At 39.3% G+C, this 288,358-nt stretch overlaps 1 protein-coding gene, 2 non-coding genes and 1 pseudogene across 4 annotated transcripts; 2 read left to right on the top strand and 2 right to left on the bottom strand.

The window, feature by feature from the left end:
* Positions 1 to 62,668: 62,668 nt before the first annotated feature.
* On the bottom strand, positions 62,669 to 63,187 carry LOC105721838 (large ribosomal subunit protein eL21-like; annotated as a pseudogene).
* Positions 63,188 to 76,169: 12,982 nt separating this feature from the next.
* LOC135271828 (U4 spliceosomal RNA) lies at positions 76,170 to 76,309 on the bottom strand. The gene has a single exon (XR_010339961.1). It is a non-coding gene; the product is annotated as a U4 spliceosomal RNA (small nuclear RNA).
* Positions 76,310 to 80,509: 4,200 nt separating this feature from the next.
* ANO6 (anoctamin 6) lies at positions 80,510 to 277,543 on the top strand. 2 transcript variants are annotated; one of them, XM_012459078.3, is made up of 21 exons: positions 80,510 to 80,809; positions 127,580 to 127,639; positions 159,376 to 159,455; positions 187,949 to 188,077; positions 202,881 to 202,946; positions 203,890 to 204,177; positions 204,379 to 204,492; positions 206,218 to 206,333; positions 212,789 to 212,923; positions 224,043 to 224,148; positions 228,342 to 228,402; positions 238,805 to 238,947; positions 241,041 to 241,118; positions 246,445 to 246,667; positions 247,689 to 247,858; positions 248,061 to 248,158; positions 254,063 to 254,193; positions 261,616 to 261,821; positions 265,930 to 266,132; positions 267,835 to 267,940; positions 274,368 to 277,543. In XM_012459078.3, the coding sequence occupies exons 1-21, from the start codon at positions 80,740 to 80,742 to the stop codon at positions 274,572 to 274,574; spliced, it is 2,790 nt and encodes a 929-aa protein (XP_012314501.2). In that variant the 5' UTR covers positions 80,510 to 80,739; the 3' UTR covers positions 274,575 to 277,543. The 2 variants fall into 2 exon arrangements, with proteins under 2 accessions (XP_012314501.2, XP_012314502.2); XM_012459079.3 differs by lacking the exon at positions 127,580 to 127,639.
* On the top strand, positions 93,115 to 93,276 carry LOC135271844 (U1 spliceosomal RNA). Its single transcript, XR_010339975.1, has one exon. It is a non-coding gene; the product is annotated as a U1 spliceosomal RNA (small nuclear RNA).
* Positions 277,544 to 288,358: the final 10,815 nt, after the last annotated feature.

Below are 288,358 nucleotides of genomic sequence, written 5' to 3'. Positions count from 1 at the left end.
AGATGCTGCAATGAGCTGAGATCATGTTGTTGCACCCCAGCTTGGGCAACAAAAGCAAAACTCTGTCTAAAAAAAAAGAAGAAGAAAAGAAATATTTAATATTGAAATAAACAAATACCTTTTCATTAAAAAAAAAAAAGAAAATTCATCATATCGGGCCTCCATTGAGAAAAATGAAAAATGTAGGTGAGATACTTTTAGATTTAGCTAAGTAAAAGAGAGTAAGGTGTGCTAGAACTGCCTTGTCTCTTCAAGGATTTTCTCAAAGTGGGCAGTCAGCTGGGGCTTGAAGTGTTTGTGACAATCAGATCCTTTTCAAGTTAATTTTTGTTTATGGTTCAGGGTAAGATTTGGGTTCATCTTTTGTAGATGGATGTTCAGTTGCACCATCACAATTCATTTGATGTTCTGAACAGTAAGATATAAGATTAACTGCAGAAAATGTCAAACAACAAAACTGCTCATAGCCAACATATACATCGTATAAGCAATCATTCTTCCCCTTTATGTAGACTTTCCTAGGAAGTGTAATTAATCTTTTAAAAATTAACCCAGATACAATGAATAACTTGTTTTCTCTCAAAATATAGTGAAATGAAAAGTGCCCATGTTATTGTACATCATAAATGTTTTTATTAAGAATTTTCTTTTTAAAATGACCCCATTTGTGGATTGGAGGGGGAGGTTTATTGTCGTAATTATTAAACATGCTAAAATCACAGAGTGGCTATTCCATTTTTGCCCTGACTCCAATCCACGGTGGGGCAAATGGGAACTACAGGAGTCACTTGGTTTGTGTGACTCTATTAAGAATTTTCTTAAACAAATCAAAAACAGGAGTTAAAGAGAATAAAATTTCAAGACGCGTATGTGAAGCAATTGTTAGAATTCGTTAAACATACAAGGTATGAGATTGAAGAGTATAAAATCGAAAACTCACTTGCTTAAGTAAGTGGGCCATGAACGCTTCAGTTCCAAAACGATTTGTCAGTTCATGATGAGTTGAATTGTTCAAAAACCGTCCACTTGGCGGCACCGTGGTGCTGCTGCAGGAATGAGCCTGTTGATTTGGGTGTGGGTTCAGTTAGGGACTGATTTCTTATGTAGGGTTTTAGGACTCAAACATGTGGTCATACCTCAGTACCTGCCAACAACAAACGATTGCCCTAGTCATTTGTACAAGGGAAGAAAAAGAAAGAGACATTTTATGTTATCCAGGCAAAGACAAAATGGGAAGGGTTTAAGAGGACTTGTGAGGCAGGTTGAACAAGTGAATGGACCAAAGACAATGCAGCGTGTCTTTTAATCTACATTCTTAGGCAAAAATGCCTCTGCAGGGTGTTTTTTCTCTCTTTATCTCTCAGTCTCTCTCTCTCTCTCTCTCTCTCTCTCTCTCTCTCTCTCTCTCTCTCTCTCTCGTTGATTCTAAACAGAAAAATTGACACTAAGCAACTTCAGCCCAATGGAAGTTCAAGCTGAGCTGCATTTGTCCCTTAATATATATCGAGTGCCTGATATGCCATCATTATTGGGCACTATAAGTTACATTATAGAAGGCAAAACATAGTTCTTACCCTCGATATCTTGCAGTCCACCCAGGAAGGCAAGAGGTATGCATGAAGCAGTAATTGCTAAATCGTGTGCTAAAGACAGTGCTAACTGGACGCCATAATTAGAAAATACTTCACTGAAGCTTTTCAGCAGGTGGGACTCTGGCTGATCTTAGAGAATGACTTCATTGCAGAATTCAGCAGATTTCTGCACAGCTGAATAGAAACAGTGCAGGAGGGACCAGGGCTTTCATCACAGTCATTCTGGTTGCATGGCTGGGGAAGGAGAAGATCAGGGTCTCCTGCTCTGCAGCAGCCAATTGGAGAAGCAGCAGCCATCCCAGCTGGAGTTTCCAGCCCCTCCATCCAACTGATTCATTACTCAATGAATCCATTGACTCACAGATTGATTTTTAAATTATGTTGACTTTTTTCTTCCAGATACTAGAGTGAACACAATCAATTGATTTAATTTATAATTTATATCTTTGAGTTCAACATTTAGACACTAAATGTGTGGGATGTGTATTAATGAATTTGGTAAGTCATGAACCTGGAGAACACATTCTACACCTCGATGGGATTTAATAGCTTGTCCCTCAATCCATATTGAAGTATGTAGAGGTAAAATGATTTTAAGTATAGGATATGCTTTTTGAAATATTTCAACAAAGAAAAAAGTACATAGTGCAGTGTGCCACAATTTTGATAATTGTTGATTCTGGCTGATGAGCATGTGAGGATTTATTGTACTCTTCTGTTTTTATGTGCATTTGAAATGTTTTATAGTACTTTTATTCTCAAAAGTTAATGGTTTAAAAAAATAATAATTCTGGGACTAAGACTGAGCCTGAAACTAAGGGAGGTGGGTTCAGGTGAGGGTGTGAACAATGAGGAAATGAAGCAGAAGTCAGCACTAAGACCCTCCAGTTGGAAAAAGTATTACATTCATGCCTCATTGTTCAAGGAGGATTGGATCCAGGACATTCCAAAGTCTGCAAATACTCAAGTCTCACAGTCGGGCCTTGGTATAGGTGCGTTTCATAGTCTACAATACTGTATTTCCATCCATGGTTAGCTGAAAAAAATCTGCATATAATTGGACCCATGCATTTCAAACCCTATTGTTCAATGATCAACTCTACTGGCCAATAAATCTACCCAAAGGGAGGTAGAAAAATTGTCTGTCTTCATGGGGAGATCTATCAGTTAAGAAGAATCTGCAGGAAATGGACTGCTTCTTTCTGCTTCAACCCACTTGTTCACACCCTAATGTGAATTATCAGGGACTGTGCATTGAGAAGATAACTGTTCCTATCAAACAAGGAATGTGCACACAACCATTAAAGTTCTTTTACTACAAATTCTCTTAAACATATAAGAAAAGGCATTCTCAACTGTGTCTGTCCTCTAGAATTCCTCTGGCATTCTCTAATCTTATCTGCAGGCTAAAGAGAAATAGGCTAGGAAATCAAGAAACATTGAAAAAAGGGGAAAATGTTTAAAAAGAAACAGTAAAAAATGAGATATTGCTTGTGGACTGAGCACAAAACCAAAAGTAAGAAAATTTAACTTAGAATTCTGATTCTTCCACTTTTGAGTTGCGGGATTGAGGACAAGTCACTTAAGTTTCCTGAATGGATAGAGTAATCGATTTTTGAAGTGTTAACTTGTGGATACTCTCTCTCCCAACTTTTCTGGTATGCACACCCACGAGGCCTCAAGTCCACAGCAAATGAGGATAAAAACACAAGATTACAATGTACAGGTTCAATAGAGATCCAACCTGGTGGTGGATGAAAGCCATCTGGGAACAATCTGAAAAGCAAAAGACCTAATCAGTCTCCCCTAGGTGAAAGCTAAGCTATAAGCACATGTCAGAAGATTGGAGAGAGAAGAGTAAATTGTGGGAAACAGCCTTACAAAGGTGAATTGCCTAAGAAAAAGCACTGCTCACTCCCCATGGTTCCTTCCCTGTTTTTCTAAAATAACACTCCTGGACTCTCTTTGCTCTCTCCTTTAACTCTTCCACCAAAGAACTGTAGGAACATATCTGCTTGTTGAGTTTGGAATAAAATAGGACAAACATAACCTAGCCCTTTCCTCGTCCTTTCTCTCGTGACTTTTATTGAGTGCTTAAAGGCCAATGATAAGTCTTTACTGTGGATTGATGCCTTTTATCCTCTTTCTTTCTTTCTGACCTGATACTCCATTACACAATTTATCCTGCTTCCCTGGCTTCTCATCTCTTTCCTGTCACTGCTGCTGCCTCTCCCCATATGCTAAGCTAGTTCTTTTGACTCAATTATGTTGGAGCCAGGGAAAGGAGAAGAGAAAATGGACCAGGATAAAACTAGGCCCATAGTTATGAAGTTGAATGAACACTATTCAACTTCATACAGTTATATAACTATTACATTCTTAGGTCATACTTGTTCAATGTTATGTAATAGTCTCACTATTGTAGTCTTTGTTTTTGTTTTTTTTTTTTCCTGTTGTATCTCCAGCATCAAGAACTGCTTGGCACATCATAGTTTCTCAGCAAATATTTATGATGGATGAGTGGAATAAATAGGTAAACAAAATATAATGAAAGTAAGAGATAAAAAGTTTGGTTGAAAATATGAAAATCAATTAAAGACAATTAACTAAATACAATTAAAGAATGGACCAATATTGTGGCACTGTTCACATAGCAAAGACTTGAAACTAACCCAAATGCCTGTCAGTGATAGACTGGATAAAGAAAATGTTGCACATATACACCATGGAATACTATGCAACCATAAAAAAGGATGAGTTCATGTCCTTTGCAGGGACATAAATAAAGCTGGAAGCCATCATTCTCAGAAAACTGACACAAGAACAGAAAACCAAACACGACATGTTCTCACTCATAAGCAGGTGTTGAACAATGAGAACACATAAACACAGGGCAGGGAACATCACATACCAAGGCCTGTTAGGGTTAAGGGGCTAGGGGAGGGATAGCAGTGGGTGGGGGGATTGGGGAGGGATAGCATTAGGAGAAATACCTAATGTAGATTGACAGGGTGATGGATGCAGCAAACCATCATGGCACTTGTATACCTATGTAACAAACCCACACGTTCTGCACATGTACCCCAGAACTTAAAGTATAATTAAAAAAAAAAAAGAGTGGGCCAAGATGTTCCAGCCCAGTGCAAAGTAAAATAAAGCACAATTTATTTTATGCCATAAATTGCATAAAAGAGTATTCAAGTCAAATAGAAAGAAATAGGATAAAAGGCATCAGTCCACAATCAAGAGCTCCCATTGGCCTATCAGCATTCAACAAAATGGTTTTAAAATATAGGAAGTAAGAATCATATATAAATATATACTTTTAAGTTCTGGGATACATGGGCAGAAGATGCAGGTTTGTATATATATATATACACATGCCATGGTGGCTTGCTGCACTCATCAACCATTACCTACATTAAGTATTTCTCCTAATGCTACCCCTCCCCAACCCCTCAGCCCCCAACAGACCCCAGTGTGTGTTGTTTCCCTCCCTGTGTCCATGTATTCTCATTATTCAACACCCACTTATGAGTGAGAACATGCAGTGTTTGGTTTTCTGTTCTTGTGTCAGTTTACTGAGAATGATGGTTTCCAGATTCATCCATGTCCCTGCAAAGGACATGAACTCATCCTTTTTTACGGCTGCATAGTATTTAATGGTGTATATATGCCACATTTTCTTTATCCAGTCTATCATTGATGGATATTTAGGTTGGTTCCAAGTCTTTGATATTGTGAACAGTGCTGCAATAAACATATATGTGCATGTGTCTTTATAGTAGAATGATTTATAATTCTTTGGGTATATACCCAGTAATGAGATTGCTGGGTCAAATGGTATTTCTGGTTCTAGATCCTTAAGGAATCACCACACTGTCTTCCACAATGGTTGAACTAATTTACACTCCCACCAACAGTGTAAAAGTGTTCCTATTTCTCCACATCCTCTTCAGCATCCGTTGTTTCCTGACTTTGTAATGATCACCATTCTAACTGGCATGAGATGGTGTCTTATTGTGGTTTTGATTTGCATTTCTCTAATGACCAGTGATGATGAGCTTTTTTTCATATGTTTGTTAGGCACATATATGTCTTCTTTTGCGAGTGTCTGTTCATATCCTTTGCCCACTTTTTGATGGGGTTATTTATTTTTTTCTTGTAAATTTGTCTAAGTTCCTTGTAGATTCTGGATATTAGGCCTTTTTCAGATGGATAGATTGCAAAAATTTTCTCCCATTCTCTAAGTTACCTGTTCACTCTGGTGATAGTTTCTTTTGCTGGACAGAAGCTCTTAAGTTTAATTAGATCCCATTTTTCAATTTTGGCTTTTGTTGCCATTGCTTTTGGTGTTTTAGACATAAAGTCTTTGCCCATGCCTGTGTCCTAAATGGTATTGCCTAGGTTTTCTTCTAGAGTTTTTATGGTTTTAGGTCTTACGATTAAGTCTTTGATCATCTTCAGTTAATTTTTGTATAAGGCATAAGGAAGGGATCCAGTTTCAGCTATCAGCATATGGCTAGCCAGTTTTCCCAATACCATTTATTAAATGGGGTATCCTTTTCCCATTGCTTGTTTTTGTCAAGTTTGTCAAAGCTCAGATGGTTTATAGATGTGTGGTGTTATTTCCAAGGCATCTGTTCTGTTCCAGTTGTCTATATCTCTGTTTGGGTACCAGTGCCATGCTGTTTTGCTTACTGTAGCCTTGTAGTGTAGTTTGAAGTCATGTAGCGTGATGCCTCCAGCTTTGTTATTTTTGCTTAGGATTGTCCTGGCTATACGAGCTCTTTTTTGGTTCCATTTGAAATTTAAAGTAGTTTTTTTCTAATTCTGTGAAGAAAGTCAATGGTAGTTTGATGGGGACAGCATTGAATAAATTACTTTGGGCAGTGTAGCCATTTTCATGATACTGATTTTTTCCTATCCATAAGCATGGTATTGTTTTCCATCTGTTTGTGTCCTCTCTTATTTCCTTGAGCAGTGGTTTGTAGTTCTCCTTGAAGAGGTCCTTCACATCCCTTGTAAGTTGTATTCCTAGGTATTTTATTCTCTTTGTAGCAATTGTGAATGAGAGCTACTCATGATTTGCCTCTCTGTCTGTTATTAGTATATAGGAATCCCTGTGATTTTTGCACATTGATTTCGTATCCCATGACTGCTGAAGTTGCTTATCAGCTTAAGGAGAAATTGGGCTGAAACAATGGGGTTTCCGAAATATACAATAATGTCATCTGCAAACAGAGACAATTCGACTTTCTCTCTTCCTCTTTGAATACTCTTTATTTCTTTCTCTTGCCTTATTGGCCTGGCCAGAACTTCCAATACTATGTTAAATAGGAGTGGTGAGAGAGAGCATCCTTGTCTTGTGCCAGTTTTCAAAGGGAATGCTTCCAGCTTTTGCCCATTCAGTAAGATATTGGCTATGGGTTTGTCATAAATAGCTCTTATTATTTTGAGTTATGTTCCATCAATACCTAGTTTATTGAGAGTTTTGAGCATGAAGCGGTGTTGAATTTTATGGAAGGCCTTTTCTGCATCTATTTAGATAATCAAGTGGTTTTTGTCATTGGTTCTGTTTATGTGATAGATTACATTTATTGATCATTTATTGATTTGCATATGTTGAACCAGGCTTGCATCCCAAGGATGAAGCCAACTTGATTGTGGTGAATAAGCTTTTTGATGTTTGGCAGGATTTAGTTTGCCAGTATTTTATTGAGGATTTTTGCATTGATGTTCATCAGGGATCTTGGCCTGAAATTTTCTTTTTTTGTTTTCTCTGCCAGGTTTTGGTATGAGGAGGATGCTGGCATCACAAAATGAGTTAGGGAAGAGTCTCTCTTTTTCTATTGTTTGGAATTGTTTCAGAAAGAATGGTACAATCTCCTCTTTGTACCTCTGGTAGAATTCAGCTGTGAATCCGTCTGATCCGGGGCTTTTTTTTTTTTTTTTTTTTTTGTAGGCTATTAATTACTGTCTCAATTTTAGAACTTGTTACTGGTCTATTCAGGAATTCGACTTCTTTCTGGTTTAGTCTTGGGAGGGTGTAGTGTCCAGGAATTTATTCATTTCTTCTAGATTTTCTAGTTTATTTGCATAGAGGTATTTATAGTATTCTCTGATGGTACTTTGTATTTCTGTGGGATCAGTGGTGATAGCCCCTTTATCATTTTTTATTGTGTCTATTTGATTCTTCTCTGTTTTCTTCTTTATTAGTCTGACTAGCAGTCTAGCTATTTTGTTAATCTTTTTGAAAAACCAGCTCCTGGATTCACTGATTTTTTTAAAATGGTTTTTTGTGTCTCTGTCTCCATCAGTTCTGCTCTGATCTTAGTTATTTCTTGTCTTCTGTTGGCTTTTGAATTTCTTTGCTCTTGCTTCTGTAGTTCTTTTAATTGTGATGTTAGGGTGTCAATTTTAGATCTCTTCTGCTTTCTCCTGCAGACATTTAATGCTATAAATTTCCCTCCAAACATTGCTTTAGCTGTGTTCCAGAGATTCTGTTACATTGTGTCTTTGTTCTCATAGGTCTCAAAGAACTTATTTATTTCTGCTTTAATTTCATTATCTACCCAGTAGTGATTCAGGAGCAGCTTGTTCAGTTTCCATGTAGTTGTGTGGTTTTGAGTGAGTTTCTTAATCCTGAGTTCTATTTTTATTGCACTGTGGTCTGAGAGACTGTTATGATTTCCGTTCTTTTGCATTTGCTGAGGAGAATATTTTACTTCCAATTATGTGGTCAATTATAGAGTAAGTGCCATGGGGTGCTGAGAAGAATGTATATTCTGTTGATTTGGGGTAGAGACTTCTATAGATGTCTATTAGGTCCACTTGGTCCAGAGCAGAGTTCAAGTCCTGAATATCCTTGTTAATTTTCTGTCTTCTTTATCTGTCTAATATTGACAGTGGGGTGTTAAAGTCTCCCACTATTATTGTGTGGGAGTCTTAAGTCTCTTTGTAGGTCTCTAAGAACTTGCTTTATGAATTCAGGTGCTCCTGTATTGGTCCGCTTATATTTAGGATAGTTAGCTCTTCTTGTTGCATTGATCCCTTTACCATTATGTAATGCCCTTCTTTGTTTCTTTTGATCTTTGTTGGTTTAAAGACTGTTTTGTCAGAGACTAGGATTGCAACTCCTGCATTGTGTTGTTTTGTTTGTTTGTTTTGTTTTGTTTTGTTTTGTTTTGCTTTCCATATGCTTGGTAAATCTTCCTCCATCCCTTTATTTTGAGCCTATGTATGTCCTTGCACATGAGCTGGGTCTCCTGAATACACCACATTGATGGGTCTTGACTCTTTATCCAATTTGACAGTCTGTGTCTTTTAATTGGAGCACTTACCCCATTTACATTTAAGGTTAATATTGTTATGTGTGAATGTGATCCTGTCGTTATGATGCTAGCTGGTTATTTTGCCCATTAGTTGATGCAGTTTCTTCACAGTGTCTGGTCTTTACAGTTTGGTATGTTTTTGTGGTGGCTGATACCGGATTTTCCTTCCCATATTTAGTGCTTCCTTCAGGAGCTCTTGTTAGGCAGACCTGGTGGTATCAAAATCTCTCAGCATTTGCTTGTCTGGAAAGGATTTTATTTCTCCTTCACTTATGAAGCTTAGTTTGGCTGGATATGAAATTCAGGGTTGAAAATTCTTTTCCTTAAGAATGTTGAATATTGGCCCCCACTCTCTTCTGGCTTGTACAGTTTCTGCAGAGAGAGTCACTGTTAGTTTGATGGGCTTCCCTTTGTGGGTTACCCAACCTTTCTCTCTGGCTGCCCTTAATATTTTTTCCTTCATTTCAACCTTGGTGAATATGACAATTATGTGTCTTGAGGTTGCTCTTCTCGATGAATATCTTTGTGATGTTCTCTGTATTTCCTGAATTTAAATGTTGGCCTGGCTTTCTAGGTTGAGGAAGTTTTCCTGGATAATATCCTGAAGAATGTTTTCCAGCTTGGTTCCATTCTCCCTGTCACTTTCAGGTACACCAATTAAATGTAGGTTTGTTCTTTTCACATAGTTCCATATTTCTTGGAGGCTTTGTTTGTTCCTTTTCAGTTTTGTTCACTAATCTTGTCTTCACATGCTTTATTTCGTTAAGTTGATCTTCAGTCTCTGATATCCTTTCTTTTGCTTGATCAATTCAGCTATTAATACTTGTGTGTACTTCATGAAGTTCTCGTGCTGTGTTTGTCAGCTCCATCAGGTCATTTATCTTCTTCTCTAAACTGGTTATTCTAGTTAGCAATTCATCTAATCTTTTTTCAAGGTTCTTATCTTCCTTGCATTGGGTTACAACATGCTCCTTTAGCTCAGAGGAGTTTATTACCCGTCTTCTGAAGCCTACTTCTATCAATTCATCAAACTCATTCTACATCCAGTTTTGTTCCCTTGCTGGTGAATTATGATCCTTTGTAGGAGAAAAGTCATTCTGGTTTTTGGAATTTTCAGCCATTTTGCACTGGTTTTTCCTCATCTTCATGGATTTATCTACCTTTGGTCTTTGATGTTGGTGACCTTCAAATGGGGTTTCTGTATGGATGTCCTTTTTGTTGATGTTGATGCTATTCCTTTGTTTGTTAGTTTCCCTTCTAACAGTCAGGCCCCTCTGCTGCAGCTCTGTTGGGTTGCTAGAGGTCCACTCCAGACCCTATTTGCCTGGGTATCACCAGCAGAGGCTGCAGAACAGCAAAGATTGCTGCCTGTTCCTTCCTCTGAAAGCTTAATCCCAGAGGGGCACTCGCCAGATGCCAGCTGTAGCTCTTCTATATGAGGTGTCTGTCAACCCCTGCTGGGAGATGTCTTTCAGTCAGGAGGCACAGGGGTCAGTGAACCACTTAAGGAGGCATTCTGTCCCTTGGCAGAGCTCAAGCACTGTGCTGGGAGATCCACTGCTCTCTTCAGAGCTGGTAGGCAGGAATGTTTAAGTTGGCTGAAGCTGCATCTATAGCCATCCCTTCCCCCAAGTGCTCTGTCCCAGGGAGATGTGAGTTTTATTTATAAGCCCCTGACTGGGGCTGCTGCCTTTCTCTCAGAGATGCCCTTCCCAGAGAGGAGGAATCTAGAGAGGCAGTCTGGTTACAACAGCTTTGGGGCACTCAGGTGGGCTCTGCCCAGTTTGATCTCCCCAGTGGCTTTGTTTACACTGTGAGGGGAAAACCGTCTACTCAAGCCTCAGTAATGGTGGACACCCCTCCCCCACCAAGCTCGAGTATCCCAGGTCAGCTTCAGACTGCTGTGCTGGCAGCGAGAATTGCAAGGCAGTTAGCTTGCTGGGCTCCATGGTGGGTGGGATCTGCTGAGCTAGACTACTTTGTTCCCTGGCTTCAGCCCCCTTACTAGGGAAGTGAATAGTTCTATCTTGCTGGCATTTCAGGAGCCACTGGGGTATGAAAAAAACCTCCTGCAGCTAGCTTGATGTCTGCCCAAATGGCTGCTTAGTTTTCTGCTTGAAACCCAGAGCCCTGGTGGTGTAGGAACCCAAGGGAATCTCTTGGTCTGTGGGTTGTGAAGACCGTGGGAAAAGCATAGTATTTTTGCTGGAGTGCACTGTTCCTCACAGCAAGGTCCCTCATGGCTTCCCTTGGCTAGGGGAAGGAGTTCCCTGGCCCCTTGTGCTTCCTGGGTGAGGTGACACCTCATCCTACTTCAGCTTACTCTATGGGCTGGACCCACTGTCTAACCAGTCCCAGTAAGATGAGCTGGGTACCTCAGCTGGAAAGGCAGAAATCACTCACTTTCTGCATTGATCTTGCTGGAAGCTGCAGACTGGAGCTGTACCTATTCAGCCATCTTGCCAGCCACCCGAATTATTTAAAATGAAAGCAGAAACAAAAATATCTTTATTCCATCAGACTATATTAGACTGTTTTTAGCTTTTGACAGGTCAAGTATGCAAAAAATAAACAATGACATAAATAACGTTTAATATTGAAGAGCCAAGGACCCCCTACAAAAATATATAGTTTCTATATCTTTGTTACATATATAAAAATTGATATTGTACTAGATTCATTAGGTTGGCCTATCTGACAGTCATTATAAACTTTATTCTTTAAGCTAGAGATTAGAAAACTGAAAACAAACCCAGCTAGGCTATCTTGTGGCCAGCAGTGCCCATGTGGTTCAGTACTTGCCAAAGAAACAGAAACACAAATCTACATGTGCATCCTCTTCCTGTTCCTCTTCCTTTCTGCTTGGACCATACACAGGGTGCCCAAGATGCAGCACCGTAAGTTGGCAGAGCAGAAAAAGAGAAAGAGCCTGCTTCCTTCAAGGCAGTCCAGGACTTTCTCCTGTGGACTTGTTGCAGGGCACAATCAGCCCCTTAGTCATTCAAGCCCCTCAGTTGGGTTTTCAGGCACTTGCACTGAGAACAATGGAAACTGACACAGCCTGGCCACAAAGAAAACATTAATAAATAAACCAACCCAAAACCTGTACAGGTCACATCCTCAAACCACAATTCAACAAAACTAGAAATAAATGACAAGAGTTTTAAAATCCATTTAGAAAATTTAAAGCACTCGGGCCGGGCACAGTGGCTCACGCCTGTAATCCCAGCACTTTGGGAGGCCGAGGCAGGTGGATCACGAGGTCAAGAGATCGAGACCATCCCGGTCAACATGGTGAAACCCCGTCTCTACTAAAAATACAAAAAATTAGCTGGGCATGGTGGCGCGTGCCTGTAATCCCAGCTACTCAGGAGGCTGAGGCAGGAGAATTGCCTGAACCCAGGAGGCGGAGGTTGCGGTGAGCCGAGATCGCGCCATTGCACTCCAGCCTGGGTAACAAGAGCGAAACTCCATCTCAAAAAAAAAAAAAAAGAAAGAAAATTTAAAGCACTCTTCTCAATAAATTTTGGCAAAGGAGAAAAAATGCAAATTCATACTATTTAGACAAAAATAAAATTAAAGTATAGCATTAATTATGTTACAAATTCTACTCTTCAGAATTCCTTATCTCCCCTTTCTGCTGTTATTATTTTCCTAGAATTTATCACTTTCGTTTATACTACATAATGTTTTACATCTTTAATTTAATTTTCAACATCTCCTACTAGAATATAAGCTCCATGAAGCTAGGGATTTTTGTCTGTTTTGTTCACTGTTGTATCTTCAGCACATGAAATATTGCCTGGTCCCCAGCCAACATTCAGTAACACTGTTGAATAAACTAATAATTGCTCTAAAAGGAAAATATATAGTCTTAATTTTTGTTATTAAAAATTTTTTAATATAATCCAACTCAAGTTGAAAGCCATAGGCAATCAGTCAAACAAATAAATATAATCTCTAAATAATGCAGAGAGAAAAATAATAAAGATAAAAACAGAAATTAATGAATTTTTAAGTAGCTTTTATAAATAAATGAAGAAAATTTTGATGAAAAAAATAACAGAAACTTCTGATAAACCTGATCAATGAAAGTAGAAATTCACAAACAAAAATAAATACAAAAAGGGAACTATTATAAAAGCTAGAAAGGAGAATAATAAATGATAGTAGAGGACTAGTCATAATTCCACGGCCATACATTTTATTATTAAAAAATAGACAATTTTCTGTGAAAATTTAAATGAATAAAATGGACTTATAAAGCTCAACAAAATCTGAATAGATCAATCATCATCAATAACCAAGAAATGCAAGTTATGAAATCATTGTCTTAAAAGGTTTTTGGAAGGATTTGTTTTAGTTCTTTCATATATTCAAGGAAATATAAATCTCCATGCTATAGAAAGTTATTAAAGAACATAGCAAAACATGAACTTGGTGTTGAATTTTTAAAGTGCCTTTTTGTCATCCATTACTGTTATTTTTCCCTGAACCTATTGATTTGATTTATAGTATTAATAAAAGTCCTAATAATAAATCACTATTGTGTTGTTATGATGGAGAAATCTTTTACTATACTTTTGAATTCAGTTTGCTGGTCAACTACACAGTAGAATATTAAGCAGCCAATTAAAGGAAAGGTTTTGAAGAGTTTTTTTTATGACATGAGAAAATACTTATGCTATTTTCTTTATTCAAATTTATTTCCTCTAATGGGTTGAAAGTTATTCATCTTTTCCAGCATAGCACTTCTCAACCTTAAATTCTACTTTGAAATTAACATTGTAACCTTGACTTTTGGAGTTTTTTACAGTTCGTTGACAACTGGTGGTCTCCAGGGATCTACCAAATGGTCTGTCAGATAGTTTTCATTACCCTAGATCCTTTGCATTTCCATCTAGATCTAAGAATCAGTTTGTCAATTACCACTTTTACTCTTTAATGGAACACTCTTGACCCACTGATCCATTTTGTTGAACTTAAGCTATAATATGAATAGAAAAATGCTATTTATTTTGCTATTCATAGCAAATGAATAGGAGTTTGACAATTTTACAGGAAAAGGTGTTGAAAACATTTTGTTCACATACATTTCCCCAATTTGAAATGTTAGGTTAATAATGAATCCTCTCTAAATTTATATGTTGAAACTTAATTGCCAATGCTATAGTATTAAGAGGTGGGACCTTTTAGGAAGTCCTGAAGTTACAAGAGCAGAGCCCTCATAAAAGGGATTAGTGACCTTTTAAAAGCAGTGCAAGGGCCATTTGCCCCTTCCACCATGCAAAGACACATGGTGTCCTCTAGAAGGCGCCATCTCTGAGGACTAGGTCCTCAACCGACACCAAATCTGTGGGTGTCTTGATCTTGGACATCCCAGTCCCTAGAATTGTGTGCAATAAATTTCTGTTGTTTATGAACTACCCACTCTAAGATATTTTGTTATAGCAGCCCAGACTAAGACATTTTCACAGAAATTCCATCATATTCTAACAACCATGAGTTTTTTAAAGTTTGTGCAAGTACTGAAAGGACATAAAAGTGAATTCATGTCAGCTAACACCAAGTTAATAGCACAAATTTCTCAGTTAACTTACTTTCATGCTATTTGCATTTTTGTACATTTTTATTAATTAAAGCAGCACTTTCCAACTTTTTGGCACCAGAGACCAGTTTCATGAAAGACCATTTTTCTTTTCTTTTTTTTTTTTTTAATTGCATTTTAGGTTTTGGGGTACATGTGAAAAACATGCAAAGTTGTTGCATAGGTGCATTCATGGCAGTGTGATTTGCTGCCTCCCTCCCCCTCACCCATATCTGGCTTTTCTCCCCATGCTATCCGAAAGACCATTTTTCAATGGACTGGGAGGGGGATTAGATTCTCATGCAGAGTACACAGCCTAAATCCTTCACATGTGCAATTCACAATAGAGTCCAAGCTCCTATGAGAATCTAATGCCTTTGCTGATTTTTTTTTTTTTTTGAGACTGAGTCTTGCTCTGTCACCTAGGCTGAAGTTCAGTGGCATAACTTGGCTTACTGTAATCTCCGCCTCTTGGGTTCAAGCAATTGTCCTGCCTCAGCCTCTTGAGTAACTGGAACTACAGGCGCACACCACCATGCCTGGCTAATTTTTGTATTTTGTGTAGAAACAGGGTTTCACCACGTTGGCCAGGCTGGTCTCAAACTTCTGACCTCAGACGATCTGCCCGCCTTAGCCTCCCAAAGTGCTGGGATTACCAGCATGAGCCACTGAGCCTGGTCAGCCTCTGCTGATCTGACAGGAGGTGGATCTCAGTTGATAATGCTCACTTGCCAGCCACACACCTGCTGTGCAGCCCTATTCCTAATAGGCCACAGACTGGTCCCTGGCCCCCGAGTTGGGAACCTCTGAATTATAGGATTGCATCCAAAGGAGCCAAATAAGTTGTACCCCTTTTCTCTCTTGCATACTAGGCTGCCCATTCACCTCCAGAAGAAAGTGGCGACAACTTCTATCTATGTTATTCCTGTGTGTTCTACCTTTGGAAATTTGCATATTTCCACATTTGCATATTAGTCACATTTTTGCCCTATATATATTTCATTGTTTGCATTTTCTATATTTGCATTTTGCTATTCTTATTATAGCTCAAGTTTAACAAAATGGATCAGTGGGTCAAGAGTATTCCATTAAAGAGTAAGATTGGTAACCGACAAACTGATTCTTAGGTCTACGTAGAAATGCAAAGGATCTAGGATAGTCAAAACTATCTTGAATAAAGGATGGGATTTATTTTATGAATTTTAAAAACCATTGTTAATGATTTTGAATGGCTTGTGTGATACATGTAGAATCTTGAATATCCTAAACCTGTCACTTTAGGACTTAATATGAAAAATAAGATGGGCCGGGCGCGGTGGCTCACGCCTATAATCCCAGCACTTTGGGAGGCCGAGGCGGGTGGATCATGAGGTCAAGAGATCGAGACCAACCTGGTCAACAAGGTGAAACCCCATCTCTACTAAAAATACAAAAATTAGCTGGGCATGGTGGCGCTTGCCTGTAATCCCAGCTACTCGGGAGGCTGAGGCAGGAGAATTGCTTGAATCCAGGAGGTGGAGGTTGCAGTGAGCCGAGATTGCGCCATTGCACTCCAGCCTGGGTTACAAGAGTGAAACTCTGTCTCAAAAAAAAAGAAAGAAAAATAAGATATTAGAATTTTTAATAAGATGAAGCCAATAGCACAATGGTAGAACATTTGACCCTTTCCCACTTGATCATTGTCTTAGTCTACTCAGGCTGCCATAACAAAATACCACAGTCTGGATGACTTAAACAACAGAAACTTACATTCTCACAGTTCTTGGGGATCAAAATCTGAGATCAGGGTGCCAACATGATAGGTTCTGGAAAGGGTCTTTTCCTGTTTGCAGATGGCCACCTTCTCCTTGTATTCTCCCACGGTGGAGAGAGAGGAAACAAGCTCCCTCATGTCTCTTCTTATAAGAGCATTAATTCCATTGTGAGAGCCCTGCCATCATGATCTCATCTAAATCTAATTACTTCCCAATGTCTCATTTCCAAATCCTATCATCACACTGGGACCTGGAGCTTCAAAAAACAAATAGGAATGGGGGCCACAGTGTAGTATATGGCAACTGTCTTGGTCTGTTTGGGCTGCTATAACTAACAAAACACCATAAACTGTATAAGTTACAAACAACAGAAATTTATTTCTCATAGTTCTGGAGGCTGGGAAGCCACAATTAAGGTGCCAACAGATGTTGTCTAGTAAGAGCCCATTTCCTGGTTCATAGATGGTGTCTTGTCATGGTGGAACCATGAGAAGGAACAAAGAAGAACAGGAAACTCTCACTTTCAGTGGACCAGCCACCAGTGGACTCTGCCATTTTGGAGGCTGGACCTCTCTTAAATCACAGGAGTTGAAGAGAGTTGTTACATTTGGATGCAATTTTAAAAATAGATCTAGTAGTGCCGTTTTTTGACAAGTGAAGAAAATAATTGCTGCTATGGTCTGAATGCTTGTGTACCTCCAGAATTCATATGGTGGAGGGGCAAGGCACATGATGTCTTCACATGGTGGAAGGGGTGAGAAGAAAGAAAGAAGGAAAGACAGAGAGAGAAAGAAAGAAAAACAAAGAAAGAAAGGTTAATCTCCAATAAATTAACCTCCTGCCAGAAAGAGGCTGTTCAAGTACCTTACAGAGACAATGTGTAGCAGAAAAGCAATCTCACTGAACCTCTTTTCTGTATCTCCTATGAAGTGTGACAGATTTGTGGGCATTTTCAGAAAACTGACAAATTGCGTATAGAGCATAACCTTTTGTTCATCTCTAGATTTCCCCTATTCTGGTGAGAAAGCAATTTTAAAATGCCTCCTATTTCTCTCCCTCTGAATTTGAGGCTCTCGATTATTTTCTGTTGTCAAAACTCAGACAAACCTTATTATTTTATTAGGTCATTGGATATGATTTATATGTCTCTTAGGAGGAGCGACTGTAGAAAGGGAGAGTGATAGGACTTATCAGCCCTGGAGTGGACTGAGCTCACCCATTAAGTTAGCCTGTCTGCCCTGTACTTGACAGTTTTTAATGCTTTCACCTCCTGCAGCTTCCAGTATTTGTCCTTCTGGAGTGCTGATTCCAGATGTTATTGTTACATTATGCCAGTACCTATTGCCCAAGCATGCTAGTGCTTTCCATTCTTTGGCACAGACTGCTGTAACAGTTTCCTGATATCTTCCTTTCAGTGCATCATTCCAAAAACCTCAAATGACCAGCAGGAGCTAATTACAGCCTCAGAAGCAACCAGCCTACCCGGGCTCTGGCTACTTTCAAGTTCGAATTATTTCTTGGTAGGCAATGATTGTGTCTTGCTAACTCTCCATTAACCTGACAGTTCCTGCTTCAAGTTCCTCAGCCTTCATTGTGTTATCATTTTATGTGGTTAGTGAGTTCTACAAGTTATTTGCACATTATAACTGTTACCTGCCATACGATGAACAAATAGGGACAGAGAGAGATGTGACTTCCTTGTATCAGTCCACATAGCCTAAGTTATGCTGTGGTAACAACTGACCCCCAAAATCTCAGTGTCTTACACTGCAGCTTCCAGTATTTGTCCTTCTGGAGTACCAATTCCAGAATGAATGGTTTATTTCAATAAGGTTTATTTCCCACTCATATTATATGTCCACTGTGGGCGGGCATGTGTCTTTACTCCAGGACACAAGCTAATGAAATAAGCTCCCTGTGGAACATTGTCTTTGGCAGAGGCAAATCGAAACTGGCCAATTTTTCCATCAAACTGATGTTTATTACTTCTTTCAAATAAACATAGAAATTGACCCTCCTAGTCTTCAAATTTGAGAAAGTTACAATTGTCTTATCTGAGTTCCTTTCTCAGGAAACCAACCATCAGGCCTTCCAAATAGTATCAAGGAACTGAAACCCACCAGATTGCCACATCTGGACAATGAGACACCAGACACCTCACCATCATGATCACCTAACCAACCACCTGTTTCCTGTTGACCAACTCCTCTTTCTTGCCCCTCCTTAATCCTTGTTTTCCTGCATGTAATTACATTTCTTTTCTGCTATATAAACCCCTGCTCTTAGCTGGGCAGGGAGATGGATTTTAGGGTGATCTCCCATCTCCTTGGCTGCAGCACTCAAACCCTTCTTCCCTGACAATACTCATTGTCCCAGTGATTGGTTTTCTGTGAGGAAAGCAGCAGGACCTAGACTGAACCCCTGGTGTTTCAGTAACAAAATGAAGCACGCAGAACGAAGCTTCTGTCCCCACTTCACCAACAACACAAATCACATGGTCATTCCTGATACCAACAGAGAGGGAATGTGAAATCCTCCTTTGGGGAGCAGTACCCCATCAAGGCACAGCACACATTTAGAGCAATCAACCACACTCACTTTGATAGAGACCTGTCATGATATTCCAGTGGAGCCCAAGTCTCAAGACTCTTCCCCAGATTCTGCCAGGGCAGCAGACACCTGCTCATTTTCTCAGCCATGCCTGCCATTTGAGTTGAGCCTCTCTGACACTGACAGATGGCACTAGTTTCCTACAGACTCCCTGAGGTGAGTCAAGGTGTTGCTCCTGGTCTCTGTAATTCCCAGACTGTCTGATGCCTGTATCTAAAGAGGCAGACCTCAACCCTTGCCCAGCCCCTGGGGCAGGGTGGGTAGAGAAGCCTGTTCCCTGGAGCCCCACATTTGTGTCAGTGAAGGACATTGTACTCTGAGTCACTTCTTTTTACAGCTTGTCAGAGACCAAATTAGATCACTATGAAGGAATACATTATGACCCATCTGTCCATTCAAATAAATCATTGACCTTCCTTTTTTTTTTTTTGCCCTAGCAGAAGGGTGTTCAAAACAGTTTTTTCTGTGCTAAATCTTTAACAGTTTAATAGTATAAATGTTGTTGTACTTGATGTTTTATGCTATGATTATTTCTGTATTGAAAGGCATAGGACTTAAGAAGATAATGCTGTCCTTGGCAGCCTGAGACACATATGAAATAAAGGTGATTTAATGATTTGAATTATGTTAATAAACAGAAACTGCCTGTGTAGAAGGGTTTTCTTCTAAATATGGTTACTCAAAATCTAGCTGAAGACCATTTCAAAAGAGCTAATAATATGATAAATTTATATACACTAATTTGGGGACTACAAGCACACATATGTGTGTGTGTGTGTGTGTGTATATATATATATATATATATATATATATATATATGAAGAGAGACAGAGAGAGAGAGAGAGAGGAGTGTTAACCATTACTCATATAAATCAGGAAGACAAGGAGAACAAATCAAAAAGTGTCTCCTGTGGTGATATAAATAGCCTGTGATGATTACACTATTGTAGTTGAGTTTTGAAACTCACATGAAAACAACTGATATTCCTTTATTGAAGAAATATTTATTGAGTACCAACTCTGGGCCAGGCACTAATCCAAGCGCAAGGGATGCAAGAGATGAAAGGATATCATCGCAGTGGCTTACACCTGTAATCCCAGTGTTTTGGGAAGCCAAGGTGGAAGGATTGTTTGAGCCCAGGCGTTTGAGGCTGCAGTGAGCTATGATTGTGCCACCACACTCCAGCCTAGGCAGCAAGAGTGAGACCCTATCTAAACAAACAAACAAACAAAAAAAATCCCATCTTTCGTAGAACTTATAGACTAGTGGGAGGAAAAAGGCAAATGACATTGTGTTTGCGCACCTCCTGGTCCACTCTTCACTCTGATCTGTGCCCTGCAAGGGCACATCTGTATAGACTGCATCCACAAGCTCACTTTCTTTTCTGCCTCCAGCTGGATTTAGCCAATGGGAGGAACTTGCAAGAGATCAGAGAACAAGAGGAGAATAAAGCTGAGTTGATTGGATGCATCCCTCTCCATAAGGCGGCCTGCTTTATGTTGCTATCCTCTCTAGGTGCCTCTGTCCTGGTAACTGTTCTCTCACTTTGCCCCCACAGGCCTTGGGGTGGCAATGGCTTCCACCACCACCATCACCATGGTTGCTGGCCCCATCACATCACAGTAACCCTCTGAAGCTTCCATAAAGCTTGCCCACACCTTTGTTAACCATTCTTTTATTACTCTGTCCTCCAGTTCAAGGGTACTATTTCCTGCTCTAACCCTGACCACTATACAAAATAAAGAAGTAAATTATGGAGTAAATTAAATGTTGGTAAGCTTTGTTGAGAAAACAAAGCAGGGAAAGCAGATAAGGAGTGCTGGACCAGGGCAAGTGGGTGCTTTTTAAATAGGGTGGTCAGGGAAGGCTTCATCAATAAACATGTATAATACACCAGATTCGCCCATCTTCCAGCAGATCTTTCCTTTCAAAGGAAATATTACAAGGATCTGAAAATTTAAAACCTAGAAGAGAGAAACATCACTGGCTGAAGCAGGAACAAGAATAGAGATGAGGGCTCAGAGCTCTCCCCCATGGCCTAGTTCTCCCCACACCTTCCAAGCCTCTACAAACTCATGCACCACCCCACCCCTAACTTCTGATGCACCTTGACTGACCCTAGTACTTCAAGACACACATAACCAAGAGAGATATTGTGTTTCTCTTTTTTTAAGCAACAGGATCTCACTGTATCTCTCAGGATAGAGTGCAGTGGTGCAATTGTAGCTCACTGCAGCCTCCTAATCCTTGGTTCAAGGGATCCTCCTGCCTCAGCCTCCTGAGTAACTGGAATTACAAGTGTGTGCCACCAAGCCTGGCTAATTTTTTAATTGAGAGACAGGGTCTTGCTATGTTGCCCAGACTGGTCTTGAACTCTTGGCCACAAGTGATTCTCCCTCCTCAGCCTCCCAAAGTGCTAGGATTATAGGCACTTGCTGCTGTGCCTGGCCAATATTCAGTTCCTAATCTTCTCCAAGTTTTACACTGTATCATTCTAGAGAAACAAAACTTCACCATCTTACCCTCAGGAAACAGCTTTTATAGAACCATGACTGAGTGTTACGTCCTCATCTCTCACTCACTGCTGAAAACAGAAATGGTCTCACATATATTTTGTCTTTCATCTTTATTTATAAAATTGGCATTAAGGATACTGTTTCTATTTTTTTCCATGTCATCTATGTAAGTTCAAATATAATAAATTATCTCAGGGCCAGGAAAAAGTTTGTCTCTCCTGTTGAACTACAATATTTCCTTCTATTGGACAATAAGAAGTGTATATTTCATCATGTTTTCCTCTTCACAGTGGCTTATAGGAAACTCAGAGCCAAGTGTCATTCTAAATTGCTAAGACTTTTTCTCAAGGATGTTTTCTTAATGTAATTTTCTTCTCTAGTTTCCCTTTTATGGTTTTGTTTTGTATGTTTTATTTTATTGTACTTATGATTTTCTTACAGAAGTAGGCAAGCTGTAAATATATATTATAATGCAATCTAATTAAAATTTTTTCTTTTGATTTTGGTTGACTTTTCCTGGTTATATCTACAACATCAAAATAATCTATAAAAAAATGAAAACTGATGAATTAATTACTTTTTGTGTCTATACTAAAATAAGCTATTGGATGTTTTTCCTACTCAAGAAACTGTTTTTCTTAATTCATGACAAAAAAAAAAAAAAAACAATATGAACTGGGCATGGTGGCCCACACCTGTAGTCCCAGATAGGAGGCTGAAGCAGGAGAATTTCATGAGCTCAGAAGTTCAAGGCTATAGAATGCTACAGTTGCACCTATGAATAGCCATTGCACTTCAGGCCATGCATTGTAGCGAGACACTATCTCTAGAAAAATAAATTAATTAAAATAAAATTTTAAAAATAATACCTCTGGATAATTTATTATTGTCAGGATCTGTGCTCAGCAGGAGGGTTCAAATATGAATGTGATGCAGACCCTGTCCTCAGGGAATTTACAGTCTAGAAGTGAAGAGGTCTTCATTCTTTCAAACTCCTCATTCCAAACCAGTATTTATTTGTAGTTTTAAAACCAATTGCAGAATAATACATTTTTGAAAGCAAAATTAGTTTTCCCCCTTAGTTCTGTTCTCTCATGCCAATAGATACAGAGATAAAAGAAACCAACATTCTAAGCATTCTGCAAATGTAACCTGCCCTCAAACAAATGTAAGATTGCTTTTAAAATGCTCACTACAATAACCTTATGGAGGCCAGCCAAAGCTTCCATCGAGTCACTAGGGCTGTGGTGTTTTTGTTCTGGATCCATCCTACTCTCTTCGACATTAAATTAAAAAAAATTTTTTTAAATTAGTATTTGTCATAGAAAGCCTGAAATGTGTCCACTTTACAGGTCAAGCCACATTTTTAGGTAAATCATAATTTCTAGCAGGTTTTGTAGCTTTCCAAGTTTGATGATTAGTTTTATGCCAGTGGCCACGCTAAAACTCTCTGCTGAGGCATTTTCAAACCCCCAGGTTATAGATCTCACCAGTCCAAGTGAATCTCCAACCTCTTATACCATTCATTTATTTGACAAATATTCATGAAACACCTACAATGTGTCAATAGTAGGTGGAGGGATATACAATGGTAAATAAGATAGATATGTTCCCTGCCCTCATGAAACTGAGTCTAACAGATGATACAAACAGTAAACAATTGACTCCAAGTATGATGAGTGTAAGCTGGAGGAGTTCAGAACACAACACCCTAAATATGCCATTCCAGCATATTGACTGTTTTGAAAAACAGCAGATGCAAGAAGGACATTTTGAGTCCCCCTTCCTTTTCCTAAAAACAGACAATGAGATTCCGATGTAAGATATGCCCTCCTTATACCAGGAGAAAATGAACATTCTTATAATTAAGGACAGTAAGTTGAGACTGAAAGAATTGTATATGAACAGGCCTTGTTAAAATAATTTTTATCTTTCTTTAGGCTCCCCATGCAATTTAACTACTTCTCCACAATCACCTCTCTTTGTTCAACCTAATACAAAAGCACTTAGATTTTGTCACCTCTTTGAGTCTTTATATCCTTATGAGGGCTCCCATGTTATGTAAAATGTAATTAAATAAATGTGTGTTTTTCTTCTGTTAATCTGTCTCATGCCAATGTAATTCTCAGACCCATCTTAGGCCCCAAAGATAGAAGTGGGAATGTTTTGCCTTCCCAACAGAGCTCTATAAGGGTGGGATTTTTGTCTGTTGCCTTCGCTGCTGCATCTCCCATTCATATAACCGTGCCCACCTCAATAAATATTTGCTGAACACATGCTATGAAAAAGGAAGCACAGAATTCTACAGGAGGGTGTGCCAGGGGATATCACCCAGTCTGGAGGGCTGAGGAAGGCAATCCTGAAGGAAGGACATCCTAGACAATACTTAAATGATGAGTTGAAGAGGAAAGGAGAGAGTAATACAGGAGGAAGAAAAACTTAGTTTGAAAGCCCAGATGTAAACAAACTGAAGTTTAAACAGTAAATAAACAAATACCCAGAATGGCTGAAGTGAAAAGAGCGTAGAGCAGAGTGACAAGAGATGGGATTGAACAGTTGGATATAAGCACAGGGGGTGTACACCCCCCTGTGATATTGTTCATGATATCCAGGGAGGAGGAGGATGATATTACTCTAATATTGCAGGAAGTGTACACCACCCTGTGATATTGTTCCTAATATCCAGGGGAGGATATGATAATATTACTTCCAATATCACAGGGGTTGTACACCCTCTGTGATAGTGTTTGTAATATCCAGGGTGGGAGAGGATATTACTTCCATTTTCACAGGAAGTGTAAACCCCCCTGTGATATTGTTCATAAGATTCAGGGGAGGGGACAGGATGATATTACTCCTGATATCACAGGACATATACATCCCTCTGTGATATTCTTCATAATATTGAAAGGAAGAGAGGATTATATTATTCCTAATATCTCAGGAGGTGTACACCACTCTGTGATATTTTTTGTAATATCCAGGGGAAAAAAGGATGATATTACTCCCAACATCGCAGAGGGTATACACCCTCCTGTGATATTCTTTGTAATATCCAAGGGGAAGAGAGGATGAAATTACTCTCAATATCAGAGGAGGGGTACACCCTTCTGTAGTGTTGTTCATAATATCCAGAAGGAGAGAGAGTAATGTTACTCCCAATATCGTGGAGAGTATACACTCCAAATATTGCTGGGGGTGTAGACCCCCTGTGATATTCAGAATGTCCAGGGGGGAAAGGATATTACTCACAATATCGCAGGGGGTGTACACCCCACCTGTGATCTTGCTCCTAATATCCAGGGTGGAAGAGAATGATACTACTCCCAATATCACAGCAAGCATACATATCTTCTGTGATATTGTTCCTAATATACAGAAAGGGAAAGGATAATGTTACTTCTAATATCGCAGAGGGTGTACAGCACCCCGTGATATTGTTGGTAATATCTAGGAGGAAAGGGGATGATATTATTCACAATATCACAGGAGGTATACACAACCCTGTGATATTGTTAGTAATATCCAGCGAGGGAGAGGATAATATTACTTCCAATATCGCAGGGAGTGTACACCCTCCTGTGATATTATTCATAATATCCAAGGTGGAGAGAGAATGCCATTATGAACAACATCACAGGGGGTGTATATATGTTGTTCATAATATCCAGGGAAGGAGAGGATAATATTACTTCCAATATCACAGAAGGTGTGTACACCCCTCTGTGATATTGTTCATAACATTGGGGGGCGCAGAGAGGATGACAATATCACAGGGGATGTAAACCACCCTGTGATACTGTTTGTAATCTCTAGAGAAGCAGGGGATGATATTACTACCAGTATCGCAAGGGGTGTAAACTCCCCCTGTGATATTGTTCGTAATACCCAGGAGGAAAGAGGATGATATTATTCCCAATATCACAGGGTCTGTACACCCCCCTGTGATACTGTATATAATATTAGGGGGGAGAAGATGATATTACTCCCAATATCGCAAGGGGTGTACACCTAACCTGTGATATTGTTCCTAATATCCAGGGAGGGAGAGAATGATATTACTTCCATATTGCAGGGAGTGTACATCCCCTGTGATATTGTTTCTAATATCCAGGGGGGAGAGTATGATATTATGCCCAATATCGCATGGGATGTACACCAGCCTTGTGATATTGTTCCTAATATCCAGCAGAGAAGGGGATGACATTATTCCCAGTATCCCAATGTGTATACACCCTTCCTGTGATATTGTTCCTAATATCGGGGGTGGGGTGGGGAGAAGATATTACTTCCAATATCGCAGGGCGTGTCCACTCCACTTGTGATATTGTTCCTAATATCTGGGGGGGAAGAGGATGATATCACTCCCAATATCGCAAATGGTGTACACTCCCCCTGTGATATTGTTTCTAATATCCAGGGAGGGAGAGGATGATATTATTCCCATATTGCAGGGAGTGTACATCCCCTGTGATATTGTTTCTAATATCTTGGGGGGTGAGGGTGATATTATGCCCAATATCGCATGGGATGTACACCAGCCTTGTGATATTGTTCCTAATATCCAGCAGAGGAGGGGATGACATTATTTCCAGTATCCCAATGGGTATACACCCTTCCTGTGATATTGTTCCTAATATCGGGGGGGGGTGCTGGGGAGAAGATATTACTTCCAATATCGCAGGGCGTGTCCACTCCACTTGTGATATTGTTCCTAATATCTAGGGTGGGGGAATGGATAATGTTACTCCCAATATCGCAAATGATGTACAATCCCCCTGTGATATTGTTTCTAATATCCAGGGGAGGGGGAGAAGATATTGCTCCCAGTATCGCAGGGGGTGTACACCGACCTTGTAATATTGTTCCTAATATCCAGCAGGGAAGAAGATGATATTACTCTCTATATCACAGGGGGTGTGCACCCCCCCTTGTGACAGTGTTTCTAATATTTAGAGGGAGAGATGATACTACTCCCAACATCGCAGGGGGGTGTACACCCCTTTGTGTATATATCTACTATACAGACAGCCACTGTAAGCACTATAAGTACACTATAAGTGTACACCCCCTTGATAATTGTTTTTAATATCCAGGGAGGGAGAGGATGATATTAATCCCAATATCACTGGTGGTGTTTACCCACCTTGTGATATTGTTCTTAATATCCAGTTGGGAAGAGGATGATATTGCTTTCAGTATCACATGGGGTGTATACCCCCTTTGTGATATTGTTTCTATTATCCAAGATGGGAGAGAATGATATTACTCCCAAAACACAGGGGGTGTATACCACCTCTGTGATATAGTTCCTAATATCCTTGGGGGGAGAGGATGATATTACTCACAATATCGCAAAGTGTGTACACACCTCCTGTGATATTATTCCTAATATCTAGAGGGTGAGAGGATGATATTACTCCCAATATCGCAGGAAATGTACACCACTTCTGTGATATTGTTCCTAATATCCAGAAGGGGAGAGCATGATATTACTTCCAATATTGCAGGATGAGTACACCCACTCCACTGTGATTTTGTTCCTAATATTCAGGTGGGGAGAGAATGATATTCTTCCCAATATCACAGAGGGTCTACGTACCCCCTGTGATATTTTTTCTAATATTCAGTTGGAAAGATTATGATATTACTCCCAATATCACAGAGGGAGTGTACCTTCCCTGTGATATGGCTCCTAATGTCCGGGGTAGAAGAGGATGATATTACTCCCAATATCACAGAAGTGTGTTTACCCCCTGCGATACTGGAAGTAATGTCATCCTCTTCCCCAATGAAAATTAAGAACACTATCATAGAAGGTGTGTACAGCCCCCTGTGATATTGTTCCTAATATTTAGGAGGAGAAAGGATGATATTACTCCTAATATCCCAGGGGGTATACACCACTTCTATAATATTGTTCTTAATTTTCACTGGGGAAGAGGATGACATTACTTCCAGTATGGCAGGGGGTGTACACACTTCTGTGGTATTTATCCTAATATCCTAATAGTCAGGGATGGAGAGGGTAATATTACTCCCAATGTTGCAGGGTGTGTACACCCCTTTGTGTATATATCCACTATACAGACAGCCACTATAAGTCAAAGAAAGAGGAACCAACCCTGCCAACACATTGATCTTAGACTCTAGCCCCCAGAGCTGTGAGACAATAACTTCTGTTGTTTAAGCCATCTAGTTTATGGTAGTTTATTATGACAGCTCTAGAAAACTAATCTATCTCCCTTGAGGAGAGTTGAGTGTATTCTACATAAAGATGGATAATACATGGATGAATTATAAAACATGCAGCGGATTATGGCAGACTGCTAGTTGACCTTCTTACATAGTAAGTCATATAGTCACTTTTTAATTTTAGATTCAAGGGTACATGTGCAGGTTTGTCATATAAGTAAACTCGTGTCAAGGGGTTTTTTTTTGTACAGACTATTTCATCACCCAGGTACTAAGCCTAGTGCCCAATAGTTATTTTTTCTGATCCTCTCCCTCCTCCCACTCTCCACCATTGAGTAGGACCTGGCATCTGTTTTCTCCCTTTTTGTGTGCATATGTTCTCATTATCTAGTTCACACTGGTGAGAACATGCAGTATTTGGTTTTCTGTGTCTGTGTTAGTTTGCTAAGGATAATAGCCAGCTTCATCCATGTTCCTGCAATGGACATGATCTCATCGTTTTTTATGGATGCATAGTATTCCATGGCATATATCAGCAATCAACATTTTTGGCACCAGTTGACTGGTTTCTTGGAAGACATTTTTTCCACCAACAGAGGGGTGGGAGATGATGGGGGAAATGGAAGGTGGTGGGGTGGTTAAAGAGCACGCAACCTAGATCCCTCACATATGCACTTCACAATAGAGTTCAGACTCCTTTGAGAATCTAATGCTGCCATTAATATGAAAGGAGGTGAAGTTGAGGCAGTAATGCTTGCTCACCAACCGCTCACCTCCTGCTATGCAGCCCCATCCCTAACAGGCCATGAACCCCTGGCATTTGGGGACCCCTGGTATATACGTACCACATTTTAAAAATCCAATCTTCCATTTATGTGTATTCAGGTTGATTCTGTCTTTGCTATTGTAAACAGTGCTGCAGTGAACATTCACGTGCATGTATGTTTATGGTAGAACAATTTATATTCCTTTGGGTATATACCCAGTAATGGGATTGCTGGGTCAAATAGTAATTGTTTTCAGTTCTTTGAGGAATCACCACACTGCTTTCCACAGTGGCTGAACTAATTTACACTCCCACAAAAAGTGTATAAGCATTCCCTTTTCTCCGCAACCTTGTCAACATGTTATTTTATTATTTTTTTTATTGAGACAGAGTTTCGCTCTTGTTGCTCAGACTGGAGTGCAATGGCACAATCTTGGCTCACTCCAACCTCTGCCTCCCAGGTTCAAGCGATTCTTCTGCCTCAGCCTCTCAAGTAACTGGGATTACACGCATGCACCATCATGCCCAGCTAATTTTGTATTTTTAGTACAGATGGGGTTTCTCTATGTTGGTCAGACTGGTCTCAAATTTCCGACCTCAGGTGATCTGCCCACCTCGGCCTCCCAAAGTGATGGGATTACAGGCATGAGCCAAGGTGCCTGGCCTTGACTTTCTAATGACTGGTATGAGATGGCATCTCATTGTGGTTTTGATTTGCATTTCTCTAATGATTAGTGATACTGAGCATTTTTTCATATGTTTATTGGCCACATGTATGTCTTCTTTTCAAAAAGTGTTCATGTCCTTTGTCCACATTTTAATGGGGTTGTTTTTCTCTTGTAAATTTGCATAAGTTTCTTATAGATGCTGGATATTGGGCCTTTGTCAGATGCATAGTTTGCAAATATTTTCTCCCATTCTGTAGGTTGTCTGTTTACTCTGTTGATAGTTTCTTTTTCTATGCAGAAGCTCTTTAGTTTAATTTGAGCCTATTTGTCAATTTTTGCTTTTGTTGCAATTGCTTTTGGTATCTTTGTCATGAAATCTTTGCCAGTTCCTATGTTCAGAATAATATTACCTAGGCTGTCTTCCAGGGTTTTTATAATTTGGGGTTTTTCATTTCAGTCTTTAATCCATAGTGAGTTGATTTTGGTGTGTAGTGTAAGGAAGGGGTCCAGTTTCCATCTTCTGAATATGGCTACCAGGTATCCTGACACCATTTATTGAATAGAAAGCCCTTTACCCATTGCTTCTTTTTGTCAGCTTTGTCAAAGATCAAATGGTTGTAGGTGGGCAGCCTTATTTTTGGGCTCACTGTTCTGTTCGATTGGTCTAATGTCTGCTTTTGTACCAGTACCATGCTGTCCATGCTGCTTTGATTACTGTAGCCCTGTAGTATAGTTTGATGTCAGGTAGCATGATGCCCTCAGCTTTGCTATTTTTGCTTAGCATTGCCTTGGCTATTTGGGCCCTTTTATGGTTCCACATGAATTTTAAAATAGTTTCTTTCTAGTTCTGTGAAGAATGTCAATGGTAGTTTAACAGGAATAACACTGAATCTGTAAATTGCTTTGGGCAATATGGCCATTTTTTTTTTTTTTTGGTACTTTAGGTTCTGGGCTACATGTGCAGATCATGCAGGATTGTTGCATAGGTACATACATGGCAAGGTGGTTTGCTGCCTCCATCCCCCCCGTCACCTATCTCTGGCATTTCTCCCCATGTTATCCATCCCCAACCTCCCCATCCCCTGCTGTCCTTCCCCTACCCCCCCGGCAGACCCCAGCGTGTGATACTCCCCTCCCTGTGTCCATGTGTTCTCATTGTTTGACACCCACCTATGAGTGAGAACATGAGGTGTTTGATTTTCTGTTCTTGTGTCAGTTTGCTGAGAATGATGGTTTCCAGATTCATCCATGTCCCTACGAAGGACACGAACTCATTGTTGAGCATGGAATATTTTTTCATTTGTGTCATCTCTGATTTATTTGAGAAGTGTTTTGTAGTTCTCATTGTAAAGATATTTCATCTCCCTGGTCAACTGTATTCCTAGGTATTTTATTCTCTTTGTGACAATTGTGAATGAGATTATGTTCCTGATTTGCCTTTCGGCTTGGCTGTTGTCGGTGTATAGGAAAGTTAGTGATTTTTGCACATTGATTTTGTATCCTGAAACTTTGCTGAAATTGTTTATCAGCTGAAGGAGCTTTGGGACTGAGACTATGGGGTTTTCTAGATATAGAATCATATTGTCTGCAAACAGGGATGATTTGATTTCCTCTCTTCCTATTGGGATGCCTTTATTTCTTTCTCTTGCCTCATTGCTCTGGCCAGGACTTCCAGTACTATGTTGAATAGGAATGATGAGAGAGGGCATCCTTGCATTGTGCCCATTTTCAAGGGGGAATATTTTCAGTTTTTGCCCATTCAGTATGATGTTGATTGTGGGTTTGTCACAGATGGCTCATTATTTTGAGGTGTATTCCTTCCATACCTAGTTTATTGAGAATTTTTAACTTGAAGGGATGTTGAATTTTATCAAAAGCCTTTTCTGCATCTATTGAAATAATCATGTGGTTTTCATCTTCAGTACTGTTTATGTGATGAATCACCTTTATTGATTTGCATATGTTGACCCAACCTTGAATCCCAGGGATAAAGCCTACTGATCATGGTGGATTAGCTTTTTGATGTGCTGCTGAATTCAGTTTGTAGTTATTTTGTTGAGTATTTTTGCATTAATGTTCACCAAGGATATTGGCCTGAAGTTCTTCTTTTGTCTCTGCCAGGTTTTGGGTATCAGAATGATGCTAGCCTCCTAGAATGAGTTGGGGAAGAGTCCCTTCTCCTCAAATTTTTGGAATAGTTTTAGTAGGAATAGTACCAGCTCTTTGTATATCTGATAAAATTTGGCTGTGAATCTGTCTGGTCCTCAGCTTTTTTTTTTTTTTTTTTTTTTTTTTGCTGGGTAGGCTATTTTTTACTGATTTAATTTCAGAGCTCTTTATTGATCTGTTTAGAGAATCAATTTCTTCCTGGTTCAGTTTTGGGAGGGTGTATGTCCAGGAATGTATCTATCTCATCTAGGTCTTTCTAGTTTGTGTGCATAGAGGTATTTGTAGCAGTCTCTGATAGCTTTTGGTATTTCTGTGGGGTCAGTGCTAATATCCCCTTTCTTGTTTCAAATTATGTTTATTTGGATTGTCTCTCTTTTCTTCTTCATTAGTCCAGATAGTGGCCTATCTTTTCTTTTCTTTTTTTTTAGATGGAGTCTTGGTCTGTTGACCAGGCTGGAGTGCAATGGCATGATCTCGGCTCCCTGAAACCTCTGCCTCACGGGTTCATGCAATTCTCCTGCCTCAGCCTCCCAAGTATCTGGGACTACAGGTGTGAGCCACCACACCCAGCTAATTTTTGTATTTTTAGTAAAGATGGGATTTCACCATGTTGACCAGGCTGGTCTCAAACTTCTGACCTCAAGTGATCCACCTGCCTTGGCCTCCCAAAGTGCTGGGATTACAGGTGTGAGCCACCATGCCCAGCTGCTAGTGGCCTCTCTTACTAATTTTTTTTCCAAAAAATAGCTCCTGGATTTGTTGATCTTTTGGATTATTTTTTTAATTGTACTTTAAGTTCTGGGGTATATGGCAGAACATACAGGTTTGTTACATAGATATATATGTGCCATGGTGGCTGGCTGCATCCATCACCCTGTCATCTACATTAGGTAATTCTCCTCATGCTATCCCTCTTCTAGCACCCCACCCCCCAACAGTCCCCAATGTGTGATGTTCCCCTCCCTGTGTCCATGTTTTCTTGTTCAACTCCCACTTATGAGTGAGAATATGCAGTGTTTGCTTTCCTGTTCTTGCATTAGTTTGCTGAGAATGCTGGTTCACAGCTTCATCCATGTCCCTGCAAAGGACACAAACTCATCTTTTTTTATGGCTGAATAGTATTTCATGGTGTATATGTGCCACATTTTCTTTATCCAGTCTATCTTTGATGGGTATTTGGGTTGGTTCCAACTCTTTGCTATTGTGAACAGTGCTGTAATAAGCATTCATTTGCATGTGTCTTTATAATAGAGCAATTTATAATTCTTTGGGTATATACCCAGTAATGGGATTGCTGGGTCAAATGGTATTTCTAGTTCTAGATCCTTGAGGAATTGCCACACTGTCTTCCCCAATGGGTGAACTAATTTGCACTCTCACCAACAGTGTAAAAGCATTCCTATTTCTCCACATCTTCTCCAGCATCTGTTGTCCCCTGACTTATTAATGATCACCATCCTAACTTGCATGAGATGGTATCTCAATGTGGTTTTAATTTGCATTTCTCTAATAACCAGTGATGATGAGCTTTTCTTCATATGTTTGTTGGCTGCATAAATATCTCCTTTTGAGAAGGGTCTGTTCATATTCTTTGCCCATTTTTTGATGGAATTGTTTTTTTTTTCCTGTAAATTTGTTTACATTCTTTGTAGATTCTAGATATTAGCCCTTTGTCAGATGGGGAGGCTACAAAAATTTTCTCCCATTCTGTAGATTGCCTCTTCACTCTGATGATAGTTTCTTTTGCCGTGCAGAAGCTCTTTAATTTAATTAGTTACCATTTGTCTATTTTGGCTTTTGTTGCCATTGCTTTTGGTGTCTTAGTCATGAAGTCATTGCCCATGCCTGTGTCCTAAATAGTATTACCAAGGTTTTCTTCTAGGGTTTTTTATGGTGTTAGGGCTTACATTTATATCTTTAATCCATCTTGAGTTAATTTTTGTATAAGGTATAAGGGATGGATGCAGTTTCAGCTTTCTGCATATGGGTAGTCAGTTTTTCCAACACCATTTATTAAATAGGAAATCCTTTCCCCATTGCTTATTTTTGTCAGGTTTGTCAAAGATCAGATGGTTGTAGATGTGTGGCATTGTTTCTGAGGCCTCTGTTCTGTTCTATTGGTCTGTATCTCTGTTTTGGTACCAGTACCATGCTGTTTTGGTTATTGTAGCCTTGTAGTGTAGTTTGAAGTCAGGTAGTGTGATGCCTCCAGCTTTTTTTTTCTTTTTTCTTAGAATTATCTTGCTATTCAGGCTTTTTGGTTCCATATGAAATTTAAGGTGATTTTTTCCAATTCTATGAAGAAAGTAAATGGTAGCTTGATGGGGATAGCATTAAATCTATGGATTACTTTGGGCTGTATGGCCATTTTCACAATATTGATTCTTCTAACCATGAGCATGGAATGTTTTTCCATTTATTTGTGTCCCCTCTTATTTTCTTGAGCAGTAGTTTGTAGCTCTCCTTGAAGAGGTCCTTCACATCCCTTGTAAGTTGTATTCCTAGGTATTTAATTCTCTTTGTAGCAATTGTGAATAGGAGTTCACTCATGATTTGGCTCTCTGTTTGTTATTGGTGTGTAGGAATGCTTGTGATTTTTGCACATTTATTTTGTATCCTGAGACTTTGCTGAAGTTGCTTATCAGCTTAAGTAGATTTTTGACTGAGGCAATGGAGTCTTCTAAATATATAATCATGTCACCTGCAAATAGAAACAATTTGACTTCTTCTTTACCTATTTGAATACCCTTTATTTCTTTCCTCTTGCCTGATTGCCCTGGCCAGAACTTCCAATCCTATGTTGAATAAGAGTGGTGAGAGAGGGCATCTTTGTCTTGTGCTGGTTTTCAAAGGGAATGCTTATTTTTGCTTATTCAGTATGATATTGGCTGTGGGTTTCTCATAAATAGCTCTTATTATTTTGAGATATGTTCTATCAATACCTCATTTGTTGAGAGTTTTTAGCATTAAGGGTTGTTGAATTTTGTTGAAGCCTTCTCTGTATCTATTGAGATGATCATGTGGTTTTTGTCTTTGGTTCTGTTTATGTGATGAATTACATATATTCATTTGTGTATGTTGAACCAGTCTTGCATCCCAGGGATGACATTGACTTGATCATGATGGATAAGGTTCATGTACCAGAATCTCTAGGACACATTTATAGCAGTGTGTAGAGGCAAATTCATAGCACTAAATGCCCAACAGAGAAAGCAGGAAAGTTCTAAAATTGGTACCCTAGCATCACAATTAAAAGAACCAGAGAAGCAAGAGTAAACAAATTCAAAAGCCAGCGGAAGACAAGAAATAACTAAGATCAGAGCAAAATGAAAGAGATAGAGACACGAAAAACCCTTCAAAAAATCAGTGAATCCAGGAGTTGGTTTTTTGAAAAGATCGACAAAATAGACCGCTAGCCAGACTAACAAAGAAGAAAACAGGGAAGAATCAAATAAATGCAATAAAAATGATAAAGGCGATATCACCACTGATCCCATAGAAATACAAACTACCATCAGAGTATACTATAAACACCTCTACGCAAATAAAACAGAAAACCTAGAAGGAATGGATTAATTCCCAGACACTTAAACCCTCCCAAGACTAAACCAGGAAGAAGTCAAATCCCTGAATAGACCAATAACAAGGTCTGAAATTGAGGCAGCAATTAGTAGCCTACTAACCAAAAAAATCCAGGACCAGAAGGTTCCACAGCCGAATTCTACCAGAAGTACCAAGAGGAGCTGGTACCATTCCTTCTGAAACTATTCCAAACAATAGAAAAAGAGGGAATCCCTCCCTAATGCATTTTAGGAGGGCAACATCATCCTGATACTGAAACCTGGCAGAGACACAACTAAAAAAGAAAATTTCAGTCCAATATCCCTGATGAACATTGATGCAAAAATCCTCAATAAAATACTGACAAACCAAATCCAACAGCACATCAAGAAGCTGTTGAATGATTTTTTTTGTATCTTGATCTCCTTCAGGTCAGCTCTGATTTTGTTTATCTCTTTTCTTCTGCTAACTTTGGGGTTGATTTGCTCTTGCTTCTTTAGTTCTTTTTGTTGTGATGTTAGGTTGTTAATTTGAGATATTTCTATGTTTTTGATGTGGGCATTTTAGTGCTATAAATTTCCCTCTTAACACTGCCTTAGTTGTGTCCCAGGGATTCTGATAGGTTGTATCTTTGTTCTCATTAGTTTCAAAGAACTTACTGATTTCCTTCTTAATTTTATTATTTACCCAAAGTCAGGTTGCTTAATTTCCATGTAATTGCATGATTTTGAGCAATTTTTTTAGTCTTGATTTCTATTTTTATTGCTCTGTGGTCCAAGAGTGTGTTTGGTATGATTTTGGTTCTTTTGCATTTGCTGAGGATTATTTTATGTCGGAATGTGTGGTTGGTTTTGGAGTACGTGGCATGTGGTGATAAGAAGAATGTATATTTTGTTGTTTTGGGGTGGAGAGGTCTGTAGATGTTTATCAGATTCATTTGGTTCAATGTTGAGTTCAGGTCCTGAATATCTCTGTTAATTTTCTGCCTCAATGATCTGTCTGATACTGTCAGTGGAGTGCTGAAGTCTCTCACTAAGTCTCTTTGTAGGTCTCTAAAGCTTGCTCTATGAATCTGGGTGCTCCTGAGTTGGGTCCATATATATTTAGAATAGTTAAGTCTTCTTGTTGAATTGAACCCTTTACCATTATGTAAATGCTCTTCTTTGTCTTTTTTGATCTGTGTTGGTTTAAATCCTGTTTTGTCTGAAATTAGGATTGCAATCTCTGTTTTCTGTCTGATTTCCATTTGTGTGGTAGGTCTTCCTCCATTCCTTTATTTTGAACCCATGAGTATTACTGCATGTGAGATGGGTCTCTTGATGACAGCCTACCATTGGGTCTTAGTTTTGTTTATGCGGCTTGCCACTCTGTGCCTTTTAAATGAGGCATTTAGCCTGTTTACATTCAAGATTAGTGTTGATATATGTGGATTTGACCCTGTCATTGTGTTGTTAGCTGGTTACTAGCTTGTTAGTGTGGTTGCTTTATAGTGTCACTGCTCTGTGCACTTGTGTGCTTTTGTATTGGCTGGTAGTGGTGTTTTCTTTCCATATTTAGTGCTCCTTTCAAGATCTCTTGTAAGGTCTGGTGGTAATAAACTCCCTCAGCATTTGCTTATCTGAAAAGGATCTTATTTTTCCCTTGCTGAGGAAGCTTAGTTTAGCTGGCTATGGAATTGTTGATTGAAGATTCTTTTTCTTTAAGAATATCGCATATAGGCTCTCAATCTCTTCCAGCTTGTAGGGCTTCTGCTGAAAGGTCTGCTGTTAGCCTGATGAGGTTCCCTTTGTAGGCAACCTGCCCTTTCTCTCTAGCTGCTTTTAACATTCTTTCATTTCAACCGTGGAAAATCTGACAATTATGTGTCCTGGAAATGACCTTCTTCTGTTAAATCTTGCAGGGCTTCTCTGTATTTCCTGAATTTGACTGTTGGCCTCTCTAGTGAAATTGAGGCGGTTTTCATGGACTACATCCTGAAATATGTTTTCCAAGTTGCTTGTTTTCTCCCTGTCCCTTTCAGAGATGTCAGTGATTTGTAGATTTGGCGTCATTACAAAATCCCACGTTTCTCAGAGGTTGTGTTCATTACCTTTCATTCATTTTTCTTTATTTTTGTCTGACAGTCTTATTTCACAAAGCCAGTCTTTAAGTTCCAAGGTTCTTTCCTCAGCTTAATCTATTATGCTCTTGATACTTGCAACTGCATTGTGAAACTCTTGTAGTGTGTTTTTCAGCTCTATTAGATCAGTTAGCTTATTACTTATACTGGCTATTTCATCTGTCAGCTCCTGTGTCATTTCATTTTGACTTGGATTGGGTTTTGCTGTTCTCCTGAACCTTGATTATATTTGTTCTTATCCATATTCTGAATTCTAGTTCCATCATTTCAAGCAACTCAGTCTGGTTAAGATCCCTTGTTGGAGAACTAGAACAGTTGTTTGGAGGACATAAGACACTCTGGCCATTTGAGTTGCCAGAATTCTTGCATCAGTTCTTTCTCATCTCTGTGTGTATGTGTTCCTTTAACTGCTGGGCTGCCTCTGATTGAAGGGGTCAGATGGGGACAGAGTGGTTGTGCTGGAATCCCAGGTCTGGTGGTCCTGCCTTGTGAGAAGAAGTGAAGACCAGCCTTCATGGAGAACAGTCCAGCCACTTTTCTAGCAGGTAGGTGCTTTGTGCTGGGGATCCAGATTCTGGAGAGTCTCATGGACTCTCCAGAGCCTGAAGACAGCAATGGTGAGAGCTGTGAGACAGCACTGGGTGCTCTGCCCCAGGGAGTTGCAGAGGTGCCACTGGCTTTATAGCCCCAGTGTGGGGTGGCCGGAGAACCAGGCCAGGACTTTCCCAGTGAGGAGATATGGGATCAGGGACCCACGTAACAGTCTGGCCACTTTTCCATAAGGCTGCTCCAGCCTGCTGGGGGTCTGCTTCAGTCCCTAGTCACCTCAGATTTCTAGCACTTGAAGGCATCAACAGTGAAGGCTGTCAAACAGCAAAGATAGTGGCCTGCCCCTTTGTCTGGGAGCTCCATTCCAAGGAGGTACAGACCTGTTGCCTGCCTGAACACACCAGCAGGGATGGCTGTAGACCTCGATTGGGAGATTCTGCCCAGTGAAGAGAACATGATCTGGGACTCATGTGAAAAAGCTGTCTGGCTATTTCTCTGTAGAACTGTGCTGTGCCAGGGGACCACTCTAGTCTTTCATTGCCTGGGACTCCCTAGAGCCTATGGCAACCACTGCTAAGGTTGTGAAACAGCAAAGATGGCGGCCCATCCCTCCCTCTGGGAGCTGTCCCAGGGAGCTGTAATGTTGCCACTACCAGTGGCTGGCTGGAGTTCTAAGCCAGGGAGTCTTATCCTACAAGGTGCCATGGAAGCAGGGCCTGCACAGTATTGCTTCTCAGCCCCCTGAATTCAGCCCCTTTCCTAAGGGTATGTACAGGGGTCTAACCTCCGACTTCGCCAGATTTGCAGTTGCTGTTTCTGGGAAGCCCAGATATCTGAAAGCCCTGGAGCTCCACATGTGCCTGAGCAGCTGCTCTGCCATGTAGCTCTGTGTGTCAGACTGCAGGCCTTGGTGGAGTAGGATAATAAGGGGATACCTGCCCCAAGAGTCGCAAAGATCTGTGGGTGAAGCAGGGTCCCTGGGGTCACTTACTCACTCATGGCTTCCCTGGGTAGGCGAGGCTCCCCTAGCTCCTTGTCACTCCTGAGTGGGCAGTCACCCTGCCTTGCTTTTCCCCATTCTCCATGAGTCGAGTTGTTTTCTTGATAAATTCCAACACATATACCTAAACATTTCGGTTGATGTTTCTGTATTTATGCTCCCCTTATATTTCTCTCTGTGAGAGCAGCACACACTAGCTGCTTCTAGATGGTCATCTTGGCCAGCCTCCTCATAACTTCACTTTTTAACTGAGCCAAACTACATTTTCACTGTCCAGTACAGCTGGCTGTGGCCAGATCACTAAGTTCTGACCAGTTATAATCAGATGTATCAGGAGGCAGATTTTAGAAGCTGGCAGCTGCTTTTTGACCTTTTTTGTGCATCTCTTCCTCCTTTCTAGAGGCTGATATGCACATGTGATGTCTGTGGTATTTAAACCTCAGTGACCTTGGAAATGGAAGCTATGAAGTATGAAGAACCAGAATAGAAGTACCTTGAGTAACTAAAAGCTCTGTGGAGCAGTTATCATACCATCACTGGACTGCCTACATTTGACATGAGAAAAAATGGTCTTTTATCTTGTTTAAACCATTGTTTTGGTGGGCTTACTATTACTTCCTGTTGAATCTAATCTTAAACAATACAAGTATGCCATGTAGAAATAGGAGAATATAAAACCCAATGGAGGATTTTAGCTATAGAATACAAAAAAAGCAAATTGAAAAGAAATATTCAAAGAGATAGAAGAAAAACCAGGAGAAAATTAAATTTGAAAAATCAAAGAGTATCTAAAAGAAGGGAGAGATAAAGCACTAGATAGTCCTGACTCAACAAATATGAAGACCAAGAAATATCTCATGAGAGGCCCATGCTTCTTAAACTTTAATGTGCATAGGAATTATTTGGTGAATTGTTAACATGCAAAATATGATTCATTTAATTCATTTATCAATCATGAAAATGAATGATCTGACTGGGAAAGTTCTAAAAAGGCTTCCAAGTGATGTCAATGCTGTTGATCCTCTTGTTATGGCAAAAACTTTGGCCACAGTGGTTCTTAAAGTATAATTCCTGAATCAGTATCATCAGCATCACCAGAGAACTTTTTAGAAATGCATATTCTCAGGCCCCACTCCAGACTGGAGGGTAGGGCCCAGCAATCTGTTTTAACAAACCCACCAGGTGAGCCTGATGCACACTAAAGTTTGATGGCTGCTATGGTTTGAATATGTCCCCTCCAAAATCCACATGTTGAAACTTAATGGCCAATGTGATGGTATTAAGAAATGGGGCCTTTAAGAGGTGATTACACCATGAAGTCTCCCCATTTTGTGACTGGGACTGAGGCCCTTTTAAAAGAGGCTTGCTTGCCCTTCTGCCACATGTGAGGACATCATGTTCCTCCCTTTCAGAAGATGTAGGAACAGAGGCTATCTTGGAAGCAGACAGCAGCCGTCGCCAGACAATTGAATCTGCTAGTGTCTTGATCTTGGACTTCCCAGCCTCTAGAATTATGAGCAAATAAATTTCTGTTCTTTATAAATTACTCAGTCTTGGATACTTTGTTACAGCAGCACAAATGAAGTAAGATAACCATTCATGAGAGCAAATAATAATAATAATGACTACCACAGATGTTGGTCACAAACTGCAGGCCAGATACTTTAACACTTTTCTTGCATTATCTCATTTGGCTCTCACAACAATTCATTTTATCAATGAAGAAACCAAGACTGAAAGAAGTTAAATACATTGCCAAGGTCACAAAACTAGCAAGTGGTGGATCCAAGAAACCATGTCCGTCTCACACTTAGTTCCACTCTTAGGTCCCTTTGTCCACTGATCTTTAAGGGTCAACAGGGATACTATCACACATGATTTCGGCAGGATATGAAGATGAACACCAGGTTACAATGGCTTTGAAAGGAAGGAAGTGGGAAAAGTGAACACAAAATACTTTTTCAAAAACGTCAACTTTGAAGAAGAAAAGAGAAATAAAATGAAAACTAGAGGGTGTCGGAGAGAGGGAATTTGCTTGGTCATCTTTAAAAGAAGAAACAGATAAAAGAGGAAGAGAGTTTCAAGATACAGGAATGTGTTAGAGATTTCAAAAGCTCAAACTTGAGCACAATCAGGGGATGTTGGATGAGGAATGAAATATTATTAATTATATTATGATTGCTTTGAGGAAATGAGGATACTTATTCAGGAAGGGAGAAAGACTTAAGCAAAATACAATACTGAACTTTAAATATCAAGTGGGCTATAAGATAGAAGAGGAAAAATTTTATTTTTATAGCTTCAGGGAGCAGACCAAGAGACGAAGTGATAGAGGATAGATTTCAACCTTAAAATGAAAAAGAACAGGCTAACAATTTGAAAACAGAATGATTTGCCTTTTGAGTTGGTGATTCTCTTATTACTGAAAATACTTTGGGAAGAGCTCTTTTATAACCGTGATGCAAGTTGTATAAGGGATTTCTGTGAACTCGCTGAGGTGTTTAAACTGTGCTAAAATTCTATGATATATCCCTGCACTGCCTACTCCTTTGGTAAACATTGAAGTATAGTACTGCTTATGGTAAGAACAATTCTTTGTGTAGTTTACATATGGAAGACTTTCTGCTATAATTGACAAGTAATAGAGGTAGAAAATAGAGAATTGCTTACATTTCTGGCACTATCAAAACAATTCATATATTTGAAGTAATTTAAATTATTAGGTAATGATTTGGACAATGTCAGCAAGCAACTGGGTTTTCCTGTCATTCTAAGTTGAAGTCCCTTCATTCTCTATTTTCAACATTACCGCCTTTAGTAGATTTTGTTGAGAACCTTCTGCAGATATCATGAGTTGACAAGTAGAATGTCTCTTCTCCTGTATCATAGATGTCACTACTTCCAAAGCAGAAGAATTCATACTTTGATGAGTTTGTGAAAGAAAAACCACAAAACCCAGCACATAACTCAACGGATTCCAAATCAGCCCTACAGATGTTTGATCTATTCTTTCTTCTCACAGCCAACAGACAGAAACATGACCCCAAAAATTTCCTGGTTACTACGCTGTCAATAACCAGACTATTGGAAAGGGGGCCAAAACTAAAGCTCTCTGTCCTCTGAGGAGATGAACACAATTCACCAAAGTAAGTATTCACTTTTTGCCCACTGGTAGAAAGGGTACAATAAAAGCCTCTAAGTGAGCACTGGAGATTGATACCATCTGTTGCACCTGCTGTGGAGATCATATTGTAGATCGCAAGAAAGAGTTCATGTTTACAGAATTGCTATTTCTTCCTGCGTTCAAATTCACTGCTGGAGCAAGTGTCTTGTGAAATGTGATTGAAAGAGATTTAGCAAAATTTTAAGTGACCAGAGCCCTCTTTCTCTTAGAGTAAACTAAAGAAATAGGGAATCGAAACTTTGTTTTTGGCTTATGAATTTAGAAAGATGGTTTCTAAGGTTACACTTGATTTTTAACTTGAGTATGTGAGTTTGCTTTGACCAGAATGTTTTTCTCTTCACATACCTTTCTAAGATGTAGTATACAGTAGTTAACATATAATTATATAAACACATATGTATATATGTGTACATGTATGTGGATATACATGAAATTCTGGACACCTGCTTCTGAGGCTATAAACTGAAAGTAGCAATTCCATGTTACCATATTGCTACATGATAGTTACATACACATATATTATTAGGAATATGTCAGGAGAGAATGAAAAGAATGTATACCAAGTACAGCAGGTTTCTTTGAAATGGTTTAAAGAGAAACAATGTTTTTGTTTGTTTGTTGTTTTTGTTTTGTTTTGAGACAGAGTCTCACTTTGTTGTCCAGGATGGAGTATAGTGGCATGCTCTCAGCTCACTGCAACCTCCTCCTCTCAGGTTCAAGCAATTCTCCTGCCTCAGCCTCCAAAGTAGCTGGAACTACAGGCTTGCGCCACTACGCCTAGCTAATTTTTGTATTTTTAGTAGAGATGAGCTTTCACCATGTTGGCTAGACTAGTCTTGAACTCCTGGCCTCAGGTGATCTGCCCACCTTGGCCTCCCAAAGTGCTGGGGTTACAGCCATGAGCCACCACGCCTGGCCAACATTTTAAAATTTATTTATTTTGTAGAGAAGGGGTCTCACAGTGCTTTTCAGGCTTATCTAGAAACAATATTCTTTATATGGCAGTATTATGTTGCCAAAATTTGTGTCCTTCTCACAGACCTGAAGGTCAATAAAATTTATAAACTATATAGTCTAGAAAGGTAGAATTCTAAGGTTCTATGGTGTTCCTTAAAAATAATTTGACAGTGGCATTGGAGCGGTATGTTCCAAAGGCTACCATAGTTACTTTTCTCATCTTTCAGAATATCAAATCATATGCAAATGGACCTTTTAAATTTGCTTGTACTGCAGTAACAGCAATTTAGTAAATTTTGGATTTATGATAGGGTCATCTTTTCTCAAAATATTTGGAAAAACTAGTTTGAAAACTGAACTATGGACAAGAACATGTCTTTCTGCCTCAACTCCTGAGTTATTCTGTGCATCAATAGTTTATCTCTTTTTGTTCTGAGAGAAAGAAGCGAAGGGACAGGGATGGAGAACGTTCCACAAGGTGCCTTTGGAAGCTGGGCTATTGACAGTTCACCACTATGGGGCAGCATAGAGGTGGGAAGCAGGAGATTGGATTTGGTCCTGCTCAGCTCTCTCGATTGTCATCTAAACTCTCTGAGCCTCAGTTTCTTTATCATAGCCACTCCAGGATTTTGATATATTATTGTTATTGTTGTTTTGAGATATTTTTTGTAACTAATGACCCACTTGGAGAGCCAGAAGTGCTGGGGTACATGAGTTGGGAATGCTGGGGTGGGCCACCAAGGGTCAATTTGTTTGAGGGAAGATGGAAACTCCTGGAACCCTCCATTCTAAGGCACAAGTAAGTTGGCCCAAGTGCAGTGAGAGGATTGGGAAAGGGAGGGACTTTAAGTATTGTTGGGGGTGTGGTGGTCACTAGCTTTCCCTTTAACACCTAATGCAGGATGACTAGGGGGATATGTCGTGTGGTGGATTCTAGAGGCGGGGCATATATAGATAAACATCAGTCTATGAATTTGTAAAAAGACATTACTGTCTCAGATATCAGAACAATCATGACTTTGTAATGAGGGCATTCTCTCTCTTTTGGAAGACTGATGTGGAAAACAAAACCATCAGAAGGTTGCTGGGTGATGACCTTTGAATAGTACCTAGGTAAGATACATCTGTCTCCCACAAACGTGATCTTACTGGCCAGACCAGAACATTTGAAGTCTAACAGCTAATGCCCTCAGTCTTCTCCTGGTATGGCACAGACACTGCCCACCAATACTGTTTTGCAACCTTAGTTTTATCCACGGGCCTGGGAAAACAGTGATTAGGTATCTTAAAAAGAACTGAAATAAATCTTTGATTTCTCTTTTGGATTCCCTAATTTCTCTTCCCTAGTTCTTTTCTGTGATTTGTTCAGAATCAGTGTTGGTGATTCTGTGGTGTCACAAAGCAGCAACATAGCTTAATGGTAAAGACTTTGAGCACTGAAGCCAGACTGCCTGGGTTCAGGTCTTGACACTAACTTGCCATGTCTCTGTGAGTCTATATTTATTTTTTTTTTTTGAGAAAGAGTTTCACTCTTGTTGCCCGGGGTGGAGTGCAATGGAGCAATCTCGGCTCACTGCAACCTCTACCTCCTGAGTTTAAGTGATTCTTCTGTCTCGTTCTCCCAGGTAGCTGGGATTACAGGCGTGTGCCACCATGCCCGGCTAATTTTGTGTTTTTAGTAGAGATGGGGTTTCACCATGTTGGTCAGGCTGGTCTCGAACTCCCAGCCTCAAGTGATCCAACTGCCTTGGCCTTCCAAAGTTCTGGGATTACAGGAGTGAGCCACTGTGCCGGCTGACTCTACTTTCTTCACCTCTAACACGGGGAGAATAATAATATCTATTTTCCAAAGTTGTCATGAAGATTAGGAGTGAATATACATAATGCATTTGACAAAGTGCTAACCATATAGTAAGCACTAAACTTTTACCTATTTTGCAAATGTACTTGCCTGTTTCTTTTGTAATTTATATTTTGTAATGCAGTAAAGCTAAGCTGGAGGGACCGAGTATTATGCTCAAACAGGCGGAAGGCTCTGGAGAAGCAAACAAAGCCTAAATGTGCACAATGGTCACCTGAGGAATTGGATATGAACCTGGCTACTTGATGCAGCTGGCCTGGGAAGAGGGTTTAATTTAAAAAAAAAAAAATTTATATTTTGTGTGTGTGGCTTTAATGAACTCAATGTAAGTAATGACTTTCCATGTTCCCTAACAATGTGGTATTATAACCTGGTTAAGTACTTAATATATATATATACATGATGCCAGTTTTAGCAGTATTATTATTACTATTATTATAATAAATCACAATGCTGAAATAAAACTTCTTAAAATTAATGATCATATATTCTGTAGGCACAAAGAAAATAAATATGTATTTATGGTTGAAATCTTTTTCAACTCAAGCCATACCCCTCTGAGGGAGACAATTTATTGATCACTTCCAGAGCTGTGCCCTGGAAAAAAAGGGACTAGAAAAAAGCAGCCTTGGGAATATGCTTTGCCTGCATTAACAAAGTCCAATGTGAGTTTTCTGCACAACTGTGTCAGGGTATGTTTGTGCCATCTTAGTTTTATTCTCATTGTAGGGTCAGAGTAATTAAGGAAAACATCTAGTTATGAAATACTGGGTAAAAGTTACAAAATAAAAATAGAGGGCAATTAAAAAACACATAGATGGAAATCATTTAGCAATTCTAAGTAGATACAATTGGATTTGCTTCTTTTATGGTTGTTTTTGAATCATTCAATTCATGTAAAATATATTAGTTCAAGCATTTTTAAAATTTTATCTTTCAAGGGCTTAAGATTTAATAAGCAGCAAGCTAAAAACCATAGTTAAATGTGTAAATCATTTGTATAAATAATAAAATGATTTATTAGAGAATATAATAGCCAATATAACACTTAATTTTGAGTAAATGAGTAATTTGTAAAGAACTTCAGGACTTTTTAAGAAATTTATAATTACATGGTAGATTTAGATCAATGCTTTGGGTAATTTCAGAATGTAAAAATAATAAAAATATAATAGGATGAATTCTTGAAGTTTGGAATATTAAAAGCATGACTGATGCTTTGAAATCATGGTTTTTAATTATACTTTATTCAACTGTTGAATTATATCTGCCTTCTAATGCCAATTTTTCTAATTTGAAAAATCCCCCTCATACCCACCTCTGTTTCTAACACCTTCTCACTTCTGTTTTCCTTTCTGGAGTTGCATGTGCACACACTAAGAATGTTAGGTGCATGCCAACAGATACTATTATTAAAAACAAAAACAAAAACAAAATCTATGTTTATTTTTCAGTGAGGGCATCTGTGCAGTGGTATATGTGAATTGGTATAGGAACGTCCTCCCTACTACTGAAATGAATGAGAATGGCCTAGAGTTATTAGAGTGAGATGCCTGCTGAGCACCCAGAAGCACTGCGAAGAGTGATTGTGCCTTTAATGGGTCTCCAAGCACCATAGTTTGGCTCTCCACTTAGTAGATTTAGAAACTCAATTCAATCCATGTATCTAGATAGCCTCTTAGGAACTCACATTAACGAAGTAATCTTAGATTGATGCATAAGTCAGAATACCAGTTAATTAAGTTGCACTAGAAAATGTATATCTTTTCCTGTTACCATATTACCTAAGCGTTTCTAAGCTTCAGGTTGCTGGAGAGTGGTCAAATTTTGCTGCCCATTGTGAGCAAGGTACCTAGCATACTGCTTTGAATATAGGAGCTATTTGATGGATACTAACTAAAAAAAACAAAAAAGGAAAAAAATTTAAGAAACAACAACAACAACAAAATGGAGTAAGACCAAGTGAAATGCTGTTGAAATCACAAGTGCTTAGTATTCTATCCCACCTTCTTAAAGAACATACTTATGATAATTAATATTAATGTTTCAGTTCTCTACTTTTTCTTGAGGAAAATGAATTGGATTCTTCTAGACTTCTTGATTGTCAGCCTTCTTATCTTTATAATTCAGTTTTACTTTAGAGATATTAGATTATAACAGATGAGGTATCAACTTTTCCAGTTAAAAATGCTCAACCCTACCTCTAAGAAACTTAACCCTGGTAAGCTTATTCAAACCTCCCGAGTCTCTCTAGTATCTATTAATAGACAACACTTTTGTTCTTTGAGGTAATCTTCTTCAAATTCAGAGATCCTCTTCTTCACCTGCATTTATCATCTCTAAAGAGTATCTGAAAGGAGAGCTAATGCTCAATTTTAGTGGTTAATACATGTTTACATATGTTTCCCCCTTGAGGGAAAAGCAATCCCATATCAATGGCCGGTACCCCCCGCAAAAAGGAAGGAAGGGGAAGGGGAAAAGGAAGGGAAAAGGAGAGAGAAAGAAAAAGAAGAAAGAAAGAAGAAAGAAGGGAGGGGGAGGGAGAGAAGGAAGGAAGGGAGGAAGGAAGGAAGGAAAGAAGGAAGGAAGGAAGGGAAGGAAGGAAGGGTAAGATGAATTCTGGTGGCAGAGTAGGAAGCTTGGGCCCACCTCAACCCAGCCCACAGACACAGCAATTGAGCAACAATTCATGGACAAATTCCTTTGTGAGAAATCAGAAATGAATTGAAAGACTTCTGCATGCCAAGAGAATATGAAACCAACTCAATGAAACTATTAGGGAGATTCAAGACACCCTCTTGCTAGAGACACTGCCCTGGCACAGTGCCATACAATCAAGAATAGACCTGCTAGCTCCTAGTTTCACCTAGAGGATGAGAGGGGTTGGTTCACAGCACCCTAACTCTTCTGAGGGGTCTCCAAAGAGGACTGGCTTCTATTTTGCCAGTCTTGGAACTCTAAAAGGTTTGGCACAATCTAACCACCTGGAGGGAAATGGAGACAGCCCTGTGGGTTGGTAGATATCATTGGTCCTCTCCCCTGCTCAGCACAGGGAAGAGGACCAATGATATGAAAATCCCAGCATTTAGCTTCCCCTGAGGAGGGTAAGAATTAATCCATGTATCTAGTACTGTAACTCCTCCAGGCCTTCCCAAAGAACCTGCATCTATCTCACCAGTCCTGGAGCTCTAATGAGTCCAGTATAATCTAGTCACATGGAGGAGAACAGAAACAGTAGCTTTGGTTAGTAGATGTCATAGCTCTCTCCTACCCATGGCTTAGCACAGGGCAAATAGGCAATAACACAGCTAACTGCTTCTTCCTGGGGAGGGAAGGAGCTGGAAGAGACCCTCAGAATCTATGACTAGGCTGAATGGGGGTCTTCACCTTTACCATGCCAGTTTATAAAGACTGAGAGAGGTATCTGCCTTGTCTAATATGTAGACACAACACAGGGGGTCAAGAAAAATGAAGCACCCGGCAAAGATGTTCCAAACAATAAAACAAAACAAATCTTCAGAAATTACCTAATGAAACAGTTATGTAATTTACCTGATAGAGAATTAAAAATAGCTCTCATGAAGATGTTCATTGAGGTTAAGAGAAACAATGCATAAACAAAATGAGAATTTCAAGGAAGAGATAGAAAATATTTAAAAGTACCAAAGAGAAATATAACAGAAATGAAGCTGAAGAGCACAAATTACCTGAAAAATTCACTAGAGGGGTTCAGCAGCATACTAGATTAAGCAGAAGAAAGGATCAGTGAACTCAAAAGACAGCTCACTGGAAATAATTCCATTAGAGGAGCAAAAAGAACAAAGAATGAAAAAGAGTAAAGTAAGCTTAAGAGAATTACAGAACACCATTAAAGCAGACCAAATATGTATTGTGGGAGTTTCAAAAGGAGAAGAAAGAGAGAAAGAATGAGAAAACTTATTCAAAGAAATAACAACTGACAGCTTCTCAAATCTAAGGAAAGAAATGAATATCCAGATCCAAGAAACCCGAAGGGATGCCAAATATGAACCTAAGGAAATCCATGGGCCAGGCACAGTGCCTCACTCCTGTAATCCCAGCACTTTGGGAGGCCGAGGTAGGTGGATCATTTGAGATCAGGAGTTCATGAACAGCCTGACCAACATGGTGAAATCCCATTTTTACTAAAAATACAAAAATTATCTGAGCATGGTGGCAGATGCCTGTAATCCCAACTACTTGGGAGGCTGAGACACAAGAATCACTTAAAAATGCGAGGCAAAGGTTGCAGTGAGCCAAGATCATGCCACTGAACTCCAGCCTGGACAACAGTACAAGACTCCATCTCAAAAGAAAGAGGGAAAGAAGGAAAAAAGGAAAGAAAGAAAGAAGAAAAGAAAAGAAAAGAAATCCACACTGAAATTCATTATAATCAAATTGTCAAAAATCAAAGACAATACCAATTTTGAAAGCATCAAGAAAAGCAACTTGTCACATACAAGGGGTCCTCCAGTAGATTGCTAGCAGATTTTTCAGCAGAAACCTCACAAGGCAAAAGGGAGTACGATGATATATTTGAAATACTGAAAGAAACCTGCCAACCAAGAATACCATACCCAGAAAAACTCTATTTCAAAAATGAAAGAGATGTCTGCTTAGTGCTCACAAAAAAAAAGAAAGAAAGAAAAAAATGAAAGAGAAATAAAGCAGAAACCTCACAAGCCAAAAGGGAGTGGGATGATATATTTGAAGTACTGAAAGATGAAAACCTGCCAACCAAGCATACCATACCCAGAAAAACTCTCCTTCAAAAATGAAAGAGAGATAAAGATTTTCCCAGACAAACAAAAGCAGAAGTTCATCACCACTAGACCTACCTTAAAAGAAATACTTTAAAAAGTTTTTCAAGTTGAAACAAAAGGCCACTAAACAGTAACTCAATAGCAGAAGAGTGTGAAATGTGTTGGTAGAGGAAGCATAACTTACAGCTTGTTACTGTCAACACACAATTTGCCATCTGCTATAGTTTCTGACCACTGATCTGCTTTTACCTGATTTAAAAGGTGTTTGTGGACACAGTGGCTCAGGCCTGTAATCCTAGCACCTTGGGAGGCCAAGACAGGTGGATCACTTAAGGTCAAGAGTTCTAGCCCAGCCTGGCCAACATGGTGAAACTCTGTCTCTATTGAAAATATAAAATTGCCCAGGCATGGTGGTGGGTGCCTATAAGCCCAGCTACTTGGAAGGCTGAGGTAGAAGAATCACTTGAACCTGGCAGGTGGAGGTTGCAGTGAGCTGAGATGGTGCCACTGCACTCCAGTCTGGGTGACAGCAAAATTCTGTCTCAAAATAGGAATAAATAAATAAATATCAAAGATGTTTGTGAGCAGGAAAAAGACCTCATCTTTTTATCATCAGTTTCTATCACCTCAAAGATCCAACTGAAAAGATAATGCAACTAACTAAGCATACCATGTAGCAGCTAACTGAAGGACATTGACTAAAATATCTTATTGGATTTCTGATTGTTTAAAAGTTATTACCCAGGACAGGCGCGGTGGCTCACACCTGTAATCCCAGCACTTTGGGAGGCCAAGGCGTGTGGATCACAAGGTCAGGAGTTCAAGCCCAGCTTGACCAACATAGTGAAACCCTGTCTCTACGAAAAATACAAAATTTAGCCAGGCATGATGGCACATGCCTGCAATCCCAGCTACTAAGGAGGCTGAGGCAGGAGAATAGCTTAGACCCAGGAGGCGGAGGTTGCAGTGACCCGAGATTGCATCATTGCACTCTAGCCTGGGCGACAGGGCGAGGCTCCATCTCAAAAAAAGAAAAAAGTTATTACCCAAGAAGAGGCCATTTTGCAGGGTAACAAATGTGGAACAATTCAAGTCTTGCACTGCTGTTGACATTCATATTTAGCTTGGAGATAACAGGACACACACAAAATAATACTTCTCTGTATTTATCATGCAATCATACATGCCTAATTAAACTGCATTCAGAACCATCCGTGTAAACCATGATCTTTGAGATCCAAATTAAGGTGGTCCTAAAGCCAAATTCAAAGTCTAGGTCCATGTCCAGGAAGAAAAGATCCTCAGTGCTTTTCCCAGGGTCATTTTATAATACAGGAACCATTAGGAACATCCCTCTAGAGACTTTTGACACAACATATTTGACTTTGCCTCCTTAGAGTTTCTAGAGTGAGAAAGCAATTACTTTGTTTTGTTTTGTTTTTTTGAGATGGAGTCTTGCTGTCGCCCAGGCTGGAGTGCAGTGGTGTGATCTTAGCTCACTGAAACCCCTATCTCCAGGATTCAGGTGATTCTTCTGCTTTAGTCTGAGTAGCTGCAACTACAGGCATGCGCTATCACACCACGCTAGTTTTTGTATTTTTTGTAGAGATAAGGTTTCATCATGTTGGCTAGGCTGGTTTTGAACTGCTGACCTCAAGTGACCTGCCTGCCTTGACCCCTAAAGTGCTGGCAATACAGTCATAAGCCACTGTGCTTGGCCCAGTTGTTTTTTAATCTGATGATGAGGAGTCTTCTGATATTTAGACCTCTGCTCAGTATAACACCAAGAAAATCCCAGAGGAAGGTGTCTTGATTAAAAGATTATGTTTAACATAATAATCAAACAGTAACAATATTTATTTTTGAGAAAGTAAACTCAAATATCAGGGTTAGGATGGCAGGAGAATTTATTTCCATGGCCTACCTCTCTACCCTGTTTAAATAGTTTAATATGATATATATTAATTTTCAGAAATAATGACTGTAAACTTTTCAAATAGTATGGCAAAAAAGAAAAATAACACTCGATTTGCCTATTTCTACATTTGAAACAAATTGCTACTTTTTACTTCAGAATTATGCATATGTCTTGAGAATAAAAATCTCATCCTGTCTGACTCTTGGGGCCCAGGGTTGTGCAACACTTTTCTATGTGAAAAAGTTATAAAGTCAAACAAATCCCTCATTCTAATTTTTGGCCCAAACCAGGACTGTATATACCCAAAACAAAGAACTACATAACTGACAGCTCAAGACTTCCGTGGTCGTTGGTTGATCAGTTACCTAAACAGCTCCAAACTCTGCTTAGAAAGTAGACAGTAAACACAGGATCACAGTGGTGTCCCACAGGCGATGCCAAGAAATACTGTGGGCTTTTTCCTGCCCTGGGTCACAGCCTCAAATACGATATTGAGTTGCAAGCATAATGGCAGTCCAGGGTGGGAGCATGAACGGAAGTCAGACCTCCTCTCTTTGCTTTCTTTTCCAGCAAATGCCTAGGGAAATTTTTCTTCTTAAGGCTATTACTGTTATCTTTATTATTAATGCTAAAATGTTATTAAATATTACTAATATAAATATTGCTAAAGTTATAATGTTGAGAATTATAAGCATTGTGATGATGCTAATATAATGTTGAGAAATATAATCATTGTAATGATGATAACTACTGTTAATAGGAAGTCTGTTCTGGCCAAGTCCTTTTCCAGTATTTTACAGATATTTTCTCATTTAACCTTCAGAACAATTCTATGTTTTATTTTTTCATTATACAGATAAGGAAATTGAGGCCTAGAGAGTTACAAAACTTGCTTAAGATCTCACAGCAATTAAGTGGCATAACCCATGTTGAACTTCTAGTTCCTTTTTTTTTTTTGAGATGGAGTCTCATTTCATCATGCAGGCTGGATTGCAGAGGCCCAGTCTTGGCTCACTGCAACATCTGCCTCCCAGGTTCAAGCAATTCTCCTGCCTCAGCCTCCCAAGTAGCTGAGATTACAGGCGCATGCCACCACACTCGGATAATTTTTGTATTTTTAGTAGAGATAGGGTTTCACCATGTTAGCCAGGCTGGTCTTGAACTCCTGACCTCAAGTGATCCACCTGCCTCAGCCTCCCAAAGTGCAGGGATTGTAGGCATGAGCCACCGCTTCCGGCTAACTCCAGAGTCTAGTTTCTTAGCTTATACTTTTAGCCTCTCTAATCTTCAATCTTAGTAGTGAAATTAGTTGCATAATGTATGCCAACAAGAGAATTCGAGCCCCTTAGATTTCTAAAAATCTCACTAGATTGTTTTTACATTTACTTTTTGGTCAATCTTGAATTATATAAGGGAAGATTTGTATATCTAGCCCTCTTGGGTTACCTGCATTATTGCTTTGCTAATTTTTTTTTATCCTTTTAGGATTCATGTCCCATCTAATCAGGGAAGGAGGGAAACCAGAAGAGGTAGAAGATAGATCAGTCAATTGTGTTACTATAACAGCTTTGAGTACAGCAGAGAGGCTTTGAAACTAACATATATTAAGCTTCAGGATTATCTGCTTCTTTAGTACTTCATTCATCTGTATATAATGAGATGAGTCAACCAGTAGCCAAATCCCACTGACAATTGTACTGTAAGTATTAAAAGGAATAACTTTATATATTATACTTGTGCCACTGTTGCCCAAATAATTTTGCATAATTTGTTTTCTTTTTACAGTTGGAATTCTGCAAATACAATTTATGAATAGCATTTAATTGCTATTAAATTATGAAGGCAAGGTAATATATTAATTGCTTTCATTTTTTTTCCAATTTTGCTTTACTATAATTTTTCTGAAACTAGCAATATTAATATCCAAAAGATATAGAGACAAATGAGAATCTGTCTTATTTGTAATGATTTCTAGACAGGATGATCCACAATTTCCCTTGATATTTCTTTCCTGAATTTTTCAGTATTCATTGAAAGAATTGCTTTCTCATATCTAAATCCTATTCCTGTGGATGAGACGCATTTCTTACCACTCCATCCTTGGGAGATGGAGAGTAGCTTGCCATAGGAACAGGAAAGGGTTAATTTATATACTATGAAATGTTCTGCGTTTTATATATGTGGAAAAGATCCAGAAATTAAATTTTAATAAGCCTCCATATTTGGGCAGCAATCAAAGGTTTTCTCTATAGCAACAATTACACACATCACTGATCTGAGATCAAATATTTATGTCTTCTCCTACATGCTAGAGAACTAGCATTTTGCTAGTTACTGTTATTACCAGGGCAATTCAATAGAGGGCAAAAGAGACTAAAAATGTCGTATCACATTGGAAATTGTAAGAAAAAGCAATAACAGGCCTGGAAAAGATTAAACGCAATTGGAAATGAGTCTAAACTGAAATAAAATACTGTATTTTAGTAGATTTTTTAGGGCTATAATTTTAACTTCTACTAAAGAACTGTCGTTTCGCCTATCGCTGAAACACACACACAAAAGAAGACAAAAAGCCTGATACTAGCAGGAAACAAAAGCTCTTCCCTATTTCCTAAAAGTACTTTCTTTTCTAGAAGTATGTTGTTTGAAGGAGACTCTTCCATTATGCCTTGGGGAAAATGTAACCATTTTTTAAAAATGAAATATAAATTATTCTTCCCTTTGGAAAAACTTTGTTTCCTTTGGTGTTGTTAACATAGAAAGCAGTGACAATAATTTCTGCTCATTGCAGGACCCCGTCAAACAATACCAATGTCTCATTTACCTTAAAGGGCTAGAGTTTGCTTTGCATTGCCAGCAACATCACCACCACTATTATTACCACATTATCAATTACTATACTGTAATATCTTTGGGTGTGAAATCTTGCAGTAAATGCCCCTGCACCAGGTACTTTTCCAGAACTATTATAGAGCTATCTTTGAAGAATTTGTAATTTAGGAACTTACACTAAATTATTATATTGCCATCTTACATGACTTTATTTCTTTTCTGTTCACATTTCTGGTTATTTTACTTGGTTTCAAAGAAGCTATAAAATTCTGTTATTTCTTCTTAGTGGGTTCCAAATATACAACCCAACTGGCCTCTGTGGAACCTCAATCTCCACTGGGGCCTCTAAACTAGGAATGGCTGCAGTGAGGATATGGTCCCTGGATGAAGTGCTTGTATAATCCAGATCAGCAGGCAGGGCTTGGTGAGTAAAGGGAACTAGTCATGGATGGCAGGCAGTTCTAAATGAATGGCCTGCTTGGCCAGAGTTCAGAAGAGGGAGAGAACACTGGGTCTACCTGAGTCTGGGAAGGCTTCATGGAGAAGGATCTTGAAGGAGGGATAAGGTTCACAGGGGGCTAAGAGTGGAGGAAAGTTGATCTCCAGATGATGTAAATGTGAAGATGATATAATGTGAAGTAATGGGTAGATGGAAGGAGCAAGGAATGTTCAGGAAGCTGTAAAGAGACCTGTCTGGCTATGGTACAGAGTTTATGAAGACAAGAAGTAGGAGATAAGGATGAACAAACAGGTTGTAGCCAGCCTTGAAGGGCAGGCTAAGAGATTTGAATTTTATTCTCCGTTCATGTGGGAGTTGCTGAAGATTTCTGGAATAGGGAAGTGACAGGATGAAAGTGCTGTTCAAAGATGAATGTGGAAGCTAAATGATAGGGCCCAACTCCCCATCTCTCTGGAAGGGTAGAAGCTTAAATTTGCCAATTAGCAATTCAGATGGATTTCACATAGATCCATTCCCCTTCCAGCTTTTTATGATTTTTCACTTCCCTAACTCTGCTCAAGCCCTTGCCATGCCCCCTTCCTACTCCCTCATTCTCCCTTTAAAAAGCCCCATCACCAGCCACCTGTCCTGCCAGCTCACCCCTGTAATCCCAGCCCTTTGGGAGGTCAAGGTGGGTGGATCACCTGAGGTCAGGAGTTTGAGACCAGCCTGGCCAACATGGCAAAACCCAGTTTCTACTAAAAATACAAAAATTAGCTGGGCATGGCAGTGCACACCTGTAATCCCAACTATTCAGGAGGCTGCAGCAGGAGAATCACTTGACCTCGGGAGACAGAGGTTGCAGTGAGCTGAGATCACACCAGTGCACTCCAGCCTGGGTAACAAAGTGAAACACTGTCTAAAAAATAAAAAAGAAAAAGAAAAGATAAGAAAAGCCCCAACCCCCCTGCACAACTTGGGATGGAGCTCAACTCTTCCCCACTATCAGTAGTTATTAAATAAAATGTTTTACCATTTTAACTGATGGATGGCTGTTTATCTTTGACAGGGGCCTCAGGTTTAAACAATTTGAGGAACCTTCTTTAAGAAAAGAAATACAAAATTACAAATACAAAACTAAATATGGGGCTTTGGAAGGGGCATATGCAATGAGGGCCCTTGAGCATAAGCACTCTTAGCTTCATGATAAATCTTCATCTGGTTGACCAGATAGACAAGGTGTCTGCTTTCTTAAAGCTTAGGTACTAGAGGGAGTGAAGAGGAGAGATAGGCAATAAACAAGTACACAAATGCGATTTTTTTCAGAAAATAATAATTACTCTGAAGCAAGTAAACCACCATGGTAGAGAGTGGAGAGGAAGAGAGGAGAATAAGAAGAGATCTGCTTCCAGGTATGGTGACTCACACCTGTAATCCTAGCACTTTTGGGAGGCGGGTGAATCACCTGAGGTCAAGAGTTCGAGATCAGTCCAGTCAACATGGCAAAACCCTGTCTCTAGAAAAATATAAAACTTAGCTGGGCACCATGGCATGCGCCTGTAGTCCCAGCTACTTGGGAGGCTGAGGCAGGAGAATTGCTTGAACCTAGGAGGCAGAGGTTGCAGTGAGCCAAGACTGCACCACTGTACTCCAGTCTGGACAACAAAACAATACAGTTTCAAAAATAAATAAATAAAAAAGAAGAGATCTGCTTCCAATGGGCTGTTTGGATAGGTCAATTGCATTCCAGGCAGAGTATGTCTGAGAAACAGGTATAAGCCATATGGCAGGACATACAGAGTGGAATAGAACATGAAGTCCAGGAGGTTAGGCAGGAGACAGATCATGTAGGGCTTGGTAGGCTACTGTGAGATTCAGAAACTGGATTTAATTTTAAGCGTTTTGGTTATCCATTGCTATATAACAAACTATCTCAAAACTTGGTATTTTAACACAATTACTATTCTATTATTGCTCATCATCTGAGTTGACAGGCTCAGCAGGGTGGTTCTTCTGCTTTGTGTGATATCAGCTGGGACCACAGTTGAGAGTGCCACTAAACTGAACAGTCAAGATAGCTCAGTCACTTTTCTAGCATCTTGGTTGAGATGACTAGACTACAGGACTCTGCTAGACATTCGCACAGCTGGATTCTCTCTCTCTCTCTCTCTCTCTGTTTCCATATTGCTTCAGGGTCTCTCTAATGCAGAGGTATCCAATTTTTTGGCTTCCCTGGGCCACATTTGAAGAAGAATTGTCTTGAGCCACACATAAAATACACTAACACTAATGATAGCTGATGAACTAAAAGAAAAAAAAAATCATGAAAAAATCTCAATGTTTTAAGAAAGTTTACAAATCCGTGTTGGGCCACATTCAAAGCTGCAGGCTACATGTCGCCTCCAGGCCACATGTTGCCCCCAGGCCGTGGGTTGGACAAGCTTGCTCTAATGTAATCTCTCCAACAAGATACATAGACCTCTTATATGAAAGCTCAGGGCATCTAAAAGTACAAAAGTAGAAGCTGCTGAGACTTCTTAAAGCTTCAGCCCAGAATTGGCATGGTATCACTTCTGTATTCTATTGGCTCAAGTGAGTGACAGGACACTCAGATTAAATGGGGGAGGTGAATACATGAGCATGTGAATATGGAGAGACATGGTTCATTGGAGGCCAGCTATCACAAAAGACTTTTTAAAAGACCACTCTGATTGTGGAGAATGGATTGCAATGTTAAATCAGCTTAACAATAACCCATGCTGGGCACGGTGGCTCACGCCTGCAATCCCAGAACTTTGGGAGGCTGAGGCAGGTGGATCACCTGAAGTCAGGAGTTCGAGACCAGCCTGACCAATATGGTAAAATCCCATTTCTACTAAAAATACAAAAATTAGCTGGATGTGGTGATGGGTGCTGGTAATCCCAGCTGCTCAGGAGGCTGAGGTGGGAGAATTGCTTGAACCCAGGATGTGGACGTTGCAGTGAGCTGAGATCCTGCCACTGCACTCCAGCCTTGCAACAGAGTGAGACTCCATCTAAAAAGAAATAAAGGCCAGTTAGAAGGCAATGGTAATACTCCAGGTAAGACGTGGTGATTGCTTGAACTATGGTGGTAGCTGTAAATATGGAAAGAAACAGATAAACTTGAGGATAGGATGAGGAAGGTAGGTTCACTCAATAGTAGTAAGTGTCTGGGATATGTTAAAATAAAAAGTAGAGTAAGGCATTTGACTATAGTCATCAGGCAGCTATTAAAGATTTCTCGATGGGGAATTAATAGAAGGAAAGTCATGTTTTAAGAAGATTCATGTGGGAGCAGAGTGCAGAATGGATTCTGGTAGAGACAGAATGCAGAACGGGGAGAAAGTCCTGAGGTAGAAGACAAGTTAACAAATCCATTCTTCCCATGATCCAAGGATTAGACACTAAGTCCTAAACCATAGTGATAGCAGATAATATGGAAAGGATGAGAAGCCACATCATGTGAGGAACATCATGAAGGCAGTGTTGACAGTACTTAGTGATGGCTTTGATGTGGAGATTAGGAAAAGAAAGGACATTCTTTAGAGAAAAGAAGAAATTAGTGATGGGTCCAGCAATCAAAATTAATTTATCAAGGTTCCCAGCCAGGGTGGTAGAGATAGCTGGTACCACTGACAGAACTAGGAAGGTTAAGAGAGGGAGCTGGCTTTGGAGAAAAAGATAACACATTCTCTGCCACACCTGTTGCTTTTGGTAGGGCCATTTAAATAGAAATTCTAAGTCAGAAATGCCTTAGAAATACAAGGTTGGGGACAGGTGTGGTGGCTCACACCTGTAATCCTAGCACTTTGGAAGGCTAAGGCAAGAAGATTGCTTGAGTCCAGAAGTTTGAGACCAGCCTGGGCAACACAGCAAGACCCCATCTTTATGAAAAATTAAGAAACTAGCTGGGCGTGGTAACGCATGCCTGTAGTCCCAGCTACTTGGGAGGCTGAGGCAAGAGGATTCCTTGAGCCCAGGAGTTTGAGGTTGCACGCCACTGCACTCCAGCCTGGGCAACAGAGTCAGACCCAGTCTCAAAGCAAAAAAAAAAAAAAAAAAAAAAAAAAAGAAAGAAGGAATATAAATTTGGACCTCATGGGAGAGCCATAGAAGTAGATCCATCGTATTGTACATAAAGGTGCAGGTTGAAACAATGAGAGAGAAGAGCCCTAGGAGGAATGGGCTGTTCAGGGAGAGAGAGAACAGAGGGTCAAGGGCAAAATGTTTTCAAAGTTCAGATGTGAAAAAATGAGAGGACATGAATGGCTAGTAGAATCAAAGGCTGCAGGCTGGGTGTGGTGACTCAAGCCTGTAATCCCAGCACTTTGGGAGGCTGAGGCGGGTGGATTAGTTGAGGCCAGGAATTTGAGACCAGCCTGGCCAACATGGTGAAAACCCATCTCTACTAAAAATACAAAAATTAGCCAGGCATGGTGGCACATGCCTTTAGTCCCGGCTACTCAGGAGGCTGAGGCAGGAGAATTGCTTGCACCTAGGAGGTGGAGGTTGCAGTTAGCCAAGATCACACCACTGCACTCCAGCCTGGGCAATACAGCAAGACACCATGTCACCAAAAAAAAAAAAAAAAAAAAAGAATCAAAGGCTGCAAAGAGTACTAGGATGATATAAGCACTGAATTTGGCAATTACATTTTTTTTTTTTTGAGATAGGGCCCTGCTCTGTCACCCAGGCTGGAGTGCAGCGGCACCATCTTGCTTCATTGCAGCCTCAACCTCCTGGGCTCAAGTGATCCTCCCACCTCAGCCTGATCTTTAGTAAGCTTTTAGAAAGTGTTTAGAGTGATTGCAACAAAGATCAAGTAGACAAGATTTCAGGGACAAAGAAAAAGTGAAAGGAGGGGAAAGGATTTGTGGTGATGGTTGTCCAGACAACTATGCTTTAGTGATTGGGTACAGAAGGAAAGAAAAAGTGTATATTCCTTGATCCTCTGTTCTCTCTTTCCCTCAAAAGTGAATATGAAAACATGGTTTATTCCTCTTTCAGCCTAAAATATAGTTTCAAAGATCTCTGTTGGTAGGGGTTGGGTGGCGAGAGAGCTTTCAGGAAAGAGAAAAGATGTTACTATTTTCCTGACTATCTCTTCCTGCATTAGCCAACTTTAAGCAAACCTATAGTTTGCTGCACCATAAAACTTAAAAAATATATCCTGTTGGGTGGGCGTGGGTGCTCAGGCCTATAATCCCAGCACTTTGGGAGGCTGAGGTGGGTGGATCATGAGGTCAGGAGTTCAAGACCAGCCTGACCAACATGGTGAAACCCCTGTCTCTACTAAAAATACAAAAATTAGCCAGGTGTGGTGATGTGAACCTGTAATTCCAGCTACTCAGGAGGCTGAGGCAAGAGAATCACTTGAACCCAGGAGGTGGAGATTGCAGTGAGCCGAGATTACGCCACTGTATTCCAGCCTGGGTGACAGAGCAAGACTCCATCTCAAAAAAAAAAAAAAAAAAAAAAATGCCAGGCGTGGTGACTCACACCTGTAATCCCAGCACTTTGGGAGGCCAGGACAGGCGAATCATGAGGTCAAGAGATTGAGACCATCCTGGCTAATGTGGTGAAACCCCATCTCTACTAAAAAATACCAAAATTAGCTGGGCATGGTGGCATATGCCTATAATCCCAGCTACTTGGGAGGCTGAGGCATGAAAATCACTTGAAACCAGGAGGCGGAGGTTGCAGTGAGCCGAGATTGCACCACTGCACTCCAGCCTGGCAAGAGAGCAAAACTCCATCTCAAAAAAAAAAAAAAAAAAACTCCTGTTACAGATTTGTCAAGGAGATGGCAGATTTGATTTTCTCCCTTCCTCCCTCCCTTCCTCCCTTCTTTCCTTCTTTTTTCTTTCTCTTTTTTTCTTTCTTTCTGTCTCTCTCTCTTTCTTTTTTGAAGTGGCTGTATTTTTCTATCTTATGTAACTTTTACACAAGTAGTTCACATGAGTCACAAGGCTAGGCTGCTAGAAGTTTAAGATGTTTCCAAGAAAACTGGAGAAAAAATTGGCATCTGTAAGAAAAAAAAAACTTTTTAAATGCCCAAACATTTTTGGGAACTTGACACCCAATTCCAACTGATTGTTCCTAAACTATGCTAATGAAACTTTACTTATTTGTATTATTTTACATTGCAGGCAGACAGATAACAGAACCAGAGTAGTCAGTTCTGTGTCTAAGAGGTGATGACATGGAATAGATTCAAGCAAATCTGATTTTAAAGTCCTGCTTCATCACTTACTAGTTATGCCAGATACTACTAATTGTTTTAGTGTTCATTGTCACCTTATGTTTACTAATTAGTAGAATCTCCTAAGTTTCAGCTGGGCACATGACTACCCAGCCATAGGCTACATTTCCCAGCCTCCCTTGCAGCTAGATGTGGCCATGCAACTAAGTTCAGGTTAGCAGGATATAATTTGAAAAGATTTCCACAACTTGGGGGCATCTACTTTGAACAAAGTTACTTGCCTTGAATATTGTCTTTCCTCCTTCCCATATGCTAGGACATGATTATGATGGTGATCTAGCTTTGGCCATGCAGGAGATGACAGAGAAAGGAAATCTGGGTTTCAGATTGACATCATGGAGCAGAGCTGCTCCAACAGCCTGAAATGCATGCTCACACTGACCTGTTAAGAGGGACAGAAATAAACATTAATGAATGAAGCCACTACATTTTGTAGTCTCTTTACCATAGCAGTTCACACTATAACCTTGAAAATATCCTTGTTATGTATCCTTTGTGTTTAACCCCTCAGAATCTCAGTTTCCTCTTCTGTAAACTGGGGATAATTTCTATCACACATCCATGGTGTGAAGACTAGATGAGAAAACCAGAACCTCACACGAGAGGTGCCCAATGAATACAGCTGATCCAACAACAAGATTCCCCACTAAATCTGCAGTGTCTAGCACAGTGCCCAGCACATAGTATGCCCTCAATAAATATTTATTGAAATAAATAAACTATTCAGTCACAGGCCAGAGTGGAGGTTGTAAGTGGCCAGAAATCCTGAGGGATAACACTCCTATTGTGAGGATTAATTGATGCTACATGTGTGAAAGTCCTCAGCAAATGCATGCCTCATACATAGTAGGCCCTCAAATAAAAGTTTTCATCAGACTATAAGCTTCTTGAGGATGTGTTCTGTGTCTTGTTTACCACTATATCCCAAGTGGACAGCCCATAGTAAGAGTAAGTAAATATTTTTTGTGTGAGGAGAACATTGATATACAATGTGTGAGCTATTTTTATCTCCAACAGGTCTCTTCTTCCCACCACAAAGAAGGAAACTGACATGCAAAAGTTAAGCAATTTGCCCAAGTTGACACAGCTTCTAAGTAGCATAGTAAAGACTTGAGCTAAATCAAGGCCTTATTAGGTTCATATTTGAAGATCTTCTCATTTTCAACCTAGGTAGATACTCTTTTTCTAGAGCAGAATTTGAGACAAGAGGAGAGACTTGAAAAGAGGACGTTGAGGCCAGGCGTGGTGGCTCACGCCTGTAATCCAAGCACTTTGGAGGCCAAGGTGGGTGGATCACCTGAGGTCAGGAGTTCAAGACCAGCCTGACCAACATGGTGAAACCCCATCTTTATTTAAAAAAAAAAAAAAAAGAGGAAGTTGAGTTAGAACATTTTCTCTCATTTTAAAAATTTGCTTAGCACATGAGAGTATACTATGTGTCATACTACAGTGCTTAGCAAATTTGTAAAATACATAACCCTACAGCAGGTAACAGTCTTTCCATTCCTTGCTTCTTAGAGGGTGCAAACTGTTCAAAAGCATCTCCTCTTGCTTTTTCCTCCTATTTATGGTAGGTATAACTAGACCTTTTGGATCCCTATGGAAAAACAATTCAACAACTTTTTTAAAAGACTCATTGTTAAATGACCAGATTAACAAATATTCAGCCTTTAGCCTGGGGTAGTATTTATATAATAGAAGAGATAAAGGGAGAAGCCACCCAGCAGGGTTATCATGTTCTTACTCTAGCTGATTTGAAATGCCTTTTACACTTTCATCATAACTACCAAAACAACAGATGAGTCACTGCTCTTCAGCAAGGGGATAAGCAGAACTAGTTATCCTATCAGGCTGAGCAGTTGATTATGAATGATTTGGTTAGAGTGCATTCAAGGAAATGCTGAAGGGGGCAAGGTTCTTCCTAGTATCTGCCCTCCCCATTATCACTCTATAAACTATTACTACTATTAGAGGGATTTTTTTTTTTTTTTAACAGTCCAGAGGTCTTTTATTTTTTTTAACACCTATTATGCCATGAATTCATAGGGAATAGGTTCCAGCAGCTCAGGCTCCTTCCCATTGGTTCTCACAAAGTGTGCTTCTCTGAGTGGGGCAGGCTGGCACTTCAGTTGGACCCAGGTACCTTTCTCTTTGGCTTCTTTCTTTTTCTCATCATTTTCCTTCACACGTTTTAGGAAGCTATCTCGGCTCTTAGAGTGCTTGATGTGCTCAATACGCACATTAATTCTCTTGGCAAGAATCTTGCCCTTAACTTGTTTGTTTACAACAATGCCAACAGCATGCTGGGTAACATTGTAGACTCTTCCAGTTTTGCCATGATAACATTTGTGGGGCCTTCCTTTTTGAACAGTACCCATTCCCTTGATGTCCACAATATCACCTTTCTTATAGATTCGCATATACGTGGCCAAAGGAACAACTCCCATGTTTTCTAAAAGGCCTAGAGAACATGTATTGAGTACCTCTCCTCTTTCCCTTTGTGTTCGTCATTTTGGCGGATTACTGGAAGATGGCGGTTCCGGCCGAAAGCGGGATATTGTTTTTAACAACTGTCTGATAATGAAGATACTGGCTGATCAGATTTTTTTTTCTTTGAGACGGAGTCTCACTCTATCACCCAGGCTGGAGTGCAGTGACATGATCTTGGCTCACTGCAACCTCCACCTCCCGGGTTCAAGCAATTCTCCTGCCTCAGCCTCCCAACTAGCTGGGATTACAAGTGCTCACCACTATGCCCAGCTAATTTTTTATATTTTTAGTCGAGACAGGGTTTCACCATGTTGGCCAGGCTGGTCTCGAACTCCTGACCTCATGATTTGCTGGCCTTGGCGTCCCAAAGTGCTGGGATTACAGGCGTGAGCCACCAAGCCCAGCCTGATTAGGTTTTAAGGTAAATGCTTTTGCAGGGATATTTTTAAATTTTAAAAAACAGGTAAGGATGAAAAGTTCCAGGAGAGAACAATGGCCCCTTTATAGCCTTTTTCACTGTTTAGATTCAGAAATGTTGTCTCTATGGTATCTCTGGACTGCTTGCTGACTTTTGAAAAATGGAGACCTATAACTGATCATCCTTCCATATTTCTTCTCGAGACCCACTCACCCCAATAAAATAAATTGATATTTATTTGTATTATGTATTACATGTGGCCATGTGTTTGCGTGTGTGTATTCCCCGGTTTAGAAAGTTTCTACAAGTATTACCTATAAATATTGTATTTGGGTTGAGATGTCTATGAGGATATTTAATTTTTTTCTTCCTTCCTTCTTTGTTTTTTTTTGAGACAGAGTTTCATTCTTGTTGTCCAGGATGGAGTGCAGTGGTGAGATCTCGGCTTACTGCAATCTCCCCTTCCTAGGTTTTAAGCAGTTCTCCTGCCTCAGCCTCCCAATTAGCTGGGATTACAGGCATGCGCTACCACACCCAGCTAATTTTTGCATTTTTAGTAGAGACAGGGTTTCTCTATGTTGGTCAGGCTGGTCTTGAACTTCCCATCTCAGGTGATCCGCCCACCTCTGCTGGTCTTGAACTTCCGATCTCAGGTAATCCGCCCACCTCTGCCTCCCAAAGTGCCAGGATTACAGGCGTGAGCCGCTGCACCGGGCCCATTCTTTCTTTTTAACCACTTTCTTCTCTCACCACTCATTAGGGTTTTTTTTCTAACCTGAAACACAAAAGTAGATACTGTTCAGTGTGGCCATTTAGAAGCCATGTCAGTTCTCTTCCTGCCCTCTCTTCTGCCCCTGGAGATCGGGAAGAAAGAGGCTCTGAAGGTTTGCTATCCTGGGTCTAAATATATGGACTTTCCTTTGTGAGAAGCTGTAGCCACGAAGGATAGAACCTGCCTTCCAGCCGATGTGGTCATATCCCCGGGGCCATGATTGCCTTTCCACATGGATGCTTTACACCCATGTGAAATCAAGGCCACCCCACATTTACCCCAGTGGTGGTTAAATATATAGGCAAGGAAGACCCCCGCCCCATACAACCTTCCCTCACCTGAACTTTTTGTGAATTCTGAGGTCTGGAAAAGGTTCTGATAGAAAAAAAGAAAAAAAAAAAACTTTCTCATATAAGGAAAAAAAAGAGGGGAACAAAGGTGCATTTGAGGAGAGGAAGAATTTGGAGATGGATCAGAGTTTAAATTGTTGACTTAATGAACAGAGGGCAAAAATAGTATGATGCTAGGGACATTTTCTGGAATTTCCAGACCTTTGGTAAAAATCCTAAGCCTTTTTTCTGTGTTCTTGCCACTGTGTGTATGAGAGACAGGAGTAGCAGGGAGGTGTAGGTGGAGAGAAGAGGGAAAGAATGCAGATTTAGGTCAGAGAAATTCCTCGTGAAGAAGCAACCATGTGACTTCCTTTCACAACCAGTTTTAAAATATAGTCAGTCTTCTGCTTGGAGGGTGGAGGAGCTGTGATAGTACCAAGGGGCTGGTAAAACCAAATCAGGCTAAACATGGGTACAGCACGGATTTAAAACAAACTCCCTTAGTAACAATTACAATCTACATATTCTCAAAAGTCATTCAAAAGTATAAAAACAATGCATTAATGATTGTTTACGAATACCATATCTTACATAAATTAGTAGGAGAAAAACTAATTATTGGTTTTAAAAAAAAACAGTCCATTTTAATTATGTTTTTTAAGCTGAGCTTTCATTTCTGGGATCAAAGAGAAACACAATAGCCCCCATTGCCTGCACAGCTCTTTCCTGCATTCAATGGCAGGGCTGGAATCCACAGGCTCCTTCTTCATAGCAGCCAGAGACAGCATCCCTGGGAGAAACAACATTACACATCTGATTGCCAATACAGAGGTCGTCTCACTGTACAATGTGGTTCAACTTTGTCAGTAACAAAATAATGAGTGGCTTCTCAATTGCAGTGGACCCCCAGCCCAGGTTGTAAGTCGTGTAACCTGAGCATGGCCAGATGGGCCAAATGTGCCCGATTCGTGCCCTGGAGCCAGCCAGAATGAAAAAGTCAACCACTTGCAGAACGTAGGTACCAGGATCAAGAAATGGGGACCAAATTAGGAAGCAAGGGGTAACCTATTTTGTTGCAGAAGGAGCTTAAAAACCAAGGACCTGGTACCATCTTGTTACATGACCCAATCAGATCATGCCTCCTTGCATTTTCCTGTCTCTTTCATAGTTACTCTGCCTGGGAAACGTGCCCCTAGACCTAGCTCAGCGAGACAGATTTGACTGAGCATTGCTTCCTGTCTCCTTGCTGGTCAAACTTGGCAATAACACTTTTTGTTTTCTTAAAAGTTGGTGCCATGGTACTGGCTTCTATGTGCATCAGGAAGCAAGCCTATTGCTCAGCAACACTACTTTGCAGTAAGCACAATGTGGCATCCATGGCTGCATTGTCCAGTCAAAAGAGACAACTTTTTATGTGTTTACAGTTTTTTAAGGCCAGGCATGGTGGCTTACACTTGTAATCCCAGCACTTTGGGAGGCCGAGGCAGGTGGATCACTTGAGGTCAGGAGTTCAAGACCAGCCTGGCCAACAAGGCAAAACCCAGTCTCTACTGCAAATACAAAAATTATCTGGGTATGGAGGCATGCGCTTGTAATCCCAGCTACTCAGGAGGCTGAGGCACGAGCATTGCTTGAACCTGGGAGGCGGAGGTTGCAGTGAGCCAAGATCATGTCACTGCACTCCAGCCTGGGCGACAGAGTGAGACTGTCTCAAAAACTATATATATATTAAAAAAAATTTTTTTAATATATATAAATTGTAGAGGTTCTTTTTGCCTCTATTATCATAACATAGACTTTAGAAAGATCCTAGCATAGCATTTAACATTTCATATTCTGAAAGCAAATGGAAAGAGAATTCCATGTTCAAATAAATTTAAGAAATGCTTTGCTAAATTCAGGCAGGCAGGATTTATTACAGGAGGGTTTCTGAGAGGCTTTGTGAATCCCAAAGAGAGGATATTGTGTGGGATATTTCCCAATCGTATTTGGCCACCAATATCTATTTCCTTCTCTGTCTGTCTGTCTGTCTCTCTCTCTCTCTCTCTCTCTCTCTCTCCCTCTTTCTCTCTCTCCCTCTTTCTCTTTCAGTTGCTGTTGTTTTCTGTTAATCATGTCATGTCAGAGGGCTAGAATTCCAAGGAGCAACGTAAAAGCCTTCTTTAGGAGCTTAATATTTTATTAGTTCAACAAATGTTTCTGAAGCCATCTAGACAGCATTTCTTATTAAGCCCTGTTATGCATCAGGCACTGTTCTAGCTGTTGGGGATGCTGGGCCAAAGAGACAAAGTCTTTGCCCTCAGTGAGCTTGCTTAGATTTACTCAAGAAAGATAGGCAACAAACAGGTAAACAAGTAAGTCTCACAATGCAGTGGAAAAAAATGAAAAAGCCTAAGGTGACCCATTTGAGCCAACAGCTGGATGAGAAGGAATGGGAGCTTGTGAAGACCAGGAGGAATCTTTTGTGGAAATAAGAATGGATATCATAGAAATCCATGAGTCCACATAGATATAAATGAATGAATGAATGAATGATGAATAGGGAAAAGGGGAAAACTCTTTATTGCATTAGAATGCAAGTAATAAATATCATACTTGGCAGCTGTCGTGATAATAATGGATTCAGACACAAAGCCAAAGCTGTGAGATGGAAACCCATTTGGCATGCTCATAGAAGCAAAAGAAGCCAACAGTGACTGGAAAGGTAAGAGCAAGAGAAGAGTGAAAAGAGATGAAGGCAGGAGCCAGCAGGGCCAAGTGAGGAAGTGTCCTTATCGAGCTAGAGGCGGCAGTAAGCCACTGGAGCCTTTTCTTTTGGGTTGTTTTTTTGTTTTAAGGTACTTCTTAAGGTACATTCCAAATTACAGAGAAGATGCAAGAATATACAAGGTTCCCTAATTGTTCCCATGTTCACCTACAAATCCACAGTATAGCCATCTAAACTAGGAAATTAAGACTGATATAACCCTTTCATCTAAGATATCTCATTTAATTTCGACAATTATCTTAATAATGTCCTGACAGGAAGTCTTTTTCTCCTTTTCTTACAGGATCCAATCCAGAATCATGGGTTCATTTAATTGTCATATTTCTTTAACCTACTTCAGTGTGGAATAATTCCTGTCTTTCCTTGTCTTCTCCAACCTGGACTTTTATTTAAGATAGCAGGCTAATTAGTTTATAGAATGCCCCTCCGTTTGGGTTTCTCTGATGTTTCCTCATGATTAGATTCAGGTTACCTTTATAATAGGAATTTGATAGAAGTTATGCTGTATTCTTCTCAGTATGACATATCAGATGGTATGTCATATTACTTTGCCTCATTTCTATCGATGTTACTTTGACTAATATCAGATTTGTTGTTTGTCAGATTCTTCCACTATAAAGGTATTATTTTTACCTTTGTAATGAAGTATTTTGTGGGGGAAAATCTTTGACACTACGTAAATGTCCCATTCCTCAATAAATTTTCACCTACTTGTTTTGGCATCCATTGGTACTTTGTGTCTGAAACCATTATTATCACAACAGTTGCCAAGTAGTGATATTTATTACTTGCATTCTAATGCAATAAAGACTTTTCCCCTTTTCCCTATTCATCATTCATTCATTCATTCATTCATTTATATCTGTGTGGATTCATGGATTTCTATTATATTTAATAGGTTATAGTCTGTTACTTTATTTCTTTGGATGCCAAATTTTCCCAGATTTGGTCAGTGGGAGCCCCTTCAGGCTACTTCCTGTGCCCTTTTGATAAGTCTTCATTATTTTTATTTTTTATTTATTTATTTTTTTTGAGACAAGGTCTTGCTCTGTCACTGAGGCTAAAGTGCAGTGATACAATCATAGCTTACTGCAGCCTCAAACTCCTGGGCTCAAGAGATCCTCCTGCCTCAGCCTCCCAAGTAGCTAGGACTATAGGTATATGCCACCACACCTAGCTAATTTATTTATTTTTTACTTTTTGTAGAGATGGGGGGAGTCTTGCTATGTTGTCCAGGCTGGTCTAAAATTCCTGGCCTCAAGTGATCCTCCTGCCTCGGCCTCCCGTCTTCATCATTTTTAAAGCTCTTCCTTACTTTCTGACCTGTGGAAATGTTGCAGGCTCCTCTTATGCATTTTCTGCCCAGTCCTGGAAGCAGCCATTTCTCCCAGGAGCCCTGTTCCTTTTAGCGACAAGCACCCAGATCTTAGAAACTAAGATCTGGGTGCTAAATGTGGTCATAGCTATGAGGATTTTATTTCCATTACACCTTCTCATTGGATTAAAGTAGGAAATGCAAAGATACACACAACATATATATAAATATATAATGTACAAACATATGTACATCTATTTCTATATCTACCTAGCTAGGTATATGTTTTAAAGTACCATGACTTCACACTAATATCTCCAGTACTGAAGATGCTGAAGAAGAGTTGAGAATAAAGCTTGGGATATAGACAGGGGCTCAAGTCACAAGAAGGTTTGGCCACTATCTACTGTGCAATGGAAGCCCTTGGGACAGTTTAAAAGAACTGATTGCATCAGTTTCGTGTCAGGAGGATCATTCCTGCAGGGAGAATGTATTGGAAAAGGAAAGAAAACTACTAAGGAGGTTTCAGCAGTAATCCAGGTAAGAAATAACTCCAGCAATTCCAGTAGTTCCACACCACCAGAATATACAATTTACTGGTCTTTTTCACTTGTATTTTCACTGTTTTACTTTTGGATCCCATAATACATTAGCAAAAGCATTCCCATGCTTATGCCCTCAATTTCCTCCCACTCTTTCCCTCTGTTGAACTCTCCTGGCCAAACTCAAAGTTATTTATATACAACTGTCTACCTACTTGACATGTGCAGAGTGTACCTGGAAAAAAAATGCATGACTACATTGACAGGTTTCACTTTACATTTTGGTGCAATCCTTTGCTATTTCCCCAGTCCACTTGCTTTTTGGCTGTCCTAGATAGATATTCCATGTCTTTCTGCTTAAACCTTCTTCCATGTCCTCACTCCTGCTAATGACTTTATTTTCCATTCTACTGAGAAAACAGAAAGTACTAAAAGATAGCTTCTGGACCTTGGGGACATTATGCTAAGAGAAATAAGCCCATCACAAAAAGACAAATATGTATGATTCCACTTACATGAGATATCTAAAGTAGGCAAAACTCATAGAAACAGAAAGCAGAATGGTAGTTGGGGGAGGAGGGAATGGGGAATTGTTCAATGAGTACGCAGTTTCAGTTTCAGTTTTGCAATATGAAAAAGTTCCAGAGATCTATTGTACAATAGTGTGAACATATGTGACGTTACTGAACCATTCAGAAATGGTTAAGATAGTAAATTTGTTTTTTTCTTTTTTACCACAATCTTAAAAAAAAAAAAAAAGCTTCCTGTCTGCAGCTAAGTCTGCTCTCAGCTGCTAAGTGCTCTCAGCCTACCCCCAGTCTCCTGTCTTGCAGATACTGACCCACACAGCTGTGTGGCATGGGAAGGCGGGCCAACAAGGGCATCAACTTTGCCAAGGAAGGTGGTGCTCAGGGACTGGGATGTGGTGTGGGGCTGGGCAGTTGAGTAGCAGCTGCAGGCCAGGGGCCTCAGCCTGCACTTGCATAGCTGAACGCCCACCACAGCCAACCATCCTTGCCCTGCATGACTGCCTCCACCAGGACTGCTGAGGCTTTTCATGCTGGTCAGCAATGAGGGCATCACCTGCAATTTTGATCCCACACTCTTGTGTATTCACAAGCAGAGGTGTCAATGAAACCAAATCAGAGATGTCTGCATGGAGTTACTGCCCCCAAGGCAAAGAGGTGGATGTGTCCATTATGAAGAGTCTCAAAACTAAAGATCTGCAGCCCAGAACTGCAGCAGCAGGTTCCAACTAAGACATGGAGGAGAACAAGTTTGTGGAAGATACAGAGAATGGAACACATGGAAGGAGGGCTGGCCCAATACAGCATATGGAGGGAGGCAAATCGGCATCATTGACAGAAGTCTACGACAGGAAGTGAGTCGAGGAAAGGTGACAAGATGCTCCTGAATGCACGTTGCCCAGGTGGGTGAGAACAAATTTGAGGGGTCCCCAAGGCCATCAAGGAAGCAGAGACACCTGAGTATTTGACCCATTTGCTCCCAGATATTGAGGGGCCCCACGGACACTTTGGGAAGAAAAAGGTAAATGTTGACTCACATCTCCATTTTTAAGCATGATTTTGTTCACTTTCCTGATTCAACCAAAAATGACATTTAATTCTTGTCCAAAACAGCCTTCACTTTGAGTTGCCTGCTAAGTCTATGAAGTCTTTTGTGACTTCTTCCATGATAAACTATAGGGAAAAAATGTGTAATTGCTGAAAATAATGAGTGAAAATCAACACATAAAGTGATTCTTTGTAAGTGTTCATTTATGCAGATTGTTTACAAGATGAAACAGTTCCATCTCCAATGTATAGCTTCTAAAAATTAAGCCAAGGGAAGGTACAGTATAACCCAGGGGTTGGCAAACTTTTTCTAGAAAGGGTCAGATAGTAAATATTTTCAGATTTGCAGGCCATACAATCTCAGTAAATAAGATGAAAGGTGCCAAGAGGGCTTAGGTAATTCTGAGTTAAATATGGTCATGAAAATATGCTCCTTTGTTAAGTATCAAAAATATTTAGCAACACTCTAGAAAAGGAGATATGTAAATTAAATACTAGTGAAAATGCTATATGGCAAGTCAGTAAAGTGTCTTGGGGAATCCGGCCACGATGTGATTTGCCCACTTGTTGAAACCACTGCTCTAATTATTGCAGGGGTTATTTTGAATCTCTTTGTAAGTAAGATTCTCATGTCATATTTTCCCTGATACGTTGCTTTTTAAAGTATCATATATTTTAAAAATGGAATTAAAATAAAAATAACTTTGAGATTGTGTTATAAACCCCCTCTTCACCTCTCCTCATTTCCCACCCCCAACCCCAGCAATGACTCAGATTCCATAATATTAAACTGAGCATGTGGATATTTTGTGGGTCTTTGATGTTTTCCATCCTATATGACAATTGAGGACAAGCTACCGGCAAAACTGTGGCTTCTACTCAACTTCATAAGCTCAAAGAACCAAGTCTCTCTTTTTTTTTTAAGAAAAGCATCCTGCCCACTAACCCAGTTGCCCTCATGCTGTGGTTCTAATCTAATCCAGCAATGTGGGTAGCTCTAATCCTATTTTTTGCGATGATCCTTGTACCATAGCAAGAAGGTACACATCAAGACTCAGGAGACTGCCATGGGAAAGGGCACTTTATTAACTTTTTTCTAAAATCTTCAAGTGGATTCATTTTCCAGACTTCCCTCACAGAACAAGAACACTTAACTCAGAAAATGTGCTAATGAAAAAAATTATCTGTATCAGTTCATTTTTGAGCAGGGCTATAGGTAACCTGGCTTAATACCCCACCGTCTTCAAAAAATATATATAATCTCAAGGTTCTGCCTTCCCAACATTAGAATCCTCTCTCCTTAGAACCCAGGTTATCATAGAGTCAAAGAGATTAATGCTCACATCAAAGACCACTTTCCCATTTCATTTGCTCATTGTTCTGTGCATAAGAAAGATGGGTCCTGGAGAATGACAATAAACCAAAATAGAAACAAAAATCAGCTTCAGTCTGAGTTATCTCTTTACTGGAGCAAATCAGCCCAGTAAAGCCCCTTGGTATTTGATATGCAGCTCTTAAGCTGATAAATGTAATTTCTCCTTTCCAACAAATAGAGAATTTGAGAAGGAGTTTGCTTTCACCAGAAAGGTACAGTAAGTTCAAAAAGTCGTTTTCTAGTGCAAACCTCGCCTCCAAGTTCCAGATTCATGCCTACTGGACATCTCCACATGGATTCAAACTCACAGGTCCAAAACAAAACACCTACTTCCCCACCCCCTTGCTTTTCTCTAGTCTTTCATATCTCAGACACAGCAACTCCATTCTCGTAATAACTCAAGTTAAAACCTTAGAGTCATCCTTGACTTTCTTTTTTTTCTCATACCAAATTCACTACATCAGAAACTCTTCAGAGCTACCTCAAAACACATAATCCACATCCACCATTACCACCCAGTTCACTGCAATCATCTCTTCACTATATATTTTGAGATGGAGTCTTGCTCTGTTACCCAGGCTGGAGTACAATGGCACTATCTCGGCTCACTGCAACCTCCGCCTCCCAGGTTCAAGCAATTCTCCTGCTTTAGCCTCCATGGTAGCTGGGATTACAGGCAAGCACTACCACACCTGGCTAATTTTTGTATTTTTAGTAGAGACAGGGTTTCACCATGTTGGCCAGGCTGGTCTCGAACTCCTGACCTCAGGTGATCCACCTGCCTTGGCCTCCCAAAGTGCTGGGATTACAGGTGTGAGCCACTGTGCCCAGCAAATCTCTTTACTATATTAGACAACTAGTCTCCCAACTGGTCTCCCTGTGACTACATTTGCTATTCTACACTCCATTTTCTATAAAACAGTTAGAAAGATCCTTTAACATACCACCCATCTACTTCAAATATTATTTCCATATGATTTAGAGTAAAAGCACAAGTCCTTCTGTTGCTCCACGTGGCCCAAAGTGATTTGTAGCACTCCCTCTCTCTCATCAACCTTGACCCCATCTCCTACCACTCTGCTCCTCCACCAGTATGGGCTATGATTTGAATTTGTCCTCCAAAGTGATGTGTTGAAATCTTGGTCCACAATGCAGTAGTGTCAGGACCTTCATGAGAGGTGTCTGAGTCATGAGTACCACCCTCAGTAATGGATTAATGCCATTATCTTGAGAGTGAGTTTATTATAAAAGGATGAGTTCAATACCAGCTCAAGCTTTACCCTCTTTTGCCCTTCACCTTCCACTATGGGATGGCAGCAAGAAGGCCCTCTCCAGATGTGAGCCCCTTGATCTTGGACTTTGCAACCTCCAGAAATATTAGTTAATACATCTCTTTACTATAAATTACCAGTCTCTGGTATTCTGTTATAGCAGCACAAAGTGAGCTAAGACACTATACCACAGTCACCTTGGCCTCCCTGCTCTTCTTGAGGACACTCTAAGCATGAGTGTCCTCAAGGCTCTGGCCTTTGTATTTCTCTCTTCTTAAAACCCTGTTCCCTCAGGTGCTTACATTTCTTGTTCCCTTACTTCTTTCAGATCTCTGCTAAAAGGTCACCTTATTAGAGGCTTTCCCTGACCACCCCACACAAGGTCCTTCCTCAGTCATCATTCTCTGTCACTCAGGCCCTGCTTCATTTTTCTCACTAGTACCCATCATCTCCTGACATATTTATTTGTCTCTATTCATTAGAATGGAAGGTCATGAGGGCCGGAAAGTGATCTGCTTTCATTTTTACTATTGAATCCCCAACATCCATGAAATGGCCAGATATAGTTCTCAGTAAATATTTGATGGTTTTTTGTTATCGTTTGTTTTTTGGAGGCAGAGTCTAACTCTGTCATCCAGGCTGGAGTGCAGTGGCATGATCACTGCAACCTCTACCTCCCTGGTTTAAATGATTCTCCTACCTCAGCCTCCTAAATAGCTGGGATTATGGGCTCACACTACCATGACCTGCTAATTTTTGTATTTTTAGTAGAGACAGGGTCCACCATGTTGCCCAGGCTGGTCTTGAACACCTTACCTCAGACAATCCACCCACCTTGGCCTCCCAAAGTGCTGGGATTACCACCCAGGTAATATTTGTTGAATGAATAATCAACTGAATGAAGAATGATGGCAGTATGAGTCAGAACAAGATAGTGGAAATGTGTAGCAGCCATACTCCAAGATGCTCCCAGTGGTCCCCGCCTCTAGTATTCAAGCTCTTTCAGCCCCTCTTACAGTGTATATAGCAGACTGACACATGTAACCAATAGCAGAAAAGACAATTTGTGACTTCTAAGGCAGGGTCATAAAGGACATTCTGGCTTCCATCTCATCTACTCTGTTGCATTGCACCATGTCATGAGGACATTCAATGGAGAGGCCTTTGCAGGAAGACACAGAGGCTCCTGCTAAGAAGCACCATGAGAGTGAATTCTCTGACAAGCAGGTCTTAAAAACCAGTCATGCTTAAATCCAGTAGCACATTAAAAAGTTAATTTACCAGGTGGGCACATCGCTCACTCCTATAATCCCAGCACTTTGGGAGGCTGAGGCAGGCAGATCACAAGGTCAAGAGATAGAGACCATCCTGGGCAACATGGTGAAATTCCATCTTTACTAAAAATACAACAATTAGCTGGGCGTGGTGGTGAGCGCCTGTAGTCCCAGCTACTCGGGAGGCTGAGGCAGGAGAATCGCTGGAACCCGGGAGGCAGATGCTGTAGTGAGTGAGATCGCACCACTGCATTCCCATCTGGTGACAGAGCAAGACTCCATCTCAAAAAAAAAAAAAAAAGTTAATTTACCATGATCAAGTTGGCTATATTCCTGGGATGCAAGGTTGGTTCAACAAAAACAAATCAATAAATGAGATTAACCACACAAACAGAATTAAAAACCACATGATCATCTCAATAGATGCAGAAAAGGCATTCGATAAAATTCAACATTCCAATGAATTACATATCAAAGGAACATATCTCAAAATAATAAGAGCCTTATATGACAAACTCAGAGCCAACATCATACCAAACAGCCAAAAAGCTGGATGCATTCCTGTTGAAAACTAGAATAAGGCAAAGATGCCCACTCTTACTGCTCCTATTCAACATAGTACTGAAAGTCCTAGCTAGAGCAATCAGGCAAGAGAAAGAAATAAAAGATAAAAGACATCTAATTGGGAAGAGAGAGAGTAAAATAAAATAAAATAACAAAGATGTAGCAAACAACAAGGAACATCACAGTACGCGACTTCAAACCAAAGGCTACAGTAACCAAAATAGCAAGGTACTGTGTAAAAACAGACACATAGACCAATGCAATAGGATAGAGAACCCAAAAATGAAGCCACATACCTACAACCACCTGATCTTTGACAAAGTGAACAAGAGCAATGAGGAAAGGGCTCCCTATTCAATAAATGGTTTGGGATAACAGTCTAGTCGCATGCAGAAAGTTGAAACTGGACCTCTTTCTTTCACTACATACAAAAGTTAACTCAAGATAGATTCAAGACTTAAATGTAAGACCTAAAGCAATACAAACCCTGGAAGAAAACCTAGAAAGTATCATTTTGGACATTGTCTTGACAAAGTATTTATGACTAAGTCCCAGAAAGCAATGGCAACAAATACAAAAATTGACAAGTCAAGTGGGACCTAGGAAAGAGCTTTGGCATGGCACAAGAAACTATCAGCAGAGTATATAGACAATTTATAGAATGGGAGACTATATCAGACAAAGGTCTAATAACTAGAATCTGTAAGGAACTTAATTCAATAAACAAAAAAGAAGCAATCCCATTAAAACATGGGAAAAGGACATCAACAAACACTTCTCTCTCTCTCTTTTTTTCCAGTCTCCATAGAGACTGTCAAAAATTGCCAATGCCAACTATATTGCAAGTCCTCACGGTGGGTTATTGGTAAAAGTTTTCAATTAGCAATAATCGCACCTTGGATAAACTCATTGGCTACGATACTGCCACTGCGCAAAGCTAATGAACACTTCTCAAAAGCAGATATACGCATGGACAACAAATATTTTAAAAAAATGCTCATTATCACTAATTATTAGAGAAATGCAAATCACAGTCACAATGAGATACCATCTCATACCAGTCAGAATGCCCATTACTAAAAAGTCGAAAACAACAGACGTTTTCGAGGTTGTGGAGAAAAGGCAGTACTTATACACTGCTGGTGGGAATGTAAATTAGTTCAGCCACTGTAAAAAGCAGTTTGGAGATTTTTTAGAGAACTCAGAAATGCCATGCAGCCATAGGAAAGAACCAAATCATGTCCTTTCCAGCAGCATGGATGCAGCTGGAGGCCATTATCCTAAGCAGATTAATGCAGGGACAGAAAACCAAATACTGTAGGTCCCTACTTGTATGTGGGAGCTAAACATTGAATACATATGGATACAAAGATGGAAACAATAGACACTGGAGACTGCTGGGAGAGTGGGAGAGGGGTAGGTTGGAAGGCTACCTGTCAGGTACTACGCTCACTACCCTAGGTGACAGGATCATTCATTCACCAAACCTCAGCAACACACAATTTACCCATAACAAAACTGCACATGTACCCCCAGAACCTAAAATAAAAGTGGAAGAAGGAAAAAAAAAAAAAGGAATTTCAGGATGGCAACCACAGAACCTTTTTAAAAAAATTATTTTAAGTTCCAGGATACATGTGTATGATGTGCAGGTTTGTTACATAGGTAAACGTGCCATGGTGCACCTATCAACCCATCACCTAGGTGTTAAGCCCCACATACATTAGCTATTTATCCTGATGCTCTCCCCCTGCACCCCCCACCACAGGCCCCAGTGTGTGTTGTTCCCCTTCCTGTGTTGATGTGTTCTCATTGTTTAGCTCCCACTTATAAGAACATGTGGTGTTTGGTTTTCTGTTCCTGCGTTAGTTTGCTGAAGATAATGGCTTCCAGCTCTATCCATGTCCTTGCAAAGGACTTGATCTTATTCCTTTTTGTGGCTGCATAGTATTCCATGGTGTATATGTACCACATTTTGTTTATTCAGTCTATTATTGATGGGCATTAACCACAGAACATTTAAACCCCAAGCATTAGGCCCATAAGACTGTAGGACTCTGTGTGAATACACTGTTTGAATGCCCATGAAACTGTCCCTGCCTGGACTAGATAGTAAAGTTACAGGACTGAATCAGTTCTATAGGGAAAGATGAGAAGAAAAGAGGCCCAAGACCTGAAGTTAGAAAAGCAGTAACATTTACAGGATGGGCAGAGAAAGAATATCCTGGCGGCCAAAAGTTGTAGTTAATGACGAATGAATGAGAAAATAATGGTTCTGTGATCCCTGTTGCAAATACAAATAACCTGGCTATATATTAAGAACATTTTATTTCACAAATTATTATTGTATGGGTGATAATTCTTCAAGGATAAGAGTGTGGTTCTTACACAGGCCTATTATCTTGGCTATTTTTGAGGCATATATTACTCAATTGAAAAAAAATGCGCAAGAGAAGTGGTAGGAAATAAAATGGATTAGAGGAAAGAATGGAATTTACTAGTAATAGACTCATAATTAACCTAAGTTAGCAATTCAGTTCCCTTCTAGCAACAGCTGCCTTTACATATAAGGCCAACAATGTTTCTCTGCAACATTTATCAAGCAAGAAAAATGTAAACTCTTAAAATCTGTGAAGAATTCTAAATGACTAATTGAAACTTGTTGAAAAACCAACTACAATAATTCTCTAACTACAAAGTAACTTTGAGCAAAGTCTTAATACATAAAAATGAGAACATTTGGTGAAAGAACTATGGCAGGAAGTTGATGAGACTTTGAATTTAGAATTGGTGGGGAAAAAAGTGATCTGAAAAAAAAAATGGATTGGGAGTCTCTGGAGGTGGTTTATGAGGTGGCTATGAGCACAGATTCTAAAACAAGCTATTTGGGTTTCAATCCTGGCACCGCTATTTACTCCCTGTGTGATTTTGGACAAGCTGCTCAAGTTGCTTCATACCTGAAGAAGGGGATAACAATCTCTAGGGTTGTTACGTGGATTAAATGACTGGATGCCTATAAAACACATAAAACTTTTCCTAGCAGATAAAAAGTACTACACAAAAATTTGTTATATGAGAATTGTAAAAATTGATCATGTAACCAAAACACTTTTGAAGTTTCTACTTTTAGTGAGTTTCACAAGCTCAGGTGAGAAACTTCAGTAAAAGAAAACAATCTCATCTTCTTTCTTCTCCCATTGTTTTTTTTTTCTCCTATCTTCAGAGTACTGTATTGTCTCTTTTACTGAGAACAATTCTCTTCATTCAAAAAAGTACGTTCAGTAGCAAGTATAGTGTTTCCCAGATATTTTCTTTTTTCTTCCCTCTCAAACACTGTCCAGAGATTTTTTTTTTTTTTTTTTTGAGACAGAGTCTCGCTCTGTCACCAGGCTGGAGTGTAGTGGTATGATTTTGGCTCACTGTAACCTCCGCCTTCCGGGTTCAACCGATTCTCCTGCCTCAGCCTCCCGAGTAGCTGGGACTACAGGTGTGGGCCACTATGCCCAGCTAATTTTTTGTATTTTTAGTAGAGATGGGGTTTCACCATGTTGGCCAGGATGGTCATGATCTGACCTTGTGATCCACCCGCCTCGGCCTCGCAGAGTGTTGAGATTACAGGCATGAGCCACCGCACCCGGCCCACAGATATTTTCTTAAAAGTAATTTCATCATGTCTTTTAATGTATATATTCATTGCTATCTTCCCACTTAGATTGGTCTCAATGTTTTCTTTCTTTCATAGAAAACATTAAAAATAAGTTAGGGAGCTGAGGTGTAAGGATTTCTGGAGGCCAGGAGTTCGAAACCAGCCTGGGCAACATAGACCCCATCTCTACAAAAAATTTAAGAATTAGCCCCACGTGGTAAGGATTGCTGGAGGTCAGGAGTTTGAAACCAGCCTGGGCAACATAGTGAGACACCCATCTCTACAAAAATTTTAAGAATTAGCCCCACGTGGTTGTGTGCTCCACTTGTAGTTCTAGTTACTGAACGCCCATCTGGGCAACAGAGCGAGACCGTCTCAAAAAAAGTATATGGAAGAAAAAAATGCACAATAGATCTAGCGTTATTGCAATAACCCTAGCACTTCAGTGGAAAAAAATATAAAAAATTTCAATGAGTAGGAGTAGACAATAACACATACAACCAATATTTCAAATATACCTTCTAGCCCTTTTGAGAAGTAAAAAATTGACCAACCTGAATGCTTTTTTTGAAAAAGTTTTGTAAACACACGATCCCCAAAACCTGCCGTTCAAACAACTCCAAGTGTCTTTAAAGTACTAAATCCCTTAGTATTTGTCCTAACGGTCCCTTTGGTTTCTAGGAAAGCATTAAAAATAAAAATAAAAACTCTCTGCCTTATTTTATTTCACTATTTTCTTTTCCCTTATTATAGCTTTCCACATTGCTTTAGAAGAGTTTACATCTAAGTCTAGTGGCCTTCAGCTTCTTCTGCCCCTTTGACACAGAGGACTCATAGGCTGCACGCTTCAGCGGTTATTTTCCGACCACTCCCTGTGTGCTCCTGCGGGTGGGGTAGGGGGCGCTTCTCCACTATCCGCGACCTCAGTGTTTGCGGAAATCCTCCTGCCTTTGTGCACACGCCTATTTAGAAAATTTTCTCCACCCCCCACCCCCGTCCGTCCCGCCCCTTCTTCTTTTGCTTGTTCTGTATGAGTTTTGCCTCTCCTCCCACCCCCACTTCCCCGTGATCTTACCCTACCTCTACAGATTCCACTTTCCCCACTTCGGAGTTAGAGTAATTTAACATCCCCTATTATTAGCTCCACGTCGCCTTTAAACGCCATTCAGACGAGCTCACCTACCAGGGTGGTGCAGTTGTACTGTAGCGGCATTTCCCCCCTCTCCAGTATGAGGTTAATACAAAGCAAGCCGCAGTGTGTGTCCACAGACGACCGTGGAACGAAAAGCTGCCCTGCTGGGGATCAATGTTTGGGGAACCCCGTTCATTCCCGCCCTCACGTGTTCCCGCCTCGTACTCCAGCTATTCCCCCGCGCGCAGGACGGGACTACTCCCTCTCCATTCTCGCCTGCCGACTTCCTTCTGCGCGCCTCATAAAACCAGGGAAGTTCAATCATTCCGCAGCGAGCCGCGGCGGCCGCACTGGGCATGCTCAGTCTCCGGGCCCCGCTCAGCAGGCGAGAGGTTTCCTCCGGTTCTGGGCTCGGGTCGGCGGGCGTCTGGGCTCGGCTTTACCAGGCGTGGGCTGGGCAGAGCGGACCCTGAGCCCGAGCTACACGCGCCCCCCGGTCCCCGACTCGACCCCCGGGAGAGCCGCGCTGTTCCGGAACCCGGGAGCCCCCAACTTCGTGCCAAGTTCGGAGCCGCCTTCTGAGGGAGAGACATGAAAAAGATGAGCAGGAACGTTTTGCTACAAATGGAGGAAGAGGAGGACGACGACGATGGGGATATCGGTGAGCGAAGGGTCCCAGCGTCTCCACCCGAGAGCCCGAGCCAGCGCGGGAAGAAGTTCGGGGACTGCGCGGGGGCGCTACGCTCACCGCAGGGGAGGTTGGCCGGGACCCTCGGCCGCTCCGGGCGGGGGAGGAAGCCTGCTGTCTGCCGCTGGTTGCAGACTCAGGCCCGGGTGCGGCCCCGGCGGGGGCGGAGGCGCGGGGCGCGTGGTGGCCGGGAGGACAGGCTCCGGAAGGGCGGGGGATTCCGCCCCTGAAAAGTCTGGCAGCAGCGGGGACGCCTTCGCGTGCTAAAGTCTCCACTCAGAAGCAACTTTGGGGTCACTTCCCCGCTTCCCACAATGCTAGGGATGCCGAGGAGCCCGGGCACAGGGGCGAGCCCCAGAGCGGGGTCCTGGGAGAGGGCCCGCGTTTGGAGGACCGGGTGTGACCCACCTGAATCCTCCTTAAAGTAAAAGCCGACCAAAGGCTCTGGGAGGGTTGAGGCCGGGGGCGGCGGCCCGGGGTAGTGATTTGTGGTCGCTAGGCGCGCGCTGAGAACCCTTTCCCATCAGCGGAGCCCGTCGGGGCAGTGATGAGAGGAGGAATCCCCCAGGCAGGGTGGACCGCAGGGCATTTTCCACGAGTCCTGAGGGTCCTTGGGGATTGGGGAACAAATCTGGGGTGCCCCATTTCTAGTTAAAAATGCATGGACGTGACAAGCCGAACGGAGGGAGAGCTGTTTTAAGAGAGAAAGAAAAAGACAAACCAAAGGGGTGGGAGGACTAGAGAGAAAATCAGGTCCCTAAAGAGAACACTGTCGGGGGATGATGGCATAATGTCCCTCCAGAAGACTGTAATTAAATTACCATGTCAGTCTGCTGTGGCGACTCGGCTTAGTCTCCTGGATGCCAAATCAATTTTAAAACCGAACAGATCCTACTGATGTTCTAAAGCCTGTTGTTCTCCACTAACTTCAAAAGTAGCGTAATTTTAGGAGTTGGGTGTGGTTTTTATTTCTGTCACATTTTAGGCACGAATCATTTAGATCAAAAGAATTTGGTAACTTCTTGGTTGTCCAGGGACAAATCCAATAAAGGAGATTACACGCCATTCATTCATTCATTTAAGAACAATTTACTAGATATTCATCCTTAAGGAGGGAGCAAATAGTAGTAGTTTTTATAGGAGAGAAAGCGGAAGTGCACAGGTTGGTCTGCCCAGCTTCTCACACTTTGAAACCCAGGTTTTCGGACTTGTAACACCAGTGCAGATGAATACTCTTACTACTGGGTCACAATGGCTGCTATTACTGTTTAGCAAGATTAAGTAGTACCTGATGATTGCATAAAATATAAATCATAGGAGCGAAGTTTAAAAAGTTACAATAAAATTGTCACAGTCTTTCCCAGGAAGGTATTCTTGTCTCTTACGGTGAGGTGCACTGTTTATAATGAGTATTGTAAGTAAATGAAGGCAGAAGCTCAAATGGAAACTGAAGTAAGCAAGAGGCTCTGAGCTTTATTTGTTTTACTGTTCCAGCAATAAATCTCAGTTTAGAAAGTAATTTGGTCTAGCCTGTGTTTACCTATTTAGGCATCGTATAAATTTATCTAAAGTGTGTGGCAATAAGCTCTTTTTATTTTTAATGGCAGATGTCATTCATGCTAGTTTTGTCAAGTCAAACAGTGTAGATATATTTAAGAAAAAGTTAAATATCTCTACTCTTCCCCACCCTCTAGAAACTACTAATATTAATACTTTAGTGTTCACATTAGTAGGGCATTTCCCACTCTCCCTGAGAGGCCCTGGGGCCTCTACTATAGGGGTCATCTCAACATGTTTTATATCAAGCAACAGGTATCATTTAAACAGGGCTTGGCAATTTTTTTTCTTTCAGTGAATGAAAAGGTATGTTGATATTCTAACCCCCAGTATCTATGAATGTGATTTATTTTCTGTTTCTTTTTTTTTTTTTTGGAGACAAGATCTCGTTCTCTCACTCAGGCTACAGTGCAGTGATTCGATCATGGCTCACTGCAGCCTCGACCTCCTGGGCTCAAGTGATCCTCCCACATCAGCCTCCCAAGTAGCTGGGACTTCAGGCACCACCATGTCCACTTAGTTGATTGTTTTTTTGGAAATACAAATTTAATGTGGATTGCAGTGATTTTATATCAAAATATTTAACTGTGCCCATGTTAAATTTATGCCTTTACAAAAGAGTAAGACTTTAAAGATTACCAGGAGTAGGCTGATAGTGGTGCACTGCCTTTTACAAAATAATTATTATTTCCAACTGTGGCAGAGGAGACGGGTGAAATGAAGATAATAATTTTAACCTCTGCCTTCAGTTTTGCAATGCAGGTCTGTGTTAACGCTATTGACTAATGCATTTCTCCTGGTACTTGATTGTCACTGTCAGTAGTTGTATAATAGTTTGAAACCTACTTGTGTACTGAAGATTTCTGTGAAATCCCTCTATTAATATTACCTTTATAATTAGGGTGGGAGAATTATTATTTTAGAGACGGGGTCTTGCTCTGTCACTCAGGCTGGAATGCAGTGGCAATATCATAGCTCACTGCAGCCTTGAACTCCTGGCCTATAGTGATCCTCTTGCCTTGACTTCCTAAAGCTCTGGGATTACAGGTGTGAGCCACTGTACCCAGCTAATTTAATTAGTGAATTAAATTCAGCATCTCTTCCCGTTAGTATAGAAAGCTATAGGAACAGGAGAATTATTTTGACATGAGTTCCTCGGTAAACCATCTGACATTATAATGGCCCAATTTGCAGGAGACCAAAAAACAAAACAAAAAACAAAAAAATATCTTTCTAACTGGATGTGGTCCCTGATTATATCATAGAGATGCTTTATGTACATATGTGGAAATGTACCCTCTCGTAGCTGGGATTTAGGGCCTTTTAAACAGTAGATTCCTGCTTACTTTTGAAACACTGTACTTTTATTTATTCATTTAGAGACAGAGTCTCCCTCCATCTCTCAGGTAGGAGTGCAGTGGCACAGTCACAGCTCACTGCAGCCTTGACCTCCCAGGCTCAAGCGATTCTCCAACCTCAACCTCTCTTGTAGCTGGGACCACAGGCCTGTGACAACACTCCTGGCTAATTTTCTTTTTTCTTTTAGTAGAGACGCAGTCTCACTGTTGCCCAGACTAGTTTCAAACTCCTGAGGTTAAGTCATCCTTCTGCCTAGGCCCTCCGAGTGCTGGGATTAGAGATGTGAGCCACCGTGTCCGGCTGTTCAGTGCTTTGCGTCAGTGTTGCCTCCTAGTTTAGAATGAACTCATCTGGAGAATTAAGAATGGTATATCTCACTATGGGTGTCTTGTCTTTGTTTACGTAAGTCATGGCAGGCAGAAATTATTTCCAAAGGTTTGCTCGTGTGGCAACCTGTTGGCATTAGACCATTTTTGCAATAGGCCACTTATTTCTAAAACAACGCCACCAACCAACCATTGAAGCCACATCCAGGCAGTAGTGGTGGGAAACTTGTGGTTTGAAGCCCCTGTTGCGCTGGTGGAGATCATGTTGCTGCAAGCCCCTGGAAGGCAAGTTGTGTGCTACCCTGCCAAGTGTGCAAAAGAGTGTGCTCGGCTGCTTTTCGCCCCTTCCTTCCCCCACTAATTAGTGAATTAAATTCAGCATCTCTTCCTGTTAGTGTAGAAAGCGTAGGAACAGCTTTTATAGCCAGAATGCAGAATCAGATTAGCATGCTGCTTTATTTTGTTTCTTGCATTCTGTTCTCTTTGGTCAAGCTTTGCTGAAGGAGGAAAAGTGGTTCCAGAAAAGACTATAAGCTATCAGGAACTACTCAGATTGTTCAGATAAAAAGGTTTTGTTTGTGGATGGTTGGTTGGTTGCTTTGAGTTCCTAGTCTGTTTATGGTAGTTTACTCTCTGATCCCCATCACTAATGGTCATGTCATTGAGGGAGTAGACAGAGGACATGGTCCATGGCCTTTGAGACATATGGTCCAGCTGTTGGCTCCCTTTACAACTGTCACATTTTTACATAGACTTTACCTTCCCACACCCACCTTTATTCCCTTATTACCTACTTCAGGTTTAATCACCTGTAAATCTGATACTAGCCGCAGTCTTCCTTCATAAACATTGATTGAGCAATCCTTCTGTGCTAGTTTCAGGATTAGGTGCTGGGGCAGGTGTTGGGAGACTAAAAATGAATAAGACATACCCGTGTCTTTCAGGAGGAAAGTTCCTTAGAACCAGACTGTGCTATTGTGAAATACATAAAGTATTCTTCCAGTTTCTTGGCATTCAATTCCTAAAAGTTTTGGAATTTTCAAAGTGATAAGTGTCTTTTTGTATGCTAGTAAGTTGACAGATGGCTGGTAGCCCCTAGCTTCCTGATGGGGGCTGGTAAGACCAAGGCAGGATTAAAGGGTTGGACTTCCAGCTCCATCTCCCAAACTGGAGCCAGAAGAGCCAGGCTGAAGGTTAATTTGATCACCAGTGGCCAATGATTTAATCAATCATGCCTATATAATAAAGCCTCCATAAAAATGCAAAAATTCTGTGAGCTGCCCGAGCAAATTAATGGAACCCAAAGAGGATGTTGTTGTGACCCTCAGTGGGTCAGAAATCCAGGCAAAACAACCTGGGTCCTGTGATTGGCATCAGAAGTAGGGGGCAGCCTTGTAGGACTAAGCCCTCAATCTCTGAACGCTGAGGCTTTCTGCAGGTGGATAGTATTCAATTTAACTTGATTTAGAGGACACCCAGCTGGTGTCCATTGCTGAAAGACTGCTTGCTTGTCATGTGGGGAGAAGCTTTCCCACATCTGGTTATACACGTATTCTTTATTGTGTTGAGAGTACAGAAGGAGAAACTGAGTTTGGATTTCTCTGCCTCATTCAGACAGACATTCAAAAGGTACATACAAAACCAAAGGGAGAGGATGGGAGAGAGCTTCACAGAAGAGATCTTTGGTTCAGATGCTGAAAGACTAGGCAAATGTAGTGCCGAAATGGCTGGAGGAGAGTCTGGAGTTCCAAATAGTTGCCTGCAAGGGAAGGCAAGGAGAGGCTGTGCCACGAAGGATCCTCCATACACTTTAAGTATTTTGGATTTTACCCTGTATGTGATTTGGAGCTCCTGAAGGATTTTAATGAAAAGAGTGATAGTATTGGATTTGCTTTTGGAAAGATCTCCATAGTAGCACGTTCTAAAGTTGGTTGGGAAGGGAGACAGTAGAGCTAAGCCTTTCCAGTAGTTGGGGTCAGAAATGCCTGCAGCGGTCATGGGAATAGAGAAGAATGGGTCTGAGAGCTTTATGAAACAGGCGGCATCCGTAGGGTCTCCGCTGCTGATTGTTTTCAGCAAGCAGAGAGGAGCCCAGGATGATGGCGGCAGGAGGAGAGAATTTTCTATTGTTCCAACAAGTCTTACAATTTTCCTCTCTGACCATTGTCTCAGACCATTCCCCTTCTTAGTAATTTCAGCCTTACCTTCTTTTTTTCAGTGGCTCCCAGTGATATTATGACACATATGTTTTTGTCCATGGTTCCTGGCTTGTAACTCCTGTAACTCTTGCTATAATGTTGGGGTGCTTTAGGCCTCAGAAACAGGCCTCAGAAAACAGAATCTCCATCTCTGACCTTCTGCCCTATTTTTACCTTTGTCGCTCCAATTTTAGAAACTAAAAATATACTCTAATCTTTCACCACCTTTCTGTGTGAGAACTGCCCATAAAGAAATTCTCCCATCTACCTTGTCTGAATGTAGGCCATAAGACCCCATTTCAGAAGGGGTCCTGCCCCATACCCTGGAGGAAGGAATGCTGCACAGAGATGCCAGAGAAATCTGGACAGGCCTTGCTGGGTTTCCCCATTCACTCTATTAGCATTAAATCATATGCTTTTTGTCCAGTCACTTTTCAACATGGTTCAATCATAACTATCCAACGAAGTCTCCATAAAGCTCCAAGAGAACTGGTTCAGGGAGTTTCTGGATAGCTGAACAGTGGAGGTACCTGGAGGTGGATTGCCCTAGGAGGGCGTGAAAACTCTGTGCCCCTTCCCCTATTCCTCACTCTATGCATCTCTTCATCTTTATCTTTTATAATAAACCGGTAAACGGAAATGTTTCCTTGAGTTCTCCAAGCCACTCTGGCAAATTAATGGAACCCAAGGAGGGGACTTTGGGAACCCCAATTTATAAATAGTCCATCAGAAGCACAGGTAAAATGACCTGGGGCTTGTGATTGGCATTAGAAGTAGTGGAGGGCAGCCTTGTGGGACTGAACCCTTAACTGTGGGATCTGATACCATCTCCAGGTAAATAGTGTCATAAGTCACTTGGAGGATTCCCAGGTGGTATCCACTGCGGAATGTATTGCTTGTTTGTTCTGGGGAGAAATCCTTGCACATTTGGTCAGAACTTTTCTGTGTTGAGTATTGAGTGAGAGAACAGAAAAAACACTTGGTGTTTTTTTACTCACAGACTCCCTCCCCTTCCAAGTCTGTCACAAATCCAGAAAGTTGTTACTGATCCTCCTAGCCCAGAGTGCCCACAGTGAATTCTCAGTTATTTTTGTTCCGTGCAGTTAGCATTCATCCTGTATTTTGTCTTTGTTGTTTATTATCTTTGCATTTATTATTCCTGCAACTAGAGTTTAAATTTCCTGGTGAATGGCCTAAGTTATTTGAGTCTTCTAGAGATCATGCAAAATATCGTAAATGTTGTACATATTCCATTGTTATAGTTTTTAAGAGTTGTGTCTCTTTCTCATTCTCCTCTAAAATGTAAGTTCCCTGAAGGTTGGTATCTTGCGTGCTTTGTGTTTAAAGCTGGTGGTAGGAGCCAAGCAAGTAATTACGGAAAGAATGGATGATTTATTCTTTTAAATAATTTGATTAACATAATGCCCTAGTGGTTTTATGGCCTTGGTAGAATTTTCTTCTTCTGTTGCACTTTGAAATACCCTCAGTTATCTGTTCTAAAAATGCTGAGTGTATGTATTTTACCAGGCACTCTGCTAGGTTCCAGGGTCCCTGTCCTCCAGTACCTCAGTATCTAGAAAGGAAACAGGTGAACAGATAATTTCAGTAACTTGTGATTAATAACCGTAATCAAGATCTGTACCAGGTTCAGTGGTGATACCAAGGAGAACGCATGTGACCTTGCTTAGGGGAATCCAGGACAGCTCTACTGGGGCAGCAGTGGAGCCAGCTGCCCTGGAGAGATGAGAAGACAGGTGAGGGCATGGGGCTAGGACAACAAAACATGCTGAGTGTTCCAAAGGCACGATGATTCCTCAGAAATTAAACCTTGATACTACCCTGGTCTTACTCACTATGGCAAAGGGATCATGTTATATCATATCATACATATATACACACACACACACACGTCTACATTGTATATACATACGTGTGTATATGTCCCCTCTACCAAGGAGATGACAGCTAAAAAACAAAGCAAACTGTCCTCAAAGTCTCTTTTAGAATAGTCTTGCTGGGGCCGTGGTGGCTCATGCCAGTTGTCCTGGCGCTTGAGGAGGTGAGGCTATGTGTTCGGGGCCAACCTGGGCAACGTAACCTCTCATTCATTAGAATAGTCTTGCTTCTTTTTTTATAAACCTTTTGTTATTTTTGGTTTCAAATCCACAGACATGATTTGTCTTGCACATTCTTTCAAGTCAAATAATTGCTTTCCAAAAGGTTCTCCAGTATCCTCTTAAAATACTTGGATCTGAGACAAACACAGCTCTAAAAGAGTCAGAGTTCCTCTTACTTAAATTGTATTTTGTATTTCAGCTATATACACACTCCTCTTTTCTCAAGGGGTTGCAGCAGTCACATATGTTGATTGCTCTACATTTATTATTTTTTTCTTTTAGAAACCTGTAAATTTAGACCATATGCTCCTATGAAGACTTCCATCAGTCATATATGATTTTAATTCTGATATTCTTGAAGGGAGATTATAAAGTATTAAGAATCCCACATGGTGGCTCATGCCTGTTATCTCAGCACTTTGGGAGGCCAAGGTGGGAGGATTGCTTGAGCCAAAGAGTTCAAGACCAGCCTGGGCAACATACCAAGATCCTGTCTCTACAAAAACTGCAAAAATAAGTTGAGCATGGCACATGCTTCTGGTGCCAGCTGCTTGGGAGGCTGAGGTGGAAGATTTGATTGAACCCAGGAGGTCGAGGTTCAGTGAGCTGTCATTGTACCACTGCACTCCAGCCTGGACAACAGAGTGAGACGCTGTCTCAAAAAAAAACACCTCACAATTTGGCCTTAAATTCAAGGATGGTATTGATCTCTTAGTGATATCTGTAGCAAGTGATTAAAGTTTTATATTTTAATAAGTTTCCACTCTAATCCTTTCGGTTTTCTTCTGTTATGCTTTACTCGGTTTGTGTTTTGTATTTTAGCTGTACCTCTTAACCAAAAACACTCATCTTGAAGGAAGATTTCTCTTATTCATCTTTGTATCTCACAGCCTGAATATCATAATGTTTTTCACATGGTAGATGCTCAACAAAACATATGTTTTGGGACATTTTTAGATGATAATGGAAGCTTTGCATGCCATATGATTTGAGCTGCCTGATTATAATGCATTCAGGGCTGGGTCTGTGCAAGAGTGGTCAATTTTAGAACAGAAAATATTTCCAATTACCTTTAGCCAAGGAAATGTACTACTTGACTGATTGGTAAATCATATGTAAAGATACAGACTGAGGGAATTTTATTCAGCTAAATGATTGTCTTATGACATTATTGTTTTTTTTTTCTTTTTCTCTAGTTTTGTCTTTTGAGCATTGCAATTAAAATTAATTAGCATCCGTCCCAAAAAGCAGACAGTTTGAAGAATACTAGATGAGTATGTCAACAATAGAATATTTTGGACATGGACCAAAGAGCAATTCAAATACTGTTCAGCCAAAACACATCAGATGGAATGCTTGCATAGAAGACAAGTTGAAGGGTTAATAGGCAACTTTCTCTGCCATAGTAATTATTATTGCCCTGGCTACATGTTTGAATACTAATGGAAAGATCTTGCTGCAGTAAGTTATTCAGCAGCCAGAAGTACAAATGAAAGAAAATATATTCTTTTGTGAAGTCCAGATGTTGCTTTTATATTTAATGCTTTCATAGTAGGAGTTTGGAATTCTATTTCCCACATTATTTTAAAATACAAATACTTGAAATTGAAAAAGGGGGGACATTGGCACTTAAAGTTCTCTTTTCTAATATTTATTATAACTTTGGCAGAACTTTAGCCTTAGGTCAAAGTCATGCAAATAGATGTTATTTTACAGAGTACAATTATGCAAATTACAGGCTTGTTTTCAAAGCTTGTTTTATCTAAACTAAGATTTTGTTTATAATTGAATTTTTCATGATTTCTCTAGACAATGTATCTAGATGTTTGAAAAATAATCGTTGGCTTTGCACAGACAAAATGATGGCTAAAATTTTCTTATGATATCACATAGACACAGTCTTATACATGCTTCTTTTTTTTCCTGATTTGTACTAAATTTTTAAGAAAAACATATTTCCCACTAAATTCTAAAAAATGATACATTTTCTTTGCATATGCACCTCAATCAGATCCTTAATATTATTTTAAAAGTTTTATTATAATTTATATTATGATTTAAAGTAATGACATTGTTTCATTTTATTAAACAAGCTATGAATGCCTAAATTGCATAAAACATAACCTATTCTTTTTTTAAAAATTAACAAAAATCATTTTTCCTTTTTTTTTGAAGACAGCGTCTTGCTCTGTTGCCCAGGCTGGAGTGCAGTGGCATTACCTCAGCTCACTGCAACCTCTGCTTCCAGGGTTTAAGCTATTCTCCTGCCTCAGCCTCCTGAGTAACTGGAATTACAGGTGCACACCTCTATGCTCCGCTAATTTTTTGTATTTTTAGTAGAGTCAAGGTTTCACCATGTTGGCCAGGCTGGTCTGGAACTCCTGACCTCAAGTGATCCATCCGCCTTGACTTCCCAAAGTGATACCCATAGTAAAAAAAAGGTTTACTAATCTTAAATGCTGCTTAGGAAGAAAGAAAAGTAAAATTGTAAGGAAGAAAGATGAGCTCTTAAAGGTAATTAGCTACTGTTGATGTAGAGCAGTAAGGAGCGAAGAGGAAAGTCTTACAGTCACATGACCTCAGTTTATGGTCACCTAGCACCTTGTGCCACCTCCCCTAAAATTAATTGCAGGAGGCACGCTTCTCAGCCTCTCTGAGCCTGTATCTTCAGTCTTGTGTGGTTGCTGAGAGGATGCAAGGTGGTATGCATGGAACTGGGCAGGGACCCCTTTCACTTAGACACTAATGAGTGGCAATTACATTATCACCCTATAATAAATTCTTTTTTTTAAGAAAAAGCATTTATTATATGGAAACTGCTATTCTTCTGCTCACTGAGTCCTTTTCCCTCAAACATTGCTGTCTAGTTTTGTGGCTCTCTATCATGTTATGCATGTAGGAACTGCTCAATAATGATATTATGCCTGTAGGAACTGCTTAGCAAGTGTAAGTGTCAGGCTAAGGGTAATCATGACAGTGGCTGTGCTGCAGACACATGCATTTAAAGATAAAGGTGGTTGAAGAATAGCGTGTGGTTTCTGCAAACAGCAAAGAGATGATTATTTTGTGTGTTTTTTCCTCTTACAGATCTTTGGGCAGACTGACAATATTTTCCTGATTCTAGGAAACGGATTTCAGGGGGAGCCCCTTTCAGGGAATCTTAGCAAAAGATCCTAGGGGCTGACACATAGTGGCTCCCAATAAATGGCTCATAAATGTAGGGATTATAGTTTCATCAGTGGTCCCTGTGGCCTATCCTATTCTCCCAGGTGTTGTTTTTGTTTTTTTGTTTTTTTAAGACATGGTCTCTTTCTGTTGCCAGGGCTGAAGTGCAGTGGCACAATCATGGCTCACTGTAGCATAGACTCCCAGTCGCAAGTGATCCTCTTACCTCAACCTCCTGAGTAGCTAGGACCACAGGCATGCACCACCAGGCCTGCCTTTTTGTTTAGTCTCACTATGTTGCCCAGCTGGTCCCAAACTCTTGGGCTCAAGCATTCCTCCTACTCTCAAAGTTCCGGGGTTACAGGTGGGAACGACTGCACCTGCCCAAGCAGTTCTAATTAAAGTATGCATGCTTCTTTTTTGTGTGTCATTGTATAGTTATGTGCACAAAAAGTGTGGAAGGAAACATTTGAGAAGTTACTAGCATTTATTATAATTTGAGTCTTTAGAATATTACAGGAGAACACAGGAGAGGAAGATTAATGGTGGGATTCTCAGTGGTTAGAGTTCTACATAATTCCATTCTTAGGACTGGAGATGTGGAAATGAGGAATCTTTCAGAGCTCACTGTTGGGTAGTGGGAGAGCAGTGTTTGGTGGAGGCAGGGCACTCAGGCAGCAGCTGAGGGGAAGGATCTTGACCTCATGTTTAAAACCTGTTGACCTCTTCATCCTTCCCACTCACTTGCCACCTTGCTAATTTTCAGCCATTGTGTATACAGGCAGCATCAGTTTCTGCCCCTCATTTCTCTAAGAATCTTGTAAAATTGGAGATTATCTTGGGTCTCTGAGAAAGGAGCTTCTCAGCCACCCTGATATCCCTGCACACTCTCAGGACTATGGTAATGCTGTGGGAATCTATAGCCACTTGGATCTGGAGGGGAGAAGGAGAGACCAGGCCATGTGCTGGAGCAGATCCACCCTCCTCCCCAACCCCCAGCTAAGTGTGGGTGTTAGAGATGAGGTGAAGGTGATCTTTCCCAGGGTCTGGGATTTGAAGGTGAAAACCCAAATTAGATTATAAGTATTTATTCTGGAGATTAAAAGAAAAGGATACTCTTCTCTGTGGTGAAAGATTATATGCCATCTGTTACAGATATAGATAGCCTCACCTTAATTTGGCCAAGGATGTGGACAGGTACCCTGCTGTACTGTGGCGAGGCTATGGTGAGGAAGAAATGGGCTGCCATGCTGGCCAGTGATCCTTTTAATGTTCCCATGTCAGCTTTTATTCTTATTCTTGGGCTGCCTGTCACTCCCCTCAGTTTTATTTTTATGTTTCTTTGTTTTTAAATTCTACCTCTGTCTTATTATTTTCATCAGACACCTTAGCCTGGCTCTGCACAGAGATGGAGACTTGCTACTACTTAAACTTTACTTTTAGACCAATGTGAGTTCAAATTCTGGCCTAGACATTCATCAGCCATGTGACCCTGAATGATTAACACAACTTTCCCCTCCTCTGTAAGATGGAACTAATATTAGACCCTACTTCATATACTTACCTGGCAGGGGAGATACCATGATCATGAAGGTGGTTTTCCCAGGGCGAGGCTTATCCATTGCGCTCCGGATGTGCTGACCCCTGCGATTTCCCCAAATGTGGGAAACTCGACTGCATAATTTGTGGTAGTGGGGACTGCGTTTGCGCTCTCCCTTTAAAAAAAAAAAAAGAACCTACTTCCTATGAAATGGTTTTATCAAATGAAGAATGCCATTTAAAAATCTTACTTTGCAGGATGGTGGTGCCTGATACACTAAAAGCCTTCCATAATTATAAGGTAATGTTATCAACATTATGGGTAGCTGGTTTTACCTAAGTCTTAACCCAGGCTTACCTCTTTTGTTTTTTATTAGAGATTTTGCCTTTCTCTCAAGGCTGTTCTTTCACTCATACAGCTCATTGCCACTTTTTGTCTTTTCCATTAAACTGGGAATGTCTTGAGGAAAACTTTCATCTCAGTGAGCAGCTTAGCGCCTGATGCATAGTAGGCAATCAGTAAGTTTTTGTTGCATGAATGGGCAAATGAATGAAAGGTATTGATTATTGAAGAGCTGTGTGATATGACTGAAAATAACCTGGTCTTGAGCAGCTTCTTATAACTTTGGGGCCTTGGTTTCCATATCAGAAAAATGTAGGGATAATACAGAACAGGTACTGATACTCTACTGGATTGTTATCAACATATATAAAATATGAGGGATGGTTCCTTGCACAGTCATTGTAAAACAGCTAAGCAGAGAAATATAAGTGAAGTCATTTAAATAAAATTGCATTTTCCAGTAGATACATTTCACAACAGAATTGTATCATTTTGAATATATAATTTTAATATGAAAGGTAAGGTTCATAATGGAATATCAGATGACATTTTGATAGCCTTTCTATTAAAGAAAATAAGAAATAAGAGCATTTCTTAATTTAAGATTTTAAAGTGTCTTAAGGTCTAAAGAGTAATGTTCTTAATATTGATCATGTGAATTTTTAATAAAGGAATATTTGTAGTTTTTACTTATTTCAATGGTTATTTTAAAAGGAAAAATTCTAGGCTGGGACGGTGGCTTAGCTTACACCGTAGTCCCACAGGAGTTCAAGACCAGCCTGGGCAACATGGCAAAACCCTGTCTTGACAAAAACATACAAAAATTAGCCAAGAATGATGGTGCAAGCCTGTAGTCCCAGCTACTTGGGGAGTTGAGGTGGGAGGACTGCTTGAGCCCAGGAGGCGGAGGTTGCAATGAGCCAAGATTGCACCACTGCTCTCCAGCCTGGGTCACAAAACAAGACTCTGTCTCAAAAAAGAAGGAAAAAATCCTAATATGTTTAATTTTCTTACAAGACTAGAATTTGTATTCATTGAGTATTGTTAAAGTTTGATGTCAAATATAACTTGTTAGATGAATATAATGACAGGCAAAAAGAACACACAAATTATTACCCTGGTAGTTTGAGTCATTTTGAATTTACTAATATAAAAAAAAAGAAATAATCCCTATTTAATTTGCAAAATAGATACAGGAGTTAATGCTTGTCATTTTGTATGCTTGAAAGTTGGGAGTGACTCAACCTGTAACCAAATGTTAGAACTTAAACACTGGCAGGCCCCCTTCAGCATTATCGGACGTAAGAAAAGTTTAGACATTCCATTTCATTTGGATGAGTGAGAGCAAAATGAAAGGAAGAAGGCTGTTTTTATCCCCAAATAAAGTAGAGTTTAAGATTATTTGCTTTATATTTAAGCCTTTCATAGGAGTTACTTTTTCTATGAAAGGCAAAATTTCATCTTACTGCGTTTGAATTGCAATTCTTACTGTCCACTAGATTTCAGACTGTTCTCTATCCAAAGATTGCCCGACCATTTCATATTTTCTGCCTCCATTTAAATTTAAATGGTACTTACTGCCCACTGGGTACATGCTTCTATAACAGGCATATCACAGCCTACAAATCATAGAGGAGACACAAACATTTCCAGACAGGCCTTTTATCTGCTCTAAGGGTAAGCAAACAGCAAAAGGCTTTTGAGCCATGGAGTAATCATGGTTTTCCTGAGAGTTACAGTTGCCTTTACTGTGGCTAGTGGCCTGTTTTATACTTCAAAATACTTATTTTGAAGAGTTCAATCACTATCTTGACTAAATTATTTGGCAAAGAAAAAAAAATCCTCTGAAAGCTGGCTGTAATTTGCTAGCAATGAGTCAACTTCGTAAGTCAGGCCCACTTTTTGAAAAAGTCATGTGCGTAGAGATTTCATTTAGCTTAGAGCACTGGATTTATCTTGTCTCACAATCTTTACTAATTCAGTAAATACGTGTGGTATATTTAAGGTGTAGAGATAAGGAAGCAAATAGATCCCATCTTCACTGGAGCTTATATTCTAATAAGTGATAAAATAAAAACTAAAAATGTACGCAGAAATGCATTCATTTACCTGATATCTGTTCAGCACCTTCTGTGTGCCAGGTATTGAGCTAGGTACTAGAAATGGAGCAACAAACAAGACTGAAGTGGCCCCTTCTCTCAAAGTAGGCGGCCCGGCAGGGAAGACAAACATACCACCAGCATACCAGCAGATTATATTTAAAGATTGTGAAAAAAGAGACTGAACCAGGATAGCTGAGAACAGAACTTGTGCGTATCCATAACTAGTTCAAGGGGATGGGCTCTCACTGGGAGATGGCTGACAAGTGCACCTGTTACTCTTATCATTCTAAAAATAACATGGCCCTAGATTATCGACTCTTTACAAAACAGGTCTATGAGAAGGCTCAAGATGTACATTAGATTAATGTGCAAAACACCACACATGCTTTCAGGCTCACAAGTCTAGTTGTACTCAGGGAATTCACCATGCAGAGGTTTTGTTTATATTGATTTCTACAGCTGTTAATGTACCTTGCAAAGTAGTACTGTTGCTAGTGGTTCCAATGCCCCTTTGTTCCTTGCTGAAGTAATAGCCCTGGGTTGGAAGGCAACAAAACTTAGTCAGTCACCCCAGTTCCCTTCATCCTTTCTTTGCATTTCAGTTTAGCACAATTATCTTCCTTCCTTGTGCTAAAGGAGAAGCCATGGAAAGCTTAGACCTCAGCAGTTCTGTGTAGCTTCCCAGAGTTTTCAAAGGAGGAGGAAAGAGAGGGAGCAGGTACATCTGTTCCCTGCGCTCCATCTTTTCTTTTCAAGGAAGTGAGAGGCAGGGAGCTAGAAGAGAAAGAGCCTCTGGATGCTCAGCCGGAAATGGCTCTCCAGACTTCCTGCTCTGCTGGCTGAGGGATGTGACTCATTCCTGTCTGGAGCAAGAGTTTAACCTGACTTCGGCTGAGAGTCACAACCAAACACCTAGGGCATGAATCAGAATTTGTAAGGGTGGAAAATCCCTACCAATGAGTCTGATATGCTTCTCTCAAGATTTGTTACCCTTGAAAAGTCCTAATATTAGAGAGTCACACTGGGGAATTCCTTCCCTGTGAGTAGCCAAAGCACCCTAGTAATAGAGTGATAAGGAAAATGCAAATTAAAGCTTGCTTTGTTTTCAGTTCATAGGGCAAGAAGAAATGGATGCAAATTCTGTTTTCATTTGCTGTTAAATAGTCTTACTTATTTTTTTTTATATAAGGATCTTTCATACATGACTGAAATCTAGCAGGTAATATGCCTATATTATTAAATTGTTATATCTGATACCTCTAATTCCTTCCAGGTTGGGAATATTTTCTATATAAATGCCATTGAGATCAAGTATAAGAAATACTACCATCGTCTTTTGCCATGTTCTTGTCTGAACCCTCTATTCCTAGTACTGCTTATTTAGTCTAGTGATATTTTTGGTTAACATTGTAAAAGCGTATCTTACATATGGTAAAATGTAGTTAACTGATCAGTTTAAGTTATGACAGATGTGTAACCGCCACCCAAAACAAGAGATGGAGGACATTTCCAGCACCCTTGTACCCCTTTCATGTCAACCTCCCTCCCTGTGGTCCCTGCAAACACTTAGAGACTTTCTCCATAAACTGATTTTGCCCACTCTTGAACTTTGTTCTAAAGAAATCATGTAGAATGCAGTCTTTTGTGCCTGGCTTCACTTAGCACAATATATTTAGGGATTCATCCATGTTATAGGTATCAGTAGTAATCCAGTGTATTGGAACTATAAGAATATCTGGAAAAGGCCGGGTGCAGTGGCTCACGCCTATAATCCCAGCACTTTGGGAGGCTGAGGCGGGTGGATCACAAGGTCAAGAGATCGAGACCATCCTGGTCAACAAGGTGAAACTCCGTCTTTACTAAAAATACAAAAATTAGCTGGGCATGGTGGTGCACGCCTGTAGTCTCAGCTACTCAGGAGGCTGAGGCAGGAGAATTGCTTGAACCCAGAAGGCGGAGGTTGCGGTGAGCCGAGATCGTGCCATTGCACTCCAGTCTGGGTAACAACAGCAAAACTCCGTCTCAAAAAAAAAAAAAAGAATATCTGGAAAAAGCATTTTGAATTAAACCTTGAAGTATTACATTTCTGATAGGTAGCAAACTAACAATCCTTAACCTTCTAATTCTGTTTTTACTTTAAAGTCAAGTAGCTTTTGTTCTTAGTTATTTTTGTAATCTCTTTAAGCAGCTCACGTAATGCTTTGCCTATTATAGGAAATTAGTAAATGTTTTCTTAAGTTGGGAGAGAATGTGTGAGGAAAATTCACTCGTATCTCATTGTAGAGAAATTCAGATTTTAGTTGCTGCTGTGATTGTGAAACTGAACTGCACATTCATTCTGAGGATTGTTCCACTGATGAGTTTACAGATGAGTGTGACATTGATTCAGAGGGAACTGTTTGCAGACTCTCCCAGTGTATAAAGAGTTCACATGTAATAATTTATTTTTCCAAAAGGTCACCTTTTTTTCTGATTTTTTTTTTTAACTGATAAAAATATTATAAACAGATATTGTTAGCCTCATTTGGTAACTGAAAGAGCTCTGAGAACGGAAAAACTAGAGTGACCTATTCAAATGAAGGAGCAGTTCAGTGTTGGTGCAGGATATTAGATTGCAAAATATTTGTGCAGGCACATGTTCCAAGTTCCCAGGGAAGTTACTGACACTGATGTTGGTTTCTTTTAAGAATGACTCATGATTTCTTGAACCTAGTTTCCACTCTTAGTCATTTTCCCTGACTGGGTTAAAGAAGGCTTTGGGCTCTCCATGGATTCCAGCCTTGACAGACCCTCCCACTCCCACCCCTGGGCTCTTTATTCCCACTTCCTAGGTCAGCCACATTCCAGTCTCTGGAACCAATTCTGACGCCAAGCAGGCAAGATGAAGCAATTCAGCATTTACAATTTATCAGTCTAGCAGTAACCTTTCAGTTGTAATAATTTGGCTTGACCTTTTCTCCCCAGTTATTCAGACTCCTTTCTTAGAAACATGGCTAGGAACTCAGTCTTTTTAGTTCTTTGAATTCTGTGTTGCTCTTGTCAGTGTTTCCTAATCACCCTCTTGCCCTGGAAGTAACGTCCTTCTCCAGTGTGGTGCTAATTCTGCTTCCTCCTGTAGCAGACTCTGGTGGTGGCCTCTCTGTGCCCGCAGATTTAGCAACAGGAGCTGTACTTTTCTCTGTTTCCTTCTTTAGCTGTCGTACTGGTGGTACCTTAAATCTTAGCCCTAAATTGTGATCAAAGTGTCGTGTTTTCATAAAACTGCCTTAGTCATATTGTGCTGGCTGTTCCAAGTACCGCTGTCAGTAAGAGTGGGGTACAGTTTCCTGCAGTAAGAGATAGGAGGCTTAACTTCAGCCTGGCACCTACAAAAGATCAAGTGTTTACTGCAAGGTAGGAAAGCCACCTCCTGAGCATAATAGAAATCCAGGCCTGGCAGGAGACAATTCTATTCAAAAGCAGCTCCCCAGGGCTGAGGAGTGACCTGGTTGAGTGGCATCATATCCGGCAGAGCTAGCAAGGAGAGCTGATTTCTTGGTGTTGTGCTGCCTTTTAACTCCAGCACCGGTGACTCGTGAGCACACTGCTCATTCTTCAGTATGGAAAATGCGTATTTTCTCAGTCTTGTGCAAATACAGTTTCAAGAAAAGTCCCCTAGTCAAAAATTTCAGTATTTGAAAATGTACCAGGAATCCACAAAGTTGAGAACCACTCCTGGCTTTTTCCTTCCCTCCCTCACACTGATGGTATTCCTAAACTAGCATGCCTGTCTCTACATTTCTGGGTGACTGTGTCCTCCCAGGTGGCCTTTCTTCAGCTGGGAGCTGAGTTTGTTCCTAGGCATTTAATCCACCCTTGGGGCAGATCCTTCCAGGCAGCCTCCATTGTTCCCTCCTGGATCCAGAGTAGGCCAGGCTGACTGTCCTTGGAAGTGAAAGAGGCTATATGTAAAGTGGAGAAGGGTCCTCTCTGCCTCAGGAGAGGGAAATTAGTGATAGGCACATGCACGGGCAAAGGAGCCCTAATCCTGTTGTGATATGACAGAACTTAGAAGACATGTGACTCAAATTTTAATTTTAAAAAAGTGATAAATTCTGTGAAGAGGTAAACTGTAGAGTTTATTGTCAAACTAATGCTAGAGCTACTGTGTGTGCCACTGTCAATTGTTAATTTTTATGAACTCTCACATATAAAGTTCAAAATGGATTGAGAAAAGTTCCCCTCTGAGTGTTGTTTTTTTATAGATAAAATAGAAAAACTTACAATTTTTCACACACCTTTGGGAGAAAAAAGGCGGTCCTGACACTGACTTTTAATCTGCAACTGGAATAGAAAAGTATTCAGTAATTAATATTTTACAAACATGTATAGAAAATCTATCATCTGTAATTTCTGCTGTAACCCTGTCTACTTATTACTTTATTTTCTACAGGTAATGAGAGATTATTTGGGTAATAAGATAATAATTGTGGCCAGGCACATGGCTTACACCTGTAATCGGAGCACTTTGGGAGACTGAGGTGGGAGGATTGCTTGAGCCTAGCCAGGTTCAAGACCAGCCTGGGCAAAATAGTGAGACCTCATCTCTACTAAAAATAAAGAGAAATTAGCCAGTGAAGTGTCATACACCTGTAGTCTCACCCACTCAGGCAGCTAAGGCAGGAGGATCGTTTGAGCCTAGGAGCTGGAGGCTGCAGTGAGCCATGATTGTGCCACTGCACTCCAGTCTGGGCTAACAGAGTGAGACCCTCTTTTAAACAAAAAAGTAATTGTGATAAATTGTTTTGTAGCTTTTTGAAGTCTGAACTTACTTAGGAGTCACCTCGGCCGTGCGTTCTGAACTTCTGAAAGCATCACTTTCTTAGTATTGTCCACCCATGATACCCTGGGGTAAAGCATTTAATTTTTCTGCATATCTGTTTCCTGACATATAAAGCAGTGACTAAATTTTTTTTTTCTTATGAGAGATGTTTTATGAATAATTTTTCTTTTTTTAAGATAAAGTTTCGCTCTTGTCACCCAGACTGGAGTGCAGTGGCACGATCTCGGCTCACTTGCAACCTCTGCCTCCCAGGTTCAAGTGATTCTTCTGCCTCAGCCTCCTGAGTAGCTGGGATTACAGGTGCCTACCACCACGCTTGGCTAATTTTTGTATTTCTAGTAGCAACAGAGTTCTGCCATGTTGGCCTGGCTGTTCTCGAACTCCTGACCTCAGGTGATCCACGTGCCTTGGCCTCCCAAAGTGCTGGGATTACCGGCGTGGGCCCACCACGCCCAACCTGAATAAATTTTTAGTGTAATTAATTACTACAAATTAACAGGAGAGATTCAGGCTTGGTCTAGATTGCCTTCTCATTTATAGCAAGTTGCTTGGTACTGTGCAGTTTGAGAAAATAAATTGAAACTCTTTTCTTATTGTAACAGTGTACAAAGGGAAATTATACTAAGGGCTGTTTGCCTTGTTTTATAAAAATGACTACAAATAATCAAATATAAATGCTATACAGAGTCCCAATAACTTGAATTGTTGAACAAGAAAATACAGTAATAGTCTGAAATTATATTTGACTTCTGGTGACAGAATAGTGAACGTTTCTGTTCATGTTCTTACGATTGTGATTGCCACGTTATTTTTATTGTAACTAAAGAAAGATGTATAAGTGAACGTTTTCCCTGTTTGGGAATCAGGCTTTTTAAAGGAGCGTATCTGTTAGGTATCTTTGAGGAGACTTGTAGAAGTCTCAGGGATAGTGGATAACCTTTTTGAGAAACTGAACTGTTAGGAACGGCACGTCTGCCGGGGACTCTTGGCCAGCAAGAGGATCCCAACCTGGATGGGGGAGTGCACGTAAGAGAAGAAAGAAAGACAGACAGACGGGGTCTGGAGGGCTGGATAGGCGATGCCCAAGCAGCAGCTTTATTGTGCAAAGGGTTCTAGTTATATACATGATGACTTACGTCAGCCAAAATGCTGTTTCAGGAGATGAAAGAGGAACAAAGAATCTTAAAGTAAATTAACAAACTGACTTACATCAGATATGGATAATGGAAAAGTTAGATACACAATCGGGTATATTTTAGATGGGTCAGGTGTCTTTTCATTATCTTGGTAAGGGAACAGATGTCTATCTACGTTAACGATTTACAGGAGTCACAAGCTAGGCAGTAAACACATTTATCTACCCTTACAATGAGTTTCTATCCTTACAATGAGTTTCTGTCCTTAAAATGAGTTTCTACACATAAGTAAAAAAAACAAAGTCATAAAGTATGTTTGTTTCAGGAACGCAATGTCTTCCATGACCACAACTCATCCTGTAATCGTCTTAGTAAAGTTTTCTTTTAAGTCAATCCTTCTTTTAATTCTTACTTTCCCATAGCTCGACTTCCTCCAATGAGGCCTGTGTCTGGGCTTAAGCTCACCATATGGCGAGACCCAGCTTACAAGGGGTCTCACATGGGAACGATCCTCACACTGAACAGGAAGATGCTGATTGTCCCATTACTATTTTTCTTACTGCCCAAGCAGTGGTTACTACATAGGGATTCTTAATTGGGTGTCTGTGGATCTACATGGGTGGGCCTGGAGGGAGGGGGGGTTCTTGAATTTTCTTAACTATATGGGAAATATGTTTGTTTACATCCTCAGGTCTCTGGTGAGAGGAATCTGTAGTTTTCATCAGATTCTTAAGGGGATCCTTGATCCAAAAGGGGACTGGATTGTCAGTTCTGTAAAACTGGGATAATTATGGTACAGAATTCATGAGTCACGATTTGTTAACTGCCTGGTGCCGTAGAAATCTTGGCCGACATTTTTGAAACTGAAAGTCTCAGTTTTCCTGTGCCGTCATCATCGGCTCCCGTACCGAGGTTTCATAAGGTTTGCCTGCTTTAAAATGTGTGTACTACAATGGATTCCCTTAGTTCTACTGGGGGCAAGACAAAAGAAGGAATAGAGAATGTGTGCATGTTTAAACATTTCTTGACTTTTGACTTTCTGTTAATCTTTGGTCATAGTGGGGATGGAGAGCTTACATCAGATGGCCTGAACAATAAAGAGAATTTATTAATTCAGTAACAGAAAGGTTCAGCGGTATCCCTAGCTTAACGAGCCAGTGTTGCTCTCAGGATCCCCGTAACTTCAGCTCTCCCCTTGCAGTAGAGTGGCAGTGGTAGTTTCTCAGCAAAGAACTGCCCCACTCGGCCCCCAGAAGAAGAAGTTCTGACAGCTCCTCTTCCCTAGAAATCTCAGCAAATGGCTCTGATGGAATTATGTATGTGCCAGTTCCTGAAACCACCACCCTTGTGGACTGAAGTTCACTAGTATGCTGGTCAGCAGTAGCTGGTAGTGGAGTTCTGTAAGACACATAAATGAAAACGGATAATGGGTACATTTCTTTTAAATTTTTGCATTATTTTCCTCTAAAGTACTAAATCTGGTAGGAAATCAGCTGCTAATTCTGTGATTGTTAGTATTAATAATGTTTTTTTCTTAATATAAAAGTTGGAGGCAAAAGACATCTTCTATCTTAAAAAACAAAATATGAGCCCAGTGCGGTGGCTCACACCTATAATCCTAGCACTGTGGGAGGCCGAGGTGGGCGGATCACGAGGTCAGGAGATCGAGACCATCCTGGCTAAAACGGTGAAACCTTGTCTCTAATAAAAATACAAAAAAATTAGCCGGGCGTGGTGGCACGTGCCTGTTGTCCCAGCTACTCGAGAGGCTGAGGCAGGAGAATCGCTTGAACCTGGGAGGCGGAGGTTGTGGTGAGCTAAGATCATGCCACTGCATTCCGGCCTGGGCAACAAGAGCAAAACACTGTCTTTAAAAAAAAAAGGAAAAAACATTTTTTTTGAGAACCTCAATAGACTCTCTTCTTTCTTGGGTTAGTGGTGTCCATGGCTCTTTATAGAAAATGTATTTCCTTGCCTGAATCTGCTTTTTCACTGTTTTACTGGCATTTTTTCCATCTATGTCTAGTACAAAGCAGTAGAAAAGGTTTATTTTCTGATATTAGAATGCTCAAATTAAAATCATTACTCCACTACTTACTGGTCATACTATCTTAATTGTTGAAGCTCTTTGAGCCTTTGTTTTTCTCATTGTAAAGTTAAAATGCGGTAATGCACTAAAGGGCTTGGTACATGCGTGGTGCTAGTTGCTATTTATAGTAGTCAAATAATGCAAATCTCATGATTTCAAGTAAAATTATTGTAATGTGTAAAATAACTTAATTACAGGCATTCGTGAATGGTCCCATGACTAATTACTATGCCTATAGAATGAATCCGTTAATTGTAATTTTGCATAGATTCTCTTGGGTGGGATTCCACACGTTAGATTGACATTTTAGTCAAAAAAACCCCAAGAACATTATTAAGTTGACGGAGATAGCATATGGTACATTAATATTACTAATAACCATTACTTGTGTTACTGAATTAGATTCTGAAAATATCAAGAGAGAAATTAGCTTAAAGCACTGAATTGCCAAGTCTGCCTCAGTGTAAGTACACAGTACATCTTTAATTGATTTTATTCCTCTGGTGTCTTTATTCCGTTTATACTGGGGCTCACTTTTCATAATATTATGATAGGAATGAATAAAAATGAATATATTCATTTACCTTCTATGGTAAATAGTTCTGATTAGAATCATTCGTCAGCCACAGTGTGGAGCCAATGAGGAAAGCCTGAAACTTGGTGAAAGTTTATTTTGTGGTTTTTGGTTTTCTTGCACTTCCCAGTGTAATCCTTTTTGAGTTCTTCAGGATTTTTTTAACCTGGGTCAATAGAGTGCCTGAAACATTTCTACATTTGAGAATTCAAGTCAGAGTAAACATTGCTAACTGCAAGGAAACAGCAATGGAGCTGAAGTTGCTGGGCTTTGAAAGAAAAATTGACCAGCAGCCTGTGATAATGTAGGAACACCAGCTGTGGAAGTGGATGTAGAGAGAGAATCCTGTCAGATTTAGGGAATTCATTCCTATAACTAACCTAATGGTATAGATTGTTAAACACTTAATGAGGTCCAAATGTAGACTTGTTTCCCTGAAAATCTTGACAAGTAAACAAGGAATGATCAATGTCTGATCATTTGGATGTATCCCTGCTTCCAATGGGGCGGTAGACCAGATGACTTCACATGGGTTAGTGGCTAGTTCCATCTTTCTTTGTCTTTTTTTTTTTTTTTTTTTTTTTTTTTGAGACAGGTATCGCTGCCACCCAGGCTGGAGTGCAGTGGCACTATCTCGGTCACTACGACCTCCACCTCCTGGGTTCAAGCAATTCTCCTGCCTCACCCTCCCATGTAGCTGGGACTACAGATGTGCACCACCATGCCTGGCTAATTTTTGTATTTTTAGACGAGATTGGGCACGTTCAGGGTGGTATGGCCATATTTTTGTATTTTTAGTAGAGACAGGGTTTTACCACTTTGGCCGGGCTGATCTCGAACTCCTGACCTCAAGTGATCTGCCTGTCTTGGCCTCCCAAAGGGCTGGGATTACAGGTGTGAGCCACCACGCCCAGCAGTTCTATCCTACTTTCTAATGAAATTCATCACTTGAGAATTTATTGTCTACTCTGTCCCTAACTGTTGAAAACTAAGAAGGTGCATAAAGACAGCAACATATGTTAAGTGCCAGGCATAATTATAAATATGTGTATTAACACATTTACTAGTCATAATACTTTTAGTTAGGTGCTATTATATTACCCATTTTTGTATGCACTTTTTTTTTTTTTACTTATTTACATTTGTTGTTATTATTTTTAAAGACGGGGTTTCACCATATTGGTCAGGCTGGTCTCAAACTCCTGACCTCAGGTGATCCGCCTGCCTCAGCCTCCCAAAGTGCTGGGATTACAGGCATAAGCTACCACGCCCAGCTTTTAGATGCACAATTTAAGGATCAGAATAGTTAAGCAATTTGCATAATGTTACGTAGCAAGCAGATGGTTATGACAGGATTGGAACTTAGGCTCAATCACTGAAGTGGTTCCTGGTCAGTCTGCTGTCTTGTGAGCTAGGTCTGCCATAACAATGTACCAAAGTCTTGATGGCTTAAACAGAAATTTTCTCACAGTTCTAGAGGCTGGGAGTTTGGAATTAGAGTGCCACCGTGGTCAGTTTTTGGTGAGGGCATTCTTCCTGACTTGCAAATAACCACTGTCTCTCTGTATTTTCACATGATGGAGAGAGAGAATGTGTGCATGACAGTGTGTGAGCTCCCCTGTCTCTTCTTATGAGGGAACTAATCTCCTCATGAGGGCCCCACCCTCCTGACCTTATCTAATTCCAGTGACCTTCCAAAGGCCCCATCTCTCCAGACCATCATACGGGGGGTTAGAGCTTGAACATACACATTTGGGAGGACACAGTTCAGTTCATAGCATATAGTTATAGATAAAAGCATGAACAGATAGAATAGTATAAATATTTTATTTGCTAATGTAGTGAGAGATTATGAATTTTATTTTATAATCTGTATTGTCTCATTTCTATTAGTTTTGTTTTATTCACTTGAAAATCCTCCTAATATCTCCACAGATAGAAAAGTGACCTGGATATGACAATGAGTTAATGGAAGGAAAACATTTCATAAATAGTGCTCTAAAGTTAATTACTTTTCCTGACATGCATATGTAGCAGTAATAACTTCATTTTGTGTAGCTGTAGCAATTTACAGTTAACAAAACACTGTGTGTCACTTTCTTACAAGAGTCATATGAAAACATCCATTTTATGGATGAGGAAACTGATGTGCAGAGTCAGCCTGTACTTCCATTACCCTGTCCCACTACTCAGTTAAGCTTTCTGCCAAGTAGCACAGCTGATTTTTCTTCTGTGTTCATAAGGAAAACAGATGAGGTAGTAAAGAAAATATATTGTACAAAAAGTAGACTTTTTAGAAAAACAAAAAAAACAAGCATTTGGGGTCAATTGGCTTGAAGGAATATGGAGGAAGATCCTGGCGGAAGTCATTTAAATAGTAGATGGGGTCCTCACTTAGTCAGTGTTAGAATTCTTCAATTCAAAGATACCTGGTCTGGGCCCATATGGCCAGCCTTAGCCAAAAGTAAGACTGGTCCTCAGGTTGTCTTAAAATCATCATAATATGTATTAGTGGCACCACACAGAACTTTTCGTGAGGATGGAATAACACAAATGTTAAGCTGCTTTGAAAGATTTTAAATTACGAGCTGACAGAGAGCATTATCCCAGCTGCTGTAATGTCCTGGGCCTAGAATGCCTTATAAATAATACAGTAACTTAGTTTGAACTGAAACTGCAGCTTCCATATTAAAGAGACAGAATCATAAAATGCATGACTAAAAAACTATTATCTAGGAATAATGTGTTACACAGGAAATTTACCTAGTTGTATCATGTTCATGAAATATTTGCAAATATTTTTAAGGTTATGATTAGCATTTCATCTTGAGTAATTATCCTGAAATATTCCTTAAATTACTGCCTTTTAAAATTTGGTGTTTTTAAATATTCTGAAAGTTTATAAAGGTTTATAAATTCAGAAAATCCTTTGGGTATAATAGAACTCTTCTAATTCTGAGAGTTGCTGTCATGCATTTGAAAATTTCGTGTTTTACTGAGAACTAATTCATTGGTAGGGCAAGGTATTCTCATTTTAAGGCATTTGAGGGATCTCTTATGTTCAGGATAGGATATGGAAGATAAAGATTTTATTTTTTAGTTTTATTTATTTATTTTTTTGTTTTCTTTTTTCTTTTGTTCTTTAAGATACAGATTTTATTAAAGGAAGAGAGAGACATCAAATAGTAAATCTGATTTTCAAAAGCTTGATAATATTTCATGTAAATTTAGAGGAAAGCTTCTTCTGGATGAAAATGTTAGACACTGATGAATCCCCAAAAATCATTCAACCATTTATGGGCCTGTGGCCTCTAGTTACTTGTAGTGCGCTAGTTCCTGCGCACGCCAATATCTTATGTACTTTTCCTTTTTAAACAGCTGCCTGAACTTGTTTATCTTTGAAATTGTCATTTCTTTATTCATTAACAGTTTAATGAACACAGTATCCAAAAGACTAATATGCTTAATGAGAATGCTTCTTACTGAGCAGATCATTAATCTTCAGTTTCAGGTTCATATGGAGCCTAAAGATCACCTGAAAGGTGTCCTGTAAACTGTTCACATGAAAGACTAACTTTGGGAAGCTGAATGTTGCCTTTTTTTTTTTTTTTTTTGACAGAGTCTTGTTCTGTCGCCAGGCTGGAGTGCAGTGGCGCGATCTCGGCTCACTGCAACCTCCGCCTACCGGGTTCAAGCGATTCCCCTGCCTCAGCCTCCCGAGTAGCTGGGACTACAGGCCTGAGCCACCATGCTCCGCTAGTTTTTTCTATTTTAGTAGAGATGGGGTTTCATCATGTTGGCCAGGATGGTCTTGATCTCCTGACCTTGTGATCCACCCACCTCCACCTCCCAAAGTGCTGGGATTACAGATGTCAGCCACCAGGCCCGGCCAGTATTGCCTTTTAATAAGTATGTCAACTAACTAAAAAAATCGAGAACTGTGTTATTAGAGATAATAAACAGTCATAAGTTGTCTTAACTAGTTGGAACAAAACATTGACCATATAAGTGCTAAAAAAGTAAGCAATGTTTACCTGAAGATATTTCACATGAAATGGGAATGAAGAGGTGAAATTTCAGGCAGGTTTTTGAGGCTAATACTAATGTCTGCATTGCTGAAGCAAACTTGGATCAGAAGTTTTATTCCATGCTCTCTAAATAGTAATTCTTTTCCAATTTCATCTAAGGAAAATGTTTGAGATAAAGACAGAAGAAAATATGTCAAAATTATTCTTAACTTTATTTATGGAGATGGGGTCTTGCTTTGTCACCCAGGCTGGAGTGCAATGGCACAGTTACAGGTCACTGCAGCCTGGAGCTCCCGGGCTCAAGCATTCCTCTTGCCTCAGCCTCCTGAGTAAAGCTAGGAGTACAGGTATATGCCAACATGCCCAGCTAATTAAAAATTATTCATTTTTTTTTTGGTATTTTTAGTAGAGACAGGGTTTCACCATGTTGGCCAGGCTGATCTCAAACTCCTGATCTCAAGTGATTCACCCACCCCAGCCTCCCAAAGTGCTAGGATTACAGGTTTTAGCCACTACGCTGGCCTTTTTTTTTTTTTTTTTTCATCAAGGAGTCATCTTGCTATGTTGCCCAGGCTAGTCTCAAATTTCTGACCTCAAGTGATCCTCCCACTTCAGCCTCTGAAAGCACTGGGATTGCAGGCGTGAGCGACTGTGCCTAGCCTTAACTTTTAAAAATAGAGAGAAGATATAGCCTTTAAGGACATGCTTTGGAAAGAAAAAGAAAGAAAGAGAGAGAGAAAGAGAGAAAGAAGGGAGGGAGGGAGGGAGAAAGGGAGAAAGGGTCTCACTATGTTGCCCAGGTTGGTGTTAAACTCCTGGGATCAAGCGATCCTTGGCCTTGTGAGTAGCTGGAACTACAGGCATGTGTCACCATATCTGGCCCTGCTACTTTTTGAGTTCACATAATAATAAAATAGGATGGGCATGATAGCTCATGCCTATAATCTCAGAACTTTGGGAGGCTGAGGTGGAAGAATCTCTTGTTCCTAGAAGGTCCAGGCCTCAGTGAGCCCTGATGGCACCACTCCAACCTGGGCAACAGAGTGAGACCCTGTCGCATAAAAAAGAAAAAAACCCACAAAAACCACAAAGTAAGATAGTGAAAGTGGAGGGTGGGATATAAGGAAACCAAAATGAGCTCTTTGAAAGAATAGAGCTGGGACCCTAGAGACTTGGGTTCTAGTTTTAACCCGATTACTAACTAACATCCTTGGATTCACGCTTAACCGGGTCTGGGTCTTAATTTCCTTAGAAGCAAACAGTGGGACTAGCATATCTTCAAAATCCCTTCCAAATTCTTGATTATCTATTGCTGCATGGTAAACTATTCTAGAGTTTAGAGAATTAAGGCAGCAACCCTTTTATTATATCTCATAGTTTTTGCACAGAGATTCAGCCAAGGCTCAACTGAGTGGTGTTCAGCTGGCAGACGGTCTTGTTCAAGGTGGGATCTGGCATGTTTCTCTGACTTTGGTGAGGATTTGGAAGGCTGGGTTCAGATGGGGCTGTAGATTGGAGTGCCTACTTGTGATCCGTCCATCATGGTAGCCCCTGTAGTGGGACTTACTACAGGGCCCACGTACTAATGTTCTAGTGGACAAGACAGAAGATGCATGGTTTTAGAAAACTTAGCCTTCTAAGTCGCAAGTACCTTTCTCATCATGCACCCTTGGATGAGGCAGTCAAAGGCTGCCTAGATTCAGGGGGAGGGGCCATAGCCTCCATCATCTAATGAGAGGAGTTTTAAAGGCTATGGTTTAAAGTTGATATAGTCCTATTCACTGTGCGTGGTAGAGTTTGTCCAATTGTGGTAAAACTTACTGTTTTAAACTTAGCCTTCTTGAACCCTTGACTACTTGAAAAGCGAGCCTTCTGCCCTCTGAGAGAATGTTGATCATCAAAAGTAACACCCTATATTCCTTCTTCCGTGTTCATTCTCTGATTGAGTATTTGCATATAGACATTTTACTTGTTCAGCTAACATCTCATGGCTCTTCAGTCACTTCTTAGGCTTTTTTATTGTTATTTAATATAAAGAATACTGTGATCTTGAAAAGTAGAGTTTGAGAACATCTTCCATGGGTTTAACATAGAAAGAAGGGCACAGGATGTTTTTCAGCCTTTTCATTTCCAATAGTTACTTGGCATAAAGAAGCTCGTGATAGTGCCAGCTTCACCTGTCAGAACACACCATCACCAAAAAAAAATTTTAGCAATTGGAAAATAGCAATTTATGATTAAACAACCAAACTGCCTGATTTGATCCTTTTGTGTTTCCATAAAGTGAGATACTTTGAACTATCTCTCCTGGAGACCTGTATTTATCCTCAGTATAACAGGTGGTAGTATAAAGGGTTGAAATAAATTATTTAAGCAAATATTATAGGAAAGTGGCCAGAAAACTCCAAATGCAAACATATCTGCATTTTCAAAGAAGCATAATCATTTTTTTAAAGTCTAGGTGCTTTTTTATCTTTATTTTTTAACTACTGTTTTTATCAGCTACTATTTGTAAGAAATGATGTATCTCTGTTGTTTCTTAGGACACGTGCTAAAATTTGGCTGACAATCAGTGTTCTCATTAAATACTCATTTCACCCCTGTGAAGGAGTTTTGTTACCCGAGGCCTGTAAAGCATTGTATTATTGGAGCAGAGCACTCTTCCACTGAGCCAAAACAGATCTCACATTTTTTTAAGACTCAAAGTTAAAAGTATGAAGGTATTAGGGAGAACAGCATTTATTTTAATTTTTGTATTTTATTTCTTTACATTTTGTATACAATGGTTTTTGTCATCAACACACTTCAAGTCTAAATGTAAATATTGGCTCCAAGGGACAAATTATAGTAAGGATATATTGTTAATCTCTTTCTCTAAGTTGGCTTTAAAGATTTGTGGAAACCTTCACACAACAGGGAGTTGTCACGGTTCCTGACTTATCTGGATGTGGATATCTTTCTTTTGAGACTTCTTCGGGGAGAAAAATCATCACTGAATTTTTCTTGCTTACTCTCTCTAGATGCTAACATAACATTGTTTTATTAAAAGCTTATCATGTCTACGTTTTAAACTGTCCACCTTTGTTCTGCTGAGAATTTGTGTTGTGAGACATATATCATGATCCTTGCAGGGAGCAGGGAACACTCTGTAATTCAGGTTATTTAATATCATGTTTGTTTAATTGCGTAAGTATTACATTGTCACTGAAAGAAAATGAGAATATACAGAGAAAATAATGACAGCACCTAATAATGTCTAAAGTCTGTGGGAATCCAGAGCTTGTTTTTCTCATCTCCCTCTAGGCCCCCTGCCATTGATCCATTTGCAGAGAAGAGAAAATGCAGTTCAAAAATCTTAAATATATAAAGTCATTCATTGTTTTAAATAGTTTATGAGAGGCATGTTGATGCCATTGATAACAATGAAATATAAATTCAAGGTCTATGGAAGAAGTGCAGGATCTGAAAATTTTAAATTTTATCTCTAAATCTGCACATAACTATAAATTAGAAGATACATGCAAACATTAAGAACCTGGGTTCAAATGAACCACCTCTTACAACAAGGATTTAAGGCCTCTAAACATGAAAATGTGTAATTAAGATGTTCCATTGACATTACATGAATGTGCAAGTTACTTTGAGTCAGTTATTATTTTGGTTGTAGGTGATCACCATTATCATAGTTCACTATCTGTAAAATGAGGAATTTAGGCTTAGATTACATCTGAGATTCTTCCCAGCTTGCTGATTTCATGATTGTATATTAATAACCCCTATAATGAGCCTAGAAGTGTTTGGTTTATGCTTTAGGTTTACGATAGCTCTTCAGAACTCTCCATGTAATAATTCACCAAGAAAGTTCACCATTCTTACAAATGAGGAGGTTGGTGGAGGCTGGATGGTACAGAGAGAAGACAGTAGAGAGAGATGATGAATTTAGTTGGAGGGCCAAGGGAAGCTTACTCAAGGATTCTGAAACTTAACTTTGTAACCCAGTTGTTTATACCTCCTGAAGGTGGGCCAAGGAATAGTGGGAGAGGAGGATGGGGATAGTGTGGATGGTCGTTGCCTGGGGAGGCAGTATCTGCCAGATCTATGACTTTGGCCCCGTGAAGATAATTTTTCAGAACAGAAACAAAGTTCTGTTTTCTGTCTCCCAGAAGACAGGACTGCAGAGAACTGGACAGTTTGTTGAAGGCTTCATAGATACTAACAATCACTTGTACTTAGGGGACCAACTCTGTCACATTTTAAGTTTGTTTGGAAGATCAGTTAAGTACAGTTTAGTTTTGGTAATTTGGTTGGATTTTTAAAAAATTGGCTAATGAAATGTTTATCATACTTTGGAGTGAACATAAATTGGTGACAATAGACTTTTTCGTTAGATAGATACTTATGATTAAATGAATTCTGAAAATTTCCTAGAATTACAAATATGTAAGATTATACCTAGTTTGTTAAAAATGAAGTAGAAATATGCATTATGGCTAAGTTCCATAAACAGACAGCCTCAACATATTTGAGTGAATAAAAGCAGAATTTCCTGGCTCTGTTGTTTTATTGTATACCTTTATTTGAATGTCAAGACATAAAAAAATTACATTTTTAAATAACCCTCATCAAGCTTTGATTCAAAATTTTAACTCATATTTTATGATTGAGAATAAGCTAGTTTTTAACTTAAACTTTCCATATGTATCTCTTACATTATAAATGCTAAAAAAAATTGTTACCCTAATTTTGCATGTCTAGATTATCAAATTGAACACAACTTTATTTCTGTTTACTAGAATGCTCTTAATTTTTTAGCACCTTGTTTTTTGTCATTTATTCATTTATATACTTTCCCCTTCCTGTTTATTCTGATATTTATCAAGTATTTAACATGTTGGTTAATCTTGGTTACTTTTGATTGCTTAGATTAGCCATCATTAGAGCATTCTCCCTCTGCCTTGGAATTGTTTTCTTCAAGGTAAGCAGGAGTGTTGCTGGAGGATATTGTAGTAGACATTACTCTTTGGATATTATTCCCAAAGGAAGCATCATGAAATCATAGGATTCTTAATTCACCAAGAATCATCCCAAAGCCATTTTTAAACAAAACTTTTTGCTCACTGAGAACCCTGGGAGTTACAACTAGTAGACTGTAACAGAGTTAATACAGCAACCCTAGAGTACATATTTTAGTGGCAGTGGTTGTTAAGAGGGGAAACTGTGACTCCATTAGCTTCTCCTGGATGGATCATACATCTTCATCTGGCCCCAGGTTTCTCCCATGATCATTTTTTTTTCTTTTTTTGAGATGGAATCTCCCCCATTGACACAGACTGGAGTGCAGTGGCAGGATCTTGGCTCACTGCAACCTCCACCTCCTGGGTTCAAGCAATTCTGCCTTAGCCTCTCTCCTGAGTAGCTGGGATTACAGGCGCGCACCACCACACTCAGCTAATTTTTGTATTTTTAATAGAGATGGGATTTTGCCACGGTGGCCAAGCTGGTCTCAAACTCCTGACCTCAGGTGATCCACCCATCTCGGCCTCCCAAAGTTCTGGGATTGCAGATGTGAGCCACTGTACCTGGCCTCTCCCTATGATCTTGAAGTGACTGCATCTCTTCTTATCAGGGTGTCATAAAATGTCTTATCAGGATGTCATATGATCTTGAAGTGACTGCATCTCTTCTTATCAGGATGTCATAAAATGCACGTGTGTATACACAACACATGGTTATACACTGTTGACAAAGATGACAAAAGACGAAGAATTCACAGTGTTTTTTCTTTCTTGGCCTCATCAAACACTGCCACAGTAATCATTTCAGATTCTGGTGCTTCCTGGTGTTCTAAACCACATTTACGTAATGCAGTGCAGGTAATTTATTTTCATATCCATCTGTTTGTCATTGCATTGGTACCTTGGAAAGGTTAGTGTTTTCCATTTATTTGATTGTTACTACTGTTAATCATTACAAAATCTTATTATTGCTGCTCATATATAAATCAAGACAAACAAATTTGATTTCTAGCAAAAAATTCATAGAGGAAACTTCTTATGCAAATTTAAGTAACTGACAGAGAATATATATGGACACAAACTCTTGCTATTATAATCATGTTATGACCTCAGCCACCCTTTATATAGCTGAAGTAATGACTGTTTGATATTTATTATAAAGCATATTAAATTCCTTGATTAACTGAACCTTTCATTCCTCTTTTTTGTTTCATGTAGCAGTGAAAATAGATTGTTCTATTATCATCCTTGCCAGGAAATTTATAAAATGTATAAAATTATTCATAAATGTATTTTAAACTGAAAATATATTAATGTATTATTGGGTGTACTGAGCAGAAAACATTTCTTTTCACATTTGAATGGCAGGCACATGATTATACATTCACTTCCTACTGAATATTAATCATCAATTCCATATGGCTGGTGGATAAAGCTCTGAGAGGCAGCCAGGAGATGCAAATTCTTGCCCTCATCATGGACTTTTTATGTGATTTTGTTTAATGTTTAACGTCAACTGAGTGACCTTTGAATTTTTTTAAAAAAAATTCTTTCCATGAAGTCCAAGGGCAGTATAGGCGCAGGATTGGGTTATTATACTTTCTGTTCTTCTTTTGGCACTTCTGCTGCTTCTGTCCAGCTTAAAACACTGTTTTAATTCAAGCTTCAACCTTGGCCGGCTTCTGTTCTCATATGGTTTGCATGTTTTCTGAGGGCAGTCTCATTCATACTTGCAGTTTCAGATCTGTTCCTAGAGCTTCAGAGCCCCATCCAGGCCATCTCCACCGGGATGCACCCCTCTGCCCAGCCTGGTCTCTTTGCTCATTGTTATCCCCAGTCTGCCTGTCCTGGGGCCATCCCAGCCTGATGTGCCACAGACTCTTCAGCACTCAGCAAGGCACTCAGCATAGAGTAGGCACTTGGGATGATTTCAGTGATTTAGTTCACAGCTGAACTAGTTATTTCCTCCCCCACACCACAAAATGCATCCCTTCTGTGTCCTCTCTGTGAATGGCATCCCCAGTTCACCCACTCTCCCTGACTTCCTCTTTTTCCTCTACCACTCCGCTTCCTCTTTTTGCTCCAGGTCCTTTGAATTCTGCCTTCTGTGTTTCCTGAGGCTGTTCCCTGCCCTCCGTACCACGCCTCACTGCCTTGGTTCTAGGCTCTTGTGTCTCACCTGGACTGTGGCCATCTCTCTCAGTTTGTGTTTTCAGCCCTCCAATCTCGTCTCCTCAAATCTGTCTTCCTTCATACTATTGCCAGATTTATCTGTCCAAAGCATATATCTGAACATGCCACCCTCCTAAACTTACAAGCCTTCAATGAAGAAAACTGCAAACTTTGCCAAGATTATAAAAAGATTAAAATGAATGCCAAGAGTTTTATATGTTCTCTATATGGGAACACAATATAGTAATGGGTTTTTTTTTCTCCAGGTTTCTATTTAGGTGTATCACATTGCTTATCAAATTCCCAAAGGGATTTTTCTGATAAACTTGGAAAAAGAAAGTTATTTATAAGTTAAACACGTGCAAATAAGAAAAAAATGAAGTCTTTGAAGAAAACTTGGTGTGGAATCTCTCAGCTCTGCTGTTAAATACATATTAATCAGCCATGTGGTGTTGGACACCCTTCCCCCAATTTGTCCTCTTTAAAATGGATTACAATGAATAATGGTGAATTATGAAGAATTATTTTGAGGATGAAATGATATACATGTAGTGTATTCAGCATAGTGTCTGCTGCTAGTAAATACTAAATGAATTTAAGCAAAATCAAAGTAAATACAAACCAGTTACATACACGTGCATGCATGTTAACATAGCACATAAGGATGAGAGAACAGTAATGATGGTTGTCTCTGTATGATGGAGTTACGAGTTTGTCATCTTCTTGCCTTTTCTCCATTTTCTACAATAATCACGTTACTTTTCTAAGTAGAAAAGGGAAGAAAAAAACTTCCAGTGATTTCCACCTCTGGGATATGTCCAAGCTCCCTATACCTTACGTGGTGCCCTCTACCCTCATAATCTTCTTTACTTCTCTCTCCTCACCTCTTACACCTGCTTCCTGCCTTTCTGTTTAGTCACCATGAATCTGGAATTGCTACCTTCCCTGTACACTGTGTTTCTGCTGCATGCCTTGCTGACCCCTCTGCCGATAATGCCCCCCCACCACCAATTTTGTCTAGTTTATTGCCACTTCTCCTCTAAGATTTTGCATAAAGAAATCACTCACCAGGTTTGAGCATTCGGACACTTGTATTAAAATTAACTGATTTTGTGTTTGTTTCCTCCAAAGGAATGTTTTCCTCCAGAATAGAGACTTTACACTAGGATCTGAAAATAAAAGATGGTTAAGTTACAGCCCATTCCCTCAGGTTGCCAACAGTCTGATATATGAAGTAACAAATATTGTAGGATCGCCGATTCAAGTATCTGCAGAGAGTGGTGGGGAAGGAAGTGAGTAATTCACCGTTCTTGGGGAAAGAGTGGATTATGGTGTCCAGTTCATAAAGTTTCCATTATTTTTATTTAAGAGGTGATGCTTAAACTACTGGGGACAAGTGTTCCAGGCAGAAGCTTTACATGGAACAAAGGCAGGATGTTGGAGGACAGTCCAACATTCAGAATGGTGAAGCATTAAGTTTGAGGTGGTGTACAAGCTCAAGGATTTTGAACTAAACAGTATGCTTCCTCCTGGTTTCCATGTATAGGTTTTGGGGTTTGTGTATCCCTAGAAATTGTGTGTAATATTTTGCATTTATGTGCTTTTGAAAGCTTTTCTATGGAGCGAGTCATTGCATTTCACTAGATTCTCTGAGAGGATTTCATGAACTATGAAAGGTTAAGAACCACTGTTTTAACAAATATACCCTAGAAATGGATGAGGTGAGATGTAGAGGATAGAAGCTGATGTAAAGACAAATATCTTCAGCTACATTGGGCAGAGATACCCCTGGGCTTTCACAGGGCAGGTACTCACCTGCTGGGGCGGCAGAGGGCCTGGTCGCAATGGGTACTTCTCGTAATGGCTCTGCACACGCTTTTCCAGCTCCGTTTAGCAAACAGGCTTATTCTTGCCTCTTTATTTGCTTCAACTAAGCCATTATAGTATTCCTTCTCTGATAGTCAAAGCAACTCTCCAGGGTAGGAAACATGATGGGGTTGAAAGACTGGAGAGAGAATGGAAACACCATATGTTTTATTCTGAAAATAAAGTAAGTCGAATATATGAGGAGAGCAGGAAAGTATGTATAGCAACCAAAGCAAGTCAGTGGTAATGGCATTAAATAGACTGTATTAAAAGGCTGCAACAGCACTAGCCCCCGACTGGCATTGTAGATCAGCTCATTCATTCTTCTGTGGCAGGTAAAGAGATGTGTGAATTACCCAACTCCTCGAATCCTGCCCAGGCAGATTCAGCGTCCTTTGCCCTCTGTGCAGCTGTAATAATCTTGTATATACTTTTGTTCTAGAACATACTGCAGTGTGGCAGAATTGTTAATATTCTTTTCTTCCATAAGACAGAAATGGTTGATTTTTGAATGCCTAGCACTTAGTGCTGGCCCAGTACATGTTTACTGAGAGAATGAACTTGAGTTTTGTAGCCCAAAGGTAGTGAAGTCGGTTTGTACAGTTCAGCCTGTACAAAGGTAACCTTAAACAGCTGAATATTTCCATTATCCTTGCTTTTTCAATTCCTTTCCTCCTTTGCCCAGTGAGGCACTCAAATAAGAGCTAATCAAGGAAGGAAGCCGGCAGATCTTTTGTAAAGATAGGGGCTGCTCTTTTGAAGGGAGGGATGTGGTGCAGTGTTGAATCTGATGCAATCTCAGACTCGATCAGCTTGCTGAACAACGTTGGCAAGTGCAAGACAAAGCAGAGGACGAGGGTTATGGGAGCGAATTGGAGGGCACCGTGGGTCACACTTGGATCTGTCTCAGGGGCACTGCACACCCTCATCAGTCAGAGACAAGTAACCTTCCAAAGCATAATCATTTATTGTATTTTTCAAAGCTCTCTGGGATGCATGAATTAGGTGCTAGCCTTTTGCTATGCCAAGTCCTGCTTAGAGGGATTCAGAGGCCATCCAGTTAACATAATGTAGGGAGGGCTTGCAGAGAACCAAGAGAAACCACAGATATGTTTAAAGGAATGAAAGTTTTTATCATTTGTGTCTAGTTTTTTAGTTTTTTTTTTTTTAAGAAACAAGGTGCAAATTGTCTTGCTTTGTCACCCGGGCTAGAGTACAGTGGCACTGTCTTGGCTCACTGTAGCCTCTAACTCTTGGGCTCAGGCAATCCTCTTGCTTCTGCGTCTTGAGTAACTAGGACTGCATCTGACTGGCTTTTTTTTTTTTTTTTTTTTTTTTTTTTTTTTTTAAGAGATGGGGGTCTTGCTATGTTGCCCAAGCTGGCCTTGAACTCCTGGCCTTAAGTGATCCCCCATCCTTGGCTTCCCAAAGTGTTAGGATAATAGGCGTGAGCCACCATGCCAGGAATGAAAGATTTGAAGAAGAAACTTAAGAGTGACATCAGGTTTCCAGGTATGCGAAGGACACAGAGAGTAGTTACTTTCCAATTATTGAGGAATGAAGAATAGGAAAAATTGGTTTGCATCTTATGAGGGCTTCTGAGGAGTGAAACTGGAAGGGGATTCAGAACATCTTCCCATTCTCCTATTATGTTAACTTTATTAGTTCTAGGTAGTGGGTCATTTTTAGCATTTCACTTGGCTATCCTAGATTGGACACTTGATCTAAAGAGGGGTAAGGAAGGAAATTAATGATATTAATTGGACAGCTGCTGTTAGCAGGCTCAGGATTTCCTCCAGTTCTGATTTGCAAACATCTTGTTTACCCAAGAGGGAGACATTTTTATCCCCATTTATTTGTGGGACAACTGAGGCCATTAACTCATGGTGGTAATGCATAAGTGGCAGTCCTAGCTCTGTTACTTCAGTCCTGAGTTTGTGTAACTCCAAAGGACTTGTTTGCAATTTATTTGTAAATTTGATGAGTTTAGTGTTTATTGAGGCCTTTTGGATGTGTCAGTCTCTTTGAGCTGTTGCAGACTGGCTCATCGCAGATTCCTGAAAGCCTTTCACCTGTGAGAACAGCTGTGCATTTGAGTCAGTTGGTCACTTGTATGTCTAAAACCATCAGTTGCTGCTTCTCAGCCTGGGCAAAGCATACTTATGGTCCATCACATCTGAAAGGCATAGTTTCTGGCATAGCAAAAGCTAAATAATTTCAATTTTAAAAGGTATAATTTTTACTTAAATGGCATACTTTATGGACTATACAGTGAAGGCAAGCACGAATGATATGCAGTATACAAGTATAATACATCAAGGATCATAGCAAGATGAATGATATTGATCCAGGTTTAACCTACTGACAAGTAAACCTTTCTATCCCTGGCTTCTGCTGCTTGATGTCTTTTTCTGATTAAAAATATTATATGTGAGCCATTGTAGAAATTTTGGTAAATATAGAAAACTGCAAATAAAACCAAAATCACCCCAACACTACCCCTCAAAGATAAACCACCATGAATATTTTAGTGTGGTGCTTTCCCGCCTTTTAAAAAAAACGCAATGTAGTTTTATATAGTTTAGCCATATGGTATCCTGCCTTTTCACTTAACTTGCCTCATAAGCACTCCCTATGTTTAGTTTATCTCTTTTATTGTGGTAAAGTATACATAATCTAAAATTAACCATTTTTAAGTGTACAATTCAGTAGCATTATGTATATTCAGTGTTGTGCAATCACCACCACTATCCATTTCCAGAGCTTTTCATCATCAGCACTCCCCATGTTTAAGAAGCCTTCACAAACCACACTTAATGGCTGAATAACATTCCATCACATAAAATTTACTTAAAGGCATTTTCCAGAAGACATTCAGCAGATATTTATTTTGTGCTCACTATAAGCTAGACTTTATGGCAAAAATAGTGAACAAAATGTGGTGTTTGTCCTTCAGAACCTTGGAGGAAATGGATAATTGGTAGGCAGGTTGAGTCCTATTGAGGGGTAAGCAGAGGGTCTATGGGATCATGTAGGAGGGGAAACTAATTTGAGGTATAATTTGCATAGTCATTCCTTGATTGCTGCTGGTCTAGCATGCATCATATTTTTTGGCTGTTATAAATAATATTGAGAGATATTTGTAGGTATAGATATTTTTCTGCATTTCACATTATTTTGTGAAGTTCCTGAGAAGTGACGTTACTGGGCCATACATTCTAACAGGGGCCAGTACAAGATTTCTGTTTTTGTTTTTATTTTGAGAGACAGGGTCTTGCTCTGTCACACAGTCTGGAGTGCAGTGGTGCAATCACTGCTACTTTGAATTCCTGGGCTCAAGTGATTGTCCCATGTTAGCCTCCTGAATAGCTGAGATTACAACCACCATGCCTGGCTTTTTTTTTAAAAAAAAGAGATGGGATCTGATTTTGTTGCCTGGGTTGGTCTTAGACTCCTGGCCTCAAGCATTCTTCTCACCTTGACCTTCCAGAATGCTGGCACTGGCCTAAGATTTAGAACACTAGTAATTGTTACCTGCTGTGCTATTCTTAAGGGTAGGAGCTGCACCAAGGATTTCTATTGCTTGTTTCACCTTAAACCTCTCCTAACTTTATATAGATATGTGTACAACTTGCCTCTGGCAGCATTACGTGAAGAATGGGGGCTGAGAAGTGAGTATATCCAACTGGGAAGAGCCGAGTCAGGTCAGAGACAAAGGGATTGTGGCTGAGGCTGAGGTTATGTGGCGGATAATCCAGGTGTTTGTACTCATTTCAGAGGCCTTGATTTGACAAATGCTTTAGGGCTGTGTTCACTGTGCATGCAGACGTTTGACTCCCTTCTGTGAAATTTCATTCTTGTGAACTTGAAGTCACTGTGAAATAAAAGTAGCCTATTTTTTTCTCCCTTAAAAGTATCTGTTCATCATCTAAACAAACTCCTAGTCTATTATCAGAGCTGGAGGAGACCTTTGGCTATCATATCATTTTCCCTGTTGAAACTACAGGTAAAGATTCTAAGATTTAGAAAAGTTAAAGAACATTTGGAAGGAAACTTAGGAAACCAGTTTGGCTAGATGTAAAGTGAGACGACAGCTCATGTCTCTTGATTTAGCTACTGGTCACCCCGTTACCTGCTTCATGTTGTCTTCAGGCTTTATTCTCTCCTTAAAGGAATTTTTTCTTTTTCCCACGTCTTAATTTTGCGCTCTACTCTTTCCTTCTAAGATGTTATTTGAGTGTTGAATACATGTGTGTCTTGGCTAATGCCCGTCAACCAGAAATTATGCTAGTGAGTTTGCATTCCTTATCCTGCTCTGTCCTTGGCTTACTCATTGGTTTTACTGCTTACTGTTCTCTTCATCTTGGCTTCTTTGTTTCTTGGAAAGTTTCTGTTGACTTTGGCAAAAGTAATCAGTTATGTCTTATTTAGTCCCTTTGGATAATTTTTTTGGGGGTTGGCTTTTAAGAAGTAATACATCCACCATTGATATAATTAGTAAGTATGGCAACCTGTTATGGACCAAAGAGTAAAGTTTTAAAATAGACGATTAATATTGAGGGTAGGAATAGCACAGACATCTGATACATTAATCTTACCAATGGTTAGTTGGTGAAACTTTACTCTGGATACCCATGTATTTATGTAAATGCACATACACTTTTTGGTGTATATTAAATTTCCCTTCTAAGATCAAATTTACAAACAAAAGTTAGCATTGTTTTGTGTTAGACAGAGTGTTAATATCTGCAGTTGAACTTCATATCTTTATCATGACAGTAAATGTAAGACCCTGGGTCCCCTGATAATTGGAGAAAGGAACTTACAAAGCCAGCACACCAAATTTGGTCTGAGGCTGTGAGTTCCAATACCAGGTGGTAATTGTGTGATTGAAAAATCCTGTAGCTTATATTCTCAACGATTTCTGATAATCAGAGTTTCAGAAATAGTTCAGAGTTATCAGGCTCTTTCATTTATGAGTGAAAGGAGCAATTGCTCATTGACTGTAAGCCTTTTATGTTGGCAATTCCATCCTTAAATTTAAAAAGGCATTGGCATTTTCATTATGAAATGGTTTTCCTGGATTTATAGCTGAGTCCATTAATTTAGTGTTTCAGAACTGATTGGCATTAGTCTGTATAGTTACTTCTATATAAAAGCAACTTAAAGTTGATTTTGTAGTCTCGATTTTAGAGATCATTTCAGATATCTGTTCCTCCTGTGTTGGATCTACTATATTGAAATATGAAGTTATGGAGAACTAACGAATAAATATAGCACACTCCATTCCCAAAAAGACAGACGACCTTACCATTCTCTGTTTAAGGAACTTGAGGAGACCCTGAGGTGACATACAAATACTGGCTCTACACCTCACATTTGTTCTCTTGCTCATTTTCTTCTATATCTTACAGTGTGGAATAATAACAATAAATGATAATGATAGCAATTATATCTTGAGTGCTTACTGTGGTAGTATGATGCCCATTTTACAGATCAGGAAGCTGAGACTTTATCCAGCTGATAGCCCAGTTAACCTTCCTCATTCTTGTTGCTTCTCTACCACCTCCAGTTCATTCTGCATACCACTGCTGGTTCCATCATGTGTTTTTCTCCTCCAGAAACACCTTCTTAGACTCTACACTGTGTAGGGATAAAGCCCAAACCTCAGTGTACCCACTGGTTGGCCCCAACTTTTTAAATCTTGTATCCTGCAACTTCCTTACAAAAATCCTGCAGACCTACGCTAACATGAGCAGGCTGTGTGTTTGTCCACCTGTTTCCCTGCTCCAGCTGGCAGATGCCTACTATTTGCCAGGCACTGTTAGGATCTTAAGGACTCAATTCTCACCTTCAGAACCATATACTCAGGGGTAAGGTAGACCTTAGCTTTTATTTCTAATTCCACATTGGCTTAGACCCTATATCCTTGGTGAAACTTTCCCTGGCCATTCAAGGCAAAAGTGATTCCACCTTCCTCTGAATGTCTGTAGCCTGAACTGACTGTACCATATTTATCTTTGGGTTTTGATCTTTTCAGGTGTCTGCTTCTTAACCCACTTACAAATCTTTGCAAGTTAAAGACAAAGGTTTATAGGTTAAGCCTTTATAGGTTAAAGATTCTATAGGCAAAGTCTGTGGTTCTATGTCATTGATCTCTAAACTCCAGTTTTTAAAAATAAGATTAATAAATTTGTAAAAATCTATAAAATTTCATAAAGAAGTTTTAGCCCTGGATCACCATACTTTAAAAAATTTATTGCATTGTGGTCTGAAACCGTATGTCTTAAAGTGTAAAAGATTAAGTTGGCACATAAATATGGGATATCATTTGTTTCTCCATACTTGTTTTAAACGCTGGTGTCAAGTCTTTAAAAAATTGAATTAATATTACTGTGACACTTTCCCTTTCATTAGTTATCAGCCTTTTGACTATAAGCCAAGCTTTAAAAAGTCAATAATAAAATATGTGAGGCTTAACCTGTGTAATACAGTGAGACCTCATCTCTACAAAAACCTTAAAAAATTAACTGAGCATGGTAGCATGCACCAGTAGTTCAAGCTACTAGAGAGGCTGAGGCAGGAGGATCGCTTGAGACCAGGAGGTGGAGGTTGCCATGAGCCAAGATTATGCCACTGCACTCCAGCCTGGGTGACAGAGCAAGACCCTGTCTCAAAAAAAAAAAAATGTATATATATATATTTATTTATATCTGAGGCTCTAGTTCTTTGAGTTATAGGGTTTGTTTAAAATGTCATCAAATTTAAGTGGCAGGAGCAGAAAGAGTCCTGAATGAAGTGGGAAACTCACTCAAGTCCCAGCTTGAGCCACTTAACAGGGTGAACATGATTTAGTCAGAACCTTCATCAACTCCTGTTTCTTCACAAGGCAGATGAGGCCATCAGCGTCACGGTGGACATAGTGGGATTTTCACCTGTTGAAGACTCTTACGGGCGACTGTCACCATGTTGTGCTAGTTCAATTGCATCCATCTATTTATCTGTTACATTAGTTTGCTGGGGCTGCCATGACAGAATACTTTAGACTGAACTGTTAAACAGCAGACATTTATTTTCTCACAGTTCTGGAGGTTAGGAAGTCCAAGGGCAAGGTATCAATACATTTGCTTTCTTCTGAGGCTTGCCAACGGCCATCTTTTTTGTGTCCTCACATGGTCTTTCCTCTGCATGCGTGCATTCTGGTATCTTTCTGTGTCCAAATTTCTTCCTCTTTTAAGGGTACCAGTCTGATTGGATTAGGGCACACTCTCACAGTTTCATTTTCAGCTTAATCACCTCTTTAATGACCCGTCTTTTCCAAATCCAGTCACATTTTGAGGTATGGGGGTTAGGGCTTCCACATCTGATTTTTGGGGAGTTATGATTCTATAATATCTATTTAGAATGGCACTTACAAGCCAGGCGTGATGGCTCATGCCTGTAATCCCTGCACTTTGGGAGGCTAAGGTGGGTGGATCACATGAGGTTAGGAGTTCAAGACCAGCCTGGCTAATGTGGTGAACCCCATTTCTACTAAAAATACAAAAATTAGTCGGGAATTGTTGCAGGTGCGTTTAATCCCAGCTATTCGGGAGGCTAAGGCAGGAGAATCACTTGAACCTAGAAGGTGTGGAGGTTTCAGTAAGCTGAGATTGCACCACTGCACCCCAGTCTGGGCAACAGAGGGAGACTCCCATCTCAAAAACATAAAATAGCACTTACTTGTTTTAAATTATGTATGAAGAGACCAGCATAAAGAAGAAATCAGAAATAGCCCTCCACTTATGTAATGCCTGTTATTAAAAGGGGAAGGGTGCAGGTGTATGAAAAGATAAGTCGAACTGTATTGAAGGGTATAAAAGAAAACTAACACTGTCTCCCAGCCCTCTCCTATTCTAGGCAACTTCTTTAAAAACATTTACACAAACGTTTGCTATACAAAGGCCAGGTGCAATTTTTAATGTATTAATGTGTCATAGGGAGTGCAGATATCTCTACATCTGCACACAGATTTGGCTTTTAAATAACTGCATAATATTCCATGGTGTGTGTGCTTTACTTTACCTGATCACCTATTAATGGGCATGTAGACTGTTTCCAGGTTCCTCCATCACTCCATCACAAACAGTGGAGCTAGATTCCTTTTAAAAATCCAGGGCTGGGCACCTGGCTCATGCCTGTAATCCCAGCAATTTGGGAGGCCAAGGTGGGCAGATCACTTGAGGTTAGGAGTCCGAGACCAGCCTAGCCAACACGGTGAAACCCCATTTCTACAAAATACAGAAATTAGCTAGGTGTGGTGGTGCAGGCCTGTAATCCCAGCTGCTCGAGAGGCTGAGGCAGGAGAATCGCTGGATCTGGGAGGCGGAGGTTGCAGTGAGCCGAGATTGCGCCACTGCACTCCAGCCTGGGCGACAGAGTCTCAAAAATTAAATACATAAATAAATTAATACATACATAACCAAGATGAAATACTGAAGAGCTACTAAGAGGAATAACTGGGCCCTGATCTTAGTGAAGACAGTCTTTCTTTTTCACCTTCCTGTTTATTGGCCTTTACATGAGTTGTTGTGAAAGGTATTTTATTCTTTCCTGTCCTCCAGTACCTGACCACATGCCAATACCTCTTCTTTCTGTGTAATAGGAAGGGAAAGCATTAGGTCATCGTCTTCCCCAAGAAGAAAGGTCTGTCTGAATCATTAACAGGCATAGACTATTTTTAGTTAAGGAAAACAGTTTTTCTTGTAAGAATTGCTATTTCCGTGCTCAGGGCAGCACATGGATCCTTTCTGGCTGCATCTACCCATTGGCAAGGGGCCAGTTCTCTAATGGAATGTGAGCACTCTCACTACTAATCAAGATTTACAGTGGAGACCAGGACACCTGGCTGCTTATTGGATTTGCAGACCCTCCAACCTAACAGCGGCAGCCCTGAGATTAAGTGCTGTACAGAGGTTCGGTCCTTTTCCCAGACCCTTCTCTGCGGCCAGCTTCTTAGCCACAGGTATCATCTGGCATTATTTTATAAGCTGTGCCATAGTGCAGATGTTCTTTTCTGAAGAATTACTTTCACTTCTGACTCATTTCAGGAAATGAGACAGTCTATCAGAGGTATTCTTCATCTCTAGACTCCTGGAGAGTTCATTTTCACCTGGGATTTCTAACCGCATGCGGGCAGTGCTTTATTTACCCAGATGTGAGAAATAACAGCAATGAATAGTCGTCTTCTAAAGCAGCCCTTAATTCCCTGAAGAATCCAGTGTGAATGCCCAGAGGTAGCTTATGCCCTTATTAGTGTAAATATTTCTGAGGCTTTGGTTTTGTGATGCTTGTGGACATGCTGTGTGTATGGGCTTTGGTGCAGGAAAAACATAATTTAGCAACAGATTTAAAAGGTAGTCTGGAGTGTTTCTAATTACTGTTTGTTTAGTTCACCATTGCCTAATAAGTGGATTTAAGTAACCTCGGGGGTAGGGAATGTAATGTTCATATTACAGTCAACCATGCAAATCAAATTCTAACTAAGTATTGCAGAGAACACACCATGGAGCCATTTTATAGAAGTATTCCACTGAATTTTAAATTTAGAACAGAGCATTTTGGATTGGGCATTTCCCACCTGTCATGCATCAACATGAATGACACACACATCCATGTGTGGTACAATACCATTTAAGATCTTTTGGTGGCCTTCAGCATTTAGCTTTCTTTTTAATTTGACATAATTTTCATTTTAATTTTCCCATCTTTCATTGGCCATAATAGGGAACTGAAGTATTAAGAGAGCCTAGAACAGTGGTTGTCAACCTTGGTTGTAGCTTGGCATCAGCCTGGGAACTTTAAAATTACTGATGCCTGAGGCCACCTCCAGAAATCTGGTTTAATTATCAGGAATGCAGCCTACACTGGTATTTCTAAAAGCTCCCCAGAGGATGCTATTGTGCACCATGGGTTGTGAACCACAGACCTAAGATGTCAGGGCCTTGTGAGCTCATCTCATCCAGTGGTTCTCAGCCCTGGTCGCAGATTAGCATCATCTGGAGAGCTTGTGAAAGAAACACTGATGCCCCACCACCTGAAACTACCTTTCTAGAGTCTATTTAGAAGGCTCTCAGGTGATTTTGATGCACAGCAGGAGTTAAGGTTAACTGACATGATCCTAGCCATTCCATATTATAGATAAGGAAAAATTAGAGCGGGAAGGGTCAAATGGCTTGCACAAGGTCAGGTCCTTGTTATAGAGGCAGGTCTGATGCCTCCTACTGCTCTGTCTGCAGCCTAACACCATCCCTTATATTGGCCTATTGTATTTATTGATGCCTCCTCATCCTTCAGGTGATGTTCCTGCCTCCAGGCCTTTTCTGACTCCTCACCCTCACCTCCCATCCAGCCTGGGTAAGATCCCGTTCCTTTGTATTTGAACAGCATCCTTCCTTCCTTTTCCTCTCCAACTGTCAGTTCAGGAGAACAGGCCCGTGTCTTTCTTGTTGTTTCTGTAACAGTAGTGGGATTTCAGATAATATTTGTTGAATTGAAGTTTCATAACTTTTTATTCCTCAGTCTACATGGATTGCTGAAAATAATCCATTCTTATATGCATGCTTCAGAAAACTTCAGAAAGCAAAACTTATTTATTTATTTTTTGAGACAGAGTCTCACTCCGTCACCTATGCTGGAGTGCAGTGGTGTGATATCAGCTCACTGCAACTTCTATCTCCTGAGTAGCTGCAATTACAGGTGCATGTCACCACACCCAGCTAATTTTTGTATTTTTAGTAGAGACAGGGTTTGCTGTGTTGGCCAGGCTGGTCTCGAACTCCTGACCTCAAGTGATCCACCCACCTCAGCCTCCCAGAGTGTTGGGATTACAGGTGTGAGCCACCATGCCTGGCCACACAAGTTATTTCTTACCTGTCTATGGCTCACTGTACTGTGGGCCAGGATCTTATAAGTAGGAAGAACTTCCCACCCTGCCTTCCAGGAGAGAGAGTTTTAGCAAAAAATGTTTGGCAAGGATACTTTGATGACAAAATAATGAAAACAAGATTTCAGTGACCTTACACATTACTCAAGGTACGTACAACACCCAGGGACCTTCGAATAACATACAGGTGTGTATGGCATAGCAAAAGGGAGTATGTGGCATTACCTAACAAGAAAAACTGTGAAGTAAATGATGCTATTTTATAAAAATATATTTTAGGGACTGAATAATTATTTGGTGCCAAAGTAAATGATGCTATTTTTAAAAAATACATTTTAAGGACTGAATTATTATTTGGTCCAAGTAATTGCCATTACTTTTCTTTTTTCTCTTTTACAAAATCAAGATTACCTGAAAGTCATTTGCCATTACTTTTAATGGCAAAAAACCACAATTACTCTTACACCAATCTATAATATTTTAAAGCAGCCACATTCTGTTAGTATAGCTGAATTAAATCCTTTGGCTTCTTTGGACTAATATGTTTGTCTTTTCAAATGATTTTTAAAAACTCTTCTGTTACTGCAGTTTACGTAGGATCATCCTTGGCCAGTGTTCTACTTTAACTGGAAACATATTTTCAGATTTGTACTATTTGTGTTTACCCTTGTAGCTGTACCAGAGACTTTTCTCTAAAAGCAAGATAATAGCTAGTATCTGCTTAGCCTGCTGGTGACCAGGAGAGTAATAATTTTCTTGGGTGGAAAACACATAGTTAAAATTTTTTGGAACTAAAACTGCAAACTGGGCTACATTGTAGAGTAGACCCCAAGATGTTAAAGATGACGCAAACAGGACAGAATAATAACCTAAATGTTAAGATCCACTTCGAAATCTTAATAAGACTTCATACTTCATGCATCATTTTCAAGAGCCTTCATGTTGGAGAGTAAGTGGTAATGTGGCAGTGTGGAAGTGAAGTCACTGTATATTATGGAAAACCTTCCTAAAACAAATATTCCCCAAACTTTCAAGAGAAAGCAAATCAATTTAGTTGGAGGTAAATATAAAACATTTTTATATTAAATAACTTTTATTGAGTAAAGATGCAAATTTTTTGGTGAAGATAAAATATGAAGATCTGAATAACCACCTTTTTTTTTTTTTTGCTGCTATGTAGGTGAAAAATTTAACAAAAACTATTGATGAGTAACCAATTTCTACCACACTAACTTCAGAGTCTCTGCAGTGCATTCTGGAAGTGCAGAGAAGGGACAGGAAAGAAAGAAGGGTTTTTTTTAAATACATAAGGCTCCATTTTTAGCGTTTTCATCTATGTCATGTCATCAAACCTTTATAACTTATAATTAGGACTTATTTACACCAGATTTTTACATTTACCTGTATACTAGAGAGAGGAGCCAAAATTTAAATCCAAGTATGTCTGATGTCCTTGTGTCTTTCTACTGAACATGGCCTTTCATGTCATAAGAGTAGATAATTCCCCAGAAGAGACATTATTAACTATGAGTGTTTACAATGCTGGTGGAAGAGGGCTGGCTTTAGCTTCCCTTAGACTTTTTAATAAATACCATTAAGTTGACTAGAAAAACTGTTGGCAGCGGTATGGAAGAAAGGGAATCCTTGTAAACTGTTGGGAATATAAATTGCACAGCTATTGTGGAAAACAGTATGAAGATTCAAAAGAATCAAAAATAGAACTACCACATGATCCTGCAGTCCCACTTCTGAGTATATACCCAAAGGGAATGATCTCAGTATCTTGAAAAGACATCCATACTTCTGTGTTCATTGCAGCATTATTCACAATAGCCAAGATATGCAACCTAGGTATCCATTGATGGATGAATGGATAAAGAAATTTTGGTGCATATATACAGCGGAATGTTATTCAGCCATGAAAATGAAGGAAATCCTGCCATTTGTGACAACATGGATGAACCTGGGGGCCATTATGCTAACTAAAATAAGCTGCAGAAAGACAAATACTGTATGACCTCACTTACATGTGAAATCTAAAAAAGTCATAGAAGCAGAGAGTAGAACATTGATTGCCAGGGGCTTGGAGGCTGGGGAAAATGGGGAGATGTTGGCCAAAGGGTACAGAGTTTAAGTTAAAGATGACTAGGTTCTGGGCATCTAATGCACAGTATGAGTGGTGATGGGATGTGTTCATTTGATTGTGGTAATTGTTACACGTTGTATATCAGATCACATTGTGCACCTTGAATATATTCAATCTTTGTGCACCTTGAATATATTCAATCTTTGCTAATTAAATATTTTAAAATGGAAGAAAGGATGGCTAATTTTGATCAAAAGTCATACAGTGTCAGGTAGAATTTTGTGATCTGGCTCTCAGAAACTACATGTTTGATGTGGGGAAGGCAGCCAAGCAAACTGGTTGATAATTTGCTCTTTTTTTAGGTTGATTCCTAGGTTTGAGAATCCTAGCTTTCCTACCTACTAGCTGTGTGGTTTTGAGCTAGTCACTTAACCTCTTTCTGCCTTAGTTTCCTCATCAGTAGAATGGGAATGATAATAACTTGACTGCTGTTGATTTTCCTCTCACGTGCTGTGAGCTAGAAAAATGTAGAAATTTGTAGAATGGTTCTGTTCCGCCCTGACAAATTGGGTTTTTTGCTATGAGCATTGGTCTGCTTCCTATTTAAGCCTACCCATTAGAGCCATTTCTTTTTCACAGGCACAGTGATCTCCTCTGTTGCTTCCTGGGAGAATCCTGAAGGAGGCTTGCCATGGGGCGAGTCATCCTTGGAAACAGAGGCATAGTGTTCTAAATGAACTGAGAGTTACTAAGTGGTCTGAATACACTTACGGGTAAGGAATGTTATCGCAAAGCATTGTTCATTCATCATGAGTCACAGAGGCTCCCAGAACTTTCTCATGGAGCTCATGCTTATCTCAGCAGCACTGGGCATGGCTGACCACTCCTTCCTTCCTGAAATTCTTTTTTTACTTGGCTTCGTGATGCTACTTTATCTTGATTCTACTCACTGCTCACTTGTGCTTTCCCGATCTCTCCTGCTGGATCCTACTCTTCTGGCCCCTTCAGTTTGGAGCACCCAGGGCTTAGTGCTCTGACCCTCTTCCCCATCTCCACTTCTTAGGTGATCTCATTTATTTGCAAGGCCCTGAATGCCATCTGTATGTGGATAACTTCCACATACCTATGTCCACTCCCTATCTCTCCCTTGCTTTACAGTTGCCTGCTTTACTTCTTCATTTGGTTGTTTAGTAGATAAGTTGAACTTAACATTTCCAAAACCAGATTATTGATTTGTTTCGTGAGCCTATACTTCCTCCATTGTTCTAACCTCTGCGGTGATACCACCTAGTCACTCAGGCCCCAAAGCTGAAGTCATCCTTGATTCCTGACTTTCTGTGACACCTCATGTTATCAAATTCAAGCACTCCTAATCCCCTGTGCCCACACCGAAATCTGAGCCCAGGCCACTACTGAGTTTTGCAAGGACTCCTGTAATTGCTTCATGCTACCATTCATGTACCTCTTGGTCTGAGTTCACAGAACAGTCACAGTGATCCTTCTCTTTTACACCTTTAAAGTGTCTGTCGTGGCTTCTCTACAAACAGTATAAAATCCAAACTCTTGACCATGTACTGTAAGGCCTCTGCTACCTCTCCATTCCCTTCTCTTCCTGCTCTGCCTGTCTCTCACTGTGCTGTAGGCCACACCTGTCCCTTGACATGTCACCCCTTGCCTGGCCACTGTCCTTATCCTCCTCTCAACCCTCTCTCACCTCCCAACTCCTTTCTCATCTAGGATGCTTCCTGCTGCACTTCATTTAGTTTCACTTGAATGACCTACTCAGAGCTGTCACCCTGACTCATCTATCTGAAATGTCACTGTTACTCTGTATCCTCTTAACCTGCTTTATTTGTCTTCAAAACATTTATCTCCACCTGAAATTAGTGTATATATATTTGTTTGTTGTCTCTATCCCAGTAGATTGTAAGCTCCATAAGGACATTGGTCTAGTGCTTGATAAGTTGTACGACTGAAGGAGTTAGTAAATTAATGTTCTGGAATCCCTGTGTTAAAAAAAAAACAAACTAAAGAATCAAACACCTTTCTCTGGACTCTTAGATCCCTCTCCATCTCTTACCGTTTCTCTGTTTCCTTTTAAAGCAAAACTTCTAAAATGTTGTCTACATGTACTACAGCCTCTATTACTCATTTATTCTTCAGTCTGTTACAGTCTGGTATCTTTTTCCATCACTCTTCTGAAATTGATTTTGGCAGAGTCATTCAAGATCTGTGTGTGTTGCTGCTTCGAATGGATACGTTCCTGTCTTACTGAATCTCTGAGTGGCTTTAAGCACAGTTTTCTTTTACCTTCTTGAAATTACCTTCTAACTTGGCCTTCCTTCTTCTCTCCTGGCTATTTCTTGATCCTTTGCTGCATTTCCTTCATTACTTGGCCTCCTGGGAATGTTGAGAATTCTTCATGCTGTGGTTTAAGCCATACCTCTTCTCTCTACATGCTCATCTATTTCAAGGGCTTTAAATACCATTAATTTACTGACTCTCCAAGGTGTGTATCTCCAACACTGAGCTCTTCTGAGATCTAGATACCATACCCTCCTCCCTCCTTGACAGCACTCTTGGATCGATGTCTCATGTCCACGAAGGAACTCTTGATTTGCTTCCATGTCCCATCTACCACATCCTGCCCCTACACTCTGTGTCTTCACCATCTCAGTCAATGGTACCACCATCCTTCCAATTTATAGAGTCAGAAGCCTGCACATCATCCTTGTCCTACCTCTCCCCCTAGTACTTCTAGCTTCAAAATGGTTTTGAATGTCTTCTCAGTCTCCACTACTATCATCTTAGGCTGACTTCGTTACCTGGACTTCAAGCTTAGTCTAATGACTGGTCTGTTGTTTCCACTCCTGCCACGGAAGTATGCTCTGTGATGTGGTGGTGCCATGCCATTGCTTACCTGTCAGTGCATGGTGTGATGGCTCCTGCCTCCTGGTCAGCCTCACTTGTTCCTCAGCCTCTCATGTCTTCACTAACCTGCAGTCACACTGATCTTTGATCATATCTTTGAGCACACCAAGATACTTTGTGCTTCAGAACCATTGTCTTGCATTTTCTTTCTCCTTGCATGCTCTCCTTTTAGCCCTGCATAGCCAACTCCTTCTCATCCTTCAAGTCTCAACTTAAATATCACCCCTCAGGGAGGCTCCTCTGACCCACCCTACCCGAAATACTTTCATCTCTTAATCTCTGCTGTATCAAGTTGTTTATTTCCTTCTTATCTCCAAGCAGAGTCAGTTATTTTAAGAGAACTTATATTTAGTTTTTATTGTGGAACATAAGCTTCCCTGAAAAGGGACATTTTCTGTTTTGTTCACTGTTTTATCTTCTGCATCTAGCACGTGCCTGGCAAATCATAGCTGCCAGAGCAGTGATTCTTATGTTTATCTGTGTTCATGCCATGAGCTCCCCATCTTTTTTAAGGGAAAAAAAATGAAAAGTTTTTATTTTTGTCAAAGTTTTACATAATTAGTTACAATGTTTACATAATTCGGAAATTAAGTAATATTGCAGGTTTTGTTATGAAAACCAGCTGCATCTCCTTTTCTGTTCTCTGTTCCCCAGAGGCCAGGATTTTTAATTGTAGCTGATTCTTTTAGTAATTACCTCTATATCTCTAGTTAACACATTAAATTATAATTGATCTATTTTTCAGTTTTAAGTGTTATCTATTGATGCAGAAGTATTTAGCTCTTTTTCACCTACTCCAGCCCCCTTCCCTGCTCTCACAAACTTTCCCAACCACCATTCCTTCAATTGTAATTTTGTTGTAATTTTGGTAAGATCAATATGCAGTGTTTATTGTAACTATGTAATACATTCCACAGATGAGCCATGTAATAGAGTTTGATTACTTTTCCTCCCGAGACTATACAGCAGATATTGATTTTATCTCTTAATTTTTCATGTAGTTATGAATAATTCAACCTCACACTTTTACCCAATTGTAAATCTCCTTTCAATGTAATCAGCCATGCATGGAATCCTGTCAAATTCATCCTTTGGGGGAGATTCCTCCCACAGCCTTCTGATCTCCTCCACCCTGCCCAGGTTGCTCGTTAGACCTTGGCCGTGCGAGGGATTCCTTTTCCCCACCATCTGGAGGACTCCATTTGCCTCTCTTATATTGGAGCCCCACATTTATGTCTTATTTTTTTGTTGGTTTACTATTTTATTTTGGTGGATTACATTTCCCAGTGTCTTATGGAGAAAGGGTTTAAGGCAGGTAATTTTTTTTTGAAACTTGTGAGTCTGAAAGTGCTTGTATTTTTCTCTGGCTTTCAGTTGGTAGCTTGACTAAGTATATAATTCAAAGGTGGAAATTCTCTGTTCTCAGAATTTTGAAGTCTTCTACTTTCAAGAGTTGTTCTTGAAAAGTTCTTGCCATTCTGACTTATGATCCTTTGTATGAAAAACTTTTCCACTCTGGAATTTTGTGGACTTTTCTCTGAACTCAGAGTTTAGAAATTCCATAATGAGTAGTATGGTGGAAACTCAGTAGACCCTTTCATTACGGCAAGCCCCACCCGATTCCTTTGTTTTGAATTAAAAATTATTATATATATATATATTTTTTAGAGATAGGGTCTCGCCTTGTTGCCCAGGCTGGAGTGAGGTGGCACAATCGTAGCTCACTCCACCCTCAAACTCCTGGCCCAAGCTATCCCCCGCTCCCCATCCCCCAACTACCCTCCACCTCAGTAGCTAAGACTATATGCATGCACCACACTTGGCTAATTTTAAGATTTTTTTGTAGAGACGTGGTCTCTCAGTGTTGCCCAGGCTGGTCTCGAACTCCAGGCCTTAAGTTTAGATCCTCCTGTCTTAGCCCCCAGAGTGCTGAGATTACAGGTGTGAGCCACCTTGCCCAACCCCCAACTCCATTTTTTAAGGGAAAAAGTGTCCTTCTTTTTTTTTTTCCAGTTATGGGAGAAAGGTGTTCTTTAATTCCTAATGCTCTTCAATTGGGGGAAATTTCTTTGACAGTTACTTGCCTTCCATTTTCTCTGATCCATGAATACTGCTGTTATTTGGATATTGGCTATCCTGAATTGGTTCTCCAATTTTCCATGTTTGCTATTTTCCATCTCTTTTTGCTTAACTTTATTGAACATTTCCTGAATTTTATCTTTCAAGCCTTCTGTTTTCAATTTCTGCGATCATTTTAATTTTCAAAAGCTCTTTTTTTATTCTCTAAATATTTCTCTTTCTCCCCCCTCTCTTTGATAACATCATGTCCTTATTTGATGGATGCACTTTTCTCAGATCTCTGATGATGCTAGAGTTTTTTTATTGTTTTAAATTTCTTTTTCATGTGATTTTTCTCTCTTCACCAAGTTGCTTTACTGTTTCTCTGTTAGATGCCTTCTTAGTGTCTGGAAAGTCTTGTCCCTTCTAATTTTTGAGTAGCTATCTAGAAAGATGGCTGGAAGTTCTGTAGTAGTGGATGGCATTTGGTAATTATGGACTTCACTGTAGGGTGACCTATCTGGCTATTTACTTAGAAAACTCTGTAGTAATTTTAGGAATTACTAAAACCCACCCGACCCACTTCCCAAGTTAATCATCAGACCAAGAGAAAATATAACCAGTCAGAAGTCTAAGTGGAAGTCTAGGAGTCTCACCATTCAGCAGTAATCTTTCGTGTAATCTGTCTTTTCAGTATGGGATCCCCATCCTTCACTGTGCCTGGTATCCTCCTGTCTGAAGAGCCTCTGTTCACTCTTTCCAGAGAGACATTTTAAGTCTTTTCCTAGGTAGGGCGGGGTCGGGAGGCAACTGCTTGTCTTCAAGCCATGAGGAAGGGAATCTGGGGGTCCAACTCCTTAATAAACAGACTTTCAGCCATTCTCCTGCCTTACCTTCAGCCCCACTTCCAGAGGAGCCTGTGCTGCCACTCTCTTGAGGGCTTATAATTTAAATGAAATTGCTTCGAGGCTTTCCTATTTTAGCATTGCACTTTCTACAATTGGCTAAGTCAGTTGCCACTTGCCTAACACAATGTCTCCCAAAATTGTGTTACCGTCTCTCCTCTTCTTTATTCTTTGTCTTTATTGGTTTATGTTCTACTAGTATTTGAGGAGGGGGCAGAACTAAATGCATATATTCAGTCCTCCGTCTTTAAATAAAGTTTCACTGACATGAGTTTTTAATTGCTTAGGAGGCATTTGATCACACTTGTGAAAGAAATTTCTGTGTGATTCGTGAGTCTCCATTTCACCAACTTCAACTCTTTTGTTACACTGGGGGGTGAATACGTGGAAAGCCCCTGGACCAAGGATTAGGACACTTGGGTTCCATTCCCAGATTTGCTACACTCTTTAATCCTGGGCATCCTGCCTTGTCATTATTTCCTATCTGTAAGACTAGAGAATTGACAAAGATGATTTTAAGATCTCTTTTTACCCATAGATTTATTTCCAAGAAGTTGAGATCATTGTGTGTAACTGAACACCAGAATAGGAAACAGAGTTGTGGCAGCCAATTGAATAAATGTAAAGTTAAGTTTCTCCTTGTATTCTTTAGTCAGTCTCAGTAATTCTGATATTTTCAAAGTCAAGTAAAATTGCAACCCACATTTCATGAACAACAGCTGTTAAAAGGTTAAAAATTCTGAATTTTTTTTCCCTCTGGGCTATTTTCAGCTGATAACAGTTCAGCTCCAAAGCATACTTGGATTCATGTTCTCAATAGCCAGATAAAATGTTGCTTTTGAACAGAAGAACAGGAAAGATAATAAAGTGGTCTATTTTTTCCCCTTTTGCCTTCTGGCAGGGATGGCCATCCTGGGAGCACCCACCAGGAAATGTGTCCTTCCCATCCAAGTTATGTTTGAAGAGATAATAGGCCCATCTCTCTATATTTTTTTCTCTTTTCTAAGTTGCTGCTTCTCAGCTGGATGGAAAGACAGAGTGGACATAGCATGTCACCGTGACTTTGACTGACGAGTTTGATCACTAACCCGGTGTGCTCAGCTGTGGTCAGTACAATGACTGAGGAGAAAATGTGGTTGTGAGGTCAGTGACCCTGTGGCCTACAGACCAAAGGGCAGTATTTCACAACTTGCCTTGTACATGGGACCCAGCCCCTCACCATTTACTAGCACAGAATCCCCATCAGGCAAGGTGTAGGAATCATTTTGCATAGTTCCCCAGGTTATTGTTAGACATTTGATTCTTGCACTGATTCTGGGAAACCATTGCCTTAGAGACAAGAGGCCAAAAAGAAGATTGGAGTCTTGAATATTTACAGAGCTCAGAAGAAAAATCCAGCAGAACAGAAACTGAGCCAGCACACCGAGTCAGCTGATGGTCTCCTGTCAATCACGGAAACTGTTTCAAACTCTCCCTGCCTTCCTCTGCTCCACACCCTCTTTGGCCTCTCAGTAGATCATTTTCTTAAATCAGAAAGGAAAAGAAACCTGCAGGGGCTACTGCCTCAACTTCTTTTATCTCCATCCCTCCAAAACTGCATATACATGTATGTGTAAATTGTATTGTATATGTGTGTTATATATAATGTTATATAATGCAAATATATGTATTTTATATATAATGCATATATAAATGCATGTTTACATTCATCTTTGCTTCTCCCATCTGTCATATTTCTGATTAATGTTAATGCTTTCACCTATGCCTCTATCAGTGATCCTCCTGTGTTTTTCTTTCACTCTTTTCCATCTGTGTGTCTGTGTGTGTGTGTGTGTGTGTGTGTGTGACACAGAGAGAGAGAGAGAGGAAAAAAAAAATAGGTAATATGAAACAAGTTTCATCTTACAAAACAAGGCACAACAAATGAACAAAAATATACCTTCCTCAACCCTACCTTATTTATTCATTCAGTCAGTATTTATTAGCGTCAACTGTGTGCAAAGATTCTGGCTAACCACTGAGGTTCTGCAGTAAACTAAATTGATACAGCTCCTGTTCTCATGATGATTGTAGTCTCTTTTAAACCAGGCTTTTTTAAAAATCATTGGTCTTATCTTATTTATTCTCATGTTAGTCCATTTTTGCGTTGGTGTTGTTATAAAGGAATACTGAGCCTGGGTAATTTATAAAGAAAATAAGTTTATTTTGACTCACAGTTCTGCAGGCTATACAGGAAGTGCACTGTTGGCATATGCTTCTAGGAGGGCCTCAGGGAGTTTACAATCATGGCAGAAGGTGAAGGGGAGGCAGCGTGTCACATAGCGAGAGCAGGAGTAACAGAGAGAAGTACCACACTCTTAGCCAGATCTCATGTGAACTAACTGAGTGAGAACTCATAAGCATGGGGATGGTGCTAAGCCATTCATAAGAATGGATCATTCTGCCCCCATGATCCATTACCTCCCACTAGATGCTGCATCCAACATTCCGGATTATATTTCACCATAAGATTTGGAGGAGACAAACACAGAAACCATATCATTCCCCATTACAGAAGTAACGTGTTTGTTATCTTACATTTGAAAGTGGTTTCCTAATGGGAAACTATTAAAGTATTTAAAGCAGAAAAGTACTGGTCAGAATTTTATTTTCAAAGGTTATTTTGGCTACTGAAAAGATAAGTGATTAAAAGGGGAAGAAAGTTGCTGGCAGGTGGCGGGTCATGAGGTTAGTGTAGTCCCAATAACAGATGCCAGGGGCTTGGCAGGATGAGATGAAGAGAGGAAGACAGTCAATAACTTCAGAACCATAGGAGAGTCAGTTTCTGGCCATGAGGGATGCAGAAGAGAGGCTAGTCAAGAATGACAGTCAGGTTTCAGGCTTGACCAAATAAGTGGGGGTGCTGTTTATGCAGACAAGAAATGTTGAAAAATAGCTTCGAGTGTGTTTGTGGTTGAGGGGTTAGCATAAGTCAAGTCCTGTATGAATACTGAGTCAGAGATGCCTGGAACATTTCCAAGCCAAGATGTTGCATAGGCAGTTGGATATGTGAATCTGTGACTTAGAAGAGATGGCTGAAATAGAGCAGTGCATTTGGAACCTTTAGTCTACATGTGTTAATAGTTACCAGCGGACAAATTAGAGGAGCAGGGCTTGGATGGAGCCCTGAATATCTTCAGAAGTCAAGGCGCAGTCAGGGAGCAGGTACCAATGGAAGAAATCAGAGAAAGGAAGGAACCTCTAAGAGAATGAAACCAAGAGGAGAGAGTCTTCAAAAGAAGTCAGGGCCAACCTTGTCAAAGCTCACTGAGATGTCAAAGTAAGGCAAAAATGTAAAATGGGCATTAGATTTAGCAGCATGCAAGTCACTATGGACCTTGGAGCTGGCTGGTGACTGGTGGAGGCTGAGTCCATGGTGGAGGAGTCCCAGCGTACTTAGATTTTATCAGTAGTAGTAGGGACTATGTTACAGTGCAGTAGAAAGGCTGATTAAAGTTGTTTCAACTGTTTTGGTAACGTTTTATCTTTGTTGTTTTATTCTGATTACAAAGCAGTATATTTTACAGTGAATCATTGTAAAAGTTTAAACATTAAAAAGTACAACTGAGAATAATCTCCATAATTGCATTCTCTCATATATAGCTGCTGTGAATAGTTTGAGGTGTATCCTTCAAGATTTTTCTGTGCATGTGCTATCACTCACTCTCATATATACATTACAGAAGTTGACTTTATTGCTATGTAGTCTACTAAAGTTTGTATTTTTGTTTTGTACATTATAGACATGTCACTCCCTAAAGTAGATGCATACTATTCTACTGTGCTGTAGTATTGTCTGGATATTTTAGTTTTACTTAGAAATTTTGGTGTCTCATAATGTTACACTGAACATCTTAATGTACTTATGCATATTTGTGTCTTTCCAAATGTGTACAAGAATTAAGTAGAATGTGTGGGGTCAAAGTGTATGCACATTTAACATTTTGATAGTGCTACATTTCCTAAGGAGGGACTTTTTACTTTCTTAAGATGGAATAAATCTGAGCATGAAAAATGTTGACAAAGTTGAAAATGAAGCATAGGTTGAAGTCACAGTAAAAGGTGCTGCATAATCTATAGCAAGAAGGCCAGTGGGAATGGGAGCCATGGCATAGGAGGAGGCTTTGGGCAACAATCAGAGGGAGTATGCCACCTTCCTCTGAGGAGGACTGGGTAGATAGGACAGGGTGGGGAAAGGCGAGATCCTCAGTTACTGCTGTATTTCCAGAGCTTGTCCAGTGCTAACGTCTAGCAAGAGTGCAACAAACATTTGCTGGTTGGAGGAATAAATATAATTTGGTTGATTGAATTATAGAATTTAATGTTTCCAGGTAATGGCATCTATTTTTTCTGCTTTCTCTATATAATAATGGGAGCTAACATTTCCTACTGAAACTGGTAAAGGAGGAGTTAGATTTGAAAGGCCCTTCTTACTTTGTGAACCCAGTTGGTAAGGTCAGTCAGGACTCATAGTCTAAGCATTTCTCATCTTCGTTTCCAATCAGCCTGCAGGGTCCGTTGATTCTAATACCTTAATGTCACTGGACTCCATCTGTTTCTGTTTATCCCCACTACCACCATCACTGTTATTCCAGCCTGGGTTTTCCTATCACAACAACCTCTTAGATGGTCTCTTGCTTCTTCTTGTGTATCCATCAGGACGTGGTTTAGGGGTGTCAAGGCCGAAGGAAAACTTCCCCTTTGCCTTCTGAAGGTTTGCTGAAAATCACTGACAAGAGGCAGATTAATAGGAGAAAAGGCATACAAATTTATTTAGTCATATTTTTAGATGATATGGAAACCTTCAGAATGAAGACCCAAAGATAACAGGGGAAATTGTCCATTTCTATGCTTAGATTCAACGAAGTATAGACAGCCATGTAGAAACACAAAGGCAAAAAGGGATCTGATCTAATGCTAATAGACGAGTGGGAAACCCAGCAAGGCCTGTCTATCCAGACCCTTCTTGGCCTTTCTGAGCAGAATTCTTTCCTTCTGGGTATGGGGCAAGACTCTCTGGAATGCGGATTTTATGACATACAGTCAAACGATGTAGATCAGATAATTACTTTATGGCCAGAATCTTATGACCAGAATTTCTTTATCTCCACCTTTCTTTCTTTTTTTTTTTTTTTTTTTTTTTTGAAAGAGAGAGAGAGAATAGGAAGGAGAAAAAAGGAAGAGAAAGAGAGAGAGAGAATGGGGAGGAGGGAGAAGGAAAAGAAAGAGGGAGAGAGAATGGGAGTATTGCTTTCTTGCCCAGGCTAGAATGCAATTTAGTAATGGGTATTGAAAACCTCTTTTATACTGATAATTATACTTAATGATGTAGTCAGGAAGGAATAAGGGAAGAAGAAAACAAACAAACAGCCAACCAATATTTAATTTAAACCTATGAAATGCTATGCGATTACTGAGGAGTGATTTACTTCCAATTATATAGTCACCTTTGGAATAGGTGTGAGGTGGTAATGTATGTTTTGTGTATTTGAAGTGGAGAGTACTATAAATATTTATTAAGTTTACTTGTTCCGGGTCTGAGTTCAAGTTCTGAATATCCTTGTTAATTTTCTATCTCGTTGATCTATAGAATCGTTAGCTCTTCTTGTTGCATTGATCCTTTTGCCATTATGTAATGTCATTCCTCGCCTCTTTTGATCTTTGTTGCTTTAAAGTCTACTTTATCAGAGGTGAGAATTGCATCTCCTGCTTTTTGTTTATTAGTTTATTTTTACTCTCTGTTCAATTGGTAAATCTTCCTCCTTCTCTCTGAGTCTTTGTGTATTGTTTCATGTAAGATGGGCCCGGATGCAGCATACCGATGGGTTTTGGCTTTTTATCCAATTAAAATATATATAAGTTTAATACCAGCATTTGATACTAGCTGGCTGTTTTGCCCATTAGTTGATGTGAATTTTTTATTGTGTTAAAGTTCTTTGCTTTTTGATATATTTTTGGAAAGGCTGATATTGGTTGTTCCTTTATATGTATAGTGCTTCTTTCAGAAGCTCTTGTAAAGCAGGCCTGGTGGTGGTGAACTCTCTAAGTACTTGTTTGTTCGCAAAAGATTTAATTTTTCCTTCGCACATAAAGCTTAGTTTGGCTGGATAGGAAATTCTGGGTTGAAAGTTCTTTTCTTTAAGGATGTTAAATATTGGTCCCCACTCTTTTCTGACTTGTAGGGTTTCTGCTGAGAGATCAGCTGTAAGTCTGATAGGTTTCCCTTTATGGGTAACCTGACCTTTCTCTCTAGCTGCCCTTAGTATTTTCTCCTTCATTTCAACCCTAATAAATCTGGCAATTATGTGCCTTGGGGTTGGTCTTCTTGAAGAATATCTTTGTGGTGTTCTCTGTATTACCTGGAGTTGAATATTACCCTGCCTTGCCAGGTTGGGAAAATTTTCCTGAATGATATCCTGAAGAGTATTTTCCAACTTGGATTCATTCTCTTCATCACATTCAGGTACACCTATCAAACGTAAATTAGGTCTTTTCACATAGTCCCATATTTCCTGGAGACTTTGCTCATTCCTTTTCATCCTTTTTTCTGCATTCTTGTCTTCTCGTTTCATTTCACTGAGCTGGTCCTCGACTTCTGATATCCTTCCTTCTGCTTGATCAATTCGACTGTTTAAACTTGTGCATGCTTCGCGAAGTTCTCGTGCTGTGTTTTTCAGCTCCATCAATTCACTTATATTCTTCTCTAAATTGTCCATTCTCATTAACATTTCGTCAAACCTTTTTTCAAGGTTCTTAGTTTCTTTGCATTGGGTTAGAATAAGTTCTTTTAATTCACAGAAGTTTCTTATCACCCACGTTTGGAAACCTGCTTCTGTTATTGGAACACCCGTGTAATCTATTAAGCCTTGTTCCGTTACTGATGAGGAATTGCAATCCCCTGTAGAGAGAGAGGCATTCTGATTTTGAGTATTCTCTACCTTTTTACGCTGGTTTCTTCCCTTCATTATATATTTGTCCGTCTGTCGTCTTTATAATTACCAACTTTCTAACTGGGTCTCTGACGTCCAACTTGTTGATTCCCTGCGCCGAAATCTGAGCAATCCACTGAGCCGGCCAAAACAGCGGTGTTAAGATTGATGGTGCTTTTCTGCCCGGGAATATCCGGACTCTGCACCAAGAACTGGCGTGCTAAGGCACCAGCAAAACCGCCACGCCGGCCACAAGAGTCGCCCTGGCGACCCGTGGAGCTCCTCCACTGGGAATCTCGTGGTCCGTGAGCAACTAATATTCGTCTGAAAGTGTGGCGTCCTCTCGTTCTTTGCGCTTTCACTGGGAGGTACGTGCCCGAGCTGCTAATCATCAGCCATCTTGGATCTCTCTCCAATCTCCACCTTTCTGTATAATCTTGTAAAAAAAAAATCCCTCAAAAGGGATTCTGGTTTCTAGACTCACCTTTTAATTTCTGTGGCCAGCCTCAGGGGGAGAATGGGATTGAGAGAGGAGGGCAGGAGGAGGTCATAGAGAAACTTTTGCTTTTGAGGCTGCTGCTAAGGCCTTTATTTTAAAAGGGGTATTGTTTGCTGATGCCCAACAGGGGCTACCTCTTTCAACCCTCAGCCACGCTGCTTTAGGAGTCTCTTCTTGGGCTACCCTAGTCCCTGTGCAGGCATCTGTTCTCCCCAGATGGCCACTGGTATGTTTTATTTACCCAAAGCCTTCACACGTAAATACCTTAGTGGCTGTTTGTATCTCTAAGAATTACTGTAATGTTTAGTTCATGCTGCATGCTAAGTAAATGATAGTTGTTATGTGTGAAAATCTGATGCCTGTATAAATTTGGCACATAAAGGACAAGGACAAAAGCAGTCCTCATATGAAACCACAAAGGATCAGTAATTTAAGACATTTAATCCTGGAACAAGCCTCAGGATTATTACTCCCTAGGGAGGAGCAATCTGATTTATATGTCATTTCTATTATTTCTATAATTAACATGTTAAGTGCATATTTAAGACATTTTAAATAGCTTGAATCTCTAAGATAATTTAGCTGTATTCAGATAATCTGTTGGTAAGATCTCAACTAAACTAAATTGTGATATTTTCTAGGGTAAAAATGCTTGAATTTCCTTAGCTACGTCTGGCCACCTGGAGAATATAATCACATGATTGAAGTCCAGGCTGGGATTCTAGAAGAAATGGCCTTCAGACCTATTAAATAAAGAGCTTCCCAATTTGGGGGCAGTGTTCCTGCCTCATGGCCACACCCCACCCCATCTACTGGGGAGAGTAGTAGGAGGTAGTTACCAACTAGCACCTGAATATAATTTCAAGTTACACAATCAACTATCAAAATATAATGAAAGAAGAGACACGAGAAGTTGATTATTTGTGGAGAAAACAGCGTAGATTCAAGCCCCTTCTAAAAGTTTTATATTCAGAATTGAATATAAAATTCTGTAAAAAGGCTACCGAGGCCCAGGTGCAGTGTCTCACACCTTTAAGTAATCCCAGCATTTTGGGAGGCCAAGGTGGGTGGATTACAAGGTCAAGTGATCGAGACCATCTTGGCCAACATGGTGACACCTCATTTCTACTAAAATACAAAAAATTAGACTGGCGTGGTGGCACGTGCCTGTAGTTCCAGCTGCTCGGGAGGGTGAGGCAGGGGAATTGCTTGAATCCGGGATGGGGAGGTTGCAGTGAGCCGAGATTGCACCACTGCACTCCAGCCTGGGTGACAGAGCAAGACTCTATCTCAAAAAAAAAAAAGCTACCAGGTAATTGTGTGGAGCACCTGCATCACTGGGATGGTCTGGAGAGGAGGTAGTTGTGAGTGTTGCAGGCTGAAAGAGATTAGCAACCTGTGGCACAGGGGCAGATGCTTCTTGTTGAGACTCCTTCTCCCAGGCCGAGGTCTGAGTTTCCCTCAGAAAGCTGCCTTATTCAGAGCACTTGGTGATGGCCTTAGTTAAGATAGCTATCTCTGCTGCTACCCCTCAGGAAAAGAGAATGGCTGGGGACTGATCTAGATGTCCTGTTTCTGAAGTCACCAGAGGCTCCTGAGCTGTGGAAGGCTTAACAAGAATAAGACTTCTACTGATAGGGTTGCACTTTACTCCTTCCATCGTTTACCTCTGAGCAGTGACAGCATGATGGGAAGTGGCCGAATATGAATTTATTTATAATTTTTTTAGGAGATATAGATCTCACTGTGTTGCCCAGGCTGGACTTGAACTCCTGAGCTCAAGCAATCCTCCTGTCTCAGCCTCATGAGTAGCTGAGACTGTAGGTGCCTATCACTACACTTAACTTGAATTTGAATTTAATCTTAACTGTAAAAGCATTTAATTATATTTGGCCTAAAATAATATCCTGAACTAACAAAACATCCATCCAGAAGGAATTTTTATTGTTTCAGTCCGTTATTTGACTGATGACTTAAAAAATATCCATACATTCAAGATTTAAGTAGAGGGCATGATTTAGAAATACAACATAGAATGCTTAAAAGTGGAATTTAGATAGAGGTAATATGTTTGAGTTCTTCTCGCTTTCAGTATTAGACCAGATTTGCATACAGTTTTCCTAATCTTCAATGTGCTGTAACATTTAATAAACTATCATTAGCAACTTTTATTTCTCAACAGCTATCTTCTAAAAGCTGTATAGCCCTCTTTTAAAAATGAAAAGAACTTTAGGCAGGCTTAAGCATAGTATTTTTTTTTCCCCTCTCATTTGCAATACAAGGAGCTAATGTTTGTGGAGTGTTTACTATGGGTAAGTAACTAAACACTTCACATGCCACAATTCATTTAATCCTCAAGACAACCCTGAGGGGGAAGCACTATTTCCATTTTCCAGGTGCAGACACTGAGGGGAATAGGAAGATTGAATGATCTGCCTAAGTTCATGTGTTTACGAAGTCGTAGGTCTGGGATTTGCATCTAGGCCTGTCTTACTCCAGCAGTCAGCCTTATGTTAGTTATGCATTCGTTTGGTCAGTCATTCAACAGATTAACGATGGAGCACCTAACATGGTCCAGGAACTATCCTAGGTGGCTGGGATTCAGCCATGAACAAGGTGAGATGTCTGCTGTCATGAAACTTACATTCTTAATATGTAATTATTAAGTGCTAAAGGAAAGCACAGCAGGGCAAGATAACAGAATGGTGGCTCTACTCTGGGGTTGCCTAAATGAGGGTTTCAGGGACAACCTCTCTGAGACAGGGATATTGAACAGAGAGCTGAATAATGTGAGAGAGAGAGCTTCTTAAGACCAAATGGGCAGTGTAATATAGTGGTTAAAAGCATAACCTGTAAGCTCCTGGGTTCAAATTTTGATTCCACTGCTCATTAGCTGTGTAATCTTGGGCAAAATACCTGACTTCTCCATGCCTCTTCATCAGTAATAAGAAGGTAACTGTAGTACTTATGTTACCTTGTAGAAATGTTGTGAGAATGAAAGGCGTTCATATATGAACATTAAGTGTTAAGATAATAAAGATCACCTGACATCCCACTACTCCTTATCCTTTTGCTTACATTTGCTTTTACCCCAATATAAGTCTTAGATCATATAGTATGTAATAGTTTTACATTTACATTGTTGTGTAATCATCACCACCATCCATCTTCACAATCTTTTTCATCTTGCAAAAGGCTGGTACTGAAACTACCAATTAACAAATAACTTCCCATTCCCCCTTCTCCTGGCAACCTCCATTCTACTTTGTCTCTGTGAATATGACTATTCTAAGTACCTCATATACGTGGAATCCTACATTCTTTGTCCTTTTGTGACTGGTTTATATTACTTACTATGATGTCCTCAAGATTAATCTGTGTTGTAGTGTATGTTAGAATTTTGTTCCATTTTAAAGCTGAATAATACACCAATGTATGGACACTTGAATTGCTGTTGTAAATGGTGCTGTCAACGTCGATGTCCAAATATCTGTTTGAGCTCCTACTTTTAATTCTTTTGGGTGTATATTACAATATATCATGTTTTATAATCTTTTTCACATTGAGATATATTGCTGAAATTTTCTGTCATGAATAATCTAAATTATTTTAAACAATTGCATTATATACAATCATATAGCTGTATCCTAATTTATTTAAGCAATCAAGTATTATTTCCTAGAAGTAGAATTATAAGATCAAAGGGTATGAATTATTTTATTTTATTTATTTTTATGTTTTTTTTTGATACATGGTCTCACTCTGTCTCCCAGGCTGGAGTGCAGTAGCACAGTTTCGGCCCACTGCAACCTCTACCTCTCAGGTTCTAAGCGATTCTCCTGCCTCACCTTCCCGAGTAGCTGGGATTACAGGTGCCCGCCACCACACCCTGCTAATTTTTGTACTTTTTCATTAGAGGTGGGGTTTCACCATGTTGGCCAGGCTGGTCTCAGGTGATCCACCCGCCTCGGCCTCCCAAAGTGCTGGGACTATGGGGGTGAGTCACTATACCCAGCTGGGTATGTATAATTTTAAAGCTTTTGGTATACTCACCAAATAGCTACCCAGAAAGCTTATACCACTCACACCGCCAGTATGTGTTTATTCCCAGCACCTTTGCTGATATTAGATATTAATGACTACTTTCTGTTCATTTGGATAATTAAAAGTGGTATGTCAATTCTGATTTTCCTTTTATCCAAATTTAGGATTTACTTTCTGGGTTAGAGTTTATTTGTAGCTGATCACTGGGGGAAATACTGATTTGGTAAGTACTCAATTTGTGAGATGATCAGAGGAAAGTAAACCCTATAGGGTCCTTCCCTTTTCCAGTCAATTAGTTTTTCATTCAAAGGTAATTGGCCAACCTTTTGCTCTGTGTGTATATGACAAGCTGCTATACTGAGATTTTGTGTAATCTGTTATTGGGTGCTGAATACATTCTTAGTTATTACAGGTTCATAATTGCTTAGAATACATCCATAAAGTGCTGAAAAAATTTTTGGTAATTCATTTGGTTATAAAACCTGAGAGAGTTGAACTCATTTGATGAAGACATCTGACCTCAACCAACACAAGACTATTTACCTTTTTTAGTAGCTCACCCTCAAATGAATATTTATATTATCTGGCTGCAAAATAATGAATGTGTTTGGGTAACGTGTGCTGTTCCAGACTTTACTGGGGATGCATTAGTAATAGAAACAATATATACATGTAAAAAATTTTTTTAATTCTGAAAAATTCTGAAACACTAGGTTTTGAAATCAAAGGTTTTGGATAAGGGAATGTGAACTTATAGTGTTTTTTTGTTTCCCCCTTTCATTTTTATGTTCTCATTCCTTCTAAGCTGCAAAAACTGGTTTTGAAATCAGGCCTACTCTGGTAAGTTAAGCGTGAAGTTATGACTCAAATGTGCTTTGAGCTGAAAGACAATAGGAATTTAAAGGTGGTGTCTTCTTTTCATCCCCAAGACATGTGCAATCACTATAATCTGGGAACTGACAGGTCAATGACTAGAACCAAGTTTCAGCTAAGCCATAACCAGTTGCAAACCCAGGATAATGTTCAACTTCAAGCCCTGAGGGTCTTGGGAGACCTGAACCAGTTAGACTGTGAAGCAATAGTAGTAGCATTCCAAGATATAATTGGAACATATTTCTACAGTTAATACTGTTTGTCCTTTATAGAATATCAGCTGTCTAAGCCAGGCTTTTAAAATCAATACCAAATTGGCAAAATTAAATAATATTTCTCTTCAGCTATATGATTATTTTTAATGCTAAATCTAAGTTTTTAAAAATCTGTTTATTAAATGATAAAAGTTGCAAAAATGAAAAAGTGGATCCACAATTTCATATGAGATTGCAAGTGGTCCAAATAGCTGAAACAATTCTGAAAAAGAATAAAGTCAGAGGATTCATGCGTTCTGACTTAAAAAGTGAATGACAAAGCTACAGTAATCAAAATAGTGTGGTCTTGAGTGCAGATATATAGACCAATGGAATAAAATCAAGAGTCCGGAAATAAACCCACATTTTTATGGCCCAACTGGCTTTTGAAAAGGATGCCAAATATACTTAATGAGGAAAGAAAAGTCTTTGACAACTGGATTTCCACGTGCAAAAAGGACAAAGTTCAATCCCACCTCACATTATAGACAAAAATTAACTCAAAATACGTTAACCTAAATGCAAGAGCTTAATTTATAAACAAAACATAAAGGAAAATCTTCATGACCTTGGATTTGGCAGTGGATTCTTAGAACATCAAAAATGTGAACAAAAAAATTAAAAATAGTTAACAGGACTTGACAAAATTAAAAATTTTTGTGCATCAAGGGATATTAAGACAGTGAAGACAACTTACAGAATGGGAGAAATACTGGAAATCATATCTCTAATAAGTCTTTAATATTCAGAATATATAGGTAACTCCTGAACTCAACAAAAAGACAAAGACTCAGTTGGAAAATGGGCAAAGGATTGAGTAGATGTTTTTCCAAAGAAGATTTACAAGGAATGCTCAACATCATTCACCATTAGGGAAGTGAGAATCAAAGCCACAATACCACTTTACACCTACCAGGATGGCTACTATTTTTTTTTTTAAATCAAATAACACACAAAATAATAAGTGTTGGTGTATATGTGGAGAAATTGGAACCTTCATACGTTGCTGATGGGAATGTAAAATGGGGCAGGCATTGTGAAAACAATTTGGCAATTCCTTAAAAAGCAAACATAATTATCATATGACCCACAGTTCCAGATCCTAGCTATACACCCAAAAGAATTGAAAACAGGGACTTAGATACTTGTATAACAGTGTGCATTGCAACATTATTCACAATAGCCAAAAAGTAGAAACAACCCCAGTGTCCATCAACAGATGAATGGGTAAACACAGTATAGTGTATCTATACAATGAAATATTATTCAGTCATAAAAAGTAACAAAGTTCTGATATATGCTACAACTTGGATATACCTTGAAAACATTATACAAGTCCAGTAAGCTAGAAACAAAAGGACAAATACTGTGTGACTCTATTTATATGAAATATATTAAATAGGCAAGTTCACAGGTAGAAAAAAGATTACAGATTGCTAGGGACTAGGGAGAAAGGGAAGGGGAAATAGGGAATTCATGCATGATGGTTAGTTTCTGGGGTGATCAGAAATGTTTTGGAAATGGTGGTGATAGCTGTGCAACATTGTGAATGTGATTATTGCCACTGAATTATACACTTAAAATGGCTAAAGTGGCAAATTTTTTGCTTATATATTAATATATTACTGCAATAAGTATTTTATAAGATGGTAAGAGAACTCATGAATTAATGGTGAGTCTCATAGGTTTGCAGTGTACATTGGGTTTTTCTATAAAAGCATTAGGTAATCCAGTTGTGTGTGAGAATGAATAACGTGATAGTTGTTTCCAGCTCTTCGAAAGGACATGTTTAACTTCTAGAGGTATTTTTAGAGCTGAACTATTGGGGCTGAGGAGGCTTGTGGGAATAGGGAAAGAGTTTATAAGTGGAGCCGAAACAACACCAAACATGGAAATGTTACAAGGTGGAGAAGATTGTGCTTACTGAAACTCTTCTCAGGAATACTGCTATTCGTAGATGATAGAAATCCTCAGAGTTGTCACTTACGGTAGAGCTAGGCCTGAGGGTGAGAAGCGTAAAGGATTTACCAAATTGTCTGTTTCCCTTTTTTTGCTGTGGAATGTTTCGTGCTGCTGGTAAGAGCATGTTCCTATTTGGTGAGTTGCTGAAACAGTGAGCAGTGGGCAGAGTACAGCAGAGGCTCCTTTTTGGTAAATATTGTCCAAATATTTGATAAGTATTTGGTCTTGAAGGGACAGTGTATTATTAGTCTGCTTTGTGTGTGTATCACAGTGTAGTGCAATGCAATATGGTTCTGGAAATAGAAGCACTCTCAAGCAATTCATTTTGAGGAATTGAAAAGCACTAGTAACTGTCCTGGAGTGACGACAAATTTATAATTCCATCATTTGTTCATTTTCTCATATTCAGTATCTGTAACATGCAAGGTATTGTTTCAGGTTCTCAGAATACAGAGTTGAACAAGACAGTAGTTTGCCCTCTAGGAGCTCATGGACTAGTGGACAAGAGAAACAATGACCATACAGTGTGATGAAAAGGATCAACACATATCTTTTCCCCAGATTTTATCTTCTATAGTGGTGAGCGGTTGTCAAAAAGTAACCATGTGATAGTTTGGAATTCTGTTCAATGTGAGCTGCCAATTTTGCTTATAAAAATCACTCTTTTTGGCTGGTCTGAGTACAGTGGTGTTTACGACTAATTGATCACAACCAGTTACAGATTTCTTTGTTCCTTCTCCCACTGCTTCACTTAACTAGCTTTAAAAAATAAATAAATAAAAATTAAAAATCACTCTTTAAAAAAAAATTTTTTTTTCAGTAACTGGATGCCCAACTGGAAAAATACTGTATTTTAATAGATAATAATGCAATGATTGAGTTTTTGGCTCTACCTATAATGATATGGCAGGTTTTACTGGACATACAAATTAGTGCTACTGGAGCATGAAGTGGAGACAAGTAACTTAACCTGGCACATAAGCAGTGCCATTGAAATACACATGTGAAGAAAGAGTAGCACAGGGGCTATAGGAGTGTACATTCCAGATAGGTAAAAGATACTTAGGATAGGTTGAAAACAAAAAGGATATAATTAGTGACTTACCAAAATATTGATAATGAAGGAAAGAGAAAGGTAAAGAATGGCTTCCCCTTTTGGCTTGGGGAATTGAACTCATGATAATACATCATTCAAGAAGGGTGGCACAGCAAAGGGGAACCTTTGAGGAAAAGCATTTTTTACTGGAATGCAGAGAGAATATTTATTAATTTTCTGAGTCACCAAATGTATAGTACTGGGCCCTGGCTATGAGTCAAAAATGTTCTTACCCTGACAAAGTTTACATCTTCATGAATGATTCTTTTCTTTCCTTCTTTTTTTTTAGAAACAGTAGCTGAAGTGGGAATGATAATTGCAAAAATATCTTTGTTGAGAAGGGGGCCAGCTGCAGGGAGGGAGAAAAATCTCCTGACTTCCTATGGGAACTACAAAGAGCTGTGATGAAAACTGTCAATTTGAATTTGGAATTTGCATCCTAGAAATGATTAGAAGAGAATGCCACTTTTTTTTTTTAATGTAAATTTTAAGTCATTGAGTTTACTTGCCAGTAACAAACTGGGGTAAGAGACTGATCCATCCAGATTCAGACAAGCAAGGAAAGACATTCCTGATTGACATTTCTATTCATTAGAAACAAGTAACCAACATTGCCCCGAGTGTTGTAGTTATCCAGAAATATTTGCTGAATTAATGTTATCCCTTTCTATGCTTAAATTTATTTTAATATTTAAAAAGGGAATGAAGGACAGGGATTGTCAAGGTAGAAGTCAGAAGGAAAAATTGGTGCCTAATGAGGCAAAGGATGATAAAACATATTAAAAAATGAAGTTAAAATAATGATGGTTGTACGTACTATATAATGTTTACATAGTACTTAAGAGTCTTCAAGCCACTTTCCTATGTATATGTCATTTAGCTTATTCTCCACAGTGATCTTCTAATGTAGGCATTATAATCTGCATTTTATCGATGAGGAAACTGAGACTTAGCGTTAAGGGCTGTGCCTGAGCCGCAGGCTAGACCATGTAGCGCTCTCATGATTCACGTCTGTTGTCTTGTGTAGCAATTCACAGCCATCATGCTTTTGAAAGCAACGCTTCTGTCTTCATATTTTATGTTTTGTGTTTTATTATTAACATTTCTTTGCATTAATAAGGACTGGCTCTATTTAAAAATCTAATTGTAGTATCACAAGGCCTGTACTCTGCAAGCCTACAACCTCTTGCTAATATGGGAAGTAGAATTTCTCTCACTTCGTTGTTCACCAAAATATAGCAAGTCCTGTTAAACTGAGGCCAGAGAAGGAGATATTGGATCCCAGAGAACAATTATGACTACCAATGATTCAGGAGCAGGGGGGTGGGGATAGACTGAGCTGAAGTGATGTGGGGAGTGAGACTGGGCAGGCCCAGCAATCTGGAAAGCATGAAGTGACAGGAGATGGTGGGCCCCATATGTGGTTGCTTTTATTCTCTCTGTATTTTTCTTTTTTTTCTTTTTTGAGACGGACTGTCATTCTGTTGCCCAGGCTGGAGTGCAATGGTGCAATCTTGGCTTGTTGCAACCTCCACCTCCCGGGTTCAAGTGATTCTCCTGCCTCAGCCTCCAGAGTAGCTAGGATTATAGGCATGCACCCCCACGCCTAGCTAATTTTTGTATTTTTAGTAGAGACAGGGTTTCACCATCTTAGCCAGGCTGGTCTTGAACTCCTAACCTCAAGTAATCCGTCCACCCAGCCTCCCAAAGTGCTGAGATTTCAGACGCTTAAGGCTGGAGGGCAGTGGCGCGGTCTCAGCTCACTGCACTTCTGCCTCCCAGGTTCAAGCAATTCTTGTGCCTCAGCCTCCTGAGTAGCTGGGACTACAAGCCTATGCCACCACCCCTGGATAATTTTTGTATTTTTAATAGAGACAGGGTTTTACTACATTGTCCAGGATGGTCTCAAACTCCTGGTATCAGGTGATCCACCCGTGTGGTTGCTTTTAGAATAACAACTGGTGAATACTGGCATTCGGGTCAAATGTCAGAGTATGCTGAGATTTCAGTTTTCAAAGACTTCTATCAAATAGATGAAGAGTTTTAGGTAGAAGACAGCATGGCAGATCTCTAGACATCCTGCTCAATTTGAATATGTGAACATATCCTCATTGACAAGGTGATACAGGCCATTCCTTTGACATTTCTTGACTTGTACATTGACTAGATCACAGAATTCCTGAGGGTAGTTTCTGTACCTTTCTCATCTTGGTATCTGTACTTAATATCATCTAGCACATGAATCCCTGGCACACAAATGTCTTCAGCCACTTGCCAGAATATTGTATCTGTTTATCCTGTGGATCTTTCCCATTAGTTCTAATTGTGAATGTTACATAAATAAGTTTCACCACATTGTTTTTTTATTCTTTTTATCCAAATTGTGTAAGTCTGTTATATCTCTGGCTATATTGAAGCAGTTATTTGCTGATTTTAAAAATTTATGCATACAGTGCTATTTTAATTTCTTATCAACTTATATCTAACATCAGGAGTTCCCTGGATTATTCACAGCAACTTAGGAGACAAATTAATGTATTTAAAAAGATGTGCAGTTTTGGGATCAGACAGGTTTAGGTTCCCATTGTGTCACTTTGTGTGGTTAACTTCATGCAACTAATAACCTTGAATTATTCCTCATCTGTGAAAACAGGGACAAAAATAGGATTAAATAAGATAAGACATTTAGAAGTGCCAGGCAGAAAATACTAAGTACATTTTTATTTACGTTTCTTCACATCATTGAGTCTATTACATGAACTTTATTTATTTTTATATAGTGCTTTATTTCTTTTTACAACATGCTTGTAAATTGTCATTTGTATCTTTGCCCAACTTTGTGAGATAACCAGGGAAAGTAATATTATCACTAGCTTTAGATAAATTTGAGAATAAGCATTGCTGAGGATCATGCAGCTAGGAAATGACAGAATCAGAACTTGAACCCAATCAGTCCCTTTAGTCTATACCCAGTGCCCTTTGTACCAGGCCCTGGTATATTTTTACTTGCTCTCTCTCTATATATTCACTATCTCTCTGATAATTTTAATGGCAACCAATCCCCATAACAGATGAGTTGTTGGACCCAGCCACCTGCCATGCTAGTAGTGCTAAGTTGGATTACATGTGGATGTCTAATTCTGATTATCTTTATTCCTAGGGCACTACATGTTAAGTATATAGGGTTATAACCTTGAATTTCCTGTGAGATCATTTTGTGTTTTCTAAGTTATAAAATTGTAGAAAATGGCTCTTTTTATTGGTCAGTTTATATAAGTCTCCAACAACTTTGCTGTATGGATTTTCTCTTTATTTTATAATTGGGACAATGAATGTTAGTTACTCCATTTCTAATTGGTAGATAAGTAATCATGTGAACTGCAACTTTCTACTGAGGCTTCCAGTGTGGCGTTTAATATGACTGGGCCTCTAGAAATTTCTTATGGGGCCTTTCATTTTGGACTATCAAAGAAGTAAGTCAGAAGTGGTACCACCAAGGACTTTTTTGCTTCAATTTCACTGTGCTAATTGCATTGATAAAATTTTTTAAGTATGCTCTTTTATTTTCCACTAAGTGTCATATAATTAATTCCATTAAATTTAGGAAAAGAAGCTATTTAGTGGGTTTCTTTTGACCCAAATCATCAATTATTCAATGTTTATCTATAGTAATCCAATTGATAGTATTCTTACAGTACTCCATAAATCTGTCTAGTGTGCCACTTAGAAATGACACTTAAATTAACATTAATTATGTCTTGGGTTTCTTTCTTCAAGAAGAGGGAACCTTGTCTGGTTCTTCTTGGCCTCCCTAGGGCCTTACAACACAATATCTGTCCAAAATATAAAGTAGATTTTGAGTGTTCATTGAACCTGATTTTCAACTGCACTTTCATTGTGCATCCATACAAAATCCCATTGACATATCAAGACCAAGGGTTTTTTCATCACATTAGAATAACTAGTTTTTAGTTTTCTAGTCAGCCTTTTAATGAGCAGGTGACATAGAGGTTCCAAATACTGTTGTTCCAGGTGCTGAAATTAAATGAACTCATCATGATGCCTCTGAAGACAGTACTTTTGCTGTATAAGGCTGAGGCATAGTGACAGTACTAAAAATACATTTCAAAATATTATCTTAAGAAAAACATGATTTAAAAAAGGAAATTAACATATTTGCCTTTTCAGAATTTTTTCTTGATTCTGCTCATTTTAATAGAAAGCCCTCAGAGTCACCTTGATTTTGATTATTTTTACTGAGAAATGAACTTTTTCAGTTGTGTTAGATTACCATAAATGAGAATATCAAACAGTAAGTAGAGCACCTTAGTAGTGGGAGTATAATTATCATGTTGGCCTCATAAATCATTTGCTTCCCAGCACTGTATCAGGTCATGAGAGCAACAGCTGTGGCTTTGTTCCACCTAGATGATGATTTAATAAAGCCATTTCTGTTTTTATTCACTCCGATTTACAGTTTCTTCTCTGTACTGACATTAACCAGTGAATCTATTAGTTTCCATACCAGCAGAATAACTAAAACTATAAATAGTTCTAATTTCTTTCACAAATCCATTCAAGCTACATAGATACCGTTTATTTGATAGAACATCTGGGTAATCTTGTTTCTCCTGTCTTTAGGCACAATGCATACTTTCTTAAGCCTGTCCTCATTTTTAAAAAAGAAAAATCAACTTTAGCAGCTCTGTTGCATCTGTTGACCTCAGATAGATAACAGATAAATTAGGCATCTAATCATCTAGGAATCTAAATAAAATGTCAAGTCACTGCATTGGATTTATAATACTGGTGTACAAAAAAAAAATCTACAGTATTATAGTTTGTTGTTGGCTAGTTCTGCCAAAAACCAAAATATCATGAATACCATAGATGTAATTTCGTTTAACATCTGTCATAATTCTATAAAAAGATTAGGTCTTCCAAATGTAAAGCAAGCTGCACAACACCAACATAGAACACACTTATCCTGGCCTAGCATATAAGCACATTTTAGCAAGTTTTAAAGATGGTCTGTAGGAGTGTAATTATCTTGGACCGCTGTTGTACTGGAATAACCGGTTTAGTATGTTACAACTCTCTCAGTATAACAGACTATGCGGTGATTACTGTAGCCCTCCAGGAGTTCTCAGAGGCAAGCACCTTAATTTTGGCAGTGGTTGCAGCTCTTCAAGCCTTTGCTCATCTCATCTGTTTCCTGTTGCTGCTTTGGTTCACACATAGGGGGTCCTCTAATGAACTCAGTTTTTCATAAGAGTTAGAATCACTTGATTGCACTGTCATTTCTACTGACACTTCTTTTCAGGTCCTAAGTGTACAAATATGTGAGGCATTTTTTCCCCAGATTCTGTGTGAACCTGAAATTGAATCCAGATATTAGGAGATTTTTTAGTGAGGTGCCAAACCTGAGTATTTGGTAGCTGAATTGGCTGAATTGTTGGTTGATTTTGGTTTTGTAAACAATCACATAGAGATCTCTTATAATTCTGCTCCATATGTATGTTGAGGTTTCTTTTTTTGGGTCACTGAAAGGAATTGTTCTAGATCGATAAGAACACAGCCTTCTCTTCTACAAAAGTTTTTAATGGATTAAAGAAAAAATAGTATGCATTTTTAAAAGTATGCATTTTATCTTTGCAAAGCCAAGATAAATCACACAAAATAAAATTAAAAGAATTATTTTTATTTTTGAGATAGAATCTCTCTCTGTCACCCAGGCTAAAGTGCAGTAGCGTAATCACAGCTCACTGCAGCTTCAACCTCCCAGGCTCAAGCAATCTTCCCGCCTCAGCCTCCCAAGTAGCTGGGACTACAGGTGCACACCACCATGCCCGGATAATTAACAAAGAGATGTGGTCTCACAGTGTTGCTCAGGCTGGTTTCAAACTGCTGGGCTCAAGCAGTCCTTCTGCCTTGGCCTCACAAAGTGCTAGGATTACAAGTGTGAGCCATCATGCCCAGCCAAAAGTAATTTTTAATAGTTTTATACTCAGACTCTCCAGTGTTGAAGAATAAGTCCTTTAGAGCTGGTTTGTCCAAGTTAGTATCCAGTCGAAGACCCTATATTGCTAGTGGTTACGTCCCTTAGGGATCTTTAAATCTGATCTCCCTTTTTAATGTCATTGACTTGTTGAAGAAGCTAGACCTATTGATAAATGAGAATATTTATTTTAACTTATTTAAATATTTTTATTTAAGCTTACTTAAATATTTAAGAATATCTCTTTATATTTATTTAATTCAAAACATTTTCTTACATAGCAAAAATTCTATTCAAATTTTTCCAAGTTAAAAAAGAAAAGTTCTTTACATCTCATTTGTTTACACCAGGATCCAATCCAGAATCACATGCTGTAAATGATTGTTTTGCTCTCAGTGTCTTTTAACATGGAACAGCTCGTTTTATTCATGTCAATAACTTGTTGACAAGATAGAACTATAGCATCTTGCAGAATGACCTACTTTCTGGATTTGGTTTCCCTATCTCTCTAACACTGCACTTGTCCAATATGGTAGCCCCTAGTCACAGAGGGCTATTGAGCTTTTGAAATGTGGCTAGTCTGAATTGAGATGTACTGTGAGTATAAAATATACACTGGATATCTGAGACTGAATACAAAAAAAGGTAAAAATTTCACAAAGAGTTTTTACACTGATTACAAGTTCAAATGATATTAGAGTAGTATGGGTTAAATAAATTATGTTATTAAAATTAATTTTACCTGTTTCTTTTTTAAAAAATTATCTATTAGTAAACTCTTTCTGGCTCCCATTATATTTCTATCAGATACTGCTATTCTAACAGACTAAAATTAGCCAGGCGTGGTAGCTCATGCCTGTAATCTCAGTACTTTGGGAGGCTGAGACAGGAGGATCACTGGAGGCCAGGAGTTTGAGACTGATTAGCCTGGGCAACATAGGGAAACCCAGTCTCTACAAAAAAAAAAAAAGTGTTTTTCAATTAGCCAGGCATGGTAACATGCACCTGTGGTCTCAGCTACTTGGGAGACTGAGATGGGAGGATCACTTGAGCCCAGGTGGTCGAGGCTGCAGTGAGCTGTGATTGCACCACTGCACTCGAGCCCGGGTGGCAGAGTGAGACCCTGTCTCAAGGGAAAAAAAGAAAAAGAAAATTGTTACCTGCAAAAGGCCTCCACAGCGGTACCCTGAGATGTAGTAGAAAAAAGAACATCAGTAGGCCAAAGTGTTCCTTAGCTAGACTTTTGTAACATTTGGTTGCTGTGTACCAGCTAAATGATTTTCAGTGGTAGACCTCACCTAGAGAATTTGAAGACCTAGTGTCCTACAGCCCTGGCATTGTCTAGTAGATCCAATAGACGAAACAGCTGCTACAGATATTTTAATATCCCTGATAGCTGAAAGCATTAAATAATATTAACCTGTCAATGTGCTACAAATGCTAATAACCTAGTGCTGCTGATTTAAAAGTAAAGGAGTATGTGAGCCAATGCAAGTTTGTGCTTCATTTGTTTATATATTCATTTATTTTTAGTGTTGGAAAACCTTGGACAGACAATTATCTCCGATTTGGGATCACTGGAAAGTCAGCAAGATTTTCGAACCCCGGAGTTTGTGAGTACTACTACTTTATCTTAAATTTGTGTTGGTTGGCTATGAGATTTTTCACAAAATGAGAAAAAAGTTTTTTTATGAATTGATTCCTTCGGTGGCTACAGCTCTGATGCCAGCGACTGTGCGTTCAAAGCTCTCGTGTCTCTGCGGAATAAGTTGCTGAACTTGATTGCCTCAGCATCATGCTCTATATGTTTGTTCTTCATATTGTTCTTGTAATTGCAAATGGGAATTCATTTTGCAATAAAATAGCATCTTGTTTCTGAAACTCCTGTTTCATTCATTGATACCATTGCTATCAGTATCTGCTGTTAGTACCTCTGGAAAGCAGTCTTTAAGCATATACAGGTACACTGACCAGTGCCAGTCATTGGTAACGAACATATTCTACTTTCCCTTTCATCCTGGAGCTTTCAGTTATACAACCTACATGTATCTTGTAGGGCTAGGAATATTCTCTTGGTTGTTACTACCAAGAAGGGAGCTAAATGCTCCCACTAAATTGGACTCATTAAAGATTAGCCATGGTTCCTACCCTTAAGGAATTAAAAATCTTATTAGATGCTACTGTGATTTTATTAATGCCTTGTTTAAAGAAAACTAAGCACATAGGATGCCTTATGCAAAATGTCCTTACCAAATAGATTTTTACATTAGGCTCATTTCGGGGGGTGGGGTTGGAAAGAAGTGTTTCTGTGACTCATGTACCACATTATTGCACCAGATGTGTAGGAAAAACATGCCAGGATCCACTTACATTTCCTGATTTTTGTCCCTGTTGCAAATGGCCTACCACTTTAGGAATGCAGAAATCTTTTTTGATTTATTTTCGAAGTGTGATACAATTACTACTCCGGTAATTGGCAGAGCATGATTGTATTATTGATGAAGACAAAAAAAAAAAACAAAACCTCATTATGTGCTTTTTCTGTTCTTGCTCACTCTTTATGGAATGCCTGGTCAATTCAACCAAGAGTAAAGAAACTAGAGAGTGCTCTGGACTGAAGAGGGATGGCACATAAAACTGTATCCACAATGCCATTTTATTTCAAAGCGTGGGACTCCTGTGGTGTTCTAGCAGATTGCCGACTGTGAAAATCACCTGGATATAATAGAAAGGCATAGTATTCAGTGACTTCCCTATTATATTCAGTAAGATTTCTGGTAAAGGGAAATTGTGAATGCCCGCCAATAGTCCTGCATCTTAAAGCATCAGAACAGTTTTATGGTTTTTCTAACTTTTGCAGTTAGAGACCAAAAGCAGAATTGACACAGATATTTTACATTTGAGTGTGATACTGGTAGACACTCATGGAGCTGCTGCTTTTTTTGTTGTTTTATTTTTAGCTGCTTTTGTCCATACTTTTAAAGCAACATATCTAATCTAAAGAGAGGTGTATGCAACAAGGTATTGATGCGCCTGGTAAACCTATGCATAGTTCACACCAATTGCCTGTGTGAAAATAAAAGTCTTTTCCTCAAGAACAGCCTTGAGTGTGTTGCAGTGCTGGAGACCGACAAGTCTCGGCAGTGTTGTTGCCACAGATAAGGCAGATACGCCGATAATCTTCCTGTACCTTCAGCATTAACTTCTCGACTACCACATTTTCATTTTCAAAGTGGAAGACAGCTAGTCTAAGCTAGAATGACCAGGGGTAGAACTCCAGGCTCACAGAGTACATTTACCTTATTGAAAGACTTATTTTCACAGTGAATCTCAGAACATCCAAGCTGGAAGGAGATTCTTAGGCTAAATCCCCACTTTCTAATTTTTCACTCATGTTTACAGAATTATTGAGAGTCTTCCTATTGCTAAACTGCATTGATGGCACTGAAAACTGTTAATATCCTGATGTCTGTGGTTGATATCAGATTTCTGTATCCTATTATCTTTCTCTAGTTATGGGTTCATAACATGTTCAGAAGGGAATCTGAGATTTTCTTGTGCTTCATAGATTTTCACACATCTCATGTTCATTAAGGCCACTTCTTTGTGTAGCATGTAAATAGCTGCTTGTGTTTTCTCCTTAGCATCAGCCTAGCCAGTGTACTCCCAGTTCCACAGTAAACATGCATTACCTAAACTGCTGTCTCCATGGTAAACAAACAGAAGGTGTAGAAGTGGTGCCTTGAGAATAGGGTGCCCATGGGAATCAAGCATTATATTTAAAATCAGCTCTTTTTTGTAGGCAGAAGCTTACAGCATCAGTGAAAATGGGTGGCTCCCGTTGTATAGGCAGGCAAATGCCACGACAAAATCACGTAAGTTGATTCAAGCCACATTTTAAAATAAGAAATGAAATGGGTGTAACACTACAAAACGGGGCAGAAAGAACCCAAAGGCAAAGCACAATTGAAAAAGAAGACTGAAAAGAGGAATAAAAGGAGCTGAAAAATCAATATTCTATTTTTCTCCATTTGGCATTTTGGAAAGTCCAACTGCAGTTTGTGGAGTTAAACCAAAATAAAGCAAAGCCTAGTTCATGTTTACTCAGGCCTTATCCTCAAATAGTTCAGATTTTCGAAGGATTAAGAGCCTAGTGTTTTTAGACAATGGGGTGTATTTATAGAGTTTGGCTAACAGGAAGACTAAAATGCTTATCATTATTAGTTCATTTCCTTCAGAATTTCTGTTTTTCTTTGAAACAAGGCCTAAGAGAACACTGCTAGTTGAATAGTGTTGGCTGCCAGCATCATAAGCACGTTAAAGTTTTCCGTCACAGCTCAGGTGTCTCTAATGTGACTAGTTGGGTAAAGCCAGCACTGCTGTATAGTGTGCGTAAATCACAGTGAAATAAATGCTGCTGTGAACTTCCCACATGGCCTGGAGACCACAGCCTACCTTGCTCTTGGCAGCATCCCCAGTGGCTGCTTTTCTCGCTCACTGCAGAGTTTGTTCATTGATTACCTGTCACCTGCATATCTGTGTTGCTCTTCTCCAGCTCCTGCCCCACTTTTCAGACTGAGGCAAGTAAGTTTAGCCAAACTATGCAAAAGTGGTAAGTGGTGAACAGAGATGTGAACATAAGGTGCATGTGTTCTTGCTACACTAAAGCTTATAAGGAGCTGGGAACATGTTGAAACTAGAAACTGTGACATAGACACACTCCCAGGTAAGGTGGGTGTGTGGGTGAGAGTCAAGGTGAAAGGAAACTGGCAAATACTGGCATGAGAAAGTCACTTGATGATCTTGCTGTGGTGGAAAAATGTCTCAATCCTGATTCAATTTTTGTTTAAGCACAATGAAATCTGTTTTATAACTTGTTTCATTAACATTTGGTCATGAACATTTTCCCATGCTGTTTCGTTTTCTCCAGCATTGTCTCTGACATTATTTGTTCAATATATTGATAAGCATAACTTACCCATTGTTACTTTGAAAGTAGTTCAAGGAGGATATAGTCAGGAAAGTGGTGGCATAGCCAGATGCTCTGAAACTGTGTGAATGGTGCCTATCATTTGGAAACATGGATGAAAATAGATTAGGTGCATGATGATTCTGGGGAAGGGAATTGGTTACAGGAAGGCTGGAAACTGAGTACCAGAGACTCAGATAACTTTGTAGAGTTGAGTCTTAAAAGTAGAGACTGCAGAAATAGCCCATGTGATTCAAACTTAGGATGGGGAGCCGTCCACATGGTGATAGAGCAGATAAATGTTGTTCTGCAACATGGTTGCATGCAGGATATCCCACGCTTCCCCCTGATTTGCCCAATCCTAGGTCTGGTTAAGAGCAAGGGAGATAGATATAAAGGGCAGTTATGGCTGGCCCAGCAGACCCCAGGTTGATTCCAAGCCCTAAGGAGTTGAAAAAAAAAATCAACAACTGGAGATGCAGGGGGCGCAGTAATGGTCAAGGCTGTTTCTAGAAACTCTGACTGTGTTGACACCCAGGAACTCAGATGGGCCAGTTGCCTGAGTACACATAGGGTGAGGGATGGGGCGTGGGAAAGGATTCTGATCTAACAGTGGTCAATCTGCTTACAGCAAAGGGGAAGATACTGCCATGGCTAGAAATCAGTCCCTGGTCAACATGAAAACACAAGGAAGGAAAGAGAAGGCCAAGGAATTATGTTTTATGATGTGAGACTGACTAGTAATACCCTATTTTCCAGCCATTCTAGAACTCAGGGTTTATATATAAAACCCTACTGACTTTTGAGAAGCAGGAAGATTCTTTTTTTTTTTTTTAATTGCATTTTAGGTTTTGGGGTACATGTGAAAAACATGCAAGGTTGTTGCATAGGTACACACGTGGCAGTGTGATTTGCTGCCTTCCTCCCCTTCACCTATATCTGGCATTTCTCCCCATGCTATCTCCCCAACTCCCCACCCCTCCGCTGTCCCTCCCCTATTTCCCCCTGACAGACCCCAGTGTGTAATGCTCCCCTCCCTGTGTCCGTGTGTTCTCATTGTTCAACACCCGCCTATGAGTGAGAACATGCGGTGTTTGATTTTGTGTTCTTGTGTCAGTTTGCTGAGAGTGATGGTTTCCAGGTTCATCCATGTCCCTACAAAGGACATGAACTCATAGTTTTTTATGGCTGCATAATATTCCATGGTGTATATGTGCCACATTTTCCCTGTCCAGTCTATCATCGATGGGCATTTGGGTTGGTTCCAGGTCTTTGCTATTGTAAACAGTGCTGCAGTGAACATTCGTGTGCATGTGTCCTTATAGTAGAACGATTTATAATCCTTTGGATATATACCCAGTAATGGGATTGCTGGGTCAAATGGAATTTCTATTTCTAGGTCCTTGAGGAATCGCTACATTGTCTTCCACAATGTTTGAACTAATTTACATTCCCATCAACAGCATAAAAGTGTTCCTATTTCTCCACATCCTCTCCAGCATCTGTTGTCTCTAGATTTTGTTAATGATCACTATTCTAACTGATGTGAGATGGTATCTCAATGTAGTTTTGATTTGCATTTCTCTAATGACCAGTGATGATGAGCATTTTTTCATATGTTTGTTGGCCTCATGTATGTCTTCTTTTGTAAAGTGTCTGTTCATATCCTTTGCCCACTTTTGAATGGGCTTGTTTGTTTTTTTCTTGTAAATCTGTTTAAGTTCTTTGTAAATTATGGATATCAGCCCTTTGTCAGATGGATAGACTGCAAAAATTTTTTCCCATTCTGTTGGTTGCCGATTCACTCTAATGACTGTTTCTTTTGCCATGCAGAAGCTGTGAAGTTTGATTAGATCCCATTTGTCTGTTTTGGCTTTTGTTGCCAATGCTTTTGGTATTTTGGTCATGAAGTCCTTGCCTACGCCTATGTCCTGAATGGTTTTGCCTAGATTTTCTTCTAGGGTTTTTATGGTGTTAGGTCTTATGTTTAAGTCTTTAATCCATCTGGAGTTAATTTTAGTGTAAGGTGTCAGGAAGGGGTCCAGTTTCTGCTTTCTGCACATGGCTAGCCAGTTTTCCCAACACCACTTATTAAACAGGGAATCCTTTCCCCATTGCTTGTTTTTGTCAGGTTTGTCAAAGATCGGATGGTTGTAGATATGTTGTGTTGCCTCCAAGGCCTCTGTTCTGCTCCATTGGTCTATATCTCTTGTTTTGGCACAAGTACCATGCTGTTTTGATTACTGTAGCCTTGTAGTAGAGTTTGATGTCCGGTAGTGTGATGCCTCCCGCTTTGTTCTTTTTGCTTAGAATTGACTTGGCTATGTGGGCTCTCTTTTGGTTCCATATGAAGTTTAAGGTGTTTTTTTCCAGTTCTGTGAAGAAGGTCATTGGTAGCTTGATGGGGATAGCGTTGAATCTGTAAATTACTTTGGGCAGTATGGCCATTTTTACAATATTGATTCTTCCTAACTATGAACATGGAACGTTTCTCCATCTGTTTGTGTTCTCTCTTATTTCGTTGAACAGTGGCTTGTAGTTCTCCTTGAAGAGGTCCTTTACGTTCCTTGTTAGTTGTATTCCTAGGTATTTTATTCTCTTTGTAGCAATTGTGAATGGCAGTTCATTCTTGATTTGGCTCTCTTTAAGTCTATTATTGGTGTATAGGAATGCTTGTGATTTTTGCACATTGATTTTGTATCCTGAGACTTTGCTCAAGTTGCTTATCAGTTTCAGGAGATTTTGGGCTGAGACGATGGGGTCTTCTAGATATACAATCATGTCGTCTGCAAATAGAGACAATTTGACTTCCTCCTTTCCTAATCAAATACCCTTTATTTCTTTTTCTTGCCTGATTGCTCTGGCTGGAACTTCCAGTACTATATTGAATAGGAGTGGTGAGAGAGGGCATCCTTGTCTAGTGCCAGATTTCAAAGGGAATGCTTCCAGTTTTTGCCCATTCAGTATGATATTGGCTGTTGGTTTGTCGTAAATAGCTTTTATTATTTTGAGATATGTTCCGTCAATACCTAGTTTATTGAGGGTTTTTAGCATAAAGCACTGTTGAATTTTGTCAAAGGCCTTCTCTGCATCAATTGAGATAATCATGTGGTTTTTGTCTTTGGTTCTGTTTATGTGGTGAATTACGTTTATAGACTTGCGTATGTTGAACCAGCCTTGCATCCCCAGGATGAATCCTACTTGATCATGGTGGATAAGCTTTTTGATGTGCTGTTGCAATCATCTTGCCAGTATTTTATTGAAGATTTTTGCATCTATGTTCATCATGGATATTGGCCTGAAGTTTTCTTTTCTTGCTGACTCTCTGCCGGGTTTTGGTATCAGGTTAATGTTGGTCTCATAAAATGATTTGGGAAGGAGTCCCTCTTTTTGGATTAATTGGAATAGTTTCAGAAGGAATGGTACCAGCTCTTCTTTGTACGTCTGGTAGAATTCGGCTGTGAACCCATCTGGACCTGGGCTTTTTTTGGGTGGTAGGCTCTTAATTGCTGCCTCACCTTCAGACCTTGTTATTGGTCTATTCAGGGTTTCGACTTCTTCCTGGTTTAAGCTTGGGAGGATGCAAGTGTCGAGGAATTTATCCATTTCTTCCAGGTTTCCTAGTTTATGTGCATAGAGTTGTTTGTAATAATCTCTGATGATGGTTTGAATTTCTGTGGAATCTGTGGTGATATCCCCGTTATCTTTTTTTTTTTTTTTTTTTTGAGACGGAGTTTCACTCTTGTTACCCAGGCTGGAGTGCAATGGGGCGATCTTGGCTCACCACAACCTCCACCTCCTGGGTTCAAGCAGTTCTCCTGCCTCAGCCTCCCAAGTAGCTGGAACTACAGGCATGCGCCACCATGCCCAGCTAATTTTTTTGTATTTTTAGTTGAGACAGGGTTTCACCATTTTGACCAGGATGGTCTCGATCTCTTGACCTTGTGATCCACCCGCCTCGGCCTCCCAAAGTGCTGGGATTATAGGCGTGAGCCACCATGCCCGACCCCCTTTATCGTTTTTTATTGAATCTATTTGATTATTCTCTCTCTTCTTTTTGGTTAATCTGGCTAGTGGTCTATTTTGTTGATCTTTTCAAAAAACCATCTCCTGGATTTATTGATTTTTTGAAGGTTTTTTTGTGTCTCTGTCTCCTTCAGTTCTGCTCTGATCTTGGTTATTTCTTGTCTTCTGCTAGCTTTTGAGTTTTTTTGGTCTTGCTCCTCTAGCTCTTTCAATTTTGACGATAGGGTGTCAATTTTAGATCTCTCCTTGCTTCTCATGTGGGCACTTATTGCTTTATATTTTCCTCTAGAGACTGCTTTACATGTGTCCCAGAGATTCTGGTATGTTGTGTCTTTGTTCTCGTTGGTTTCGAAGAACATCTTTATTTCTGCCTTCATTTCATTGTTTATCCAGTCAACATTCAAGAGCCAGTTCAGTTTCCATGAAGCTGTGCGGTTCTGAGTTAGTTTCTGAATTCTAAGTTCTAACTTGATTGCACTGTGGTCTGAGAGACTGTTTGTTATGATTTCCGTTCTTTTGCATTTGCTGAGGAATGATTTACTTCCAGTTATGTGGTCAGTTTTAGAGCAGGTGTGATGTGGTGCTGAGAAGAATGTATATTCTGTGGATTTGGGGTGGAGAGTTCTGTAAATGTCTATTAGGTTTGCTTGGTCCAGATCGGAGTTCCAAGTCCTGGATATCCTTGTGAATTTTCCATCTTGTTGATCTGTCTAATATTGACAATGGGGTGTTAAAGTCTCTCACTATTAATGTCTAATAGTGGGAGAGTCTAAGTCTCTTTGTAAGTCATTAAGAACTTGCCTTGTGTATCTGGGTCCTCCTGTATTGGGTGCATATATATTTAGGATTGTTAGCTCTTCTTGTTGCATTGATCCTTTTACCATTATGTAATGTCCTTCTTTGTCTCTTTTGATCTTTGTTGGTTTAAAGTCTATTTTATCAGAGACGAGAATTGCAACTCCTGCTTTTTGTTTGCTGTCCATTTGTTTGGTAAATCTTCCTCCATGAAGCTGGAAGATACTTATCACCTCTGATCTTGTGCCAACCAAGGATGTTTTTCATTGTTTAGCCTCTACTAAATTTGAAATAAATAATAAGAAAGGATTTGGGATGGGAAAAGAGTATTGGGATTGTAATAGGATAAAATAGGGAAGATGATGAAACCACAGGATTTAAAAAGGCTAAATAGAAAAATAGACCCAGGAAGATGAAGATTAAAGTGGAACAAATATATGTCCTATTAATTAAGCATCATAGATACACAGAAGGAAGTCTAAAGAGTACCCTTTGAGAGTTTGTGTAACTGACTCCCTTTTTGAGGGAAGATACTACTTTATAGAAAATACTTTTGATTCCCTGAATTTCAAATTTAATTATCTTCAACCATATGAAAACACATGTGATCCCAAGGAAGAGTTAAAATATTAACTCACTAAAATATTCATTTCATATCTACTATTTTAGGTGAAGAAACAGAGAAAAATAATCCTGCACTTGTGGAACTAACATTTTGGTGTGGGAGACATAAAACACAAAATAAACATCAGATAATACATCCTTTAGAGAAAAAGTAGGGCTTATGTGTGTGTATGTGTGGTGGGGGGATGACAGTTTTAAATAGGGCATTTAGGGACTATCTCACTGAGAAGTTGCCAAGTGAAAAAAACCTCAAGGTGCTTCTCGAGCAAGCTCTTTGGAAATCTGGAGAAAGAGCATTCCCGGAAGAAGGAGGAGCACAGAGGTCTGGAGGTAGAAGAGTTTGTTAGGTATGTTTAAGGAAATGGAAGACCACTGTCGCTGAAGTAGAATGGTAGATCAAGAGAGCAATAGATATGAGAACTTCATGGGCCATTGTAAAGACTTTGGTTTTGCTCTGAGTTGTGAAGTCATTTGAAGGTGAGCCTTTGGGAGGGTAAACTGGCAGATTTTGAGCTGAGAAGCAACCTGAACTGACCTGTTTTCATAGGATCCCTTGGGCTGTGCTGAGAATAGATTACGGAGGAGCAGAGCAGAGGCAAAGAGACCTATTAGACATTCTCAGGAATCCAAGTGAGAGATGGTGGTGGGTTGGTTCTGAGTATTAGTTATGGTGGTAGAGAGACATACTCAAATTATGAATACTTTCAGAGGGTAGAAGCAATAGAGTTTGTTGACAGATCAAATGTGAGCTGTGCAGGAAAACGCAGTCAAGGAATGACTCCAAGTTTTTGACCCAGAAGACTATGGAAGGAGCAGTTTAGGGAGAGGATATGCAGGAGAGAAATCAAACTTCTGTTTTGGATATGTAAAGTTTGAGACATTCACGTGGAGATGTCAGTATGCAGTGGCATATATGAATCTGGTGTAAGAATTAAAGAGAGGGGCCCAACTACAGATCTGGGAGTTGTCAGCACACAGATGATGTTTAAAGCCATGGGACTAAATGAGAGCAGCAAGTAAAGAAGTGAGATAGAATGGAGAGGAGATGCTGGACTGAGCTCTGGGGCGCCAGTGTTTACAGGTCAGGGAGATGAGGAAAAATCAGCAGGACAGGCTGAGCCAGGAGGAGCCAGTGAGTTGGGAGCAAAGTGAAGAATCTTGGAAGCCAGGTGAAGAAAATATAAAGTAGGAAGGAATGATCAAATTCTGATGATGATGGAGAATTGACTGTTGGATTTAACAATAGGGAAAAGACCATGACAGGAGGGGTTTGGGTTGAGTAGTAGAATCCAAACCTTATTGGAAAGGATTCAAAACAGAACAGGAGAAAAGGAACTGGATACAGAGAATATAGGTAACACCAATTTTTTTGGGGGGGGTTTGCCAAACAAGAATATAGAGAAAGGGGGTAGTATCTGGAAGGGTGATTACCATGAAGAGAGTTTTAGGATGGCAGGAATTACTGTTTGTCAGGTAGTGGGAGCAGTTCAGTAGGGAGAGAAAATCTGATGATGCAAGAGTGAGAGGGAAGGATTACTGGAATAATGTGTCTGAGAGGGTAAGAAGGGAATCTCATCTGTAAGTGAAGGGATTGGCCATAGCTGTAGGGACTGTTCATTAGAAGTATGAGGGAAGCCAGCATATTGGGACACAGGTGAAATTCGTTTAATAGATTTGATGGTAGGAGATTGCTAAAGCTTTTTCTTGGTTGGTTTTCATTTACCAATGAAATTGAAAGCAAGGCATTAGCTAAGATTGTGGAGGGAAAAGAGATCTGAAGAGAGGAGAAGGGGCGAGACCCTCATCTGGAAGAGTGGGAGAGTGAATGCACTGAGGAAATGGAATGTGTTCGCTGGCAGCGATGAGAACCTGCTCAAGGGTAGTGGTCATGGTCAAGGTTGGGTGCTTGTGTGTTTTTCCCATTCAAGTCCAGCTTGAAGGAGCAGGTGTGGAATAGGCAAATCGTTTGACTTAACCAATTTGGAGAGTGAGAGAGCAGGCTAACTGGAGAAACCGGGAAAAAGTTCTGGGGTTTCTGGGCTGTGGCAAGGGCCTATGTGGGACTGATGATCCTGAATGAATTTACAGTGCTACACACTTCCCTGCTTTGTGGCTTTCTCCAGTATCACTCAGACAGCGAGAAAGCAGATAGCAGGCTTCAGCCAGAGTTGGGGCTTTGTAGATGAGCATTATGGAGAGTACAGTATTGGCAAGGGTGTCACTGAAACAGTGAGCTCTGGAATGTGGCCCTAAAGTTAGAAGGAAGGGAAGAAAGAAAAGGGTCAGCAGATTGATTAGAAAAAGTCAAGGGGCCTCTGGGGTCTTGTGAAATGAGCAGGTGATGTTGTGGTAAGAAAGAGGGATTCCAAAATAAATGCTTTTTGAATATTTCTTAAATAAATGCTTTTTGAATTTTTCGGAATGGCAAGGGTTGGGGTGGGACTACGGCATTAGTGCATGAAAGGGAGAAAGTGATTGGCAGTGAGAAGTGAAGCTGCTGAGGGGCCAGAGTGCGTTGGTCATGTGCTGTCTGTGGATGTGATGAAGGACACACAGTGGAGAGGAACATAGGAGCCTGGCATCAGCATTTCAGCAAACCAGGAGCAGCAGGTGGGAATTTGGAAATGATAGACTTTAGGAAGCTTTGGAGTTGTATTCTATTCACATGGACCTAAAACGAATATTCTTCCGATAACATTGAGGAGTAATGGTCTGGAAGTGGCACTTGGGAAAAGAACATTAATCTTACTTCTTCACCCTGAGGTGTGAAAGGTATGAGAATCAGAGCCAGCTGCCCACAGGTCTACCAATTTTTGCTTGAAGGTTTTATTAAAGTGAGTTCAAAGATCTATTTTCACTTTTTTTTTTTCCTGAGTAGTCCAGATTATGTTTTGGTTATTTCTGAAGCAAGTGAATTGGTGTTGGGGCTATTGAAAAATATTTTGGTTTATTTTATGGTCAATCCAAGACCTTTCTGACTAATCCCAGAAACCCAACTTAAGTCCCAAGGTCTGCTCACAGACTCCCAGATCTTCAGGATCAGAAAGTTTGGGAATAAGATAGTACCCTCTCAGTCAAGCATTTTTTTCACTTGGACTTACACTCTTTTTTGCCTTCTATAAACAAAGAAATATGGTGACTTTGCCTGGTGTCTTTGGTCCTGTTTGCCAAACTAAAAAGAAAAAGCAACCAAAAAAAGAAAACCAAACAAAGGAAAATTAATTTGGCAAAAGGACTCTGAAAAGGGGGAAATGAGATCAGAGATAAACTGGCTAGTAAGAATTGCTAAATTGGCCTATTTGCTCTGGTAGGAATTCACATGGCATTTCAAGGTTGAAAGCTTTTTGTGCATTCAAGAACAGAAGGTGATGGAATGTGCATTTTTGTCTGAATATGGAAGAATATTTGCTGTATGTGGCTGATTCAAAAGCTAAATCATAGATTTGTTACAATTGGGAGTATGAGCAAAAGTGAAGCAGTTCAACATGCAAATATGTCATTTAGAAATTGTTTTCTGAGTCACTTCCTTGGAATGCAGAATGTTATTTTCCCAGAGAAGCAGTCGTAAGTGGTGATTAGGTTGCTGGGCCCTGCCAGGCCAGACCTGCTGAAGCCCATTAAACTCAAAAGGCTAACAAATGATCATTCTGTACTAATAATCCTCTTGAATACTCTAATCTTTTATTTTTTTCCATTCTTAGCCTAAAAATGTGAGTGTAAAATGAAAGTCTTGAGCGACTGAGTCGAGGCTTGTGAAAAAAATGCTTAGCATGATCAGAGAGAGATTGATTGATTTTTGAGTTATGTGAGATGATGAAGAAGCAGTGGTCGGCCCACAGTTTAAGGAGTCAGTTTAATTGTGTGAGATGAACAAGAAAACAGCTTACCAGCCTCTATATTACTTTTGTCTTTTCTGCTAATGAAAGTGAACTTTAGATTGAAATGATTAAAGGTTTGTGAAGGCTACAGAAGCTCCTGCTGCTCAAGAATATTTTAGAAAGGAATATAATTGTTCCAAATGGGTTTAAATTTCCTGTCTAGAAAATTATACATCGGCCAGGGTATTAAAAGAGCTTGTAGATTTGCTTGTGGAAGTGCAACCGGTCATGTCAAAGTGATATAGGGACTGGGACAGGTGCCAGAACCTAGTGGGGTAAATGTGACAGTTCTCAAAAAGGGGTGAAGTTAAGGTAGAAGTTGGGCATAGGCTAAATTCTCATAAATGGAGACACTGGAGCTGGAGCACGAATCTCCATATCCCAGAACAAGATGTTTAAGCAGATGGTTTGTGAATATTAGAAAAAAGATCATTAGGAGCCAACATAATGAGTTTAATAAAATAAGTCAACCCAAACTGAATACATTCCTTTTTTAAAATGGAGGTTATTAGACTGGCAGAATAGGAGAGAGCCACAGACATTTTTGTGTGTTTTGATTTTAGCAAGATGTGTGGGGAAAAAAAATTGTATTTAAATACAAAATGAAGAAATGTGTGCCTGGTGACAGCATGCTTATCTGGGCAATTGTTCTTAAAACTGTGGAATAATGGATGAAAATCAATTTCTGGAGGAGACAAAAATCAATATGAATTAAAGTAAATTTCTGCCCCTAATTCATAAATATCAGCTGTTTAAGTAAAGAGCGTAAGAGCAGAGAGTAATGGCGGATCACATGAAATGGCTGGGTATTTGGTCAATGAAGCTCCATGTGAATTGAACATGTGATAACAGTGTCAAAAGGTTAATGAAAATCTAGGTTGCATTTGTACCTGTGTCCAGAATAAAGGAAATACTAGGCTTCTCCTGCTCAGTATTGGTAAAGCTACCTCCTGTTCTGAGTGCTGACTTTAAAGGGGGAGCATATTGAGAGGGAATGATCAGCATGGTGGAAGATCCCAGTATTTAGGCACGAATGCGAAAGTAAAATTTAAATATTTGTCAAGAGTAAATGGTGGATGGCGTTGCAAAATACAGCATTAAGACCCACAAATAGAAGGTATATATGAGCAACTAGATTTCATTTCAGTGGAAAGACGTTCTCATAATTAAAATACCTCACCCTTGGAGGAGTTGAAATACAGATGAAACTGATACAATCTAGGATGGAGATAACGAATGCCTGAACCAGGGCACGTCAGTGGGACATGGCAATTGGCAATTTCTAGTTGATAATTGATGGTAACTTACAGAAAGTGGGGAAAGAGGGAAAAGGAGGTTTCTGTGACTATCTCACCCCAGTGAGTTTTATGCAGTTCATTGATGTATCTTGCTCCCTTTTATGTTTTTTCCTCATTTAACAAATTAGCAGCAGCCAAATGATGTAATTGATTAAAACCCTTTCTCCATATAACAGTGTTCATTCTACTATTCCACTATTTCCAGAAATCCTTAGCTATAAAATGCCTTGTGATTTCCTGCCCCACAAAGTATTACATTAGAAATTCAGCAAGCTATCTGTTACCTGGGGAATGTCAAAATTAATTTGACAAAAACATGGGTGAGGAAAGCAGGGAGCCCTGGGCACCCTGAACAAAGATGTGATATCAGTATTTACCATGGAACTCATTTGATTATGAGTCATCTAGAAGCATAATTACAATAATGGCCAGGAAAGCCACAGAAGCAAAATAATTGAGTTAAAGTTGAGAGTTTGCTGATAAATAACCTCATTGTGCCATGACCTAAAAAGCAGCATGGATGTAAAATGTTATAATAAAAGTTTAAAGAGAAAGACAGAACTTGGTGGGAACATACACACAATGTGAATTCACAAGATTCCTAGAAAATTGGAAAGGAGAAACCAGTGGGATTTCAACTGCTGCCATCCCTCCTGTATTTTGAACTCTTAATTAATTGGGAAGACTGAAGGGCTTTGAAAAGATGATTTGAAATTTTTTTATTTCTGAAGTCCCATTAGTTAACTGTAGCTTTCTTTATTTTAACAAATAATAATATAAAGTGCCTCTTCACTCTAAGTCTCAAATGTATTCCTCAAGTCTGTCTCTGGTAAAAAACTATAAATATGCTTTTACCCAGAAAACTCTTAATGGCTTCTTCAAAAGGAAAATGCATTTATAGCTCCCTTCTCCCAAGTCACTCTTTGAAATGTAGAATAATGTGACCTGACAGATTGTAATGACTACCAAACAGCATCTTCATTAATTATAATGGGAAAACCAATAATATGGATCTTTATGATGTTAGCATATATTAGAATATGTCAAGTCAAGACCATACTTGTAGCTGGAATAAAATTTGATCACAAATTAGTGTGTTTTGATTTTAGCAGGATGCATGGAAAAAATTGTAGATTTTTTTCCTACTTCCTTAAAATAAAAACAAATAATGAAAAATTTGACAGATCATTCAGTGATGCTAATGGTGTCACTATCATTTCATGTACTTTTGTCCACTTTGTTTTAAAAGCAAATACACTATCTTGTGAAATATAAAGGAAGAAGATTAAAAAGAGAAGAGACTTAGATGAGGTACTTCTGAGACTTTGAAAAGTGTTTTTACTTTAATTTTTCTTTTTTGTAGGTGAAAGCCATTCTAAGATTCCCCTAGGAAGTTGAACATAAGATGGGCTCGAGGGAATTAGAAGCCCTATCTTTCCATGCAGCTCTGCTCTCAGGTCCCTGTGGACAAGTCGCTTTTCCTTTTAGAACCTCAGTTTCCTCATATATAAAAAGGAGAAAAATCATCAGTAGATATCCTCAGTGGGGTGGCGTGTTGTTCAGTGACTGCATGGTGACTGAGAAACATTTTAGCTCTCTTAAAAGGATGTTAATAAAATAATAATATAGTGAATAGTCTTATCTAACATTTATGAATGGTTGTAGTTGGCTAAGCACATTACAAGGAAAGGGCTAGCTAGCATTGAAATGGCCATGTCCGTACATTGCTCAGCCCTGCCGTACCCCATATCATTCCCTTTCAAATGAAATCAGAGTGTGTTGGTATCAGGAATTTGTTCTATTCTTCTTAGAAGAGTAGGCAAGAGCCTTGATGATTTGTGCCCCTGAGAAAGTACAGTTACATTTAAGTATCTACCACATTATCAAAAGGTTGAAAATTAATCATACCCAGCAATATTATAAAATACCAGCAGCATAACCTATCAATTAATAAATATGTTGAGCCCTTACTAACACTTGCTAATATAATTTTCAGTGAACTAGAAATAGGCTATTTAAGTTATGTGCTATTTTCAATAAGCCACTATTAGCTTCACTAACTTTTGCAGTAAAATTTTCATTCAGTATTTATTAATCAATATGCTTAGAGAAATACAAAGCAGTCTATCTTAACATTTACCCAAAGGGCCAAGAGTGGGCATGCTGTTCACCTCAGTCTCCTGCCTTGTCTTATGGTCTGACAAATGTTAGTCGCACAGTTGACACTGGTTGGCTGGTTGATTGAATGAAAGACTATAAGGCAGCGTGTACTGTTTGATGAGTTCTGTTAGGTGCTTAGGAAGTGCTAGAGGAGTTCAGTTAGGGTTGTAGTTCTCAACTCTGGCTGTGCATCAGAATTACCTAGAGTGTGCTTTTGAAATTTGAAGGCCCAAGCTCCACTTCCATATGCATATCTTGGTCTTAGTAGAATGTGAATGTGTTTATATAACATTTAAAAGATGACTGTAATGTACACCCAGGTTTAACAATCATTAGAAAAATCAGGTTTGAGCTACATGCCTATAATCCTAGCATTTTGGAAGGCCAAGACAAGAGAACTGCTTGAGCTCAGCTATATATATATATATAAATTGCTTTATATGTGTGTGTGTATATGTTTGTATATACACAGCTATATACCATTTTCTTCAAAAATACAAACCTGATTTTTTATACATATATATGTGTGTATATACATATACACATACACATACATATATACACACATATATATGTGTAAAAAATGAGGTTTGTATTTTTGAAGAAAATGGTATATAGCTCAACCTTGAGGACTGCATTTTGACAGGTACTGAAATCTATGCCAAAATCTATATCAATCAGAATTTTACCAGCTCTTTTGGCTGACCTCTGGATAACTCCCACACAGATAATGGAGAATTGTCTCCTCTACTTGAAAATCACCTGATTGTGGATGTTAACCACATCTACACAATACCTTTACAGCAACACCTCGGTTAGTGTTTGATTGCATAATAAATGAGTACCATGGCCTAGCCAAGCTGATACATTACTGTCACAGTGGATGTATTACAGGAGGGTCCAAATGGCATTACATGAACATATCAATGAAGGTGGCAGTGAGTGGAGTGTGCCCAGTTTGCATTGAGCCTAGAGTTGATCTTGAGAAGGGAGAGGAGATGGTGTTGGAAAGATAATGTGGAATGCAGAAATGTTGGACTAAAGAGTTTGAGCCTTTGAGCTGAAGAGAGAAAGCAACGCTGTAGCAGCACCGTCCCACAGAACTTTATGTCATAGTGGAAATGTTCTGTCTGTGTGCTAACACGATAGCCACTGACCACACATGGGTATGGAAACAACTTGTGATGCAGCTATTGAGGCTGAAGAACTGAATTCTTAACTAGTTCTTATTCATGTAATTTCAGTAGCCTTGTGTGGCTCATGGCTGCTCGTGTTGGAAAACACCACGATAGAAAGAGTATTCTGGTGGGAGGATGCATGATGAACTGTGGGAGAAGCAATGTGCAGGCAGTCCAGTTAGCAGATGACCATAATATTCCCAGTGGGGACTGGGTAGAAGCAGGGAACATGGAAAGGAGAGTTGAAGGCGAGGGAGAAATGAATCAAAGATAATCTTACATTGACCATTTCTCTATCTCTCTGGCCACTTCCCTACTGTTTTGCTTCCCACCCTTTGTCACTCACGTACTTCCTATCAGTTAGATTCCTTAGAGCCCAACCCAATTCATCTTTTCTCAGTCTCTCTCTCTCTCCTGGCACTCACTTCCTCAGCTTCCATGACTAGCTCTATGTTGACAACTCCCAGATTTATTTTCTTAAATCTTTCCTCTGAGCCCCACATGCTGATACTGCCACATAGAAACCTCAGGGACTTAATCTTTCCCTCCTAATCTTCTTTCTCTTCCAGTTCTCTGAATGTTGATAAATGTAATCATCATCCTCTCAGCTGCTCAAGCCAGAAACCCAAGGCTCTTTGACCCCCATCCAGTTAATTACCAGGGTCTGCTGAAAGTATAAATTATAGTCAGTCTGTCCCTTTCTTCTCATCTCCAGTGCTAACTCCCTCAGGTAGGCTCCATCCTTCTTCCCTGTGCTCAGTTTTCCCATTGCCACTTTTGCCACCCACTGAGCTGTTCTCTAAATAATTCCTTTAAAAATAGAGATCAGATTTCTTTATTTCTTCTGTGATGTGTAATGGAATTTTCCCGTTAATTTATCTGCCATATTATAGAATATCACAGGATAAAAGGTAAATTTACTTAATAATATTTATCCATTTAATGTTTTTGTAGCCCTGTTGAGCAAGTACTGTTGGGAAGTATCACTGAAGAGATGGCACAGTCTATATCCCTTTGAGGCATATAGTCCGGTGAGAGACAGACATTAATCAAATAATTACACAGATAAGTCGACAAAGTTGTGAGAAGTGACATTTAAGGAGAAGTATACGGTGTGCTGTGAGCATATAAGGACATTAATCCAATAATTAATCAAATAATTACACAGATAAGTCGACAAAGTTGTGAGAAGTGACATTTAAGGAGAAGTATACGGTGTGCTGTGAGCATATAAGGAGTAAACCCAAGCTGGCTGGGGGACCAGGGAAAATCTCCACGAAGAGGAAAGGGAGCAAAGGAGATTCTAGGAAGAGGGAACTACATGTGCAAAGATAGGAGGGAAATACTTTTCTTCCATAGAATATAATTAAAAATGTTAATAGAATATAGAAACTGACAACTGCATTTGGTTGGAGTGCAGTCTTGAATTTTCTGGAATGGACTTAGTCTGTTGCAACCTAATTATAAAACTTAAATAAAATTGTTATGTTAAATACTTTGACATGTTACCTCAAGTCACTTCAGTAGGTATATGTCGGCTCGCTTTCTTAGCTGTTACAGATTAAAAACAAAAAAATATTTTTTCCTTCAATGTTATATTCCTGTTAAGGTGATGGTATATGTACATACAAATACATGACTTACATATGTATTATACTGTTATAACATATGATGTAATATTAAGAGCCAAAATAAATGGTATAAAAATCAGTTCTAAATTTTTAATATTCTTACACTTCACAGTCTAAATAGAAAAGTATCAACTTCAAAGAGGTTTTTTTTTAATATGGATATATCTACTGATATCTACTATATTAGAACTTAAAACTGAGAAATTTAAAAAATATGTATTAATTCATGTAAATATAACCAATAATAAAATAATAAAATACACATTAATATAAATATTTATGTATAATAAGTGTCTTCTAAAATAGTAGGAAGGGTATCATTTTTAATATACTTTTGCAAATCTCTTTAAGAAGAGACAGCTGAATGCTTATATATGATTCTGCACCTAAGAGTTGCAATATGTTGTTTTGGTTGAAGTACATGAAGATGATTCAGTCTTACATAGACAGGTAGTCAGAAAGAGAGGCATATTTTAAAGCCTTTTCAGATAATTGTGGATGTTCTTCTTGGATTTCACAATAAAACTCAACAAGTGGTAGTTTTTAAAGATTGGTTGCAATGTGGAATGTGAAACTGTATTAATGAATTTTCCCTGCATGAAAAACTTGCCTTGTGTTTTGAAAGGATCTTTACCCAAGCATGATTTTTACCACCATGCTTAGGTCAGTTGGAAAGTATCGATTCACTAAGTTAAGTAGATTTTACAAATGTTTACTCGTTTCATCATATAAAAAAAAAATTACATTTGTTAACACTACCTTCAGTCTTCACAGAAAAGTCATTGACTATTAGGAAGCTGTCAGATTCACAGTGGTTAATTCAATTGTCCTAAATTCTGATATTTGGTTGAAAGCTTCTATTTTGTCACTAACAGTAAATGTTGTCAGTTGTTTTCCTTGAAATGACAGTTGCATGTTGTTCATTTTTGAGAAAGTATCTGCTTAAATACTCGTCTGTGTAACCAAATTTTGTGTCCGTCATCTGTCAAGTAAAAATGGTATTCTTTGAAAAAAAAAAAGCAGTTTTAACACACAACTCAAAAATCCTGCCATCCTTTTCCCTTGAGACAATCCTCATACTTCTGTGTGCAACAGAAGTGTTTAATGGGTACTTCCATTTCTTCCCACAGAATATTAAGATGTGTACTCAAGGTTTGAGATTTAGTAAAGTTAGTACTTTACTGCTCTGTCAAGAACATTCTTAAGGGAAGTGACTACTTGTTTTTTTCATTGTGAGCATGTGGTGGTAAAGAATGCCTACTAGTTTAGTCTGGTGCCAATGTGGAATTGTGCTAAGATGCTGGCCATTTTACACGCCATGACTTTTGCACCATCACTGAAGATGGTAATGCAGTTAGAAAAGCAAATACCACCTTGAATTATTATAAAAGTGGTTTTAACCTTGCAGGTCCCCCAAAAGGGTCAGGAACCCCCAGAGGTCTATGGAGCACACATCGATTGGCACAGAGGGTGGTACGACAAGAGAAAAACGTGAACCCCAGTTGGTAGGAAGGCTTCCAAGGAGGAATTGAGCTAGACCTTAAAGGAGAGTTAAGATTTGGATAGGTGGTAAGGAGTAGGTAATTAGGAGAGGGGGAGGGGATTCCAGAAACCATGTGAGCAAAGGAGTAGAGAGAGGAAGGACCATGACATAGTCAAAAGACTGATGAGAACGGTGGTTGGGCTGGAAGGTTAGGAATGGGGAGTAATAGTTTATAAAATATGACATAGAATCATATTATAAGGCATCCGAAATACTCATCTGAAAAGTTCAGACTTCCTCTAGATGTGGCTGGGAGTAACTAAAGGTTTTTGGACCCTTCTGTGACTTGCTGAGCATATTGGTTTAGGAACGTCCTTTTGGTGGCAATGTAAAAGGTAAATTGGTGAACAGGAGAACCAGATGCAAGGAGACCAATGGGGTGTTAGTTGTAATCTCATTAGTAAGGGCCAAGAGCACAGACTAGAATGATGTCAATAGGTGGAACAGATTGAAAGTTAGACTAACTGCCTCAGAGGTGGAGGCAATATGAGAATTAAAAATGAAAAAGTCAAGGGTCACCTATACTTGATATTACATAACCCCAATTGCTTGCCAAGGACATTGTCTATTGGAGAAATGCAAAAAAAAAAAATGGGTGCTTTTTTATATGGTCCCACATAAGACTTTATCCTCCCCCAAAAAATCAGAATGCTTCCTTTTTTTCTGATAGCAGGACTGTATCATTGAACATATTTTCCTTTTGCCCTTTTGCCAGGAGGCTTTGTGCCAGTTTTCATGTTAAGATCACAACAACTACAATTGTGCCAATGGTTAGTACATTTTCTTCCTCCTACCTTCTCTGACTCTGATTCTGTTTATAATTCTTTAGTGGTATTGTATTCATTCTTCTTGACGCCAAATGTCTTAAACCTCCTTTTGAAAGAGGCTAGGAGAAGGTGTAGGATAAAATTTAATGATAGTATTAGTGGCCCTTACCATATTTTATTCTTTTGTGGAATAAGGCACTTGTGTTTATCACACTTTACTCAGAATCTGAAGAAAGACTAAAAGCCTCTGATGTCCAAAACCAAAGCACTACTCCTTTATTTGAGAGAATGTCAACAAATTCAGTTAATCTGGTTGCACAATTCAAAGCATGCTGGAAGCAGCAAGTAATAGGGTAATACAACACCTATTAAAGACAGGTAAATTGATGGCTAAAAGAAGTAATCCCTGATAATCGGAGTAACAATAGAGAGAAGAAACAAGATGCAGGTGGAAGTTTCTGATGATTAAAAGGAATGTGAATGCACCCAACACAGCTAGTAATCAATAAAGAACTGTTACCTGTTAAGGTAGAGAACACCATTTTGAAAGCTCACATTTATTGAGCTTTTACTGAGTTCCAGGTTTTGTGCCATTGCCTTGCATACATCATCTCACTTAATCTTCACAATAACCCTGCCTTTCTATGATTTTCCCTTTTTACAAATGAGTAAATTTAGTTTTAAAGAGATACAGTATAAACACAAAGGCATGTGGCTAGTTGTATGTGGCACAGTTAAGATTTGAACTTAGTAGTTCTGCCAGATACTGAAGTCTGTGTCCTTTATTTTCATTTTAGACTCTTCATTTTTCAAGCTACTCTGAAATAATAGTAGCTTGAGTTACACTCAATATCCTCTTTTAAGAGTTAAAAATTATTTTATTGGTATAAAGTTTAATTATCTAAAACGTCATTTCCTCAGTGCAATTTATTTCTTAAATTCTCAATAATTGAGTTTTTTAAGGTTTTGTTTATTTACTATCTATAGTCAGCTTAAGACGTTTTTGTACAACTGTTTTAAATGAGTCATTCATTTTTTAAAATTGTGTTTTAGAAACATCTGTGCATCCCCATTTCCACACCATGAAGAACAGCCATTCTTGTAAACTGCTTTTTGAGTTAAAGGAAGAAAAGTAGTATCTACATAAAACATGAACCAACTGGTAGGATTTGTCACAATCCTTTGCTTTCCTGGGCACTAGGTACTCTATTTGTTTTTATTCCTTTGGCTTTGAATGAAGTTGCAAACATTGATCCCCAGAGCAGCTGTCTGAGATCACGGCCCAGGGATACACGTGACATAACCGTTTTTCTAGGGAGTTGCAGATGATGACAGCATTCTTGTGCAGCTGAAAAGCTAAAAATAGCCCAGGGCAGTACTAAGACTGAAAATGGAAACCTGTAAAAGATGAGTTCACCAAAGAAATTGTACCAGGAAAAACCCTTAGATGACTTTCAAACACATGTCACTGTGGGAGTGATGGATTGTAACATTAAGGGAAGCTGCAGAAAAACTATCTGAGAACCTAGTTAAGAGCCCAAGACTTCCTACTTGGTTACACCCCCAGTTACACCTTATTTATCATCCTCAGCTCAAACTAAGTATGAATAGCTATAGCTTAAAATTTGAGGACTGCTAACCTGACACAGGTGTCTACTAACATAACACAGTCACATGTAACACAGGTGACTTAGGAAAGGGGGCAATTCACAGCTATTGATTTGGTAACTGGGAACCACTGGTATTTATGAGGACCAAACATAGATAAGCTAAAGACAGTTGAAGTATAGTTAATTAAGAAGAATCAGAGGAGGGGTGGAGGGGAATGTGCAGGTACAACGTCAAGCTACATTTGTTGTTCCATGAAACTAAGGATCTTAAAGTTTGTGGGTAGAATATTGTGAAAGTTCACTAAATTATAAAGAATCTGGTTGTGGCAATATTATTTTGATTCTAACTGATTCCAGAATATAACATTGGAGCTATTTCTTTAAAAGTTTAGAAATGTAATCTAGGACAACTATTTTGTCTAAGTGGAAAAACTACAGATGATTCTTCCTCGGGATATGGTACAAACTGAAAATGCTTCTAGGGTCAGAAAAGCTTGAAGTAAACATGGCTGGATATTAAATCCACGATGGATATTAGAGCAAGATGCCTTGAGGATATTGGAACCTTAAGAGGTTAGCCTCTAGGAGGATAGTCATTCACTCTCACAAATGTCCTCTTTTACCACTTGTCTTGTTTTATTATATCTATCTTTTGTAATGCTTTATTGGGATATCTTGCAGTTTGATCTCTCCTACATTTCTTTTACCAACATTACCGCTTCCAGATAAGAACAGTCCAAATGGACGATGATTTCGTCCGGAAAGGGAGAGTACAAAAACAAAACTATAGGCATTTTCACATTTTTTTCTTTTCATTTATTGACTATTGTTCCCCTTTTCTGCAGATCACCTTTAAAGAAGGCTAAATTGAGATATTAAAATGGTCAAAAGTCTGTGGGAAAACAGGAAAGCCAAAAATACATATATTTAGTCAGGCTAATGAAAATTACAATTATAACTGTGGGTTTAAGAAAAAGATTCAGTAAGAGTCTCCTACCCCATAAGAAGGCTCCTAACTCAGCTTCTTCCACCCTTGTTAATTAATGCCATTTAAGGAAGTTTTATTTTAAATGTCATTTCAAAGGCCAGTTTTCATATTTCCTCTCCCCTTTTTCAGAAATTTTAAGAATACTTAAAGTCCTATGAGAACTCTATTTGATAAAAGTACTGCTTCCTTGGCATGAACTAGAGGGAAATATTTGATGATCATTAAGCTCAAAGCATTGCACCTTCATCCTCAGCAGGGTCTAAAATGTGGTATTCTAATGATAGAACTCTAGAGTTTAACATAGGCAAAGGGAAACAAAGGTGAAATCAGGAAGCCATTAATATGTGAGCATTCCCTTGTATACAACAACAAGGCATTTCATGGCATAATCTAATGATATTATTTGTAAGTGAACTACATCTATTCTTGAGAAGTGACTGAAAATAACAAGTTCAGCTCTTTGAGAACTGGTTATAGCCATTTAGTTTATAAAACACCAGACTATTTTTAGAGAATTTGCATATCAGTTTTAATTTGCAACAGAAATTATTTGTATTCCAGATAAATAGTATGTTCTGAATCTAAAGGAATTTCGGAGTCAAAATACACAATTGATAACTTGGTAGTTATGCAGGTGGCACGTAAGTTATAATGGAAAGTCGGTCAACAGGTTGGTGCCCTTCTGCAGTTAGCATGCCGCATTCCAGTTGAGTGTCCACATTACAGAAAACATGTTCACCTTGCTAACCCCAGGGCTGCCTCACAGTTCCCTGGAATATTTCTCTCTTTTCCTTTTGGGACTAATTTAGTAAAAATGAACTCTTTTAAGGTCACTATACACATCATTCCCTATCTTCTTTTTCATGACCACAACCCCAGTAGATTGTGCTGGGACACCATCTACTCCCAGCAGCTGCTACTCCTTCTGATGTTGTATTATCCAGCCGCCTGTTCAAATGGATACCAGGGTTCACAGTGGCTATAAATCACACCATTTCTGTGTTTGGATTACTTGGTGCAAGCACCATCCAGGGATCCATAGGAACTTCTCATAACCAGTCTCTCCATAACTCATGTTGAGTGCTTACCTTTGAAGAGGTATTTGGTGCCCTCCCCCACTTAGCAGTCTTCTCTTAGCAGACAGGGGTCCCAGACTGAACCACATAGAATCATGTAGGCCTAGTTTGTATTGCCCTTTACCTACTTGCTCAGTTACCTGTATGGTTTTTACAATTTCAAAAGTAAGGAGACCCAAGACAATCTACTGAAAAGTGTTTAATAAGACTGTTCAATTAAGTGAAAGATAGTAATAAGCACTCCACACACACAAAAAAAACAGTATTTATTTGGGCAGTACCCATAACAAAGTTAGAACTCTCTAGTTAAAAGGTATACATGAAAAAAACAAAATACGTATTTTTGACTGTCACATTGGGAGAAGTGGAAAACACTGAAGTCTAATGAGGGTGGAGCAAAGCACTCATACCCTGCTGGTGGATATATTGATTTTATAAATATTTTGGATGACAGTTTAGCAACCTATGTATCAAAAGCTTTTAAAAAGGCTGTAACATTTAAAATCTGCTTCTGGAATTTAGCCTAAGGAAATAGTGATTGAACATGTGCACAGATACATATGTACAAAGATGCTCACTGCAGTAGTGTTTATAAAAGCAGAAAATTGGAAACCACTTCTGTGCTCATCAGTGGAGGAACTGTTTTACTAAATTATATTGCAGCTATTATACATGTTGTAGAGCTTTCAGTAAAGCTAGCAAGTGTCTATAATAGACGTTTACAAAACAGTATGCATAATATGGTACCATTTTGTTTAGTGTGTTTGTGTGCTCTCGTGTGCATGTATGTATATCTAAGCCTGAAAGGATGTACTCTAAAATTTTAAGAAACTTAGCTCATGTCTAGGAGATGGGATTACATATGACTTTTATTTTTTTCTGTATACTTTTTTGTGTCTTCAGAATTTTTTTTGTGTTGAGTATATATTTTATCATCAGAAAAACATTTTTTTTTTTAATTCTAAGAAAAAAGTAAACCTGAGCTCCTGAGTTCTCAGCAGAGAACTCAAGGTGAACAAGCAAGACCTGGCCACAAACCTTCAAAAGCTAATAGTATGGTTAACAGGGCAGGAAGCAGACAGTGTGATTTGTACAGACATCATTCTGGGCCACTCCTGAGTACACCTTGATCGTCATAGAGTCACCACTAAGGGATGTTCTTGGAACATCCTGACACACTTGACTCTAAAACAGACTTGGAGTCTGAGCTTCAGGATGTATTTTCCTCATTGAATGGGCTCCTTTTCCACCTTGCTTCTTTGCTGTCAACACATTCCTGAATGCCTGCTCTGGTCAAAAACAAGCTCACTTACTCCCTACAGCACACACCATTTACTGAGCTGACTTCCTGTGTGGCTCCCCTGTGTGTTCAGTGTTACTAATATGTTACTTCCTTTCCTCCCCATCCTGGCTTCCACAGTACTTGTCTTTCCACTATCAGAAGTCAGCCTTCCATACCTGCAGTTCTTGGCGCTTTTTTGGCTCCGTTATTGGTATTTTTCTTGAACTTCGCATTTTGCATTTTGGTCAAAATAAAAGGAATAACTTTTGACCTGGTCTCTTCTATCTCTGTAATTTTTGCACCATTTTGTTTAGGGGGAGAAAACATTCTACTTATTACTCATGCCTTGACTCTGATGCCTGAACACTGCTATAGTTAGGAAAAACACTTAGGAATATGTGTGATTCGTAACTAAATGCCATGTAAATAAAATTTTATTATGTTTTGTATTTTGTGAAATCTAAATATTTACATAAAGGCTTTTGCTTCTAAACATGGATTCACAATTCACTGAAAAATAGAAGATTCCATATTTTTACTTCAGTAGTTTTCTGTTGTTATTACAGTTTTTTCCTTTTGTGTTCTTCTTGGAATTAGCTACTTTGTCTTACTAGTCTTAAAAGCTGGAGAGAGCCACATGATTTTTTCCATATTTGCACATCAATTGCACTTCAAATTAATTATGTGAATATTTTGATACTGTTTATTTTTCATAGTGTAATTCTTCAACTTTATTGTTAGACAGTAAACCTTTCTTGCATCCTGCTGTGTGTAAAGATTGAGACCCAAGTGAGCCTGGAATACTCTCCAATCTCATAGTAAATGACAACCATATCAGGGGAGGAATAGGCTATTTGGAAATTCCGATACAGTAAGACAGTCTTACTTGCTGTCCAGGGAAAGTTTCAGACACCCTTACACATAAACAAGAATTTGAGCAAAGATCCTAATCTGACTGCTTTTATTCAGATCTTGAACAAATAATTTAACTTCAGCATTTTAACTATCTGTTTTTATTTAGGCCAGTTCCCTTGTTACATATTCTTTCCAGGCTAGTGTTTAGTTTCTCCCTTTTTCCCCGTTGTGTAGTAGTGTCTTCTGCCAAGAGATAGAAAACCTGGATTTCACAGCAGTAGAGACTGGCACTCTTCTCTGGTATTGCATTTTAATAGTACCATATTGGAGTTTGACCTACTTATTTCACACAGGCAAATGTGACCAAGTCAGTGGAGTTTTCCTTCAAATAAAGGGTCATGGTCTTCATCACACATGGGAGGTATGTATGCAGACCAGATTATCTGGGAGCTAACTGCCAACCTGTGCCAGTGTGCAAGGGAAGAGTGCCTGGAGCCATGTACTGATGTGGTTCTCATTCCAGGCCTAATTCTTCAGAACTTCAGTGAGCTCCTGCTGGGCTTCACCAAAGGAAACAATGTGAGCTACAGAGAACAAGTTGCTTTTTGTACACTTTTCAGATGTTTGCACCAGGTTTTCCTGACTGTATTCCACTGGAACCCCCTTCCCCTTTGTTATTCTGAGAAATTATATATATATATATATTTTTTTTTTTTTCCCTCCATGCACAATGTTCGTCTAGGAATAGCCCTGATTGTTACCAATAGTATAGGCCTCATTAAAAGGAAGATAAATTGAATGGACCTAAAGGTTCTTTTGGTTTTTTAAAATTTGTGTGCTAGTTATGAGGGGCATCATTTGTAGATTTGGAGACAATACTAATGACTAGTGTAGCTTTTGCATATAAGGAAGTATATTTGGCATTTGTTTGAAGTTATTCCATGATATCTTCTATAAAGTGGTGAGGTAGGTCCAAAAGGAAGTCATGAAAAATGGTAAAAAGTTAGAAAATAAGACAGAAGAAGGATGAGATTTTCATCAACAGTGTTTTGTCTTAGATTTTTCTTCTTGTTAAATAACCTTGGACAGGCAGTTTTGTTGACTGTGTTCGTACTCGACCTTGATAAGCCTTTGCTATTTGAGGTGGAAATAATTCTGGGATGATTGTGTTACATATGTAATATTGATATGTTCTCGTGAGTTTATAGAATAATGCTGTACTGTTCAATTCAAAGACTTCCTCTCACCAAGAATAGACCATGTTTGCCATGTCATAGTCATAGTAGCCATGACTGGTTGGTAAGCTAATAGTGGATGTGTATTTCTCTTTCACAATAAACCTATTAAAGCTAGAAAATTTAACACTTACAAATCAGCACTTTTCCAAGAAATTATATATTACAATTTGTTTTTCTGTGTTACACAGGAAGAATTTAATGGAAAATCTGACTCCCTCTTCTTTAATGATGGCCAGCGAAGAATTGACTTTGTGCTAGTGTATGAGGATGAGAGCAGAAAAGAGACCAATAAAAAGGGTACAAATGAAAAACAAAGGGTAAGTTTTTATGCTATTTTCCTTTCTTTTTATTTCTTATATTGTAAAATGAAAAAGCTGCTATTTTGTATAAGTAATAAAGTGAAACTGGTGTTGAAATATCATACACAAAACATACTTTCATATTTTCTCTGCTCATGTTCTCGCAAGGCATGTTAACAAAACATTTTGTAAATTTGAATCAGAAACTTCCTCGGTCTCTTAACCTCATTTGATTTCACAGCTGAAAGCAGACTTTCTTTCAAGGAATTGGATTTTGTATTGTACAGAAGAGATTTACCTTAAAAGCATGCCTGGCTATTTAACTAGATGGGATGGGAAGCTAATGATTAATAATGACAAGTATAATAACAACTAGCTTTCAATGTGTGCCCACTCAGGTTTTGTACATGCATTTTGCATACATTTTCTCCTTTTATACAATATGAAGTGGATTCTATAATCACACCATTTTTTGGATGATAGAGATGACCCTTAGAGAGATTAGATGAGTATACAAGGTCATGGACTCTAGTCTGGCAAGTGATCAAGCCATGGTTCAAACCCTAACCAGTTAGAGTTAGGGTTAGAGCACAGTTTTTATTTCCACCTCAAACTGTGCTCTTGACCTCGTGTGTTTTCTGTCACCTCCCTTCCCTTCCTTTCATTCATTGCCATTGCCAGTCAGGCTGCTCTCTCTTCCCTTTCCTTTGCACCAAGCTTTTTTTAGGTAAAGGGCCATCTTTATCTCAGGATATTAAAACAGGGCAGGGTCATGAACAACTCCCTGGAATTTTTTCACTTGTACCCAAACTGCATTAAACTAAAACAGACCAAAAAGAATGCAAATGTGTGTTACTTTGACCCACTTTAGAAATCATCTCTCATCCTTTCTTCCTCCCCTGTTCACATACATGCGCGCGCGCACACACACACACACGCACAGCTTCTGTCTGGACTGTCTCCTTGAAATATACCAACTTTAAATCTGTTGATTTCTGCCCATTCTTTCAAACCAAGTGATAAAACCTTTTAAAAATGAAGTAATCAATACTGCTTTATTCATCTGTTTGTTTCAGAGGGGGTTAAGTTTAGCATTTTATATTTGCATGGTGAAATATGAGCTCAAACTTTGGAACCTGACCTTCAGGTTCTAATTCTGCCACTCTATTGGAGTAATTCTGGTTGTAACAAACAAGCCCCCAGGTGACAGAGGCTTAACACGATAACAGAGCGTGTATTGTTCACATCAGAGTCAAATGTAGCATCCCTGTTTGGCACATGGTTTGGGGTTGGGCCTCTGTTCTTTGCAGTTATCAAGAAACCCAAGCCTCACAGAGGCTCTGCCATATTCCACAGGTAGACTTCCGGGTCATCCTGAGCATCAACATAGATAAATGGTAAATAGGTTGAAGAAAGTACTCATGCTTCTTTACCACTTTGGTCTCAAAGTAACTACATCACTTGTGCTCACATGCTACTGATCAGAACGCAGAAGAGTGGAAAGTATCATTTCTGGCTGGTTAGCTATTTCTAAGCAGGAGCTCCACCGTATGAAAAGGGAGCACGGTATTATTTGGTGGACAGCTAGCTTGTGTTTGTTACAGCTACCAACTGGCTGTGTGACTTAGGCAAATTTTCTTATCAATGTTTTTTTCTTTTTCTTTTTTACATTTGACATCTCTAAAATCAGTTGGCTCTTACAAATGCTGTGTCATAATTTCATTGTTGAATTTTTTCTTGTTAATAGATAAAATATATTGGGCCACCATACAATCAGTGGCATCTTAGATTCAGGAAAGTGGGATCCTAATACCTAGTCCATATAATTATGGCTAAGATTAAATTAAATAACATATATAGATGTTACATAATTTTTTAGTATTATTAGATTATAAATGTTAATTCTCGTATCTTCCCTTTTTATTTGGGATTTTTCTTAAAATAATGCCCTGATATGAAAAGGCATGACTCTCCTGTTATACAATTTTATCACTAGAGTAAAATAGCTTAGGATACTTTCATTTTCCTGTGGACACTAAGATATATTCTATGCAGTCGTAGTCACCGTCATCAAATATTCATTAAGCATCCATATGCCAATGGATCTGGATTGAGCACTATATAAAGTAAGTTAAACAGATCTAATCCATTAAAGTATAAAAGAAACAGTTCTGGTTTTAGACAAGAGCTTTACTGCCATGGTGAAGGGCCCTAGAGCTGCTTACATTATTAATCAGTTCTGCATTTGCTTCAGACAAAACATAGGTCCCAAGGTAACTCTCATAAATCAGGAGGAAAAAAGTCATCATTAATTTTGGCAATCCTTGAACTCATAGATTGATATACCTTGATGTTCGTTTTTATAAGCTGTGCTTTGAAGTGTTTTCAGACTGTATTTCCACGTATTACTTAATTTATATTTTACCAAAATGCAAAGCTTAGCTTTGGAATCACATTTTTCTTAATTGGAAAAACATTCGTGAGCTCCATCATACTCCTTGTCAGGCCTTATTGAGGATTTAGGACAATACCAAGAAAAGGCAATTCAAAATCCTATTTTCTTTGAAAGAAAAATCTTATTTTAAACCATATTGATTTCCTAAAGCAACACCAAGGTTGACTCTGCCAGGGTTTATCTAAAGGATATTGTTAAACACTTTTTAGGGCTGGAGAAAGATAGACGTGATAGGGCTACAAACACCAAAAACATAGAATATTAAAAAGGATATATCATCCCTTAAGCAAAAAGAAAGTAATTTTCTAGCCAAATTTCCAAATATCATGTAACTTGGGTCACTCATATCAAAAACACTTAAGAAATGCAGTGCCTTCCTTTAAAAAGAATAAACCATTTACATTTAGATTTTACGTGAGGATGATTATCAGTTGCTTCAGCAACAAACACTCATTTATCCTGTACTGGGCTTGACACAGAATGTTTGAATGTTTAAATCACAAATAACAGGAAAATCAAACTCAAAATGACTTAATTGCTAAAAGGAAAATTATTTTCTCATGTAAGTAGTCTGGAGACAGCCGTTTCTGGGTGAGTTTATTGGCTTAACGAAGACATTCCATCCTCCTGCTCTGTCATCCTCAATATGTTGGCTCTTAAATTGTCTTCTCTTGATTTTAAGATGGCTGCTGCAACTCCAGGTAGCCAGAGGCAGAAAGAAGGAATGCCCTTTCTCAGGGCTGTTTTTTTAAGAGGAAAGAAATCTCCTTTAGAAGTTCGCTTTGTAGATTTCCTTTCACAATTCATTATCTGTTACATTGTCTCTTCCTAAATCAACTACTGGCAACGTGAATGGAATTATCATCATTAGCATAGACTAAATAAGATTGGTCTTTCATCTCTTGAATCACCTGGTCACAGAACACCAAAAGAACAGGCAGACTTTTCTTAGTAATAAAGAGGGGAGAATGGCTCTTCTGCAGGCAGCCAGCAGTATCTGGCACAGTACATGATTAAATATATCTAAATATGTTTGATCCATATTGTAAAGAGCAAAGATGTTAAATTCCCATATAGTTCTCCAATTCCTCTTGCTCAGTTTTCTTAGTAATTGCTGCTTTCTTCCAGAACTGCTAACAATTGGCAGAACTGATCTTTTGAATTTTGTTTTGTCTGACACTTGCCTGCCTTCAAACGGATGTGTTAGTGACCAAGTAATGGTACAGTTCAGATGAGGGTGAAGATGGGGAAGAGGTCTCGGTACCACAAAAACAGTGGAATCAATCCTGAATATGATTTATTTATTTATGTACTTTTAAAAATTTAGTTATCCATTCCTAAAAGTTAATGGAAAATTCATGTCCTGGAAGTTGAAAAGTTTATATATGGAAGTATATATTTGTGTTTCATATCTGACCTTAAGAATTCTTTAGTGTGCGGCAAAAGGATCTGGCCAGTGGAGACTGTAGGATAAATAATTTTTTAAAAATGAGTGATCAAGCTTAAATTTATATAATTATAATTTAATTCAATCTTTCAAATACTGTAAGACAGCTGACTAATTGGTTATAGAGCATGTGAGCTTCTAAACACCGTTATTCATTGTTTTGGATGAGTCATCATGAGACTAGAACAGTTTTCTTAGCGTCTGGATGAGATCTCTTGGGAAATGTTTAAAAGCTTACCAAAAAGTTTTACTATCATGAACATGATACATCACTCCTTTTATTGAGATCTACCATCCTTTAAGTAAAGCCTTATAATACAGGTTGAGCATTCCAAATCCAAAATGCACCAAAACGCAAAACTTTTTGAGTGCTGACTTGACGTTCTAAAGAAATGCTCAGTGGATCATTTTGGATTTTCAGATGTTGATGCTCAGCTGGTAAGTATAATGCAAATATCCTAATTTCTGAAAGTCCAAAATTAGAAATACTTATAGTTCCAAGCATTTTGGATAAGAGATATTCAACCTGTAATGTCCATGGAGATCTTAGACATTTTTATTAACTTTTCTCAGGTATTTAAAATGTTTGTTGCTATTGCCAGAGGCATTTTAAATGCAGTTATGACTTATTGTGTGTAAAATAAGTCTATTGATTTTTTTAAGTGCTAAGAACGTTGATAAGTTTTTAGTTCTAGTAGTTTCTAATGCTGTTTTCTCAATTGAAGACCATATTGTCTACAAATGATGACAGTTTTGCTCTTTCTTTGCCATATTTATACTTTTTTTCTTGTCTGAGTGCAATGGCTATAGCCTCTTGAACAAAACCAATACACATAGTAGTCACCATTGTATTGTTCTCGATTTTAATGGGAATGTTTCTAAAATTTCACTATTAAATATTACACTTGCCATATGTTTTTGATAGATTTATTTTAGAAAGAGGAGTTCCCTTTTAGTCCTAGATTTCTAAGCATTTTTATAATAACTGGGTTTTAAACTTTATCAAATGCTTTTTCTTGTATCTGTTGAGGTGATCATATGGCTTGATTCCTCATTAAGTCATGCATATTAAGTATTGGTTATTTTTGCCGAATAAGATAGTGTCATAACTGATAGTATAATTCAAAGCATTCATTTATTAACTTTAATAAGCAGTGTTTACTTTTTATAGTTATTTACACCCTACTTATGTTAATACTACATTAAATTATTTATTTATGGTCACAGGTTGCTTAATGATGTTTCAGTCAGCAGTGTACCACATATACCATGATGTCCCTTAAGATTATAACACAGCTGAAAAATTCCTGTTGCTTAGTGACATCATAGCTGTCTTAACATCATAGAGCAATGCATTACTCACATGTGTGTGGTGATGCTGGTGTAAACAAACCTACTGAGCTGGACTGCTAGTCATATAAAAGTATAGCGCATACAATTATGTATAGTACACAATACTTGTTAATGGTAATAAACGACTATGTTACTGGTTTATGTGTTTATTATACTATAAGTATATTTTAAAAGTATGCTTTTTTATCATTATTTTAGAGTATACTCCTTCTACTTACAAAAAAAAAAAAGAAAGTTAACTGTAAAATAGCCTCAGGCAGTTACTTCAGGAGGTATTCCAGAAGAAGGCACTGTTACCACAGGAGATGATAACATTTCTGTTATTGCCCCTGAAGGCCTTCCAGTGAAACAAGATGTGGAGGTGGAAGACAGTGATACTGATGATCCTGACCCTGTGGAGGCCTAGGCTAATGTGTATATTTGTGTCTTAGTTTTCAACAAAAAGATTTAAAAAGTTAAAAAAAGAGAGAAAAATACTTAAGATAGAATAAGGTTATAAAGAAAGAATTTTTGTACAGCTATAGAGTGTGCTTGTGTTTTAAGCTAAGTGAGCAGTGTTACAAAGTCTACAGTAGTGCACATAATGTCTTAACTCTTCACATTCAGTTACCACTCACTCACTGACTCACCCACAGCAACTTCCAGGCCTGCAAGCTCCATTCATGATAAATGCCCCAAACTGGTATACCGTCTTTAAAATGTTTTATACAGTATTTTTACTGTACCGTTTCTAGATTTAGATACACAAATACTTACCATGGTGTTACAGCTGCCTACAGTATTCAGCACAGTCACATGCTGTACAGGTTTGTAGCCTAAGAGTGGCAGGCTATTCCATACACCCTAGGTGTGTGGTAGGCTACACCTTCTAGGTTTGTGTATGTCCATATGTACACTCTGTGGTGTTCACACAGAGATGAAATTGTATTCTCAGAACTTATCCCTGTTGTTAAGCAATGCGTGAATGAATTTATGATTTATTAAATAGTATTCGATGCTTACATATTGAGTGTAAAAAAAAAAAAAAGTGTTCTTTATAGAAGTAGATAGGAGAATAGTGATTACCAGGAGCTGGAGGTGCACGGATGTTGGGGAGATGTTGGTCAAAGGATACAAAATTTTAGTTAGATAAGAGGGATAACATTAAGAGAACTATTATACAGCTGACTATAGTTAATAATATATTCTTGAAAATTGCTAAGGAGTAGATTTTAAGTGTTTTCACCACAAAAGTTTATGACCTGTAAATGCATATGTTAATCAGCTTGTTTTTGGCTTCCATTATATATTCCTACTTTAAAACAACATGTTGTACGTAATATATAGTTCTTATTTATCAATTAAATATAAATGTTAGGAGGAAAGCGAAAAAGTATTTAAGGTCACCTATGGAAATATATCAAGAATGAAAGTAACTAAAGACTAAATCAGGGTAAAAGAAATATAAAATCCAGAAAAATAAAATGAAGCCATGCGTCACAGTAATAAAATGATTTATTATCAACCATAGGTCTTGTTCAGAAGTTAGAGATCAGCCGCAAATTTGCCTCTCAACTTCCTAGTTGCCAAAGAAAATAAGAGGGTTTTATTAATAACATAATTTAAAGCTTCAACACAATAAAAACAAAACTGGTTGTTCCAAAGCAACACAGTGGCCTTCTCAGGATCCTCCTGAGAAGAATTTGTCTCATGGATTCTCATAAAGAGGAAGGCATGCTTGCATAGACTAAAAATTGGCTTACCTTCTTCAAATTGAAGAAATAAAGAGATAGCACAAGGTTGGAGGTGGGGGTGGGCCATGAGGAATCAGAACAGCATGGAAGGTTTTCCGGGGAATGACATTTGCAATAGATAGTTCATGAATTGGAAACTTGAGGCTCGTGTTAGGATAGGTTCAGTAAGGGATGTGGCAGCCAGTGTTGGGTGGTTTTACTTCCCAGCTAACTTTTGGCAGGTGTTCGGTGTTTTGTTTTAGGGAGTGAAGTCAAATCTATCTTTAGTTCCTAAATATTTTAGCCTAAAGCAGGGAGGTCTTTATATTTTTATCTTTTCCTTTGCTTTACAGCCTACTTGTTTATACTAAGATTGTAGGTAAAAAGAAAGAAATTAAATTAGAATCAGCAGTTTCAAATTACAGCTATGAAATGTGTTGCTGGTATAAGCACATTTGGTTTTATTTTTGAGTATCATCACTAAGAGCAGTGAATCCAGTTCTTGCTTCTTACTTCAAAAATGGGAAGTATCTTTGGGCTGAAACCTTAAAAATAGCGAGGACAATGAAATTCTGAAAAGTAAGACCTGATTTTTATATTTTATCCTACTGAGGGCCTTAACAAGACGTTCAAAAAGACATGGAGAAGAGAAAAGCCTTTTCTGATTGCTCCTTCTGAGATCTGGCCATAGGTTTGAATGAAGAGGCTGTCATTTGCCTGGTACCAACAGGGCAAATGTGTCACCTTAAGATCATCTGTAAAGGGCTACAGGACTGGTAAAATCAGCTATACCAAATTCTCTTACAAAACAGGCTTGATGGGGATAAACACAAAGGAATAGCTGCTAGTGTGCACCTGTGCAAGCATATATGCACAGAAAAGGTGTGTCCTAGAAAATGGATTTCCTAAACTTGTCCTATGAGTAGAGTCACTTGTTAAAAATAGATTGTCCCGGCCCATCCCATACATGCTGAGTCAGTATCTCCAGAAGAGGGGCTCAAGAATCTACATTTTAAATAAGCTCTCCAAAGTTGTTCCTATAAGCAGATAAGTTTGGAAAACACTTTACTAAAAAACTTTATAGTACACTTAACTAATATAATAGTTACCTTGGCAGTGAATTATGGGTGTTTATTTTTTCTTCTCTGAATTTGTTTTCTGTGTTACCCAGCATGAGCATTTCTTTCTTTTGTGATATTAATTTAAAAGGCATATTTGGAAGTGAACTTCAGCTAAATATTCACTCCATTCTATGTTTATCATTTAAAATGCTCATCTGTTTTTTGTTCCCTAATGAACAGACATTACTAACTTGAGTAAATTCCTTATCAGATCAGTCCACTAACATTAAATGTTTTATTGCAAACAGTTGAATTTAAATTAAGTTCCAATTAAATAATGTATTCTGCTTACCAAACCTTCTGGAGAACATGACATATAACTAATACATAGCACTTAGAGTAATTAGACTATAATTTTTTCACAAATTAAGTACCTATGACTTATTTCTCTTGCGTCTTTGTAGGTTAAAAAAAGATTGGCAAGTTGAAAATACAGTGACAGCACCATCAATACTTTACTTAACAAAGCTGTAAGAATATTTGAAATCAATCTATTCATATATTTCATTAATCCCAACTGATTTCTACTTTATCATCATAGTATATTCATTAATTTTACTACTTAGACATTGCAGTCCCTGCTTTTTACACTGAAAAAGTTGGGTAATAGAAAAAAAATGGTAGATATTTGTGTTTACAATCAGTATTATTACTGTGCAATTCACAAGTAAGTCCTTCACAACAATGACTTTACTAAGCTGAATGAGATGTGTAATGTGTAATCCAGGGTGCATAGGGACAGAAAGCTTCCTTAATTATGCCAGTCTGTCCTTTGTAATTCTGATTGCTTTATTCTTTATTTCTCTGACAGCTTTATTAACCTTTCAAAAGAGGTATGAATAAGATACTGGTTTCTGCAGTGTGGTAGGTGCTTTTGTCCTTTTTCACCTTGAACCTCTAGTACCATTCTCCACCAGCAGTAATAGAATCACATGCATCTTTTTGTGACGTACATAGGTCCTCAGTGATTACAGTCACTTTGGCTTTCCTAGAATTCTAGTAGGTTAAAAAATAAAATTTGATTGCAATGCAGATGAATTGCTCCCCTAGAGATATAGGAATTTACAACACAGTTTAATTTATGACGAGCCTTTTTTTTTTTTGTAGAATCAGCGAGCCTAGTTTAAACATTTTGTACTGCCAAATAGAGACCATAGACTATCAGTTTAGATTCTTATGTATAAGATTTCCAGTAAGACACATAGATAATTTTTACTTTAAAATTGTGTAGCCTCAGATATTCATTTATTCAGCAAATATTTATTGAGCAATGGCTATGTCAGCCAATATGCAATATTAATTATCTTTCATTTTTAACATGGAAGACAACGCTACCCTAATTTTTAAAAGTCAAGAACACTGTTACTTATCTAAGTGTAAATTCTACGGTAAAGTAAAGATGATGATTTCATACTAAAGAGACTTAAGTAATCTTTTTCTTAAGCAGTCTTTTGTTATGTACCTGTTTGACAAATATAACACATATGCTAATTTACTTTAGCTACCTGACAAACCAAGAAACTGGTTTGATCAATTTTTTAAATATGCCACTGGTTCTTTGTGAATTGCCATGCCAGAGGAAAATAACAAGAACTGTCTTATTAAAGTGACATCAAGGTGATATATTAATGTGTTTAAGCAAATAAAAATGTCCTATCCTTGATTCAACTGTTTAAGTATTTATAGTTGGTGGTAAAATAGAGGGCATTATAAACTAACTCCAAGGTCTACCAATTATCCTGAGAGAAATCAGGTAAATATCTCAGGAGTTCTTTGTAAAGAACTAAAATAGAATAAATTAGTACAACCTTTCTGGAGGGCAGTACAGCAATACATATTAAAGAACTTAAAATTGAATACACTCTTTGATTTAACAATTTTACTTTTAGGACTTTATCCTGAGGAAATAATAATGGATGCACAAAGATTTTTCATAATAGCAAAAAGGTAAAAACCACCTAAATAGCCATTCGAGATTGGTTAAATAAATAATGGTACATCTCTCTGAGAGAGTATCAAGCTCTTAAAATGAGATTGAAGAGAAGTATTTCTAATGTTTTCTGCATCTATGATATTAATATATACTATAGATTCTCATCAGCGACCTACCTTATTATATATAGAAATGAGGCAAAAGAGAAGATAAAAAGATATATTCACATCCTTCAGCGAATGAAAAGATAAACATCCATCAGATATCAAAGAAGGTAGCCTGGGACCAGGATGGCCAAGTGGTGTAGAAGAGTCAAGAAGGGGACTAGAGTCTAGGTGACTCTCAGGGTTCCAGTAAAATGGTATAGTGGTGTCCCACTGCAGAGATGAGAGGGTCACTGGGTTCATGGCGTAGAGCCAGAGTGCATGGGGTTGCCTGTTTTATTAGACGTTTGGTATTTAAAACAGAGATAAGCCTCTAAGCCCTGCAGAGTAGAGAGAATTGTTTTTTAAAGGAGTAAGGGAAGTTGAGCATGTTGAAAGGTAGTGAGAAGGTAATGGCAATGGCTGACATATGTACAGTGCTTATTATATGCCAGGCATCATGCTGAGTGCTTTATGCCCATGATAACACTTAATCCTTAAAACAATCCCAAAGTAAAGCTATTTCTTCCCTCTATTTTTTCAGATGAAACCGCTGATGCTTATAGAGTTGATTATTTGCTCAAACATCACAGGGTTAGTAAATGGCAGAGCCAGGATTTCAGTTTTGATTCTGAATCTAACCACTATGCCCAGGAGTAAGAGGAAAGCCAAAACTGCAAGCTACAGGGGCTATCTGTTAGAACAAAATCTGAGAAGAGAGTCCCATGAAGGTGATGAATCATAGCCTCAGTTTAGAAACTCCACCAAGAAGGTACATGTTTGACTTGCACTATTCAGCATGTTGCATTCATAGCTGATACAGCTGATACAACCAAGACAGAAATATTTTGTGTTTGGTGTGTTTGACAGAACTGCCCTCATATGGGGCTGGCTCATTCTAAGACTCTTTCATTTTGTAATTACCAGTTTCATCTGGTAATTCAAACTCTAAAGTATCCAGGAATCACTTCATGCTGAGGATGCCCTTGTGCTATCTATCTGTTGCTAGTACACATCAGAATTAAACTGTATCTCTCTTTCTACACCATGTCCTATAATACCCATAAGTAAAAGCACATGGAAGATTTGAGGGGCTCAGAACAAGGGAGCCCAGTTGCTGCACTGCAGCCATTTAAACTCCCTAGTTCATTCCTGCATAACAGGCAGTCATCGATCCACCATTCACTCAGTTTATTCACTCATCAGACATTTATTGCATGCTTACTCTGTTATAGGCTTGTTCTAAGTGCTAATGATATCAAGATTAAAAGACATCTCTGAAGTGAGGGCAGTAATTGAACAGCAGGCTGGGCCATGGGAGGACTTAATATTCTTAAGAATGGGAAACACTTGAGGTGTTTTTTGGCAGAGGAGTAAAAGCAATGAAGAGAAAAACAGGAAGTATTGCCAAAGTAAGTTCAAGAAGAGATGAAAAGGATGGACTTCTGATACCAAGAAGAGAGGTGGTGCCCAGCTATTGATAGGTAGAAAGAGACCGGCAGGAGTTTCCGGTGAGTGGCTGCCCTTTTCTCTGTAAGCAAGGAGGCGGGGTCATCTGCAGAGCATGCTGGGCTGAAAGTTAGGTATTGAGTGAAGGAGTACCTGAAAAGTTTGGAACAGCTCCCTGGTGGATAGCTAGGGGCCAGGAAGGAGACAGCCCAACTGTTATGGGAACCTTGAATTCGTAATAAGGCCATTGAACAGAGTTACATGATTTTTTCCCTACCAGCACTTAATTGTTAAAGTACCCATCAAGCCACTGGAGAAGACCCTCTTCTGACTGATTCTCCTACTCTTTTAAGGAGAAGGACATTTATCTCCAAGATCTAAAATCCTTGGGTCTGAGCTTTCACGTGCTAAGTGAAATTCATGGCTGAATTTTAGAGGATACCAAAGACACAGGCACGGATCCTGCTATGGCCTGCTAGTGAGACTATCTGGGTTGCCCTTTGTACAGCCTCAGGGAAAGTCATCTCCCCTGAAGGAAAGAATGTCACAGTGTCTGGTCCTTTCAGAATACTCCCTCTCTCTGCTGTACCATGTTTTAGGTTTGGGGCTAACATGTTTTCCCTAGTTTGTGGCCACTTGGTTAGTCAGGATTCTTGCTTACCACTATCAGCAATGAGCTGTAATTTAAGCAGATCAGGAGTTTATCAAAAAAATGTTAGAGAATCCACAGATTCTCCTGAAGGGTTAGATAAATAAGCTTAGAGATAGGCAGCCAGAAGCAGTACCCCAAATCCTGTTGTAGGAGAAAAAGCACGGTTGCTGTCCTGGGCACAGGGCTGCTGCCAGCACCGCTGGCACCAATGACTAGCAGTAGCTATGGAAAGCTCCTGCCGTAACCTCTGCCGTCTTTGGAACTGACATTGGCTCCCTCAGCCACCCTAGAATGTATTCTGCTTGGCCTGGCTTTTTTTGCATCGCTAGCATTCAATTTGGAGTCTGGAGCCAGGTAATCTGGTTGACAGGGCCTAGCTCAAGTGCCAGTAGCTAAGTTTCATGGGAGACCAGGAAAAGGAGTGTCTGTGTTTTTGTCTGCTGTAGTGGATGTGGGCTCTGGTAGGAGTTTAAAACGGGAGGCCATAAAGAATGGCAGATGTCCATTACAGTGCCAGAAAGCACATGAATAAATGTTTGAGTAATTCTGTATCGGGAGAAAGTCTTAGGTCACTGGACCCTAAGTTTCTCTATAATTCCTCTGTAGCAGACTATTTTAAATTCTTCTTTCAGCAATCAGCACTTTGCAGGATGCCTACAAAATGGAAGACACTCAAGAAATGTTTGTAAATGAACTAATGCTAGCTGAGAATATTCTTTCAACAAATATGTATTAGGCATTGTATTAATTTTCACATTGCTATAAAGAACTACCCGAGACTGGGTAATTTATAAAGAAAAGAGGTTTAATTGGCTCACAGTTCTGCAGGCTGTATAGAAAGCATGACTGGGGAGGCCTCAGGAACTTTCCAATCATGGCAGAGGCAGAGAGAAAGAAGACACATCTTACATGTCTGGAGCAGGAGGATGAGAGCAAAGGGGAGATGCTACACGCTTTTAAACAACCAGATCTCATGAGAACTCACTATCACCAGAACAGGAAGTGGGGAAATCCCCTACCCTGCCATGATCCAGTCATCTCCCATCAAGCCCCTCCCCCAACATTGGGGATTACATTTTGACATGAGATTTGGGCAAAGACAAATCAAAACCATGTCAGGCATATACTGATGAGCACTGTCTGTGAGATCAGTGCTTTACCTAATATAAAGAAAAAGGTTGGGCTCCTATGTAAGAATCAAAATGTGAGGATTAGGATTTAGAGGGAAGAAGTACTGCTTAGATAAGAAATAGAATGAATCTGAGTCAACTTCCCAAGTTCAAGTTGCGAATATGGTGGGTCAGGGGTCGACCTGATGGGTTAGTCCATTTTGTGCTGCTAACAGAACTAATTTCAGTTGTTTATAAATTAGTCTGTGGAATTAGAATTCATAGTTCTGTAGGCTGGGAAGTCTGAGATCAAGGGGACTGGCATCTGTTGAGGACTTTCTTGCTGTGTCATCCCATGGTGAGGGGGAGAAAGAGAGAGGGGTGCCAGGGAGGAGGAATGGGAAGAAACAAAAACAGGGTTAGTTAGAAACAAAAGGGGGCCACAGTTTTATAAGGAGCCCATTCCATGGTAATGAACCCCATCCTGTGATAATGTCATTACTTTGTTAAGTCTGCCCTTGTGGCCTCATCACTCCTCAGTAGGCCCCACCTCCCAACACTGTTGCATTGGGGATTCAGTTTCTAACATGATTTTGGGGGATATATTTAAACCATAGCAGTTTCTCGCATGATTTTGGGGGGATATATGTAAACCATAACCTCTGTGTCTACTGATTTTCTTCAGTATAAACTGTTTTGTCACGAAAAGCATTCTTTTTAAAATGTCAAACAAGTCTCCATCTTTACATGCTTCCCTTACAACTTTGGGCACAGCTTGGCAAAAGCCTAGGCATCTAGAATTTAATAGTATAGTTTATTCTGTATCTTTTGAAATGCCCATATAATATAAATATATTACCAATTATTTAGTCCCCTATTTTTATAGATTTAGACATTTATTGCTTCACAAACATTTCAGTCTTGCAGAGAGAAAAAAATTACCTGAATTTTGCCAAAATTGCCTACGTTGTTTTATTGAATTTGGTCAAGGTATGCAGGGATGGCACATACACATCCAGTATTTGAACCATTTGAATGTCTGCCATGGAAACCAAAATTTTAAAATGTAGGATCTTCAGCTCTGAAAACTCTTATCAGTGAATTGGACTCAGAAAGCTCCATTTGTATGTTTTTGTGAGCCAAAAAGTCCCTGGGTTTGTGTCAAAGCAGGATACTATGATTTACCTCAGATGATTGAAGCCCCACCAGGACAGCCAAGGGCCTTCCAGGTGCCCAGGGCATCAAAGTACCCTCCACGTTATTCTCTTGGGGATCCAACACTTACAGGTCACCAGCAGCAAGAGCCACTTCATTGCTTCTGTTCCATTTGGGGCTGATGCATTTCTTTTTCAGGTCCACACTAGTTTGGTTTTGTTATTAATTTTTTTTAAAAAAAACGCCTTTGGTAAACTAAAGGTCTAACATATATTCCAATTTCTTTTGACAGAGAAAAAGACAAGCATACGAATCTAACCTTATCTGTCATGGCCTGCAGTTAGAAGCAACAAGATCAGTAAGTACTGGTCCCTTTTCAGCCCTTGACTGACCACTGTTGTTGGGCACCTTCCATTTGTAGTACTGGGATGACGTTGGAAACACACAGCCCTGGCCACATTTTAGTCATAGACTGGGAGAGGAATCAATCAAAATCTGCATTGTATAGAATATATCGTTTTTTTCTGATCAAAACCAGCAGATCTTTTTTAATAGCCAACAAATTTTACAATGAATGCATGTATGAATGATTATTTTCTTCCTTAAGAAACTTTTAAAAGCTTTTTCGTTAGACAAAAAATAGTTTATGATAAAAAAATTAGAAAATGTAAGAATAAGGAAAATAAATCTGTATCTTAATTGTCCATAAATAATTTTGCAGTCCTTCTGAGCTGTTTTCCTCAAAAATATATATATACATTTTTTTCTCTTTCAAAAAGAATGACCACTTCACAGTTTTATAATTTGCTTTTTCCCTTTAATATATGGCAAATGCATTTATGTCAATAAATATAATTCCTTGACATTTTTAACAGCCACATAACATATTGAACAGATAGTAAACAGTTCGAGGTTTAGAAAATTAAAAATTTTTCATATGGTAGCACTACAATGAATATTCTAGTTTTTTACTGTAATTTTTCAATAATTTTTTACTGTAATTTTTCAATAATTTGGGTATAGTGATAAGTTTGGTTTTATTCATTTTATAAATTATTTTCATAGTTTTATGAAAGAACTATGATATTTGAATTACTTAATGATTCAAACTAAGAAATTGTCTTTAAGGCAAAAATTTATGATGGTTTGCAAATCTGTTTTTATTGTTATCTTCGCTTTTACTGGTGTTCTCTATGTATTTTTAAAAAGTTACCAACAACATAAGAAAAATCTACGTGTTTTAAAATTGTGAAAATATTTGGTTTGGTTTCTTGTTATGTGTGTTTATTTTTCCAATATAGGTTTTGGATGACAAGCTTGTATTTGTAAAAGTACATGCACCATGGGAGGTGTTATGTACATATGCTGAGGTAATGCACATCAAATTGCCTCTGAAACCCAACGATCTGAAAAACCGTTCCTCAGCCTTTGGTACGCTCAACTGGTTTACCAAAGTCCTCAGTGTAGATGAAAGCATCATCAAGCCAGAGCAAGAGTTTTTCACTGCCCCATTTGAGAAGAACCGGATGAATGATTTTTACATTGTTGATAGAGATGCTTTCTTCAATCCAGCCACCAGAAGCCGCATTGTAAGTCTAAACCAAATTTAGTTGCTGTCTTGAGGTAATTTGGAGCCTGCTGTTTTGTGGTTTAGTTGGTTTAGTTTTATTTTTAAAAACTGCACAGAAAGAAAAGAAATGTGCCAGCAGATTCGTGTTACAGTAGTAAACAATGATTGGATTGGTTAGTTACACTGTGTAACCACATACTCTATTTTGGAATCTTTTTAGGTTTACTTCATCCTCTCTCGGGTCAAGTATCAAGTGATGAACAATGTTAGCAAGTTTGGGATCAACAGACTTGTAAACTCTGGGATCTACAAGGCAGCTTTCCCACTCCATGATGTAAGTTAAAAGACAAAAATAAACTGAAAGGCCTTCTGAATACTCTGATGTTGACAATAGCAAAGGGCTGACTTCCCTGACTGTAAGTTTCTTCCTTAGTAAAATTAAGGGAAAATACTGCAAGATTACAAGCTCATTTAGGGTAAGAACCAGGTCTTCCATTCACAGATGGATCCCAGTCATAAAGATACTCATTTTTAAAGGAGGGAATAAATGAATGGACAGTATCTCTCTTACCGTTAATGTGTAAAGCAGTATAGATTAGCAGTTAATCTGTGTTAGCATTTCTGGGACCAAAATGCCTGCTCTGCCACTTCCTAGCTGGATGATCTTATGAAAGTCATTTAGTCTTTCTTCCTCCATTTCCTCGTCAATAAGCTGGGGATAAATTATTACCTACCTCATAGAGTTGTTAAGAGGATTAAATTAATCCATGTCAAATGTTAGTCCTTAACATATAATAAATACTATTATAAGTATTAGCTATTTTCATAATTACTGACAAGTGTTATTATCAACCAAAAAAGATTAATTCTTTGTCAGCAAAATACACGTTAGACCTTCTCACTTATCATTTTCTGTAACATAGACTTTTCTTCCTCATCTGAACTACCGTTTTTAGACTGTCCCCTGGAATATCCCTGGGCTTTTAAAAAGGCATCTGTCAGGGTTGTGGTGACAATGGCAGTATCTCAGATTGTTGACATTTTTTTAAGGATTACATTCTGAGACTTACAGCAACTCCTCAAATTCAAGAGTACTTCTCTAGCAGAGAGCATCTTTTATGAAATGAAATTTTTAAAATGTGACCACTGTAAATGCAGGGACATTATAACTAAAGCTGTTTAAACTCTGTCATTGAAATAAGCTAAATACTGTATTATATTGTATTTGTCAGTCAGATAAACATTCACTATCAGTTTATCTGACTGTAAGACCAAAGAAAGCAAAAACTGAGATTGATAATTGCTTCTGTGTAGTACATTTATTTGTGGATAGAGACAATATTGAAATATACAAAATAACATATTAAAACTAGGACTAAACAGTAGCTTGACACACATGAAAAACTAGAGAACAGGGAGCTGGGTGAAGTAAATGCTGACCCTAAAAGACCCAATGTAGCCATCCAGCCTGAGAGTCCATGTGTTTTACTTTTGTGCCTCACTGAATTTAGCTAATTGTGAATAGCAGGACATGAATTTTGAGACCGCTTGCAAATAGCTGTCATGAATATTAATTTGGGATGCCAAGGTTCTATAGCAGTTGACATTTGCTCATGGCCAGGTCTTTTCCACTAAAGCCTCTTCTAATTGCAGTGGTCCTGTATATTCAGGCTAACAAATGGTCCCATGTAGTATTTTAGAGGGAGGTGGGTGAAGGTCAGGGCCTATGCTAAGATTTAGCTGGGTGGTAATCTGGTTCTAGTGCCAGAAGAAGAAAAACGAGTCAGGAAAAAAGGCAACTGAATTTAAGCAGGAAGTTGTACACTTAGCTTATTCAAGAAACAAAACTTGATCCCTGTCCACATTCACAAATGACCACCAAGGAGGGCAGTACCATGCCGGCTTCAGAATCACTAAACATTAGATGGTATTTCCACCCCTTCCAGCAGATGAGGACCCCTTATTCACAATTGACTATCAAGTATTTGTATCACGTTTAAGAAACAGATTTGTGAAAACATGATGATTATGGTGTTCACATTTCCTTTCTGTTTCACAGTGCAAATTCCGCCGTCAGTCAGAGGATCCCAGCTGCCCTAATGAACGGTACCTTCTGTACAGAGAATGGGCTCATCCTCGAAGCATATACAAAAAGCAGCCCCTGGATCTTATCAGGTGAGGGATTGTATCAGGGTGTTACCCCCACAGCAGCTGAGTGTGACAGTACTCAAAGACTCTTGCCAGCTAGGGAAGCTAACCCAGAGTGCCGAGCTTCATTGACCAGGGTTTTTATTGAGGCTTAATTATGTTGGCATGATTAATTGAATCACTGCTTATGTGGCTCAATCTCCAGTATCAACCTCTCCCTGGAAGATGGACAGTAACATCTGGCTCAAAGCTCCAGTTCTCCAATCACATGGTTGATCTTTCTGGCATGGCCAGCCCCCATCCTGAGTCATCTTATTAGCACAAACTCTCTAGGGGCCCATCATGAGTCACTTCACTGGCATAAACTATCAGGCATAGTCCAAGGGCCCCACCATGAATAAAAAGGCACTGTTAACTCAGGAAGTTCCAAGGGTTTAGAGGTCACCCCTCCTCTCCCCCACCCATCCCAGGAACTGGGATGCAGACCCACCAAATTCTGTATTGCACAGAAGTAAATGTTAGATGTAGCTTCTATTGTATGGTAAGACATATACATTTTTACTTTTTTCCTATATCTGCTACTAGGTTCTATTTCATTGTATCTAACAAGATACAATGACTATCTCAAGAGTTTTTCTTCCCAGGATACCCTGTTGGTTTTCCTCTAGAAGCTTACATTGTTTGGGCAGGGCCAAAGATACCACTGGCTTGTGGGAGATAGGCCAAGAACACACAAATAAGCCAACAGAATTTCTGACTGAAGTGAAGAAAATAACAGACTGATAGGATGGGAAGACAGAGTGGAAAGTAAGTTGAGGGAATTATATTTGAGGAGATGTTTAAGCTGAGACCATATAGTGAAGAGGAGCCAGTACTTTGAGGACTTGGGAGAAGTCCTTCTAGGAATAGGGGCAGCTTGTACTGTGGCCCTAAGATGCACACACATTTGGCAAGTTTGAGGAAACATCAAAGACCAGTGCTAGTGAGAAAGAGAATGTTAAGACATGAAGTTAGAGGGGTAGCAAGAGCACCGAAAAGAATTTAGATTTTAATTGCAGTGAGAAGCAGTTGTAATATTTTAAATGTTTAAGTCATTGTATCCTGTTCACATTTTGCAAAGATAATGTGGAGAATGGATTATAAGGGGCACAGGAAGCAAGGAGACCACTAGGTAGGAGGCTGTTTGAGTAAGCCAGGAAAGAGCCTGTGGGAGCAGATTTGGGATGTCTTTGGGGAGTCGAGTCAATATGACTTGTTTATGGATTGGATGTGGAGAGTGAAGAGGAGAGGAGAGTTAACTTCCTGTCTGCCTGGAGCCACGTACCTGTTCTTCTGTGGTGTCTCAGTGCCTCATGCATTTCACATCTACTTGGGAAAACTACTAGATCTTAAAAGTGAGAGTTTTAAACAAATGAATAGTTTGTTTTGTTTTATATTTACCATGGGAAATTTCAGACATATACAGAAATAGAGTATCATAGCAAGCCTGCATTCATCTGTCACCCAGCTCCAAAAATTATAAACTCATAGCTAATCTTGTTTCACTTTTACTCCCACTTCTTTCCATCCCCACTCCCTACTCCACTGGATCATTTTGAAGCAAATTCCAAATTTCATGGCATTTAAACCTAACCAGACTACCCACTTTTGAAAAGGAAGGCGGCTGAGGTGGCTCAGTCCTCTAATCCCAGCATTTTAAGAAGCCAAAGCAGGAGGATCGCTTGAGGCCAGGAGTTCAAGGCCAGCCTCAGCAAAATAGTAAGACCTAGTCTTTAAAAAGAAAAAATAATTAGCCAGGCATAGTGGCTCACACCTGTAGTCCCAGCTACTCAGGAGACTGAGACGGGAGGATTGCTTGAGCCCACGAGTTTGAGGCTGCAGTGAGCTGTGATTGTGCCACTGCACTCAAAGGCAACAGAGTAAGACCCTGTCTCAAAAAAAAAAAAAAAATTGTTTTATTTAATATCATCAAATAATCAGGATTCAGATTTCCCTTATTGCTGAAAAAACACTTAATGGTTTTGTAGTTCAAAGCAGGATCCAAATGTGGTCCAGAGGTTGCAGTTAATACAATCTCTCAAATTTCTTCTGGTCTCAGTTTCACTGTTTATTCTTGTTTTCCTTGCCATTGTTGCAGGAATGTCTTGCATTCCCTATTTTGCTGATTTCATTCTCTCCTGTGGTGGTGTTGAACATGTTCCTCTGTATTTGCTTTAACTAAGTAATTTGTGTATTTGCATTAGCTAAGTAATTGGATCCTCATCTAGAAGCTTAATCTGATTAAGGTTAGATTTTATATAAGAATACTTGATAGATGGAGTTGGGTACTTATATCAGAAGGTATATAATTTCCAGTTGTCTCTTTTTTTTGTGATGATAGCAGCTATTAACGATTATTGCTTAGATTCATTATTTCCTAAGGGATTTCATACTCGGAATCCCTTCTCATTCATTTTTATCACCGGGATTATAGTCATGAAGAGGCACTTTCATTAACTCTGTTTACCCTGTAGAATAAGATTTTAAAAGGTGTTTGTACATATGCAGATATTTTAGGTTGACATTCATGTGAAGTTTCCATTTTATTAATTTCCTTTTATGTTAAACTATTAGCATCTGATGGCAGGGTTATGGGTTCTTAATCATTATGTGCTTTTTGGTGTTTTTTTTTTTTTTTTTTGGCTCCTGACTATTTTAAATATATTTTGCTAGGGGAAATGCGTTAAACTATTCCCTGTCCCTGGTCCATGTGTTCTTTCCCTTCATCGCTTTCCACTGGTAACCCCTTGAGTATTCAGGCTATTAAACTTCATCTGTGGTTCCGAGGGAGTACAGACGGAAAATGGGCTCTTTCCCAAAAAGTAAACCAAACTGGAAACAGCAACCTATGGGAACAGACTTTGCACAGGTAAAAAGGTTGCCCTCCAAATTCCCATTTTTACCCCCAGAGTGATAAAAGAAAATAGGATATTCACAAGACAAGGGCAGGATCCTATAAAAAAGGATCATTGTGAGAATAAAATCTAGCTCTTGGAAACCAAAAATGTGTTAAGACAGAAAAACACCAATAGAAGGCATTAGAAAATGAAGTTGAAGGAATTATGTAGAGCATAGAGCAAAACTTATATAGAGGTAGAAAAGGGGGAAAAGATTAAAAATTAGATCAGTCCAGGAGGTATAACGTATAAATAATAGAGTATCAGAAACCAGAGGAGAAATAATGTAGGGAAGAAATCTGAGAAGTACTTCCAGAGAAGTATCTGAAGAACTAAGCATCATGAGTCTCTAGGTGGAAAGAGCCTGCTGAGTGCCCAGCCCAGAAGATGAAAATAGAGCCACTGAGTCACTCCACCACGACAGCTCAGAATGCTGTGGACAAAGAGATCCTGCTAGCCTTTAGAAAGCAAAATGAAAAGAAAATCCTACAAAGGATCAAGACTCAATAGCACTGTACTTCTCAATAACACTACACAAAGACAGCGGTAACTTCACATGTCTAAGGAAAGTTTAACCACACACACACACACACACACACACACACACACACACACACACACACATATATAACTGTATATGCTCAAACTGTTAAATATGAAGAATTTTCACAGGTTAGATGTGCAAGGTAATGGAGAAGGTGCTCCACCAAGAAGGAAGACAGAAGATTTAGTAAACAGGAAATGCTAGCACAAGAGAGAGGGACATAGATTCCAGGTGATACAGTTCGGCAGCGGGGCTTGGAGAGTCATTAGTTAGGGTTGGAGGAGGTCTGAGGGCATTTATTCAAGGAGTTGAAACTGATAGATGATCTCATGTGTTTTAACCTACTGAGAAAGTTACACATTAGGTGAGAGTCTGGGCTTGAATTGTTGAGAGTACACAGAAAACTAAGCAATGAACCATCAAGACAATTATTAACTCTAGGGAAAACAAGACATTGGGCAGGGAGGAAAAAGTAATTATAGCAGTGACTTGATTCAGCTGTGATCAGTGTTTATAGAATCATAATAATGTAAAGCAAGAATATTGATCTAACCAAAAATTATAATGTAACTATGTCAAGATGATGGGAATAGAGATGTGGATGTGTAGATGAGGCAGGGGGTTGAAAGAGAGCTTAATCCTCATCTTCCAGAATAGAAAGTCAATAGGTGATACACAAAACTGAAAAGTCAATAAGCAGCACTTCTTGCATGTTCTTTAGAGATAGGGAAGAATATTGTAAGCATCAGCTATAAGAGTTTAAAGTGACTGCTTCCTGACAGCAGGAAGTAGGGGAGGGGGCAGGGGACTGCTCCTTTTTATAACCAGCCTTCTAGAGCTATTAGACTATTTAATGACTGTATACTTGTAACTTTGGTTTTAAAAATCAAAGCTGATTTTGTTAAATTGATTTTAAGAGTTGGGAGGTGTTTGGCAGAGAGGGACAGTGATCAGAAAATATTGCATTTGAAGGAATCCTCATTATTTCTAGCTTTTCAGCAAGAACTGAGAGACAGATTTCCTTTTAAGATTTGAAGAAAATCTTTCTGGCCTTGCCTGCAATGTAACAGGGATGCCATAGAAAGTATTGAACTCCTTGTCACAGTAAATAACCAAGCAGAGACTGCCTGACTAGCTCTCTAAATACCGCAGGATATTTTTATTATTGGAAGGTTGGACCAGGCAACTTCTAAGATTCTTTCCAGTTTAAATATGGCATTTCCAGGATGGATGGCTGATGAAAACTTATTATAGAAAGCATAACCAAAAAGAGGCCAAAGTGTCTCAAACCCATGTGCAGACTTCTCTACCAGGCTCTATGCTGAACCTGCCATTTGCCTGCCTTCCGTGAGCCAGACAGCAAAGCTCCAGGCATATGAAGATCAGCACACTGTTTTCCTCCCATCTCCCAGTTCCATTTCAGGTCTGTCTCAGCTCTTTCTTTTTCCCTGTGGATGTGACACATACCCAGGCCTGTGACCCATGGAGCTGGTCTCAGACCTGCTTTGTGAGTGCTGGTCCAGCCCGGGGATGTTCCTGTCCAAAGTCTCCCAGGACTTCAGGTCTTGCTCAGAGCTAAGTCCCCACGAGGATAAGACCAAGGAGTTCAGCCCAGCTCCATACTGAGTCTGAAGTTTCACGTAGGCCTCAGAGCTATGTAAACCTCCTTGTTCTGCAGATCAAGATGAAGGCAGAAATGAGTTAGTCTTGGGGCATATCAGCAACAGCAGCAGTCACCTGAACCATCTCTTCATTCCTAAACCCTCTTTCTGCCTAACTGTACTTGACCTCCCTTTCAGGAACAATTCTGGAACTGCTTCTTGGTCAACCTCCTTTCTTCTAGTCTTGCCTACCTGGCCTCTTCAGTTTTACCCCAGAGTATGCCATTAATCGTTTTTTTTAAACTTAAGAAAAAATAGAAGTGCTAGATATAAGAAATACAGGGTGATGGATTCCTCAATCATATGCATCCTCCCTTCTTTCACTCTCACATAAGTTTTGCAAAAAGTTTGGTCAGAGAGACATTCCACTACAGATTAGTATTATTTTTTTCTTATTAGTACAGTTGCCCCTTGAACGACGCAGGGGTAGGGCACTGACACCCCACACACATACAGTTGAAAACCTGCATATAAATTTTGACTCCCCTTAAACTTAACAGTCTGCTGTTGACTGGAAACCTTATCAATAATATGAGCAGTCAATTAACACATATTTTGAATGTTATATGTATTATATACTATATTCTTACAACAAAGTTAAGCTAGAGAAAAGAAAATGTTATTAAGAAAATCATAAGAAAATAAGTGTACTACTCATTAAATGGAAATGAATCATCATAAAGGTCTTCATCCTTGTCTTCGCGTTGAGTAGGCTGAGGAGGAGGAAAAAGAGGAGAGGTTATTCTTGCTGTTTCGGGGTTGACACGGGGAAGAGGTGGAGGAAGTGGAAGGGAGGCAAGAGAGGCAGGCACACTAGGTGTATCTTTTATTGAAAAAAAAAAACCACATTTAAGTGGACCTGTGCAGTTCAAACCTGTGTTGTTTAAGGGTCAACTGTATTTGTGATTTACATTACATTTCCTCCAAGGAACTTCCCTAGTTAAGTAAAAGCAAATAACTGAGCAGATTGGTCATGTTCATTTGTCTCATGCATATAAAGAACAGTCATTTGGAGAATGTGTAAAATAGTGCTGGTCTTTACAAAGAATGATAGTTATACTCTGTATTTATTCCATAATCAGCATTTTTCTCTCCCTTGCTGTATTTTAATATACTTTCCACAGGCAAACCAGCGATAGTGATCGGTTCTTCTATGATGTGTAATACACTTTTTGTTTCATAGTAGAATTCAGGGTCTGCTATGAAAATGAATGTTTTAAGGGTGAATGGAGTCAGGTTTAAGCTTAAAGCCTCCTTTATTTAAAATCAGAAATTAATATTAGGATGAAGCTGCAGAGTAATTATTTGTATCTTCTAAAAATAATTTCTGTCTTTCTTCAGGAAATATTATGGAGAGAAGATTGGCATCTACTTTGCTTGGCTGGGCTATTACACTCAGATGCTTCTCCTGGCAGCAGTCGTAGGAGTGGCTTGCTTTCTCTACGGATATCTTAATCAAGATAACTGTACATGGAGGTAACCTCTGTTTATTCCTTGTTCCCACGCTGAAAACTTTATTAGACATAAAATTACTTTGATGGTCTTAAACTGTTTTGGTAAGACAAGACTGATTGCAGAACACGAATTGCTTGAGATGATATATCCCTTTTGTTCTGAGCATAACTACTAAGTGAAATGGAAAAATTTTTTTCTTAGATAATCCAACCCAGTTTCTGACAGGAATATTACCCCTAGGAAACACTCCAATATTTTAAGACAGTATTTTGTTTGAAAAAGAAAAGAGGACTGGAGGCGGGAGGATTGCCCTTGAACTTTTGGCCCCAGAGGAATGTACACTCGGCCCTGCAGATGTGAGCCAAAGGCAGCTCTGATTTCTTCAGGGTTTCACTAGGAAAATTGATGGGGGTTTTTGTTTTTTGTTTCATTTCGTTTTACTTTTAGAAATGATTTCTTAGTATATACTAAAAAGTGCTTGTTTAGAAACTCAAAGAAATAGTCCATACAGTGTTTAACAAAATGTAATAAAATATTAGTCTGTGCTGAGGTTGAAATTCAAACACCAGGTTGAAATTCAAGCACTGTCTAAAGGGACATACGTGGGTGCCAGAGCACTCTGAATTTCACCATCACTATTCTGAATAGTGTTATTAGACCTCTGCTTTTGGTGGTCTCAACTTCCACTGGGGATGCAGCACGGAAACAGGCATTTTCTCTTGATCATCTGGCCCCTATCCAGGTGTGACAGTTAGATCAAAATTACTGGGCACCAGCAATGAGCTGATGACCAAAATTTTCAAGCCCCAAGCGTGTCAGCCTACTCCTGAGGCAGGGTGCTTACATGGCAGCCCTGATGGATAGACATAATTAATTACCCTTTGATTTTTTAACAGAGGATTCTAAGCATGTTGTACCCATTCTGGCTTCTTAGCTTGAAAGCTGCAGATGGTTTTTGAAGTACTCTTTCCCACCTCACTGAAAAAGAGTTTTGGACCAACGGCCGAATGTTGTTACCTTTTCTCTAAATTTGTCTTTGGCTTCTCTGTTGGTTTGTATATTGTTCTAGCAAAAAAAAAAAAAAAAAAAAAAATCAAAAATAAATTTCAAAATGCAAAAGTTGCATTTTTATAAGGTCCTCATGGGTTGTTTTGTTATCTCATTTTACGAAGTCACCATTATAGTTACATCACATATTTCCTAGCATTTCACACAGATTAACTTGCAGAAAATTGAGGGAAATTCTTGGGGATATACTCCCTGTGCTCAAAACTATTTGGCTTTAATTATTTATGAGATATCTTAAAAATATGTAAATTATAAACATTTTCAGTTAGCCTTATAGTTTCTATCAAATGCTTATTTAAAGCTTCTGCCCCTCTTTTTTCTTTTTATTTTTTTGAGATACAGTTTTGCTCTGTCACCTGGGCTGGCGTGTGGTGGCATAATCTCGGCTCACTGCAACCTCTGCCTCCTGGATTTAAGCGATTCTCCTGCCTCAGCCTCCCGAGTAGCTGGGATTACAGGCGCCAACCACCACACCCAGCTAATTTTTGCATTTTTAGTAGAGGCAGGGTTTCACTATATTGGCCAGGCTTGTCTCGAACTCCTGACCTTGTGATCCACCCACCTAGACTTCCCGAAATGCTGGGATTACAGGCATGAGCCACAGTGGCCGGCCCTTATGCCCCTTTTTAAATATAACAGCTATATATAGATATTTATATACCATAAAATGCCCTTTTTAAAGTGTACAATTGAGGTGTACCCCTTTCCCTTAGCCCTTGGTAACCACTAATCTATTTGCTTTCTGTTTCTGGGGATTTTCCTATTCTGCACATTCAAGTATTTAAAATATTTTAAATGTTTTCTTGTGAATCTATTCAGTATGTAATAAAACCGAAAATATTAAAAATATGTAAACAATTCAGGTGTTTTAAGTGCATTCACCAAGTTGTGATCACCACCATCTAATTCTAGAACATTTTTATTGTCTTCAAAAGAAACTAGTGCCCATTAGCACTCACTCCCTAATCTATCTTTCCCTTGTCCCCTGGCAACCACCAATCTAATGCCTGTTTCTAGAGATTTTCTATGGGCATTTCATAAAACTGGAGCTGTACAGTGTAAAGCCTTCTGTGACTGTCTTCTTTCACTTCATTTCCTGTTTTTGAGGTTCATTCATGTTGTAGCATGTATCAGTACTTCATTGCTTTTTGTGGCCAAATAATATTCCATTATATGAATAAACTGCATTGTTTATTCATTAATTGATAGACAGTTGGGTGTTTCTCCTCTGGCTATTGTGAATAATTCTGCTATGAACATTCACGGACAAGTTTTTGTGGTGACACATGGTGTCACATCTCTTGAGAATATAACAAAGAATGGAATTGCTGGGATATACAGTAACTGTAGGTTTAACATTTTGAGGAACTGCCATAGTATTTTCCAAAGTGACTGCATATCCACCTGCAATATATGAGGACTCTAATGTCTTCACATCCCCATCAGCATTTTAAAAAAAATAGCCATTCTAGCTGGTATGAAGTGGTACATCATTGCAGTTTTGACTGCTTCCTCCAATGCCTACTGATGGTGAGCATCTTCTCATGTGTTTTTCATTTGAATAGCTTCTTTGGAGAAACCTGTTCGTTCAAATCCTTTGCCTATTATAATTGTTTTTTCATTTTATTGTTGAGTTGTAAGCATTTTTTATATATTTGGGATAGAAGTCCCTTATTGGATATTGTCTCAGTCTCTTTGTGCTGCTATAACACAGTACCACAGACCAGGTAATTTGTAAAGAATAGAAATTTATTTTTCATAGTTACAGAGGCTGGAAATTCCAAGATCGAGTTTCTGGCATTTGGTGTCTGGTGAGGGTTGCATCCTCTGGAGGAGAGGAATGCTGTGTCTTCACATAGCAGAAGACAGAAGGGCAAGTGGGGAGAACTCCCTTTATCAACTGCTTTTGTAAGAGCACCTAATCCCATTCATGAGGGAAGAGCCCTCTTAGCCTAATCACCTATTAAAGTCTCCACCTCTTTAATACCACCACACTGGCAATACCTAAATTGGAAGAGACATTCAAACCATAGCAGATACATTGAAAATATTTTCTCCCATTCTATGGATTGTGTTTTCACTTTCTTAATAGTATCCTTTGAAGCAAAATTATTTTTAATTTTGATGACGTCTGGTTTACCTTTTATTCTGTTATTTGTGTTTTTGGTGTCATATCTTAGAAAACATTCATAATCCAAAGTCATGAAGTATTTTTCAACATTAATCTTTGAAGAGTTTTATGGATATAGGTCTATGATTTATTTTTAGTTAATTTTTGTAAATGTTATGAGATAGGGTCTTACTCTGCCATTTTCCATGTGTATATCTGGGTGTACCAGCACCATTTTTGAAAAGACTATCTTGGCACCCTTGTTAAAAAGCACTTAGCCAAAAATTAAGGAGTTTGTTTGTAGACTCTCACTTGTTTTCCATTGATCTACATGTCTGCATTTTTTACAGGTACCACACTTTATTGATCATTGTAACTTTGTAGTCAGTTTTGAAATTAGAAACTTCAAAATTTCGTTTTTCTTTTTCAGGATTGTTTTGGCTATTCTGGGTCTTTTGCATTTTCATGAGAATTTTAGGATCAGCTCATCTACTTTGGCAAAAAAAAATCCAGCTGGGATTTTGATAAGAATAATGTTGTTTCCATAGGTCAGTTTGGAGAGTATTGCCATCTTAACAATATTAAGTCTTTTAATCTGTGAACACAAGATGTCTTTTCATTTATATAGGTCTTTCATTTCTATCAACAATATTTTATAGTTTCAATGTATAAGTCTCGTACTTCTTTTTCCTCTTAAATTTATTCTAAGTACATTGTTCTTTTGATGCTATTATAAATTGTTTCCTTAATTTAATTTTTGGATTACCTATTGCTAGTGTATAGAAATGTAATTGTTTTTTGTATATTGATTTTTTTCTGTATGTGCTGCAACCTTGCTAAACTGGCTTATTTGCTCTAATTGTATTTTGGGTGGATTCCTTAGGATTTTTGTAAACAATGTCATGCCATCTGTGAACAGAAGTAATTTTACTTCTTCCTTTCCAATTTGGAGACCTTTATTTTTTCTTACCTAGTTGTCTTGACTAGAACCTCCAATATAACGATCTTAGGAGGAAAGCATTCAGTCTTTCACCATTAAGTATGAGTGAGTTTTTCACTGATACTCTTTATCAGGTTGGGAAAGTTCTATTCCTAGTTTTTGAGTGTTTTTAATCATGAAGGGTGTTGGATTTTGCCAGATGCTCCTTTTGTATCTGTTGACACTATCTTGTATGTGGTTTTTGTTTGTTATTCTATTAATATGGGATATTACAAGGATTGCTGATTTTTGTACGTTGAATCATCCTTGCATTCCTGGATAGATCCCACTTGGTCATGGTATGTGGTACTTTTTATATGTTGCAGGATTTGGTTTTCTAGTATTTTCTTGAAGAATTTTGCATCTGTATTTGCAAGAGATATTAGGTATCTAGTTTTCTTATGTTGTCTTTGTCTGGTTTTGGTATCAGCATAATACTATTGCATAGAATAAGTTGAGAAGTATTCTCTCTTCTTTGTTTTTAAAAGAGTTTATGAAACATTGGTGTTAATTTTTCTTTAAATCGTAGATAGAATTCATCAGTGAAGCCATCTGACCCTGGGCTTTTCTTTAAAGAAATTTTTTTCTGTCAGTCCAATCTCTTTATTTGTTATAGGTCTATTCAAGTTTTCTATTTTTTTTTTTAAGTTAGCTTAAGTAGTCCATATTTGTCTAGGAATTCATCCATTTTATCTAGGTTGTCTAATTTGTTGGCTTATAATTATGCATAGTAATTCCTTATAATTCTTTTTATTTTTGCAAGAGTAACAGAAATGTTCCCCTTTTGTTTCTGATTTTAGCCCATTGAGTCTTCTCTCCTTTTTTCTTGATCAGCCTAAGTTTGCCAATTTTGTTATTTTTTCAAAGAACCAACTTTTGTTGATTTTTTGTTACTTTAATGTCCTCTGTTTCATTTATTTCTGCTTGTTGCCTTTTGATCTTAATATTTAGTTCATTTATATTTAATGTAATTACTCATGAAGTAGCAGTTACGTCTGCCATTTTGCTGTTTGTTTAATATATGTCTTTTTGTCTCTTATTTTTCTGTTCCTTCATTGCTACTTTTTTTGTGTGTTAAATAGATATTTCTAGTATGCCATTTTAATTCCATTGTTGTTTCTTGATCTTTATTTCGTAGCTTCCTTAGGGATTATAATTAACAACTTACTTTAAAATAATATATTTTGAATTAATGGCAATTTTAATTCCAAATAGTATATAAAAAATTCACCTTGGTATTAATCTCTTTCTTCTCTACTCCTTTGTGGTATTATCATCATGCAAATTACAACTTAATGCATTATAAGCTCACCAACAGTTTCATAATTGTCGCTTTGTGTCTTTTAAATAAAATAGAAGAAAATAGTGACATACAAAAATATACTACTTTTCATATTTATATATGTAGTTAGCTCTATTACTGCTTTTTATTTCTTTAGGGGAATTAGAGTTACTGTCAAGTGTCTATTTATTACTGAAGGACACTCTTAGTATGGGTTAAGCATTCCTTGTCCACAATGCTTGGGACCAGAAGCATTGCAGATTTCAGATTATTTTCAGATTTTGGAAAATTTGCATTATACTTACCATTTGAGCATCTCAAATCCAAAATGTTTCAGTGAGCATTTTCCTTGAGTGTTATGTCAACACTTGAAAAGTTTTAGATTTTGGAGCATTTCAGATTCAGGTTTTTGGATTAAAGGTGTTCAATCTGTGTTTCTAGTAGGGCAAGTAATATGGTTTGGCTATGTCCTCACCCAAATCTCATCTCGAATTGTAGCCCCCGTAATTCCCACATGTTATGGGAGGGACCTGGTGGGAGATAATTGAGTCAGGGGGGCAGTTCCCCCATATTGTTCTCAAGGTAGTGAATAAGTCCCACAAGATCTGATGGTTTTATAAGGGGGAACCTCTTTCACTTTGCTCTCATTATCTCTTGCCTGCCGCCATGTAAGACATGCCTTTTGCCTTCTGCCATGATTGTGAGCCCTTCCCAGACATGTGGAACTGTGAGTCCATTAAACCTTTTTTTCTTTATAAATGAACCAGTCTCAGGAATATCTTTATCAGTAGCATGAAAACAGACTAATAACAGCAGGTCTTTGCCAACAACAGATTCTTTTAGATTTTCTTTATCTGGGGATGTCCTAATTTCTCCATTTTTGAAGGATAGGTTTGCTAGATATAGAATATGTGGTTGACAGTCTTTCTTTCAGCACTTTCAATATATCATCCCATTGCCCCTGGCCTCCATGGTTTCTGTGAAAAGCTAGCTGTTAATCTTACTGAGGACCCTTTGTATGTGATGAATCACTTTTCTCTTTCTACTGTCATTATTCTTTGCCATGACTCCTTTGTCTTTGTCTTTTGACACTTTGAATATGATACTACTAGGTTTAGATCTCTTTGCGTTTATCCTACATGGAATTTGTTGAGTTTCCTGGATGTGCAAAATAGTGTTTTTATTAAATGTGGGAAGTTTTCAGCCATTGATTTTTCAAATATTATTTCTGTTTCTTTCTCTCCTTTTTTATCTGGGACTTCTATAATGTATGTGTTGGTATATTTGATGGTGCCCCCACTAATTTCTGAGACTGTGTTCCTTCATCCTCATCCCTTTGTCTTTCAATTTCTGACTGGATAATCTTTTTCTTTTTTCTTTTGAGATGGAGTTTCACTCTTGTTGCCCATGCTGGAGTGCAATGGCATGATCTCAGCTCACTGCAACCTCTGCCTCCCAGGTTCAAGCAATTCTTCTGCCTCAGCCTCCTGAGAAGCTGGGATTACAGGCATGCACCACCATGCCTGGTCAATTTTTGGTATTTTTAGTAGAGACGGGGTTCATCATGTTGGTCAACCTGGTCTCAAACCCCTGACCTCATGATCTGCCTACCTTGGCCTCCCAAAGTGCTGGGATTACAGGTTTGAGCCACTGTGCCTGGCCAGACTGGATAATCTTAATAGACCTAGCTTTCAATTTGCTGATTCTTCTATTTCATATCTGCTGAAGAGCCCATCTCATGAGTTTATTTTAGTTATTGTACTTTGCTAATTGGTTCTTTTTAATAATTCCAATCTCTATTGATATTTTCTTTCTTATGCTTACTTAAATTCTTTAGGCAAGATTTCCTTTAGTTCTTCAAATATGTGTAATTGCTAAATACAAAATGTCTTCATCTAATAAATGCAGTCTCTGTGTGTCCACAGGGACAGTTTTACCGACTGCTTTTTCCTCTCTGTGTTAGGACCATACTTTTCTTTTTCTTGATGTATCTAGAGATTTTACACTGAGAACTGGACATTTTAAGTATTATAATATAGCAAATCTGGAAATCAGTTACTTCCCTTCTTCAGGGTTTGTTGCTTGTTTATTATTATCTTTTTTTTTTTTTTTTTTTTTTAAAGCGGGGGTGGGTGTTGTTGCTTTGAGGGAAGTTACGCTTATTTTTTTTTTTGTCTTTTTGTTTTTTTCCTTTTTGTGGAGAACGGGGTCTCACTATATTGCCCAGGCAGGTCTCGAACTCCTGGGCTCAAGCTATCCTCCCGCCTCTGCCTCCCTAAGAGCTGGGATTACAGGCGTGAGCCACAGCGCCTGGCCTATTATTATCACTGCTACTTCTTCTTCCCTTCGTTCAGTTACTTTCTTGAACTACTTCTGTAAATTTTGTCTTTGTCATGTGTGGCCACTAAAGTCTGTGTTCAATAAGTTTTGTTGTTAGCTAATGATTGGATTAGCTGGTGACAGCATTAAATGCCTAGTACCAGTAATTGTCATTTATCTGCCTTTGTCTCATGGCTCTATTTGAGTAAACACATCAGGGAATGTGTTTAATGCTCCAGGAGGCAGTTTTCAGCTCTTCCTTAGCTTTTCCTTCTTGCCAGTGCAGAACATCAAAGTCAGCCAGAGGTGAGCAATTAGTTTTCTCAGGTCTTTCTTGGCCATGTGCACTTCCTACACATGCATATGGCCTTCTGCAATCTCAGGAATATGTTGGAGCTTTTATTTTATTTTATTTATTTATTTATTTAGAGATGGCGTCTCACTCTGTCACCCAGGCTGGAGTGCAGTGGTGCGATCTTGGCTGAATACAACCTCCACCTCCCAGGTTTAAGCAGTTCCCTGCCTCAGCCTCCCAAGTAGCTGGGATTACAGGTGCCCACCACCACGCCAGGCTAATTTTTGTATTTTTAGTAGAGATGGGTTTCACCATCTTGGCCAGGCTGGTCTGGAACTCCTGACCTAGTTGTCCACCCGCCTCGGCCTCCCAAAGTGCTGGGATTACAGGCGTGAGCCACCATGCCTAGCCTATGTTGGAGCTTTTTAGAGCCCCCTGTGCACATCTTATTTCCTGATTTTTCCTTTTAAGTTCTTTGGTTAACCTCTTGTTAACCTCTACTGGTATCACTGCCTCAGGGAGCTACAATATAAAATAATTCTTTCCAATTGCTTTCAACAGACACTTTGGTGGTAGTGCTGTTTGCACAGTATGAGCTCTGAGTATAAGGTTTAAAAACAGTGACAAACCCTGAACATGGAGCTTTTCGGGGGAGCTGCTAGACAGGTCAAATAGTTAAGACTTCTCTGAGGATGGGGTTTTTGGGTAGCTTTAGACTACTTCCCCCTTCAGTGGCTGCTAGGCTGCTATTTTTCACAGCTTCTATAGTTATAAGCCTGTTGGTTTTTAAGGCTACCATGAAGCTAGGGAGATGGGGATGGAAATCAGTCAGGTTAAAATGCCACAGGGCTCAGCATTCTTATAGAGATTTAGCCAGTTTTCCTCAAATAATGCTCCTCAGATGACATTAAGCACTTGGTTAATTTCCAGAGTTCTGCAAAGGCTGACTTTGACAATTTTTGCTGGTGTTCTCATTGCTTTTATGGAGGGAGAGCGTTTTCCAAGATCTTTATTCAGCTATTCTAAGAATGTTTCCCATGCCTATTTGTTTTTACTTAGTTATTTGCAAGACCACCTAACTGCACAACTCCTGTTCTAGCCACATACAAGTCTATCTGAATGGCTTCTCCTAGAGGGAGCAGCGTGCAACGTTACTTGGGGTTTTTTTTTTTTTTTTGCTATTAACTTTAGGAGTTCTTTAAATACTCTAACAAATAATCCTTTGTCATTTTTATGTCTGCAAAACTTTTACCAATTTGTGGCTTGTATTTTTCTCCCTTTAATGTTATTTTTTAATGGCATTCTTTTAAAATATCTTGAATGTATCAATATTTTTCTTTGTGGTTTATGCTTTTTGGTTTTTTGTTTATGAGATTCTCCTTAGTCTAAGGTTATCTACATTTTTTTTTCTAACAAGTTGGTAACGTTGGCATTCTCATTTTCTACCTGGAATTGATTTGTATAAAATATGATCAGGGGTTCAATTTCATGTTTGTTCATATGGATATCCTGTTGTACCAGACCCATTGTATTGAAATGTTAGTTCTCATTTTACTAATTTGCTTAGCCAGCTCTGGTATAAGTCAGTTTTTATATAGGCAAGAGGTCTGTTTCTGACCTCTTTATTTTCTTCTGTTGATCAATTTTTCTTAACCTCTCCCATAATGCCTTTGTCTTCAGAAATATTTTGACTGTTCTGAGCCTTTGCTCTTCCACTGAATTTATAGATTAAATGGAAGAGAACGATATCTTTAAATATTGATAATTATAAACTGTGAATATGACAGTGTAGGTCTTCCTCACTGCCTTTCAGAGAAATTCTGTTTTCTCCATATAAATCTTAACATATTTTGAATTAGATTTATTCCTGTACACTTTATATTTTTTACACTATTGAAATGGTATTTTTTGAATTATATCCTGGCAGGGTGCAGTGGTTCACACCTGTAATCCCACCACTTTGGGAGGCCAAGGCAGGTGGATCACGAGGTCAAAAGATCGAGACCATCCGGGCCAACATAGTGAAACCTTTCTCTACAAAAAATACAAAAATTAGCTGGGCGTGATGGTGCATGCCTGTAATCTCAGCTACTCAGGAGGCTGAGGCAGGAGAATCGTTTGAAACAGGGAGTCAGAGGTTGCAGTGAGCTGACATCACGCCACTGCACTCCAGCCTGGCAACAGGGCAAGACTCTGTCTCAAAACAAATCCAAAAACCAAACAAACAAAAAAAGTATTATTCCCTAATGATTGCAGGTATATGGGGACATAATCCTTTTTGTGTCCCTATATATATTTTGTATACTGATTTTGCGTCCAGAAAACTTTACTCAATTTATTTTTGTTTTGGTTTTTGAGACAGTGTCTTACTCTGTCATCCAGGCTAGAGTGCAGTGGCATGATCTCAGCTCACTGCAATCTCTACCTCTCAGGTTCAAGTGATTCTCTTGCCCCAGCCTCCTGAATAGCTGGGATTTCAGGAGTGCACCACCATGCTCAGCTAAAATTTTTTTTTTTTTTCAGTAGAGGAAGGGTTTGCCATGTTGGCCAGGCTGGTCTTGAACTCTTGACCTCAAGTGATCCACCCACCTCAAACTCCCAAAGTGCTGGGATTTGCTTAGACAGCTCTTGGTATAAGTCAATTTTTATATAGGTGTCAGCCACTGCGCCTGGCCTTTACTCAACTTATTAATTCTAATAATTTATCTTTAGGCTCTATTGAGTCATCTGTATAGATAATCATGTAATGTGTTAGTAATAACAGTTCTGTTTTTCCTGGCCTATCCTTATGGCCTTATTTTACTTGACATACGACGCTGGCGGAGACCTCCAGCTGAACAGAAACAGTGATAGCAGAATCTTTTGCTTTATTCCTGATCTAAAGAAAATGCTTTCAACATTTTACCATTTAGTACGATTTTTAATGAGTTTTATGTAACAAGCCTTTATCAGGTTAATGAAGTTTACTTCTGTTTCTAGTTTTACAAGATTAGTTTTGTTTCTTATTATGAATGGATATTGGATTTTATCACGCTGCTTTGAACTGATCAAATGTTTTTAAATTAAGTTTTATTTCTCTCTTTTTAGCAAAGAAGTTTGTCATCCTGATATTGGCGGCAAGATCATAATGTGTCCTCAGTGTGATAAGCATTGTCCATTCTGGAAACTCAATATTACTTGCGAGTCTTCAAAGGTAATTTTTGCTATTCCCAATATTTATACCTAATGAAAGATTTTTTTCTCCTAATGATAATTTAGATATAACATAGATAGTGTATATTTTTTCCTCTGAGCAATTCAAACATATTTTTCAACTAACTTTCCAAACATTCTGGACATTAATATACAATGTTTTATTCCTCTTTTACAAATAATAAAATTGTGATTTAAGACCTTAGATAAAATCTCATGGAGTGTCAGTGAGGTAATAGTGGAATCTAAACTATTTGAGTATTTCAAGTAATCAAAGCAGAAATCTCAAACCCGTTTTATCTTATAAATAAATACTTTTTAATGGATTTACTACTACAGGTTGAGTATTCTTTATGTGAAATGCTTGGGATCCAAAGTGTTTTGGATTTTGGAGTTTGGAGTATTTGCCTTAGCCTTACTGGTTGAGCATACTTAATCCAAAAATCCAAAATCTGAAATGCTGCCTTGGGTGTTTCCTTTGAACATTATGTCAGTACTTAAAAAGCTTTGGATTTGGGATACTCAACCTATGTAAGTATTTTTCTTAATTCAAATAAGAGGAAACCTGAAATCTGTACTTCTGTTTTTCCCCTTTCAACATATGCCAAAACTATGTTAGATTTTAAAGACCCTGACAGTCAGATTTAGACTATAACTACGCATGAGAAGGGTTTTATGTATGTGATAAAAGGTATTTGCCTTAAAACATTGCCTGAAAACACATTTGACTCTCCTTATACATGCAGATTGTCCTGAGCTCTATGACTTCTTAAAATTTGGGAGGTTTAGGATGAGCATCAAGAATGGAGGGAGCTTACTGAAAGCAGACTAGAAACTCTGGACAGAAAGAAAGATGGTCAGCTTACTTCAGAGCATTTTTCTTACAGTTCTGACATAAACTTTCCCCCAGTGATCTTCTCTCTATCCCCTTGTTCTGCCATGAGAGTTTAGGAATCATTAGTGGCTCTAGAACATTGTAGCCTACTCCATGTAAGTCCGATTTTAACAGAATGTATTACTATTATACTGATGACACTTTCTATTTCATACTTTGCATAGTTCTTGTGGTTATCACTTTTGACACATACAACAACCCTATGAGATAGGCAGAACAGGCATTATCTCCATTTTACAGAGTAAAATACTGGAGATCTGGGAGATCACATAATCTGCCCAAAGTCACCCACCTAGTAACTGGAAAAGTCAGAAATTTATAACAAATCTGCATGTCTCTCCATTAACATATTCTTTGCCAGCTGACGGTGCAGGCACATTACTCAGATCCAGCTCTGTGTTTGAAAAATTGTTTCACTACTTAGTTAAGCTGATTGCTGAGTGTTGTCAACAGATGGATTTTTACACTTAATTTAGAAATTAAGCCCCCTCTCCCAAACCAACACAAATTCTATAAATATCTGTTGTAGATCACATAGCGTAAAAGACTTGAAGCTAGTAAGAGGGAAGCTGCTTCTAGTAATGCTGACTCATGGACTAAAGGGCACTAGTTAGCTGCATCCCAAAGCACTGGCTTTAAGGCAGATGCATCTACAGAGGTGCAAGTGGAAGTTTCATTTTCCTTAAAAAGTTCTCTCCTTCACACTCCCCACACCCACCTCTTCTTTCTTCTGCTCCACCTACTCATCCTTAAGCACATGACTTTCAAATATGCCCCTATGTGCATTTTTTCATTGTTTTGAGAAAAAAATGAAACTTTAATTCTATTCCAGTTTTCTGAAGGATCCCTTGAGTCTTTTCAGAGTGATTTATAAAGGGAAGGAAACATAAAAGAATGTGAGTAAGAGGCTGAAATGGAAAAGAAAAAGAGCGCTTTTTCTGGCTTTTCTGTTTGCAAATTATTTTTCTCCTTCATACATTTATTTATATATTCATGTATAAGTCTTTCTTTTGGAAAGAGAGTACTCACTAGTTTACAGATATGCTTACCTTTTGAAAAATTAAAAATAGAAATATAAAACCAAGAGCAAGGAAATTAGGAAACAATTATGAAAATAAGCGTTCATACTGTTTTTGTGATTATTGAATAAGATTCTTAGCTTTCTAGCTGGCAGGATAAAAGGTAAATATGGTAAGTGCTAATATTTTGTTCATAGAAACACAGTTATAAAATTTTGATTTTGCCTCTTTGCAGGAAGAAAGCATAACAAATTGTCATTTTCCCCCCAACATTCTAATTGGTTTATCTGCTTAAAATCATCATGCCTACATATGCAGCTCTTTTTTTTCTTTCCTGCTCTATGTGACTAAAGCAGTATGCTATTCAGACTGCTCTTAACACAGCTGTCTTGCCCTCTCTGTGCCATTCTGCCAAGCAAGCTAAGCTAGGCTTCACCAAGTAAGCTCCTTGCTTCCTTTTTCCCTTACTTCCTGTTTTTACATAGTTCATGGAACAAAGCAAAGAAGTCAGCCATCTTATTCTTTCTCAGGGGTCCAGGATTCTCACAATGTGGCAAGAATACAAACTTCATCCAGGCCTAACTCCCCCTCATAGGAGTGCCAGGCATGTCCCTCGCCTTGAGGAAGGCAGCTGGGGTGATCTTGACATTGGCAATACACTTGCTCTTTCTTAATGCTCCCATTCTTTCCTCTAGCACTGACAGATGCATTCCCGTTGACTTTTTCTCAACAGAGTAGAGCTAAGAATTCACAGGTGGGATTTTCTTTTTGGAGTAGGTGGGCAGAAGTGTCAAAGCAAGCAGAGTGTTGTCAAATACTGAGAAGGTTACATTGATTCCTAAAATGGAAGTGGCATTGGACAGAATCTTCAATAATAGCATTAAAACATGCAGTACTGTTTTTTATGAGACCTTTTTTTTAATCATAATTTTACAATAAAGGATAAGGCATAACATTAAAAGTTAACTTGGAGAAGACGGTTCCATAAGATTCAAAGCTGAAAGATTTGAAATATGTGATCTGTAGAATCCCTGGACTGGAGCAGTAGGTGGAAAGCCTTGTTCCCCAGAGCTGTCATGCATTTATTCTGTTTTCTTTGAGATGTCTGAGAAGAATAATTGGATGACAGACAATTTAGGATTGTGCCTGCTTTCTCATCACGATCAATATGGATGATTGGGGGGCCTTGAAAATCAGATGGATGAGAAATGTAGTTATTCTTTTATGAAAATAACTAATGTCTTTACATAGATGAAGCTTTATCCACTTTACATGAGTATAAAGAGCAACCCAAAAAATCACCTAAAACAAAGTAGATTTTCTACTTCAAACCAGCTCTGAATTTTCTTTAACATTTGAAGAGGGTATTTTTGTTGTTGGTGGTGGTGGTTGTTTTTTTGTTTGTTTTTAACCTATAGCTTCTTTTTCTACCCAGTTCCTGTCTTTACTGTCATAGAGTAGATATAATATGCTTGTCACTTTTTTCATTATCTTTATAGTATTTTTTTTTTTTAGAAAATGTAAAAATGCTCACTAATGAAAAATTAGTAACTAATTGAAATATTTTCCAGGAACTCATGAGGGAGATAGGCTACTTTCATACTAGCAAAGAGATAAAACTTAGCAGAACTAGTGAATAAAGCCTCCTTTGGCCAGATATGTTATTTATCATTCATGATCATTATATTCATTGTAATGTTAGCAAAAGTACCTGTGCATCCTATTCCAATAGAAGCATCTGTCAGTGATACTAGAAAAGCCATCACTGGGTTTGGAAAACAGAGCTCTCCTGGAGGAGAGCCACCTCAAGATAAACCTCAGCTTTGTATGTCTCTTAACAGGAAAAACAGGAATCCTGAAACTTACTGTCTGACCAGGGTGAGAAGATGATAAAATGTAAATCATATATCTAAAAGTTGCTTAGGGGTCATTGTATTCCTAGAGCAATACTACTTCCTCAAATCCAATATGACAGCTCATAAGAGGCTGTTATTCAAGCTCAATAGAGGCTTTAAACTCAGTGGAATTCCAAGACGCATACCTGTTTCCTTATTGGGATATGCAAAGCTCCATTGGAAAATACACTGGTTAATACAGCAAAGACTGTTTCCTGTTAAAAGAATCAAATTTCATCTGTAAGTATATAGTAGATATGTTTATTAAACTAGGCATCAGCTTCAAAAAGATCTTCAGCCTGTAGAATAGACAAAGCATTTCATATTTACTGAATCCTAATAAGTGGAGGATATGACTCATTTATATGTCATTTATATTTTCCAGAAATTGTGCATCTTTGACAGTTTTGGAACCCTCGTCTTTGCAGTATTTATGGGGATATGGGGTAAGTTGTTTTTTATTTTTTTCATGCACTCAATATGATAGTATTACACAGTTTTATGTAGGCTATCAACTCCCCTAGAATTGCATTTATAAATGAGGACATTGTATCACTTAGCTTTTACTATATTAAAATCTGCATCAAAATATAGTGGCTTAAAACAACAAACCTTATTTCTCATATTGATTATTTCTCATCATTCTCTGGGTCATCTGAGAGGTTCTTCAGGCTGGGCTGGCTCAGCTGACTCTAGTAAGCTGGCAGCTCCACTGGGGATAGGTGATCTGGCAACTAGAAACCTGGTTTGGTCTGTGGGGCTCAGCTGGGAAGGCTTCTCTGTCCCACATGGTCTCATCTTCAAATAGGCTAGCCCGGGATTGTTGGTTTCAGAGTTCCAAAGAGAAGAAAGGACAAGCCCCAGTGCATATGCATTTTTAAGGCTATGGTTGCATCACGTTAGCTAATGTCCCATCAGCCGAAGTAAGTCATATGGCCTAACCAGAATCAATGTGGGCAGATGGGAGCACTACTCAGTGGCTTGGATGTAGGAGGCATGATTCGTTGGAAGCCATTATTGCAACAGCCCCCACAGTGTGATACAATCTAACTTTTATGGGGGTGGGGGTCAGGAGGAAGCAGCAACACAGTGATTATGGGTGAGCTTTCTTCCTCATACACTTCTATATGAGTGGATATTTAATAAGTATCTGCTACTCATAATAATAAACTATTTACTATCTAGAACAGATATGTTCCTACAGGATATAATTAATTCCCATATGGGAACTTTAACACTATATTATTTGCTTTGGATAGCATCATTAATACAATGAGGCAATTATCATTTTCTTTAAATGCAAACTTTAAATGTTTAACTGATCTGAATGTTCTAACATAGAAGAAAAATTTCTATTTTCAAAATTAATGCATGTCCAATTTCATTGTATAAGTGTGAAGAACAACAGAATTCAGGTTATAGGAAGGCGGAGGAAAAGACTGAACCAGGTCTCTTATTCTTGAAAGGATGACACATCAACGTATATAACTCACAGAATCAGTTATTTACGGTGTCCTCAGCAGTATTTCTTTTTGGTAGTGATTGTGCCTATGAAAAATTACCAAATGTATCACAGAACAGACAATCTGATTATTTTGTTCACTTTTTAGAGATATTAGTTGCTGCTCAGTAGATAAAGTGCACTGTAAGGTGGCCAAACATCCCAATCAGTTACATTGGCATTCAGCCGTTTAGCATGTTTTGGCTGGAGACCAAACTCTGGCTAATATTTGACACATAGAAGAATAAAGGTTGAATTTATGTATTAAGATCCTCTGTGCTCCTCCATCATAAAATACATCATTTTTTTTTAAAGTAAGAGCTTAGGTGCTGAACACATGGGTCAGCACTTTTTTTTTTTTTTTGAGATGGAGTCTTACACTGCCTTCCGGGCTGGAGTGTAATGATGCAGTCTTGGCTCACTGCAACCTCTGCCTCCTGGGTTCAAGGAATTCTCCTACCTTAGCCTCCTGAGTAAGTGGGATTACAGGCGCCCGTCCCCAGGCCCGGCTAATTTTTTCTATTTTTGGTAGAGGCGGGGTTTCACTATGTTGGCCAGGATGGTCTTGAACTCCTGACCTTGTGATCCGCCTGCCTTGGCCTCCTAAAGTGTTAGGATTACAGGCGTGAGCCACTGCGCCCGGCCAGGTCAGCACTCTTAACTATTATCCTAACTGTACTCTCAGCATTGAATCATAATGTATAGCATTCTAACACATCTACTGAACTCCATATACTAATGGATGTTAAAGAAGACATCTGAAATAAAGCAAAAAAAAAAAAATGTTAATTTTCACACTAGAAAGACAAGCCTCAAATTTCCTAGCTAACCTTCCCTTGTCTGATCATTACACCATGGTTATAGAACTGACTTACACATTGGCTGCTGATTTTTTTCTGACTTTAGAATGCAGAAAATATTTTAGCATTGCCTACAGCATCATATGTATATCTTTAAGGATATATATGACAAACATTTTAGGTGCTTTGTGTGGCTTTCCTTGTTACTTCTGCTTTGAGAACCACTGCTGTGAACCGCTTTATAGAAAGTCTGGAATTGCAGAACCAACAGGTGACAGCCTCATGTGAAGTTACTTATATCACCACCATCATGTTCCTGCGGCATCTCATTTGTGCTCAGATGCATATGGGACTTAGAGTATTTTTCTGCTCCCTAGAAATTATAAAAGTTGAGAGTAGAAAACCTTTTATAATCAATATAATACAAATCACATACTTACTTTAAAAATGCCCATCCTTTTACGATAAAGCAGGCCACCTGTTCATACTGATTCATAGAGCCCTAAACACCAACCCGTGGTTGAAGTAAAAGTTCTAAACACATCCTGCCCACTCCCTTCCTTGTTGCATCTTGCCTACTTACACCTGATTCTCCCTGAATCAGACTCTTGGCTGCATGACTACAAAGTTTAATTTTCACCTTTGGGGGTGAGTTCTAAACTAGGCCTAGTTATTTCCACCAGTCATCTGGCTCACTAAGGACCTGGGGAATCAGGAAGCCTAACTAGCTGCAGTTGGGGATCAGAAAACAGCTGTTGTGACACCAGCAAAATAATGCAGCTCCTCCTACCACCACCCCGACTCCATTCATCGCAGTTTCTGACTTAAGTGACATACAAATGCCTCTGACAGACATTTAAAAAAATCAGATCTGGAACCCTAGAAACCCGAGAGAGTTTCTAGCCCTTGAGTTAGGAAGTTGCAATGAACAGGTAGGCACAGTGGCTCATGCCTGTAATCCCCGCACTTTGGGAGCCTGAGGCAGGTGGATCACTTGAGGTCAGGAGTTTGAGAGGAGCCTGGCCAACATGGTGAAACCCTACCTCTACTAAAAATACAAAAATTAGCCAGGTGTGATGGTGCACACCTGGAATCCCAACTACTTGGGAGGCTAAGGCACGAGAATCACTTGAATCCGGGAGGCAGAGATTGCAGTGAGCTGAGATCACATCACTGCACTCCAGCCTGGGCAACAGAGCCACACTCTGTCTCAAAAAAAAAAAAAAAAAAAAGAATAAAGGCCAAGCAAGTTAATCTAACATCTCTGCCTCTGTGGGTTAAGAGGCCTGAATAGTTTTGAGGCCTGTTAAAACATCCTAGACCTTCAGCAGCAAACTCTTACAGCAACCAGAACATTCCTGTCTACCACAGTGGGTCTTGTCTTTAGACACTGCAGGATATAACACCACCACCACTTTACTGCTCTGAAACCTTTTTATGTATATGGGCATCTTCATCTGATGCATATTTTGTTTAGATATAATAATATCCTGATTAAGAGGAAGAGCTATTAATGATCCCCAAGTTCCAGACAACCTTTTTTTCTCATTATATGTTGATATAAGATTTTTAACCGTGTCTAATCAAGTAGCACCTCTGGTTTGCCAGAGAACAGAAATGCAGTGCTTCCTGCTGGAGTTCTGTCAGTCGTCTTATTGCAGGTGTAGAGAGCAAAAGATACAGAACAGGAATTCCCGTCTGTGATCATGCACAGTCACCCAGGGCCTGGTGCCCTCAATCTAGGACACACAGCATTGTGAGTCAGCACTGATATGGTACAGGAGTACTCCAAAACACAGGGTGACTACTAGGTTAGCAGTGCCTTCCATAGACCCTGCAGAATCTGTGGCTGAGTGAAACAAGAAACTAAAACACTTGCTCATTGCTCCATCTCCCAGGTGTTTCCCTTCAAGAATTTGCTATCAGCTCATTATTTCTCACCAGGCCATGTCTTGCTTGCATTGCAGTCCTATCACTTTCTAGGCGGAACTGCTTCCTATAGTTCAGGATTTGGTAGCCAGAAGCATTTTTACTCCTAATGTTCAAGTTCAGGGAGAAGGGAAGAGGGCATCCACTGTTCTTCCCTTAAAGCACCAACTAGAATTCTTATGTTGCTCTTTGTGAGAAAAGTTAAGAATATTTTCATGAATTATCTCCTGTTGATACTGGATAGACACTAGATAGTTACTGAGTAAATGAATGGCTGTCACACTCCAATTTTAAAGATGAAGAAGATGACACTCAGGGAGATTAAGCCAACTACCTAAAGCCCCATAGGCAGAAAGTGACAAGCATAGAATAAGAATTCTGTCATAATTTGGCTATTATCAGTCTTTAGATTGATGGCAAAATACAGTATATATTAATGAAGTTGCAGCAAGCTTTTAGAAAGATGCAGAAATATTTGGTTTTTACTGATATAATTGCATTATTTTGTTTGGCGCTGTGAAAAAAAGAGAATGGGTTAGAAAATGTAAGCTTAGTCTCTGGTTCTACCTCATGTGACACAGGTGCAGACTCTTCTTTCTATTGCAGGAATAAGAAACCACCAGTCTTCTAGCCTAATTTTAACAGGCTTATAAGCACTAGTTTGTTTTATTTATAAGTGTCAAAGTGCAACAAGATTTTAATGTGCTTAGTCACAACATCCTTTAAAAAATGGTTATTCTGGAAGAGTATGTTTGCAGTCTGTGAGGTAGAAGAGTACACGTGATAATTCCTTCAGCATGTTGACCCTGGACTCCTCCCTGCAGTAATGCTAAAGGCTGATCTCACCAGTAAACTGTCAATGCTTCATGGTATATTCTCCATCTGGGGTTATCCTGGCCTCTTGCTGGGTACAGAAATACCTCAGAGACACTGTGGGTTAGGTTCCAGACCACCCCAAGAAAGCAAATATCGCAGTAAAGGGAACCTTACAAATTTTTTGTTTCCTAGTGCAAACTTATGGTTATCCTATACTGTAGTCCAGTGAGGGTGCATAGCATTGTCAAAAAAAGTTCATACCTTAATTAATACTTTATTACTAAAAATGCTGAAGTCATCTGAGCCTTTAGAGAGTGTTAACCTTTTAGCTAGGGAGGGTCTTGCCTCGATGATGATGGCTGCTGACTGATTAGGAGGGTGGTTGCTGAAGGTTTGGGTGGCTATGCAAATTTCTTAAAATAAGACAATGAAGTTTGCCACATCAGTGGACTCTTTTCACAAAAGATTTCTCTGTAGCATGTGATGCTGTGTGATAGCATTTTACCCACAGTAGAACTTCTTTGACAATCGGAGTCAATCCTCTGAAACTCTGCTACAGCTTTATCAACTAAGTTTGTATACTATCCTAAATCTTTTGTTGTCATTTCAATAATGACAGCGTCTTCACCAGGAGTAGATTCCATCTCAAGAAACCACTTTGCAGATCCATAAAAAGCAACTTCTCATTCCTTCAAGTTTCATCATGACACTACAGCAGTTCAGTCACATCTTCAGGCTTCATTTCTAGTTCCTCTTGCTCTTTCAACCACATCTGCAGTGACTTCCTCCAATGAAGTCTTGAACCTCTCAGAGTCATCCATGAGGGCTAGAATCAACTTCTCCTGAACTCCTGTTAATGTTGACATCTTGACCTCCTACCATGCATTATAAATGTTCTTAATGGCATCTAGAATGGTGAATCTTTACCAGAAGATTTCTGGTTATTTTGCCAATATCTAGCCAAATAATTACTATCTATGGCAGCTGTAGCCTTACGAAATGTATTTCTTAAATAATAAAATGTGAGAGTTGAAATGGCTCCTTGATCTATGGGCTACAGAATGGATATTGTGTTCATAGTCATGAAAACGATATTAATCTCTGTACATCTCCATCAGAGTTCTTGGGTTACCAGATGCATTGCCAATGAGTAGTAATTTTTTAAAAGAATAATTTTTTTTCTGAATAGTGGGCTTAAAATTATTCAGTACACCATGTTATAAACCGATGTGCTGTCATCTAGGCTCTGTTGTTCCATTTAGAGTACAGGCAGAGTAGATTTCACATAATTCTTAAAGGCCCTGGGGTTTTTAAAATATATTATGAGCATTGGATTCAACGTGAAGTCACCAGCTGCATTAGCCCCTAACAAGAGAGCGAGCCTGTCCTTGGAAGTTTTGAAGCCAGGAGTTGACTTCTCCTCTCTAGCTGTGAAAGTCCCAGGTGGCATCTTCTTCCAGTGGGAGGCTGTTTCATCTATCTTGAAAGTCTGTTGTGCATCTATGATCTTAGCTAGATCTTCTGGGTAACTTGCTGCCGCTTCCACATTAGCACTTGCTGCTTCTCCTTGCACTTCTATGCCGTGGAGATGATTTATTTCCTTAAACCTCATGAGCCAACCTCTGCTAGTGTCAAACTTTTCTTCTGCATCTTCCTCACCTCTCTCAGCCTTCATAGAATTGAAGAGAGTTCTGACCTTGCTCTGAATTAGGCTTTGGTTTAAGGGAATATTGTGGCTGGTTTGGTCTTCTATCCAGATCATTAAAACTTTCTCCATATCAGCAATAGGGTTGTTTCACCTTTTTATCTCTTGTGTGTTTACTGGAGTAGCACTTTTAATATCCTTCAATAACTTTTCCTTTGCACTCACAGCTTGGCAAACTGTTTGGCACAAGAGGCCTAGCTTTCAATGCACCTTCCTTGCCAAACTTAATAATTTCTAGTTTTCATTTGAAGTGAGGGATGTGTGCGTCTTGCTTTCACTTGAACACCTTGAAGCCATTGTAGGGTTATTAATTGGCCTAATTTTACTATTGTTGTATCTCAGGGAATAGAGGGCAGAGGAGAGGCAGAGAGATGGGGGGAATAGCCAATCAGTGGAATGGTCAGAACACACACATTTGTTAATTTTGCTGTTTTTGTTTTTGTTTTGAGAGATGGAGTTTTGCTTTTGTTGCCCAGGCTGGAGTGCAGTGGTGCATTCTCGGCTCACCACAGCCTCTGCCTCCTGGGTTCAAGTGATTCTCTTGCCTCAGCCTGCCGGGTAGCTGGTATTACAGGCATCCACTACCACGCCCGGCTAATTTTGTATTTTTTAGTAGAGACTGGGTACTGGGTTTCTCCATGTTGGTCAGGCTGGTCTCTGGTCTTGAACTCCTGACCTCAGGTGATCCGCCCGCCTTGGCCTCCCAACATGTTGGGATTATAGGCGTGAGCCACCGCACCCAGTCAATTTTGCTGTCTTATATGGGCGCACTTCATGTTGCCCCAAAGCAATTACAATAGTAACATCAAAGATCACTTATCACAGACCACTATAATAGATACAGTAATGATGAAAAATTTGAAATATGAGAATTACTAAAATGTGGCACAGACACAGAGTGGGTACATGTTGTTGGAAAAATGCATTGATAAAGGCTCAATGTGGGGTTGCCACAAACCTTCAATTTATAAAAAGACAAAAACAAAAACACTATCTGTAAAGCACGATAAATCATGGTACGTCTGTACAGGAGGTACTGAAGGCCCAAGTAGACTAGCATAGCTGGAAGTAAGGAGAGTGGATGGTTATGTGTAGAGGTGAGCAGTCGGAGTCAGCTGGGACCTCTGAGTGGATGATTCCCCAGGTGGTGGGGATCCTCCAGCTTCTGGCTGGTTTCCTTCAGTTTGTTCATTCAATGCATTCATTCATTAAGTGCCTGCTATGTGCTAGTGCGTCTGCTATGAACAAAATCAAATCCCTGCACATGCCCACTGACATTTCAGTGGGCATGATAGACAGTAGACCTAGAAGCAGATATAGGTCAGGATGCATGAGTGCTATGTATTAATATTTTGAAGGGCAGAAGAAGGGTTGACATAGGGAATAAAGTGGGCACTTTCTGAGAGAATGCACATGACCACTGGAATGATTTCATAGTTACAGAGTGGGAGACAGAGCTGAGGGAGCTGAGGGAGTCGGGGCATATGCAATACTGGCAGTAGGATTCTTGGTAGATTAAAAAGTAGGGTCTTCTGTTGATGGAGGTATACAGGGGTTTATCAAGGAGATCTGGAGCCTTGGGGGGCTTTAGTAAAGGGATGGTGTATATGATGCTGCTTCATATGCAGCCTAAGGAGGGTTGGCTCATGAGTGCCTCATTCCTCCCAATAGGGTCTCTTTGGGGAGTATCTGCCACCTGAGGCCAGCATGACTCAGCTGGGCAGCAAGACCATCCAGTCACAGCTCAGTCCACAAAAGGACCTAGTGCCCTTTAGATTTCCATCCCATTGACAAAGAAGCCAATACTCATTTCATTTCCCCATGGGCAGGGACAGGAGCACAAATGTCTGGTCATTTCTCAGTGGCCATCACCTGCTATATAAAACACTCAACAATTTGATCCTGATTCCAATATCAAGGTTATTTCTACTCTTACTGTTCCTGGAAAAGTAGTAGTCAAAACAAACATTACTAGGAAGTAAGTTCTTTTAAACATGTTCAGTTGTCTTTGCCATTGGGGACTGTTGGATTCATGCTCCTTACAGGTGCATCCCTCAGGCTGCCTGCTGCAGGGTTTGCGGGATCTGCAGGATTTCATTCTGGCTCTCTTTCATTCACTCTCTACTCCAGTGAGCCTCCACCCTCACTGTTTATTAAACCTTAAAAAAAACAAAAACAAAAACAAAAACAAAAAACTATGCTCAGGCCCCATTCCAGACCAAAAAATCATAATTTCTAGGGTGGCGCCTGGGTTCAGTATTTTGTAAAAGCTCCCTGATCCTTCTTACATGCAGTCAGGGTTGAACTACTACCCTACACCACATTCAGTGATCTTATTCTCTTATTGCCCCAGTTGCCACTTAAAACAATGAAAATCTAGCTCAGCCCAGATCTTCCTCCTATGTTGTAGACTTGTACCTGTCTACTGGACATTTCTTCCTGATCATAACCAAACCAGTTGTCTCCTCTCACACACTTGACCTTCTTAACACACTTTCTATTTCCAAGGAATGCCACTAGAATTTAGGATATTGCCTGAGCCAGAAACCTGGCTAGCATCCTTCTGTCATACCTGCATCCATCTGTGTACCTGCTCAGTATCCCCCAAGGATCCTACCACATCATGTACCCGCCAGTAGGTCTCCCTGGCCCTAGTCTCACTCTAGACTACCTTCAAAGTCTCCTCCAGCTGTACGTCAAACTCTCTAAACTCCTTTCAAAGCATACAAAACCCTTTGTGATGTGCTCCTGCAGAGCTCTTACCTGGCTGCCCCACCTCCATCCCACCTTTCATTTGCTACCAGATTATTTGCAGCTTGGGGGAAATATCTGGCTTTCTGGCCTCGTTGCCTTTGCATGTGCAGCTCCCTGGAGGCAAGTGGCCTTAGTGTTCCACCCACCACCACCTTCACCTGATCAGCTCTGAGGCATCTCAGGACTCATCACGATGGTCCCCACCTCTGGGATGGCCTTCCCCAAAACACCCAGTTAGATGTTCTTACTCTGTGTGCCCAGAGCAACCTGTGCTTACCTTTATCATAGCCCTCTTAATAATCGACTATACCTGTCACTTCAAAGATAGTATAATTCCCATAAATCTAGGAGCTCCTTGAAACAGGTACTGTGTCTTGTTTTCTCTTTATTCCCAGCTAATAGTAAACACTCTTACAGAATTTCTTTATAGGAAGAACTTAGGGTTAGCAGTCTGATTAGAAGGGCATAGGGGATTTACCCTGAAACTGCAGTTTTCAATTAACATTTAATGTATTTATTTAGTATTTGAAGTTAAAAATTATGAAAAATGATTCCTAAAAAATCATTTTAGTCATACTTTACATAAGATTGAGGAAAAATACCAGTTTTCCATATGAATGAATATTAATTTATTTGGGACATCCTAAAGTGTTCCTCTTCCCCTTTAGGCCCTTAGGAAGAAAGGCAGGGCACAAGGAGAAGGATGTGGCAAAAAGCAGATGAAGGATGGACCGTGAGCTGCTTTGGAACTATGATGATTATTTGTGTTTTGGTTGGCCATAAAGTGCTAGAACATATGCTTCAGTGTCAGACATACTCACATGTCTTCTGACCATCACATTATTGCCTTTCCCAGAATCTATAGTCTATATCATAATGTTGTAAATTACCAACATTTTCTTTAAAATCATATTTTTCCCTTTTTATAATTTGATTTGATTTGCCACATACAGTATATCATGGATGATACGGCTTGACTCTGTGTCCCCACCCAAATCTCATGTTGAATTATAATCCCCATGTGTCAGGGAGGGGCCTAGTGGGAGGTGATTGGATCATGGGATTTCCCCCTTGCTCACTCTCACCTGTCGCCACATAACACATGCCTTGCTTCCCCTTCAACTTCCACCATGACTGGTGAGTAACTTTCCTGAGGCTTCCCAGCCATGCAGCACTGTGAGTCAATTAAACCTCTTTCCTTTATAAATTACCCAGTCCAGGTAGTTCTTTATAGCAGTGTGAAAACAGGCTAATACAATGGATAATTAATATTATTCAGTACAGATTTCTGAAACATCGGTCATCATCGAAGATCCACACAATCTGTTCTCTCTCTTTGTTAGTTACCTTGTTTTTGGAGTTTTGGAAGCGACGCCAAGCAGAACTTGAGTATGAATGGGACACTGTTGAGTTACAGCAGGAAGAACAAGCCCGGCCAGAATATGAAGCACGATGTACTCATGTAGTGATAAATGAGATTACTCAGGTAAGGAGGGTCGTATTTAGATGCAGTTTAGTCTACTTACTGCCGTGGTTCTCCTCCTTGGCTGCACATTAGAATCACTTGGGGAAGCTTAAAAAATATTGATGCCTTAGTTCCATCACTACATATTCTGATACTTAGTAACCTGTAGGTGTTCGGAGCACCTCCTTTAAAAAAAAAAAAAAGCTTTTTTAAAGCTCCTTTGGTGATTCTAATGTGCAGCCAAGGTAAAGAAGCACTGCTTAGAATAGTAGACACAGGAGATAAACGGGGTCCCTTCTTTCATAAAAACAGGAAAAATTCAAAAAAATACTTTTTACTGTGACAGATGTATAAGGAAAGAGGCATTAGATTTTATAGTTGATTCTCAGTGTTTCACATATACTTTAATTATTCTGGCCCCTTCATCCTAGACCGGCTGCCCTTTTATCTTGCAGTAAGCCTCAGTCACTGCTCCACCTTCTGGTTGGGATGTGGAGAAAGTAGTGTGGCTTTTATCCTAAAGTTGGAGAAAGGAAGAAGGGAAATATTTTTTGAGGTCCAACTACATTCAGGTACTGTGCTAGGTATTTTCTGTGATTGGAAAGGTAGATTTGTTGCTGCTACCACTGCTCCAAAAATAAAATTATATTCTCTCTGTATAAATAGTCTAAAGTCCCTGAAAGATGATTTTTAAATCATCTGCATTCTTGTTCCTATCAACACAGAAAACTTTGAGCTGATTGGAGTCATCAGCCTAAGAACAGTAGGTTCTGAATACAAATAGCTCTTGGAAAGAAAATGCTTTTACCAAGAACATCTGAAAATGTTCCCAACTACAGGTTTTATAAATTGAATCACAGATTTACAAAATGTTGGCACTAAAAGGAACTGGAGGGAACAGTTCAACCTCTTCCTTGTACAGATGGGAGAAAATGAGGTTCGCTTACCAGTAAAAAGTGACATTTGTCTTTCACAATGTAACAAGCTTCAAATAATCCCCATTATGAATAGTTCCTGCTGTTTACTAGGGAGGACAGGGTCAAAGCATATGTTGTTGAAAGACTGTATATTCAGAAATGAAAGCTGAAACTTAAACAAAATTACATGTTTATAAAGTTGTTTGAGCACTAAAAACATTTTATAATATCAGCAACATGGGCAAAATACTGAAGAAAAGACAATTTGGTCATTTAAACCTGCCAATTTTATAGTGAAAGTTGCCAGCTTATAAGTTAAATTTCCTTTGAAATGTTCCTTGTTAAAGCATTGCAAGTGAAGCTTCCTTTTTCTTTATGGTTGTTCGCCTTTCACTTTTGATGCCCACATCCCCTCCCTTTGATAAGTCTCTGATGCCAGAGTTCCTGTCTGAACACAGCAACTTACTAGTTGGGTGATCTTGGACAAATTAGTTAACTTCTCTGTGCCTTAGTTTCCTCATCTCTAAAACAGGAATAATAGAGTTGTTTCCTCGTGATTGAAGCTAAGGATTGAGTTAATGTATAAAAGCAATGTAGAATAGTGTCTGGCATAGGGTTAAATACTATGTGAGTATTTGCAGCTATTATTAGGCTGCTCTTATAATCCAGGAAAATCATGTAGAGTATTGATTTCTACTCTTAAGAACTTAAATATATTTTTATAAACTATAAAATTGAAATCCTCGAAAAATGTATTATCATTCAAAGTTAATATATAAAGCTCAACCAAGAAACTCATAGTGGAGACCTAGTATTGGCAGACATCTGTGAAACTTTTTGCCCTGCCTGGGCTCTGTGCTATTATCACAGCAATTTCTAAAACCTAAGACAAGCTCAGGAGTATAGCTTTACAGCTTGGCACCATCAGACACTCAGATTCCTGAGCTTGGGTCATGACCGATAAACAGCTTATTCATGCTTGCTTTTTCCAAAAATGTACTAAAATGAACACTGCACATGTTTTGTGATGTGTGACTTTGAAGTTGTTACAAAAAAATGCAATTATGAGTAATGAGACTGTGCTTGCAAACTAATTTTTTTTACATTAAGTCTAAGATTTATTGGCCAGGCAGGAGAAAAATAATTTTATTACAGTAATCCCTTGACTGACTGAACTTTTTTTGTTTTTGTAATTAGGAAGAAGAACGCATTCCCTTTACTGCCTGGGGAAAATGTCTACGGATAACCCTCTGTGCGAGTGCTGTCTTTTTCTGGGTAATTCTATCACAAAAATGTTTTTAATGATTAAAACTGTTTTTATTATGTAACAAATTTTTTAATATCTAATTTTAAATGTTGAGGAAACTAAATGCTGAGCTTGGAAACTATATGGTCTCAGAGAGAGAGAGAGACAGACAGGCAGATATTTCCAGAGAACTATTTTAGCCACTACATGAAGCAACTCGCAAGGTTCAAAATATCTTACCTGTTCACAGTGGATCTTCTAGTTCTTTTCACCTCGTCTGTTTAAATCAGTGATTCAGGATTTTCCAGTTCCTGAAGATCAAATGGAAGGCATTAAGAATTCTAAAATTTTCCAACAGCAACAATCAAAATAAAATATCAGCCAGGCATGGTGGCTCACGTCTGTAATCTCAGCACTTTGGGAGGCTGAGACGGGCAGGTATCCTAAGGTCAGGAGTCAAGACCAGCCTCGCCAACATGGTGAAACCCCATCACTACTAAAAATACAAAAATTAGCCAGGCGTGGTGGCGCACGCCTGTAGTCTCAGCTATTCAGGAGGCTGAGGCATGAGAATCACTTGAACCCAGGAGATGGAGGTTATAGTGAACCGAGACCGTGCCACTGCACTTGTCTGGGCAACAGAGCAAGACTCCATCTCAAAAATAAATAAACAAAATGTCTAGTAATACCCTTAACAAAAAGATAGTGGGAACTATCAAAGAAAACATAAAAACTATTGAAAGATGTAAAGGAATCCTTAAATGAATGATTCTAGATAGAGATACATTTTTTCTAAAATATCAGTACTTGTTAAGTTAGTTTTGGGTTTATTGGTAGAATCATTAGCAGTGTAATAATTTAGTGAGAGTTTTATTGGCTCAAGAATAGCCAGATTCTAGAATAGCACATGAAGCCCAGAAATAGCCCAATATCAATAAAAATGTAATATGTCAGAAGAGAGGCATTATAAATCCATCAGACAAGTGGAGATTATTCATTAAATAGTAATGGAATACCTGTTAGCTATTTGAGAAAAAAATAAAGGTTAAAATCTTACTTTAAACAACATACTATAATAGATTTCAAAAGTATGTAAATGTATACAAAATACCAGAAGATATATTTGTTAACAATAGGGCAAACAAGAGGTCAGTACCTTTAAGGGAAGGATAAAATATGTACAGTGGTTTTAAATATGCATGCAATGCATACATTACAAAAAATTAAAGGCCAGGCACGGTGGCTCACACCTGTACAGCACTTTGGGAATCTGAGGTGGCAGATCACCTAAGGTTGGGAGTTCGAGATCAGCCCGGCCAACATGGCACAACCCAGTCTTTACTAAAAATATAAAAATTAGCCGGGTGTCCACCTGTAATCTCAGCTACTTGGGAGGCTGAGGCAGGAGAATTGCTTGAGTCCAGGAGGCAGAGTTGCAGTGAGCCGAGATCACACTACTGCACTCCAGCCTGGGTGACAAAGTGAAACTCCGTCTCAAAAAAAAAAAAATTGGGCCTGGCGCGGTGGGCTCACGCCTGTAATCCCAGCACTTTGGGAGGCCGAGGCGGGTGGATCACCAGGTCAAGAGATCGAGACCATCCTGGTCAACAAGGTGAAACCCCGTCTCTACTAAAAGAATACAAAAATTAGCTGGGCATGGTGGCGCACGCCTGTAGTCCCAGCTACTCGGGAGGCTGAGGCAGGAGAATTGCTTCAACCCAGGAGGCGGAGGTTGCGGTGAGCTGAGATCGCGCCATTGCACTCCAGCCTGGGTAACAAGAGCAAAACTCCGTCTAAAAAAAAAAAAAATTAAAAACTACAAATAAATATTGATGAATATATGATCTCTAGATGTAAAAAGATTTTCTCAACTTACTAGCAATAGAACAAATTTCAGAGGAAAACATTTAAATATTTCCAAACATCAAAAGTATCCTAAGTGTAAACAAAATACCAGAAGATGTATTTGTTAACAATAGAGCAAACAAGAGGTCAACACCTTTAAACATAGAGTCCAGATAACCTAGAAGATCACACCAAAGATCTCAATGGCTAAAGAGACAACATAAATATGTATTTACAAAAGAAAGAATGTAACGACCAATAAGCATTACAAAATGCCAAATCTCAATAGTGATTAAATCCATTCACATTTAAAATGAGATATGATTTTTCACTTCTTGGATGATAAGACTCAGTGTTTGTGAGGGTGAAGTACAACAGTCAGCTACTCTGATACAAGACTATTGTAACTCTGCACTGCTCCAGCTTCCTAGAAGGCAGTTGGGCAATTGTGTATCAAGTCTCAAAAAATATTCATATGCTTTAATCCACTAATTTAGCTCTCAGGACTTTCAATCAGGAAATAGTTGAAAATGGTAAATAAATGTCAGTAATACTTACATACTTATCACAACATTTTATTTATTTGTGTGTGTGTGTGTGTATACATACACACACACACACACACACATATGTTTATACGTATATGTAAATATCAACCAAACTATTCTACTTCTCACTCTTCAAACAGTGGAATATTATGCAGCCATGAGAAAGTATGGTCATGAAAATATTTTAAGTCATATAAATATGCTTATGGTTTATGATAGGTTTAAGGGAAGGATAAAATATGTAAAGTGGTTTTAAATATGCATATCATGCATACATAATCCTGAAGAAATTGTGCCTACATGTAGATAGTAGATAATTTTTTTCCTATTTAATGCTATTTTTGTTAAGAGTCTTTCAGTTATGGTTGGCAGAAAATCGGTCTTCAGTTGGTTTAAACAACAGCAAAAGAGGGGAAGGTGGGATTTATTCTTTTCACCTATTTTTTCTCTGAAACTGAAAATTCCAGGCCTGAGGTATGGCTTTAGTCAAAGCTAGATACTGCAGACCAGATATTATCAAGGGCTGTGTTTGTTCCCTTCATCCTATGTCAGGTGGCCTCCTGGGCGTGGGGGGTCTAGACACTTCCTCATGGTAGCAGAATGGCTGCAGCATTCCAGATGTCACATCTTCCAAGCAAAGAGAGGTCTTTTTTTTTAGCAGCTTTCTCTATTGACAGGGGAAGCTTCTCTTTCCCATGGGCACTAACAGATGTCTCCTCACGTTCTCAGTGGCTGTTACTGGATCAGTTGCTGAGGCCGGTGGGATGTTACCTGTTGTTTGTCTCAAACCAATCGTGTACCTCAGGAGCACATCAGGGCAATCCCACCCAAACTCCAGGGCTAAAAACAAGAGGAGTTATTTCCCCTGAAGCAAAATCTGGGTTCTCTTCTAGGATGGGCAACAGGCCCAAGCTAGCAAAAGCAATCAGTGTGACTACAAGGTACTTTAAAATTGTCCACAGTGACCGTATTCTAAAGTTACGATCAGAAAAGTATTAAAGTTAGAATCAGTTATAAGTTATAAACTTGAAGGAAAAGAATAAAAAGCTTCCTGTCCCTATGAAGAAATATTGAAGTATGGGAAGAACCCCAAAGAAATATGGGAACTTAAGAAGTTTGAAAAAGCTCTGGAAGGAATTAAAATTTATTTTGTAAACCATGTGGGAGGAAGTGTCGTGGAGAGACGAGTGTGTCTTCAGAATCTTAAGAGACCCAAGTTCTTTTACTTACTACTTATCTAATCTTGGACAAATTGCTTAATGTCTTTGAGCCTCTATGTTTGCATCAGCGAAAGAGAGATAATGTTAGACTACCTTCCTCACAAGCTTGTTACGAGAGTAAACAAATATACATGTGCTAAGGTGAACAGAAAGCATTTAAAGAATGTTATCTTTATCATTACTTAATAGAAATTATTGAGATAATTTTTTAAATACATAATATTTAAACAGCCTATATATATTGTGCTGAGAGGATGACTTGATTCATCTTTTGTAATTTTTCTCAGCCTTAACTAATTTTTACATTTACACACACAAATCTTACTCATTTCACAAGTGCTGAGACTTAACTGTGAAGGAAAGGAAATAATGAGAAAGATACAGGGGAAATGTAATGCCTTCTCTACAAGCAGATTGCTTAAAGAGCAAGAAAAACATCTTTTTAACACTTTACTTTGGTTGCCATAATCATAGCTAATACTTATGTAGTGCTTTTCATGTACTTGAGCTTAATATTCTGTTTTTACCTAAAGTAACTCATTGAATTCTCAACAATTCCGTAAGTGTTAGGTACCATAGTATTCCTAGTATATAGGAGAGGATATTGAAGCCCCAGTGGAGCTAGTATTCAAATAGAAGAGTCTAGCCCCAGGACCGTCCTGTGATCACTCCCTTTACTGCTCTCCACAGGTGACAACTGGCCTCTCTGTTACTATCAACAAGATATGGTTTGCTTTAACCTCAGTTTCCCTTCTCTGAAACATTTCTGTCATCACAAGCAGTCGCACACCTTGAGTGCATGGTCCTGGAGAAAGTAGATTTAGGGAAAACAGTTTAAAGATGCCTCTCCAACAGTGTCTAGTACTGTATATCAAGTAAGGAAAATTCATGGGCCTTTAATTTGCATCATTCAGTGGTGAGAAATCTGTTTACTGAGAAAATGAAAATCTCTCTTACTGGGGATTATGCAGTCAAAAATACAGTGGACTACTGGTGTCAATCTTGTGGAAATGCAGGTACAAATGACTGCCAGTTTAAGGTTATAAGAACTGAGTGTGAAAAGTGTGTGAAGCTTTTATCAAAGCACACACACATCAGAGACCTGCTGCTGGTACCAACAGTTAGCTCAGGGCACCTCTGTGCGAGCTCCACTGGCTGTGCTCAGACTCTCCCCTGCTACAGTGATTAAAACAAAAGCTAGCACCTGCTGACACTTGAATTGGTGATAGCTTCTCTGTTGCAAGGAAATGTATCTCCTTAATGGAGTATGAATGAGCAAAAAACATTAACTCATAACTTAAATAATTTAGTAATTGTAGAAGTGATGATTTCTTTAGTCCTGTACTCAGGTATTTTTTCCTTCTACCAGAGTATGCTACTAGTTGTTCTATTTTTATGCTGTCTGAAGATACTCTTTTTTAATAGACTTTTTTTTTAGAGTGATTTTAGGTTTACAAAAAAAATGCACAGAAATTAGTTTCCAATTCCCTCTCACCACCCCCTGCACCCAGTTTCTCCTCTTGTTAACATCTTACATATGTGGATGTGCCTTCTTTTCACATCCATCATTCCTTTTCCTTTTTAAAAAATTTTTAACATCCCAGAATTTCTACTTCCCTGGTATCACTTATGTGAGATTTACATCATTTTACACACCCCCTTGTTAAGTGTGGGGTCAGTTTTTAACAGTGCAAATGCAGTTATTGGTGTGTCTCATGCTACTGTGTTTATTGTGCTTTCAGATCCTATTGATCATCGCTTCAGTTATTGGGATCATTGTCTATAGGCTCTCAGTGTTTATTGTATTTTCTACACAACTTAAGAACCTTAATGGAACAGACCCAATCCAGAAGTACCTGACTCCACAGACAGCCACGTCCATCACGGCCTCCATCATCAGCTTTATCATTATCATGATTCTGAACACCATATATGAAAGAGTGGCAATTATGATTACTAACTTTGGTAAGGTCCTACTATAGCTTAGGTAACTTCTGACATATTTTTTAGAACCTGGCAAAAATAGAGACTGTTATCTTTTAGGCTTTTCAGTTCCAATAGGTTACAATTTTTAAACATACTTTCTCTAGCATGTATGGAAATAAATTATCTACAGCTTTGCATTAGTAAAAGGGACAAAGCAAAGACAATCATTATAATGTCCAAGCTCTGTGTAAACAGATCAGTGTTGAATAATATTTTCAATTACATTAGATCATGTACTCTATTGTTGAAAGTAAATAGTCTCTTTATTGCAAATAAGTGGAATAGGGTCATGGTTCCAGTGGCAAATAGGTTCCTCTGTTGCTGAGAGGAAAGCTGTCTCACTGCTACGTGTCTTCCCCCGTGCTGTTCATATTAATATAATTCTCATCAGCCCTGGATTTTGTAATGTGTTTCTTCTCTCTGGCTTGTATCCCAGGCAGCTGCTTAGTGGCCAAGTTAAGTGCTTCCCACGTTGCATTCGTCTGAGTCGTTCTCTGAATGGCCTACTCAGTAGTCATCTAAAATGATCAAACTGATTCAAATTCCACACTAGGAGGATGACCTATTTTGTCTTTCCCAAATGCCTCTACCAAGTTGCACCTTGTTTTGCTTGTTTTCTTCAACAGACTCACCTTACTGCAATTCAGGAAAACGAGAATATCATTTAGCAGGCAGTTCAAAAATAATTTTCTGTCAATTATACCTATAGCAGTTCTTGCTTATTTGATAACACTGTCTTGTAAATTTTAAGGAACAGTTGATTTTTTGTGGGGGCAGGGAAACGTGGGCTATTGTATTACTCCAGTAAAGGAGAACTCTGATAACAATGTGCAGACTTGGAATTAACACAGTGGCTATATTAAGGAATTCAAAACAGCTTAAATGGAAACGGTGTGAACTGTATTTTTTTAACGTGTTAACTCATGTATCAGTATTTTTGATTAGAGTCTCAAAGCTGTTCACAATCTTAAAATCTTGTTTGTCTTTCTTTTAACTACAGAACTCCCAAGGACCCAGACTGATTATGAGAACAGCCTCACCATGAAGATGTTCTTATTCCAGTTTGTCAACTACTACTCTTCATGCTTCTACATAGCATTCTTTAAGGGCAAATTTGTAGGCTATCCAGGAGACCCAGTTTATTGGTTGGGAAAATACAGGAATGAAGAGGTGTGAATGTAGAATTGTATTCTCTTGCCAATTTAAGCTGGATTTTCTCTCAGTTACCAAAATGAATAGTTATTTATTGTGAATTCCTTAGATTTATTTTTTTTAGCCTAAACAGAACAAATACCGGAAAAATAGAATAATGCCTATATTTCAACTTAGATCCATTGAATATTTAAATGAGATTTTCTTTTTAACCTTCCAGTGTGACCCAGGTGGCTGTCTTCTTGAACTGACAACTCAGCTGACAATAATCATGGGAGGAAAAGCAATCTGGAATAACATACAAGAAGTATTATTGCCGTGAGTGTTAAATTGTGTAACCATGGGTAACAGGACAAGGGATAGAACAGCCCACCCACCCAAATCATTTGTCTTCATATCCACATAGCTGCATGTTCACCTCTAAATGGATCAGAATCTATTATTATTAAAGGTCTCCAGACAACATAGTCCAACCAACAGTGTAAATGTAGTCAGGATCTACTAATTGTATTTTAAAACCTTCTTTATTTGATGTAAATCCCCATCTGCTGTAGTTTATACCTAGGCTATAGTTATTGTTTATGACTAGGCTATTGCTGGTGACTGACTCATCACAGCGCTCTGAGAGACAGCACAGGTTAGAGCTGTGAACTGTGTAATTCCACAATTTCTCACATCCTTCTTCTCTCTTCCCTATATATTATGCATTTAAAAGTCAGTATGAATTTTAGTCACTGTATTAAGTTTAATCTACCAAACTATTCTTGTGTGTATCTCCTTTTTGCTAGTGAAGAGCTGTGGTTTAAAGAGGTTAAATTATTTACCCAATTTCACATTAGCATTAAAAGGCTACTGTGGGATTCAAATCCAGTATCCCATGAGTCCCAACTTTTAAGAATAGAGGTTCTCTTAGGATCCTAAGGCACTGGGATACATAATGTTTTAAGAAATAATTGTCTAAAATAACTGCAAAGGTTTTGACTTACTGTTGGTTTCCTAAAAATTAAGAACAACAAAATAGTTGTACTTCAGATGTTAACTAAGATTTCATTGCCTGTTACAATTTTCACTTAAGCCCCCTCCCCTATCAAAGAGTAAAGTCTAACACCATCTGCAATTTCTGCAAATTTCAGAGAGCTTTTTGTTTTGGTTTTCTGTTGCTGCTGTAACAAATTACTGCAAGATTAATGATGTAAAAACAACACAAATGTAATATTTTATGGTCCTGGGGGTCAGAAGTCTCAGTAGACTAAAATCAAGGTGTTGGTGGCTGTGTTCCTTTCCAAGGGCTCTAGGGTGCATCTCTTTGCCTTGCTTAGCTTCTGGAGGCCACCAGCTATGTTCCCTGCTTTGTGACCTCCTCCATCTCAAAGCTAGCAAAGTTTCGTTTTCGTGACTGTCTTCTGTAGTCACCTCTCTCGCCTTCTGTTGTCTTCCCCCTGTTCTCCTTCCCTTGTCTCTCTCATCACCTCTCCCCTTCTTTTGTTCGGAAGCAAAAAACCTCCACCTTTATAAAAAGTCTTTTATCCCACTATATAGCTGGGAAGTTTTTAAAATTTATCACCCTTCTTTACAGACTCCCGCCTCCTGCCATGTTGCCCTCTTCCCTTGATCACATACAGCTTCTCTCTCCTTTCTCCTCCCACTCCTGGCTTTTCTTTTTTCTCTTCCCTAGTCACGAAGTTTCTGTTCATTCTCTTTGTTGAGCCGTTAACTCACTCTGGGTTTCAGTGCATCCTTCCAGATTTCTTTACCAGGTCTATTCTCCATCTTCAATGGAAACTTTCAGGGTCTTTCTCTAAACAAAAGTCTCCTTCCTTCCTCTTCCTCCACCCAAAAAGGGATTCTGGCCTTAGCGTGAAATTCATTTTTTTAATCCTATTCTACAGAAAATACCCTCACTTTCATTGAGCTCATATTCAGATTTTTCCAGATAAGTAAAAGTAGGTCATGCATAAATAGTACTGTGTTTGTTTCTAAATGAAAACAAATATATAAAATAGAGGAAAGTCTTAATCCATTCTTAGATTAAAAAGTGTTTTCTGAAAAAGTAGGTTAATTATTTAACGCTTTGTTTCAGTAACATTGGTTTTAGCAGCTGTTTCCTAAACTGGTATTGAGAAATTCTTACGAAATGAAATTTGTTCACATGAAATATTTTAAAGTAAAGGATGAATTATACTATCCGTGGCTTATACTTTCACTTCAAGTAAGCTCATTCTTGAAAATTACAGTGATATAAACTTTGCCTTCAAATTTCTTCTATGTTTTCTTGTCTGAAAACTGGGAATGCTGAGTGTTAGCCAAATTAGAGTGACTGTTGTATAGGTGCCAGTTTGTTACCTTTTTTCATTAAATTCATAAATTAGGATTTCACAAAATCCTGATTTATCAAAGATATATCAGTTATCCTTGCTGTCCAAAACTATACCCACCCCCAAAACTAGATAGACAGAGAGAGAAAAGCCTTCTAAGTCAGCAGTTGCTTTCACATCATGTAAGTATGTCAAGAGAAACATGGAGAAGTGTATTTCACCACACATGTACCTTCCTCTCTCCTCCTTCCTTCCTTCCCCTCCCTGCCTTTGGGTCCATACCCCTTGACTAGTAGTATTCTTGGAACAAGGAAAGGAGCATATCTGGCTCAGGGATCCAGGTTTCTTTTAGGGTCTCCCCAGTACCTGGCATATGACAGGAACTTAGTAGGAAGCAGCTGAGTGAATGAATGAGTGCCTTGTATGCTTCAGATACATCACATCAGTAAATTACAGCATTGTCAGTGGGACTCGGAGAGCAAGCCGAGAGCCCTTTTGCCTTCCCAGTTCCACTTAGTATTTTGATACTTAAGGCATTCCTGGGGATTTTATTCTGTTCTTGATAAAAGGCTAGTATAATTCCTATGTTAAATAACTCACTCCGGAGAAATTTTTATAATAACATGTCAGGGATAATAATGAGAATTAAGTATCCAAAATGCCTATAGCATCATTTTTTGGTATTTAAATAGTAGATGGCTATATTTTTCCATTATATATGTTTATACATGTATATTATAACACAAATACTCTTCTTATATAAATAAGTGTACTTATTTGTATAATAAGAAAAAAGAACTGTTTTAGGAGAAAATGTCCCTTATCAAGATAGGATTTGGAGAGAGAATAAGCTATAGGCAGAGTCCTAAATATAGGTGTCTTCACTATTCACACTCAAAGTTTAGAAACAGTAAACCCACGCATAAAGTAGATTGAGCTAGTCAAGTACGCTTGTATTTCAAAATTAGCAAGTGGGAATACTGTAGAATGTCCTAAACAGAAATGATGATTATCTCCAGTATGTGGATTAAATGTGATAATGCAGGTGAAGAGAAAGTGAAATGTAAAATGCTTCTCACCTTGTTTTGTACAAAATAAGGACTTAATAAAGCACAACTTATTATGATGTGGCTATGATAATACACCTGGTAAATTCCTATGGAAATTATTTTGTAACTCCTGCTTCTAGCCTTGGCCAAGGAAAAGATATCTGGTGTATATATGTTTCTAAAAGTTCTGTGGGTGATTCTCATGTGCCGTCAAGATTGAGGTCCCTGCACTAGAAGCACAGACCAATAGAAAACCCAAAAGACCAAAGGCAAGAATGGATGGACTACAACCCAGGATTTCCTAGTATACATGAGTGGTTCAACTCAGGAAAACCAAACGAGGCTCAGCATCTGTAACTCAGAAAAGAAAGCTAGTAAGAAGGACTTTTAAGATGATCTGATATGAGAGGGAAGCCTCAGATGACACAGGTAGTTGCCAGGACAGAAGTGTCATCCTGAATTTGAATTCTGATGTGATTTGGAGCCCAGATAGAAAAAGATCTGCTTCTGGAAAGGATTCAGCAAGAGGCTGAGGCTGGAAGTGTGGGAGGCAGAGCAAAGGAGAAACCAATAGAAACCACACCCAGTGACCTTAGAGTTAGGTGTCATGAAGGGTGATGGACTTGTGCGATCCTTGGTGCCACCTAAGTCACAGTCTCCCTGGAATAGCTACAAAACTACAGATTCTAGAACTTATCTCAGACATTTGCATTGGGAGCAGAGAAAACTGCACTACTTACAAGCATTCCATGTCATGCTTGTATGTGCTGAAGTGAGAACCACTGATCCAGGTGGCCTGGATCACTGAGCCAAGATTCTACATAACATAGACCATATTTACACTTGGCCTCAGCCAGTGCAGCCTGTTTGCGCAACAGAAAATCCCATACAGGGGGTTTTATGTGTTAGGAAACATGCTACATCCATTACCTATTTTGAATCATTTAATCCTGACAGCAGCCCTGGACAATGTAGGTTTTATCACCCCATTTTATTTTTAAATTTTTATTTTTTATTTATTTTGAGACAAAGTCTTGCTCTGTCTCCAGTCTAAAGTGCAGTGGCACAATCTTGGCTCACTGCAACCTCCGCCTCCCAGGTTCAAGCAATTCCCCTGCCTCAGCTTCCCGAGTAACTGGTACTACAGGCGCATGCCACCACACCCAGTTAATTTTTGTACCACACCCAGTTAATTTTTGTTTTTTTGGTAGAGACAGACAGGGTTCCACCATGTTGGCCAGGTTGGTCTCGATCTCTTGACCTCGTGATCCGCCTGTCTCAGCCTCCCAAAGTTCTGGGATTACAGGAGTGAGCCACCACACCTGACCCCCATTTTATTTTTTTACCAAAGTTAACCAGCTAAGCAATGGAGTGTGGATTCAGATTCATGGGTGTCTGAGATCATATCCCCTCCACTTTCCACAGCCTCCTGCTGCCTCTCTAACATCATCGATGAGAAAGAAGTGGGGAAAGATTGTGAGGCCAGAGATGTCTCCTGTAGTAGAATTTCCCGAGTAAAACTTTAGTAGCAATCAATCAGTGAAAAGTGAGCCCTGAGATCAGTAGCAGTGGGAAACCCAGCAGAGTGAGCCATTTGTACTGCCTGTCTTATGCCGGCTGAGTGTGCACGTGTGCACATGTGATGGAGAGGATGAGGGTCTGCCTGGTTTTCTTGCAGTAACTGTCCTTAACCACTGTGCAATACCTTCTCATTGTCAAGAGTTTGAAGGCCACACCCACGTTTAATCAGCCAGTGTATCCAGATGTTAGATCTGTATTTGGAGTTGTTGTGCCTCTTCTGATGACTCCACAGGTAACCACAAGCCGGCAGTTGCTTGAGGGGACAACGTTCTTTATGTCACAGGTGCACACCTCATTTTACTGCCAACTCAGATTTTTACCAAATTGCCATAAAAAAGGAGGAAGCATTTATCTCAGCCACAAGGCTTTTGAGAGAGGGAAAAAACACGACATAAAAAAGGGACAGTGGGCAGCTCAGTGGGGCACTATCCAGGGGTGGACGGAGCGCTGGGACACGGTCCAGGCTGTTGTGTCCTAGCTCTTGCACTATAACCTGGAGGAGGCGTTTCACTCATCTGGTCCTTAAATGATTCAGCTTAACATACGGACTTGGACCTATTTTATCTAAAGTCAGATTCTGTCACTTTCCTGCTCAGTGCCCTCCAATGGCTCCTCACTTCCCTCAGTGTAAAAAATGCCCAGAGTCCTCACAGTGGTCCCTTAGCCCTACCCTGCATGGTGTCTGTGAACCATGGAGGCCTGCTCCTGCCACCGGATCTGTGTCATCACCGTTCCCTCTACCTGGGACTTTTTCCCCCAGGTTTCTCGCTCTTTTGTCTCCTTCACATCCTTAATCAGCATCGCTCTGAATGAGGCCTTCGCCGGCCACCATCCCCACTCCTCCCTAGACACAAATGCAAGCACTCCCTGCCCTACTTAGTTTTCTCCACAGCACTTACCACCAGCTAGCATACTATATCTTGTTTTCTCTGGTGATTTTCATACTGGCAAGACCATTTTGATTGATGGGGGGAAATGAAAAAACAAATAACTGAAGTTAATCAAATGAAGGAAACTGCCTTTTAAAAATTAAGCCGCCCATAGGAAAAAGGTAGGAGAAAAAAACAGCAGCTGCAGCTTTGATAAACCCAGGTACATAGTCCTATTTTTCAAAATATTTTCGAATAAGGCAGAAATAAAAATAAATTTAGCATGCAAACAAAAAAATTAGTTTATTCGGAAGATTACATGTGCAGCTTTGAGATAGCAGCAAAATATTTTTATGACCTTGGCCTGATAATACTCATTCTAATTTATAAAACTGATCTTTTTGGCAGCTGGATCATGAATCTAATTGGACGGTTTCACAGAGTTTCTGGATCAGAAAAGATAACCCCACGATGGGAACAGGACTACCATCTCCAACCTATGGGAAAACTGGGATTATTTTATGAATATCTTGAAATGAGTAAGTTGTTAGTGAAGTTTTTAGTGATATAAAACACATTGCAGCGTGTTGTGGATCCCAAAAGCATCTGTTATTGAGTCAAATTAACATGTAGTATATTGAAATGAAGAAGAGTATGTTTTTCTCCATTAGATAAAATTATACAATCAGACTTTCAGTTAAGGTGGCCATGTGTGTCTTTGTTAATATTTATGTTGTACAAAGCTAGAAATGTATTACTGTGGAATGAAATGGAATATTCACTGAGGTACATCTTTACCTTAATTCTTTTTGTTTGTTTTTTGAGACAGAGTCTCACTCTATAGCCCAGGCTGGAATGTAGTGGTACAGTCACAGTTCACTGCAACTCCCACCTCCAACTCCGGGGTTCAATCGATTCTCCTGCCTCCACCTCCTGAGTAGCTGGGCTTGCAGGCATGCACCACCACGCCCAGCTAATTTTTGGACTTTTAGTACCGACAGGGTTTCACCATGTTGGCCAGGCTGGTCTCGAACTCCTGGGCTCAAATGATCCACCCACCTCAGCCTCTCCAAGTGCTGGGATTACAGGCATGAGCCACGTGGCCCAGCCATCTTTACCATGAATTTTTTTTTTTTTTTTGAGATGGAGTCTTGCTCTGTCACCCAGGCTGGAGTGCAATGGCATGGTCTCAGCTCACTACAACTTCCACATCCTGGGTTCAAGCAATTCTCCTGCTTCAACCTCCCAAGTAACTGGGATTACAGCTGCTTGCCACCATGCCTGGCTAATTTTTTGTATTTTTAGTAGAGACGAAGTTTCACTATGTTGGCCAGGCTAGTCTTGAACTCCTGAACTCGTGATCCACCCGCCACGGCTCCCCAAGTGCTGGGATTACAGGCATAAACCACTGGGCTCAGCCATCTTTACCATGAATTCTTAAAGCATTCTAATCATGTTGTCTGAGAATGAACTCAGCAAATATAATTAGGTGTGATTCAGCTTGGCCTGGAGTCCATGCAGGCACAGCTGTTGGCTGGGACACTTCTGAACTGAGTCATTTAAGCAGGCCCGCAGGAGCATGCTTCTTCATGGCAGGAATAGTCCCGAGATGCTGCTCACTTTCACATCTCCTGCCTGCCTTCGACAGCCTATCTGTTTCTTCTGGCCAGTGGTTTCTGCCTGGTTCCTTGAGTGACTTCATGGCTCATAACTGGCTTGAATTTCAAACCATTGTGCTGGTCTGTAATTAAGATTTAGCACAGGTCCTCTCTTTCCTAAATGTCTTGGTCCATTTTTATATTATTTGCTTGGGCTCTTACTCTTTTCAGTGGGACTTGATTTTGAGCTCTCAGTTGCTTTTAAATGGAAGCATCTCAAAATAGATTTCCATAGGAAACACCATCTTTTGTATTATGCATGACATGCTTATATCTAATAGACGGCTAACAATTTACATGTTTCGCGTCTGTGCCCTTTCAGCTAACCATTGCATTGAATTACAGTTTTTTTAAGCTTAGAAGAATAGAAAAAGAAACGCATCATTTTCGTTGACAGGCCTTGCATTTATGCATAGGGCGCTTTGCATGTTGGCAAAGACACCCCTTTGTGGTTCCTGTTTACAAGTCTGCAGTTAGAAGGTGGTTTTTATTAAATCACATTCTATATATAAAATAATTGCTTTTAAAAATATACATTATACATGGAAACACATCTGCTTCCTTCAGTGAGTAGAAGGTTCATCTTGTGGCTTCTTTGGTCAACAATACTTTGCAGCAGCCCAGAACCTGATTTGAATTTCATTTTTGCTTTGTTATGTTTCATGACCAGGTTTCATTAAGGGTGTAGCTGCAGTACATATATAGAAGCTATCTTTATTTATTATTCTGCTTATTTTCAGAAGGACTGTAAGATAATTACCTGTTATTCAAAAATAAGTCATAATTGTAAATATTTCTTACTGGAACTATTAACAGCATAAAAAAAACATCCTGGGGCAGAATGTCATTTGTTAATTTAAAAAAGTTATTTTTCTGTAGTAGATTAGTCAAATAAATGACATCAAAAGGGAAAGTTATGGTCATGTGGTTTGGGGAGAAGCTGATATGACTTGTAGAGTTTTCATAGGCTCTTTAAAATAATTATCAACTAAATAATGCTGCCTCTTCCTGCCCTACAAGAAAGGATACAATAATAGCTTTTATAGACAGATTTTTAGGCTTATTAGGTTGTTTTTCTGTTATCATCTAAATAATACCCAACGACTGAGAAAACTTGATTTCTGAATTTCTGGGAGTAGGCAGTCTGTTACTGTGTGGTCAACAGGAGAATGAAATCTGTGTTTTGTCTTTCTAGTCTGTGAGAGACAGAATTTGTAAGTGCCTTTTGAATTGTTTTCATTTCCCTAAAAATAAACATTGAGTGCCTTTGGTATTGGTCTCACCACCACACAATCCCCTCCTTTCCATTTCCCCATGTTCCTTGACAACACCGCCATCTCCCTTTTAAATTGTGGCTCTTACTGCTTAAGGGAAACATCTTTCAGAAAGCAAGACTGGAGCCTCCACCCTTGCTTGGCCTTGCACCCAGCCTCAACTCTCTTTCCTTCTTTCCTACCTGACGAGTCCTGCTGAGTCTCAGCAAGGCCTCTGAACTTTTCGGGCAGCTTCGCTGCTCTTTTTCTCTAGGCATTAGCAGCACCTGCTCCCTGTCGTGGTGGTATGTGCTTTGTGCCTGCCTCTCTCCCCACTGCACTGAGCCTGATGGAGGCGGCTGCCAAGTCCTCTGCTGGAGCGCCAGTACCTGGAAGCTCAAACTCATAAACATTTTGGCAACTTGAACTTGGAGCTCCAACACATATATAACTGTTAGTTGATTTTACATTAACATGCCTCACCCACTTCTCACCAAGTTCTGTATGACCTGTTTGAGTGAAATGTTTTTTATTTAGTGAATTTTACACCATGCTTTGAGATTATTGGAGTAATTCTGAGATGTTAACCCAAATTGCTTCTCAGAGTGTTCCTGACTCCAAGTACTGAGACACAGAACTTAATAGTAGTCTGTCTGTATTTAAACCTGGAAGCCATAAATAGTTTTGTACTCAGTAATGTACTGCACAGACACAGGTGTCCTGAGAACTTGGTGAGGCCTTCCTGGTGGGCAGGTGCCCCTAAACGGAGTACATTGATGTGATGAATGGGCCCCATTTGTCTCTGGCACTGCCTCTTCCACCCTTGCTATGGTACCTTGATCTTACCTTCATCTATCTCCAAGTGAGTTTTTTTAAATCTGCTACAACAATGACCTTCATATATGATATTTTTCCATGTAATGTACTGTAATGAATATCAGCTATTCTTCAGCAGCTCCTTGTACCCCTTTATTTTTCTCCCTCCTATGCTCAACCCACCGATGCCTCCGCTGCACTCTCCAGGATTCAGGCCTTCTTCCCTTCATGCTCTCATCTCTGCTCAGTTCAAGCCCATCACCTGCCATGAAGTCTTCTAACCTTTGCAGGATGAGCTTTCCAAAAGGGCAACTAGGTAATTGGGAGGATTTGCAGGCCTCCATCTCTTCATTTGTCCATTCACTCATTCATTTATTTAAACATTTATTGAGCACCTGCTGTGTCAAACACTCAGTTGCTGGGGATACCAGTGCCCTTGGTCCTTGCCTTCATGGAGCTTGGCATTCAGTGGGTGGTTAAGGTGAATGCTAATTGGCCTTCCTTAAGCAGATGATATTTGAGCTGGATTTTGAAGGGTGAATGAAAGTTACCTAAAGTATGGTGAAGAGAAGTACAACAGCTTGGTCAGTTCAAAGAATGGCAAGTGAACAGAGGATCCACAGGTGGGAATATCAGGTCAGCAGGGACCATATGATGATGGGTCTAGTGTGCTTAGCCAGGGGACTTGAACTTTATTCTTAAAAAAATTGAGATCCACTGGAATATTTGTAAACAAGAGAATTGCATAATGTTTATGTGGAAGAAGATCAATCAAGCAGCAGAATGGAAAATAGTATTTTGGATGGAACTCATATGTGGAGGGAGGGAGATGATTTAGGAGGCTACAGCAGGTAACCCAGACAACAAGTGTTAGGTACCCACTATTTAGTGGCATGGGAGTAAAGAGAGGGAGATGGATTTGGTAAGTAAGTGTTAAAGGGGTGAATTGCATAGCAGATGAGGAACAAAATTAAGAGAACTTCCAGGAGACCGAATATGCAGGGCAAAACGTAAGGAGAGGAGCTGGTCTCTAGGAAATGGCTCAGTGTTGGATATTTTTAGCGTGAAACATCTGAAAGGCAGTGTCCCATTAGGAAGTTGGACACACCAGTCAGAAGCTCAGAGGAGCCATGGGTGAGGCCATAAGGGTGAATCAGGCATGCCTAGCAGAAATATCGAGAGAGATGGACAGAGAACTGATGATGAGGCCCTGGGGAAAAGGGACATTTGAAGAGTGAAAAGGGAGGGAGGCCCCCACAAAGAAAAAGAAGAACAGAGCAATGGGAAGAAATCCAGCAGCGTTGTGTCAACACAGAGAAGGCTTGGGAGATGATAATGTTGCTTTAGAGGAATTTGAACATGACGGAAAAGGAGCATAATGGAAAATACAGATGGGGGAAGAAAGGGAGAGCCAGCGCCCACACACTCCTAATTGCTAGACCTGGGGCGGGAAGTGGAAGCAGTGCTATAGCTGGGTAGGGCTTTTTAGTTTGTTTTTCAGTATATCTTTTGAATTCTTAAAATTTCTGAAGTAAAAAAGAAATCAAGTGGAAATAAATATTCCACAGCAGGGGGACTGTTTGGCCGTGTCACAAGAAATCACCTAAATCAGAACTGAGAAGGAGCATCAGCTTTGTGAACATGCAGCCACCGGCAGAGTTAGCAAGAGTAGCTCCAGTGTGAGGGCCTCAGGACTAGTTACTCTCCCACTTGTGAAGGTGGATACTTCCTTCAGAAAACTCAACTGTAACGTGTAGAAGAAAGAAGAGACGCCATAGAGAGCAGTATAGGATTATGAAAATGTTTCAGGCAAAGGTCGTTTTTGTTTTCACAGTGGGTGTTTCGTATTGACTTTTTGTTGTTATTCTTGGTTTCAAAAGTTGCTTATAAAGTTTTTTCTCACTTGAATATCAGAACAAATTATATGGCCTTTTTCTGGTGCTTTATTTTTAATATAATATTTTTAATCCATCTGGAATTTATTTTGGTGTCAAAAGTGATGGCTCCATACCAGTTTTTCCCACGACTTAGCTAGCTGTGCCAATACTTGCATCCACTGCTTTAAAGTATTGCTTTATACGGATATACACTAAAACCCCATGAATATTTGCATCTGCTCTTAAAATTCACCCTGTTTAATTCATACTGTCTATTCATGTACTAGTTCTAAACTGTTTCAATTACCGTAGCATTATAATATACTTTAATATCTCCCAGAGCTGTCCCATTTTATTATTTTTTCAGAATGTTCCTAATACTGTCTATGCAAACATCCCGTTTATATTTCTTGAAGAACTTTAATATCACTTTTCACTTTTTAGCTTTTTTCTTATCTTTGAAAGACAGGGTCTCACTCTGTCGCCCAGGCTGGACTGCAGTGGCGCAGTCCTGGCTCACTCCCACCTCCACCTCCTCAACTAAAGCAATCCTCCCACCTCAGCCTCCTGGGTAGCTGAGACTACAGGCTCTCGTACCACCAAACCCAACTAATTTTTGTATTTTTTGTAGAGACAGGGTCTTGCTATGTTTCCTAGGCTAGTCTCAAACTCCTGGGCTCAAATGATCCTCCCGCCTCAGCCTCCCAAAGTACTGGGATTATAGGGATTAGCTGCCACACCTGGCTGACCTGTCAGCTTTAGGATCATTAAGAGAATTTACAGTAGAATTCTAAATTATTTTGTGGAAAAAATTTGATATGTTCCTGAGTTCAAGTTTGCCCTGTCAAGAGTATGGCACATCCTACCATTCATTCATTCATCATTATTTGTTTTTTCTTAAGTCAGTTATCATAGTGGTCTTACATTTCTCATTAATTTATTTCTAAATAGCCTATGCTTTTGTTGTCATTATACATGGTGTCTTTTCCCTTTTGGATTTTTAACTATGTTTACTGCTAACATAATCCTAATCTCTGACTTCTCTTGAACAATCAGGAGATCTGGCAACATGGAGCCCTCAGTCCGACCTGGCAACTATGAGCTGTCTCTCGCCGTAGGACGCACGCTTGCCAGTTTACCACAGTTGACTGGCTGACTCCACACATTGCTATTACTTGCATGCCCTGGGGCTGATAAGTTATTTAGGGTTGGGTGAGTCATAGACAGGGACGTAGACATCACTGCTTGTTGCTGCTGCTCATGACTCTGTAGCATCCCCAACTCTGGTCCTTGCCTGGCTGACTTCTCTGCATGAGTGCTCCTGCCTGGCCTGTGGGACTTACCGGATCCTTCTAGCTGTCTGCTCTTCTGCAACATGCCCTTTGCCTCTCACACCAAAAGCAAATGCCAGCTCTGCCTGCCTCACCACACCCTCCACAGCCTTGTCCTTTCTGGTCAGAGTTGTCCCTGTTCCTTGTCTGAGCATGAGGCCTAGTGGGGCTTCACGTTTTCCTCCCATCCACAGTCTTAGTTACATATCTATGTATGTTTCTTCTTAGCCCTGCCCTTCTAACTGGCAGACTTCAAACTGATTTTCCCTTTTTTGGATATTTTCTTACTTCTTCCCCTCCATGGTATCACTTACCCCAAAATCTTTGCTGCCCCATTTATAATAAGGCTGTGTCAATTACAAACAAGGAGAAAAGGACTTCTAAGCCATCACTCAAATTTTGACTTATGACCACAAGGACTGCAACCAACTTCAAGATTCTTAAGGATTATAACTTAAGATACTTTTATCAGATATATTTCTGTGATTTGTAATGTCAGATTCTCTGAATGCACTGCACTTGCATTTGCAGACTCAGGGGAGCTCACTTATTTGCTTGTTCCCAGCATATTTCTTCCAACATTCTCTAAGCATAGCCTTCCCATGGGTCCATTTCTTTTTCTCTTTAACTTGTTAGATAATGCCACAATATTTTACTTTTAAAAAAATTTCCTAAACCACAAATCATCTTCCGACATACTATTTCAACACTGAGAATGAATAATATGCTTATGATGTCTCAAGTTTATTACCAGCGAATAATTCTGCTTGACTAAAGATGTCTAAATATATTGCTCCTATTAAGTGTATACATGTGAAAGAAACAGGCTATAATTATTCTTTCCAGAGGTTTCATATTTGTGTTTTGTTTGAATTCTTTCACTGTTGAACACTAAATAATTATTTACCACAGATGTGTTTTCTCTCTGGGATTTAGTTCATTTGCCTTTCTTTTTCAAGAGTAAAGGAAAATATGTTGTCCTTCCATCCACCACCACTCCATGATGTGTGTCCATTCCATTGACAGTTATTCAGTTTGGGTTCGTCACCTTATTTGTGGCCTCTTTTCCACTGGCCCCTCTGTTGGCTCTCGTGAACAATATATTGGAAATAAGAGTGGACGCGTGGAAACTGACCACCCAGTTTAGACGCCTGGTACCAGAGAAAGCCCAAGACATCGGAGCATGGCAGCCCATCATGCAAGGAATAGCAATTCTGGCTGTGGTGACCAATGTGAGTAGAGCTAAGTTTTACAGGGTAAAGACCTTGAAAGCCCTGAGATGCATTAGAGTTGCTATCTAAGAAATCAAATGTTGGGTGTTTTTTAAAACAGCAAGAAGATGCTAAGTCTGTCATCCACATAAACAACATAGTTATATGATATATAACCACTTGTTAAATGTATTTTCATTTTGTGTATAATTATTTTTAACTGTCAAGACCTCCTACACAGGTACTGTTATTGCTCATTTGCTAAAGTTTTTATTCAATATGAAATATGGTAATGATAATAAGTACTAACACTTTTAATCCTCACATAACTATAAAAGGAGTAATCAGAAAGTGCTTTTTTATAATGTGGATAGAAATCTGTTCATTTAGAGTTTGAGGGCCCTAAAATAAGACCATTCTACCAGGTTTTACTACATATTCCAAAGTATCAACCTAAAATACTAACTCTGATGGTGAAGTGTAAACAATTTGTGTGCTTCTAATTGTGCACTCCTAACTACCTTCCTTGTCTCCACAGCAGCAGTTCTTAAAGGAGGGAGCTGAGGTCTTTGCTCACCATGCTCTGGTCATTGGCTAAAGCAGCCTCATGCCCTGTATATTATGTCCCAACTATGAAGGGACAGAACTCAGTTGTTTATAGCCTGTATTCATTGGTGATGGACCATCTGAACAGTGTCATTTTTATGTACAGGCCCACAGGGATTCCTGAGGCAATGCAATTACCATGCCAGCCCATTAGAGGACTACCTTCCCAAGAAGCATCCTAAAACTAGGGTCATTTCCTCCCTCCCATATTTCACTGACAGTCTCACTCCCAGGTGAGCACCACCCCCTAAGTGATCTCCCAGTTTTGATTTCTTAAGCCACATCTTCCCTGAGTCCCCAGCCAAAACAACAGAAGTCGACAGTACCTGCAGATTAGGCTCTGGATGAGGAAGTTACTGAGCACCGTAGGCTCTAGAGTCAGGGAGACTGAGCTCCAGTTCCCAGCACTGTAGCTTTGAGCTGCATGATCTTGAGCCAGGCCTTACCTCTCCAGAGCCCCATATTATTTGTAAAATGATTATTTCCCTACCACATACTATAAGAATAGTACATGCCAACCACAAAGAGTTGTTAGGGAATTCATTGAGTTAATGCCTGAAGCCTTGTTTCTATTGAATGTTAGCTGCTTTTATTTTATCATCTTCATTACTCATCATCATTAACAGTGACTCTGTGAGGACTCTGACAGGTCCCCCAACTGGAGACACAAGAATTCCAAAAGTGCCAGGCATGGTAGCTCACGCCTGTAATCCCAGCACTTTGGGAGGCTGAGGCAGGTGGATCACCTGAGGTTGGGAGTTTGAGACCAGCCTGACCAACATGGAGAAACCTCATCTCTACTAAAAATACAAAATTAGCTTGACATGGTGGCCTGTAACCCCAGCTACTTGGGAGGCTGAGGCAGGAGAATCGCTTGAACCTGAGAGGCAGTGGTTGCAGTGAGCCGAGAGGACGCCATTGCACTCCAGCCTGGGCAACAAGAGCGAAACTCTGTCTCAAAAAAAAAAAAAAAAATTGCAAAAGCAGTCACTGTCTGGACTATGGCTTCAGTTTTATACAATAAAACAAGTTAGTTATCTGTCATCCATACAGTCCAGAACCTTATATTTATCTGAATTGCATGCTATCTGTACTCTTTGGAGAAAGCTACAAATCTCACACAAAAAACAACTGCTAGGCAATGTCAGTTTCCTTTCCCCCAGATAGATACCCCACACCTTCCACGTCTACTGTGCTGCAAAATGAAGACTGATGATGTTCAGAAAAATGGCAGTGAGGCCTTTCAACTTCCTCAGTCACAATGAATGTGTCATGTTCAATATGCTCATATACACTAAACTGGGCAAGAACGTGGACATGTGTGCTTTAAGAAAATTTTCAGCAACAGGGTTTGCAACTAAAAGGGTTTCTATTTGACCTTCAACTAACCAGAAAATTCAGTTGACTCAACCTCTCCCCATTCCTCAAGCATTCTTGTTTGATTGTATTAGGTACCTTTTCCCAGTATCTATGCCATGGCTCCACTCCATGAGCACAGATGGAGGATTGGCTGTTTCCAAGGCGACTCTGTGTGTATGTGTACAGACACACATGCCGGCTAATTGGTGCTATTGGTTCTTATCCAATAATGGCTTTTTCTTATAACTTAACCTAGGAAAACGGCTTATTAGATTTGTGACATTGATTAAACTACGGGCAATCCTCTTTTCCATGTTAGGATTTGTTACACTTCCAAGATGCAGTTATACAGCCGCATACATAGGCATCATAGGCATCTATGTTTATGTGTGTGCCAGCATTAAATGCATGTCTTACTCCCTCAAACACCCAGTCTGTATCTCACAACCTACCCTCTACAAAAAGAAGAGAATAGCCACCAGGGTGAAAGTGGGCATCAAGCAGGAATTTGTTATAAAATCATTCATTTTAAAGCTGCTGGTTCAATAAATAAGCTGAATTGACATTGTTGTATCATGCCAGAGCATCTGTTATTGAAGACCAATTTTAATTTATTTTATATAAATGGAAAATTGTGTGCAGAACAGCATGGGAAATGAAGCACACTGCATTTATTCGTACTCCTGCAGCATGTCTCAGAGCAGCTCGATTCAGGAAGAAAAGTATCTTATCAAAAGACAATGGAATTATCTTCCTTGTTGGAATTTTTTGTAGCTTCCTGATGCACATCTGCCAGTGATTCTATAAAAAGATATAGTTGAGTTAAATGATAACAGCAAAATTTAATCTATTGAAATCTGAGAGAAAAAAGGTAAAATATTCTGTGGCACCCCAGTACTGACAGGCAGAAACACGTGCATATGTATACACACAGATTTTTTCACATCAGAGGAAATGATAAAGCTGGTTCTAGTGAGGGAAATTTTGCTATAGAAAAGCCCCTTGTTTTTTCTTGCCTTGCCTCAGTTTTGGTTTGTGGTCTTGCTGTGTCTAAACCATATGTTCAGATGAATACTATTAAAAATCATGTTAAGCCAAAAACATTTCTGCTTCAGTCAGTGACAGAATCATTTAGCTGGTTTAGTCACATAGAATTTGGTTTAAAGTAAAAATTCTTTCTCCTTCCTTCAAACCAGTTTTATGCACTGGAGAGTTTAAAGCCCAAATTAAAGAATTTCAGAGAAAATTCATGTCATTCACAATAGCTTTACATCCTAATAGATGTCTCTCTGACACAGACACAGGTTTGTGATTGGTCCATATTTACTCCTTTTATCTAGGAACATACTAAATTTTCTGTATGTTGTTTGATAATTTATAACTTTCATAACTTTGTCCACTTAATCTTTTGGAAGTTTAGAGACTTAGGGACAACCCCAGTATAGTTTTTTCTGCTACCCAAATTTTGTTAAAATAAATGCTAACACTCTAATGAAGCAACAAATATAACTATGTACTGAGAGTTTAAAACAAATCAGGTCACAGTTTCACTTGTCTAAACAAGTCAAAATACTATACAGGAAAAAAGTGAACTTAGAGGTCATTATTTAAATTTAGATCAAGAAAAACATGCAGTTTACATTCTGTATTTATGAAAAGCAAGTGCTAAATCAATTATATAAAGCTGAATTATTTTCATAACATTGACCTTAATTACGTATGCAAGAGTCTTCTAGGCTGAGGTCAGTGGCTCTTGCCTATAATCCCAGCACTTTCTTTGAGAGGCTGAGAGAATTGCTTGAGGCCAGGAGTTCCAGACCAGGCTAGACAACAGAGTAAGACCCTATTGCTACAAAATATGTTTAAAAATTAGCCAGGCATGGTGGAATGCACCTGTAATTCTAGCTACTCAGGAGGATCACTTGAACCAAGGAGTTCAAGGTTACAGTGAGCTATGATCATGCCAGTGCACTCCAGCCTGGGCAACAGAGCAAGATCCTATCTCACTGTCTGCATATATTTTGCAGTTAAGAAAGAATTAAGACTTCTGAATCTTTAAAAAAAAAAAATCGACATGATGAAATTGGTAATTCTGGCATAGCATATTTGTTAACCATACCTATAAAAACTATACATTCATTTTCTCTGTTTTCTCCCAAAATAGGCCATGATCATTGCTTTCACATCAGACATGATCCCCCGCCTGGTGTACTATTGGTCCTTCTCCGTCCCTCCCTACGGAAACCACACTTCCTACACCATGGATGGGTACATCAACAACACTCTCTCCATCTTCAAAGTTGCAGACTTCAAAAACAAAAGCCAGGGAAACCCATACTCTGAGCAGGGTAACCATACCACATGCAGGCAAGTTCTGCTTTACTTGTTTAAAAATAGACTTCATCTTTAAAAGGGTTTTTCTTGTGACTTAATTCTGTTTGGTGTTATTTTTTAAAATTTTTAAATTTTTATTTCTTTAAAACTTCAGGATCAACCAGATGCATTTGGCGTCATTTGAATCGAGCTGCCAGAGACATTTTTTCCCCATGGCTTTCTCTTCAGTGAAACTCAGAAAATATATATGCATATTTATTAAAAAGTTAATGAAGACTAGGGTTAGAAATTTCAGACCAAACCATAAAGCAAGATTTAAAGATGAGAGTTTCAAACAATTACAGGGAGAATGATTCCAAAGAAAAGTCATAGAAATAGAGAAACTTCAAGAGGACCAAAAACCAAGATAATTCAGTTGTTAAGACTATTGTGTTATTCAAGCACAATCTGAAGATATTGAATGAACTACATGCTGACAAACTAGCACCTCACATAACAGGGACATACAAAGATAAGAGATATAAATACCTCAGCTGAACAGTATTATCTAAAAATATCCCATAGCTCTCTGCATTGATGTTAACGGCTGGTGAGTTCAACTGTGGACAGTATGCACCAGCTAAATTACCAATTGATAAAGTTGGTGGATTGTAGGTCATTAACTTTCTTTCCTGGATCACAGAGTTTTACCTAAAATAGGAGCCTTTAAAGTTTCTTTTTAGTCCAACTCCTCAAAGCCTTCGCTAACTCAAATTCTCAATAATACAACCAGAAACCAGAAGTAAGCCCAAAATAAATGTTTGTGTTATACCTAGTGGAGCCTCTTTACAATTCTCTATCAAATCTGCTTATTCTTACTTTCCATAATTCTAATCAGAAATTAAACTCTTCTAGGTTTGATAGCTTACAGGCATAAAATTAGAGATGTACTACCCAGGGAAGATACACTAATGGCAGTTAACACTTGATTGTCTGACAACAAGAAATTAGTTAAGAAATTTTAACAAGTAGATAGTACTCTATATGAGAAGAGAGAGCCCCATAGCTGAGTGAACCCCGATCATACCATTATACATAAATTTATAAACATGATCCCCAAAACAGGAATTGTTTTAGTTATACTCTTGAGAAAACAGGGATAAATGTTTGTTTGGAGAAAACATTTACAACTTTAGTTTATAAAGATGGGTTCTTTTCTACAAAGATGGACTATGTCATTACCATCGTTCTCTGATTACATATGACATGTTACTGTAGTTATTTTGGGGCTTTGCTATCAAATTGAGCTTTAAGAGAAAACGTATATGTGATGTCCAGTTTAAAAGAGCATTGAATCAAATATGACCTCTATTTTTTTATTTTTATTTTTTGAGACAGAGTCCTGCACTGTTGCCCAGACAGGAGTGCAGTGATGCCATATCAGTTCCCTGCAACCTCCACCTCCTGAGCTCAAGCAATTGTCGTGCCTCAGCCATGTGAATAGCTGGGATTACAGACACGTGCCACCATACCCGGCTTAATTTTTGTATTTTTAGTAGAGACGGGGTTTCACCATATTGGCCAGGTTGGTCTCGAACTCCTGACCTCAAGTGATCCATGTGCCTTGGCCACCCAAAGTGTTAGGATTACAGGCATGAGCCACCACACCCAGCCATGACCTCTTTTTAAATGGGACCTTTATTTACAGTATAATCAAAAAAATTTGTCTTCCAATATGTCTTCATTTTGTTTTCAGGTATCGTGATTTCCGATACCCACCTGGACACCCCCAGGAGTATAAACACAATATCTACTATTGGCACGTGATCGCAGCCAAGCTGTCTTTTATCATTGTCATGGAGGTAGGAAAAGTATGCTTTGAAACAGTTTATAAGGCTCTGTATTTGCAGATGTTCTGTTAAGTATTGCCAACTCCATACTTGACATGTATGATACCTTCTTCTTATCACTTGCTAATAACTAATTTAGGAAATACGTCAATCAGTTTTGACCTGAAGATACTCATAAACAACTTCATTAATGAGGGCATCATCTGCTATAAAAGTTTAAAAGCGTATGATGCACAAAGGGGGTTCGATTTCATTCATTACTAACTAACTTTTTAAAATTTAGGGCACTGGGCAGCATGTTGGGCTGTGAAAGGGCTTATTCAAGAGGAGTACGATGATGAGGAACTTTCATTGTTGGGAGAGTTTGAAATTGACCATCTCTGAAAAATGACTAAGGCAACTATAAATTTGTAATTGATCTAGCCAACTATGCTTCCTATGCAGACTGAATAACTATTGCTGAATTACAAAGTATCAGAGGTTGCTTAATTGGTATGGTAGATCATGATTGTATTAAGCTGCAGAAAACCCAGTCTATCGTGGCTTAAATAAGGTTGATTCCCCTCTCCCCAACCCACATAACAGTTTATGAATTTCCTATGTGATTGCTCCTCAATCAATCAATACCATTTCACTGATGGGAGCAACATATCTGATTCTCTGGGTTTGCTCTGTGTCCCCTTATGGCTGCTGAAATTCCAGATAACATATTATATGCAAGGCAGGAAGAAGGTCGATGCTAACCATATCCAGTCCTTTCTGTCAGGAAAGAATGCTTTGCCAAAAGCCCCTATGGTGGACTTCACCTACATCTCATTGGCCAGAACTGTAGCACGTGGTTTTCCTAGCAGCAAGAGGGACTGAGGCAGGTCGATTCCATTTGCTCTGAATAAAACCAGTCAGCAGACAAGAAGTGGGGTATACTACGTGACTTTTTGGTACTTATACTAGTTCAGGGAAGAAAAGTAACTCATGATTAGTTCACCATTGTAAGCGGCTTTCTGAAGTACACTATCTGATATATCAGCAAGAGTCACAAGTTTCTATTCAAACATGTAGTTGATGAAGTGATTGGCTTTCTGTGTTTTTTTCTTTTTGTTTTTGTTTTTTTGTTTTTTGAAACCGTGTTGCTCTGTCACCCAGGCTAGAGTGCAATGGCACAATCTTGGCTCACTGCAACCTCCGCCTCCCAGGTTCAAGTGATTCTCCTGCCTCAGCCTCCTGAGTAGCTGGGACTACAGGTGTGCGCCACCATGCTTGGCTAATTTTTTATTTGTAGTAGAGATGGGGTTTCACCATGTTGGTCAGGCTGGTCTCAAACTCCTGATCTTGTGATCCACCCACCTGGACCTCCGAAAGTGCTGAGATTACAGGCATGAGCCACCACGCCTGGCCAACCTTTTGCTTTTGATATTGTGGTGGACCATATGTTGTAAGGGACCATCCCCACTGCAAAACTTCTAGAGCCAGCTTGATAATTCCTTTGCATTTCTGAGCTCACTGGAAGGGAAGAGAATCTACAAAGAGCAGGGAAACTAGGTGATGAGTTTTTTTAGGTTTTTGTTTTTGTTTTTGTTTTTTGTGAGATGGAGTCTCACTCTGTTGCCTAGGCTGGAGCATGGTGTCATGATCTCAGCTCACTGCAACCTCTGCCTCTCAGGTTCAAGCGATTCTCCTGCCTCAGCCTCCCAAGTAGCTAGGACTACAGGCGCACACTACCATGCTTACCTAATTTTGTATTTTTAGTAGACATGAGGTTTCACCATGTTGGCCAAGCTGGTCTCGAACTCCTGACCTCAAGTGATCTGCCTTCCTTGGCCTCCCAACATGCTGGGATTGCAGGCATGAGCCACCGTGCTTGGCCTAGGTGATAGGTTTTAATAGCATAGTGAGCAATAAGCACTCCTGAAGTGCCGAAGGGCTCAGAGAGGAAGCTGGTATACATCAGTGCCTCCATCTTGGAGCTCAAGGTGACTATGCCTTGGGTCAGAAGGGAAGTGGAAAAACTGAGCTTAAGACTTCTGGATAAGCCAGAGACCCAAAACAGGGCTGCATTTGTCTCAGTAGAAGGAAATGTGTATCTTCTCTAGAGAAAAGTGTCCTCAGTTTAGACCCCAGGTTTTTCTCAGATCAAGCTAATCAAATATGAGCTCCCAATCAAAGATGGTCAATAACAAGAGGTGATTTTTAAAAAAAGCATGCATGAGATTCAGCAAGGAACAACTGATTTGGACCCTCAATAACCTCAAGGGTTTGTTTGAACGGTCAAGATAAGGACTATAAATTAACTGATTGTGAAAATATTTAAATAATTACAGGTAGAATTTAAAAAGAGCAAACAAACAAAAAGAAATTATAAGGCAATTTTGAGAAAACTTACTTAGAAATTAAAATATATTGGTGAAATGAAAAAAATTAACATGTATTAAACAGAAGTTTAGGTGAATTTGTTAATTGGAAGAGAGGTCTGAAAAAAACTACTCCTGATATATCATCACAGGGAGTTAAGAAAATGGAAAATATGTAAAAGATGTTAAGTGATATGGAAGAATGAGAAATACTAACCTAAAAAAATGAAAGAAGCAGAAAATGGATAAAAGAGATGAAAGAGTTCACAGAGCAGAAAGCATGACGTGGATTAGGCAGAATAAAGAAATCCACTTACGCATATTGCAAGGAAAACGCGGCACACCGAAAGTAAGATCTTGAAAGTAACCAGAGGAAACAAACTTTTGGCTAACAGAGAAAACTAAAGCGAGAATGGGAGTAAGCTTTTTAACAGTAACAACGGAAGCCAGAAGAGAGTATTCTATCTATCTCCAGAGTGCTAAAGAAGGTAGCTATAAACTTTAAATTATAGCAGAACTTTGAAATCTTTCTACAGTGAAAACACCAGACCATGCGGTTTTTATTGGAGAGTGATAACCAAGCTTTTTAGAACAGATCATTTCAATTCTATACAAATGCCTTCAGAGATCACAGAGGAAATACTCTCCAACTCATTTGGTGAGGCTAAGAGTAGCCTAAATCCTAAAATCAGACAAGAGAGAAAGGAAAATTAAAGCCAACCCTGTTCATTACATAGATGCAAAGATCTTTCTAAGATGTGTAAAGTGAGATGATGGACATGTTCATTTGTTCCACTGTAGAGTAAGTCCTCACTTAACATCCTCATTAGGCTCTTGCAAAGCATGACTTTAAGATAACGTGTAACAACATCAGTGGTTTTTCTCATCATGCTGTAACGAAACAACATTGAAGGATTTGACGTTATCCAAGGACCCACTATATGTTGTCATTTCACTTAAAACTGCAGTTTCCAAAAACCTGTCGATGATGTTGAGGACTCACTGCAGTAACCGTTTTAATACATACGTGTGCGTTACAACATCATGTTATATGTTACCGAACACAATAAAATTTAAAAAAGTAAAATGGACAAAACCGAATCTAGCAATATATTTTAAAAAGATAACATCAGGCCACCAGGCTTTATGCAAGGGTGGCATAACACAGAAATTTCACATATCTATAAATATTCCCTACCTCAGAAACAAATGAAAGAATTCTTTTTTATGGCATCAACCTTTGTCGCTTTACTACATAATTTCCATTATCACTAAACACACTAATACCTCTCTCATCTCAAAATTCCCTCCATCCTTACCTGACCAGGCCTACTTCACGTCTCTTTTTCTCTTTTTCTCTCATTCTCACTGAATGAGTTGCCGGTGCATGCTGCGCCTCCTCTTTCTTTCTGTCATGCTTTCACCCCCTCCACTTCACTGAAGCTGCTCTTGCCAAAGTTACCAGCAGCCACCACTTCCCCACCTCCCCTCACCTGACTTAGCAGCATTTGACTCAGTGAAAATCTGTGTCAAATTTTCACTGAAAATCTGACTTGAGACTTTCCTCATGACTTGCTCCTGGAAACTCTTCCTCACTGGGCTCCTAGGAAATTACACTTTGTTTCCCCTTTTCTCCTGCTTCCCTGGCCATTCCACCTCAGGCTCTATGCCAGTCCCTGATTCTTGTAGTGATCCTGGGACTCATCCCTTGGTTGTCTTTTCTCTCTCCTCAGTCTCTTGGTGATCTCCTGGAGTCTGTTGGCTCTAAATACCATCTGTATGCTAAATAGACCTTAAAATGGCTGTTTCCAGAGCATCCCTCTCCTGACTCAACCCATGAATCCAACAGCCTACCTGACCTTTCTGCTTGGATCCCTAACAGATGTCTCACATCTACTGCCCCACACGCCTCTATTTTCCTCCATCCACTCCAAATGTTCTCCTCCCAACCCAGCCCAAAATCTGTCCCATCCACAGTATTTCCGTCTTGATTATGGCAACTCCATCTCAACACTGCTCAAGCCCAGAGTCCTTGGAACCCTTACGCTATATCCAATCTGGTTGTCTTTTCCTTTGAAAATGTATCACTGAGCACTTCAGATTACCTGTGCTGCTACCACCAGGTCAGAGCCACCATCATTGTTTGCCTGGATTAGGGCCAGAGTCTCCTAGCTGGGCTTGCTCCTGTCTTCCTCTCTCACTCAGAGTCAGAGCCAAAGTCCTCACAGTGGCACGCAAAGCCTGATGGGTCCTGCCACGCCTCACCGCCCCTCAGACATCACTTCTCTCCTCGTCACCTACCCCGCGCCATCCTTGCCATTTCTCAAACGCACTCTGGAGGCTTCCTCCAAACCACCTCTGCACTGGCTGTTCCCTTTGCCTAGAATGTCTTTCCTTCCGATATCTGCAAGGCTTGTTCCTCACCTCCTAAAGTGTTAGCTCACTTAGGCATATCCAGACTAATCTACAGAAGAATCTCTTCATAGTACTCATTGCTTTTTAACACCATGCATAATTTGTTTTTAATTTTGCTTATATTATCTCTCTCCCCTTGCCAGGTCAGAGATTTTTTATTAATACAAAATTAAAAGGTGTTTAACCTCATTAGCAGTCAGGGAAATGCAGAGTAAGACCAAAATGAAAGTCATTTTCATAATCACTAAGTTGGTTTAAAAAAAAAAAAGTTTGATTCAGCCTGGGCAACATGGCAAAACCCTCTCTCTACTAAAAATACAAAAATTTGCCGGGCTTGGTGGCAGACACCTGTAATCCCAGCTACTCAGGTGGCTGAGGCAGGAGAATCGCTTGAACCCAGGAGATGGAGGTTGCAGTGAGCCGAGATCACACCACTGTACTCAAGCCTGGGTACCAGAGCAAGACTGTTTCCAAAAAAAACGTTTGGATACTAAGTGCTGTCAAGGATGTAGGGCAACTGAAACTCTCACTGCTGTGGGAGTATAAGTTGGTATAACTACTTTGGAAAATGTTTTGGTGTCATCTTATAAAATGGAAAATTCACGTGACAAAGGGTCTCAGCAGTCCCACTCCTGGGTCCACACACTTGAGAAACTTGCAGATTATCCTCTAGGATTCAAGCACAATAATGTTCACAACACCATTGTTCCCAATACAAAAACTGGAAACAAGCTCAATGCCTGTTGATAGGGGAACAAATAAATTATAGTGTATTCACACAGAATATTATACAGCAGTGAAAATTAATGGACTAGTTTTATAGAATAACACTGATGAATCCTAGAAAATAGTTTTGAACAAAAAGTGGCCTGCTGTGGTGGCTCACGCCTATAATCCTAGCACTTTGGAAGGCCAAGGTGGAAGGATTGCTTGAGGACAGGAGTTTGAGACCAGCCTGGACAACACAGTGAGACCCTGTCTCTACAAGGAAATTTTAAAAGTAGCCAAGCATGGTGGCATATGCCTGTAGTCCTAGCTACTTAGGGAGACAGAGGTGGGAGTATCACTTGAGCCCAGGAGTAAGAGGCTTCAGTGAACTGTGATCACACCACTGCACTCCAGCCTGGGTGACGGTGAGAACCTGTCCCCAGAAAAAGAAGAAAGTAATTTCCAAAAGACTGCATGCAGTATTATAAAGGTAGACTCAAGCGAGAGTATTTTTTGGGGGTATATATACATATTTTGTCAAACTTTTTTAAAAATAAGTGAAAATGATACACATATACTTGTACAACTGTGATGGCACTGACTTTAGGAGAAGTGCAGGGCCATTAGAAAAAGTACACAAAACACAACAGCAGTGTCGGCATCCTAGTAAGTTTAATGGTGGGTTTTTTCGGGTATTCATTTTTTCTTTATCCTTTATAACCATTATGTGTGTGTATATATACTTTTCTACATATCACATAGTATTATCTAAATGTAAAAGTAATAGTAGCTGCTAGACAGAGCCACACTGTTGATTAGACATGATGGCATTAGTGGTTGAATGTGTGTGTAAATGTCCACAGCCTTGTCCAGATAAATGTCATAATGACAAGCAAGAATAAATGAAAGGAAGTCCGTGTTCTCCTCCATTTCTTTGTGAGTGACATTTTTCTTCTTCTCTTCCCCAGCACCTCATCTACTCTGTGAAATTTTTCATTTCATATGCAATTCCCGATGTATCAAAACGCACGAAGAGCAAGATCCAAAGAGAAAAATACCTAACCCAAAAGCTTCTTCGTGAGAATCACCTCAAAGATATGACGAAAAATATGGGGGTGATAGCTGAGCGGATGATAGAAGCGGTAGATAACAATTTACGACCAAAATTAGAATAAGAGCTTTATGTTCTGAGAAGCACTTGAAGGAATTTAGCTCTGTCAAAATATATTAGGAATCACTAATGAGAATGTTTAAGTTAAATCACTTTGGCAAATACCATTCTTAACTATTGCCATTTCCATGCATATTATTTTTCAGTTTCAGCTAGCGGTGCAGGAACTGGAAAATGTAAAACTTAGATCAAGAAGGGCATAAAACGAATCACCTGGAAAACCTAAAATGTTACCTTTTTCTGATAAATTGGAATTTTACAGAAAAAGTCCCTGAATGTGCTTAAAAACCACCCCGTCTAAAGTAGAATGGATTCTTTTTTCCCTGTTTGATTGCTTTTATTTCTCTCTATTCTCAGGTGCATGATCTCCTTTATTTTTAGGCCATGTTTTATTTCTTCACTTTGCTTTATCTGTTCCAGGGTCCTCTTTTCCTTACAGTACCATCATTATAGATTTAATAGCTTTCTTGTGATTAAAAATAGCTAACTAGACTCAAGGATTCACAATATTTAGGTGTATTATCAATAACTCCAGAAAGGAAACCTCAGTTAATCAGAGGATACAGTTTCAGTCTTCATTTGAGCCTGTCTTTCCATCTCAAAGACATACTCTTAGTGGGTTAGAATGAAGATAGCAAGGTTTCGAAACATATTTGTCCTAATCCACAGTGACACTTTTTATCTTCCAGGAGCACTCCTGGGAGGTTCCGTGCCTAATCAATGTTGACTGCTTTGCAGATCTCAAGGGAATAAAATGACAAAAGTAGGAAAAGTTACAGATTCAAAGAGCATTGTAACTCATGTTGATCTGGATAATTAATTTATCTTTTCTAAGGATGTGTAGTTTCTTGGAAAACAGTGATACCACATGTATTAAAATTACATTTTTATCAACATAATTGTCTGGAAAGCAGAAGCCCATCAATTTTCTACCAGTTGACTTTTATTCATTAGATACAGAAGGTGCAGTATTACACATCACCAGCTGCCTTTGTGAATGGCTCACTACACAGCCACTGGGGCATGACGGTGTGCATGGGCAGGAACAGCAAGTGCCCTCATTGTGGTCACTGTGTGGGCAGTGCCTTTTGTCCAGCAGTCGCAGGACTTGGCTTATTTCTATATGCCAAAGGGATCAACACACCAAAGTCGCTGCCTTAAAGAATGTGGCTTCCTTGCATCCTCCATCCTGTTATTCTGTGCCCAGTAACTTGATCATAACTGTGCGATTGTACTAGAGACAGGAATATACCCAGATTATTCCTAACCAAGTAAAGAGAGCCTAGCTTTAGTTTTTTAGCCTCCTCTAGAGCCAATCAGGCAGTTAAGAGTAATAAAGGAAAACGGTTTGGTCACAAACACTACCATTATCTGGAGATTTCCTGCTGCACTCCCGTCCTGCCATGCACATCTTGCCCCCTCTTTTGCTCTCCCTAGCAGTCTACTTCATTTTATTGCCTTCCAAGTGTCAGGCCTCCTAGGCGCTCTGGAAAAGACAGGGAGCCAGCCCCTCTCACTCCTACTGGTAACTGGTCAGTGCTGGATGCAGGAGAGGGAGGTGATTTGCATCATGGTGGTGCTGCATGGGCCTCTACTCACTGGGATGCTGTTAAATGCTCAGGTGCCAGAGGAGCCAACCTATCAGAATCCCAGCAGCAAAGGAAAGCTCAGATTTTAGAGGCTTTTTACAATAAAGTAGCTTAGTGCTAGGTCACAATTTCAGATGCCTGCCATGAATGATTAAGTATTTATGTAGGATCCATCAAAGCAGTATTCTGGGCTTTTGAATTGTCCCAGTGGATCAGGGACACCATTTCACTATCTCTCTTGATCATGTTAATGATGCAGTCAGAGGGAGTTCAAGACAGGCCACATGAGGCCACATGAACTGGGATGGAGCAATGAATTTCTTCCCACTGAAGGAAACTCTCATTCACAGCCAAGATGGCAGTGCCACTGTTCCTCTCTTCACTCCTGAGATACTGCTTCTGGAAGTGGGTGTCACTTCCTCTCTATTACCTCCTCTCTTCTCTGAAGTGTGTGACTATCTCCTAGCATTTAATTTGGCAATTACTCGCCACGTATGTCAGCATAGACAAGGAAATGTTTTTACGTTATCTCCTGAATGTATGATAGAACTTAAATGTGCATTTGTTTTCATAGCCCCCGCAGAGAGAATCCTTTTCATAGATTAAATGTGCTGCTGTGGACAGGAGGGAAAAAAACCTCTACGTATTTAAAGGCCACAAATGTAATATCTGACACTGTTAAGATGCCCAAAAGAGCAGAGTTGTGGGTGAGATGCAGGGTCGTCCCCCATGCCATCCACAGTGTTGAGTCCAGGGCTGACTTGCAGTGATGAAGAAAAGCATGGAGCTGTGCCTGCAAACAGTGGTGGCTGCATCTCTAAGTAGCTGCAGAGGCAGAGCCCGGGGGAAATCGATGGGTCTGGCAGTGGGCCTGTGAAGAGGGAGAATCTGGCCCTCAGCCTGTCCAGTGTTAACCACTAGAGAAACTGAGCTTTATATCCTTTTGTAATGCCTGTGAATTTTAGCATAATGAAATATTAGACCAAATACTCAGGGGATTTTCATTAAACATCCCTCGGATAATTTAGCTATATGTCATTAGAAAGGGAAAGCTATCGTTTTTATTTGAAAACTAAACAAGGCCATCTTGTAAACTGTCACCAAAGTTTCCCCTTTTTTATTGCATGTGTGTCTTGAATTTCATAAAACATTAATTCACAATAGGGGGTCAGAATGCGCTCTGTTGTTGAAACACTTCTTGTACCATTTTACGTTCATATTATGTTTGAGAAGGTAAAAATGTACGAGCAGCTTAACTGAAGTAGAACTATTCATAATGCTTTGTGACATAAGATGTAAAGTTTGTAATTAATGTTCATTTCTGTGCACTTTAATATTCTTTTATAATTATGAGCATTTTAATAAATCATTTTTACGAACAATAGTATGGACTATTCTGTATTGTCTTAGTGTTTCTGAGAAAGAGAACAAATATATATCTGCTGTTTACTAGTGGCCAGGTGTGTATCACTTAGATAAAGTGTGCTTTTGTGTAGAGTTTTCACAGCCTACACTTCAGGGATTTGCTTTGGATTTTTAAAAATTGTATTCAGTGTATTGAGGTTGCAGATCAGAAAAGCTAGTTATTAAACTCAGCTCAGATCTTATTCTTTTTATAAATCTAGCAAATTTTACCTTTTTACAAGACTTTTGGATAATGTTTGTTTCCATCTACTAGTTTAATGAAATGTGTTAAAATGTCTGCAGTAGCGTTTACAAGTGCAGCATATTCCATCATTTCCTTTTAAATGACCAATAGTGACGCACAAGATGTAACTGGCAAAACTAGAAACCTCTTCCTCTTGCTGCCTTCTCCCTAGAGGACACCTTTCCCAAAACCATTTAGGTTGCGTTCCCCGTCAGCCGTTCATTACTGAGAGACAATATACAAATGGAGAATGGCCAGACCATATGTAAAAACAGAACTCTGACCCACATCCTACCCTTGCCATCTGCAGTAGTCAGCCCAGGAAGCCAGCCTGCTGTAAGTTACACTAACAGAAAGTCAGACCGTTTTCTCCAGGGACAATCCAGGAAACTAAAGAATAACTTCTGTAACAATTGGCCCAATATGACCAGGACCAGATGAATAACTGACAGCTTCCCTAATTTTGGTCCCTGCCTGCACCTTAGGATCAACCAGAGAAAGCCAAATATGCCGCGCTAATCATCACATAGGATATCCACTTCTAGCTATCTACAGCTTCCCACACCAGCAGCCTTCAATCAGGCATAGCGGAAGTCTTCCCACTCTTCTGCCCGCCTTTGAGTCTTTGTCAAAACACGAGTGACAGTGGCTTACTCCCTTTGCTGTAGCATGCTCTGAATAAATAGCCTTTCCTTCTTACATGGATGGTCTTCGCTTATTTCCACATTATAATCGATACAAGGGCAGTGGATGTTTGCTGGGCAGTAGGACAAATATTCGAGTGCGTTACTTTGGCAAACTCCCGCTCTTGGATCATACTGGGGTTGGTTAGAAGGGAGGTTGGGCATAATGACAGATGAATCCTTGGGAAATATAGATTAGGTCACTGAGAATGAAGCTGTGAACCTAACACAATGAGTTTTGCCTTTGATAAGCAATGGAGAACCCGTGGAGAACTTCAGAACAGAATTCTGCAGCAAGAATGTGATCTTTGTCCCTGGTAAGGACTCATCTGCCTTCTCTCCTAGGCTGTCTCTTCTGATGTGCTCTTTGAGCCTTAAGATTCAACAAGTTTGATAGCAGTTCTCGCAATAGGGAGGCTGCCTTGCAGCATTCCTGAGGGGACTAGGAGAACTGACCCCACCCAAAGCCTTTAGATTCCACGGAGCATTCAAGCATAAATTGAAGGGGAAATTCTGGAATAACCTGCTGTGGCTTTGACAATTTCATTTTATTTAGGGAGGCGTTTTCCTTTGGTTATGAAACAGAAGATTTTACAAATGCTCTTAACAGCATTTCCATTTCCCAGCAGAAAACATAGATAAGGCAGGTGGCCCTTTAAACCCCTTGCCTCATTCCCTAAAACAGTTCAGTACATGGGACCCTTTGCAATGCTGGAATGATTTTATTTTTGTCACTTTACCTACTGGAAGGCACCCCTGAGATCGCCTGATCCTACCTTTCATTTCTCATCATTTCACCTGTTCTTGGCTAGAATCAAACCTAGTTCTTCTCATTAGAACCACTTCACACAGGAACTCAAGCACGTAAACTGTGATTCCTAATATTGTTCAGAGTGGATACGCACATTTATACTACAAAATACCCTGCCATTACTTTCTCTCTTGTCGTCGTCGCTTGAGGTGAGTCAGAGTGATAAATTGCTGTCAGTCACCTAAGAGGAAACTGCAGGTAAGTGGCCTGCTCTGTGGTACAGAACAAGCTACAGCCCTGGGAACAAGCAACAGCACTGGCCACAACGAAATTCACAGGCTGACTCCACCATGGGGCCTTTTCTCCCCTACTTTGTCTTTAAGTCGAATCAAATTTTACCTTCAAATATTTTGGTTCCTTTGGGACAATCAGTATTCACTATGGCAGGGCTCTGGCTTCATGATCAAAATCTTACAGCAACACTTTTCCCAGGACTGGGATAGAAGAGGAAGGAGGGAGATAGTGCAAAGAGTCCAGGGAAATACAAGACAATTAAACAAAGAAGGAAATCTCTCTGCAGACTCCAATAGTTAACAGAAGGCTCCCTGTCCCTCATTTCTGCTCTGCGTATATTATTCCCTCTGGGTATAATGAAGGAAAAAAACACTCCTTTTAGATTGCTCCCAAAAAGACTGAAAAGCAAACAGATGTAAGGAGCAACTCCCAGGAAATTGTTTAAATTGCTCTTTTCATTGGTGGTGGTGGGGCAGATACAACCCCTGGAGCTCTCACGGGAGCCCAGAGAGAAGGCTATCACATTAACACTCACCCTTCATTAATAACGGAGCAAGTTAATGCGTTCTGGAGACCTCTCCTTCAGTCTCCTTCATTGCATTACCTTCCTTGTTTTAATGCAGGAAACTGCACCGAAAGCCTAGAATAGAACTTTTCCCAGACAATACTCTTGAATACTCCACGTCTCTTGAATCTCTATTACCTGTTCAGTGTGAACCGTGTAACACTCTATATATTATAAAAGGAATGGATCCCTGGATGTCTCTTTAGAGCGTTTTCCCTGGGTTTTCCTGTTGTATTCAGGGCTCCAACCCTTGACTGTTTGTCAGTCAGCCTGGATAATTCCACAACATTCTTGTCTTCCAAAGCTTGTCTTTCTTAACATATCCAGTCATGAGCAACTAATTGCTTAATATGAGTTCTGCCACTTTCTGCCAGTTGCTGCACCTAATAGTAAAAGAGCATACCAGTGTCCTGCTTACAAACCACCCCTCAACGCAGCCCAGCTTCTGCCAGGAAGACCAGTCCGTTACAAACATATCTTTGTGTCAGTCCTCCAAACATTTCCTTAGGAGCTCTCTGACCAGGCCATGCTACCCAAACTAAACCACCTTTGCCATCTGTGAACAGAGCCTGGGACAAATGTACTCCCCTTCTTTCCCACCTACCCTGCATACTGTAAATGATCAGAAGGAAAAGAAACTTTGCTTCGGGTAAAACTGAAGGGTTTTTTGTTTTTTTTGGTTTTTTTTTTGAGATGAGTCTCGCTCTGTTGCCAGGCGCCAGGCTGGAGTGCAGTGGCCTGATCTCGGCTCACTGCAACCTCCGCCTCCTGGGTTCAAGCAATTCTCCTGTCTCAGCCTCGCGAGTAGCTGGGACTACAGGCGCGCGCCACCACGCCCAGCTAATTTTTGTATTTTAGTAGAGAAGGGGTTTCACCGTGTTGGCCAGGATGGTCTCAATCTCTTGACCTTGTAATCCGCCCACCTTGGCCTCCCAGAGTGCTGGGATTACAGGCATGAGCGACCACACCCAGCCAAAATGGAAGGTTTTAATCTTCTGATCTAAGTGTCTAAGGAATATAGTTAGCTTCACCAAAAACACCATGTTTTAATTAGGATTGACAAGTACATTTAGAGTAAAACAAACTCACTGGGAAAAAAAATGAAGGCAAGGTCTGGGGCAAAAACAGCATGGATGGTTGTTTTACCTGGGTTCAAGGCAGCCTGCCTGTGATATGGGAAAGGACATAAGACTCAGAAATAGAGGACCTTGATTTAAGTCCTGGATCTGCCACTGGCCAGCTTCATAAATTTTAGCGAGTTAAGAAACTGAATATACAAATAGATGATGGCCAGACCAATATAAAAACAGAACACTGACCCTCAACCTGCAGCAACCTCCCCAGGAAACTAGCCCCTTATCTACCATCAGCCCAGGAAGCCAGCCTACCGTAAGTCACACTTGCATGTCAGAATGCTATCTCTAGTGACAATCCAGGAAGCTAAACAACACCTTCTGTAACAGATGGCCCAGTATGACCAGGACTTGATGAATAACTAACAGCTTCCCTAACTCCGGTTCCTGCTTGCACCCTAGGACAAACCGGAGAAAGCCAAATATGCCCCTCCTAACCATGACATAGGATGCCCACTTCTACTTAGCTGCCTACAGCTTCCCATGCCAGCAGCTGCCAATCAGGGCATTCCTGAAGCCTTCCCACTTCTCTGCCTGCCTTTCAGTCTCTGTCAAAACACAAGTGACAGTGGCTGACTCCCTTACCAGAGCAGACTCTGAATAAATAGCCTTAGTTTGTTCTCATTTGGCTGATCTTTATTTCCACAAAGGTATTTAACCTCTCTAGGCTCTAATTTCCTAATCCATAAAGATGGGGCTAGTTTCCACTACTCAGCATCATTATGAAGTCCTTAATGCCTACGCTTCTCATGCTGGATTCAGTGTGTCAGGGTGTATAAGAAACTATAGGATAAACATGAGGAACCCTTTTGTAGATGAGTGTTTCAATGATTAAAGGAGAAATGGTCATATTAAAATAAACAGATATAGGCATGGGCAAGGACTTCATGACTAAAACCCCAAAAGCAATGGCAACAAAAGCCAAAATAGACAAATGGGGTCTAATTAAAAAGCTTCTGCACAGCAAAAGAAACTATCAGAGTGAAGTGGCAACCAACAGGATGGGAAATCTACCCATCTGACAAAGGGCTAATATCTGGAATCTACAAGGAACTTAAATTTATAAGAACAAACCCCATCAAAAAGTGGGTGAAGAATCTGAACAGACACTTCTCAAAAGAAGACATTTATGCAGCCAACTAACATGAAAAAAAGCTCATCACAGGATAAACATGAAGAATCCTCTTAGAGGTAAATGTTTCAATGATTTAACCTCTCTAGGCTCTAACTGGTCATTAGAGAAATGCAAATGAAAACCACAATGAGATACCAGTTCATGCTAGTTAGAATGGTGATCATTAAAAAATCAGGAGACAACAGATGCTGGAGAGGATGTAGAGAAATAGGAACCCTTTTACACTGTTGGTTGGAGTGTAAATTAGTTCAACCACTGTGGAAGACAGTGCAGCAATTCCTCAAGGATCTAGAACTAGAAATACTATTTGATCCAGCAATCCTATTACTGGGTATATACCCAAAGGATTATAAATCATTCTATTATAAACACATATGCACATGTATGTTTATTGCAGTAATGCTTACAATAGCAAAGACTTAGAACCAACCCAAATGCCCATCAATGACAGACTGGATAAAGAAAATGTGGCACATATATACCATGGAATACTATGCAGCCATAAAAAAGGATGAGTTCATGTCCTTTGCAGGGACATGGATGAAGCTGAAAACCATCATTCTCAGCAAAGTAATACAGGAACATAAAATCAAACACCTCATATCCTCACTCATAAGTGGGAGTTGAACAATGAGAACACATGGACAAAGAGAGGGGGAACATCACACACCGGAGCCTGTTGGGGAATGGCAGGGTAGGGGAGGGATAGCAGGGGGTGGGAAGCTAGAGGAGGGATAGCATTAGGAGAAATACCTCATGTAGACGACAGGGTGATGGGTGCAGCAAACCACCATGGCACGTGTATACCTATGTAATAAACCTGAATATTCTGCACATGTACCCCAGAACTTAAGTTATAATAAAATAAAACATGAAAAAAATAAAATAAAACATATATTTTGAAATTGCGTGCAAAATTTGAATGAATGTTTAATATAAAATAACAATCTTTAAATAAATTCTGGCTGGGCAGGGTGGCTCACACCTATAATCCTAGCACTTTGGGAGGCCAAGGCTGGTGAATCACTCGAGGTCAGAAGCACATGACCAGCCTGGTCAACATGGTAAAAACCCTGTCTCTACTAAAACTACAAAAAATTAGCTACATGTGGTGGCAGGCACCTATAATCCCAGTTACTTGGGAGGCTGAGGCAGGAGAATCGCTTGAACCCAGGAGGCACAGGTTGCAGTGAGCTGAGCTTCTGCCATTGCACTCCAGCCTGGGCAACAAGAGTGAAACTCTGTCTCAAAAAAATAAGAAGAAGAAGAAGAAATTCCACACTTACAGTAAGCTGCTTCATCTAGGGCCCAGGGTTACAACTTCACCTTCCTTTGTCTTCAGGGAAACCTACGTGGAAAAGACTGACAAGTGTTGACATATGTGGAAAGCACCTTGTCAGCCATGAGATTCTGGAACAGTGTTCTCAAAGTATGGTCTAGATTTCCCTGGGAGGGTCTAAGGCCTTTTCAGGAGGTCCACAAAGGCAAAACTATTTTCTTAATAACACAAAAACATGATTTGCCTTTTTCACTGTCATTCTCTGACGAGCATAGAGTGGAGCTTCCAGAGGCTCCATGACATGGAAGGTGGGCATAGACTGAATGCGGGAGCAGTTATGAGCATCTAGCTGCTTGTGTACTAAGCCAAACATTAAAAATATAAAACAATGCCACTCTTCCCACTAGATTATTTTGAAAACTAGAGTTATTTTTCATTACAACATTTTATGTTTTACATGCAGTGGGCTTATTTTCAAATTAATAAGTAATTTTTTAATGTTCTGTTTTTATTTCTAATACAGTATTCATAAGTATGAGTCACACAAACAAATCTTCTTTTGGACACTCGAAACTTTTAAGAGTATAAAATGGTTCTGAGAACCACTGCTTTATAAAAATTTGGACCAGAGCCAATCATGGCATTTCCATTTAAGTTTTCTAGTAAAATTTTAAAGCATGAAGGTAGCAAAAAAAGACCAATGCAGTCTTTCCACATTCTGTGCATGTGAAATCCATCTTCTGATCAATGCCAACCTCTAGTAAAGCTCTGTCTCTGATGCAGGGTCTGCATAGGTGCTTCTGCTCAGGCAAGCTGCCTCATCCTGCCCAATGCCCACTGAGCTCTTGGTCTTCCTCATTTCCCAGTTGTCTATCCTGGACTACATACTGTGATGAGGCCTGCTGTGGTTTCTTTTGTGTATCCTGCCACATTCAGCACATATTTGTGTATGTGTGTGTATATGTGTGTGTAAAATATATATACACATTTCAGGCTGTTTTTCCTAGAAATCCTGGAGTCCCAGAAAAGGAAATGTGATCAGCAATACAGATTGAGCATCCCTAATCCAAAAATCTGAAATCTGAAATGCTCCAAAATCAGAAAATTTTTGAGTGTCAATGTGATGCCACGAGTAGAAAATTCCACACCTGACTTGACGTGGCAGGTCACAGTCAAAATGCAGGCACCCAATACACACTTGATTCAGCATCCCCAAGAGAAAATAAAATTACTTTCAGGCTGCATGTATAAGGTGTATGTGAAACACAAATGTTGTGTTTAGACCTGGGTCCCATCCTCAAGATACTGCACTATTTATATGCGAATATTTCAAAATTAAAAAAAAAAAAGTCTGTGATTTGAAAGACTTCTGGTCCCAAGCATATCAAATAAGGGAGATTCAACTTGTAGTTGTATGACTAGCGTGCAAAAAGTGATCAGAACTATAAATCTTGGAGTCATCTAGAGGCCCACTGCAAAAACATGGTCCACATTGATTCTGTAAGCCATATGCAAGGCGTAATTCCATTAAAGATATTTCTTTCAAACAGGGAAGATAGTATATTTATTCACTATAGCACACTTGGAAGAGAGATGTTCAATAAATACTTTTTGAATTAATAAATAAATGCCTCATCTGCCTTGATAATAGATTTTCTAGCCAAAAGATTTAGGAAGCATATCCAGGAAAGTAGCATAATGTTAAAATAAGAATGACAGTTGGTTGCTCAAGACACCAAATCAAGATGGGTAAAGCTAGAATGTTGGCTTGGTACAACGGCTGAGTGCTCAGAAGTCCTGATGGTGAGCTGTGAAGAAGTGTCACCTGTGTTCCGTGAATATAGATGCTGCTACTTCCCGAGCCACCAGCCCACCACTGAAGCAAGTCACAGTCCAGGATGCAGTTACAATAGCCTAATGGAGTAGCTCACGCCAGTGCTTAATCACAGGTCACACAGAGGCCAGTGCAAATGGCCAATGAAATGGATCTGAGACTCTAAATTTCTCAATCCCCATATCAAAACACTGCATTGAGCAAACTTCCAAACTCATCTGTGGTGTGGTTCTCATAGACTATTTCCCATATGGTCTGCCCAGTTGGAGACAAACCTAAGCAGGAAGCAAATCAAACAAGGCTACCATGATATTGATGCCCCGTTACTCCTTGTCCATGGGAAAATAGGAAAAGGGAGTCTGTCTGGACATGTGGGCATTTGAATTTGGGCCTTTACACAAATTCTCAAAGATAAATACTCTCATTTTGATTCAGCTTACCTGAAGATAATAATTACCAGAGTATTCAAGATATGATTTGATTGCTTTTTTTTTTAAGACAGCATCTCGCTCTGTTGCCCAGGCTGGAGCACAGCAGCATGATCTTGGCTCATTGCAACCTCCACCTCCCAGTTGACTGCCATATTTGATATAGGTTTATCTATGAAATTAGGCTTTTGGAACAACTAACTTTTGACTTTATTGATTCCCTCTATTATATCTTTATTTTCTATTTCAATAATATCTATTTTCTTTTCTGTTACTTTCTTTTTCCTTCTACTTTCTTTGGGGCCAACTCCATGTTTTCCTTTGTCAAATTTCTTAAGTTAGTTTTACTCAATAATTCATTCAACAAATATTTGTGTGTCTATTATGTGGCTAGCATTGTGTTACGTACTCAAGATAGAGTAGTATTGCTTGGCTTATTAATTTTCCAATATTGGCATTTAAAACCATTAATTTTCCTCAAAATCCTATTTTAGCTGCAACCCACAAGCTTTTATATGTACAGTTTTTTGTTGTTGCTGTTAATAAATTGTAACTATTTTAGATTTTCCCTTGTTTTGCTTTTCAATATGAAATGCCTTCTTGCCACTTTAATTTTAAAAAGGTAATTTGAGTCTAATTTCTTTTTTACCTAACATTTGCTTTGTTGTGTGACTTGAAATTTGTAAGACTGCCTTTATAGTATCAAGTCTAACTTTAAATGCATCAAAGCAAGAAAAGTTTCTGTATACTGTAATACTGATTTTTTGACATTTATTGAGACTTGAGTTTTGAACTGGCATATACTCTATTTTTGTAAAGATTTCATGTGTGCTTAAGAGTATATTTCTCGAGCAACATCAGCAAGATGATAGAATAGGAAGTTCCAGGCTCTCATTCTTTTTTTCTTTTTGAGACAGAGTTTCCCTCTGTCACCCAGGCTGAAGTGCAGTGGCACAATCTCAGCTCATTGAACCTTCACCTCCCAGGTTCAAGCAATTCTCCTGCCTCAGCCTCCTGAGTAGCTGAGATGACTGGCTAATTTTTTAATATATATGTTTTTAGTAGAGACAGGGTTTCACCATGTTTAGGTATTGCAGGCATGAGCCACCATACCCAGCCAGACTCTCATTCTTCCAAGGAAATAGCTAGTAAACAACAAATGACTAAAACAGCTTCATGGGAGCCCTGGAGACCAAAGATCTGCAGCAAACAAGTAAATGCCCACTCAAAAAAAAAAAAAAAAAAAAGCCATACTAAAAATCACAGTAATATTGTGGCATTATTTTAGCTCAATCTTGCCCTACCCTCTCTCTAGCATGGCATTGTTGGGAGGAAGTGAGCCATTTTCTGGTTCCCTCTTGCAGGATGAAAGGAAAAGTGTGAAACTTGTTTGCAATATTCTGACCTGTCTGTGGGTTGACCACAGGAATAGTTTCTGCATAATCTAACACAGAGTTCAGACAGAAATGCCAGCATTGTTTGGATATCAGGTTGGAAGACACTGATGGCAGTGGTGGGTACCACGGCATGTGAAAACTGCAGGTGGACTTCTGACTTACTAACATGTGGAGAGAAGAGATTGCAGAAAGAAATAATGCAAAAGTTCCAGGCCCTGAGAAGAAGTAGAGATGAGATTTTTGAGGAAATTAAGACACTTAAAAGAAGCTGTATATACAGGGGAATGAAGTTGGGATGGGAGGGAAGTATACAAACAGACCCAGAGAATATGCATGCTGACAAAAGACCTGAAAACAACTTAAGCCTTCATGTTGGCCTTATGAGAGGTATACCATCTTCCTCACAGAGACAGTTAGCAAAGACTAGGAAAGGTGGCTGTTTTTCAAATCCCCAGTTTTCAACAAAAGCAAAATCACAATTCATACAAAGAAACAGAAATATGACTCATTCAAAGGAAAATAAATTAATTTCCAAAACCAACTCTAAAGAAACACAGGCTTTGGACTTACTAGACAAAGACTTTAAAACAACTGTCACAAATAAGTTCAAATAGAATTAAAAAAAAAAAATAACCAAACAGAAATTCTGGAGCTACAAAACAAACACTGAATTGATAAAATACATTAGAAGGGTTCATCAGCAGATAAAAAACAGGGAAGAATCAGCAAACCTGAAGTGAGGTTATTTGAAATTATCAAGTCTGAGTAGCAAAAGGAAAAAAAAAAAGTGAATGGAGCCTAAGGGACTATGGGATACCATCAAGCCAACCAAAATATACATTAAAGGAATCTCAGGAGAAGAGAGAGAAAGAAGTAAAGAGTTGATTTGAAGAAATAATGACCAAAAGTTTCCCAAATTTGAGGAAATACATAGATATACAAATACAAGAAGCTGAACAAATTCCAAGTAGGATAAACCCAAAGAAAACTACACTGAGACACAATTATAATCAAGCTATCAAGAGGCAAAGACACATTCTTAAGGATGACTA

The sequence above is a fragment of the Aotus nancymaae genome, unplaced genomic scaffold (assembly GCF_030222135.1).
Source record: "Aotus nancymaae isolate 86718 unplaced genomic scaffold, 86718_ANA_hifiasm-v0.15.2.pri h1tg000092l, whole genome shotgun sequence".
In the NCBI taxonomy this organism is placed as follows: Eukaryota; Metazoa; Chordata; class Mammalia; order Primates; family Aotidae; genus Aotus; species Aotus nancymaae.
This window is presented reverse-complemented; position numbering and strand designations above follow the sequence as displayed.

Bases quoted from the DNA above. Each gene is read 5' to 3' on its own strand.
- ANO6 (XM_012459078.3), top strand. From the start codon at position 80,740: ATGAAAAAGATGAGCAGGAACGTTTTGCTACAAATGGAGGAAGAGGAG. The intron at 246,668-247,688 runs GTAAGGTCCTAC...TTTTAACTACAG, and splicing joins AATTATGATTACTAACTTTG to AACTCCCAAGGACCCAGACT. The intron at 266,133-267,834 runs GCAAGTTCTGCT...TTTTGTTTTCAG, and splicing joins GGTAACCATACCACATGCAG to GTATCGTGATTTCCGATACC.